The sequence below is a fragment of the Netta rufina genome (genome assembly GCF_964035555.1).
Source record: "Netta rufina genome assembly, chromosome: 3".
NCBI lineage: Eukaryota > Metazoa > Chordata > Aves > Anseriformes > Anatidae > Netta > Netta rufina.
In genome coordinates this window covers 26,246,033-26,534,390 of record NC_140125.1, presented here as the reverse complement: position 1 = coordinate 26,534,390, position 288,358 = coordinate 26,246,033, and the positions used below count along the sequence as shown (strand labels likewise).

Here is a 288,358-nt window from a genome sequence, read left to right as displayed (position 1 = left end):
GCAGCTCCTGGGCAGCCCACTTCCTCCCAGCCCCAGCACGTGTCACGCAGATGATGCTCTGCTGGGCCAATTTTGTCAACTCCCAAAGTAGTGTCAATGTATTTTTTTTTTGTAATCTTAGCAATGTAGCTGCAGACGTAAAACACAACAGACATTTAGAAACTATATGACTTTCCCTAATTGTCTGTAACAGTTTCAAGATAAGTCATTTTTAAAAGAATTACTTTGAATGGAGACGACTTTAAAACAGACTTTCGTACTTCTTGTTTTTGCTTTTATCTTGGCACAGCTGCTTACCCTCTCCCTATCTCCTTTGTAGAGTTAATTATGCAAAGGCAAAGAAGCTACACTAACGTTGTAATTTTGTTTGGCAAGGTGAGCCACAAAACATATGCTGTGTCATGCCTTTTTATTACTGTGCAAGAATTGCCAAAGAAGCCTAAAGGAGGAATCAAGGACATCATTGTTGCGAGGAAAAGAGGAAACAGTCCAGTTTTACAACACCGAGGCTTGTAACCACTTGCGGTAGATAGTTTCAGAACTGGTTTAATTTTAAATTATTTTCTTGCCAACCGACAGCAGCTTCAAAGCGACTCTTGTTTAATCCCACCACTTTCTGATCTCCGTTGAGTCATTTTACAATGCCCGGGCAGCCAAAGTCCAACCGATGCAGCCGGCACCACGCGGCAGTAACCGCGCTGTCCTCGCCCCGTGCTGTGGGGCCACGCGGGGAGGTGGCACTGGCAGGGACGTCCCTGGATGGAGGGGCAGCATCCCCAAGGAGGCACTGGTGTCCTGTGTCCTGCCTTATGAAAGCCCTGGGGCAGAGGCCGCTGCCTCTACGACCTCTTGCTGTTCCCATCCCAAGGGGCACTTCCAGGTGAGGGGGATCAAGGAAAGCATTTGGGTTAAAAATAACCTGGCCAAAAGATGTGATTTTGTTCAACTTGGTCCCTTCCCAGGCAGGTGCTCCTGGCAGCAGAATGCCAGCCTACTGAGAGACTGGATGGCATGGCAGAAACTGCTAACCAGAACTGCTAACCAGCCTCACAGGAGTGGGACAGGGCAAAAATGCCTTGAAAAAGCCCCAGTCTCAGGTTTTCTCACGCCTCCATGCAGGACAGCCCTCCTTACAGACACAGCCTGGGGCAGCAGAGGCTTGCTAAAAATAACGATACTTGTAAAGAGTAGAAATGTAGAAGGGATGGAGAGGTTTGTAAGGTGGAGGCTTTGAGAGGGAGAGCGCTGCACCATCAATGCACCAGGAATACAAGGCAGAGCTGCTCAAAGACACAAACCAAACCTCATCGTCCCATCTAGCACGGCTTTCCCTGCATATGAAAGATATGCTGAGCAATGCCATACAATAAGTATGTTCTTTCAAAGGACTTGAAGTATGGCAGTGGCAGAGATTTTGAAAAAAAAAAAAAAACAACAAACAAACTGCAGAAATCTGTAACTTATATTTCACATCCTGCTGACTGTGACGATTCATTCCTTTTGGGAAAATCAGTACTGGTGGTCAAGAATAAACCATCCGCGTGGAATGAGTGAGATGAACAGCTCCACCTACCCCTGCTCGTCTGAACAGACACGCCTCACAGCCTCAGAGGCACAGGCCAGCCCCAGAAGTTGATCTCTTGGCAGTGTTGATCACTGCTGAGTGCAAGCTCAGCCCCAGCACCATGGCAGCTGCAGGATCACCGTACCTCTTGGGACATTGCAAAGGTACCTGGACAAGTGGCAGGCCGACGTTCATCCTCATAGCTTATGATGGCAATAGCATTTAGCCCAGATCAGCTCAGCTGCTCGTGGGAAAGAGGTGTTGGAAAGCACTTCTGAGATCATCCCAGCAGAGCAGCATTATCCATCGCGCTTATCTGTGGTTATCAGTAGTTGCAGGTGACCTGACATGAGACTTTCCTACGGCTGCACTCACCCATTTTAAATCAGAGGCAGGCGTGAGACACAAGATACTATAGGTTGTTCATGCAGGAAAATGCCTTTATTAATATTCAAGCCTCAGGACTGGCCTAAGGTAGAGAGTTTTTTGGAACAGTGTGCAGCACACAAGTAATTTAAAATGCAGACATTTCTCTAACACTTCAAATGTTCTCATGAGAACTGATGCACCCCAAATCAGACCTTCACAGGAGCTCCATTTCCTCTGAGCTGTCCTTGCAACCAGCAGACTTACCTTGTATGGGTGGAAATATTCTTGATCTCCAGTGATCAAAGGCTAATCTGAAGTGTCTGTCAGAGAGAAAGAGCGAGCAAAACCTCAACAAGCTGCAGGACGTGTAGAGCTTAATTTTTGCTATCTAAACGCTTCTTTGCACCAAGCTGGTGGTATAAAAAGTGGGTATCCGTCCTCCTTTTGCCCTGGAAAGACAGTTTGGAGGATCCCTGTGTCTTTGGGCCACGATGCGTGTAACTCATATGGGGGTGAACCTGAGGTGATAGATGCCTCCTGCCACCTGAGGTGCTGGTGGAGGCCTTGTCTGAGGCTGAGGCCGGCGGTGCCCCACGCTCCCGGCAGTCCTCCTGCATACAGCGTGCCACAGGCTGGCCCCGTGGCACCGCCGGCCCCACGGCACGATGCCAAGGCAGCAGGAGCGCCATCCCCGTCACGCCAAGGTGTCTTGGCATGTGAGTCATGGCCCTGACTCACGAGCTGGTGTGGATTAAGCTGTAATTTGGAGACGTTGCCGCCTACATCTGCCCGCGCTGCTCCTCTCCTGGAGGAGGCAGACGTGAACACATGCTCAGTCATCCGAAATATTCAGCCAGACGTGCTGGTTTAAGCCCCAGAGGAGGGTAGGTGAGGGTGAGCGTAGGGGCGAGCACACACCTTGCAGCAGTAAACCCGCGGGAGGAGGCCTCCAGCGGGCTTGACGGCTGCAGGTACCCGCTGCTCCCTCTGCAGCTGAGCCACGTCTGCCCTCATGCTCCCACCCATCCCAGCCCAAATCCCTCGCCTGGCTTCATCGCCCTGCTCACCCCGCACCATGGGTGCTGTGAGCCGTGCCAGCCCTGCAAGGCCCGAGGCCAGGGCAGGTGCTCGCAAGGTGAGTGCGTCAGTGCCCCCAGGCCGGTGAGCTCCACTTCTCTGCGCATGTGTCTCGCTCTGGAGAATGAGTTACAGAGTGCTAAGGAGCTAGGAACATCTGCATTAACATATATTTAACTAAAATAGCCAATTAAACTTAAAGGAGCCTCAATTTCAGTGAAAATTAGACAGTAGCAGTACCCAGGATAAGAGCGATCAGGATTATTTGTGAACTGCCAGCCACGTTTCTGTTGGAAGAGCCAAAATGATGCACCATGTGTTTATTCTGGCTCTGGATTATTAATTTTTTTTGCTGGCATTAAACCACCTGTTGGAAAACAGACCATGCCTTATCTAGCATGAAGACAGCCAGTGCAGTGTTAACTCATTAACAGGTTTTGAACAAATGGATGCGTGCTTTTATACAGGATCAGCACTTTGCACCAGGAAGCCATGGTGTTTTCTATCCTTCCCTGGAAGCCATAAAGCCAGATTTTATTTTTTCTTTCACCAGCAGCCCACATGTGCAGGGCTTTATCTGAAATGGTTTAACACCAGCCCGTTGATTGCACCAGCACAACCCCTTCCCACAGGCCAGCCCTTCGCTTGAAGATACTCATTGCTTTTGGTTTACACACGGGAATTTTATTTGATGTGGGAGCAGATAAGCGATGCATCTGCTCGGTCGTATTTCCCCAGCGCCTCTTCCTTTGTTCTTTTCGCCTTTTATCCTGTGTGTTTTTTCCACAGAGGATCCCTGACCTTTCCCGGCTGCTCTCTCCTTCTCCCCTTTGCCCAGCTCTGCCCACCTCAGCTTCTGCAGGAGAGGCTCGCTGGTGTTTAGCAATGCCTCTATCAGTTGGTGTGATGTTCATGCTCTCGCTCTGAATGGATTTCCTCTTTGTTTGCCTGTGATGGAAAACTCAGTGAAATTTGCAACGGTTTCACTGAAATGAGGAAAGGGAAGAGCGAAACCCCACGGCCCCGTGCGCAGCAGCCCTGCGCCCTTCCTGGCTCTCCGGCACTGGCTGCAGGGCTGCGCGGGCTGAGTCACCGCCTGGGCAGACACGCTCCAGCCCTGCAGAGGGGAACCAAAGGGCTGCCGACAGCCAGCAGCACGCAGCCAGCTCTGATTAAAGGCCAGCTTCGGGGAAGTGGGGCTGGTGCCCGCCAAGCCCCGGTGCTCTTCTGGCTGACTCAGCCCCAATTGCCCCCTGCCTGCCCCAAGCAGCTGAGCCCAGTTCCTCCTCTTGCTGTGTGGGAGCTCCCCGACCCCCTCAGCAGCCCTGGCAGTGCTGGGGAGAGCTGCTGGGGGATGAGGCAGGCTAGGGAGCCATGCTCCTGCCTCCCCACTGGGAGCTGTGCTCATTCACCAACTCATTGGGGTAGCATGCTTGCAAAGGAAATGTCTATAGGCATGAGTATTTTCATTCCCATCCCATGGATATGAAGCCAAATTCCACCCCCTTGGTTGCAGGGTGAAGCAGGAGGGTCACACACACTGTTTCAGAGAACAGAGATGCAGAGGTATGGCCAAACACGCTCCAGAAGAGATGGGGTGCCTGGCTGCCGTGCAGCTGCACAGCCTTGCTAGCAATTAATTCAGCAGAAAGTGAGGGAGGGATCGCTACTCTCCAGGATAATGCATTTTTTTTTACTCCTTGCTTGGAGGGCTCACCTAGCAAAGCTGCTCCCTGAGGTCAGCAAATTTGCTGAGCAGACAGCCTGCGACCCTGTGGCAAAGCTGCTCTGTTGGGGGAACGAGGTTTGCCTCTGCAACATGCTGCTGGGAATGCGTGCTCTGAGCATACGGGAAGGAGCAAGGCCTCCGTACCTTCACATCTTCTGGCATCTGCTTGAAAAAGGTCAGAGAGGTGTGTTTGAATTCCCTTTCCTTCTTCCCTCAGTTGACTAGACTTGTCCCGGGTCTTAGCTGGATGGCATCAGCCAGACTGTATGTCTGGGCGCTGCATCCCACTCATTTTTAGGGAAAAATAAGCCGCACCCTGGAAAGCTTGCTCACAGCCCAGGCGGCTGTCCTGTGCCAGGCCGAGCTGCTTGGAGCCAGTGTCCTCCTCACCTGAAACCAGATAACCCCAGGAGTGAAGCTGCACCTTTCCAGGCGCTGATTCACAGCCTCTGGCAGCTCCTGCGGGGTGGCTGAAAGCAGTGCCAGAGGGCTGGCCGCCTGCCCACGCAGCCAGGGCGGCCCCACCACACCCGCCCTGGACCAGGAGAAGGGACCCTATACCCCAGCGTGGTCCTCCAGCATCTCCTGGCACCACCATCCCAAATGCTGCAGCTTCTTGCAGCCTCCCTAACACAACTACTCATATGGAAAAGGCATCAGCCCTCTTTGGGCTTCCTTCCAGAGGCCCCTCTGACTAATTCTGCCCAAAAGAGCCAGGCTGACCCTGCGCGGTGGCGTGATCATGGCAGACAGGACTCGGTCACGTTTGGGCGGAGGCAGGGAAAAACTGTTTCACAGGCCTGCCCAAAAATCCTCGTGCTGACTCTGCCAAAACCACACCAAACATATGGTAAATGAAATAGCTGGCATGGAGCTGCTTTGGACGGCAGGAGTGTTTCAGCACTGTGGACTGCTCTTTAGATGTCTCGAATGTTATTTACACTGTTTTAAGTATCTCCACGTTTAAGGGAGAGAAGGCAAAGACAAGGGCAAGGCCAATTTTTTGTGCTTTTGACGCTTCTTAAATGCACATTATTTTTATAGCTGTGTTAGCAGGATCCCAACACTTGTCCCATCCTGTGGTTAAGGACAGGAACGGCACTGCAGAAGGTTTCCCCTCCTCGTATAGCAACAGACCTTTATGGAAAAGCACACAGAAGTGTTTTCTCTCTCAAAACAGGAGCTCTGGCTACTTCACTGTATAAATGTCCTGCACACTTCATGGAGCTGATGAAATCATGTACAGATGGGATCCATCTTAACAAAGGCTTTATTCACACAGCAGGTTTCTCCGCCGTGGATCTCTGACCCTATTCCAGCTTCTGCAGCCACCTCCACCAAACACGTCCACGGAGCCAGACAAGTTTCTGGGCAGATACCAGACCTGGAGGTGCTCTGCCCCCAGCACTGTGTGCTCCACGGGAAGCCTGAGACTGGGGGTCAGGGCAATAAATGCACCTTTCTTTCCTCACATTGCACTGCTTGAGCACCCAGTACCATTTCCAGGACCTGCCAGGTGCTGTGGAAAAAGCACTGCAGAGCAGCAGCATCCTAAGGAAGAGCATCCAGAGGTGCCCGAGCTCTTCAGTGACTGGGGAGACAGCCATAGGAACAGAGGTGCAGTGGCTGCACTCACAGAAGGATGAAAATAAAGCAGCCAAACAGTAATGACTATGCATAATAATAATAATAATAATAATAATAATAATAATAATAATAATAATAATAATAATAATATCGAGTTCAGGGTATAGCTTTTGCTCTTGGGGCTGTACTGGTGGAGTGCCAGGGGGAGAGCTCACCTCCACGTGCAGCAGCTGGCAGGCTGCTGGGCAGATTTCCACAGCCATTTGCATGTTGCAGCTCGGATCCTGACCCTTCCCCAGCCCGAACCCACCCCTAAGCTTCTCCCTTCTGTCCATAGCCTGTGGTGTCCTGGCCCTGTACTGCATTGGAGAGGGGCTTTGTAAGAGAAGGCAGGGAGGCTGCTGCCCTGCTCTTGCCTCACCTCCCAGCTCCCTGCCCACACCTTCCCCAGGCTGAGCAGACGGGATGACCAAACCCCACATAACCCATTCATTTAACAACCTGATCTAGACAGGAAAAATGGCAAACTGATCGAAGCTGCAGAGCAGGCGTGTTGGCACAGTCCAGTACCGTGCATCAATGAACTCTTCTCCCTGCTTTTCTTTTTTGCCATACGTTCAGTGCTCAGTCAGTAATTCCTTAGAAACATCTTGCGAGCTGCCCACGCTCAGAATGAGAACAGCAACAACAACAAAAGGAAATACAGAGAGGGATGACTTCAGTGAGTTTGGAAATCTCTTCTCGAGTGAAACGCTCCTTCGCTTACATATACAAGAAAGCAGCAAAATTCCCTGCCTCTGATGTAAACAGCAGAGAGAAAAAGTCATCTGGAAGGACAGGGTGATTCATACTGAGGACCTGACTGGTAATATTCATCAGTGTTGAAACTCTCCCTGCAGGATGACTACACGTGAAAGCAGCACCGGCGAAATCCCAGCTTCTGCCACAAGAAGCGTCACTAGCAGCAGAGCAGGGTGGCCAGGATCCAAGTGCCACAGCCCTTGCTCATGCGAGTAGTCTTTAGTCATCTGAGTGGTCACAGCTAACAGCCAGGTGTGGCTGCTTTCTGTACGGGCAGCAGCAGCCCAGAGCACACAGAGCTGTCACAGCCCTCTTGCAGAAGGGGCTTCTGAACAGAAACAGAAAGTTCAATAGCAGAAGAGAAGGGGTTTTTTTCCTCCTTCTTGCCAAAAACACTTCCTAGGTTTTCCTCACAAAGATGTCGCCTGCTCTGGGTGCTTCAGGAAGGCTGGAAAATTCAGCCAAACTTTCCCTTTATGTCAACTGTGCTGACCCAAAGGGTAACAGGGCACAAAAGGCCATGCTGACTTCATGCATTGTTACGAGACACTTTCCCTTGCATATTTGAATCTGTTTACTTAATCTTCCAGGCCTTTACCCATGAATATTAAATTCCTTGATCACTATGCATTAGGAGTCATCTTTGCACCATCTGTTTGTGTTTGTCATCTAACCCTTGTAAATAATAAAACGTACTTTGTTCTCAAGTTCATGGATCCTAGCAGGAGAGCGATTACCAAGGAGGAAAAGTACTGTGTGAAGCTATTGGCAGCCACAGGACTCTGGTTTAGCTCCCTATCTCCTGCCTGCCCTCTGGGAGACGAGTACACCAACGCACTGGTTTCTTATTGTTCTTTGCATTGGCCTATTTCTGCCGCCAATCCATTTGCCACTATAATGCAGTCATAAAACTACAGCCAGAACCTGCCCTGAGGGGTGATCGTTAACCTCTTTGGCTTCTTAGGAGTCCCAGAGGAGGTGAGTTGAGTCCACATCTCTGAAAATGACGCCGAAAGCCTTGCCTATACTAGCAAAGTCAGCTAATAGCGGAGGAGAAGGTCAGCTGCATCCGTGGATGCCAGGGCACAGCCCAGAGGTACAACTGAGAGGCACACTTCTCAAAAGGCTAGGCAAACACCCAGGGAAAATTTGATAAAGTGCAGTGGCTATGATATAAAATTAATCCTTAGAAGGAGCTCTGGCTGAAAATTGTATGCAACAGGGATGTGCCTCATGTTACCGAGGTTCAATTTCGACTTTATCCATTGAGACAGAGGTTGTATGTATGTCAGGCAACTATCAGTGAGCACCCAGGTCATTGTAAGCCTACTTAAAACCTAATGGAGTTGGTTAAAGACGGGATAATTTAGGAGATGAAACAGGATCGTATTATATCTACCTGACGTGTTGGTAGTGACAAATGTAGGCAAGAAAAAATCATTGCCAAGTGTTTGCTTAACTGGAAGAGTTATCTGGGCTTGGACAAGATACCACTTGCCACTCTGCTCAGCCTTGCAAACATCCTACAGGAGGAGGTTACCTATTAAGTGATAGACAATAGATCTTGTTAATTGTTGGAGCATTATGACCTTAGACTTTGCCCAGGTATTTAATAACACCATCTGCTGTCTAGCTCTGCAATACTATTATTTTTACATGAGGATTGCTCTTCTTGCTTCACAAACAAGGCTGTAATAACAGTGCTAAATGAGAGCAGAGCAGCATGGTACTTAAACCTTACAGTCCAAGTAAAACACGCGGGAGGTGCAGCTCGCCCCAAATTTCCAGACGTATTGTCTCCAGTCCGGAGCCCTGATCTGCTGCCGGCTGAGAGCTGCAATCCAGCCTCGTGGGCTGCACTCGGGAAAAGCTCTTGTCTCGCCTCAGAAAGAGCCAGGAGAGAAATCCTGTGCAGGCTGCCTGCTGCTGTTGTTGCTGTTTTCTTCCCCAAAATGACAACAGCAATGGCCCATTGGCCACGAGTTAGGAGTCACCATGCCTCCAGACCTCTCTCTCATTAATAACCCGCTTTCCCAGCACATATGATTATCTCCAAATAATCACATTTATCTGGTTTCATATCTGTAGCTCTAAAGGGTCCGGTGCAGACAGCGATGTGATTTTTGGCTTCGGCTTCTTAGATGATTTTGAGTAGGGAAGAAACAAGCACTTCTCTCAATGCAGCCAGTGTCCCCTGTTCAGCACTCCCACAGCCTCTTGCAGCCCGCCGTTTCATTTAATGGCATCCACCTGAACCTGAACCTGCTGAATTCAGTGACAGAAGTCCCATCAGCCGAGGTGAGTCGGCCTTTCACTCTGTAGTGATGCAGTTTCTGGGAACACGGTCTTCTCTTTCTAATGAAGAGAAGCTGAAACACACTAGCTGGTGAGCTGCCAGGTTATGGAGAAAACACCGGAGGTGTGAACACGAAGCGCTCAGAAAAAAACAAGGCAAGGAGAAAGAACCCCGGCTGTACCTCAAATTAAAAACTGCACATTTGCACTGGGGATTTATTTATTTATTTATTTATTTTGTTTCATTGTACTGCTTACTGGGGCCTGGCACTCTAGCGTATGCACGAGGCATGCAGTGATCACAAACCCCACACACCCTCCTGCTCTGTTCCTGCATCAGAGCTGAGAAGAGAGCTTTCCTTGGCACTCTGTTGCAACAGAGAGGTCAAATATGAAACCAAACATACGAATGCAATTAGGAGGGTATGTAAAATATGGGGGCTGGACGTCTTAACAGTGTCCGAGGCAGGCATGTCTTGACATGCTGCTGGTTAAAGAAGATTTTAAGTACTACAGGCTGTCGGCTGGTGGATCTGGTTACATCTGGAAAGAGCTTCTCAGTCTTTCGGTCATGTTATTTTTCTGACGTTTCAGGTGTATGTTTGATTCTGAAACTCCAGCATACCAAAACATGCACATCTTTTTGAAATATGAGAAACTATCCTTTTGTTACCGCTGCTAGATTTGGAAGGAGATGAGAAAAAGTCCAGATTCTTTGCATACTTGCCCTGTACCAATTCTGAAGCAAAGACGAGTTTATGGGTAGTTATATGTGCTATCTGGAGGTGAACACATCAGGTTGCGATGTTTTTTGTTTTTGTTTGTTTTTGTTTTTGTTTTGTTTTTTTTAACCATTTGTAAACAGAGAAAGTGGTATGGTCATACTTTACATAGGTGCCTGGGGATTCTTGTTGCTTAACAAATGACAAGGGAATGTCTGAAATCAGTGTCAAACAATTGCTGTCAAAATCTCCTAAAATGTATCCCTGCCCTTTGCCTATTTGCCTACCTTTTGCATTTTCTTTCAAACCTTTCCAAATTAAGTAGCAGGCAACCCCCCCGGCAACTAAAAGCATGTGTAAGGATGCAGAAAGCTTTAGAGCACATTTCCACACCCTGCTGACCTGTGCATCAGAAACACATAACTCTGGGTGTAAAACACAATTCAGAAGGAAGAGCCTTGATTGCATCAACCCACTCCTTTCCCCCTTGGGCTAACTGCAGCCCTGGCACAAATTCAGGGCCTCGGTGGAGCAGCCCCTGGCAGCAGAACGCCCGCTGTGCTCACCGGTGTCCTGAGATCGGAGGTGGTGAGCACAGTCGGGTCTAGATGTGCCCTTCTTCTCCCAGCCCTCTCCCATTTAAAACGTTGTCCTGCTTCAGCAGCATGGTGCAAACCTAGACTGAAGCTCGCGTGATGCCAGGGAGGGTTTGTGCAGGCACAAATGTGTTGGCAGTTGCTTAAAATGAAACATAGCCCCCCAGAATGAAGTACAGGTGGGATATACATGTATACCTCCCTTGCATATCCCTGCATCCTGCATGCAAATTTCCCAGACTTTCATACGATAGATTTTGTGGGCACTGACACAAGTGTGTGCACGCGTGCGCGCGCACACACACACACACACACACACACACACAGTCTGTTTTATACCAGTTGGAAAAGAGGCTGGATAAGAAAGAACAACAAAGAAAAAATCACGCTCACAGTCAACCGTTCTCACAGCCCCTCTCTCGGGCGGTGATTTGGCCTGGCATTATGTAAGATCTCACAAAAGCTGTATAACATAACTATTTTAAGGAAGAATGTTAATTGAAGGCTGAGTCAGGCTGCAGCTAGTACAGAGATGTTTTTGAGAAGCTCGTACCCTTTTTCATTTCGTCTGTATTTTTTCCACTTAATTACAATGTGTGCGGAACTGCGTTTAACAATAATAGTAACTCGCCGGGGGAAAATGGATGATGAAGGCAGTTGCCCTCTTGCCTCTGGATCAGCAATTGAAGCCCATCCTGGGACCTCACTACCCAGTGGTTATCACCCCCCGACAGCTGCATGGGGCCAAGTGGGAGGTGAAGCAAAGGGCTTTCGTCTGGCCTGGGGACCAGTCCTTGCAGCCATTTCCCCCATCACTGCTCTCCCCAGGGGATGTGGAGGTGCCTGCCCATGTCCTCCGCCTCCGGCGGGCTCCACCAGCAGAGCAGGGAGCTGAGGGGCAGCTGCTGGGATCGTGATGCATCGAGGGGAGACAGAGAGAGGGGTGCTGAGGGACGCCTGGCTGGCATCCCCAAGGCAGTGGGCAGGCAGTGAGACCCCTGAATCAGCATCAAGCGGTGGCTGCACCAGTGCAGGCGGCTGCTCCTCGGGCATGATGCGCCCCGGCAGCTCCCATTACCAAGGTCACCGGTCCTTGGTCCCAAATCCAGCCCCATCTGGGGACAAGGTGATCAGCAAGCCCCAGCCCTTGGCAAGTTGCTTTAATGATCCAAATCCGGAGGAGGAGACGGAGTTTAATTGCCGGTTCTAGCATGGGCACACCGGTTATTAATTTTGCTGCAGTTCTTTTTATCACACAACAACTCAGCTGTGCTTCCTGGCAGGCACCTCCTTCTGGAGCCCAACATGAGCGACTGGGCTGGAAGGATGTAGGTGCCTGGAAAAGGGATGTGTTTGATTTTTGGGGCTCCTTTGGGCTGACCCAGTGGGGTTGTAGGGAGATGATGGGGGCCCACGAACAAACTTCATCTGCATTTATGGTTCCTCAGATTTGGGTCCGCTTCTGTTAACTCTATTTATGTAGCAAAATTGAGATGTTTTGGCTGCAACGACTGGCCTTGTGGAAACCCCAAGGTCTGCAGCACCAAAACCCACCTTTCCATGTGTCATGGAAATAAACTCCCCAGAAGTGGCAGAAAGCAACTGTGAGGCCAAGCTCCCCAAACCGCCTGAGAGATGCTTCAGTGCACATTTCCTCTGCGTCCTTTTTGCTGAGACAAAAAGCAAGGGGGTGAAACACAGGCAGGGAACGAGGCTTCAGCCGAGGGAGTTTCACAGACCTCCATCACTCTTCCAGCAGATGGTCTGCTCCCGCTGTGCAATGCTTCCCACCAGGTCCCTCTCCTCGCCTGGTTTTCGGAGGGTGCCCGTCAAGCTGCATCAAGCAGAGCTGCTCGCTGGTGTCGCCGAGGGGTCACAGCTCCCCGGCCTTCCTGTTTATTTAGGGCTGGGGTCGCCTGGCCAGCCGGCCACGCTGCGCACCCCGGGAAGTCCCCGGCCTGCACATTCCTGCCCCCCTCGCCCTCGCCGCAGACAATCACCCATTGTGGCTGGCGGTGTCAATGGGATCGCCCGACATGCCTATTTACCACGCCGGGGAGAGCGGGCGGAAGCTTTTCCACATCAATTGCCCTTTCTTCTGGCATCTGGAAGTGTCCCTCTGAAGTTTTTATTTCTCTTCGGAGTGTAGTAACCTCCGAATTTCTCAAGTATTTCCATCATCTTTTCCTTGCCTTTTTTTTTTTTTTTCCACTGCTACTTGAAAAGAGGGCGTGAAGTCAACTGCTCAGTTAAAAACAGAACCGTTTCCTTTTTATAAAAAAAAAAGCATACAATTTTTTGCTCTAAATCGCCTGGGGCAGAGCCCACCAAGGCAGCAGGAGCTGCAGCACCCAGGCTCTTGCTTGCAGTGCGACGCCCTGCTAACTAGCCCCAAACTTCTGGAGCAAAAATCACAGCGAAATACCCACGGGATGGCTTTGGGACCACCACCTATGTGAAAGCAGGACATCACCTGCGCTGCTGTTTGAATGGCACACCTCAAAAAGCGTACACAAAATGGGTGTGTGTGCTGTATGGGGGGGTTCTCTTTCAAAATGACAGATCATTTTAAATGAAAATCAGATTTTTCACTGCTTCTAAAATGGCCACCAACAGCTCGCTGCTACAAAAATGAGCAGCTGTCTACAAGCAAGAGATGGCAGCTGCTCGGTTCAGGGGCTCTTGAACGAGGGGACACACGTGGTCACTGCCACCAGCGGGATGGGAAACAAGACCCCATGGGGAGGCAGGAGCGGGGAGCACAGCAAGACTTGTCTGCAGCCCAGCCCAAAATGCCAAAAAACACAGGGTGAGAAGGGGCACTTGGTGGCATTGGTGGTGCTGGCAGACGGAGCTCAACTTGCCTGGCTCCAACTTCTCTCCTGTCCTTCCCCCAACCACGACACCAGGCACCACCAGGGCAGGACACAGGGCTGGGTCCCCAAATGTGCCGAGTCGGGGGTCCTCGGCTGGGCACTGCCCCGGCCCTGCATGCCCCCAGGTCCCCCCTCAGCGCTCACTGCTCCTATATATCCTATATATAGCCCTGGCGTGTCATCACAAGGGGCGTTTTGCACAGATCAGGCACAACAGCATGGTTTCTGTTTCTAAAAAAAAAAAAAAAAAAAAGAACAAAAAAAAAGAACAAAAAAAAAGAACAAGAAACAAATGCCCAATCTGTTTGATTCTTGCACAGTAACTGCTGTAACAGCAGCTCTGAGGATTTTTTTTTTTTTTTTGCGATTTGATACTTAAACCACATTTCCTACGCCACTATTTTTTATCGGCTTTTGACATTGAGCTCTGTAACGGTTGCTTTTGCCTCTTCCACCAGAATGAATTCAAAGGCAGCGAGTGCAGCAAACCATACTGCTCATCTCGGCTGTTCCAGCCAGCTCATCCTCATCAGAAATAAAGTCAAATAAATACAGATCACATTTTCTGTCCTGCAGTTAAAAGCCTGCCACCGCTGAAAGCTTCGCTTTCTTCTTCTTCCCCTGCAGCCTCAGCTAGCATCGAGCTGTGCTCACGAGCTGCGATGTGCAAACACACAGCTTCTTGGCTTTCCACCAGTATATATAAATATATGTAATTTTTTCCTTCGGAGAACCTGGAGGCTAAAGCAAGAGGGCAAAGGAGTACGTGACTAAAACATCCAAACTTCCTCTTTCATAAGCCATCACATGATGAAGTGCAATTACAATTCCTGCCTTGTCCCTGCCAATTGCAGGCGCATTGCCTCACCCGAGAAACCCGGCTTCTTCCCCGTGTGTGTGTGTGTGTGTCTGTGTGTGTGTGTGCAGAGGCAGCAATCGCTGCAGCCGCCTTGGCACGCCTCCAGCTCCGGGCTGGAGAAAGAGGGCAGTGGGTGGAAGACGAAAACAAGATCTGTTTACTTAGCGTGCACGGATAAAGCGTCTTTCCAGCCGGGGAGAAGGAGGAGGAGGAGGAGGGGAAGAGAAGCAGCTTTACAGGACTTTGATGCAATGTGAAAGGAGGGCAAAACCGAGCCGCGTTAACCCCCGCAGCCCCGGGGTCACCCTACACGGGGATGCCCCGTGCCCCGTGTCCCCCCCAGCGCCCCCGGAGCCCCGGCCGCGCCGTCGGGCGGCCGCCGCCGGGCATCTCCCGGCCGGGCCCTGCGCCCCGCCGCCCCCCGGCGGCCGAGCACGTCGGAGCTTCCCCGGCCGGCCCCCGGCCGCCGCCTCCCTCCCCCGTAACCTACATAACGCCGTGGGAAGGGCGGCCGCGGAGCGGGGAGGAGTGGGGTGGGAGCGGGGGGCAGCCCCCGCCGCCCTCACCCCGCCCGGGCCGCACACGCGTGTCGGGATGCGCCCGGCCTCGCCTCGCCTCCCGGGAGGAGCGGGCAGAGCCCCCCTGCCGCCCCGTGTGTCGTGGGGAAGCAGGAAAATGTCCGCTTTTTATATATATACACACATGTATCTATATATACACATATAGAGAGTAGGGGGTGAGGGCTCGGCGTTTGCACCCATTCCGCTCCCCTCGCGGCAGGGTTTGTGGTTGGGAGCGCCGGGAAAGCGGGAGCGCCCCGTTTTCCTTGCGCGAAACGGCGGCAGTGAGCACAAATAAATAAATAAAAACACACGAAAAAAAAAAGAGGGCGATGGCGTTATTATTCATCTATTTACACCGGCCCCCAAAAAAAGCCGGGCAGCCCCGGGGCCCGAGGGGCGGCGGTGCCCCGGTGACCGCGGCCGGGTGCCGGGGCCCGGAGCCCGCTGCCCACCAGCCCCGGGCTCGGCGGAGGAGCCCCCGGAGGAGCCCCCGGCGCCGGGGCCGGGGGCGCGGGCAGGGGCCGGCGCCGGGAGCGCGGCGGCGGCGGCGGCGGCGGCGGGGCGGGGGCGCGCAGCGCGCAGGCGCGCCCGGCACTGTCGAAGAATCGAGGCGGCGGCGCGCAGAGGCGGCGGTGGCGGCTGGAGCCCGGCACGGCGCGGCGCCGCCGCCAGCCCCAGCCCCAGCCCCAGCCCCGGCCCCGGCCCCGGCCCCGGCCCCCGCGGCAGTCCCCGCCCCGCCCCGCCGCGCCGCGCCGGCCCCCGCCGCCCCGCGCCGCCCCGTAGTAGCCAGCGAGCGGGGGAGCCGTGCGGGCGGCAGCGGCCGCAGCCCTGCGCCAGCCGCGCCGCGGAGATGCGCGTCCCCGCCGCGCTGTGAGCGCCGCCGGCGGAGACGGCGAGGGGAGCGGCGGCCCCCGCAGCGGCTCTGCCTGCCGGGGGCAGCGCTCGGAAGACGAAGGCGAGGGGGAGGGCGCCGGGCGGACCGTGCCGCTGCGCCCCAGCCGCCCCGTCGGGGCTCCGGTGGCGAGAGGAGGCGGCGGCGGCGGAGGAGGAGGAGGAGGAGGAGGCGGCGGCCGGAGCCGGAGCCGGAGCCGGAGCCGGAGCCGGAGCGGGGGGCGCTCGCCGCTGCCCCGGGGCCGGGACATGTCGTCGGCGGCGGTGGCGGCTGCTTCCCGCAGGCAGTCGTGCTACCTGTGCGACCTGCCCCGCATGCCCTGGGCCATGATCTGGGACTTCACCGAGCCCGTCTGCCGGGGCTGCGTCAACTACGAGGGCGCCGACCGCGTGGAGTTCGTCATCGACACGGCGCGGCAGCTGAAGCGGGCGCACGGCTGCTTCCCCGAGGGCCGGGCCCCGCCGCCGCCGCACGCCAAGCAGCCGCCGCTCTCCGCCAAGGAGCTGCTGGCGCAGCAGCAGCAGCAGCTCGGACACCCGGCGGCCGCGGCGGCGGCGGCGGCGGCGGCGGCGGCCGAGGCGGCGGCGCGGCCCCCGCCGCAGCCCCTGGAGCGCTACCCGCTGGCTGCCGAGCGGCCGCCGCCCCGCCTGGGCGCCGAGTACGGCGGCGGCCGGCAGGTGAACGGCATCCTGGTGCCCAACGGCTTCCCCAAGCCCGAGGAGCCGCCCGAGCTCAACCGGCAGAGCCCCAACCCGCGGCGGACACACGCCGTGCCGCCCACCCTGGTGCCGCTGGTCAACGGCGCCGGGCTCCCCGCCGCCATCGGCAGCCTGGGCAGCCGCGCCGCCGCCGCCGCCGCCTCGCTGGCCGCCATCTCGGCCGCGCCCGCCCCGCTGGCCGTGCCCGTGCCCCAGCAGCCGGCGGCGGCGGCGCAGGCGGCGGCGGCGGCCGGGGGGGGCGGGCAGCCCGGCGAGCTGGGGCACAAGCGGCCCGGCTCCGTCTCCTCCTCGTCCTCCTCGTCGGGCGGCGGCGGCGCGGCGGGGGAGCACGACGGGGGAGCCAAGGAGAAGCGCGGCTCGGCAGAGAGCCTGCCGGCGGCGGCGGCGGCGGCAGCGGCGGAGCTGGGCGGCGAGGGCAAGGGCCGAGCAGGGGGCGAGGAGTGGCTGGCCAAGCCCAAGACGGTGCGGGACACGCTGCTGGCCCTGCACCAGCACGGCGGGCACGCCGTGCCCCCCTTCGACAGCAAGTTCAAGAAGGAGCCGGGCATGGCGGGCGGCCGGCTGCTGGGCTACGAGACCAACGGGGCCGTGGCCAAGCCAGGTGAGGCGCTGCGGGCACCTGGAGGTGGGCTCGGGGTGGCATTGGGCTCGGGGTGGCGTGGGGAATGGGGCGGCTTTGGGCACGGGGTTGTGTTGGGCGCAGGGTGGCTCTGGGCATGGAGTGGCTTCAAGCACGCGGTGGCCAGGCGTGCCCGCCAACGCCGACACCTGGACGCTTTCACGGAGTTAGCGTTGCAGCTGCGATGCCTTCTAACCTTCCTCCTCCTCCTCTTCCTTTCCGCCTTGCTTTCCAGGGGCCCGGGCAGCCCGGAAGAGGAAGCCATCCCCCGAGCCGGAGGGCGAGGCGGGACCCCCGAAGATCAACGGGGAGGCGCAGCCCTGGCTGCCGACCTCGTCGGAAGGGATGAAGATGCCGCTGACGGCCACCTCCTTCATGTCGCCCCCGCCACCCACCGCCTCGCCCCACTCCAACCGGACCACGCCGCCCGAGGCGGCCCAGAACGGCCAGTCCCCCATGGCCGCGCTCATTTTGGTGGCGGACAATGCCGGGGGCAACCACGCCTCCAAAGAGGCCAACCAGGTCCACTCCACCACCAGGAGGAACAGCAGCAGCCCCCCCTCGCCCTCCGCCATGAACCAAAGAAGGCTGGGCCCTGGCAGGGAGGTGCCGGGCCAGGGGGCCAACGCGGCGGGCGGGCTGGAGCCCGTGCACCCCGCCAGCCTGCCGGACTCGTCCCTCGCCGCCAGCGTCCCGTTGTGTTGTACCCTGTGCCACGAGCGCCTGGAAGACACCCATTTTGTGCAGTGCCCCTCGGTCCCATCCCACAAGTTCTGCTTCCCCTGCTCCCGGCAAAGCATCAAGCAGCAGGGAGCCAGCGGGGAGGTGTATTGTCCCAGCGGGGAGAAGTGTCCCCTGGTCGGCTCCAACGTCCCCTGGGCCTTCATGCAGGGGGAGATCGCCACCATTCTGGCCGGAGATGTGAAAGTCAAAAAGGAGAGAGACTCGTGACTTTGCCGGCCTCGCGGCCCGACGCCACCTTTAACTCAAACTGCTTGAATTCTGTATATATCTATAAATATATATATATAAATATATATATATCTCCAAGACAAGGGAAATGTAGACTTCATAAACATGGCTGTATAATTTTGATTTTTTTGAATACATTGTGTTTCTATATTTTTTGAAGACAAAAGGTATGTACTTATTATAAAGGCATTTCTTCTAATTCTTCTCCTTTTTTTTCCCTTTTTTTTTGTTTCCCCCCCTTTTTTTTCCTTCCCTTTTGTTATAGCAACTATTTGTTGTGCTTCCCTGGTGACAGTTACTGTTCAATGTAGGCTGTGACTTGCGCTGCTTTTTTTAGAGAGCACTTGGCAAACCAGAAATGCTTCTAGCTGTATTTGTATGCACTTGTTTCTTTTTTTTTTCTTTTCTTTTTTTCCTTTTTTTTTTTTTTTAAATGCCAAATACACTTTCTGACATTGTAAAGATCGCCTTACTGTCTGTGATTCCTTATTCCTGGCCCCTGTTTCTGTAGAGCTGGTCGCATGCAGGCTCGGTCCGAGGTGGTTGGGGAGCAGCGTGGCTAGCCGTGGCGGGGACGCTCTTTGCCACCCCGCGAGCCAGGCGAGCATAGGGAGCACGAGGGGTTTCTCCCAGAAACGGCTGTCTCGTGTTGCGGCGGCAGATCCGCCGGATCGAGTCCAAAATTCCTCTGTGTTTCTCAAGGGAAGTTGCCTTCGGAGTAGGATGTGGAGAGGTGTCTGAGAGGCGCTGTTGAGTTAGGGATTTCTGGGTTGGTTTGTTTTTGTTGTTCTTTTTTTTTTTTTTTTTTTCTTTTAAGGCAAAGTTGACCGCAGTTCACGTGATCAGTTGTAAGATTACAAAACTGCATTTGTTCACCAATTGCATACTATAACGTGGAGTTTTGATAGCCAACCTAATGACACGATTGGTGAATGCACCGACGTAGCACTGCCATCTCTGAAGGTCTTCAGCGTCACTTAAGTTGTTTTTTTTGTGTCTTTGGACAATGACGGGGATGTGGGGGAGAGACTGATTTTTTTTTTTTTTTTCTAATTTTACTTTTAATTTTCAGATAGTGCAGGTGGACTTTGAGTTTGCTTATCAGTCACCTCTGGTGCTGTTGCTATTGTTACTATCGCTGACATGGTGTTTCCAAGTAGTGGCAGGTACAGTGTGGTACAATGACAGCAGTGACTGAGGTTCTGCCAGATTGCCTGCGGGCATATCAGTGACAGCCCAAATGTGGGTGGAGGAAACCTGTAATTTCCTTATTATGTGTGCTTGAAACAAACCTAATGCTATTCTTTGAAAATGAAAATATAAACTGGTTGAAATGAAAGCAATTAGGGCTTCACATCATGGCCACGGCCCTGCCTTTTAAGCTACTTTGGAGAACTCTTTTGTAAAGCCACTTCTTTTGATCACGCTTCTGCATCACCAAGCAGACTTCTAAAATCAATAAATCATTGGTTACTAGAAATAGTTGAGTCTTATAGTGATGTTTTTGTGCTGTTTATAGTTCGTTGGCAACACTGCAGCTGGACGAGCCCTTCTGTTGAGGTGTTTATAACTGGGCTATAAGTGGTTGTTTCTGAGCAAAGGGGTGGCCAGGTCGTCCCTTCCCTGGGACAGGCTAATAAACACTCTTGGTGCTAGAGGAGGAGGAGGAGAAGGAGGAGGCAAAATTTGTTCAGCCGACTTTAATTTGAAGAATTTTGGGTGCTTTTGAGTCAACTGTTCTTATTGTGATAATGTTCAGACTGCAATTTAATGCAGAGTAGATCTTTTTTGGAAGACTTTTTTTTCTCTCTCTCTAAAGAAATGGTCATTATTAGTATTTGAAGATCAGATCTGCACATGCACAGTAATTTTTTATGAAGTGTTTAATGAGCACACCCACTACATTGTGTTCCATATTACAGGTCAATGTAATATTAGATAAGACTTGCATGATAAACAAATTCATTGAGTCAATATTACGCTTTAAAACTTATACCTATAGTCAAGATTGGTGTCTTATGTAAACACATTTAGCCAATTTGAAGAAAACGCACATTATATATATATATACCTATATATATACCTATATATATAAAAACTGTAAAGGATTCTTTGGAACCACTATGATCTGTGTAAATGTGTATTTAGGCACTTTATTAAAAAAGAAAATGGATTTTGAGCTGATAGATGGTAACAAGTTCTTCAAAGTTGCTTGGCATAATACCTCCTGTGGTATGGAGCTCATGTTTTTGGTTAAGGTGGTATCCCTACTTTCAATCCAAAACCAAAACCGAAACCCCAACACCTTCCTACAGAGGCCCCCCTTTTGTGCTATGGGGCGGCCTGGTGTGCAGCCTGGTGAGGGCTGGGCCTGCTCCCAACAAAGCAGGGCCTCGCTGGGGCCCAGTGACACCCCCATGACCGTTCCCAGGCCCAAAGGCCATGCACCCTCCTCCTGACACAGGCTCTGGTGGCACCCTGGGGTGGAGGGGATGGTGGGAGGCCCCGGGCCCACGGCCCAGTGCCTGTGCTGGCTCAGCTGGCCCACAGGCCTCCTGCCTCCATTATGTCTGGTTCTGGTCACCCTGAAACTGCAGAAGTGCAAAAGGAAACAAAACATTCAGAATCTGAGGGTTTCCATGCATACCTTGTTTTTCTCAAATTCAGCATTGCTTTTTGCCTTTCTGTTGCTTTACTCAGTTCCAACACCGGTGGATTCTCCATTTCTACCAGTTCACTCTTTCCTGGGCTACAAGCTTTTTTCTTCTTTTTTTTTTTTTTTCTTTTTTTTTTTTTTCTTCTTCTTTTTCTTATTTTGAAATGCTTTAACTGCAACAGTGCTACTGTTAATATTACTTTTTAAACTTTTAAAAAGGTGATACTGTAATTTGTGTAGTATTAAAAGTGTTTTAATGAAGAATGTGTGATTTTTTTCCCCCCCCAAACCCACTTTCATCCCATTTTTTTAAAAGATCTATATTTTTTGCTGAGAGGTCACCTGCATGGTGCTTTTGTTCATAGCTGATAAAGTCCAATGGTGCAATTTTTGCATAATTTTTTTCCCCACTACTTGCACTAAATACAGGAAACTAAGAGCTTTAAACACTTCTTGTGCTTTCTATATATATTTAAAAAAAAAAAAAAAAAAAAAAAAAAAGCAAAAGCTATAGTTGCCTAAGTGCAATGTTTTGTTTTATTTTTTTTAGCTACTACTTCTGACATTTATTTGTAGATAGGCCGAAGCACGGGGCAAGAGGCGGGGCGGGGGCGCAGAACCCCTGGGCGGGAAGGCGCAGCACAAGGGAGGCTTTGACAGCCTTTGTGGTGGCCTCAGGAAACCTGGTCTGTTTTGGAGCTCCCTTTTTAGATGCGCTGTAAACCAGGCCATGGCAACCGCGTGTTTTTATGAAGTAGCACTTAGGAAAAGGGTATAAATACATTTGAGAGTGCTCTCTAGTGGTTTATTATGTCAACAGAGCCCCTGGATCCTTTCCTTCTGTGCCCGGGCCAGCCCCGCTCGCCCCGCTGGCGGGGTGGCCGTGCTCAGTGGGATGCTGCTTGGGGACACCCTGGGGGGCGGCTCACCTGCGTGGTGGCACCCGGGCCCTGCTGTGGGCACGCTGTGTGGTGGTTGGGTCTGGGGTTGTTAGGGCATGGCTGCTGCTGGCACGGGGAAGCAGCATCTGCTAAGGGAAAACACCGGACCGTAAAATTCGTGGCACCAGCAGTGGCTGAGCTTGTCGTGAATGGAGGCGTTCGTAGTCCTGACTGCTGCAGCCTCAGCTTCTCTGGAGCAGCAGCCAGCAAGTAGATTGGAAAAGGCTTAGCCCTCAGCGTGTTGTATTTCTCCTCTCAAAGTGTTCGCATTTGGGGAACTCCAGCTGGAGCAATTGAAAAATAATTTTTTAAAAAAGCCCTTCCCCAACGTGGACTTGGCTTGTTTAGGCATCACAGTCCGGTTGGCGATAAACTACAACTTCAAGCCTGCACTCCAAGAGATAATGAGGCGAGTAAAAAAAAAAAAAATCACTCAAAACATGTTTTTTTCCCTGAACACGGCAATTAAAACAGAAAGTGCATCTGGGCAACAAATACATAACTTCATTTTCTGACGTTGGTGAGTACCGTGGGGTGGCACCTCCCATGCCATGGCCGGGCTGGTCCCACGGATGACATGAGGGCCACCAGGACTTCTGAGTCACCCTCATTCCCTCCTCCTTTGTTCCCAGGAGCGGGACCGCCTTTCCTCTGCGGTCGAGGTCAGGCTGCGTAGCAGATGAATGGAGGCATGTTCGCCGCTGCATCACGCTCCCAGGGCTGCAGCTCCCAAGTAACTCTTTCACTGCCTTCGGGCAGCTGCCGCAGCACGCCCTGAGCTTGTGGCTCAGACTCAAATTTCTCACAGCCCCCTAGATGCTCATGGATGCTCAAGAAGCTTTCCTCCCGGGAAATAAGAAACACAGATGTCTCGCATAGGATATTTAGAGATTCCCTAAGCACATGTTAGGGTCCGTACTCTCATACTGTTTGATTGGCATAGGTATGCTGGAGCCTGCTAGACGGAGCAATAACCACATGGTTATTTTTATGCACACTTCAACCAAATTTGCTTTTCTTTCTGCTGCTCAAGAGGCATTTTTGTAGAGATTGGTCTAGCAGAGTAAATGCCAAACCTCCAAATGCTGCATCAGGTGGAAGCTCCGTGTACCATGAGCTCACGGAGATGCCAGGAGCAGCTGGCGCAAGCTTCCCGCTGCAGCCCACACCTCTTCCTCCCATTGCTGTTAACTCAGGAAATCCTGCAAGCAGCACCGCTGCCTGTCAGCCCCTGCTGCCCCGCAGGCAGCCGGGAGAACCCGAACCCCTCCTGCCCTGCATGGCCCCGGGACCCCCACCTCCCCATGGGACAGAGGGCAGGGGCCAGGCACAGGAGCTCAGCAGCACAGTGGGGCTGCCCTCAGGGAATACACAGGAGACTGGTTTTCCTGGAGACCTCAGCCTGTAAAGGAGGGCAGCTGTTGCTCACTCACTACGGACTGGAAAAATGCAAAGTATGCGTTTTCTTTTACCCTTTTCCACTACAAAACATTTACTCCCCCTCCCCCCCGTGCCTTTTTTTTTTTTTTTTTTTGGCAACCATTTGAAAACAAACAGAAGACGAGTAAACAGAGATGAAAGGGGTTACTGGTTCACCAGGTCGCTCCCCAGCAGCTGGAGACAAGCCTCCTGCATGGCCCCAGGAGCTGCTGGGCAGGGGGCTGCCACAGCGTGCGGGAGGGAGCTCTCCCCCTGGTAATGGGATCTGGGGATGCCACCTGCACCAGGGCCATAACAAAGAAAAACAGATTTCCCCCTTCTTCCTGTGGCTTTGTTTTTTTGTTGTTGTTATTGTTGTATTTTTTATATCTTTCTGAACCAAAGGAGGCCCAAAGATTTTTTGGTTTTGTTTTAATCAAAACAAAATAGATTCCATTCATTTTCTTCTACCAGAAAACCAGTTTTTCTCCAACCCTTTTTTATAGGACTGTCATACTCTCCAACTGTCTAGTAGTAAGAAGACTTACAGATATTAGGCAATAACTGTATAATGGAATGAAGCGTTTAATTTTGTCCAGACTATTTACAACTCTTTTTATTTCTGTTGACTTACTGAACTCAGCTGCTGCTAAGCAGTAGGAACAAATAATTTTCTCTTTTAAGATGCATCATCCCTGGCTAATAGTTAGCTCAAAACATGAGGCTACTCCATGAAAGACTTTTGTGGGAGCAGAGAAAGGTGCTGCTGAACGTCACCTTTCATTCATGTCAGAAGAATCAGGAAATAAATCAGCTCCTGCACACTGACTCATGTCTTTGCAGATCTGACTTCATGCCTTGCAGTGGAGTGAACCCACTATAAGAATGACTTTTTCCATCGCATTTCTAAGACTTAATTGGACCGTAATAATTAAAGAAACCCACTGACTTTCCTGTGATTTAGTTATGCTGTTTGAACGGGGCTCGGGTGATTTTCCCTATGAGAACACAGTTGGGGCAAAGCCGCCTTCAGAAATTACAGAGGGAAGGAGTGTTTTCTTGCAGAAAGCACTGTGCTGTCTTTGTTAACGCCGGACAACAAAATGCTTCATGCAGGAACTGTGATGGGTTTCTGGTTCCCTGTACCTCGGAAGAAGAGTGCTGAATGGGCCCTGCTGGGGCTTTAACGTGCGGTGCCAGGGACTGTAATTTGTTCAAAATTTCTGCTTAGGCATGTAGGCTGCGTCTTCTGGCTTTCCCATAGGAAACAAACCATGATAAACAGCACGAAGCAACGATGTTTAGCTGTGCCATTAAATGGCTGTTTCGATGATTACTTTCATATTGTGAGAGCCCTTATGTCTCTGTAAGCCCTTCTGAAGCCCTCTGAGACAAAGAGCCTGTGTCCATAACCGAACTGAATACGTTTTACCCCCAAACTGAATACATTTTACCCCCAAATTGAATACGTTTTGCCCCCTCAGGGAGGGCAGCGGCCCCACTGGTGTTGTGAGGTCCTTGTGAGGGAGAAGGTGCAGGCCAGCAGCCCGGCTGCGTGAGGCTGCCTCTGTGTTATCTGCCCGGCACGGACATTTTGAGCCATGTCGGCAGCATGTGTTTCTTCATCCCGTGTCAGTAAAGTTTCCTGACATTTAGTGTTTTGGGGTGGATCCCTTCCTTTCCTACAAGGAGTGCCAATTTTAGTGCCGGTTTGATGGATAACAGTCCGCTAAGCACTGGAGCAGCACCAATAGCGCTGCTTTGTGCAGGCTCTCTGGGCTCCCTGGGGAGCTGAGCCCTTGTTACACGAGCACAGCATCGCTGTGCTGCAGGCACTTGCTCTGGGAGACCACCTTCAGAGGTGCCTACAGGGGAAGGTACTGCCCTAGAAGGTTGGATTTGGGCCACCTTCAGCCTTCTCACTAGAGGAGCCTCAGAGTTCATTTGGGCTCCCTCCTGATCATCTCCATTGTGATCAGGTGCTGCCCATCTCCTGATGCTGATGGCCAAGGGGGGACAGCTGGTGGCTCACAGGCTACATATCTCCATGTAGTCCTCCAGTAGTGGTGAGCAGCACCAGGACAAGCTGGAGTGTGCTGAAGACTGATTTCAAAGAGAAGATAAAGGACTGCATGGGGACTTTGTACTTAAGAGAGCTACCCTAGGTGCCAGCTCTACTTCTGCCAGCTGATGGTGGGAGCTGGAAGGTAGCTGGTCTACATCGCTCATCACTCCTTTGAGCTCAAGTCCAAGCTGGCACCAAAGACAGACTACAGATGGCAGTCTGAATTTAATCCCTCTTGCTCAGATGGCATGGGGCATGCTGTTTCAGGAGGACCTCCTCCCATTACTTCCCAGTAACCAAACTTTGGGTTTTATCATGCTACCCACAACCATATTAGCTGGGGTCCAAACTACTGGGAGCCATTGTACACAGCCACACAGCAGTGGTTTTGGCCAGCTGTGTGCAGGACATACGGTAAGCAAGAAGTGGGAAGTAGTGTCATTTGGGTTTCATTGCCTTTTAAAGTGGGCTTAAGGATGGCAAATAAGGTGTGTTTAACCACCAGGTGTAAAGCAAAGGTCGTCTTTTAGGGGCTGAACTGCTGGCTCTCAGTTGGATTAAAAAACAAAACAACAGCAACACACACACAAAAGCATCCTTCTTTGCAATCCCTTCTCCTTATAACCCACCCAAATGGGATGCCATCCTGCCAGCAGCTCTGTCATTGACTTCACCGGTTCCACAGGGGTCCCTGTAGGTAACATTACAGCAGACGTGCAGGAAGGACCAGGCCCTACATGCAAGTGATGAGTTACAACACACAGTTTTGCTCTAATTATTTATAAGAAATCATTTCATTATAAATAGGTTTTTCAGTTAAATGTATTGCTAGCATTACCTTATTACTTATTCATAATTAACTAAATCATAGCAGATTTCTATGTTATTATCATTTCCATACACTATAAATTATTCAGAAGAAATGTTGGTCCTATCAGGGTACTCGGTACGTGCAGATGAGATGAAGGAGCTCCCTAAGTCTGAGCAGAAAGCAGTTTCTCTGTCTCAAACATTTCCACAAGTGTGTGTTTAGGAGAGCTGGGAAGGAGAGGGGCAGGGGGTGACCGATGGATGCTGTGAAATGCTGGCTCCTAATGTCACTGTCGAAGGGCTCCCTGCCCCATGCCAGCCATCTCCTGGCTGCTTTTCAGAAGAAGCAGAAGGAATGGCAGAGCTTATGGGTGAAGGACCTAAGGCTGCTATGGAGCCCCTGGCCTGCCTTTTCCACACTGCATTACTTGGGGCTGGAATTCAAGGGAAGGGTTTTGTTGTCACTGAAAGCTCTGCTGGCCCCTTGAAAAATGAACGAGAAACACTGTTGGAAAATTCACAAGCAAATTAAATTTAGAACCGTACGTATAAGGGACTGTAATGATTTGCTTCAGGTGAATTTACCTGGGAAACACAATTCTTACTCATGAATAACAAAAGAAAAATTTGTGTCCCCAAGCAGAATCTCACGAGCATTTTAAGATTTTTCTCATTGGCACTGGCATCTCACTGGCGTATAATAAATAGGAAAGTCTGGGAGAGTTCTTTGAAACCATTTATTACTGATGCTGTCTCCTAAGCCACATCCTAATTGGAAAGAGCTTGGCGAGTCCTGGGCCGTGCAGTACGGTGCTCCATCACCCTCAAGCATGCCAGGGAGCTGGTGGAGGTGGGAACCAGGGCAAGTGTAATGGGGTCAGACGAGTGGAAGGAGTGACGAATTCAGGAACGGAGGCACAGTTGAGGAAACAGAAAGAATAAGGCTAAGCACCCAGCTGAAACAGGGAGCTTCATTTGAATAACTTGATCCGCTCCCAGAGCGGCTTTCCTGCTGCCAGCATGTCTGCACTGCACGTCTGCGTTTGCCCCTCGGGATGTGTGAGTGTATTGCCTCCGTGGGGAAATCCCTCGGGAGCGTGGCTGGCCACCAAGCCACGGCCCTGTTGAGGCGAGGAGCCTTGTGCCCACTCTTCCTCCTCTCATTCCTTGCTGGGTGCCTTTTTGCATGGTCTCTACTATGCTGATTTCAATCCGTTTCCAGCTTTGCTTTGGATAAATGCAATAAATGTTTAAAAATATTTCTCTTAAGGTGGAACAAAGCCCGGTGCCCTGCTGTTTTGCCTGGAAACCCCTGCAGGCTGCTGAGGTGGCAGGCCTGGAGGAAGGGACAGAGCAGGCATGACATGGGGCGCTTCCACCCCTCTGCTCCCGGGATGAGCCTCAAGCCAGCCAGGCCAGCAGCACCAGTCACCTCCTCGCCTTGGAAATGGCCTCATCCTCTGGAAATGGCCCTGCTCAGAGAAAGGAGGGCTCAGCAAAGCCCCTGAGTCTGGGGGGTGCTCAGTGGGCCTCATGCCTGCGCTCCCGTCCCCTCTCGCTGGCCTGGTGCTAGGGGAGGGGAGGAAGGCAGTGGAGGTGATGGAAACAGAGGAAGGAGCAGATGAGCTGCACCCCCTCATGCAACTCGTCTGGTATAAGGTGGCCACGGTGGCTCTGCCGCTGGTGTGGCCATGGAGTGTGTGCAGCTACATGCCGCGTGTCTGGCATGCAGATGTTTGACTTCCATTCGGCTACAGTCACCCAACAGCGGGTAGGTTTATTATGTATCCGCGTTTAATAGAGCCATCTTCAGTTACTGCCAACAGAGGGAGGTTTGTTGGATTTAATCCTCCACAGCAGTCTGTGGGATGCTGGAGACAGATCCGCTCGTTCTATCCCCTGCCTGATGCCGAGCCAGGAGCAGGCTCGCTCCCCTTCCCTGGGCCATAATCACCATTTCTGCAGAGCACGGGCTCCCCAGGTGCCAGCAGCTCCCTGCTCGGCTCTGACAGGGTGCTCAGCAGCTCACGGTGCTCAACCCATCCTCCTTCCCCATGTGGGCCCTGGGCCATGCTGCTGGCTGTGCTGGGGGCTCACACAGGATCTGGCTCCCGTGAATTTGCTCCGAGTTTCACTCGGCAGCGCAGGAGGAAGCAGGGGGCCTCCTAACACAAGAACAGGGTTGGTTTCCTCGGTCTGGCAGACGGCACTGAAACTGTACTGTTCTTCTTCTGGAGAGTCCCCCAGTGGTGCCGGGAGAGCGGCAGGAGGGGAGAGCTGCAACACGATGCCTCTCGCGCCGAGTGCTGCCGGGAGAGCCGCGCTTGCAGCAGCTGGGGCCAGCAACGCTCCAGCCCCCCCCCCCTTCTCCTCATGTCTGAGCCTCAGCCGAGCTCTGCCTTACACCAACTGCCTGCGGCAGTTTCCAGGAGTCAAGCCTCCAGTGAGATTAGAAAAAAAAAAAAAAAAAAGGAAATTATTAGTTTGAAAATTAGCAGTTTGGATGTGTGGATTTTAGTGTGGCGGGATGTCTCTGCCTGCTGCTGTGCCCAGCATGCCATCCCCTTGCTTACACTGGGAAAAATGAGCTCTGTCTCTGGCTTTGCAGTGTAGCCCCTACCTGATGTGGGCTGGGCCACCGGATCTGGTTGAAAACCCTGTGTGTGTGTGCAGTAGTGGTGGCACAAGGAGAGCAGTGGCCAGCTGAGACCGAGGGAGGGAAGGGCTGCCAGGGAGATCAGCAGTGTGGTGTGGGGTTGGCTGCAGTGCCCTGCAAAACCTCCCTTTGCTTCTTCTCCCACCCCGTCCTGCAGTTACAGAGGGCCTGCTGCAGAGGCATGGGCTCATGGTGCCCAAAAAGAGGCTCAACAGCAGAGCCAGCTTTCCTTTCCTTTTCCTTCACCACTTTAATGCGTGAGCTAGCAACTGATATCTGTTTCCTTAAAAAAAAAAAAAAAAGGATAAGTGGGCCTAAAGGTCAATAACCTGTCTGTGTCCGTCCACACCACTGGTAAGAGCAGGAGAGGACGCAGTCCCTGCCCCGGGCCCCAGGGAGCCCTGGCTCCCCTCCGGGCACAGCGTGGCAGGCAGGAGTAAGCAAACAAGCAGAAATTGCCCTGACTTAGCAAGAGGTCATGCAGAAAGATCCATGCTGGCAGACGAGACAGTGTGCTAAAGATAACTGTTCGACAAACTATATTTACTCTCCCTTTCTGGGAGGACTTAGAAGGGATTTGGAGTATTGTACTAATACAAGCCATTCAGTGCCTGTGCTGGAGGAGGTGCCTCCTCCGGGCTCCTTCACGTTTGTGTCTTTACAAGCTGTGAGGGGGGTACTGATGAAAGTAGCCTCGTCTCCTAATTGTTTTGGGAATGCACATCAGCCTGCTTGCCTTTCCCAACCAGAACAACCGGGCAGCAATGCACTACAAGCAAACACAGTTGCTGCCTTCCCACCACCACCATTTTGCTCCTCAGGCAATGCGAGTTATCCCTGCTCCCGCTCCCCTTCTCCTCTTCGGGGGATGTGACCCATTTCAGGGCTGTTGGAGCCAGGGGAAAGCCTGGTGCCTGTGCTTTTGGGAAATCTCTGCGCTGACCTAAGTAAAGGCAAAAGGGGGGGCAGTGCTGAACATAGGGGGAGGAGTGCAGAGACAATCCTCCCCAACAGGCGCAGTTTTCCAGCTGATGCTCGTAAGCTCTCCACTGTACAGGGAAAGAGGCACTTGAGACTTTGAGTATGCAGTAACCATGACGAATACAGAAGTACAGAAACAGCTCTAGGCAGCTAGAAAGAACAATACCGAACAAACAAATTAGCCATCTGTACCATCTCTAGCTCCTAAAAGTAAACATAAACATAGGCCCTGGAAAGAACCGCACTCATAACACACCATTTATCTCTGCTGGCCCTGGGGGCAGTGGGGACCAGGGGAGCAGGCTCTTCGCTGCCTCCCTCCAGGTTGGCTCTGGGCTGCTGGAAAACCTTCCTGCAGGCTCCAGAGTAGGGATGGGCCACCGGGGCGCTCCCCCTGCGGGTGACAGTGGCAGTGACACCATGGAAAATCTTGACCCCGGGGGGGAATGTCCAGTGTTAGCATTGCAGAGACTTCCTTTCCCAAGCCCTAGGCAGTGAGGGTCTTGTGATCCTTCCTCTCGCCTCTCCTTTGGGCGCAGCAGGGTGTTGGGAAGGTTATAAATACAGGCAACTGTTTGCTGTAATCCATCTCTGTCCATGGGGATCAGCAGAGCATCAGGCTCCTCTTTCCTCAGTCCCAATTTATCTCTGATTGACTCGCCCATCCCGTGGCCACCATTCATAATCCTCGGCTCGTCGCCTCTCCTACTGAAGTCTCCTTATATGCCAAACACCCACGGATAGCTGCCTTAAAAACATCATCCTCTCGAGATGGAGAGGTGCCAGGGTGGTGGTGCTAGGGGTAGTGGGGCAGCTGCTTCGGGAGCTTCGTTCCCTTCTGCCCTGCCTGGTGGGAGATGGGTGATTTACTCCAGAGGAGGGCAGGTGGAAATGGCCAGATCTGGTAACACACTGTGCTGTGGAAGCCTGGGTATATAGAGTATGAGGACCTGGACATTTGCTCCTGTGCTATGTACCTAAGGAAGGGAACCAGGCCCCAGGTGCTGCAAACCATGACCATGTTCCCTGAGCTGCCCAGAGGTACCTTTGCACAGCACCACGTCCTACCAGCTGGGAAAGGACACTGGTGGGAAACGTCTCTGTGGACACCCCAGCTGTCCTCCAGCATCCCAGCCTGGGCTGCATCATGGGGGCTGCACACTACCTGGCCGGGTTCAACTTTTGTGTCCCCTGGGCTGTCCCTGGCCTCCCGCAATTGGTGCAAGGGCTCCACAGGGAGTGGTTGTACGGGAAATGCTCAGCTGATACCACCAGCAGAGGCCATTTGGGGCATGCTTGCAAAGCAGAGTTGCCATCTCATCGCTGTTCCAATCTGTAGGCAGGAACAAGTTTGCTGTGACTGTTGAGATCAGCACTATCTAGGCCTGATTGCATCCTTTTGGGGAAGGGCAGAAGCAGGTGACACGCGAGTTGGGGGCAAGGATTAGGAGAGCAATGCAGACTGGAGGAGAAAACAAACACACCCATGAAAGGGCGGCAGACCAAGCCTAAAATCTGTCACTGTCAGAGAAAGAGCAACAGCAGCATCTGTCTAACAGCACATACTGATAGGGTAGGAGCTCTTTGTTGGAGTGTGACCTTCAAGCCATCGCCAGGAATAGATTTTGGCTCCGATTTCAGCTCTAAGTAAAGCACCTTCTCCTGTCACGGTTTTGAAGCGGAGGTATTTCAGTTTCCAGAAGCAAGCAGAGCTCGCAGGAGGCAGCCGATGGCCCTGGCATGGAGGAGGCTCAGAAAAGAGCCAGGCTCTGCACTTTGTGAATGACACAGGGACAAAGAGACTTGATGGGCAGTGTCCCCCATGTGCACTGCCTTGCACCAGCTGGTAATGAGGCTGCGTCTTTTCTTCTAGCCTGTAAGGAGCCATTACATTTTTTCAGTTTGTCCAAAGCACAGAGTATTTCTAACAGTGTAACTCAGCTGTTGTCCCAGGCTGTTGCTGCTGCTTGCCATACCAGAGCTCTATTTCTTTTTGAAGCCCCCAGCCAAGGGGAAGCATAGTTTCTGAACCAAGGAAAGCGGGCTCCCGTTCAAGTTAACGGAGGTGCAAGATGGGAACCAGAGGCCAAACAGCCATCTGTTTTGCATGGCAGCTGTAGCTTTCAAGCCATATTAATCAAGCTTCCCTCTTTGACACCCTGCCCCATCTATTTCACAAAGGTGGCTATGAAATATAGTCTCCATGCTGTCCTTGATGGGAAGTGGCAGCTCAGAGAACAGAGGGTGGCACAAGGAGCCAGGAGGCACAAACCCTGTCTCAAATGTGGATCTGCACCCCCAGCAGCCTTCTGCACAGCCCAACCCAGATAAAAAAATGGGTAGCGTCCCATGCACATGCTGCTTGTCCTCTCACATCCCGTAACCACCTCCAGGAAGAAAATATTTTGCTAAACATCACCCAAAACGAGAGGTTTCAGTTCACTGGAAAGCCACATCTGATCTGCCTCTGGAGCCTGAGGAGCTGAAGTGAAAATCAAAACAAGCTCCTCAGAGAAGGCAGGGGGAGGGAGGCTGCTGCTTTTACCTTTTGTGCTTAAACCTCTGTGCCTTCAGGAACATTTTCTCTGCTTCTCGGGAACGTCACGTCAGCAGTCGCAGAGGGGAATGCCAGCCTCTTGCTGCTGGCTGTGTCCCCCCCTCGCTCCGCTGGGTGAGCTGCGAGGCGCGGGGATATTCCCTGTCATGCAGGTAGGAAGTCTGCCTGGCAGCCTTTCAGAAACAGAGGAGCAGAGAGGGATTTACAAGGGTTGCTGGACGTGCAGAGGTCTGGCACCGTTAGATGACTTCTCGCAGGTGGGGACCGCACTGCTGCTCTGTGGACCGAGCACTGCAGATGCTTGCCTTGGCCAGTCAGCTGCAGCACTGCCAGCAGGTTGGAAAGCCACCAAGACATGGGGGCAAGGCTTTTTATTCACCTTGTGTCACTTGAAATGAGCACGAGGAATGCGGCAGAAATCCACTGTGTCTCATAAAAGAGCACGTTTCTTCACTGTCCTTGTGAGGAATCTAGGTAAGGGAAGCTGCACCCTCCCTTCCCCAGGAAGCCAGGACCTGAAATTTTCCAGCAGTGGAAGCTGTGGTGGAGGCAGGATGTTGTCCTCTGCAGCCCTGTGTCTCCTGCTGTTGTTAGCACATTTAGCAAATTCTGGGATCCGGTTTTCTTCCTAGCAGTAGCATGCCAGCAAGATCCTACATAACCGGAGATGGAAAGAAGAGGCTCTGTGCACACAGCCCGCGACTGGGGATACGCAGTGACATTTGGCATCTGCAAGGAAGTTGACAAAGCTGTTTTCTCCATAGGATGCCAAGCTCATGTGGCAAACAGAAAGAAGGGCCCTTGTAGATACCTGGCTTAGGATGAGCATCCTACATATGCACAGTAATGGCTGTGGTATTTTTGATGCATCCGAAAACATCGCATGGTATTGCTTGATTCATAGTGGGTTGGCAGAGACCAGAGGGGGCGGGGGGGAGTTTCTTTTCATTTTGCCCTTCTTTTGTTGTTGTTGTTGTTCTTTTTATTTCTTTTATTATTATTATTAGAAACCACAGCACTTCTCTGCAGTGCTGCAAAAGTCCTGAGCACCTGAAATTGCCTGAGATGCTGCTGCAGAAATCATAATCCTGCTCCCCGTGCCACCAGGAGCCTGCTCACACCGAGCCTCTTCAGAGAATGAAACCCACAGCAACGCACGGTGCCGGCTGTAGCCGCCCTCTGTACCCACAAGCAGCCTTTCTGTACAGGGCAATTACAAAACACACAAGGTTAGTTTTATTACCACATCCAACAGGCATGAAAGATGCCTCACAGGCCTGCGGGATAATTACCGGTAGTTAACACTCTCCCCAATTCGTGCCCCGCCACGGCGCAGGTCTGCAAGCTGGGAGGACAGGATCTGCCTTGTCAGGACAGGGTGCACTGGCAGCATGCTGCTCCTGTTCCCAGGGCTGCACCCCCTGGTCCTTGCAAGGGGTGCTAGGGACCCTTCCTAGGGTCTGCCGGGTGTCGTGGGGTCGGGGTGGGAGGAGGAAGAGGCTGGGTGCCACGGGCTGCACCTCAACCACGAAGGCCTGGAGGCAGCAGCAGTAGGACCAGAGGGGTTGCTCCTCAGTCTGGGCGCTGCAAGGGAGGCAGAGCAGCATTGTGAGCGAGCGCCCTTTGTTTTACAGATCATGGCAAAGCTCCTGGAAATTAAACTATTCTTCACGCGTAATGAACTGTGCGCGTCCTGCACAGCCATAAAGACATCAAAAGTAGTGCTAACAACTAATGTGTGCCATAAATACCTACTCATATTCATAGTATTTTCGCATGGCCATTACAACTAAAATATAAATGGAGTTTTTTATTTCAAACATTTAATATTAATCAAATGGTTATGAAAATACATAACAAACTACTGTGACACGCTCATGGCCTAAATAATAAAAATGAAATGGGTGATGAATTCCTGTGAAAATTTAATTTGCAAAATAAAGAACATTGCATTAATAAGACATAATTATATCATCAAATATTTACCATTATTTTCTGGAATCCGTTTTATTTTTATTTTACATAATAAAACAGTGGGTGCACAAAGCAGCAGGCTGGGCCCTGTCCTAACTCTTTCTGCGCCCCCGGGTCTTGCAGGCTGCACATCTGTAACTCCAGTTTTGATGCTTTGCCTCATTGTTTTTCTTTAAAGGAATACCAAATCTAAGACATTAAGAATCTTAGTTCTGGCATCTCCTCTCCTTTGTTAATCAGTACACACTGGTACATTTGTTTTAATGCTCTTCTCTACCACAGATGAGGTGGCCGAGGTGGTTGGCTGGGACAGTCCAGGGGTAGACAGCAGTCTCACTTGGACCAGGGAGAGGGCACATGAGCTTCCCAAAATGTGACCGTGGAAGCAGCAAAGCTGCCACATCGATGTTCCTCTCCATCCGACTGCCAGGCCAGGGCTGTATTCAGCAGAGAGTGACACGGGTTGATGGCCATGTCCCCACACTCAGCAGAAAAGGCCATGGGGGTGGTTTCTCCCCCAGCTTTTGGAGGGTACAATTGCTGCTGCCCGGCTTGGTGTCATTCTTGTTTCAGGCTGCCCTTGCTTAACTCAGCCAACGTCAAGAGACTCAGTGGGTTCTTGTTTTTTTTTTTTGTTTTTTTTTTTTTTTTAGGTTAATTTGGAAAACTTCCCTGATTATACATCTGCCAGTGCAATTTACACCTCTGAGGATTGGGTTGATTAGAGAATCAGTGAGAATGATTAATTTTATTCATAGAAGGCAGGGCTACGAGCGTGCTGCAAGCAGAGCCTGCGATAGCGCACTGATACTTCCTTTAATTGTTCAGCTGGGTCCCTGGCAAGCCCGAGCCGAAGCTGCACGAACTCGCTCAGCAAACACTTCTGCTAGCCCGAGCTTCAGCAGCCCTGCAGAGCCAAACGAGGCCCGGCCTGCCTGCTGGCTCTGAGCTTGTGGCACAGCCTCCCCACACGCAGGAGCAGCCTTCTGCCTTTGGGCTGAGGCATGGCCACCTGAGATGCGAGGCTCTGGCCCTGCCTGGCCAGGGGAGGCCTGGGCACGCTGCTGGAGGTGACAGTGCAGTGGCCTCTGCTTTGGGATGGGGAAGGGGCTGACCATGAGGTACTGGTGGTCATGCCAGATATGGGGACAGGGACATCGCCATTCCCCCTCCTCAGGACCCAGACTGAGGACAACGTCCCACCGCAGGCCTCCTGCTGCCTGGGGGAGAGGCTGGAGAAGAGCGGGAGCGGTGGCAACCTGGAGGAGGTGGCTCTCAGGGGAAAGGTTAACAGAACTGGTCTGCCCAGTCTGCAAGAGCGGAGGATGAGGGCAGACGTGGCAGCGTGTCAAATATGTGAGGATTGCCATTAGACCAACTAGTCTCCAGGTAGACAGAGAGGGAGGTGAGTTGTTCCTCAGTGAGAGTGACCTGGGTTAGGGCTGAAGGAAAAACACGCCTAACTACCAGGAGAGGCAAGCCCTGGCAGAGGGCTGCCCCTGTCACCAAAGATATTTTAAAAAGGTTAAACAAATACAGGTTGGGGAAGACAGGAAGAGAGGGAAAGGGTGGCCAAGAGGGGCTGGATGATCTGTGCAGGCCCCTCGAGCCGTACATGTCCGTGGTTGGTTGGGATTGAGGTGGGGACAGTGCCCAAAATGTGTCTGGTGAATTCTAGTCGTGAAAGTGACTCCTCGGCCCAGGTTGTGTGTCCTCCTAAAATGGTCCTTAGCTTTGCAGAAAACCCATGCCTCTTGCAAAACAGGCTACTCAGGGCATCTACAGCACCTGTATCCCTGAAAAGATGCATTTTTTTAAATTTATTCTTTTAATATTTGAAATGATTTTCTGCAACCTTACTTCAAGCTTGGCTGAGTTTTGAACTCATTCAGATCAAAAGTTTCTTTATTGGCATGACTACAATGCCGGCACTGCCAAAGCTAACATATAATACAAATTAAATGATAAGTTGTATGAAATATTCTTTCATCCATATCCAACAGTAATATTGTAAGATGTAGAACCCTAACCTCCTTCCTTAAAAACATGAAGGAAAAAAAAAAAGTGCCAAAAAAGAGCAGCCAGGAAAAAAGGAAAAGTTATTCACTGCTGTGCTGGGTGTTAGCTTAACTGGAAAAAGGGGCTGAGGTTAAGCAGGATGAAGTTAATGTGTAGAATAGGTCAGTTTAGCCAATCCTATCATAAAAAGGCTGCTGTCTCATTCGTGGTCTATTTGAGCCAGGAAATTTAGGTACAATGTACTCAGGGATCTTACTTGGACTGCATTTATTTAGAACAGAAAATGTTTTGAGGTCATGTTATTTTAGGCTCAGCTAAACTCATTCACCTTTTCAGGTCCTGTGCCATGAACGTGCTCCACAGCCTAAGCTACACAGTGGTGCTTGGTGTTCATCTACAGCTCCGAAGATGGACCAGAAGTAGCACACACATTTCACAATTTATAAAATATTTATAGAGCCAGATATGTGTGGAAGAAGAGCTAAAACAGGGAGAAGAGAAGCACATAATGATTCCACAGTGAAAAAATAAATAACATAAGCTTAAAAAAAAAGGCTTTGCTGCCTGTTGCCCTTAGTTTAAGCAAACTTTGCCTGTAGCCAGGCAGTGACTTTCTGGCTTGTCCCTATTTCTGCCTGCCCGCCCACCCACCATCCTCTCTGTGCTATTTCTCGCTGTTTCCCCAGCTGACCCATGCCCTGTCGGGCTACACCAATGCCTTTTACGGCAGGGACAGGGAGGCAGAGGGCAAGGACACACAGCCGAGGTGGCATGAGCAGTGGGGAGCAGGCACGGAAGGCCAGGGGTTGTATTTAGCCCAACGAGGAGGAGCGCTATGAAAAAAAAAACACAGGGCAGCCCCCGCCTTGCAGTGGGGCCACGCAAACCTGCCTGTGCCCATGCTCACTCCTTTGGCATCGGTGTGGCTGCCGTTACCGCCTCCCTGCTGACACAGGGGTTCGTCCAAAAACAAATGGCTGAGGACCCACGTGCTTCGCTTTGCACAGGGCAGAAGCTAGGGCAAACCCTGTCACTCACCCGCAGATATTTTGGCAGCGTCAGTGGATATCTGCATGGCTGGGAATTTCAGTCCCTGCACATCTCCAGTGACAGCACGCTCTCTAGCTGAGCGTGGCATTTGCTGATCATTATTCCGGTGCAGTGAGCAGGCTCGAAGCTTCGCAGTCACAAGAAGCACATTCCTCCGGGTTTACCCTTCTCACGTTACCGGTGGCGGTGTGACCCGAATAGTGATTCGCACCTCTCAAGTGTGGCGGGCGCCGGGCTCCCACGTCCCGCTGCAAGGCAGGCGAGTCCCTGCCTGCTTCACCTCCGGGGCTGGAGGCTTTCCTGGCTGCTCGACAGTCGGGAGAGATGTCTGAAAGACACCGACCCGCCAGGCTTCTGTATGTGTTGGGAGTCGATCCTGCGTGTTGCCAGGGCTGACATTTGGGAACTGGCACGTGTGGATGCTGTCGAACCTACGTGTGTATCTGGGGGGGCTTAGCTGGGGAATCTGATTCATTTCAGATATGCCTGCCAACCTCTGCTCCCACTGAACGACCCCCAGATCAGGAAAACTACAGCAAATGTGTCAGAATTATTTTTTTTCCCCTGTATTAGAGCTTTATTCAAGTAGGTATCACAGGTATCTACCGGGTCCTTAACTCTCAGTGGGGTCTGGCCCTACCTAGGGAGCTGACTGCAGACAGTGAAACGTATTTGTGAAATTAATGAAGCATTCACATGTGAAATGGGTGGCTGTTTTTTTGGCAGTGCTGAGCATCTACAACTACTACCACATCCACTCAGAGCATGTTGGCACGGAGCACTCTGGAAAATTAGGCCATGTTTCTCCAGTGCAAGAGGCTTGTTGATGTGTGGGATATCAAATGTGTAAAATTATTTGCACTTTGCTTCTTAATAACAATAAAAGGATGAGTCATAATTACTTTCTGGGAACATTAAAATCCTAGACACAATGCTTCTTGTATCGTACAGTGAGTCCGTGCAGCACAGTGTATTAAATGCTCTTCTTTATTACAGAATAGTGATGTCTAATAACTCCCGAGCTTGAGTTTCACTGCAGTATTTATAATTCACATGCATAATAACATTTTTCCATTTAACAGCCCGGGGCAGACGCCGCAACATGTTACATAGCACTGGTGCAAATAACGAGATAGGATGATGTCATTTGGTAGCGTTCCTCCTAAGCGATCTAAAAATATTCCCTCTCCCACCTTTCATTACAGCCTTCTCCCTTCTGCCTGATGCTTTTGCGCCAGTTTCCATGGTAACAGCTTCTTTTGTAGCCCGGGCTGTGAGGGGAAGGATTCATGCAGATGTTGTCATTGATCCAACACCTTGCGGCAGCTTTTATGGCGCATTGTCTTCTTGCTTCCTGCCCTCGTGTCTCCCTTCCACCCAGTGAGAATGGCTCCGGACTCTTTTTCCTGCCCACTGCCTTTGATCTGGAGGAAGGGAAGGGGAAAAGTATTGATTAGATTTTATTATGAACCCTAATCCTTCTCCGGGCACTTTCTGAAAGCTTAAAATAATGCGCCATGGAGCCTGCCACAGGTTTCCTCAGCCAGTTGTTAAAATGGGTGCCTCATACAAAAATACTAGAGGGATCAAGAGTGTTAAGCATTGGGAAACCCTAATTAAAACCTCCCTCTGACAGGGCATGGAAAACTTCTGCTTCATACAGAGCTGCTGCTGTTTTACTGCTAGAAAACAGTAAAGCCTGATCAGAGCTTTTTTTTTTTTTTTTTTTTTTTTTTTTTTTTCCTTTTCTTTCTCCTGTTTTTTTTCCCCCGCTAAGTGCCTGGGGAAGTTTCCACATTTTGGCTGTGCTCATTGTTCAGCTTCTCCCCACCCATGCTTGTCGTTAAGGCTTGGCTTTAAGGAAAAGGGAGGGACATGGCAGAGCCTGTGCTGGAAAAGCTGCAGCATGGGTTGCTGCAGACATGAAACACAGCAGCTGTAAGAAAAAGCAGAGAACAAGGAAATCTGCTTAATCACCTATTGTCTGCAGTTGTTTTGCATTCTTCACCTATCACTCGGTGCTGAAGCTGGATGCTGTTCTTTCGATTGTCTGAACCTGACAGACCGATCCTAATGAACGTGTAACTGAAGACCTGGGCTTTTGCATCTGCATTATTTATTCACCTAAAGCAGGAACTCTTCTATATTTAGCATATGATGTCAGCGGGTTGTTTGCATCCTCCAAAAATTGGCAGGAAGCCACATCTCCCATGTTATATGAAATCACCGATAAATGCTTCTTTTCACTGCAAGAAAAACAGCTTAATAAATGCAGCTCTTCGCTGCTTTCATCCTCTCCCTCCCCGCCACGCTCCCTTCCACTTCTGGGATTTGCCCCCCCCATGGCAGAGCTCAGCAGCATCTGTGAAGTGGAAATGAGCGCACAGGACCGCAGCGAGGGGAGGCTGTCGGTGAGCTCAAAAAGCCGCTGCCCTCCCAAGCCCCCCCCTTTGCCTCTCCCCACCCTCCCAAAAGCTGGAGCGCGGCCAAAGCCCTGGTGAATCAGGCGGAAGGGAAAAAAGGGAGCGAGAGAGAGCCGCTGTGCGGCAGAGGCTTTGCGGGACGCTGGTATTCCTGGTATGTAATTAGTTTCAGTTGTTTTTAGCAGGCAGGGAGCAGGGGGACAGGGAGTGCTCCCACGCTGGCTTCGCAGTGCAAAAATGGCACCCTGACAGATGCTATCACTTATCTGCCCTGAAAGCAGCTTTGAAGCAAGCGTCCGGCAAAAAAAAATAATAATAAAATAAATAAAAAATCTTCCATTCTCACTTTCGCAAGGGAAAGGCAGCCTGCACGCCTTGCTGGTGCTGCTGTGAAACCAAAGGTCATGCAAAAATAGCTAGTTTTATGCATAAAAAATAGCTTCTGGTGCCAGCGCTTCAGCTGCTGCTGCCTGGCAGGGCTCCACTGAATTTCCATGGGCCGGTTCACGCCAGCTGCAGGCCTGATCCTGGACCCAGCCGTGGGGCGAGTCAGGGGAGTAAACCAGCTCCGTGCAGCCCATGCTGCCAGCGGCATGCCCCTGCTGTGGGTGCAGGGCTGGCTTTCCAAACCCAGCAGGTGCCAGGGGTCTTGGTGTGTCTGCACCCTCCACGGCAGCGCCAACAGGGCCATTTCCCTGCCATGGTTTAGCACAGCAGCTGCCCCAGCAGTCTCAGCAATAACCATGAAGGTGCGGGCAGAGCTCGGGCAGGGAGCAGGCTGCAAAGGAGGCTGGTATATCCCAAGCACTGCTGAACGGCAGCGTTGCACAAACACCATCCGCAGCTGCTTTGCTGGCTGTGTCATGCCACGAGGAGGCGGGGGGGGGAGAGGCTTTAAGGAAAAGCAGGAGGGGGGAGATGTAGCCTTGCTGCAGAACTGTGAGGCTGCAGATGAATGACTTCGCCTGTTCATTAAACAAGCCCATTCAAGCTTCCGCTCCGCTGCCATTTGCTTGATGGGTTTGAACAATAATGAACTAGGAGGAAAAACCTGCCCCTGAGAAATTCAGGCTGTTCCAGCAAATGGGATCAAATGAAGTTGGTAGTATCATGTGGCCTGCTAATGTTCAGAAATGACATCCATGTATCCCAAGCTTATTCAAAACAGCATTTTGCTTTGTTTTTGGTGAACAGGGCGACCCACAGGTTAAGCATCAGAGAGACATTTGGGAGGAATTAAACAGGGAAAGGTGGGGACAGAGCACAAAAGGAAATTCTTTCAAGAGCCTTAGCATAAAACATCCTTCTATAAAGGAGCATGCGAGACAAGGTTTCAGATGAGACAGTTGTCCTCCCTGGAGAAACATCATGAAGTCGTTACAGAAAAACTCATTAAAGAATAAAGCCAGCCAATGCCACAAGATGACGGTATCTCAGTAGTCCCAGATGTTTGCTGCTCTGGGAAAAGGGAGGAAAGACTACTCCCCAAATTCGCCCTGTGTCAGCAGGGTACTCGAGGAAACTCGGATTGAGGTTGTAAAATAAAGAACAACACTGCTCAGATAGGCAGCTGCTATAAACAGCTAGCTGCCATCTCAAAACACCAAGTGAGTCCAGGTGGCCGGCACTACACGGGCACCAGTTTTGCTTCACACCTCTCATTATTTTGAGAGGCGTTCTCATGGAGGTTCTCATTTTGGTGCAGCAGTCTGCTGTGGTGTAAATCCCAGCTGTGACTTCAGTATCATTTATCAGCTGAGGAAATGAAGTGAGGGAAGGCTGAACTCACAGCAGGCCTGGTGAGCATGGACACCATCGGGTGGCTCCAGGCAGCAGGAAGCCCACTGAGCACGGACTAGATTAGTAAAGCTGCGATTATTTCTTTTCCCCTCCAGGGAAACCTTGGAGATAACCTGTGAAGCTTTGCTCAGGAGCAGAGGTGATGGAGGTGGCATTCAGTGGACGCATCCTGTGTATTCTCCCTGCAGCTCCCTGCAGCATGAAACTGCTCTCTCCGGGCTGACAACTGCAGCAGAGGCACGTTATGTTTGCTGCTTCAGACTGGAGAATTCAAGGGCCATTCAGCAGATTACCTAACCCTAAAAGCACAACCAGTTAGTTTTGGTGCTGTTGAATTGCTATACTAAAGCCAGAGAGACAAAACGATAGGGTGTCAGCAGCAGAGCCGGGAGGTTAAGGCAGATGTGCTGAGTCTCTCTGCAGGGCCAAACCACACTGTGCACCCTCCTCTTTGGCCCCAGCAGTCACATCTCGTGGGCTGCTCATCACAATCAGTAACAGGGCTGTTCTGCTCTAGGGGGTCAAAACCACTTTTCGCATATTTTCACATATTGTCTTAACACAGCAATAACCTGGTTCTTTACCAGTCTAACAAAAGACAAGCTGCCCTCTGATTTTTTCATTATGTAGTATTTTGCTTCACATGAATCTGCAAAGAGAAAAATACCTACATATGCCCAAAGTCCCTAAACCCAAAGCATTTAATAAGAAATAAGCCATTAGTGACCCTCCATTCTCTCACATCCAGAACAATTTCCATCTGAAATCCTGACAACAATGGGGTGATTCAAAGCCCACAGATGTTTTGTGAAGATTTTCCGAGAACATCCAGTCAGATGAATTTCACAAGTGGTCCCTGTTTGCCATCAGACAAATATGATATATACTAGATTCACCTTTACCCATAAAGCACTCGACTGAGGCTTCATCAAAGAAAGTATGCTTTTCATCATGCTTTTTACTGGCAACAGAGCTGTGCCCAGAAGCACTTTGTGCTAAGCCTTTTTCTTGTAAATACTTACAGGCTTATTGCTCATCCCCCTTCATTGAGGACGTGGTGGGGACTCACTGAGGGGACACCTCCAACACAGTTGTGGTGTGGCCAGTGGGGCACTTTTTTACGCTGGGATGGGGAAGAGAAGCAGATTACTTTCCCCAGACCGTGTTTTTGGAGCTCAGCCTTAATTGCAAATGCGATGCCCTTCAGCATAATCAGTTATTCCCTTGTTCTGTGCTCTCCTAAGTGCCCGACTGACCTTCACTGTCCATCCAGCTCTTTGTCCTGCCTGGCAACAGATAAGATAAAACTTGTCAATGTGTTGGAGAGCTCTAGCAGATCTTTCTCATGTGCGTTAAGTTGTAGTTGTTCCCTGACATTGTGTTGCCCACTTGTCCAGCTTTGGCTGTGATTGATGGAAGCTAGCAGAAGTTGTTTCAGCAGAAATGGCAACCCTGTGACAAGGGAAAAGGTGGGATCAGCTTTGGCTCGCCAGTATGAGAACTGCAGTGATGAAGCAGAGTCACCCCCTGCATCTTCTCCACATATGTCAGGACCCATTTTGTGTCCCACCCCCTCTTTCTTGTCTGCTGGGGAACAGAAAAAGATTTACTGGGACCTGTCAGGATTGTCTTCCCTTTCTTCTCCCTCTTCCTCTCAGCTTCATCTCATCTGCCCTCTCTGCTCTTTCCTAACCTTGTCCTTTTCACGCCTCTTCGTTAGCTCTCTTCTAATAAAGACCTCAAAACCTATCTCAAACCCCTTTTCACGTTGATCATGGTCTGAAGGCAGTATTTGCAGAATCATTTTCTGTTCCCTCTGCTTTCTTGCTCAATCCCTTTTGTTGTCTTGTCTCTCTAGAGATAGTTCTTCAGGTCAAGGACTGTCCTGTGTTTCATATCTGTAAAATGCCTGCCCCCCCTGCACAGAAAAACAGGGAAACCTCACGTGCATCTAGATCCACCATAAAACTCAAGAGACGTATGCTCTGTATTAAATTTGCCTTTCTGACAAGGGGGCTGGGCTTGTCCCATGGGCCAGCCCTGTTGGGATCAAGGGACCCCATGGCTCTTGAGTGTCTGGCTTATGGAAACTGAAGCCAGGGGGAACATACTCGCTTTGTGGCCTGAAGTCCCCTAATGGCAATGGACTTTGTTCCCTGGTGGCGAGGTGAAGCAAGGTGTTTGTGGAGTGCCTTGTGACTGCTTGGCAGGCATCTGTCCTTCCTGCTGCCAACGAGGGTTGGAATTAGATGTTCATTTCTGGGATTGTCTGATGGGCCCCCCTTCAAAGCACAACAGACAGGCCGGACTCCTAGACGCAAGTAGGAAAACACCTTTTGGTGGGTTCATCTGCAAACTGAACCTAACATTTTGCCTAGGCAGTGAAAAATGGAAGGCGGAGATGTGACAGGGGTGCCTGGGTCCTTGCAGCCAACCAGCCTTGTCAGTGCATCCCCCAGCCTCCGGGGAGGAGGCCAAGGGGAAGGCAGCTGACCGGAGGTGGCTGGCAGGGCGAGGCGGGCAGGGGCCAGGAGCTCCAGGCAGCAGTGAGGGGTGGAAGGAGTGCCTTCATGCGGAGGATTAATTGTTCCTCTGTGCTGTTTCCTGACTCTTTGAGAAGATCCTTATAGCCTGAAGTGGAAAGAGTGATGCAGTGTTGGGGGAGCCACTACCTAATTTCCTCCTGGCTGTACAACATGCCGCCTACGGCTAGTGGGGTGAGGCTTCCCCGAACCAGCAGCTCCCCTGATAGCAGCTTGTCTGGCTCACAGCAAGTGGGCACAGTGAGGGAGCGAACCTCTGGCCGCTTTGCTGCTCTCCCAGGTTTTTAATTTGGGAAAGATGCTAGCAGCATCTTTGTCACCATGCAAGCCAGAGAGTGTGCCTGTGCCTTCCTCCTGTACCAGCCCAGCTCTCCTGGTGCTGGTGGGGACTGGGATCCAACTCAGTATGAAGAAGTGTGAGGGATGAGGTATGCTTATATCAGTCCTATGTTAATCATGGTACCATAAGGGTACATGCGATCAGGCAGAAGTAAATCCACTGACTACCCAGGGGGGACTTTGGGTGGGAAGCTGTGGTCCCGTGAGCAGTGGCAGCTTCTTGCCCTAGTCATGCAGCCTCATCCAGCCTGTTCTACAGCCTGTGCTGTGCTCAGCCAGGAAATCGTGGTGGAGGAGACAGGGAAGGTGCCAGCGGCAAGGGTGGCACAGCAGGAGGGTGTGAGGCAGCCCGTGTTTGTAGCCTCCTGCAGGCTCCCCAGCAGCGTGGGCAAGGCCGAGCCCAGTCACGCTGGCAGCCATGTGCAAGTGGCCGCCCTGGAGCCTCAGGCTGTTGCAGGTTGACACCTGCCATCACCTCCTCACACCGTGCCCTTGGCCCGGCTCCTGGGATCAGATATCCCAGCCCTGTGTGGCTGCAACTCCCACTGCCTTGGGTCAGAGGTTGGCTGGAGGGACCCAGCCGTGGCTCCGGGCTGTGGCCTGACACGGGTGACTCATGGCTCTCTGGCTCCATGCACATGATGGGCCAGGTCTGGACTTATCCTGCTCCAACGCCAGGAGCAATCCTTCCCACTGGGCTGAGCCAGCAGACGTGTGAGGGGTGGCCATGTGTAGGGGGGAAGCTGGTGAGCGTGTTTGCCATGATTCCCCTCCAGCTGGGTAGCATTGGGCATCAATGAATAAATAAATAAATAAACTAATAAAATAAAATAAAAAACTCTTTTTCTGCTTGTTTAACTGTGTTCCTGCATATCAACTGCAGAACCAGCTGTGGGAGAAATGGGCTGCACAGGGGCCATAAACATTGCAGTGCATGTGTGTCTCTCTTTGTAAGAGCCCATTGCAGCAGAGCTTGCTTGCCCTTGCCGTGACTGAACCGCTTCCCTCAAGGGTCTGGTCAGCATCAGATGTGCACATGTGCAACATCCATTTAAATCCACAGCAAACACGTGTGCACGTTTTGTGTGGTGACAGAGCCCCCAACCCACACAAAAATGCATTTTAAATGGGCTTGGAGGATTTGTGTTGTCATTAAATTTCAAGGAACAAGGCCCACTCCCTCACTCCTGTGCCCAGGAGACCTGGGGATGTGCAAGCGCGAGGGCCCAGACCGCCGGCTGCCTCCACGGGACGGAGAAACGCGACCCCGGCACTTTCTTGCTCGGCGCAGACTTCCTGCTGCAGCCCTCCCCTCCCTCCTGGCTCCTGCGCCGAGGCAAAGGAAATGTGCTTAGCCCTTACTTTCTCACACATGTTTCAGATGTGCAGGGGTGTGATTGTAAACAATGTCATCAGCCGTGCCAGAGCTGTCTGCTCCTACCGCGCTCTGTTCCCAGCACCCCAGGGGTTCCAGTAATAGGGCGTAAAGCAAACAAAGCAAAACAGTAATCTGCTGTTCCAATTGCATTTTTGTTTTTAGAAAATGTTAATGATAGGTTATGTGATTACCCTAGGTTTGGCTCCACTTACTCTTTATTAAGCACATCTGGTATTTAGTAACAGTGTAAGTAGCAGGAGTTTTTCTGGCGCACAAATAAGATTATCCAACGTTGCCATGCAGCATGGAAACTCCTCAGGGAAGCCAGCGAGCTGTGCGGAGATACAAGACTTTCTTGTCGGACGGGCAGCCGGCCAGAATAGCTGAAAAATGTGGATTGGCACGGAGCTGTTGCCACGCAAACACTTCTGGAAATTTCTGTGTTGGGGCCTGCCAAATCCTTTATATGTAACATGAGTTTCTGTCTTCCTCAGCAGCCCGTCCTGAGCCCGAGCTCTCCTGTGCACTTTAAAAAGGAAAAAGAACAATCCAGCGCAATCCTCCGGTCCTGTTTCCAGAGCGCCACTGCCAAGCTAACAATTTCACTGAATTAGGGGGAATTTCCTCAAACATTTGCTCGAGCTACATTAAGTGTAACATGTGGGAGACAACTGTGTTTCCTGGAGAAGAAAGGAAAGCTGTCTCACTCGGTGGAGACTGCCTAACGTCTAGCAGGAGAAAAACAACCAGCCATGACAAGAAAATGTTTTTTAAAACTTGGCACAGGAACAGGGTTTTATTTATTTTGAACGCCTTTTCCAGTCTGGCCAACATAGCGTGTGGAGGGAGGGAAGCCGGTGTTTCAGCTAGGGCCCGCGGCGCGGAGTCAGGAGGTCTGGGCTCTATTTCTGGCTCTGCCGGCCTTCCTGTGAGGCTCAGGTGAAGCCCTCGGAGGTGAGTCCCTCGGTGCCTGAGCTCCTCCGCAGGTTTAATGAAGGCAGCGTTTGCCAATTTCATACATGTTTGTGTGTGTGTGTAGGCTCTGTGTCCAAAATTACTAATTCTCTAGCTTTCTTAGGGAAAGGACCGGGAAGGATATGGAGCAGAAACGCAAACGTTCATCTGCTGCTCCACTGTGCTTGGCTCCTGCCAAGGTGCTGGCCTTGGGAGCTTTAAACTTGGTTGCTCGGCATCTAGGGATCTTTGTGGGTGTTCCTCACAAACCCCGGTCAGCTTTGGCTATCCCACCCTAACAATGGGACACATGTATTTATACCACAGCCTTGTTGACTTAGTGATGGCGCCCCTGGGAAGGAGTTAGCCCAGCTAGTTTGTAGATTCTTTTTTCTTTCTTTCTTTCTTTTTTTTTTTTTTTTTTTTTTTTTTTTCTGTGAAGAGAGCATTCAGCATGGAAGCTGGCCATGAGCAGAAGGGTTTTAGCACAGCAACTTAAAAGCACACTGTGCACAATTTTGGCACAGCTGGTGATCAGTACCAGCACTTGGCCTCTGTGTGGCTCTCCTGTTGGTGGGTCAGCTCTCAGCACGGTGGGGAAGTCCCTGGGTGAAGCCCATGAAAAGAGTACAAAAACAGCCCACCAGGCACTGGCTGGTGGCTCAGCTGTCCTCAGTGGTGAACTTCTGATGCAACTTCCAGCCACAGGAAAGAGCATCTCATCCAAAGGGCTGACTCGCCTCCAAGCTGCATACCAGCATAACTGGAAGAGGGGATCTGGCTCTACTGCTGCATGCTTGCGACCAGAGCAACCATTCCCTCCTCCAGGATGGGCAAGGGCAGGGGCAACCAGCAGCACATTGTCTGTGCGGCACTAACAGCGCTCTTTGGGAAAGCGGGAGAGGATTAACAACAGTGACAAAACAGCCATAGCTGTCTAAAGGAGAAACTGATAAACTGGGGATTTTCCTGTCTGCTGACCCACCCTTTGATAAGCACAACTAATAACCTCCCCGTGAGTTAGCAGAGATTCTTTTCAGTCTTGTCTCTTGTCTGTAAGCATCCCTCCCATGGCTGTGGCTCCTGTGGCTGTAGTGACATCTGCAGCTGTGAGGGATATCTTGCCAGGTCACTAATGAGTAAGGACAGAGAAGGTTTGCAGAACAGTGAGGTGAAAGGGGATGAGAATAATCCACAGTGTGCGTAAGGGAAGGATTGCAAAAATCAGGAGGAGGAAGATGCAAGACTTGGAGGGAGAGAAGTGAATTTCCTCAGGGAGGTAAAGACTAAAGAAAAAAAAACACCAGGCAGGGAGAACTGGGTTGGAGAGAAGAGCAAGGGAGAACTGAGAAGCTGGAGCAAAGAAATTGAGGAGGATGGTGGCCAGGAATGAATGGGAATGGCCAAGGAGAAAAGAGAGAAGTAGGTAAAACCACTGTGAATAGAAAAGAAGCGTGATAATGAGCAGGAGAAGAGAAGTCTTTTGAGAAGAGGGAATGTGAACCAAGAGAGGAAAGAATGATATGAAGATTAAAAAAAAAAAAAAAGAAAAAAAAAAAAAGAGAGGTGGAAAGAGGACAAATAAGAGAGAGACATGGGAGAAAGCAGGTGAAACAAAGAGACTCATGCTGCTCTTAAGTTAATGAAGTGTCTTCTTTATGGTTCAATATTGTGTTGCAATGTCCCAAGAGGCATTTTGTTTCTGTGGCTCTTTTGACCACTTCTGGCTGATTATTCCAGGTTCCATGACAAAGTAGTTATAAGAAAAGGAAGAGAAAATAGCCTAAAAATCACCAGAATGTGTCACAAGGCTTTGTCCGAAGGACTGCTCCCTTTAGAGAGAATTGTTTCTAGAAAATAGCTCAGATGCTGACACCCCCTGTGTGCATGTGGCTGGCCTCGATGTTGCCCGGGCAGGCTTTTGGGGCTCCAAGATTTCTGAGCCCTCCCACCCACTTTGCTTTAAATGACTCTGTTCTGCTTGGGAGGGATGATGAGGAAGGGAGGATCCCAGCAGAGTCCTCTTGCCAGAATGCCTCAGAATCCCAAAGCTGGCTCTGATCCTGCAAGACTTGACCAATATTTGTTGAAAGTGGAGCAACTCACAGCTCAGGGTGGCTTGGCTCCACACACCGCTCAATGGGAAGTCAGAAAAGCAGGAGTGGGCAGTGATTTCTGTTCTCATCTGACCCTTCTTTTCTTTCCATGCTTTGCTTATATTAATTTGGTGTCTTTCATTTACTTAGTGAAGTGAGACATAAACATTTTAAATTCAGGAGTTAGATGGGCCTGGCAATTGCTGCATCACTAAGAAACCTGAAGCCCTGGAGTAAATATCAAAAGAGAGCCTTTTCTCTGGAATTATATAATCCCTGCGATGCATATGGGAATTGAATAATTTCTTACAGTGAAGGGGCAGGGCAGTTTGGTTAATATAAGTGAGGCATGTAACTGCACTGCACGTCTTAAACGGCAGTTCCATGGAACAGCAAATCTGGCATAAAGTGCCCCGTGCTGGACCAGAACATCGCAGCTACGCGCTGCCAAGCACTGAGCTAGCAGAAACTTACAGCACTGGTTCAAATATGTTTGACAAATTCTGGCAGACATCATACCGAATCAGGTAACGGCTGTCCTCCAGTCAGCACAAAACTGGCATAAATACCACATTGTGTGCTCTGGCTAATTCAACAGAAACATAATTGTGTGCTTAGGCCAGATCTGGATCCAGTATGCACAAGGAGGGGCTCCTGCAGTGCCAAAATCTCCTATTAATGAAGTTGGAAGCAGAGCCATATGCATTAGCTGCATGCTCTGAATTCTTAGGAGTGGCAGCAGTTCATGGCAGGGGGCTTTTTCAGAACAATCATGAAAGGCCATATTTTTTTTTCCTGGGGTGACAAAATCATTTCCTTTGTTTCCAATAATCTTAGCATTTGCAAATAGTGGACCAGTCCTTTTGTTTGCTGCACTCGTTTATTGCAGTTTGTACTCCCAGCACAGCCAGCATTAGAATGACAAGTTCCTCTGCTCTCCATCACTGTCATGTTGTCAGACGCAGTTATGCTGCTCTGTTTAAAGATGCTGACCAAGCACTGTGTTGACTGCATTGCCGTGAAAGTAGTTTGCCATACATGAATTGTCACTTAAAATCAAAGATTTTTCTCGTTAAAGATAGAAGGAAGAAACTTGGCGGATCAAAACACTCCCCTTGTTTTGTCTTAATGTACATATCCCAGTGATGAGCCAGAATGGCCCTTGGTATTTTCTTGTTAAAGTTTCATGACCAAATTGAAGAAAAGCTTGGAATGATTTCTCTACCTCTGGGGAAAATCATAGACTCTCAACATTATGCTTAACCATCCCTGCTAGAGATGATTTATTCCTGGAGCTCATAAAGCATTCTTGAAAGAGTAAAATTTTTGCCTTGTGACTGCAGCATATTGCAGCAAGTGTCGGGCACTTTCAAAACAATTTCCTGAGAGGATGTGAAAGGTAGATTGAGATCCAAGGGGACACATTTTTCTCCTTTCCCTCATGCTCCCAACTCTCCTTCCCTGTTGTGTAGGAAATGCAGTGCAGAACAGAAATCTCAGTAGACTTAGAGGAATACTTTTCTTCATTTTAAAAAGGAAAGCAAGTCTCAAAAATTGAAGCTAAACCCAAGTAACTGTAATACCACTTGGCACTTACATGCAGGTTTTCATCTTCTAGCCACTTTACATTAAGTAATGAATCCTCAGGACTCCCCTGTGGAGTAGGTGGCTGAGTATTATTAGCCCCCTTCTGCAAATGGAAAACTGAGGTGGAGATGTTAAGTACCTTGCCTAAAGCCACCGAGGGATTCTGTTGTAGAGACAGGATCAGAGGTTAGGCGTTTTTGTGCTTTCAATTCCCATATCTATTGTGTCACTTAAGTACAGAGCCATAATTGAATATCATAATGACCCAGGGGTGGAGCGATTCCAGCTGGTCAGATCTGTGCACAGCTCCTCTGATGGCCAGAGACTCAGCCGTACATTTGCACGGAGCAGAATGGAGCAAGCAGACCTAGCATGCAGCATGAAGAAGTGTCATTTTCTTTGGCTTCCCCAAGCATGCCATTGAGTAATGAGCTAACTTTGCATCAAGCTTAATTTAATCATTTACCTTAACTCTAATCAAGCTTAATACCTTGGCTTAATTTCAAGGTACAAGGCTAAATATTTTCCTCACTGCGTGTTTTCACAGTAAGAAATACACCTTTAGATGGAGATGCCACTGGTAAGACTGAGACTAGTGTGCCTTTACTTTTGCATGGAGCAAAAGTTGTTGTAGTGGAGTATACAACTCCCCTTCTGGCTAATTTACTCTTGAGCAGGAGTGTGAGACCAAACTCAGACCCAGTGCTCTGGGCTAAAGCAGATTCTTCACTAGCTTTACAGATAGGATTTGTGTGTTTTGTGGTCCTCACGTTACACATTCAGAGGAGCCTGGGTGTCCATCCAGCAGAGCATGTGGGCAGAAAAAAAAAAGAGCACAACATGAAAATCAGAGAGGTAAGCTGTTACCAATTGACACGCAGTTGCTATTATGAATAAAAGGAAACGCGTTCCCGTAAACTCACAAAAGAGTGCTCCCATTTAAGTGTTCTTCAGAGAAAGAAAGGCTTGTTTTTCCTTTGCTAAATGCCTATTTCCATGAGCTGCATTTCCTGCATGTTGTTGAACTGTGTTGCTGTCACATCAAGATGTCATCCGACATTAAAGCATAAGAACAGGCTTGTATCTCTCACAAGCTGCCAATGTATATTTATGTGGCACAGGATGATACATCCAAAAGGGGAGGTCTGTATAATGCTTTTGGTTGCTGATGTTTTCTTTCTCACCCTTGCATTAATATGGAACCAGCACAAATGCATTCAACTACTCACTGACTGCAGCTCTGCACGTAGCACACAAATTATTCCAGTTGGGAAGAGGAGTTTATTTTGCACCTGATGGGGCCTTCATTTTGGAACGGAATCAGAGGGTTTGGAACTAGAGACCAATCCACACCCCAGGCTTATTTTGTTTATGCACAGGAAAAATGTGGAAATCCCCAGCTGCTGCATGAAGTGGTCTGGGTACGGATGATTCTTACATCGACAACACAGGACTGTTTGCTCGGAGAATGCGGAGCTGACATCTCACTCCTGTGAATTTTGTCTAAAGATTTTGCCCTGAAAACCACCTAGTTTTACAAATTGGTCACTAGAGATTATGAACATCAGCCATGCATGAACATTTAAAAAAAAAAAAGACACTATGATGATCTTTTTGGAGTTCTTTGAGTAACTCCAGAAGCAGGCCAGTGAAGTGGGATGATTTGAGTAAAAAAGATTATGTGATAACACAATCTGAGTCACATTAATTGGATTGTCAGAGGTTACTGGACCACACCAGGAGGGCAATGAACCTTGTAGGGCACTGACACTAACTGGTATTTATCTTCTACTTTAAAATTTAATAATACAACTCCACCTAGACCAGAGTATTAACCTGTCTGGAGTCTTCTTGCTTGGGCTATGTGTTGTCTGGACAGAAGACTTTACCACTCAACTGTGCTGGGCCCTGAGGAATCCAGCTAAGCTGCATGCAGCTCTGGAATAGGCCCTTTTGGCCAGGGTCTTAATGCATGATCCTCTGGTGATCACCTCGCTTGATCAGAGCACAGATCATTTAGTGCAAAGGAGGTTCCCTGCATTGTATTGACGGTGATCGTATTTTTGTTAAACATGAATGTTTCCAACTGTGCAAAGTGTTTATAAAGCACACAACACATGTCTGACTGAGTAAAATATGTTTTTAATATAATGTAGTATAAGCATGTGGAAAAAATAATGGAGACTGCTCTCCATTCAGAATTCAAGCACAACAAACTGTAATTACATCAGCATTTTTAGAATGTGTTTGTTCTTAAGCATTTCATTAAATATTAAGGAAATATAAACACATATGTTAAAAATTGTGCCACGTCCTATGAATCGCATAGGAAGGACTGGATTTTCCTTTCACGTTGATGTTGTGTCATAATTCCAGGAGGTCATCGCTGACTGCCACCGGAGAGGACTGGGCCTGCAGTTCCCTGTGCATGAACTGCAAAGGGAAGGCATGTCTGGAGCACAGCCATGTGTATTTTCTATGAAAATGTGTATTCTCTTAAGCTATGTGCCTTTCTTACTTATTCTGAAGTAAGCAAAACCAGCTAAGCCCTTTGTTTAAGAACAGCTCTTAAGAATGGCTCTTTGGTCATCAAACATTTCACCTTTTCACAAGTCAGAGGAAGGGTAACAGAATTGTATTAACGTTCTCAGCTGGCCTGATTTGTGGGGCCATTATAACAAGGCCATCCATTCAAACCAGGCGTATTCTTCTTGAAAACTAAAGGCAATTGTTTGGTCATTAAAAGAATTGCACTGCAGTGGAAACCACTATTTTTTTTTTTTTTTGTTAGCACCAAAGAACAGAAATTCCCAAAGGCAAGGGGTTGGTTCGGGCATGCTGCTCACAGGCTCCATCAGGAATGCTGTTGAAACAGCACGTAACGGAGGAACTACGGGATGGTTGAGGCTGGAGATCATCTGCCAAGGCATTGTAATGCCTCTGTTTTCCTTACCCATTGAAACCCCACCACAGCTGGCCTGCAGGCAAGGCCTACTACTGGCTGATGGGGTCTCCCCTGAAAAGGTGAGGCCTGAACTTCTGGCTGTGTTTGGTGCAGCCCTGTGAGTCATATTTCTCACTGGGGAGAAGATCCCTGATGTTGGGCTGTGCAGCAGTGTGTGTTTGTTTTGGGGCACTCAGCCCCCACATTGCTCCCTCATGCAGCCCAGCCTGTGGCCACTGCTGCTCTGGCCAGGGCGCAGCTGGCAGGGAATAAATTGCAGAGGAGGAAGAGGGGGCCAGAAGCAGCATCGTGCCATGGCAGCTCCTGGCAAAAGGGAGGCAGAAATGCAAGGAAATGCCTGGCAGATGTGTGAGGTTGTGTCTGGGTGCTGATGAGTGCCTCAGGGAGCCTCATGCCATGTGGCTGCTTGAGGGGTTGTGGGCTAATGTGGGTGGACACTGGTGTCCTCTGGTTTTGGTGCCACTGAAAAGTAGGGGCAGTCACTTAGTCAAATCAGCTCTGTCTGCTGTGGAAATGTTGCCTTGAGCAAGGCCTGGGAGTGTTGCCTTTTTCATCTCCATGTAAATGGATTTTCCTGTAAATACACAAAACACCAACCCAGCTCTCAGGTTGTTCTGTGAAGCTGACCCCCTCTGGAAAACCAGGATGATGAGGTTAATGGGTTAATGTTCTTTTCACATCTGGCAGGGGTTAACCCAAAAGCTAATAGTACGATAGCAGCTTTTACTTTGAAGCACCCTTCTCAAAACTACCTTTAAATTTTACCTGAAAAAAAAAAAAAAAAAAAGAGGAATAGAAGGAAGCAATGCATTGGCCTGCAGAGGTGCCCACAGCACTAGGTGTTTGACACAGGCTGGGATTCATCTACTTTGCTACCCACAAAGTTCATCTCAAGATTTTCTCAGGGACACAAACACACCTAGCAATGTTCACGGTTCTAATACCAGCATCCTGGGAAATGAAGTGGCGTGAGCTCAGTGCTCACAGCCTGATGATCCAGGAAGCTGCACTATCAGCTAGTAGCAAGCCAGTGCCCTAAAGTGGTTTTAGGGTGCAGTTAAGGACTGGAAGGGCTTTCTATGGCATATGGTATAAAGTTGGGACTACATTCACTGAAGGTTACTCAAGATTTCATCGTTCTTCTCCTGTGAGCAAGTCAAATTACTACTCAGGTAATTACATGGTAATTCAGGATCCCTGGATTCCTCTCCTGGATACTCCCCTACTCATTTCTTGTCTCAGGGTGCTGGTGTTGGTGTCCGCTATGACGAATTGTCACTGACTCTGGGGCTGACGTGTTTTGACTGCTGAATGAAGCAGCCGTGACTCCTTCTCCCAGCCTTGGTGCTGAGTACCTGGACACTCCTGTCTACCCTGTGAGACCTCATTAGTCTCCATGGAGCCCTTTGCTACTCATAGAAGTGCAAAATGTCATCATTAGTACATAAAGAAACATTTTATGCAGTACTACCTCTGATAGCACATTTTTTTTCCAGTCCTGTTTTGCTCGTGCGTCACTCAGTAGAGGAACTGGAAGGCTCTTCTCTCCGTGGTGAACACCCAGCACTTGCAACGCGTGGCCCTCGCTTGGACTTGCCGTGGTTTGGGGCGTGCGTGGGTCCGTGAACAAGCCTGTGCACACACATGTACGCTCGCAAAATGCTTGGGGTGAGTTCCAGGTTAGCCATTAGATTTCCCCTGCTATTACCCTACTGTACATATTCCTGGTAGATTAGAGCAGATTTTTTTTATACGCTCTTCTATAAAAAGTGAGCTGTATTGATTGCAGCAGAGTGAGCTGCTGTGGTTGATATCCGAGCGCTAACCCAGATAGGGATTAGCATTACATCAGACATCAGGCGAGGGAACCTGGCGAGCTGCCAGCCTGTAAAAATGGAAGGCATTTGCGTCACTGTTCCCTTGGTAATGCTTCTTGGAGCCATGTCAGCTGTCCCCCGAGGTTGTTTCCTTAATATGTCAACAGACATTCCTGAATCTTTAATGCTGAATAGCTCTTTTTCCTCTTCCAAAAACACTTAGGTGACAGAGTAGCTAGTGTCTCCCGCTGCCTGGTGCATTAAAAAATTATATATCTCTGTAGACCAGGCTTAATACCTTTTGGGGGAGGATTTACATTCAGATCTGGGAGAAGCAAAAAGCCCATCTGCAATATGATTGCTGTTTGTGTGTGCTGAGAAAGCGGCAGCCCTGCTTGAAACCACTCCTTTTTTGCCTCTGAAGCATCCCACTGGAGCGAATGAAAGCGTCTGTGTTAGATTACTTGTTGGAATTTGCTAACATTTGGGGTAAACCATCTGACCTTGCTTTAGGAATTCAAGTTAAATACAATAACTTCAGGTTAATGCCTGAAAGCTCTAGGACTGTGTGTGCAGTGACCTCTAGCTTCCGGAAGCCATTTGTTAGTGCCAATTGTGAGAAATACTTGGAGGTTTTATCCAATGACATTTTCACCTTTCTGCTGCTCCATGCGGGCAGCTGCTATTTTCTGCTTGAAGAATTAAAATGCAGCTAACGTACAGTTTACCAAATTAGAACATGTGTCCTTTCAGCTGAAAGTAAACAACTCCTATCTCAAAGACCTTTTGTTCTTAGGTGACAACTTTAAGTTTGCCTTGCAGTTGCTGTAGTAATTAATCACAGAAGTGTAATTTAATAGTTCGGGAAGAGCAAGCGGAGAAGTCATTCTAAGAAATCACTTTGTGAGTAACTTAATTTTGGTCGAGGAGTGTTTGTGACGATTTATCACTGCCATGCGCGTTTTGTGCAAGTCACTGATCACGCCGGTCTGTTCAGAAGCGCTGCCGCTTAAAGCCCCATTCTGCCACGGGGGCAGCGAGCTCTGTTATTTTGCAGTCTTTCCCCAGTACTGAAGGACTTCCCGATTCTTTGCTTGAGGAATTTGACCCCGGTGGTGGAATTTGCCTCCTGCGTAGCGCCCCGCAGGGAGCTGTTTCCTCAGGCTGCAGAAGGTATCAGCACGCCTGACACGGCGGGGGGGTGCGATGGGAGCCGTGGGGCAGGGGTCCAGGCAGAGGCAGGCAGGAGGTCTGTGCCTGCAGCCGTGGGGCAGGAGAGGGGGTCCTGAGCAACCTGAGCAGCAACCCAAATTAGCAGTGGGGCAAACTAACCAGATCCTTTGGGCTGGGAGCCCAGTGTTCGCGTACACCCATGTACGTACATTTGCGAGGGGGGCTGACGCTCCCGGCCGAGCCATGTGCCTGCTTGCGTGTAGGGTTGCCACCTGGCTGCTCTCCAGCTGGCAGGGCTGCCTTTACTCTGCACAGACAGGGGACTGGTGACTCAGATCAGCCTGCCTCTTCGTTATGTGGCAGAGCACGGGGCCCCCACGACTAAGCTGAGGCAAGAGGCAGGCAGCCCTGGGGGCAAACAGCTTTGCCCTTTGGTGTCCTGGGCCGCATCATGGGGAATTGGTGTCCCCACGAGCCCAGTGATCCCTGAGCTCCATGCAGCAGCAGGCATTGCTCGGCCTCTTGTCCACACCACAGCTCCCCCAGCCTCTGCTGGTCCTTGGCACTAGAGCCGGGCACCGCTGGGCATTTGTTCTACCCTTGTCCTTGTGCTACCTCTGACGGGGGCACCGCTCCTCTGGGGAGGCTGGGAGAGGACGGTGGAAAAAACGTGACTCACGGGGGTAATCCAAAACTGGGACGGGGTCATATGCTGGCGGCAGGTGGAGAGCGCTGACTTCCAAACCGAGGGGCATTTGGCTGGAGGTTAGCAGCCCTGGCAAGAAAGAGGAGCGAGGCCCCAGCCGAGCAGCTGGGCTTGATGCAGAGAACACAGATGCCGGAGACAGGACTTGCCCCAGCTGGAGCTGCTTTTTCCTCTTGGCTGCTGCAGGGGCCAGCGCGGGAGGAGAGGCTGCAGGGCTTTGCTTGCCTTGCTGGGGAGATTGCATCTGTGCTGGAGGTCTCCTGCAGGAGAGGAAGCCCCCACAGCAGGGCCAGTGACATGGGGAGGGCAAGGAGAAGTCCTTCTGTGAGGCACAGCTTGTAGCTCCCTGCTCCCAGGATTGCTGCCTTCCTTCCCTTCATCTACTGCAAACCCCGGGTTTCTCACCAGCAAGACGATCCCTGGATCTTCCTTCAAAGCCCCAGCCCTTCCCTATTGTCAGCCCTGTGGCTCCTCTCTGTCTGCTGCTATCGCACACTTCTATATTTAACACAAGCCTCCTGTCTTCTGCAGAGGGCATTTTCTGAGGTAAAGTTAAATACATGGCAAAACCTTCAGAAACAGAGCCTTGAAATCACAATTGCTCCATCCTCACTGCTCGTGTCATTATTCAAATAGATAGCTGAATGAAGGTCAGTTCTTGAATAGGTTTGAATTTTTATGGTGCTGTGAATGAACTGTCTCCTAGTCCCAGAAAGCTGCAAGTTGAGGTCTTTTGTACTGCAGAGAGCTAGGCTTTGAAAAATCCCAGTGATGTTTGAATTCCTGAAGCTTCTGTTACACAGGAGTACAACCTGCAGTCACCGAGGAGCTACAGTTGTAGAAGGTGGGTGCCAGCTTGCTCCTGAGCTGTGCACAATCTATCAGCTTTCCAAGTCTGCTTCCTCTCCATCTCTAGGTGCAGTTCGACACCTGCTGCCCATGCTCCCAGAGAAGGCCACAGGAACCTCACTGCTGACCCCAGTGAACACTGCCGTAGGCCTCACAACGCTGGCAGCAATCTGCAGAGCCCCATATCAGTTGCATTTTTATGTTGTCTTTCCATGTGTGGTCAGGATGATGAAGAAAGGCTTTAATTCTGACTGTTTGAAGCAAGCTGTCCTCAGAGGTTGTCACTTATTTGTCACATCATGTCCTTTCACCTGACCTAAGCATGCCAGCTTTTTTCAGGATGGTCTGAAACGGCTCACTGGAACTGGTAATTGGAGGGCTAGACAGTATCCCTGCTCCTATTTGTGTTGCAGCAATATTTCATTAAATTAGCACTGGATGCAACTCTGGCAAGCTAATGTACATCCATACCAATTTGCAAGGCTGTCTGCAGGTACTCCCCTTGGGACTGGATTCCACAGTGACTTAGTGTTAGTCATTGTTTCCCCATGACTCTGTGCTTTTTAAGCCAAATGCTCAATATTCTGGGCAGGTGTCACAGAGTGCAACTTTCTGCTGCTGCAAGCAGAGAAAGTCAGACGCAGCCCAAGGAAATACTGAGTGAGGAAGGTGTGGCTTTCTGATGGTTAGCACAGGTCCTCAGGCTGAAATCTGGAAGGTAGCATTGCCTCAGTTTTGCCCATCTCCTTTTCTCACGGAACAGAAAGTGACTGCACGGGGGTAACTCATGTATCCAGAGACCCAGCACTGGGCATATTGCCTGCTGCTTTCAGAGCATAGTTTGAAACATGTCATCTCCAGGTGAGTCAACTCCTACATTGCACAGAGAGGGTGACAGCTGCTATGGTCGTGTAGGAGATCTATGCCAGGCCTGAGCAGAAGGGCATTGTACGTCCTTTTGTGATGCCGGAGTATTTAGAAACCCAAACCTGTCTGCTCAGCCAAATGTTCACATTAAAAAATGTCTCGTCAGCTCGTGGTGTTTGTCCACACAAAGCCGAAGTTCTGCATCCAGCTGTTTCTCCTAACAGAGGAAAAAAGTCTGGTTCACCTCAGCTGGTCAGCTCAGTCAAGACTAAAGTGCAGGGGAAATTCCAGGAATAGCATGGAATTGGGTTAAAATGCTGTGTGCAGAGACTTGTTTGACATCCCAGATGTTTTTAATTGCTTTTGTAAAAATAAAATGAACTTTTAATACTTCATCAGTGTTATAAAAATCCTTTCTGTTTGTTTTTAACCAAGACTCGTGTTTGTCCTGGATGTTTTATTGGTCTGTAATAATAGATATCAACAGAGCTATGATTCCCTCCATCAGTCTCTGAAATCCAGCTTGTCCTCCAGTGCCCTGACTTAGGAAATCTTCTGCTGGATACTTGGGCCAGAAAAAGGAGCAAGTAAATGTTCCCTTGCGTAGCTGCAGAATGTGGGCATAGTGAATGCTTGGAAGACCAAAGGGTAGACAGCCGTGCCTGATGGAAACACAAGCTATTTCTGGCTAGAACGTGCCTCATGTGAGAAGCGTATGCTGTATTTTTGGACGCCTCTGAGGGCAAGTGAGTACTCTTGAAGGTATGGATGGGAGCATGAGGCAGGGAGATTTCTGAACCTTAAGGACAACCACAAAGGATGTCTATGAAAATGCCTTGCTGGGTCAAGGAAAGAATGTCAGGGAGGTATCTCAAGGCCTGCTGTTTGTTGTGGGTAATGAGCGTATCACAAGCAAGGTAATGTTTCTAATTGATTTCACTGAACAACAACACTATGTGTTAAGTGTCACGTTCATGAGATGAGCTGATCCTCAATGAGATCTTTCAACAGAATGCCTGCAATAAATGTAAGTGGCACATAGATGATGGTAAAAACAAAAGCAGATAAATAAGGACACCATGCAAGACAGGTAGAGCTGAATCAGGGCAAGATTTCAGGAGGACTCAGGCTGCCAGCAGCGTTGTGTGGAGTGGATGGTAGAAGGCTGCAGTGGAACACTGTGCCAACAGGAGATCTGCCACTGCCACTTCCCTGCACATCAGGTGTCTGGTGCTGGGAATGCACAGGGAGTCAGCCCAAACAATATCTGCCTTCACAGACTTGCTGTTCATGAGTTCTCCGAATGAATGCTTCCTTTTACTTTTTTTTTTTTTCATGTTTTGGGAAAAAAATTAAAAGCTGCTGATAATTGATAATTCTTTTATTGAGGTCTTCCAGCAAAGAGTGGTGTTCAGATATCCATGCTGGTTTTGAGTGAGTAGCAGATTTTGGGGTGGGAGCGTGAGTGAACAGCTGTCCTGATTTTAGGCTCTGGCATGGGTGAGTGACAGCAAGAGGCAAGGCAGTGACTGCCCGTGTGGAGGATGTTACCTGAAGCTGTTTCCCAGGAGGTGGAGGGTAAGAGTCATCTGACCAAATGTAGATGTCTGTATCTGAGTATTCATCTCGGTTCCCTTTACAGTCAATGGAGAAAAATAAGCACTTCTAGTGTGTGATTCATCTGAGTCTAAAGGAGATGTACAAAGTAAATCAGATGATTCACACCCCAGACATGCCTAGTTCTCTCCATTGAACATAAAGGGTGACTGGCTCAGATGTAGATCTCTAAAGCAGGGTGAGACAAATCCCACTCAAAGCATCGGGTTTGAAATGTCAGCCCAGGAAAACATGCAGAAATAGTGTCCTCCCAGCTAGGCACTGTGGAGAGAGTACCTCAAGCACCTTTCCTACAGATTTTCTCTACACCTGCCATTATGAGAAGCATGTGCATTGTGGAAGAGATGCCACAAGGTGTTTTTTTATTATTATTTTTTTTTTTTATTAGGAGATTTCAGCAAGTTGGTAATGTGGAGGGGAGAAGAGAAGGTCTGTGGGTCTAACCCACTCAGGAAGTTCATTGCAGAGGTGGCGAGCACGGTCTGCAGGTCAAGATTCAGCTCTGAGGGATATGTTAAAGCTTGACGTTGCCATGCTTCATGTCTCCTGCTCCTTGCTGAGCAGGTCAGGGAGTATTAAACACCAGCCAGGCTAAAACAGCCTCCAGTCTTTGTCCATATTGATGGAGAGGTTTCATCTGGGAAGGGAGTTTAAATTCCCCTTGATTTTGTAGATCTTCCCCCCGCAGCCACACTGGGCTGAGTGCTGGTGACACCGTGCTCCGTGCCGGTTTCTGTCCAGCCTCGTGGAGCTCTTAAGCCCTGACCGTGCTGAGTCAGTCGCTTCTTGGCTGCCCCGATAAATCCTCCTGTTGACAGTGGTAAGCTATTGCAGTAAGCACAACAGGAATAACTAGGCCTGAAGTCAAGTTAGAGCAGAGGCAGGCTTTAGAGACATAAACAGCCTCCTCCATTTGTTTCTGCCCAGTAACATCCTACAGATACGTGCACTTCGGAGGGTTTTCTCCAAATGGGAATTTCCATCTGGCCGTGGCACTTTCAAGCCAGGGCCCTGCTGGTGCTGGGTGGGGAAACCTGACAGCTCATGGGTTTCTCCTGCTGGATGGGTGCTGGTGTGGCTGCTCACCAGTGCTGGATGCAGGGCAGCATCCTGCCAAGGTGGTCCCGGCACCAGGAGGGGTGTGCAGAGAGGAGGCAGGGTCAGTGTGGAGGTGTGGTGACACGGGGTGAGATGGATATGGGACAGCAATGTTGTAAGGGACTCTGATCTCTGTCACACAGTTGCTCTTGTTCCAAGGAGGGGTGAGGGAGCAGGATGTTTCCTGCAGTCAAGACATCAAATAATTAAAAGAGAAAAAAAAAAAAAAAGTGGTGCATGGAAGCAAGACGCTCTGAGACGCACTTTTATGAGTCTTTGTAATATTACACTTCCAAGACTGCCAGACATCAGTGACGGGTCCCTCATTTGCTTCCAAATATGCTGACTGTCAGAGCAGGATGCCAGGCTCCGTGCTGGCTCAGACCAGAAAGGATGATTTTGGAGGTCTTGTGCAGTTTAACTCTGTAGCAAGTCTACTTAATTGTGTGCAGGCCTTTGCCGGTGTATTTTATTGATCACTATATGAGGGCAGGGAGGGTGTGATGGGACCTTTATAAACAAATAAAAACTGAATGCTTGCGTTTCACATCGAGGCCTGATGCCTAACAGCTGAGGACCGTACTAGAGACCTGCAGTGTGAAATGCTGTGGGGCTTCAGAGGTTAACATGGACTCTGAGCACAAGGCCAGCAGCATGGTTGCACAAAGGATCAGAGCAGTGGCTCTTGCCTCAGCACCAAGTCCCCAAGAGGGCAAGAGCTGGAATACTGGAAAAACTGGACTGTTCCCTTCTTTCCCAATCTCTCCTGTGTAGCAATCGCAGTGAAAGATTGGCATGTGACTCTCTTAACTGCTGGCCTAAGCTACTGCACTAGTGCCCTGGGAAGGGGCTTCCAGGGGTTTTGCAAGGCCTGTACCTCTCCCCTGGATAGCCAGCAACTCTGTGGCACATGGGACACGGAAGAAAAAGCCAAAGCTGTGGTGCACATCTTCCATCTTGTGTGTGCCACGAGTGCTACAACACTTTCTGCTCTGTTTGGACAATTTTTAGAGAAAATGGCCTCACGACACTACAGCGTTTAGGTGCTCCTGATCTCTACAAACACTTGCTGCCACTTTGTTGACTGTGTTCACCTTTAATTTCTTTCCCACCGATTAGGTGGGCCTGATAAGGTTGAGAGCAATGTTGCAGTGACAGGAGTTGCAAAACCAGTGCAGTGCATGTGATTGACATAATGTGGTATGAGGGAACCCTCAAGGGTTTCCATTAGTCCAGATCAGGAAGTTCCTCCTCACCCCCTCACTCAGAATAAAATAAGAAACAAGGAAAGGAAAAAAATAAAAATAAAAACCTCCCACATGCAAACCGAAGTATAAAGAGCAAGTCAGGTTCACAAAGTTTAGTCCTTGAAGAGAGGATAAGAGAAAACACAGAAAAAAATACAGATTTATACTGATAAGCGTATTTTAATATGGTTGTTTTGGTCTTCACAAAAAGAACAGAAAAGAACAAAAAAGGAAAGAAGAGAGTACAATTGAGGTAATCTGGGGTATAGTCTAATGCCAGGGGATTTCAACACTCTAAACACATGCTTTTTTAACCTTTCCCTCTTTATCCAGCATTTTCTTGGGCCTTTTTCTTCATAACAAATCCATGGCACTTCCTGCTGCATTCCCCATGATAAAGGAATATGGATCTGGGAGAAATGAAGGGGAAGTGAAAGTAATGCAGGTAAATGAAATCATTGCTGAAGCCTGGGAGTGTGTGTGTGGGATAGTATTTTGTTACATAAAATCCGTGCTGGAGGAATGTGGCTTTTTTCCCCAGAGATGATTACCTCATGTGATCAAGGCTTGTGCAAATGGGGGTTGACTGTATATTTACTTAACTAAATGAACACCGAGATTAAATTTTGGAACATCTTGCTAACCCCTTGAGTAATGTTGACTTGTTCCCATTCCCTACCCTTTGGCTATTATCTGCTGTTTGGTGTCTCTTGTTTAATCTAGCTGGCTAATGGGTCATCTTTTAGTGTTACCTGACTCAGAAACATGGTTAAAAGCCTGCAGAGTGTGTCAATACAAGCAGAACAGAAAGGGGTGGCCAGCAGGACCGAACAGGAGGGACTGGTTACAGAGACATTCAAGTTCATCAGATAGCAAACTGTCCAGTTGCCTTCCAGCTCTCCTGTAAGGGGTGTTTTATTTGTTTATTTTGATTAATTTTTAAGCCGCACCCATAAAACCCCATTGCTTTGGTCAGAAGGCATTTGGTTAAAACTGCTGCTGGAGCAGGTACCTGTTATTCATATGACTTTGGATGCATGACTAAGTATTTTCAGAAGTACTGCCTGACTGGAGGTGCCTCCATTTCTGAATGCTGTGTTTGAGCCACTTGGAAGACGTTTCAGAAAAATTGTCCCCAGACTGATTCTTATAGCTTTTAATAAGATGAGCAAACACGCAGTTCTTTGCAATTGCGATGTGAGCTTGCAAAACTGCGTCCTTAGTCTTGCTGTGTTCCTGATTTCTTCCATCTGTAATGATATATTTGCCCTCTACTGATGGAACTCAAGAAGTTTTAGTCAGGAATACTAAGAGTACTGGGAAACCCAACCAAAAACTATCACTAAAGTGAAATGCATTGGCTGAATTCAAATACCACTTATATATATATATATATTATTCTTTTCGCCAGTGAACAGCTTTAGAAAAGCCTGTCTGATTTTCAGCTGGAATTAAAATTCCATATGTGCTATATTAACTGGTTAATTGTGTCGTTCATTTTACAACCTTCCTCTGAATGGCCTGATTGAAATGAATGGATTTTAATCTCAGGGGGAACAAAAATAAAGGGAATTAAATGCTTAAAGGTTTGTTCTTTTTCAGCACATACATTTTAGAACATAGGCTACACATTTAAAACAAATGTAGAATGTCTTTCCTGCAATTATAAACTGTCCACTTTTGCAGTTTGAGGGTCCCTACCAGGATGTGGTGGCTGTGTATGTGATTGGCAAGTAGTTCAGTGGGCAATTTGCTGTTTCACGAGAGCAAAGGAAGGCAGTGGGGCTAGAGGAGAGAAAAGTGCAAGGGAAAGTGTTCTAACTTACAGTCTTACTAGTTTGGCCATTAAAGTGTATTAGGTCATTCATTAAAGCTTATTCATGAAATTAATTATTCATTAAAGCACTTTGGGGGGGTGGGGGAGTGTGGAAAGAGCCGAGCAGCACCAGTCATTATTTACACTAGCAGTTTCATCATGGAGTGAGATTACGGGGCCAGATTCTCCTCTGCATTTCAGCAGTTGGGTTTCACTGACATCATGGAGCAGCTACTGATTTAGACTAATCTGTGGCAGAACAGAGTGCAGCCCATACTGCTTCTCTAAGAGGGTGCCTTGGGCAGTTTCTTTGCCGTTTTATTGCTGGCTAGGTTTCAGGATGCTTTACAAATGGATAAAAAATTAAAGAACTATGACAAATGGATCTTCTCACAGCATGAGGTTCGACTGAATCATTCCGTGACTCTGTGATTCCATTGAGATAGTTAGAAGGAGATGGATGTGAAAAGCATTCACATTAATAATTAGTAGCTCATTTTAAGGCTTTTTGTTTGTTTATTTATTTATTTATATTTCCTACTATCCTGTCATTTTTTTAAATAAACCGCTTTGATTTTCAGTCCTCACATAAAAGGTTCAGGGTGACAGCAGGGGACAGAGAGGGATCACACCAAAGCTCTTATTCCGTTAATATGATATACAGTGTATGAGAGCACAGCAGTCAGTAATGGGAAAGGACTAGTAAATCACTGAGTTTGTGCCTTTGCTAAGAGAAGTGTGTTAGGTAATGATCATCCTTCTTCATAGCAGCACTTCCCAGCTGTGATTTCTAGTTGAAGCTCACGGATGGAGATGCACACATGCAGCTGGATGGGTGACTTGACACCTAGCAATTGATGCACACAACTGCCTGGGGGCTCTCTGCCTAGGGGCAGATGGCATGCTCTTGGGATTTCAGGCAGAATCGCTAGAACTCATTTCCACTGGCATATGTTGTCTGACAAATCCTACGATATGATTGGGGTCCTTAGTGTAAGGCTGAGATGCAGAATATTCTTTTCTATATTAATGAACAAGTAGATCAGGAGGCAGATTTTAAGGCTTTCTGTGTCTGTACCCTGATTCTGTAAGTGCTGCACTGTCGGTGGGGTGGGACAGGCTAGAAGCCAACTGTGGCACAGCTGCTCTGTGGGTCCTTGACCTTACCCATTCCCGATGTCAGCTGAAGGACTTGGCACTAAGATCTGGCAACAATCACATGGTGTTTGAGGATATGGGGAGGTACTGCTCCAAAACCCTACTAAACCAGGTGAATGACGCGAACCTGAGCTTTTGTTGGTTCTCTTCCTTTGCTTCCTTAAAAAGCTCCTACACTGGGACCTTGGACTCTCCTTGTTGTGCAGGGTGATGATGCAAGTCCCAGGGAAACAGCCATGTGGAAAATCTGCAGCTCATAGTCATGGGGCCAGGTCCTCTGATGACAGGGAGCGTGGAGTTAGTTGACTTATTCTAGCTGGCAAGCTGACCTATTGAATTTCCAGTTCCTTTTGTGGGAATAACTCAGAGCATGATTTGATCTGGATTTCTGGGGCAGGGCAAGCCAGGGAGATTTCAGGCTTCTAATTGGCATTAGAATGTCTTTAGAAATTCAGCTTCTGCCATTTTATCTTCTGATCATCTTTCAGGCTGCACAGCTGTCTCTTGCTTTGACTCCTGCACAAAACCCACAGTCTCAGTCTCCGCAGCCCTTCCCTGCCTGGTTCATTGTTTGGGGCCTGCCCTATACAATGATGCACCCCCAAGAAGAGCTGGCAATTTCCTTCTGGGGTGGGCTGTGTGAGCTCCAGGCGAGGAGCTAGCTCTGCGTGAAAGTAGGGGGGCTCCTGACCACTGTGCACTCCCAGGGGAGGAGGGAAAGGGAGAAGCAACCAGCATCAGCTCCCTGTTTCTCTGTCAGGTTCACATTTGGTTTGGACACTGGATGTGGTGGCAAAACAGAATAAGTATATGTCATAAGCAGCTATGAAGACTGAAAAAAAGGAAAAAAAGGGACAACCCCACACTTTCCCTGAACACGGAGGTATGGAGAAGACATCATGGGTTCACACCACGTTTCTGTCCCAATGCTGCAGAAAATGAAAGAGGAAGCATCGACAATAGCTCTGTGAGCCATTCTTTTGAGTCACATGAGAAATCTAACAAATTGCCATGGGGCTGGGTAAACAGGAAGCCAAAATAAGCCCATTCACACTGCTAGCTGAACTTGGCAGTGGCTCCCATGTGCTTCTGCAGCATCTGGATGTATACCAACTGCAGACTGGAAGAACCCCATGCAAAATCCTAGAAATGTCTCAGAAGCATTTCCAGTCCTCAGAAAAAAAAATAAAATAAAAATGACACATTCAGGAGGTATCTGCCCCACAGTTGTGTAATCAAAAATCTGGAGAAACAATAGGTTGGTATGCTGCCAAACTGCACGGAAAATGGCTGACTCATGGGAGTAGGAGATCTTAAAACCTGAAGTAATTAGTGGTAGATTCGTAAGTGAGAAAAAAAGGGCAATGAGACTGCTGAAAGAAAAGCTGTCCTCATTGCTGGTAAACTACAGGTGTGTCTAACACTGCTGCAAAGGCACTCAGCCAAAAACTGAGCAGCAGTGGGGTGGGCATAGCCATGTAGAACTGATAAGCGTAAAACCTCATCAAAGCCAAACGCATAAATATGAAGCAGAGGACACCAGAGAAGACCTTTGGTGCTGTGAGAAAAATGTGCACAGCGTAGGAAAGCTTGCACGGTGATGACATTAATATGGTGCAAAAGGGCAAAAATAAAACTCTCTGCTACATGCCAAGAGACAGCAGTAGCACGCCATCAGGGGAATGAATGCTAGGAAGACAGTAGGACATTACTAAGTGTGCTAGGCTGCAAAGGCTTCCTCAGAACTACGCCAGAGACAGAAAGGAATTATAACCATGCAAAGCTGAATTAAAGCAATGCAATATCTCTGTGCCATTAGGCAGAGTAAATTGCAAGTCAAATCAGTGTTGCTGGCAGCACCAAATCCTCTGCTTTCAGCTGTACCCAGTGAATTCATCACCACATAAGGGCTCTAAGTTTGAAGCAAACAATTCATGCAGTCAATGTAAGCAGAACAAATTAAAAATAAAAATATGCGGAGCTAGCAATATTCACTAGCATCCCTGTAATGAAGCCATTAGGACGCATATCAAGAGGTGTTTGAAGGGGAGGATGTCTTCCAGGCATACAATTGCCTTCATCTATTTCCATCTTTACAACTCATGCCTCCAGGAATAACTACAGCATTAAAGGAAATAAAAAAAATAATTGGAGCAATAGAAGGAATGGAAAAGTAAGGCATCTTTCCTAATGTCAGGGGCTACCACAAGTCACAAAGGCAGTATGGGTGCTGCTGAGGAGCCAGGCAACCCACCCCTTCCCAAGGACAGAAGAGGCTTCAACAGGCACTGAAAGAGTGTTCAGCTGAGTGGTTGCAGGTGAGGAAAGGCCCAGTTTGACAAGAGCAAATATATCCACGATGCAGAGAATATTGTCAAGAACTGTTGGATAAAGAAAGACACTACCCCCCCACGTCCAAGAAAAGAAAAGAGGCAGATGGCTGAGAGCACTGCAGGGATCAGATGTGAGGTGGGAAAGCACTGGCGCTGTCAGCAAGATGTATTAAAGGGGCTCTGAGGGATCAGCGTAAAGGCCCAGAAGCTACAGGCTCCTGGGGATGGAGGCAGAGATCATGTGGCAGAAGCTGTGATCCATCACGGTCCCATCTTCCTCTGTCAGTTAGAAAGAGTCAGGGAACAGATCTAAAGCTGAAGAAAGCCGTAATGGTGTTGGGATTGTTTGCAGTACCTTGTATGGGATGTCTGGTGATCTCCCCGGAGCTGGGACTGACCCCAGCAACCCAGAGCAATACCACCAATTCCTGCTCTCAGAGGCACAGAATCCATCTGGAGTCTGTTGGGATCTGTAATTTATCTGACAACATTTCTTCCACCGTTTTCATATATGTGTCATTGACATAGCTCCCAAACAAACATGCAATATGGACAACTGGTATCATCACAGGATGCAGCTATCACACGTGGAAGGGCAGACAAAGAATTATCCCACCTTTAATAAAGAGACAGATATGTAACACATTGCTAATGAGGCATGCTACGCCTCAGGAAAAGACAGGTTCTCCTTGCTGACCTGTATCTCGAGTTCAGTACCTCCTGCAAAACGCAGAGACACATCCAAACAGAGAAGCTAAATCTTTCAATATTATCTACAAGTGGGAGGTGTCATCAGGACAGTGATGAATAGGAAACCACTTGAGCAGAGAGTGATCATAAACTATTGGCGAGCATTTCAGATTGCTGCCGGAAGCCCCACATCAGCTTCAGCACATGCCTCTGGAGTATTCATGCTACATTTTTAGGTATCCAAAACCAGGGAAAAGGCCATTATGGATATAGCTGCCACTGTACACAGCCCAAAAACACAGCAGCTGAATGTAGGCCTGACAGAAACAATACAAAGACACAGAAAGCCTCAGTCAAGCCAAGCTCACCACTTGAAGGATTTGGAAGAAATCCAGGATTGAATCATGTGCTCACTTACATTTCTCTATCAGAAGGCCAGAAAGCAGGGGGAAATGTATCCTTTTTCAAGAGTACTGGATCTACTGAGACAGGCTGAATGTACAGGGAAACATAATACCCAGACTGTAGGGAATGGATATGTTCTTTGTGAATTGACCAGCTCTTCTCTGGATCTGGCCTGTCTACAGAGGGCCAGTAACACTCTGTCTTGGTTGAATATGGCAGAGGCTATCCAAGCCTAATGGTCTGATGTGGCCTGTGTGGGGCAAGTAGCAAAGAAGCAGTGGAAACACACTGCCTTCCCCACCGTCCGTGGGGAGAATAGGAATGCCTCTTCTCCCCCCAGATCTGGTTACTGTGGGCTGCCGCTCAGGCTGCTGGTCACTGGAAGCGTTTAAAGCCTTGAGTTATTGTGTCAGGCAGAGCATTGCATGCAGTGGGAATACAGATCTATGTGCTTGCAAGCCATCCCCGGATTTACTCACTTGAATCATCACCACAGCATCGCCACCAAACGGCAAAGTCAAATCAGCACTTAGCATTCTTGAAATTTTCCTAATGCCGACGGACATGAAGAAAATACACAGCATATCTCTTCTTGAACAGAGAAACAATTGCACAGAAAGCCCAGCTCGGTCTGCTTACATATTCTGACGCCTTGAGCACTGGCATCATTAATGTGGCTATCGGTGATGAAAGGAGTCACAGACAAACAGAAGAAGCAAGTGAAAGCCAAAGCCTCCTGTAAGTGATGAAATAAAGACCTTCCAGAACTACCACCAGGAGAAAGCGTTTGTATTCGACCATTTCCTCTGGACATACTGTGTTCTGGGAGGCAAACTGTTTTCCTGATATCTTTGCTCCCAAAATGAAAAATAAAAGGGATATGTTATTTATATAATGAGACAGGTGCTGAGCATGTCCAATGGTACACAACAGGTTGGCACTGCAGCTTTCCCTGCTGCAAAGGGCAGGAGGAGTGACCTACCTGGCCGTCATGGGAGACCTCAGAAGTGCTCTGCATAAATGCATATAAATGTGCACTTCCACATCTCTGAAGGGTGTAGAAGAAGGTGGTGTGCCAAAGGCAAGCTCTCCAGGCCTGAGCAAAGGGCATCCACCAGCTATTACCAGTAGGTCTGCAAAAGGTACTGACCAAAATAAGCCCACTTAGAGTAGCTCAGACATGTGCTCCCGTGGAAAAATGACAGGACAGCCACTAATCAGAAAAGGGCCTAAGCTCTCATCAGCTTTATTTTCAGCCTGCTGCAATAAAGTAATCTCAGTTGTTTGAGAGCTATTTGGAGAATGAGTTTTTATGTGCCTTCTGCTAAGGCCAAGGAGTGCTTGGGGTGCTTGTGGGATGGCAGATTTAGGTGCCAGAACTGCAGATAGGAAGCAGCATGTCACATCGACACTGCTGCTGTGCCTCCTCTCATACCGTGCTTCTCTGGAGCAAGGCAAGCAGGGGTCCCCCATTGCCTACATTTCTGTCCGGGTTATTTCTGAAGCCTATTCTGATTACTGAAAGGACCTCCTAAATTGCAGCAACACTCTGCGCTGCTGCTGGTTTTTGTAAGAGTTGATTGGCTTCACGGAAAATTCGGGATGCTGCTGATCTGGATCATCTCTCAGCTGTTTAATATCTATCTTGATATGCCAGAAGCAAGGCACAGAAGTTAGAGAGAGATAATATTTAGAGAATGAAGCAGATAAAAGAAGATGTCAGCCCCCCAACATACATCTCTTAGGATTACAGCAGACATATTCCTGGCTTCTCGGCTGTCACTGGCAGGAAGCTGCTTCAGATAGGGAGCTCTGCAGGGGCTTGTCACTCACCGAGGAAATATGGTCTGCAAGTGTAATGTCTTTTCCCTCTGCTACAGCTTTCGGTAATGCAGGTATGATCATCAGCTACCAGCTGAACAATAAACCAAAATGCTTGGAAAAAAAAAAAAAAAAGACAAATACACTCCATCCTTAACAACTATTAGGCACAGAATAAAAGCAGTCACCAGTATGTGTATTAGTTAAGTGATTTTGTACTGTCACTGATGTCAATTGGCTGTAAAACAAAGCCTACGATCCACACTCAGAATATATTTGTCTTTGCCATGTAAGTCAAAATCAGCCTTACATGACACCGCCTAAATTTTTAGACACGACGCGCATGGTCTAAACAATTCTGGTCCTATTTCTGTTTTAAGCACTGATGGTGCGTTATGAATAATGACAGACTTTCTTGAAGGGCTCACGTCCATAGCTGGAGAAAATGCCCAGCGCTCGTTTCACACTGTGGTCTCCTTCCACCATCTGCTGGATTTTCTCTGTTATTGCATGAATTAAAATTCAGAGATTCTTTTTTTTTTTTTTTTTTTGGACATGACTGCATATTTTAATCTTCTTTTTCCCTCATTTCTCAGGTCTGATTTGCTACTAACAAAGTCCCGAATGAATGTCTGAGTGAAAAAGGATTGCTAAGTTTTAATGAAATGTCATATCTTACCAAAATTATGGCCAGCTATGAAGGTATTTTTTTGAGAGAAAGGAAAGGTTTAGTCTGTTGTTGTGAGTGTGTATATAAATAATCATCTACAGGTATTTTTATTTCACACATATATATGTTATATATACATGTATATGTAACATTTTACAGACCAAAGTCGGTTGTGCCCTATCTCTAAATGACTCTTTCTTAAGTCTGTATTACTCCACACCAGCATAAAGAGGATTTTGGCTTGGACTTCACAGCATCAGCAGTGACTAACCAAGCATCTCTTACATTTTCATGAGAGTGATGCACACATGAACAGCTACACAAACGCTCCTTTTCTTAAGGGTCCAGGATGAACTTGCCTCAATGGTGTTTAGGTGAGGAAAATATTTATTTAATATAAACTGTGTACATGTACATAAAATTATCAAGAGATGAGGAATGCTGAATTCCCCTTCCATACACAGCCACCCATGCACACATCCCAACACTATTTTTAGAGTTGTTTTTCAGAGTAGCAGCACATTTCAGTCTGCCTTACAGTCCAGAATATGGAACTAGTGCAGTGTCAAAATTCAGTGTCAAAAGTGATGCATCAGCACTGTTGTTCAGGACAGTTAGATACATGAGGGGCTCTATCAGAAAAAGGAAAGAAGAAATAGCCTGGTAATGACACTGAGTCTCAAACTGACTTAGTACAGCTTGTCTGAGAACATACTTGCAGAGCTAACCAAAAGGCAGGCGTTTCCTCTGTGGCTTTTGTTTTCAACATGTTTTTGTGAGGAAAAAATCTACACCAGGATCTGTAAAAAAAAACAAAAAAACAAAAAAAAAAAACCACATTTTTTTAATATTTTTTTTTAAAGCACAGGTGGTGCAGAACTGTCAGAGATCTCTAGGGTGGGCTTACAAAGGTAACTCCAAAGTATTATAAAATTGGTTTCCCATGAAAAAAAAACTGTGAGATCTCTAAAGAACTGCAAAGCTTTGCTCAGCATTTATTTATGCAGTAATTTCAATGGAAACCAGAAGGAAACTAGGCTAAGGTCAAACGCTTCTGGAAAATGCCATCTCCATTTTCCTTTTTTCTTTTTCTCTTCTTACAATATAGTGCTATGCCTCTACAGTGGGAATTTTCAAGATTTATGTGACACGGAATGAAAAAAGAGAACTAATTAGCTATCATGGCAGGATGTGGAGGGGGAAGAAAAGATTTTAAGGTCAAGATTCTCAAAGATGGATAGTTATTTTGGATGCCTCCATTTTTGGGCAGCTACTGGAAGAGAGCCATGCTTTCAGAAGTACATTCAGCTCCCGAATGCTGGGTCCCATTACAGTGTTTGTACTGTCCGAATACTGATGACTAATTATTTGGGTTTTCAAGTTGTGTAATTATTGTGGTACATCTTCCTGAGTGTAAAAACGTAGTAATAAATGCCTTGGTAGTGTGCTTTGAGGCTTCGCACATTACTGCCTATAAAATGCTTTGAATGGACTCTAGTGGAGGACCTCTTAGATGTGCAGAAGACCACCAGCAACTCTTTACATGCCCGAGATTTAAGGGATGAAGTAAAGAAGAAATGTTGTGGCAATAAGCTAAATGCCTCTTTTTTTTTTTATTATTCCTGTATATAGGACAGGAAAAATTAGACCTGCAAGGCCAAGTTCAAAAATAAAACAAACCCCACTGCCTTTATAACAAGGTTGTAAAAGAGTTGTATTTCTACAGATGAGCTGATCTGGGGGTTTGTCCTTTGATCTCGCTATCTTTAAAGCACATTGCAAAAACTGAAGAGATTGTGGCCTCTTGGAAAAGCTTTTACAGCATCAAATGAGAGCCCTCCTCTGACTTTGAAGATATCCTGCAATCAATTAAGAAGGACCTAAATGATGTTGGAGTGAGTCAGGAGTTTTGCAGAATAACTGGCAAGCTTCCAATTAGAGAGAATCACTGGGAATATGAGAAAACAGAGAGGATTAGCCATCCCCATTAAAGACAACAGCATTAGGAGCTGTTTTCAAAACACCAGAGCTGCTTCTTGCCTAATGCTTTCAAAGTTGCTGTTCTCAGCTAAACCAATGAGTTGTTCTGTCTTTATTTTTAGTATGGAAAATTCAAAATAGACTTAAAAAAGTTCTCTGAAGTCATATGCGCAATTCAAAATGCGAAGACTACATCTTGAAACAAGTGCCTATTGCTTTTTCCTTGTGAGGTTAGTTAAGCCTATTCTAAAGTACTATGGAAGGTGAAGGAGGATATTTTAAAACCTTTTTCCTTTGCTTTACGGTGATGTAAAGGACTGTTGGAGATAGAAAGCAGCAGTGGTCTGGATCTTTCACACCCAAACTTCCCACTGAGGAAATAATCTTGCTTTCAATCAGTGCCTGACCAATTTTCTTAGATCTGAAAATCTAAGATAACTTCTGTGTATGTAGCGGGCTATGTCTGTGCTCCCAGAAGGGATAGCAGATTTGCTTTAGCTCACCACAGAAAAGCTATTCACCCATGCTGCATCTTCTTAAGCCAAGGCCCTAAAAAACTCCTTATAGCATGCATTTGGAAAAGATAAGACCTTGCAAACTTTCACATCTGCAAAGAGAAATGCCTAGGAGTTGGGAGCAAAGTGGAAGCTTCCTCCCTCCCTCCCTGCACCCTCTCTTTCCTCCTCCTTTCTCTCCTCCACAAAATAAACTGGCATTTTGCTCTGTTCTCACTGAACTAAGTGAGAACTGTATTGGTCCCTATGATTTGGTTATATCTGGGATTGTTTTAATCCGCCTTCCTGTAGTAAGGCTCTACTCCCTGTAATATCACCAGGCATTTAAAAAGACTAAAGGCTCCCAGGGTTGCAGCTGGCAGATATTCATACGGGAGTCACAGAGTATTTCCCCCACTACCACAGATCCTCTTATCTGGTTCATTATCAATAGAATCCCCTGTACACTAAAATCCAGAACAGCAAAATACTCAGGCGTGTACTTAGAATAAGCTCATGTTTACATGATTTGCTGGATGAAGACCTGGAGACAAAGGCTGTCACAGAGAAACTATGTGGTGCCATATGGACATTTTCTCAATTGTCACATTTCTCCCAGATCTATACATACTTTCTGGGCTGAAAGCTGGAGAAGGATGGATTATGTACACTTTAACAGCCCTTTTACTTCTCTATTGAGCCAATAGTACAATCTATTTAAGCTTTACCATCTGGCTCTGAGTCCTAGCAAAGGGGAGAGGTTGAGAATGAATGGTGTAGCCTACAGCTGAATGGGAAGTCCTAAACTTTATTTTTAATAAAAATAAAATAAAAAATAAACAGGACCAACAAATGGGAAAGCAGGTTGTGACTGGGAAGATTTTTGATTCCAGTCTGTATAGCAAATGATCTTCAGCTATGTGAAGCAGATAAAAAGCGACTGCAGATTTCAGCAGTGCCCTGTCAAGTAGGTTAGCAAAATAAGGACAGATGGCAAAGGATTACATCTAATTCTTTCTCCTAATTCATCTTTTCCAGACCATTCCACTGCACTCAGTATAACTAGAGATTTACCAGCTTAACTTGCTCCCTATAGCTCCTAGTGACAACCCACATAGTATAGATTTGTGAATTTCCATCACTGGGAACATTCAATTGGACTCAACTGCTTTTCACCCGCTGCCTTGAAATGTGCTTCTGAGGGAAGGATGTTTAGTGTTAGAATGGCAACTTTTTAAAGCAAACATCCTACAAAGCACACAGATAGCAGTGTGTTTCTGATGAATGTAGCCATCCTGCTCAAAGGGCTTCAGACAGAGCATCACTTACCCAGGTGTGGGTAATGTCACTGCACAATGCTAACGGTACTGTCCTAAAGATACTTTACTGTTTCTTTTTGTTTTGCATTATCTCTTTTATCAGGTAGCTCCTGAGCATTCTTCCTTCATGCTCCCTTTCTTGCTAGAGCAGATAATAAAGGTAGCTGTGCAGCACAGCCCAGATAAAGCTGAAAGCATGCGGTCCATCACTGAGTGCAAGAGGGCTGGTTCTGCAGCCACAGCTTCTCATTACCTGCCCGATTCTGCTCTTCCCCCTTCCCCACTCAAATATTTAAAGCTATTTTTGGAAAATTCTCAGGTTTTTTTGATGTCTCTGATTTCAAATGCTTGGCTTGAGATACACTTCCAGGTGACAATAGCTCCTTACAAAGTCGGTGGGGAACTGCCAGTATTCGGCACCTTCCTCATCAGAGTTCAGGGTCTCCTGAGAGCAATGGGGGAGGAAGGATCTAGAACACAGCCTGTGCTGCCTCTCTGCCTCTCCTAATTGCATTTACACCTTCCTCTGTACTAGCACCTCTTGAAAATTACAGATCTGGTCTCTCTTTTGTATAGCCCTTTTGATTTTCTCTGCATTTATCATTCTTCTCTTTGCGTTTCTTACTTTCTCTAGCTAAAAATCCGGGAAATGGCAGTTATCTTCTTCTCCTATTCTTTTTTCTTTTCCTTTCCTTTCTTTTTCTCCACGGTCACGTACTTTCTTTTCTCCAGAAAATTAAACTGGAAGGCACTTGTCAGTGACAACAGCACCATCTGCTGTTGTGCAGAGATGAGGAAGCCTTCACTCAGGTTTCTGAACGAAACCCACTGCACGTTATGAACTGTGCAGAATTACCTGGAAATGTGCAGGTGGTGGTACAAGACTATCTTTTTTCACGAGAAGGGAGATATTTAATGTGATCCAAAAGTACCACCAAAACTAAGCTTTTTCAAAGACATCTGTACGGCCTTGCTCTAATGATCTATCACGGTGGCTCAGCTCAGCAGTGGCTTTCCAGAATTGTACATGAGGATTTCCAAAACTCTGAAATAACTGTCTGTAGTTTAGACTGTAATTTTGTCCATGACCCTTTTCCAATATAACTGAGTGCTGGAATGGTCATCACTGGACTGTTTCTCACACAGGATTGCCTGATTGTGTGATTACAGGAGAAAACATTTACATCAGAACAAGGATCCAGTTTACTAAGAGAGCATGCACCTAACTAGGGCACTGATTTTCTAACTATAGGCACGAGGAAGGAACCTTAGCCCTCTTGTATTGCTAAAAAGGTGTAGCATTACTAGTTACTGGAAAAAAAAATGCTAAAAAAATATACTGAAATCCAATAAATATTGTTAAGTATGTGAGTTGTAAAATCAGCCCGAGCTCGGTCAGCTAGTTGCCATGTGCTGGAAACCCTAATCATTAGCAAAGGCAGTATTATAATAGTTCAGACGTGAATCAACACTAATATGCATTTCTCATCTCTGTGCTGCCTCACAGAGGCTGAGTAATAGTATTAAACAGCACGGACAAGCCGCTTATGGGAGAGGAGAGTGCAGTAAGCCCTTCATCTGTTATGGGGTGTTGAGAAGTGTTTTGTGGCCTATAGATAGTAGTGGCCTGTGACAAGGACACGTCCAGACTGGCCATTTATTTCAGGGCTGTCTGCTGCCATTGTGGACTGGTTTTGATGTTTCAGGTAATATGTCTCAGTCCCAGGTTTCCAAAGCAGATTAATCAGAATGAGGGTGGATATCTCATGTGGCAGGGGTAAAAAAAACAGCTGCAGGCTGTCCTGTTTAGTAAACAAACAGCACAACAAAATACAACTAACCAACCAACAAACAAATGAAAAGCAACCAAGGTATTTCGGCCTTTGATCTAGGCAGTATGCTGAGGCTGGAGGGGACCTGAATAGGTCAGGAACTACAGAACATCTTCCAAATAGCAGTGAAGAGGGTGGGATGCTCTGAGTGCCGGGGTTGGTACATTAAGGCTAGGGTGAAAAGGATTTGGGATCCCAGAGGTGCCTGCAACTGGCAGGCTGGGGCCCGGGAGCAGGGCTGTCTTGGAAATACGGGTGGAAAAGAATAGGATTGGGAGGTGGGGAAAACAGAATGGGACATGGTGTTTGGTGAGGTAGGGCTACGTGTTGGGAGTATAGAGCTGGAAGGCACAAATTCAGGGTTCTGAGCGTTAAGGAGTGTGATGTGGGGGTGTGAATGCTGTAGCTCTTGCCACCTGAAAATTATAAAACGCTGCTTCTTGGAAGAGGATTTTGAACAATCCCCAACATACAGAAGTATCGAGCTCAGACTGTGGAAAAGTCATCATGTTCATGGAGTGTCTACTGAAGTATAAAATTTGTGGAACCTTCTCTTGGCATTTGGCAGAACCACCACTACTGTTCCTATTGTTAACATACTGCTAATAGCAAACGTAAAGCTTGCTATGTATGTACCGACTAGATTGTTAGGTATTATCGAGTGTCTTTCTGCTGCATTCAGCACCAGCCAAGAAGGGAAAAACATTTCCTTTTGATGATACCTACTGTTCCTTTCTGCTCTCTTAACTCCATAACCCCCTTTTTTTTTTTTTTTTTTTTTTAAATCTTTCTGCATCACATTCTGCTCAGATGCTCCCCAGCCTAATCTCCCATGGGCTCAATTTCTCACCCACTTCTTTTTGTCTGAAAAAATGATCTGCAGTAAACCAGTCCAAATTCAAATGCTGATGTTTAAGTTGATGTAATAGGGCTTTAGAATTGGCACCCCATTGTCATAAAAATAATAGCAAGGATGAAATCAGGCAATAATGGAGACCAGCAAAGCACCTAGTATTTTATTGTATTGATTATTACATGTTGTACAGACCTCTAATGTTTCATTCAGTTAAGTCCTACAGGTGCCTGGAAGAGAAGACAGATTGAAATAAATATATGTCCCCTTTTCAGGACTTATTCAGACCCGCTGAAAGAAACACCCACAATTCATCTTGACTGCATGCTGTAAGTAAGAAATGAAGAATTTTTGAAGAAAGACATCAGAGCAACTGGAAGAGCAGACAAAATGTATTATGGTATGAAAGAGATTTCAGCTGCAAGCATCCCATTTAGTAATTTTGTATATTCTGTCATTCCTCCTCTGAAAAAATGTGTTTTTTGTTTTGTTTTGGTTTGTTTTGTTTTGCTTTGCTTTGCTTTGCTTTGCTTTGGTTTTGTGTGTGTGTGTGTGAAACAAAGCGCTATATTTTACTTTACATTTAAACAAATGTATGAATTTGAATTGTTCTCAAACTTTTTCTGGATTATCTATTTTATACGTAACTAAATACATGCAGACTGCGAAGGCATACGGAAACCACATTAACTAGCAGGTCTAAAATAGTTCTTTTTCCCCTTCTTTTTCTGGAATTTACCTCATGGGCAGTCAGTCACACTATAGGTCCCTTGCAGTAACAAGCTTCAGCTCTTCTGCAGTCAGTAGACTCTCAAAGATCACAAATTTCAAAAATGTATCGGGGAAGTGGGTAGCCAGGGAAAGGAGAGAGACTATACTTGTGTGATTTGGAGAAAAAGATCAAGTGGGAGCTCACAGTGAAAACTTCAAGAGGCCTTTTTCATTAGATGCCTGAGAAGTTAGCCATGGTAACTCCCATATCCATCAGAAACTGTGCTTTCCTATTGCTGCTGTGCAGGGAATCTGCTGTCCTTTGCTTTCATGGGACCAGAAAGTTCCACGTTTACCTCTCTCTGTGACATCTTCCCGGACAGCAGTCTGTGACCATTTTCGAAGTGCTGTGAAAAAAAAGATAGAAATTAGAAATTACACCCCCTGGCAATCAGCCTGCTTTCCTTTGTCCCTTTTGGCTACATCAAACTGCCCTGGTCCCCACGCCAGCTGCTGGCACACAGGTAAGGAGCTAACGGCATGGTGCCAGTGCCCTGTTTTCCTACAGTTTTCCCGGGGCAGATGCAGGGCATTCAGGTAGGCTTCACAGCCACGACTATGGGTCAGATCTTGAAACTAGAAAGTGTTTTATGGGGCAGATGAAGGGCTCTCAGGTAGGCTTCATGGCCATGATCATGGGTCATGTTATATATGGAGTGGTAATTCATGTCGAGAAGATGGTTGATATTAATGAAGAAAGGAGAGATGTGGGAGTGTGGCCATGGGGGTCAGCAAGCCCCGTGGTTGATGATAACATTAGACTCTTAACGATGAGGTCATCAGGAATGTAAAAGAGTTTAGAGGGAACAAAGAAGGGTGATTCAGGAGACTCTATGCAGCCTTGGGTTGCTTGTTCTCCAGAGGTTGAGGCATGGAAGTTTCTGGAAGTTTCTGTGTGTTTGCTGTTGCTGTTATATGCAAAGTTGTTTGACCAATGAAAAGTTGTTTTTGAAAAGGACTGCTGTGGGGAGAAGGTTATAAGAGAGGAGCCTGTTCTCAAGGAAAAAAAAAAAAAAAAAAAAAAAACAACGACTGAAAGTCGCTGGAAATGGCACACTGGAGCTGGAAAGAAGCTCAAGCTGAGAGAAGTGGACCCGCACACACAACTGCCTCTCGCTGGTAAGCAGTTGCGTATTATGGGGAATCATACGTCCTTGGAAACAAAGACTGTCCTGGTAACCTTACAGCTTATTCTCTTTATTAACAATCACACAGTTTATGATCCTGAAATATGGGACCAAACTGAGGTCAAGGTGTGGGACTCTGCAACTAAAAACGACAAGGTTGCATTGGGATTGCTTGTCACCTGGCGAGCAATCTCTGAGGCCTTAAAGAGCCATGTGGAGCCACAATCACAAACGTGTGGTTTGCCAGATAGTGAGGGAGCTGCGGGCTCCTTTACTGATCCTCTTGCTATGCCATGGGCCCCTCTGCTGCTACAGCCGTCGAAGGCCTTTGCTGTTACGCCCCCTGGTGACCTGGACGTGCCTTTTGACCCAGACCTATTGGCCTTGAAAAGGAGATGGATATGCTTTTCTTCGATCCGGGAAGAACGGGATACATAAGGCCCAAAGGCCGAGTTGCTTGACAACTTAAAGCGAGACTTATTGTTCAAAGGGAATGGAAAATGGAGACTTGTTTGTAATCAAGAAAAGGAATGGAAAATGAAGACTGTTAGGTCACAGAGCTTAAAGGATTGTTTGTTACCTTTTTTGATTGTACGTATGTATAGGCATACTTGGGTTTAGTATGTAAAGCAATGTTCCGTGTATTTAGAATGTTTGATCTTCATGTGTGCGTGTTGGTAGAGCGTAGACTCCCTGCACACCCAGCGCTGTTTACTTGCCTTTTATACCTTTTAGAAATATTGTTTTTATAAATATTACCAAATTCAGATTGAGACTTCATTTATAACAATGGCCATGATCATGGGTCAGGTCTTGAAACTAGAAAATATTTATTTATTGGAAGAGATGGCAACAGCAAGCACGCGCCATGGGCGAACACCACACTTTGTGCACTACACCTGGTTGGAAGGGGCCCCCCAGCCTGCCCCCCACCCCTCACGCTGCCCCCCCAACATGGCGGCCCCTCCCCTCCCCTCAGCGGGGCGCAGCGGCCCGGCCCCGCCTCCCCTCCCCTCCGCTCCGGGGCCGCGCCTGCGCAGCGGCCCCGCGCCGCGCCGTGCCGTGCCGTGCCGAGCCCCCCTCCAGCAGCATGGAGGTGGTGCTGGCCGACGCGCTGCTGGCCCGCGGCGGCGACCCCTGCGCGCTGCTGCGGGCCGTGTGCGCGCCGCTGTCGGCCGAGCGCGCGGAGGCGCTGCGCCTGCTGCTGCAGCGCCTGGCGGCGGCCGAGGGCGAGGGCCAGGGCCGGGCGGCGGGCGAGGCGCTGCGGCGGGCCGCCTGGGAGGTGGCGCTGGAGCGCTGCCGGCCGCTGCTGCGGCTCGGGGAGGGGGCGGCCGGGGGGGCGGCGTGCGCCGAGCGGCTGCGGCTGGGGCGGGCGCTGCGGGGCGCGCTGCGGCACTGCGTGCAGCTCTGCGGGGCGCCGCTGGCCGCCCGCCTGGCCCGCGACGCGCTGGCCGAGCTGGAGGGAGGAGGCGGCGGCGGGGGGGCAGCAGCCGAGGCGGCGGTGGAGGCGCTGGCGGCGGCGGCGCCGCGGCTGGAGGAGCCGGCGCTGGTGGCGCGGAGCGTGGCGGCGGCGCTGGCGCTGCTGCGGGACGACGGCGAGGCCGAGGCGGCGGCGGCGCTGGCGGCCGGGCGGCTGCTGCCGGCGCTGGGCGGCAGCGGCGAGGCGCTGGGCCGCGTCTGGGAGGGGCTGCTGGGGGCCGGCGGCGACCCCGGCGCGGGGGAGCCCCCCAGGGCCGGGCGGGCGCTGCTGGCGCTGAGCGCCCTGTGCGACGCGCTGCTGCCCCGCGGCGCGGCGGCCGGGCCCGACGCCAGGCTGTGCCCCCGCTTCTGGCGGCTGGTGCAGGAGGGGCTGGCGCAGGGGGACGGGCTGTGCCGCTGGAGGGCCCGCTACCTGCTGAAGAGGGCCGTGGATCTCTGCGGGGGCCAGGCAGCCTGCCTGCGCTGCCCCCCCGACGGCGGGGACGGTAAGGGGAGGATGGGGGGGGGGGGAGGCACCGTGTCGCCTCCCGGTCCCTGCTGTGTGTGTGTGTCCCTCCCCTGAGGGCTTCTGTGGCACCGCTTCAGCGCTTCTTTGCGTTGCCTGCAGAGCCCAGCCTCTTCTGGTGGTCTGCCGAGGAGAACGAGGCGCTGCTGCGGTTCTGGGAGACCTACATCTTGGTGCTGGAAACCCTGGAGGGAAACCAGGTGAGGGCGCCGGAAAGCCTGGTGGCAGCTCCCGCGCGATAGCTTCTGGCCCGTACAGTATAAACATTTCCAGTTTTGGCGATTGAAGGCATTTAAGCAACGTCAGGCATGATTTATTCTGATTTTTAATCTTTAAAATGCAGCAAGCATAGTTTGGAATACATTCCCATCTCTCTCTGAAATCTGGTTATGGCTGTGCATTGAACCAAGGAAGGGAAACCCAGGTTGCAGCTTATTGCAAGACCCGTTGGGTTACCCAGTGGGGTAACCCATTTTTCAGCAAAAATCAGGCTATTGCACTCAGTAACCTCTTCTTAGTAGATGGCACTACATCTCCAAGTAAAGCACTTTGTGCCCTTGGATGGAAGTAATTCCAAGTTTGACTCAGAGGCCAGTGAACTTGGTAGAAAGATTGCTTTTGACCTGAGACCCTCTGCAATTGCATGGTATAAACTAGTTGTGATTACCTGTTTGTAGTTTACTTATCTTGCATTATTTGTGCACGATTGTCCTGTAACTGAGAGAATAGTGATTATCAAAGTGTTTAAACAACTTCAGAGGTTTGTGCTGTTTGATTTGAAAGCTTCACACTGTAATTGAGATGAATGGAAGGATTACTGTTATGATACAGTAGCATAGAAGTAACAATTCGTCTTAATCTCTAGAATATGATTTCCTGTTGCACACCAAGTCCTTGGATCAGTTGCACAGGCATTGCAGAGTATGTTTGTTTATTTAAATGCAGTTTTATTGTCAATTGCTACGTTGATGCTATTGATAGTAAGTTCTAGCTCACCACTAAGTGCCAGTTCTTAGATTTGAAATTGTAAACTGACTACTTACATTGTATCTGATTTGCATTTCAGATCCATGTCATAAAGCCAGTATTACCAAAACTAAACAGTTTATACGAACATGCTATTTCAGGGGAAAAAGGTAAGACAAAATTTTCTGAAGCATCTCTAAAGTATTAGGTGATTAGCTCTCACATTTCTCTTCATTTTATTTGCAGCTTTTTGTTAAGTTTTCACGGTCAGTGCTGCTCTGAGATGCAGCAACAAGAAATCCTACCATATTGCTTATTATCTTATTCTGAAGTTGTTTTTTTTTTTTTTTTTTTTTTTTTTTTCCTGCTAGCAGAACTAACTACCTGGCACTTCCCCTCTATGTTTTGTTTTACTTGGGCATTTACTTTTTTGTTGTTGTTGTTACTGTTTTTTTTTTTTTTAATGGGAGATTTAGTAGGATATTTTTATAAATCTAGCAGCTATAATAATCTTTCTGAAGTGTGTTGTGTATTGACTATCGCGTTATCCAGAATGTCAATGTATTGTATGTGTGTTTGATGAATTTCCTTAAAACATAGATTTGTATAGAGAGTATACTAATCCGTCACTGTTAATTTAGAAGAGTTTGCTTTTGTAACAGGTTGTTGGTTGTTTCACCCATCATGGCACATGTGCATCTACAAAAGAATGTTTGAGAGTGAGAATAAGACATTGACAAAGGAAGGCATTCTTCATTTTTTAGAGCTTTATGAAACAAAGCATCTCCCCAGTTCTCTTGGCTTTTCGGAGGTAAGGGTTTTATGGTTACTTGCCAGAACAAGTAGATGTTCTAACTTGTAATGTATCTTAATGCTGATTGCATCAGTGGTGTTGGAATTAGGAATGTTCTGTAAAAATACCCTCTTTATTTACCTGTGTGAGCGATGGCAATATTTGTAAGTGATGTCAAATATAAAATTAATTGGAAAATAGCCAGGCTACAGGAAATGGGTCCTTAAATGCAGTCATTCATCCACATATTTGAAGCTAATGCTCTAAGTAAATGTACCACCCAATTTATTGAATTTTTTTTATCAAGGGTTACATTAGCAGGGGAATAATTGATGCTTCAGACTTCCACAGTTCCTGATCTTCTCCGAAATTATTAGATCAATTGGTTGAACAGAGTTTTGGGTAAACTTGGTCAACAGACTTTGTCTGTGCACAGTGTCTCCTATTTAAGGACTGATTTTTAAGATCCATTGACCCTGGGAGATATTTTGAATGTGTGTAGTATAATCAGTGTATTACTGTATCTCCCTTCAAAAATACATGTACATATATTCCATATATGGGAAGACATATTTTAAGTCCTTATTTTTTTTTATATGGTAACATGTATAGGTTGATACCCCAACCAGCCTACACTTCATTAAGAAGTGATCTGTGTTGTATTACCATTGCTTCTTTCTCCTCGTCATATTGCCCTCAAAGGCTAATATTTCTGATTTATACAAATTAAGTTTGCTTCTTGATCACTAACTTGAAATCCAGTTAACCTTTAAAAAAAAAAAAAAAAAAAAAAAAGGAACACATCCTTAATCTTTCTAGGGATGGTTTAGTAGTATAATAGTCTTTTCTATTATGTTCTTCTACTTCTAATCTTTCCTCTATTTCATGTTTAAATATCTTTTCCTTTCTTATGCTGAACACCATCCATTCTCCATCTGTTTCCCAAAATGCTTTTTGTGCTTGCAGCTTTCACCATGCTCTGTGAAACTTACCTATTAAAAAAATACTGTTCTGCTTGTTTAGTCTCCTGCACCCCCTTCTCTTTAGTTTCCAACTTCTTTTGCTACTAATAGTTATTATTGCCAAGTGTGTTCTCTAATTTCTGATTCTTTCTTTACTTTTAAAGTGAGGTTGAATAATTCTAGTTAGTCTCTATGTATCACTGCCTTGCAAGTGTACATTTACTCATTGTTCCTCCCTTTTATCAGTTTGTTATCGGGCCGTTAATGGATGCCCTCTCAGAAAGTTCCCTTTATGGCAGGTAAGCCACTGATTATTAAATGTATTGATTATTGTAAGTGTGTTCTACCAATAGTGGTTTGAGCATGTTTGTAAAATTTTGGATAAAGTATATTAGTAAATAAATGGTATTTGCTAAATTCACTGACAGGTGGAGAGTTTCTTGGGAAAGATGTGTGGCTGTGAGTAAGAGATGAAACAGGTTCAGTTCCATCCTAGTGATAGCAACTTAGTAATGCCTTAAGGTTCTGCTTAGCATATAGTGTTAAAATACTAATTTGGAAATGAAGTGAGATACGATAAGTGAGTAACTTTCTGAAATATTTATCTTCTTTTCTTTTTTGCACAGACAGAAGGGGTTGCGCTAATTGCTGCAAAATCATAACTGATAGATATATTTTTTTTCCACCATTGGATGACTATCCTTTGGCAAATAAAAGACTTTTCAGAGCAGACTGTTAGAGACGTGACAGTGGCCTCTTTGGGTATAAATACGTAATGAACAGATAAAAGTTGGAGGGGTTACAAGTTGGTGTTCATTCATTGTACTGGTGGTTTTCAATCCTTTGTGTTACTTGCATGGAAAGTTCTAAGAATGGGAAATTGCTGAATGCACTTTATTCCAGATGAGTGTCTTGGGTGATGAACGTTTGGCTAACAATCAAACTCCAACTCAGTTGGAGTAGCCTTGACTGGCAGACCTTTTTTGGCAGCTCAAAGAGTTGACATTGTTTTTGCGCTTCAGGAGAGAGGGAAATATGATTGTCACTTAACCAGTGGTCAGATTGGATTTGGTTGTTCTGGATACCTGTGTAAGCATAGTTAGAATATGTTGTTTCATCTAAACATGACAGGACACGTGACCTTTGCTTCAGGATCTTGCAGCAGCTCTGTGTTTGTCACCTCAGCTGGCTGCAGTATGGTTTGCATGGTCATACACTTCAAATCAGACACGGGAAGTCAAAAGTAGCAGCAAATGCTGCATGTTTTGGTGTACTTTAAGTGGAGTTATAAGTTAGAATGGTGTTGAGTTAAGGCTTTATAATCTTCTGTCATAGCTTTAATACTTCTAGTGAAACATGTTGGGATATATCTGAAAGTAGAAGAGTGATTATACAAGGAGTAGTATAACAAGAGTGAGTATACCAGAAGTAGTGATTATACACAGGTCTTGGTAACCTGCTTGTCCAAAGGCCTGTAGAATCCTGCTAGTGCAGGCACAAAGTTGAACCTGTAGTGCCATTTCTTACTGTGGGCTCAACATTTGATGCTCCCAGTCCAGTAACTTTACTTGAGGTTGTACTTGAATACCTGAGTGTGCTGATGCTGTACCATGTCCTTGTAGGGAGGCTGGTATTGTTGTGACCTTCGTCCTCTCTGTGTTTACTGTTGGACTGCTGGGCACAGTGGAGGGAGCAGGCTGACGCATTGCATCTCTGTGGCCTATTGGGACAGTCTCTGCAGTGGATTAACCATTCTGGTTTTGTTTAAGGTCAATCCTACTTGTAGCTGTTAACATGTCAGTTGTGTATTTGCTGTTTTAAAACTTAACAGGACACCAGGTCAGTCAATGGGAGCCTGTCCTCCACTGGGAATGAGGCTGCAGAATTTTTTGGCTACTTACCTGATGCTTCTTCCAGAGGAAGAAAAAGGTATGTTTCAATATCACCTTTATCTTTTTAAAATAAAGAAACCAAATAAAAACTGTGGAGTCATTTTCCATATCCCATGTAAGCATTTATCCCAATTTTTCCACATTACTTGAGGGGGAAAAAAGGAGTAGTTCTCGCTATGACAGTGAAGTTCCCAGAAAAGAGAATTCTTCAGAGGCTTAGAGGGATGCTGCTGTAACAAGTTGCAAAATTGTTTTAAGGGAAACTTGAGGGCACTTTTTTTTTTTTTTAATATATATTAAAAAAGAGACAAAAATAACCACAACCCGTTGTTCTGAAGATGAATAGTTTTTGCAGATTTTTTCTTTGTCAGTTTAGATAATGCTGTGCTGTGTAAAATCTTTAGAACTATTCTGTGTTGATATTCTTTTCTTTCCTTTTTTTTTTTTTTTTTCGTTAGGTTGATTTATAAAAACAAACAATCTGCCAGACCTCTTTGGTCACAACATGTGTAGTCAACACTCTGTCTCTTTTGAAGCCCTAAGGCAGAAGCTGAATAAGGATTTTTTATTTATTTCTTTTTATTGTCAGGTTGGATACAGGAAGATTTCTGGGATGTTTCCCAAATTTTGGTGGTAGTGTAGGCTGAAAAGGAGCAACCTTTGACAGACCAGAATTTAATGTATGGTCTAATGGGATGAAATTAGGGTAGAACCAGCTCTATTCAATATACTCTATTCACAGGTACATATTGTTGTGGAAAACACCTTACATGCTTGTAGTGCCGTAGATGCTGTTATTTCTTTGCCCTTTCCTATTGCATGTATTTTATTTATCAAAAAGTCAGTGTTCTGTGATTAGCAACTTGGAGACACCCTTGTCATTCATTTAGTTTTCAGAAATGATTTTAAATGTACAATGTGAGTGCATCGTAATGTTCTCCTGCTGGGGTCTTTGTCATTTAAATGCATTGGAAAGCAGAAAATCACACTTGATTTGTTTATTTTTGTTTACTTTTGTTTTAAGGTAGTTTCCTGTTAAAGTTTATTCAGAAGATGACAAGTCGGCATTGGTGTGCTGTTCCCATCTTGTTTCTTTCTATGGCTCTGGCGTGTATCCCTGCATGTAAAGTACTGGGCACTGATGGACTTCAGGCTTTAAGGTAAAACCTCTACTGCCTTGCGTTCTTTCTTACTTCTTGTAAGGAAACATGCGGAACGTTTAGAGAGCCGGGATTTAGTTCATGTTCTACATCTACATGTTCAATCATTTTCATCTACATATTCAATATCATGTTCAATCTGCATCTGGAGACAGCTCACAAATTGATACCTGAAAGACCTGTAAATAGAAAGCTAGGTGAAAGTTATTGGCATGCACTTCGTCTTTAATTGCACTGATTTTTTGGAAGTGCCTGCATTCACTTTCCAGATCTGTTAAGTCAGTAATTATTTCAGTTTAACTGAATTTGAAGCTTTGAACTAAAATCTTATGGGTGGACTAAGGAATAGTGAATAAAAGTAATTTACAAAGAATAAAACAGACACATCTGCTGATAAGTGAGCAGTGAGGGTTTCATCCAGCTTCTTTCAGTACTAGCGTAAGAATTTGATGACAAACATAATCTGCTTCCCTATCTGTTAGAAGTAGAAATGCAAACATTAAATTATCAGTTTGAACTGATGTGAAAAATTTCCTGTGCTTTTTCAGTACTTCTAGTATTGTCGTATATGTTTATCCAAGTTTTAACCTCAATTTTTGAAAGTATGTAGAGCAGTAGTCTGGGATTAGGGTTGTATTCTGTCTGATTAGGGCAAAGATTGTGTTATATTTAGTATGTTTGTTAAATACAGTCTACTACGTGGAAAATCGTTAATAATTAGGAAATTCTTAAATTTCTTAAACGTGTATTTTCTACAGCACATATTTTTCTCTTTGCAGAGATGTGCTACAGTGTACCATGATTACACATCAGATTTTGTTGCGTGGAGCTGCTCAATGCTATCTTCTTCAAACAGCTATGCATTTGACAGATGTGGTGAGTTTTTTTCTTCCTGATGACAGAAATGAACCAACACTTGTACAGTGTAAACAGATGATTAAAAAATTGCTAGTCATAACATAGAACAACTGGCTTTATTAGATTTGCATTTTTGTTTGTGACTAATTGATATCAAAATGATAAAACTATTATTAATAATGAAATAGAAAAAAAAAATATTCAGTAGTCGAATTATGTTCTGGTTGTCTTATAACATGCTTGCTTTTTTAGCTGAGGGGAGTATCAGCATTCCCCTTCAATTACAGGCTTCTGTGTTGAGTGTTTACGGCTAGAGGAACAGAAATTTCCTTTCAGAAATAGAGGAATAAGACTTACTGGTGACTGATTGTTTATGTCATTCATTTAAAAGGTGTTAATAATAGATATAACTATTCTTCTAGTCATTCATTAATTTTCAGATAGATTTCAGATGCATGTTTGAACTAGATGATCTTTAATATCCCTTTCAACCCATTCTATGATTTTAATACTTTGGAGAATTAAGTTATATTCCTTGATAAAGATAAGCTGGTCCCTAAGAGCCAAAAACAAGTCTGTACCATGGAAAGGCAAGGTCTATTTCTTCTTCTACAACATTTGCTAGATGAAAGTGACTTCCTGAATCCTTAGGTAGATGTTATTCATTACATATTATGTTAAAAACTATTGTATCTTAATTGATTTCTTCAGGAGAAAGTGTCTCTTCCAGAAGTTTCAAGCTTTATTCTGTGCCTTAGACCAGATGAATCATTAAGGAGAGATACTATGTTATGGATAGAGGTGAGAACTAAAGCTACTTATATTTTTTAAACACTTTTTTTTAATACCTATACAAATACATGATGTATTATTAATATTTAAATGGTTAGCAACTTCTGCATTGACACATTCACGACTTTCTGGATATGGAGTCTTAATGGATTTATGTTTCAGTTGGAAGCTCTGATTTTTCTTTAATACTACAGAGGAGTTAACATTAACCCTAAACAAATTATTTGGCAGATTCGAAACAAAAAGGAATTTGAAGGTTGTCAACATCACAGTTGTTGAAAGTAAGGGAGGGAAGAAAAACGTGACTTTTCCCTCTCTTCATGCAGAAATTCTCAGTTCTACAGAAGAAAAATCTTTTTTTGAAGCAGAGGCTTTTTTGAACATGGGAGCTTGTATACACCAAGCTCCCGTTTCTTCCCGTGGTTTCACCACATTTCTTAGAGTTTCTCTAGTATATCTAGTATTGCAGCTGTTGGGTTTAACCATGTTGAAATGCAAATCAGAATCAGTTCTTACTGAGACTTTGGCCCCTGAATACTGGTCCTGTACGAGGCTTTGATGTGTTCATCACAGTCCTAGTCTTCTGCATCCTTTGCCATTGTTGTAGGAACTAAAATAACTACTGGTAAGCATGTACTAGCATCTGTAATCTCTCCCATCAGGGATCCATGCTCACTCCTCTAAATCGTTGGTAACTTCAAGGAGAGAGTGCGAAGCAGGGCATCCTATGGAATCCACAGAGCCACGACTTGGGCTTCTCTCTCTACTTTTATTAAGGATACCAGGTGGATGTAACATCCTCAGCTGAAGCTGTTCTTGGTCATCGGATCTACAGGCAGTTATTTCTCTATATTATATATTTTTTTTCTTCTCCTTTGGCTAATTCCTTTTCCTCCTTTCCCCTAAACTATGTTGTAAAACTTAATTTGATGGAAAAGAAAACTCTTTTTTTAAAGTTTATCTTTAGAGTGATAGTCTGCTAGAATGGTGCATGTTTTCCCTTTCTCTTAGTTCTGAAGGTAGTGTCTGAGACGGTGTGCATCCTGAGAATCTCTGAACGGGCCAGTATATGGGCCAAAAAATGTATGAGCTGCCTCTGATTTGCATGTTGCTTGGATGAACCCAGCACAGGCAAGAGTAACAGGGGAATCTCTAAAGGACAAATGTGGCTAGGGTGTAAAGTGAGATTCTGAATTGCAAATTTACAGAGGGTGTATGTGTTATGTCTTTGTTAGGTGCAAAATGCTATGGAAATACTCAAAGAAATCATTTTGTGTATAGGATTTGCAGAACCAGATGATTAAGTAGCCATAGTTTGGGTTTGTTATGCAGCAGTATGATAAAAAGGTTTGTGCAGAGTAAGCTCGTTATATATGCTGTATACTTCATCCTATTCAATTTTTTTTTGGCACAGAAGTTGAAATAAAAGTGCAGCTCTCATTAGATAACATACAATGATCAGAAGCCTTTTCTGAGATAAAGGAATTTTTTACCAGTATTATATTGAAGACATTTTTTTCCTTATAATGGTAACAATAATTTCATTTTTTTGGGTGCTCTGAACTAGTCTGTGGAAGAAACTTCTTGTGTGTTTGAGGAGAGTAGTCTGTTAGGCCTCCCAGTAGTTCCAGTGAAAGCCTTCCATGGTGTGGATCTGCTGATGTGACAGTTCATATTTGACAGTGCTTCAACATACTGTTGTTACCTTGCTAAAGTAATGTCAGTACAGAGCTAGCAGATACAGTTAAATAGTAACATACTGATTTTAATTTAGCTTTGCAGTTGGCTGCAAGTGAATGACAGAAACTTCAGAAAGTCTGTGCGCTCTGATTTTGAGCATCAAGAGACATCATCACTATATCAGTATGTACGAGGTCTTGTGGTAGAGTATCTTAAGACACCAGCATCTGAAAGTAAGTTCAATATTTGTTAGTATAAAAAGTTCTTAAAGATAATTTTAAAAAAGTACTTTGGATTTTAGAAGTTACTAATTTGTTTATATTGTACTTAGTCAAATTCTGCTAAAGTTGTGGCATTGGCATTCATCATTCTTAAATATGAACTTTTATTTGACTTATTTTGAATATGCTAATATGTTTTTAAAAGCAGTAGATAAGTCTGTGGGAAATCTGCTACTAAATACAGCTCATTGCCTTAATTTGATTTTGGTGCAGAGGCAAATGGGATCAACTTCTACGATGTGTAGAGGAAAAGAGTTTGTATTTAGATAAAAGAATGCAAAAAAAATAGTAATATTATTTTTAAAAGTAGTTGCTTTTATACTATTAATTTCTTTAAATATTTTATTTTAAAATGCTATTTTCTAAATGCTATGGAAACCTTAAAATATCTTTAATTAGGAGAAAATTGCTTTATGCCTGACTGGTTTGAAGCTAAGCTTGTTGCAACAATGATACTGTTGGCTGCTGATGTGGAGCAGATGAGGAATAAATCCAGGTAAGTATGAATTATCTTAGCTTACATTTTTGCTCTTTTTCTCTTATCCACCTATGCCCTAAGGGTCTGATAGAAGCCTAATCAAGATGGGAAGTTGTCCATTTGTCTCTGTAGACATTGGGTCATCCTGGTAGACCCTTAGACCTTGTCCAACTGTTGCTGCAAACTTACTGGGTAACATTTTTATAGATACTTAAGAGGCTTGGAAACCTGTGTCCTATTTATTTCCATAAGTAAGTGACTTCAGCACTTAAGGCAGATACTCAGAAGAAGACTTTCTTTTTAATTTTTGTTTTTGTGTAGTGGAAAAAGCAACATAGAATGGATTGAACTAGAGGCTTTCTTGAACCCTCTGCTGGATGTCTTGATGAAACTTGGCAGTAATGCTTACATACCAACACTGAAAACAGATAAAAGCCTACAGCTTCTCTTGAAGTTATTGCAGACCTGTTCGTTAAAATGTTCCAATACACAAGATGGTTAGTGATATCTTCAGTATACTGTGTCTTATGTTAATTATAGTCTAACTAAAAATAAGGTACTTAATGTTTTAAGGCTATATTGTTGAATTAATACTAGTCTAGAAGTGATTTTTTTTTTTTTAAGTGGACAAGCTGACATATATTTTATGAAATCAGGCTGTGGGTCCAGTCCTACAAAGGCTCTTCTGAAGGTTTCCAAGGACTTGGAATTGAGAATGTGGAATCCTAAAAAAAACAGTTGTTATCCATTAAGTTTAGGTTTGCAGTTAGTTAAATTTTGGAGAATGTGCCCGTATTACAAGTATCTGTAGGCCTGTTCTTTGCTGATGTATGGATTTCAAAAATCATTTAGCCACTTGAAAAATAAGTTAGTACAGAAGCCCAGCCTAACCTGCTTAGTTACCCCAGGTTCAGGCAGAGCCTTACTCAAGTGCATAAAATGATCCTCCTAGATCTGCTGTTCTCTGGGTTGACTGGTAGGTATTTTTTTCTCAGTTAATGCTCTTCAGACTGCAGAAGTTAGGATGACGCTAGTTATTTCACAATCTTAGGTGTGATTTTAGCTGGCAACTTTAACTGACTTGTTTTAGTTTAGTGTTGGTCAAAAGCAGAAGGGTTAAGTGGTGCTCATTTCAGCACAAGCCTGCTGGCATGATTGATGTGGTCCCCCACAGATTGAACAACATGTAGCCCTTTCAGCTACAAAGTCCGGGCAAAAGCTGTGGAGTCCTTACTACTCCTTTGATCAAAGGTTTTGTCAATGTGTAACCAGAACAGCTCTATTGTTTTTTTTTTTTTTTTTCCTGAGAGCAAGTGAAACGTGGCAACATAATTGTTGTGATTAGAATACAGAACTAAATCGAGTGATCTTGACATTCAATTTCTGCTTCACCAGATTGTTGTGTGTTTTTTTTTTGTTTGTTTTTTTTCAGTGTTTTATAACATGAAATACAAGAGTATACTTTGGAGCAGGGGCCACAAATTTAGGCTCTTACATGGGGGATGAAACGATTTTGGGTTCTGCATCCAGATGTCATAAAGATGTCTAAATGCAGTCCTGAAGTAAATTCCTAACCTAATTTTAAAAAGTGCTTTATATAGTAACCCCCCTCTTGAATTACAGCTGTTTGACTGAAATGTTGAATGCTAATTATGCAGGCTGTTACAGTTCCTGTTGTGGGATGGTCTCTGACTGCTGAGGTGGATTCCTTCAGATGAAACTAAATTGGAAGATGTGTTTCAACTGCCAGTGTACTTTCAGGTCACAGCACTGGGCTAGAGCAAGCTGGAAGCAGAACCCTCTAAAACACATAAGACAGCGTGTTAGGTTTTTATTCCATAAATAATTTCTTTATGTGCTGCTGTGCTTGCTAATGTAGATGCAGTCCATTGCTTCTGCTTTGGGAATTTGGATGCCTAACTTAGCATTAGTTCTGCTGCCAGAGTTCTTAAGCTATTGCAAGGCTGAGCATCACAGGATCTTTGTCTTTTTGAATGCTTCCCTCCTGTACATGTAGGTGCCATACTACAGCTCACCATCAGTAGCCTTTCAAGAGGCTTTTGGAGTTGGACTTGTAGTATTACATCTGTTTATGTTAAGAAAAGTAATTCTTATATTATTTCCTACAATGTTTTCATGGTTCTTCATCTTGCACAGGAGAGTCAAATAATAAATCTTGCTTCCAGAGCTGCGAATAGACTGCATTGGTGGTTGGTGGGGTGGGAAATGTAATGCTGTAGAATGCAAAAGCTTTGTTGCCATGAAGGTGAACAGTCCTTTCTGTCAACTGGAAAATGAGAAAATATTGGGGAAGAAGAAAGGAATTTTTTTAAGCTTCTAAAACAAAAATAATAATAATTAGGAAGTGCTTTTATTTAAAAATGCTGTAATGGGGATAGACATATATCTGAAAGCAGCAGTATTTTTCCAGAGGTCTTGCTGTCTATACAGCTGTGAGACTTCACTGTTTTAAACAGTAAGTATTTGCTATTTATTGTTTTCGAAAGTGTTACAGAGCCACTGGTAGCAAATTGTGGTTTTCTATCTTAAATGTTTTATCTGAAGAATTTCTGAATTTTAATTGCAGAAGACTTTTTAGTGATTTGAAACTTCAGTCACTTTAAGAAAAAAATGATTAAACATCAGTAATATGACATAGCTAAACTGCTTGTTCTATACACATAAAGCATTAGAAATGCAGCAACAATATTAATTTGGAACTTCTGGAAGTCCTTTTATATTTCTACCTTTTGAAGGTCTTCTTCCATTTCATAAAAATTTGATGAATTAAGTCTAACTCAAGGTCAACAAGTGAAAAATAATCAGTAGATGTATCCTCTGGGTAACTCCCCTAAATACAGAAACTAACGACTGATGGTTTTAGATCAGGATGGTCATGCAGAGGATTTTAGCTCCATTTTCATGTTGATATATTATTTCTTTGGCTTTCATTACCAGCTAGCTCTCACCCTTTTGAAGCACAGATTGAAGTGTGTTTTACCAGGGGTAAAGATTGGTCTCTATCTAAATCTCAATTATCTTTAAACAGTAAAAACCAACCAAACAAAACCAAAACCCCCACAGTTTTCACTTCTATACATATTAGAGAGAACTGCATTTTTCTTGCATATAATTAATGGCTGGATGTGAAAACTCTGTCCTTTATTAAGGAATACATTTATGAATAAGGTGTTTGTGCACAGGGATGGAACTAGGGTGAGTGTGCATTAAAAAATGGAAAATCAAGCTTTTATTTTTGGGTGTCCCATCAATTTTTTTGGCTCACCAATTCATGATAAACCACAGGAAAGGTTATCATCTGGTTTGATTCTTTTCACTCTGAGGTTTGTGTTGCTACAGTACTGAACTGTTTTAAGGTATTTGAATACTTATTTAAGGCATTTGAATACGTATTACTGTATAACATTTGCACTGTAACTTAAATCCATATGATGTAATAAATTAATTTAAGAAAGTGCACTTCTGTATGTTAATGCATTTATTTTGCTTTTCACACAGATAAAGTATTGTCTTTTATTTGGAAATCTCTAATGACACCTGTGGAGAGTATTCTTGAATTTATACTCCGTCAGCTTACTACAAATGAATTAAGTACGGTAAGTAGTTATGAGACTTACTTTGGTGTGACTTTGCTTGTTAATTTGATTTTACCTATGTTCTTTGTTTTCATACCAAGTCTTTAAACACTTCAGCGTTTCTGTGCAAGTAGACTTTTTTTGTAAACTTTTTGAATGGATGCAATGAGTTATTTAATGAAGAGTGAGTTTAGAAAAGAGAGCCAGTTCAGATTTCATGGAGAAAGTTATATGGAAATGTGTGCAGAAGTGATAATGAATAGAAGTCAAAATTACATTTTTTTTGCTTGGGAAAGCAGAAAAAAAAATAAGTCTGTACAAGAATATAGTAACAACAGCTGGAAAAAAGTTCATGTTTCTGCAAGGGTGAAGTCTTCGAAAGAAGCATGGGGTACCTTCTTGGAAACAGCATGAAAAGTACGAAGTAAAAGAAACACAAAGAAAAAGCTGATAGCAGACAGTCCCCAAAATATGAGTGTGATAGAAGACAGATAAGAAACATGCTACTGCATCAAAACAAGTGTTAATGTTGAATCAGGAGAATTTCAGTCTGAATGTGGGTGAAAATGCAGAGGAGCTACTCCGAAAACTAAAGGATTTTTTTATATGGTTCCCTGAGTGAACAGCTTAATAGACGGGTAGTTTTATGGTGTGGAAAAAAAATGCAAGTATGATAGGCCAGGAGAATTAAAAGCCATAAAGCAAGATATAATCCTGAGATAAAATCTAGTTGGAGAAGTGCAGGATGTACCATTGTATGTGTATAGGGTGCAATGCAGTGCTATGTTCTGATAACCGAGTTAGATTTGAACACTGTTTCAGGCTAGCTCAGGTGGTTTTATGGGGCATTCCTTTGCTCCCAGTAAGGGAAATAACCTTGCCAATTAAAAGAACTGGAGATTTCTTACGGAATTTCAGACTGCCTCTTGTAAGGCATAATCACAAACACTAAACTAAAATAACCTGTAAGATGAAAAGACAAGATTTAAAATACTAATAAATTTGTTTTCCTTCCTGTTGCTTACCTTCTACTATCATTGTTGATAGTAGTTTTTTTTTTTTTTTCTCAGTTTGTTTCCACCTCTTAATGCTTCAGTTTATTTTTGTATCCTCTTCCTTAGGTTGGTGATCTGGATCGTTGTGACCTATACTTAGCCTTAATTCCAGAGATTGTGAATTTGTGCTCACAAGTCAGCTGGAAAAAGTTACCAACTATCAAGAATTTCATTTTGTCCCTCACTAATGCCTCTATTCGTAATTTTCGAGAGACAAATTGCAAAGAGGTAATTAATGCAGTATTACTTATTACAATATATATATATAAATTAAAACTGTAGTTATTAATACAGATATCAATGATATAGCCATATTTCTAGTATAATTTTTGTGTATGCATGTATACATATTTTCCTGCCTGTGTAATTAGTTGTGAATATAATGTCAATGTAAAATACTTGTAGCTAAGATTTTTAGTACTTTTGTTTTCTTACTTGTTTCATTTTAGTTGTATCGACTTTTATTAAAAAATGAAACTTTAGTTGTAATATAGGACAGTAGGTACTCAAAAGCTTTTTTCCTTGAACGTGAACTGATCCTACCTAGGTTGTTATAGTTAAATGAAAATGCCTTTGGTATGCCTTTGTATCAGCGATCTTCAGAATTTCAAAGTTTGAACATAGAAAAAAAATCCAGAACCTAGCATTGCTTTGGATTTTCATACAATTCATTATGTTCATTGTTCTATAGCTGTATTTCAGGCATACTAGCCTATTACATACATTTTCAAAAGGTAAAGAAACATTACTGTCATGTAAAAGGAAGGGATTAAACTAAGACTTCCTGGCAGTGTAATCTTTGGTATTGTCTGGGTTGAATTATTGATCAAGAACAGTTAATAGCACAGTAAAAAGATTGTAAGTATTGGATTTGCTAGGTTTACTTCTCTAACAAAGAACAAGAATGAATTTGTAACAAAGAACATATGAATTATGTGCTTAACACCAGTAATTTCAAAGTAAACATTTTTTTCTGGTTCAGACGTGTTCAATGATGCTTTTACAAACTTCTTTTGAATTCAGTGAAAAGTATACTGTTATGATGACTTTTCCAGTTGCTCATATATCACATTTTCAGCTGAAGTTTAAGAAGAAAAAATAAAGAGTAATTTAAATGGGAAAATATTTTCTGTACTCTAGACAGCTGAAAGTAGTTTGAAGGTATTTAAATAACACTGAGCTTTTAATATTACTAGGAAACTATATGCTTACTGATGCTTTAAGATTTTTTGTTTCATTCAGCTTTGAATATAGGCATACAAAATACAAAATAATGATAGTACGTGTTGTGACCATGGAGTGACTGTTCCAAGAGGCTAGAAGGAATTCCAGATTTGCACTGTCCTGTTGCATTGGGTTTGTGACTACATGGACATGAATCTTTGATTGGTGTCCAGCAATATACGGGCTGCTACCTGGCAATATACAAGTGTTCCAAGATAGTGTCAAGCTAGACTCTTGCACTTAATGAATAAATGACTGTAATCTGTAAGGGTTGTACTTTTTTTCAGTGCTCCCAACTTGTGATTGATTGCACCGATCTAGCTAAGGCAAAGCTGTGTTATGCCTAGGTTAAGAGAAAGGAAGTACAGGGTTGCAGAGTTGTTAGTTTATGATGTCCAAGATGATACAAACAGAAATACCATATGTATTGTTTGGTTATTAATATATTAGAAGAAATTGATGCATGTTTGATTGTTGATATTTGATTTTGATCTTATTAGGAGCCGACAGTTAAAGAACAAATTAGAAAAGTAATAAGCATGGCCTCACTCACAGTAGTTTGTGAGATAATGGATCGGAAACCTGAAGCACATCTTGAAGCTCTGCCTTCTGTGGATGCTCTAAAGAGATTTATTTTGTTTTTCCAATTTAATGAAGTTGTAAAGAAACCATCTTACACTGAAGAAAAAAGTAGGTACGTCTGTGATGTAGCTTAAGTAATACTTCAGAAAAAGTTGGATTAGAGAGTAAAGCAGCAATTGAAGTGCTCTTTTTTTTCCCCCCATCTTCTCTTTGATAATGTTATACGAAGGTAAAAAGGAAAATATCTGAACACAAAAGATTCGTTCAGGTGCTGTTCTGACTTAACATTCAGATTTTAGAATATTAAAGCAGCCATAGTAGGTCAGACCAAAAGTTCTTGAGCTCAGTCATCCAATTCTGCAAAGCTATTTACTTTCTAATACTACGTAACCAGATCTGGTTTTGAATACTGCTAGTACTTGTGCCAGCTTACATATCTATAGAGAGCACAAAGCCATAGCATGTACACAAGTTGGTTGAAAAGGAAATGATTTACTGTTGGGGAAGTGAAAGAAGCCCAGAGCAAGTCAGAGGGTTAAAAAACAAATACTTCAGGAACGTGACTGTATGGAAAGCATATAGTGATGTTCCCAGAAGTTTGAATAATGAGATTACTTGAGTTCAGAACTCATTTCTCTGTGTTTAGAAAGTTTACTTGTAGAATTCTCTTCAATGAGTTTGCCCAGTCTCCCTTTGAACCTGTGTAAATACTAGGACCTCAAATATATTAAGTACAGTTAAGCTGTTCCTGGTAGATAGGAATGTGCAAGATGAATTAATATAGTATATATTTAAGAATAATATTTTTCTTACAGCTTATGTGAAGAAACATCATCTCAGGGGTGGGGAAAAATTGTTGCACGCTATGTTCGTGACCAGTGGATCTGCCTGCGTTTTGTTTTAAATAAGTTTCCAATGCTGGCTCAAGAAGAAGCAGCTTCAGAATTGCCCTTATCTATAGTTGAAAGGTCAAGAAAAATTCTACAGTCTGCGTTAGAAGCCCTAACTATTCTTCCTTCAGACCAAGTTTTACCTGTGTTCAACTGCATGAAAGTTCTTGTTCCCAAGGTAAAAGATATAACCAACTGGAAGATACCAATAGTTTTGTTTGGTTGTTTTTGTCAAATGTACCATTTTTTTTTTCCTCTTTCTTCTAGCTCCTGAACTCATCAGAATCTCTCTGCATAGAAGCATTTGATTTGGCTTGGAAAATCATATCTTCGTTGAGCAACACACAGCTAATATTTTGGTCCAATCTGAAAGCATTTGTTCAGTTCATCTTTGATACTGAGGTTCTAGCTGTTGCTGCAAGTGCAAAGGGTCAAGCATATGCCAAAATAAAAGAGGTCAGTTTAAGAATTCTCTTTGGGAAGTGAACACAAAATTTACCTGGATCTAAAAATGGGTTTTACTTCTTATTTTCTTTTTGGTGTTTGTGGTGAATTTTTCCTTTTCGAGAAGATACTAGTTTGATCTGAGAATTAGAGTGAGGATAAACAAATGGGACTTCAAACAAAAAGAAGCGTTAGTTCTTTTTGGTTAAAAAAAAAAAAAAAAGTAAAAACATTTGTGAAGCCTTCGTGTTCATTCATTCAGTCACCTTTTTCTCCTGCTCTGCTAGTGAAGGTAATAGCAAACAACTGAAGGGTATCTGCAATGCAGTACAAACAAAAGATCAAAATGCATATTTCTAAAATGTTGGTAGTTTGTTTGCCAACTTGTGCTACTTCAGAGTAAGGCTTACAAATGAAAAATTGCATATCTGTTACATCTGTTAGTTGTTCTTCTAACACAGAAAATGAAAAGTACAGTTTCTTTGATCTTTTTAGACTGGTATGTTCTGCATTCAGTAAAATGTGTATTTTGGTCTTTGTTCTATACTTACATTATGCAATTCCTCTGAAATTTGTTGTTGTTTGGGATTTGCCACCTGCACTGGCAAAAACTTAATATTCTGGGAATTTTTTCTAGTGGTCTTTTAAGAAAATACTCTCTCAGATGAAAAATTACAACCCTTCAACACTTAATTAGATGCTATGAGGTAGATTTAACTACTTTAACAGCATCTTTAAATTTCTTTTTTTTTCTCTGAATATCCAGGTGTAGGAAACAACAGAAAAATCAGTCTCCTTAGAGCGTGGTAGAACTGGCTTCAGATTTTGGAAGACAAAAAACGATTTTTTACTGTTTTTTGTAAGATGTAGCTTTCTATATTTCTGAAATCTACATAAATGTCATGGTGTTTTCATTTTGAGTCACTGTATTCAGTACTGGGGCTTTGATTCAACTTGGCTCTATACACAGGAATGACATAAATATTTTTCTTTTAAATAATCTTTGATGTTTCCCTACTTTTTTGATTGCTTTTTCCCCTGAACATTAGATGTTTGTACAGAGCAGTCCACGATTACTGTAACACATTTACCAGAGCAGTAATACTTCATAAATGTTACCCATATGTATGTATGCTTAGAATTATTGTCTCGTGCTGCTTTGCACGTAGCACAGAAGTTACCCTAAAAGGGGTTGCAGTTTTGCCTTGAAGGTCCACATAGTTAGCTTTGTCCTGATCTCGAACTCATATTTGTAAGTAATTATTTAAAAAAAATAAGTATTAACTTTTTTGGGCTTATTTTCTTCAAAACAATGTTGCTGTCATCTATTTTAAACAGTAGATAACACTTCATATTTGTAGTCTTAATGTGGACCCAAGTCAAAATAAGATGTATCCAAAGAGATGCAAATGCTTAGTTCTAGAAACCTGCTAGCTGTTTCTTTTAATGAATGTCTGGAGTTAGTAATTGTGTGTGGTAACTGATGAGCTGTAGCTTTTATTTATTTATTTATTTTAATTTTCAAGAACTACTTTTCTTAACTTCAGTGTTAGTGTTTGAGACATTATTTAAGGTGTACTTTGCCAGTGTTGAATCTGGAGTATCAGAGACAGCAATCAAATTGTCTGCAGTGGGGCACACTGCGACAACAGGCATCAGGAGGTAATGAAAGTCTCCTATATTCAGCAAAGGGCATCTGGTCGAGCCACCCTCTGCCCCTTCATAAGAAAATGAAGATAAAGTTCCCAAGCAAGTGTCTACTTACATATATTCTTATCCTACTCCTTGGCAGTTTCTTTTGCCATTGACCCCTTGTGCAGTGGATATATAGTTTTAGCTAAGAGATAAAAAAAAAAAAATTATAGCTGAATTGCCTGATACCGATTTGCTACAGAAGCATAATTTTGCCAGCCACAGTCCACTGTCTCCTGAATAATAGTTAGGGGGGTGGAATGGAGAGATACGTTTGTACCAAAAAGGAAGTATTGCTGTAGTATAATACAGAACATCTTCTACAGAGGTGCCCAGGAGCACTGTGGTTTTAGGCTTTGTTTCTTCTGCTTTCTTCTTTTTGATTTATGCAAATAATCAATTGTGCTAGAACTTAAGTTTCCTAAACTTCAATATGAACTTCAACTTCAATGTAGATGTAATCCTCATTAAAGAGAATTAATAATATAGCTACATAGGGAATAAATTGTTCTTTTTTTCTAAATTAGTGAGGATTGATTAAAAACACCAGGTTTGTGTACTTCAGCGAAGTAAGCCCAGTTGCATTTGTTCCAGTTCCCAGGAGATTCTTGTAAAACATGTGTTGCATTTGTTCTGTTTTCTGTTCAGCATAAACATTGTGGGCCACTTGTTAGACATTCACCTGCCAATATAATCAGAATTGTGGATAAATTCAAGACAGCATTAACCTGAGCAAGTCTCAGATGCAGGAGGGAATCACACCTGCTTTAATAGGATAACATTGCAGTAGCTTTTAATAATTCTAGCAAATGTAGAAACTAGACTTTTTAATCCTTTATTTTGTCTTTTCAGATAATTTTCAAGCTCATAGATCTGTCTACTACAAAGACTGGAGTCTTCAACGTAGTCATTAGTCATTGTTGTCAATCTTGGATATTTCCCACCATCAATGACAGAAGTGCTTTGACAGATGCTTTCTTAAATGCTGGGAATTACTGTGAACTTATCACTGAGGCTTGTGTCTTTGGAACTGTATTTAGGAGGGATCAGAGGTAAAAAACAAACAAACAAACAAAAAAACCTTCAGGTCCATGTGTATGATTGTTACAACTTTGTGTTCTTTGTTTTCTTTTAATCTCTGAGATATTTGAGAAGAGTTTTTTTATGTGCTTTTCTGCTAACTTTGTTGCTTTGTCTTTTCTTGTCTGAGAAGACTTATACAGGATGTGCATGCCTTTGTAGAAAGCCTTGGCGAAAAATGTGCCGCAAATGTTGTTACAGAAAGGTATGTATCTTAAAGTATTTAGTCTGAATAGTGTCTTAGTCACTATTGATGCTGTAATAGGAAAGATGTTTTTTGAGCCAGCTTCTTAGGATTATATTCATAATCTTAAATATCAGTGAAAGGCAGTAATGTCACATCACATTCAAAATGTAGATAGGTATTTTCAAGAAAGTATATTCAAATTTGATAACTTGAATGGGACGGAAATAATTGCTTCCTCGTTATTTCACCTCATAAAAATAAGACTTTTTAGGGTGCAGTTATCATATGGAGTGCTGATTTGTATCTCATCATTGCAGACTTAATAGTTAATAAATTTAGGCTTTAATTAATGCACCCGCATTTGGAGCTTGACTTTACAAGATGGGCTCTAGGCCTTTTTATTTTGACATACTGGTAATAAGCTCTGCCTCCAATTTTCCAAACTGGGGGACGTTGGCTACTAGAATATATTTTTCCAGCTTGACTCCCTCCTTTACTCAGTGGAAAAAGAGAAACAGTTAAAATGTGGTATTTTGGGGAAGTGTTATTGACATGACCTCAACTGGAACTCACCAGTTTTCTTCATCATCAATGATGGTCTGGTTTGGGTTATTTGTGTATTCTGTCATCTCACTACAGGCAACTTGATGGCAATTTCTCAGTTTTCTGTGGCAAATGGGATGTTTACTGTGTTTGTTTTGCCTTCCACTTTCAAGATTTCCCAGCATATTTACAGCATTTACCATTCTTCTCAAAATTTGAGCTTTCTAATGTTTTTTTGGCATTAACTAAATAAATATGTTCATCTTAAACATGTCCTTTGACTTTTTTTATGGCCCAGTCTTTTCCGCAGTTGAGAGCATTGTATGTATGTTCAAGGTAAAGCTTGCTACTGCCTTTTAAATTTAGGATTTATCTTTATATCTGAACAAATAGTTTGACTTTTTCTATTAATATTTTACAGTACAAACCGAGATGATCACTATGTGAGGGTTTGTGCTATTAAATTTCTGTGCTTGTTGGATGGATCAAATATCTTGCATAAGATGTTTATGGAAGACATTGTCAGCAAACTACTTGATAAAGTAAGCTTCATTTTTCTTGGTATATAAATGTAATGTTAATATAAGTATTAAAATGCAAAGTACTTAAGAACTTAAGGTTGGAAGGTTGTTTTTGTAGTTATTTATATGGCCTATCTAGATTTGCCCTGTAAGACGCTTTTTTTGCTCATTATTATAAGACATGAGCTAATTTAGCCAAACTGTAATGGTTAAAAAAAAAAAAAGTCTCTTCCAAGTTTATTTCAGTATTTTAGGGGATGTTCTGACTTCACCGGGTAGTATCCAAATATGTAACTATTGATCCAGTAAGAATTTTCCTCTAGGCTGCATTTCGAAGCTCTGTGTTTCACCTTAACAATTACAAACTACATTTTGAATTGTGAGAGCAATTGTCTAATTAGGCCTTTATAAATGAGATTAATGGAGAAGATCGGGGTCTGATTTTCATTTATACCATGACTGCTTGTACACTGGCACTAGTGTAAAACTAATGGTAATTTACTACAGCTGCTGTTAGAACATAACCTGTGCATTCTGGTAGTATAGAATTCTGGTTTTGTCTGATGAATAAGAAATGGGTCCATTATTCATTCCCTCCCTCAATTAACTGGTAAAGAAAAATTTGTAATATTTTTGTTACACAATAAATCAAGTGGAAAAAAGTAATGTGAGCTTTAAAAAGGATTTCCTTCCTTCCTCAAATAGGAGGATTAAACATGTTAAAAAAAAAAAAAGTGTATTTGCATTTTAATATTGATACAAGTTCCATATCAGTAAATTATTTTCCTTTTAAAAAGCTAAGGAAATATGTTCACTAAGAAGGCCAAAACAAACTACATAGGGAAAGAATCTAAAGCTATATGAGTATGTGAGAACATGAATTTGTTATTTTCAAAGTTTCATTTATTTGATCTATTTTCTTTCACATAAACATCTTTTTTATTGCAGAATACTAGTTTCTGTCCCAAAGCTACATTTGCAGTTACAAGCTGAACTAATCTAGAGCATGATTAAATCCATTTTTATATGTAGACATTAAAGTAGAAATGCTTGAATTTATATACTCATTTCTTCACTCGGGATATTTAGTTCTTCTTTTAATATAAATAAATGACAGCTTGTCTTCATGCTCCATTTTACCCAGTATTATTTTAACTGTTCATATACAGTAGGTGCTGCCTTAACATAAATTCAACTTTCTGCTCTGTGAAGATTCTTAATATCTAATGTTGTTATGCTCTTAAGTAAAAATACTAAGTATAATTGTGTATGTATTTGTATGTGTGTGTGTATATATATATATATATATAAACTTTCAGAATGTCTCACTTATAAGCTTCAAAATTTATTTTTAAATAATATTAAAGTATTTGTCCTAGCTTTGTAGTGCTGATTACTAATTGTGCAGTAGATGCTGTTCTCAGTACAGTTAAATACACTTCCATGTCTTCAATTTTAAAGGAAAGATGGATAATGCAATTTCTATCTTGCTTTCAGGATGAACAGGTGTCCAGATCTAAAACACGCTATTACGCAAACTCTTTACAGCACAGAATTAAAAACCGGATATGGCAGACGCTCTTAGTTCTTCTTCCTAAGCTAGAGCAGGTATTACTCTTCACTAGAAATTTTTTAAAGATTTATTTTTTTTAAATATGCTTTCAACAATAATTTGTCATACAAACTGAATGCATTAATTGTAGCATGGTATAGAAGACATCTAATCTCTGTGACTGATTAAACATTTTGTGTAATTTAATTCTTTCAGTCTGAAATAGTGGATTTAAGTATTTCTAGAGGTCACTAAAACCTGGATCTTGGATTTGTGAAGTTGATTTCATCCAATGCTTCTTAATAATGATGTTTGGAAAAATTAGTAAATTGCCGTAAAGTCATGGGTGTTAGATCTAGATCTAAGTTGTGAAAAATTTTCACTGAAAATTTGAATATGTAGGGTACTATACTTGGTCTCCTAAGGAGACATTGTGGCAACCTTGCAGTGACCTAAGTTCTTCCCTAGGGGTGCTGTCTCCTTACTGTAACATTGTACCTATGAGTTTTAACATTCTTTAATAGTTCTTTATCCATCAGTTATGATTATGAATGTTAAGTATGTTTTGCAAAGAGTCTATATTTTAAACAAAACAAAAAAACAACAACCGAACTTCTTTTCCTCAGTTCTTCCATATGAGGAATAGAGACAAATATGGTACGTGTTTCTAATGTGTGCGTTGTTTAAACTTGCCTGTGCTATAGTATTGCTTCTGTAGCACTTTGCTGTCTGATCCCAGCCACCTTTATAGTCTTTTGCCCATAAGTATTACTTACATTAATTGTATAATAAAGAAATTAGATGGTTCTAAAATGTTTTAGTTTGAGTATCAAAAGTATTTCAAATATTATAAAGCTCATAATGTTTATTTAGATTTTTTTTCTTTATAGAAATAACTTTAATAATATCCTAAGTGATTGTCTGATTTTGTTTTCTCAGAATTTTTTGTGTGGCACCCTTGACAAAGTTTTTCAGGCTGGATTTGGTAACAATCAGGCATCTGTGAAATACTTCATAGAATGGATTGTTATCTTGAGTCTTCATAAATATCCCCAGTTTCTTAGTAAATTCTGGGATTGCTTTTGCTATGTAAGTAAGAACTTTGGCTTTCACTCGAAGTAATTTGAACAAAAAGGGTAATTTTTTTTTTTTTAACCCATATGCTATATTGTGTGTATTCAGAGTTTCATTTAGAAGAAATGGGTTGTTGAGATTGGAAGTGAGTCTGGACTATAGTCTGAGCCATTTAGAAGTTTGTGATTTAGAATTGGCTGAAGACAATTCTTGTTGAGAGTCGTGTTGAGAGATTTCCCTTTATAATGTAAACTCTATTCTGGACTCTGTAGAGCTGGTGTAAGTGCCATCAGGAATGCAGACACCTTAAATTCTGAGTCTGGGAAGGTATTGCCAAGTCACTTTTTGCTTCCACACTTAGCTTCTGCAAGACTTCTGCATAGTCTTGTTTGTCAGAGGAGGAACATGGCTTACATAACACATACATAATTTGCAGCTTTTAATGTGAGCTTCTGTCAGAATGGCATTCTAAAATGCAGCTCCAAAGTGGAGGCAGACTTTGCATATGGTACCCAAAAATCGTGAAAGGGTTGACTGAGCAGAACTGACTTACTAGCATTTCATTTTTGTGTTTTGGATTGAGTGATCACGCTTAAGATTAGAAATAGTCATAGTGTGTTCTGACGACCTTGAATTCATTAGCATCGTACATTTAGGCTGAGTAGATAATATGTACATGCATCAGATCCAGCGTATAGGAAGACATTACATGTGGGCCTCTGCTGAAGCTCACCACTCAACATAGTTAATTGGTGATGTTGTCTTGCTTATCAAATACAGATAGCCTAGTTGGTAGTGTAGTTATTTTTCAAAAAGTCAAACAGTAGGAGAAGAATTTAAAAGAAAAAAAGAATTGAAAATTGTATTTATATATTTTTGCCCCAAACCAGGCTGGTATTTAATATCACCCTGTGTGACAACTTTGTTCACTGATGATGTGTGCTGTACTTTTCTCTGCACTGGGGACAAATATCTATTTCAGTGTGTATTTAAAATCCTTTGATACTTAGAGGGTCAAATTAATCTTAAATTTCTAGTTTGCTTAAATCTTGTAACAGTACAGTCTAATTTCTACCAATTTGAAGTTATCAAAAATACATTTCCTGCCACGTTTATTTTTAGTGAGACCACCTAATATAATACCAATGGCTCTGGAATGGCAGTGCAGGAAGTAAGCTTCTGCACAGTTATGCTGTCTTTCACAAAATGTTTGTCAAAGAACTTTAGAAAATGTGGCGTTCTTTTTTCCCTTTAGGATGAGGAAAAGCTTAAGACAAGCATCTGTACATTTTTATCAGTGTTATCACACTTTGACATCATTCTTCAAAATACCTCAGAGAAGGTAAGTTCGGCTAAAATGGTTGTTTGTTCAGTTGCACTGTACTTGAATTTCTGAAATAACTGTCTTTGCTGTCTGTCTTCAAAACCTTTTTTAATACCTATATGCTGCTAAGGTACCTTTTGACACAGAAAATACCAGCTCTTCTCGCCACATCTGTACAATATTGGACTTACTGAAAACTAGGTAAATGGCAGATGTTTTGGATACATAGGGCCTGATTACCTGTAAATTTTTTAGAACAGCTATTCTAGTTTAACTAACCTGGGGTTGTTTTTTCTTGATCTGCATTTAATTTGCGGGATCCTGGGCTCAGGTAACCAGAAAGAAGGTAATCTTTTATAGAATAATAACACTCACAGAGTTCTTTGGAAATAGCTAGCCCTTGTTAAAGTTACATTTTTACTTGGAATTCTAATTTTTAAATGGAATTTTAAATACAATCAGAAGTTACATGAAAACAAGTACCACACATCTGCAGCAATCCAGGCGTTTCTGTTGGTTTTGACTCTTTGCATACATTTACAAAATAAGCTTCCTAAGTACTAGAAGATCAGCAAGTTGAACAAAGGCTTCTATGTATGCAGAATAGTATTTTTTACAACAAACTAATACATTTTCAAAACAACTATCTCTGTGCCCTAGTGAGAAGGAGGGAAAGAAGGAAATCAGAACCGTGTTCTAAAGCCGGTATCTGCATGTATAGATGCTGTTAAAGCTTTTGGACTGAAAAACTTTTCTGAGAGAGCACCAGTTCTTGGGTCAGCCTTACTTTTCTACTTCCAAATGATACATTAAGACTTAACATAAATGAAAATCTTTTCTTTTTTAGAAGCCAGTTCTGAAGAAAGCCCTCATAGTAGTTCTACAGTGGTGTTTCAACCATAATTTCAGTGTTCGACTTTATGCATTAGTTGCCCTTAAAAAAATTTGGGGAATGTGCAAAATGTTGCACGTGGAAGAATTTGAAGCTCTGACACCAGTCATTGAATCTAGCCTTCAACAAGTGGAAAACATGCATGGCACAGGGTTAGTAACATTCTTCTGACTTAATGCTTACTGTTATTCTTCAGAGATGTTTGCAGCAAGTCTTACTTTCTAAAATAGTACTTGATGATTGCTGTTGGTTTTTATTATTCTAATTTAAAAGAAAGGAAGTCTTGGAAGGTGAAGTCTGTTCATCAACAAATGATGTGATAACTTACTCTAGCACAACAGAGAAAACTGAGGCATATTTGAACGGTGCTTATAGTTTAGGGGAGGATTGAAAACAGTGACTGTCATAGGTGCTAAGCCATCTTGTCTGATGGGTTATGAAGAATAAAAAATCATTCTTTCAGACTTTCTGATACCAGTAAATTCTCAAAAATAAAACTGTGAAATGTTCTAGGTGTCATATTTTTCAAAAGTCTTCTGTGTGGGCAAAAATAAGTAATTAGGAAATTAATTTTGGGTGATGATTAAATGAGGTTTACATAAATGCTTTTTAGTTTAGTGCTTTGAAAATAAAATATTTTTGTGCCATATATGTGGTTTTTATCCGTTTTTACCCCTGTTGTTATGAGTTACTTAAAATTAGTTAGGGATACCCTTTATTGCCAGTCTTTTTTCTTCAAATAATGGAATTTGGAGACATGTTATGGGCCTTTTTTGAAACGTAAACTTATTTCCTGAATGCTGTATTTTTTAAACTGGTGCTCACTTAATTGTTATTTTCTTTGCCGTATAGTAAATGCAATTTTCCAATTTGACAATTAAAAAAATATGGTATGTTGTATTTTGTGTGCCTCTTGCATTACTTTCTGCAATTGCAGGAATGCCAGAAGAAACTGGCAGCGAATCCAAGATCACTTCTTCTTTGCAACTTTTCATCCACTTGAGGACTACAGTCTAGAGGCAAGTCCTAAAGAATACAGTTTATCACTGTATCTGCATAGTCGTACAAGTATATTTTAACTTTCTTTATATGCTCTACTGTAGGAGAAATAATGATAGACTCATTTAAAACTCAAAAAAAACCCACTTTGTGATGGATTTTACATTAAGACTACAACTTAATTATCTTATTAATGCTCTGCTATAGTATGGTTTGGGTTGTAAGAGACCTTAAAGACCACCTGGTTCCAAGCCCCCTGCCATGGATCCACTGCATGATCCACTAGATCAGGTTGCACAGGGCCCCATCCAACCTGGCCTTGAACTCTTCCAGGGAACACTTAACTAAATTGTTGTCTAATGTGAACAGAATACAAATATGTAGATTCTAGAACATCTTTTTCAGCTATATGTTTTGCCATAGCTTAAGTAACTGAAAGCTGAATAAACACTGTTATGGACAGAAGGCAAAAATATGAGTGCTGATAAAAATAAGAGATGGAAATAGGAGGTAAACTGAAAACAGATGGGAAACGTGAATACAAAATGAGATAGATGAGTTTTGGCACAATCAGTGCTTTCAGAAAATAAATTATTTGTATTTATTTTTGAAAACAGATGTTCTGTAAGGTACTTCTGTGAACACTAAGATGTGTTAGATACGACTTACCACAATCAGGCAGTGAAAATCTTGAACAATAAGAAAAAGCAAGGCTGATGCTTGTTAAGTGTTTAAATGTATTCAGGGTACATCTTAATAGGATAACCACAACATTGGGGTTTTAAACTCCTCATTTTATTCATATGTTAAGTTTGAGCAGGGTGATGGTGGTAGTTGTTTTTGTGCTTGATTAATTGTGGTTAGCTGTTTTGGTGGTGCTGAGTTGGGTTTTAGGACTAGATTTTAATGTTTTTGACCATATTCCTCTTGCCGTTAAAGCAATCTGCTTTATTTACCTGAAGTTCATGAGGGTGTCTGAAAACCCTTTAGTGTGTTATGCAAAAAACATTTTTACAAGTCCTCTGCTGAAAAGTATAGAACAGTAATCAATGCATATCCTTAAAAACATCTAACTAGAGAGAGTAGCGTTATGAAAGTTTGGGATAGCACTCCATGTAAAGAGATGACTCATGAGGGTTGTTAGCAAGTTAAGTCACATGGCAAGAAAAACTTGTATTAAAAACATGGGATGATGGATAAAAGATGTGTGCTATAAAATTGCCTAGAGGTTAATTTATTACCTACTGTGAATGCTTTGAGTGATGCTCTGCTAATAATACTGTGTTACATTGCAGACAATATTTTACACTCTTCCACGCCTTTCAGAAGTGGCTGAGGATGAATGGATCTCACTCTGTAAATTTGACAGATTCACTGACATTCCTTTGCCACCAACATTTCAGTGGTATCAATCTCGAACTGAACTTCTTGATCTAAAACCGAGTGACTGGTCTCAGCAAGACATGGGTAAAATATTGCTAACCTGTGTTAAATGTAATTATTTGTGCATGGCAATAGTGTATTTCTGTACTAAGTCTTGTCTTAGTATGCGCACAGTCCCCGTTATTCTGCTATATTAGTTTTGTGTACGTGTGAGCATAGCATGTCCCATAAAATGGTAATAGATGACTAACGCTGCCTACAGTATTACCATTTAGGTAATCGTCTTTACTGAAGCATTAGTTCCACTATGACTTTTATATCCATATGACTTAATACTTGGTTTTCATAGGTTCAAATTCAGTTGAAACAGATGGCCAAACAGACTGGACTGATGTTCAGAAAAAGATTATACCCTGGAAAAACAGTACTCCAAGTTTAGACCTGGAAATGGTATTTCAGGACCGTGCTGCTAAACTTGGTAAATCAAACAGCAGGCTGATTGTGGTGGCTTCACTTATTGATAAACCTACCAATTTAGGAGGTAAGGTTGAATGGACATTTTAAAACTTTTATTTTAGACTTCAGAGTATGCTTGGCTAATAAAAATTACTTGTAAGATTTTTTTTAATATGTTGATATAAAAAATATATTTTACACAGAGAAATAGGTCATTATCCTGCAAGAACTTGGTAACCAAATGTTACCCCCTCCACAAAATAGAGTATTCTGTAGTTATTTATTAAAAACAAACAAACAAAAAAAACCCAACTTGCACGTAGCATGCATTAGTTAAATAGAACTTCATTGTACTTTAATTTACAGCTAGGTTTCTTCCTGCATTCATATTCTTTGTCACAGTTAAGTTTTTCATAACTGTGTATGCTACTAAAGGGAAATGATTTATTTTTTTGTATACCAATTAAACCAAATCTTGTAGATATACAAGATTTGTACAGCAATTCTAGTTTCTCGTGACAGTTGGACAACAGGAAAGTACCCACTTCTGATTTTGAGTGTTCCTATTGTGCAAGTGCAAGCTGTGATATAACAAATCCTACAAATACATTATTGCATTGTGCTTGCTGTTGTCAGCAGTTTTAATAACTAGAGGTAAACTGCTAATGAAAAATACACACACAAGCTGGTGCTGTCTGCCCTGTAATGCTGTGATGTGTCATTCTCAAGTCTTTTATTTAACTGGTATTGGATTTAGAGCTTAAGCGTGTGTGCGGATGTCCATTCATCCACGCCTAGGCTGTTATGCTGGCCCATTAGTATGTGTAGTTAGTACTGTAGAAGTGTGCTATCCAGACAAAGAGCTTTTTCCATTTTTATCTGTCTTCTAAGTCACAATTTATTTATTTATTTATTTATTTTTCTGGTAAGATATATGGAACAACATATGATTTGGAAAATACCTAAAATACATGAAACTGATTAAAAACAGAGGGATAAAATAATAATGCATTTTATGGATTCTTTGTCCTTTTTCACTTGCTAAAATACTCTGGCATGGTGTTTATATTATTTTCTATACAAAAATCACTTTAAATAAACCTTCTGTTGTAGGTTTGTGTCGTACAAGTGAAATATTTGGGGCATCTGCACTAGTTGTCGGCAGTCTTCATTACGTACAAGATAAACAGTTTCAGCATCTTAGTGTTTCTGCAGAGCAGTGGCTCCCCCTTGTTGAGGTGAATGGAAACAGTTTAATAGCTAAAAACTAACACGCCTTGAGTTTATCAAATGTTCAGTCTTACTTTTTTTTCCTCTTGCAAAATTAAGCTTCTTATTTAACAAGCTCCTGCTGTCATTTCTGACACTTAACATTGAATATTTTGGAAAAATCTTTGAGTCAGCCTGGTAACGAAGAATTTGAAAACTTTAGCTTTTATTTTGCTGTGATAAATTACGTGAGTTGCTATCATAGCTTAGTGGGTGTTTTATAGCAGAGTATTCAAATGGGATGTTTGTTTATGAAAGCTGAACAACACTGCATTTATCTTGCTTAGATAATTGCTTTTGGTAACTTAATGTGTATAATCATTAAATTTGCCTGAAGCTAGCTTGTGCTAAGCTTTTAGAACCTATTGTTTAGCTTAAAAAAATGAGGTTTTCAACCTGTATCTTTACCATTCGATAGAAGATATGGTTGTGGTATTTTACAGTAATTTGTTTTTCAGTATCAGCTTTAGTTAAGTTATCTGATAAATTCAGTTTGAATTTTTCATTTTTTACGTGGTGTTTATTTTCAGTTTATTAAGATTTTCTTTTCTAGAGCAATATAGCTGTAGTGTGTTTTGCCTAAAACAGTATGCTGATGAGCACACATTTTCATACCTAATCTCTGTGCTTCTCTACTGATGACAGAACTTCTGTTGCATGGAGAAATTGGAATCTAATACAAATAGGCAGTATAGAGTTGGAAGAAAAACAGAGAAATTATTTACCTTTATCTTAAGCTATCACAAGTTGTAATACAGGCATATAAGGCAACTGGCTTACAAGACTGACCAACCATTACATTGTTTCAGGAAGGGATTCCATGGTTAGGTAACAAGTATGCCATTTACCTTATGCAATAGCGATTCTTCTACATTCAGTTGTCAGAAGTGTAGAAATGACTTTGTTCATTTTATTCATGGAGGGAATTCTTGTGATATTACCTACCCTTTGTGCTATTGCTGAAGAACCTTTAAAATAGTAAAGTACATATATGGACAGTCTTTGGGGATAAGTCTCTTCCTGCTAAAAGGCTAAAAGCTGTCCAAGTAAATATTTTTTACAGTAACTTCAGAAGTTTACAAATAGCAGTATTTTAATATTTGTGTGTTTCTCTCTACTTTTGATGGACAGGTGAAGCCATCTCAGCTTGTTGATTATTTACAGCAGAAAAAAACAGAAGGCTATACTATTATTGGTGTGGAACAGACAGCTAAAAGTTTTGATCTTACAGAATATTGCTTTCCAGAGAAGTCACTATTATTGCTGGGGTAAGAATGTGTGCTTTTTGTAAATCTACCTCTTGCCATCCATCTATCTATCATCCATCTATCTTGCCCTTCTTCTAGTTGGACCTGGGTATTGTGAAAACTGAGTGACACGTAAAGGTGGAATTAGAACAGGAAGGGATTGGGAAATTGGCAAGGAGTTTGGCTTTGTGTACTAATGGATGGGAAGTATGGATATCTACTCTTGAAAGATCCTTTTTTTCTCATATTTAGTAACCAATCTATATACTGCAACTCCTTTTTCGTGGGAGACCCTTTAAAAATTCAGGATGGGGCAGATGTGGCATGTAGAAGCAGGTACAGCGTTTGTAGTTTGAGCAGAGGCTGAGAGGACTTTAGAGAAAAACAATGATCAGTTCCTACAACCAGGAAGCTTTAGATGTGACAAAGAAGAGGCTAAAGGAATCTATAAAGCATCTAAAGTCAGAAAGATCCTGGAATTGCTGGGCTGCCAACTGAGATCAGGAGGAAGGGGCTGTCCCTCCTTTTAGGACAAAGTAGGCAAAAATACCTCTGTTTTTCAGCCCTTTTAAAATGTAAATGTAGTTTGTTTTTAGACTGTAGTTTTCATAACCAATTTTATTCTCTACTAATTAAAATAATAGCTTTAATTACTGAAAACCTTTGGTATCTTTTGATGTGCTCATTCTAAGGAAGTGAAATATTTCCAGTTGAAGATTTTGGTCAGTCTGAAATTCCCTCGTACCAAGACCTCATCACAAGTGAAGCGGGTAGTTGAGCCCCCCTGCTGTGCCAGCAGCTTCATGCCCTAATCTTATTTACAGCTATTTATTTTGCTGTGGATTGTCCAAAACGAAAATGGGGGAGTCCTGGTGCTAGCTGTTGCTGGCCCAGTGAATTGAAGATAAAATGCTCTGCCACTTCTCCTGTATCACAGCTTAGATCACCCATGTTTTCTTTGCATCAGTAATGTATACTTGCTTTAATAATAATAATCTTGTGCTCACCAGTTACATTTAAGGGCAGAAGCTCCATTTTCTGAATGGTATTTGGTTGCTATTGTGACTTCTGTATTTTCTGCTTTCTGGAACATCTGTCTTCCCCCATATGTAAGTTGCTGTTTCTTCTCTATTAGAAATGAACACGAGGGAATCCCAGCAAACCTGATTCACCACCTGGACGTCTGTGTGGAAATTCCTCAGCAGGGTATTATTCGATCACTCAATGTTCATGTCAGTGGGGCTCTGCTCATTTGGGAGTACACAAGGCAACAGGTGATCAAGCAGAAACAGAAATAACTACCAAGAATTTTGTGCCTTACAGTACATCTGGGTGACTTCCTATGGTGCTACAACATGAAATTCTGAACAGAAGAGATACAACTCAGGGTGAATGAGGATTTTACATTTTGCATGTTTTGTTCTCTGTAGTTCAGAGTGATTTTTTTTTTAATGCCTTAATGCTTTACCTCCTTAAATAAACTGGTTTCATTGGTAATAAATGCTATTTATATTGCACGTGGTGTGTGATTTATTTTGTGATCATCAACACAGTACCATGAACAACCACATTCAAAACATACCAAAATTCAAAACAGAGGATTTTTACTGTGGTTATTTTTGATGACAGCCATATTTGAAACTGACCACATGCCCTCCACTTACAACAACCAAAAATTCTCTTAGTATGAGTAGTGCTTAATGCTTCCAGTACCAGGTAGTGTAAGTAAACTTAACTTTCAAAATATATATGGAATCCGGTCTATCACAAATGTCTTGTGCTGTCCCTCATTGAAGTGTCCTTCATGGTCAAGCTTACTGGCCCTGCTATAAACCTTGGTAGGTATTTTTAAAGGAGTTGCTTCAGTAAGGTAATTAATTCTAAATTACATGAAAGTTCCATAATGTGTGATAAATAACTGCCCTGCTTACAACAGATAGTGATTGGAAACCACCTGTTACAGCTGACAACAATCCTTACTCTTTCTTAAGAAAAAAAGCGTATTCAAAATACATAGCTTATGTATCATATACACAGCATACATTAGGCTTTTTGATGGCTACTGTTGTAAAGTGAGTATATTTTAAAATACTTTGAAACAATTGGCCAATGATAAATGCAGATTACATAAACCACCCTCCCCTGGCTTTTGATATGGTAGTGAAGTTGGAAAAGCTTTCTTAAGAAAAGTGAGCTCACTTGCTGAAAACCACTTTTATTCTTTTTAGAATATGTACATGGTGCTATCATATAATCATTTATTTATTCTTGTGAAACAATGACTGTCATTACACAGTCAACAGCCCAGCACCATGCTACTTTGACCTTTGACTCAAGTTGTCCATGGTTGTCCATGACCATCCTTTTTTCAGCAGATGTGAGACCCCGTAACAAGAACAGTGGCCTGCATTTTAGGAAGACAGGTTAAGCAGTTCCTGACCTCGAGTTCTTGCAGTAAAGCAGGTTCTGTTGCTTTCTCACGCATCTTCCTTCCACAGCTTTATTCTCATCAGCTATACTTTGAAAGCAGAGTACTTAAGCCTTCCCAGCAGTTTCTGGAGGATGAAACCCTTCTGATTCAAGCTTCTTTTTGTATTTTAAAAAGTCTCTTCTTTTGTCAAAGTATTTAACCTGTTTATAAAGAGAAATAACTCATGTTCATCATAAGAAACTAGCAGAAAAAGGGCCTTTGTGCATCATAACAAGACTGAGAAATACGTGGTCTTTTGACTGATAAATTTAAGTAGTATTTTAGCTTTCTACCGCAGTTAGGAGTTTGTTGCTTGACTGAAGGAGAAGATTCAGCCTGTCATCACCTCTCCCCTTATCCCCATAGACATCTAATAAGAGTAGGCTACTGGGTTGCATTTTTTTGCTGCAGTGAACAGGCTAACAGGTACATCCAGCAGCTTTTCTATGGTATTGCAGAGTGCAGAACCTCTGCAAAGCACTGCAAACAACACCACCAGCACTGGAGATCCTATACAGCAGAGCTGCAGCCCTCAAAGTGTAAGTCAGCACAGCCACTGCGCGCGTACTGATTTGTTCAGCTGATTTTGGTCCGTGGGCTCAAATAGGAAGCATTCAGCCCCTCAGACACCACTGGTGACAAGAAGCAACACCTGTTAAATCAGATATGAATTGCAGCTTGTGCTTGGGAAATTGAAAAGCATGCAGGCCACGGAAGAGTTATGTGCAAGCAGATGGGTCACGGTGAAGCCTTGCTGTGCAAAGAAGGGGTTTTATGCGCAGCAGGATGCCAGGTGTGAGCCCTGGGCCTCACCTCCCTTCCCCATTAGCCGTTCTCCTTTACCAACGATAATTTCTGCTGCTTCCTAAACCTCCCTGGTCCCCTTCAGCCCTTTTTAAGTTCCAGCTGCCAAGCTGCACGCCCCTACGGGCTGCCTTGTTTATCGGGGAGCCCGGGCTCGCGGTGTTCCCCTCTCCCCTCTGTGCTCGGACCCCGCGGCCGCCGCTCACCCACTGCTGGGGGCAGCGTGCCTCGAAGGCCAGCCGCAGCTCCTGGCACCGCGCCGCGTCCTCCCCCTGCGCCTCCAGGCAGCTCCAGAAGTCGTCCCTCGCCCCCCAGCACGCCTTCCTCTCCTGCATGCTGGGCGCCGACATCTTCCCTCACGCCTGACGCGGGGCGCCCGCCACCGTGCCTCGCCCCTCACCGCAGCCGGGACCCCCGGCACGGCTCGGCACGGCTTAGCCCTGCCCTCCTCGGCCCGGTTCTGCTGGGTTTGGCCCGGCCCGGCTCGGCTCGGCTCGGCTCGGCTCGGCCCAGCAGGGCCCGGCCCTCAGCAGCCCTGCCGAAGGTCAGGAGCAGGCGCAGGCCCGGCGCAGCCTGCGGGCGGGGCGGAGGCGGGGCGGGCGGCGGCCATCCCGCCTCCTCCGGGGGCTGGCAGCCAGCCATGCCGTGCTGCGTGTGGGAGTCACAGAATCACAAAACAGCCGAATTGCATCCACAAGGGTCGTCCACCCACCCATCCATCCATCCCGGGGCCCCACAGGACCACCCAAAGCACAAACCATGTGTCAGAGCGCTGCCTAAATGCTGCTTGAACTCTATTAGGCTTGGTGCTGTGACTGCTTCCCTAGGGGAACTGGGGGGGTTTGTGGTGCTGCACAATTAATTACAGGTCTTTGCCCAAATACACGCCAGCCGCCTGTAAACGCCAGGTGCTGTGCAGCTCCAGAAGCGCCTGTTTCCATGGAAACTCCCTGCGCTGCTGCTGTGGGGTGGGTGAAGTTTTGGTACCTGGGTGGGTCTCCAACATGAGCCCAAACTGGTGGGCACTGAGCCGCCGGCACCTGGTGCTCCGCAGGGCCATGTGGAAGGAGCACGTTTTGTCAAAATGCTTCCTCTGAGGGATGTTCCTGGGGCGCAAAGTGCATGTGAATGCTGCAGTACACCTGGCAGTCTTTAACACAGTCTGTGCTCTCGTCTCTGTTTACTTTAACCACCTTTTTATTGCTAGACTGTGATGGGTAGGAGAGGGCAATGCAGTAATTTAATCTCTAACATAATGGGGACTTGAAGGTGAGCAGAAGTCACTACGACAGTAGGATTTCAGTTATGGGCTTTATTGAAAATAATTGATACAGAAGTAAGTAATCTTACTTATGGCTCTTAGGCATGCAAGCTTTTACAAGCATGAATATTAAAAAGAAAATGGCCATTAAGTTTCAGGACCAAAACGTGGTAATAGCAAGTGTCACTTGTATTTCAGATTTTAAAATTTATGCTGCGTATAATGTTGTTTACCTAGTGCATTCCTGAAACTGAAGGAATAATGTGATTATATATAATTAATCACAAAGCCCCAATAGCACATCTGGGATATTTGTGATAAATAGTTTATTCTTTAAGGGTTTGCAGTCCAAGAAATGCTTGCTGAAGACATTTGTAAATAATTCTGTGTAATGGATATTATGGAAATCTAATGATCTGGCTTTAGAAAGTATGTGAACAGAAAAAAGGCAGATTTCTCTAATATATTTTTAATGACAATGTTTCCATTTGGTTAAACTGCTATCATAAGGAGCTGATTTTTTTTGTTGTTGTTGTTGTTGTTAATTTGCCAATTCTAAGCGTCTATCTTTAGCCCTTCACTTTGGGGAAGTGTGCCCAGTAAGTAATAAATGGGATATTTATAATAGGCAGGCAGAGGCAAATGTTCTAGAAAGATGAAAGGCTGAAATAATTCCAGATTTGTTAGGTGAGCTGCTTGCCACAACTGGAGCCTCTGAATTATGTTTCCACTTAATAGTTAGCGAGATATTAAAGAAACAGGTGACTGTCATCCACCATCTTGCCAGGACTGCGTTGAGGTGAATTGTGTAGGGTTTGTACAGTAGTTCAGCTCTCAGATTCTTCTGTGCCTGTTGTTAACTGGGATCTGCCTTCCGATGAACCCCTTACAAATCTGTCCTCATCTGAAGACTTATTTACCCCATATTTATCTGGTCTTACCCAGCAGATTCTGGACTGTCTGCCATAACGATGTCTCCTTTCACTGCTGAAGCAAGTAGCATGTAACAGGTATCTCTAGGACTAGTAATGAAAGCACTTCTTGAAGTACCATGGCTGTGTTCAGCTTTGTACTTACACCAAGAGCACAATTAATTTGTTTTTCTTGCATAGAAAGACTCATGTATAACTTCCTCTAAATTATGATCCTTATCCATAATAAATTTTCAGTGGCTTTCATTTGAAATAGTGTTCCTACATAGCCCCATGCCCAACTATTTATTTTGCTAGAAATAATAGCAGGATCGTACCTGAGGTGGCTCAGGGCATTGTCTTCTGTTGCTGAGCACCAAGCCATATTTTAAAATAAAAATTACAAAAATATGTAGCATGAGAGAACCATGCATCAATATTTTCTCTTTCTTGCTTTTCAGATATCTGCTAAAGATGTAACTCTGACTCTTCCAGTGTTCCTTGCAATGCCTGAGGAAGGAATATGATTAAAGAAATCATAATAATTAATTGTGTCTGGTTTTATTATTAAAAATGAATAAATTAAGCAAAGAAATACCATGAACTGAAAACAGTAGTTGCCTCTTTCTGTTCGTCTTTGAAAATGTTTTAACAGAAATTACTTAAATGGTTGGACATCAGCCATCTCTCTGGGAAGCTCTCACTTAAATGAAGACAAAAGCATTTAATTTTAAACAATGAATTTTACCGTAGTTCAAAGCACTAGGCAAGCATTGGATGGAGAAAGGAGGTTTGCCTACTAGTACATCAGTCCTACTTCATGAAGCACAGAAGCTCTGGAAAAAAAATCTAGAGGCTTTGAATGCCTGTTACTGAAAGGTCTTAAGAAGGGAGAAAGTAAATAGCAGTCATGAACAGGTTAAACAGCAAGGTCCCCTTCCAGTTCTTGAGATCTTGTAGACCAAATTTTAAATTCTACTTCCATCCTTTTGCTGCCTGCAGACCCTCACAGGTTACTCTTGGCAGCAGCATCAGCTTTGAAGATGTAATCTGCAAAAGCAAGCATAGAAGCACCTCATTCTTGTGGAGGGGAAACATTCATCCATCTTTATACATGTAGGTTGAAGTCTTCCCCACATTGCTTTCTGAAATTACATTTGTGGTTTATTAGGGCTCAGTGGGACTTAAAATCTCATTGCAGTAGGTCATTCTTTAACAGAAAAGGTCATCTTTAGCTTTAAGATAACTTTTTTAAAAGTGCTTTAGAAACTAAATACCCCTCTTGAAGAATCAGTCACTAGAGAAGACCACTGTTTTTTAGAGCAAGAATTTTCTGAGCCTAGTAAGGGAATTGCTTAGGAACTGACAGACAGTTAGTAAGTTCCTCAGCTGATAATTAGAGTTCTTTTTTTAGTAGCCACCGATGTTACTAAATGATCTGTCTATGCTTATAAAGAGAACTTCTCTACTTCTCTCTTTACATAACGTTGCAGGTAATACCAAATGTTTATAACTAAATGTCTGAAAGAGGCATATTATACATGTACATACTATACTTTCTCTAGCCTTGTTCAAAGCATTCCTTTTTATTATTTCATAAAGACCTTATGTTAAATTTTATTTATTTATTAAAACCAACATGAATTTCTTTGGGTGAATTAGCATTTTTGTTGTTGTTCTTTTGAATGAGTAAAGATGGAAGTATGTATGAGGAGAAAGAAAACTAGATTTTTGGGGGTAGGTTTAGCAAATCAGTTTTCTGAATCCCTAACAAAATGTGCATTTCCATGTTCTGTTTCAATGCAATGTGTGTCGGGTTTCTTACCTTGATTTCCTCATGCTGTTTTTGCTGCATGTTGTGATCCTTGCCATAGGGATTGCCAGTGTGACATGAACATAGTAAATTAGGTAAATGCTTTGGGACAGCTACCGCAGCTTTCTGTGCTAGCTCTGCTTGTACCAGAGGGCTGCGTGTGCCCAGGAAGCACTGGAGGGGGTTTGATGAGGAAGGATGAAGCAGGCTGGTGTGGAGGAGTAACAGGGGAGAGAACAGACACAACAGTGATTTTCATCTTCTTCACAACTCTGCATAGTAATGTGAAGCCTACAGAGAAAAGACTGCCTTTGTTTGAGGCCCTTCATGGACATCAGCAAGGTGCTCTGTAGAATGGTCTGAATATCGCTAGGCTACCTAAAAGTTATGACAGAAATAAAAAATCCTAGAGTGTGAGGATTCTGGTGAGGTGTTGAAGTCATGTGTGTTAATTATAGGCAATTGTTTTTAAAGCCTTTAATTCCTTTTTTTGTTGTTCAGTTTTTAGAAAGGAAGAAAACAGAAAAAGGAGTATTTGGGGAAGAGAGGCAATGGTAAGGCAGGAATACCGACCAATTCTTATTCTTCTGTTGGCTCCTGATTAGCAATTCTCCAAGCCCACAAAGGATGACAAAATCTTGCTTTGCAGCAATGTTGATGTTCAGTTTCTTGCAAGAAACTGGGAATATGCCTATTCTGCAGACAGACTGATTTTCAAAGCCATGTAAATGGAAGAAAACTCACGAATTTCATTTGGATGCCTTCAAATTACCATGGCATGATAGATACTGAAAGCTAAGAAGTGGTCCCTGGTTCTCTCTGAGACTGAAATATACTCGAAAATTTTTTATCAAAAAGCCAGCTGAATGCTTGCATCCATGTGTTATATTTAATAATCCATCAGCTGCACCGATCACCTTAGCGTTCACTGTAAACGTTTCAGTGAAGCATAGGTGTGCGGTACCAGATGGGATTGCTTTCACAGGCAGAAAGGCAACATTGTTCTCAAACATGGTGAATATTTGCTCTGAAGATCAATGTCAATTTTCATAGCAGCCAAGCTAGCAAGTAACATGCCTTTGATCACATCCAGAATCACTCAAGGAAAGGGAAATGGTTTTGTTTACATGTCAGGAAAGCATTAAAAATATATAGCCAAAACATATAGGCAGGCATTTAAAATGTAGCCAAAAATCACAAGGACAGTATTATACAGCTGCCTCTGTTTGCTCACTAGACTAGAGTCATTAAAGACTTGGCAGCTTCAGAAGCCGGAGGGACAGCAACAGCTATTGCTGGTAGACAACAAAGCTGGGCTCACCGGCTCTTCGTGCGTGCTAGCAGCCAGCAGGGCAGAGAAACAAAGCTGAAGCTCACATCTTATAAGTCCTCACACATCCCACTGCTTGGACCCCACTGGAAGACAGCTTTGAGTCTTAAACATCTTGGTTGTGGGTACATGCAGAAGCTGGAGGTTGGTGTAAATACTCTTTGGAAGCTAGGCAGGGTCACCCTACCCTGAGGAAAGGCAAAGGAGAAGGGACCAAGACCCAGACGCTCAGTATTCCTGTCCTTTCATGCTCAGTGGAGCCTGAAGGATGGGTGACTTTCCACACTCTCATCTGGGTGCTTTTTTGAGAGGATAGCAAGCATTGTACTTAGATTTTTGAGGCATTTCTAATAGAGCTTCTCACCAAATTAAGCTATTGTGGGTCAAAGGAGAAGGTTTTCATGTGGTCTAGTAACTGGTTAGTGAGGCAAGAGCAAATGATTTTTCTCAAAAGGAGAGAGATGATCAAGGGAGCTATACTGACAGGAGTACATCTTTATAAATGATTGGTAAATGACGATAATTTTTTACTGATTCAGGACGGTGAAGGCTAAAACTGAGAGAAGACCTTTCACTGTCATGTGGGCAAGCAGCAAAAGAGCTGGTGTAATTCAGCATTAATAGCTGCAAGATAATGGGAATAGTAAAAAGTCTAAAGTGCACAAGTTAACTGTTTTCACTCATAAGAGAGTTTCTCAATTTATGGCAAATAATTCCTTTAAAGCACATCTACTTTATTCTTCTTTATGTATCAGTTGGGTGAAAGATGCTGTCCCATTGCGGAGAGATTGCACTTAGCAGGTTCTTAAATGCAGTGCTGATGTGAGCTCCACAGCCTCCACCCTTTAGGCTGGTTTCAGACTTGTAACTCTCCTTCTGTTTCATTCTTCGTTTCTGAAAAGTACACTGGTTGCATCGTAGTGTGTCTGTCGTGTGTGGAGGAATGCAGCTCGCCACCCTCCTTAGAATAAGTTTGTGCGTATAGAATGAGTGATAGTATATTTCCCTCCAACAGAGTTTCAGGTAGAAGAGAGAAGTATGAGGCATTTTATCTTCAGAAACTTTAGTTTGAGCTGCTGGTCCTGCCCTTAGGAATGTTATTTCCTCTAAAAAGAAGATATTTAGGCTGCAGGTGGGCAGCTGTTCATTTGACTTCCTCTTTGCTTTCAAAAGATCTTTCAGCTCCTTTTTTTTTTATTTCCCTTTTTGATGTTCAGGACTTTTAAGTAAGGAGCAGGCTGTCACAGAGGTGCCCTTAGAACATGCCAACTGAAAAGAAAATCTACTTGCTTCTCTTTTAATAACGATGAGCTAATTAAACTCGTCCATCAAAATCCGTTACTGCTGACTATTTCTGCAAAGACAGCTTGTGTGAGGGCTGGATTGTGAGAGAAGCTTCTCAGCCTGGGCCTTCGCTGAGGAGTAGCTCGGTTCTGGAGGCCTTGCAGGACTCCTTGCTGTCTGCTGTACAGATCAGGGGTGTGGAGCCAACCTCCATGTGATTCCTGAGTTTACAGCATGAGGTCATTTCTGTCCTCATCCCATCTTTCCCATGCTCTTGTTCCACACCAGCATCATTACTTTGGGCTCCTGTTCTTTCCCCATCCCCTGAAGAACCCCCTAGCCCCAGCCTGTGGCCTGTGCCAGCCCTGACCAACTCAGTAGTGTGCCTGCTTTGCACACAGAGCAGCACTGTGGAGAACCTGAGATGAGTGAGGCCGACCCCTAAAACAGCAAAGCTAGATGCTGGTTGCAGTGTCTTCTGTTCATCTGAGTGTTGTGGCTGGATTTCTGCCTTTTATAGCTATTTTCTGAAGGCTGCTGATATGAATACAACCATCCTTGACAGAAGAACAGAAGAAACTTTCTAATATAAGCCCGACTCTGACTCATGTGGTGATGAGACTATGGATGGCTGTAACAAAAAATGAAGGCAGCAGCAGGAGTCATCTACAGACAGGGGGGCAAGGAAAAAGACTTGCAAGGGAGGGGGAGAAACTGTTGGTCCTTCCTTGGGTTCCTCACCACTGCATTGTGCAGCTGTGAAAGGGGGCAGCCACAGTGGCCTGGTGATGCTCTTTGCTCTCTGGATATTTTTGTCAATTTGCTGCTTATACAAGCCCACTGGATATATAAGCAGGGAGGAGCCAAGTCGCTTTGTGAGGGATGAGGTGGAGCAGAAGGCTGCCTATCCAGGTCCGCACCTTAGCCCCCTCCTGCAGGCCCGCCTCAGGAAGAGGTCTGAGCTGGCTGCCCTGGGCCATGCTGGGGCTGTGTACTGAATTTGTCCTGTGTATCTTTTACCAGGCCAGTGTCAGGAGAGTTCAGTCTTGCCCTTGCCTGAAGGATGACCCAGCTGCATCTAATGCTTTCTCAGAAGGGCTGGCTCTCTGCCTCTCCTTCTGGGGGGAGCCAACGACTCCAGTTCCTTTTGCTCTTCAGCTTCAGGTCTGGGAAACCCTGGCTCTCACAGATGCCCACATGTACGCATACAGGTGTGCTGCTTTCTTGACAGTCTCCTCATCACACCTGGGCTTCACTCTGCTAAGTTTCATCAAGCACCTTCTTGCCTTTAACGAGGTGTTCTGGGCAAGGTGTTGCCTGAAGAAGTGTAGCTCAGTTCATTTGATTAGTCTGTGTGTAGTTTGGAAGTGCTTAAAATGGGTTAATCTAGTTTCCACGGCTCATGTTCAGGAGAGACGCTGTAATAAAATATGGTTTGAAATCCCAGCCCTCGCCTGTATTCAGCCTGTCCTCGGGAAGGATAAACTGGCAGAAGCAATGACAATCACATTTTGTAAATCTCAGTTCTACTGATACTGCTGTCTGCTGTGGTACTTAAATTCCCCCATGATCTGCACTCAGCACTGAAGAGTCTGCTGCCATTTTAGCAATGAACACACACCAGGTGCAGATTTTGAAACATCATTTAGAGCCTTTCAGGTATGTATTGGACTGCATCAAACACACACCAAAATGGAGTGCAGAGATGACAGAAGATGGTACTTACTGGAATTATGGAAAATAGAAGGGCTCTTTGTACAATCTTATTTGGCCTCAACTCATCAGGGAGCTTGCGGAATGATGTGGGATACTTTGAGGGTGACAAAATGATATACCTGAAGATGCAGTAAATTTTAATCTGGGAGCTTTGAGACATAAGCCTGTGTGTGTGCCCTTCATGCCAGTTACTAGCATTGTACATGTCCTCCTGTCTTGTACCTTAACCTCTCCTGATTCCCCCCAAATTTTTAAAATTGAGCTGTGTTACCCTGACTGGGATGATCAACTCAGCTTCCCACAGCCTCAGATTTTTGCTTGTATGTGTAATCTCCTCTGGCAAGTCTTTAGTGTCTATTTGGTCACAGAGAGAGATGTAGAGAACAAACACACAGCCTGGGCCGGGGCCTTACTATTCCCCGGGGAACTGGGGTTGTTTAGTCCAGAGAAGAGGCTCGGGGGAAACTTTATTGCTCTCTACAACTGCCTGAAAGGAAGCTGTGGGGAACTGGGGGTCGGCCTCTTCTCGCAGATAACTAGAGATAGGACTAGAGGGAATGGCCTCGAGTTGTGCCAGGGCACATGACAACGCCTGCAGGGCTCAGATTCTGGTTTTGTGTTGAAGGCAGTGGGATTCTGAGCAGAGGGAAAGCTCCTGCAACATAGCTGGGGCTGTGAGACTGGGCTGAAGGTTGGCTGATCCTGTCTCTGCCACTTGATCACTTTGGCCGGATGCAACCCACAGCAAAACTGGAGTAAAGGTGCAGCCAAGAGAGGCAAACAGCACTGACAGAAGCTGAGTTTAAAATCTTTTATTATTGAGCGTTGCCAAACAGCTAATGGAGTCTGAAGTTGATTTGCTAAAATGTTTTGAAGTGGATGCCACCCCTGCCTGAGACAAAGAGGGCCTCAGTGGCAGCAGGGACCCTTAGGCTATGGCAGCAGTTCAAAAGAACACTTTTAATTTTGTATGCAACAATGTAAACTTCAAAAATAGTAAACTATAACCTTTTTCCCCCCCTTTTTTTACATAGCATGTGATCTATCACAGATAGAAATTTAATGGCGAACCAAAATCGCGTAAGTAAACATCCTGGTGCTTACAAGTTTCATAAAAAGTGTTACATTTGATGTAAATATATTACATTTTTAACTCTTAAACACTCACAATTATGGAGTAAAAGCAACTGGCGATTCACCCCCTCAGTCCGTGTCCTCAGACTGTACATCAGCAACCCCGCTCTCGTCAGCTCTGCCGCGCATTTTCGGTCAGATTTTTCCCCACGCAAACACCACCGTTTCCCCTTTCTCATGCTAGCGTTAACCGAGTGCGGCTCCACACAGGGCTAAAACCTGTGCAAGCGGGAGGAGAACCAGGTCCCCTGCACACAAACCTGCAGTCCCCGGGGCCCCATGCTCCCAGCGCTTGTGAGGGGCACTTCCCGGTGCCGGAGGGGAATTTGGGGTGCCCGGGCTGCAAGGCTGAGCCCCGCAGTGCCGCCATCTCACAGCAGGGCCTGGTTCTGCGCGGATAAAGACAAGAGTTCTGTAGAAGGCACTGTATTTCTCTTGCATGGTTTTAAACGTGGACTACAGTCACGTGCAGTACCAGGAGATTTGGGCTCTAGACTGCTTTCCCTCTAGTGCTTTAATGCAGGCATTTTTAGCACTTGAATTTTTGTCCGGTTCCAGCGCAGCACGCGCTCACCTACACAGAGTGATTTCCGAACTTCCTTCCTTCTACTCTTCCCCCCATCTTCCTGTCCCCGTAAAGATTCCCTTTTGGTTCCTTGAAAACTATCAGAGTACAGCTCTGGTCAAAAAAATAAACATGTGATGTAGCATAGCATTTGTTTCTTTTAAATCACAGTGTGCAATGCATCATTCGGTACCTAATGTTCAAAATGTCTGCCCTGCTTTTCATGAAAATCATTCTTTAAAATAACCTATGCAAATATATTTTGACTATATATTACATTCATTTAAAAAGAGAAGAGAGGTTCTTGGTTTGCAGTTTTTTTCAGTGTACTACTTAAGTGAAAGGTCTGATGTGAAAAAAGTACAAGCAAACTGGACATGCCAAGACTTGATGCCTTAGATGGTGATCATATCAAAACTGTACAGGTATGTACACCGTGTTGGACAGGTGTGCTTCTTCCCAAGAAAAGACCTTTGCATCATCATATATAAGGTTAACCACAAAGTTTTGGTAAAAAGAGCATTTAATGAGCAAAGGATGACATGGAGGGGCGAGTTCTCCGGCTTTTGTTAGGCAATCCTGAAGTGATGTCTCCGTTCCCTTCAGGGATTTCTTCCTTCTTCCGGACCTTGAGACGCGTGAGCAGCTTTATCACCCAGACGTCCCATTCCTCTGGCAAGAGCAACAGGAGGAAACCCAGGCCAATAATGACGATGGCGATTACTCGGACACTGTTGAAGACAATTTCACTCGTGTAGTGATCAACCACTGTGTGGGACATTGAACTGGTGTTATTACGTGGGACAAAGCACGAGGGCAGTACCCCCTTCCCTCCCCTCAGCTCCCCGGCTCTGGGCTGCACAGGAGGACGTGGCCATGGGGAGATGGTGGCAGGGAGACTTTCTGCTGGACTAGCACACAGCAGGGTGCAAGCCCAGGTCACAGCAGGCCCTGGTTCATTTAAGGAGCAAGGAAGTGTAAATGATAATGTATTATTTGTTTCTTTTGATGCCTAGCCAAAAAGAGGGGGGACTGTGGTTTGGGCCAGGTTTGCCCATCCGCTCCCCTGCCCAGCCTCACTGCCTCGTAGTCTCTACACCTGCTCTTTTATTTACCAAGGCCAGCAGAATTACTAACACAAATTTGCTCTAAAATGTATTTAATTCTATTTGTTTCAATTTAATATTAAGCCTGCCTGGAAAAAAATCATTAAGAATTGATTTCTACTTCATCTCTGAGTGTTCATCCCAGCCTGGAGATGGATGACTTCAAATCTAGTTTGTTTTTCAGTACGCTGGCTTCTTCAGACAGTAACTTAAAAAGCAATTCTAGGAATTATGAATAGTCATGCAATATCATACAACACGTATTTAACAATTAAAGTATAAATTTTTAATGAGTGTAAGTTTTTAAGAGAAGATGTAAAATGTCTTTAACAGAGCCATTTGCTTTTATCCCTGGTAGATACTTGAAAGGCCACAAATTTCATGTACTCATTAGGATGCAAAAGTCAGAAATTCTTACCCGCATTTACTGGCACACTCAGTACAATTCCAAGAGAAATCAAGGTGGGGTACGTAATAGCAATTCCAAAATTTAGTAGAATATTGAATGCTGAAGTAGGAAAGAAAACCACTTTTTACTCCAGTGAAACTAGGCAAAGCAAAATACCCCTGCTTTATTACTCTCTCTGTACGTTGTACATATAGAAAGCATATTAAATTCTGCTGGTATTCCTGGAAGATACCTGTGCAAGTCTGTCTGCCCAAGACATTGCTGTTCCCAGGGAACTCTTTACCCCACTGGAGTCCAGTGGCAGGATCAGGGTGAGGTTTAGGTACAGCCCATCTCTTAGTGTAATGCCCAGAAATACAGTTGGAGTCCTGGGCAATTCCTGCTGTCTGTCCCAAGGCAATATTTTTCATCTGGGAGATTTCATACAAATAGCTGGTTCTGACTGCTTTTTTTTTGCCCTTTAAAAAAAAAATTATTTCATTTTTTTTTTTAGAAAAGCTGTAGGTTCCACATAGGAATGGGCCTTCTGAATGCCTTATCAAGCTAAAACTTAGGTTCAGAATAAGGGGAAACAGCTGCAGTAGTTCAGAGGGCTACAGCTTCCACTAGTGGCCAGTTTCTGGCATGCTATTCCACCCCAAGCAGCACGAGATCCCAGTGTGTACTCACTCAATAAAAGAATCGAAAATCCACAGAGGTTTCCCCAAGGAACAACGGCAAAAGAGCTCCAGTATTCCACTTTGGTAAAATAAAGGATGACAGGAATACAGGTAACGAAGAGAACATTGAAGACGGCTAACACGGACAGAAATAAGGCAGCTTCTCCGAATTTTGCACTGCCCAGAAGAAGTTTGAATAAAACCTACAAGACAAAACCACATGGGCTGGTGTAACTCTCGCACCACTTCCCTGCAGGGCTGGCATTCCAGCTCTGCCTTCCTGGGAAGGCTTTGTCCTAACTGAGGGCAGGCATCAGACAAAGCAAACAGCTGTGTTTATGGCAGAGGTCCGCAAAGAAGGGCAGGTGGTGCCCAACTGCATGGAGGTTGTGAACCTCCGGGTTGTAAAGCAAGACAGGAGCAGTGCCAGTCAGTGGTGGTGACTGGCATCTTTCGGCGGGGAGCCCTGGTGTGCTTACCTTGTAGAGAGCAGACATTGAGGCAGAGCCCACCACCAGGGCTATCCCAATCACGGAGTGGCTGTGAAACCCATCAGCGTACGTCATCATAACAATCCCTGCAATAGCAAATATAGCAGCCACGATCTGGTTGGGGACAAACAAAGAAAGCGAGTGTTACTGGCCAGCCCCCAGCATGGAGAAACACGAGGGCAGCTTTACATGAGAGGTACTTCTGCATCACCTGCCCCTGCCCTTAGGCAGGAAACCAGTAGCAGCCCCAGGCAGGTATCCACGGAGCTGATGCTGTCTCCACTCGCAGCTTCCGTGGCTAAAAGGGAAGTGTCCCTCTAAAGGGACACTTAGTGGTGTAGCTATGCCCTGCCAGCCTGGACAGGCTTTGTTTTTAAAGGCAAGGAGAGAGAAAAACAAAAAACACAATGCCTGGCACTAGAGCAGCGTGGGGCTGTCCTGGGTGGGCAGGGCTGAAGGAGCTCAGCAGCGCTCAGCAGTCCTCTCACGTCAGCAAGCTGCTGCTTGTCAAATAAAATAAAAGGACAGGCAGATGCTCAGTGTGGATACAGAAGCATGGAAGAAAAGGGCGTCAAACAAAACTAGTGTGGGGCAGGTGCAGAACAAACAAAAGGGGATTTGTCTTCACCCGATGGGTAAATCAGCCAAGGGTATCCTTGCTCTGCATGTGAGAAGTTTACAAGGATAAACTCATGGAGGAAAAAAGTCCGTCAAGGACCATTAACTATATCAACATCACTTCTATTTCAGGAAGTCCTTGAGCCTCAAATGGCAGCACCTTCACTGCAGTGAATGGCAGAATAAAAAGCATCAGGTTTGATTTGAACGTAAGGGGCTGGCAGCCTTCAGAGTGGCTCCCTGGAGGCAGGGCCTCTACTGGAAAGGAAGACCATGGTTTGGGATTTGAGGATATGTTTGTCTCCAAGTCCCACTGACAGGTGTGTGTGTCTCTACAGGATGCATGCAGGAGGCTCTCGCAAGCAGTGGTTCCCTTAAATGCTGAGCTGCTTTATTTACTGTAGCACGAAGGGAAACACTGAGGGCACAGATCAAAGCAAATGAAGCCACTCTGCAAACAGCTTTGCTCTGGCATAAGGTCTTACCTCTTCTACCAAGCATGCCACGAGTGTCAGATGAGTCTTGCCCTGACCTCTCGGCCTGTTGACATGCCAGGGGTGTCACACTAGCTTTCTCAGCAAGCCTTTCAGCCCGTCCCTCAAGCGCTGGATTAGCAGCAGCTGCACCGCAGCGACCAGCCCACGAGGATGTCTCAGCACCTCAGGGCTTACAGAAGCAGCACCCCAGGCACTCACAGCTTCACTGCACGTGTCCTGTGTGAAAGGAGCAGGGCAGCTCGTGCCCTGCTGGGATGGTCACTGTGCAAAGGGGAGAGTTGCAGCTTCACTGCAGGAGATGGAGGTGTTCCCACTGGAGCACATGGAGGTGGGTGGTAGGGCTGTTGTGATGTCCTTTCCCAAAGCAGTGTGGACAAGAAACAAAGGACAATTGGATGTGGTTGCAACTACAGAGAGTGCATAAGAAATGTCCCTGCTCCTGAGTCCACATGTCCCCATGTGACAGAGCAAGGAGCAAGCTGACAGACAGTTCAGTGGTCAACCATCTACACACTTCCTCTCCTGGGCCCAACCAGCAGTACAGGGTGCTCACTGACACTGCCACAGGATGGATGAACACCAGCAAAATACCTATTTTTCTCACTTTGATCAAAATGGCCAGCAGGGCCAGCTGGGATAAAAGTGACACTTCCCTGCCTCCGGGAGCATTTCAGGGTACCCTTCCTTATGCATTAAAAACAAAACAAAACAAAACAAAACAAAACCAACCAACCAAAAGCCCAGCAGTTAATTTGTTTTCTGCGTACTGCTACCTGGGAAGCTGGATGGGCAGGCACAGACATCAGCTGGCAAGGCCGGGCTGTTGGCAGGGGCGTTTTGCAATGCTCCCCTGAGCTGCCTCTTGGCTGCAACCACCACTGGGCTGTCCAAGTGCTCCTGCCAGAGAGCAATACTTCCCCAAAAGTTAACTCTCAGCAGTGAGAGATAACGCAGCTTTTCCTGAGCGCTGAAAACTTTGCCAACGCTGATGAGCAGGGAGCTCTTGAAGCACTGGGCAAAAAATAGACATTACTGCCATCATTTCTGTAAATACCGATGCAGCTCCTGCTGATGCAGGGAGGCTGGAGGGACTCAGCAGTGCCTTTTCGTTGCAGCTACCGCTGGGTCTCCGTGGTGGGTGCCAGCTGCCCATCTGCCTGGCTCTGCTGCCAGAGGACACCGCGTGCTGAGGGCTGCCAAAATGGCAGCAGGGTCAGCGGGGGCTGTGGGGTTTCCAATGCTCTCGGAAACCTTTTAAGTCGGAAGAGACAGGCAAAGGCTAGTGTCTGCTCGCAGCAGCACGGATATTGCAGCTAGCCTTCATGCCATGCTCCAGAGCAGGTTTCCTCTCTGCTGGTGGGAAATGCGCAGGGAGCCAGGCTGCGGGTGAGGGCTCGTCCCCCTCTCCAAGGGTTTCTGTGCTGACGCTGCATGGGACACTGCTTGGGGAAAGCGGAAAGGAAGGGCAGAGGGAGAGGGAGCAGAAAGAGACAGAGATAAGGAGTCACTTACCCTCACTCCCATGAACCTGTCCCTCAGAACGATCCATGAAAGCAAGAACACAAACGCTTTGTTGCAGCAGAACAACACGGAGACATCCGTAGTGTTTATTTTCTTTATTGCATGTAAGTAAAGGTAGTTTGTGAGTGTCCAAAGAACACCAAAGGGTGCTGCCTTGGTAAAAAACACCTTCAAAGTCAAGCCATTGTCTCCAAAAAATCGGCAGCACTCCCTAAAACAAGGAGAGAAAGGCAACATTAGTACACAAGCCAGTCACAATCTGTAGCAAACAGGGGTTTTTCTTGCTCCTCATCTTTTCCTTTCGGGGAAGAAGGGCACAGACCTCAAAGACAAGGCAAAAAACAAGTTTCAGCACCTGCTGCATCAGCCACCACCTACACAGGGCACCAACAGGGATGGGCTGCAAACAGGGGGGGCAGCAACGATAGAGCAAGGCGGAGGTGAAGCCAGAAGGCTGAATTTCACCTTCACCACCACGAGCACCTTCAAAGTGGGCCATGGAAGCAGCGTGGGGTTGCTCTCCTTTTACACCGGTGGGGACCAGGATGCTGAGGGGCCTGGCACTGCAGCCCCCTCCAATGCCCAGTGCTACAGCTGGGGATTTGGGGGATTTGGGATTTGCCCCTCAGGGGCGGATCTGGCTCTGCGCAGCAAGTCGGCCATGCTGGGCAGAGCTGTGGGGGTCTGTGGGGTGGCGATGTGCTGGGGTGCGTGGGGCCCAGACGGGGTCGGGTGGCTGCACGGGCTTCTGCTCACCTTCAAAGCCCCTGAGGCCTGGAAGTGCTTTAATGAGGTGCTCTGGCAAAATTTGAGCAAAATTAATTTTCCTCTGACAATGAATGCCAAATAGGTTTGCACACTGCGGCCTTGAATTTTAAGCCGTTTTTTCTTTTTCTTTTCCTTTTTTTTTTTTTTTTTTTTTTTTTTTCTGAAACTGGCCATGCGAGTCTCTCTATTTGGAGCCTGATGAAAGTGTGTTTTCTATCCACTTTCTCACGGAATGGGCTGCATCAGGTGGTTAGCTACAGAAACCAAGGTGTGCTCTGAGCCTTTTCAGACTTGTCTCATTACTAACTCTCTCCAATCTTACAGAACTATGCCCAGCTTTATAGTCCCATCCCTGTTTCGTATGTCGTACAGCACCTCATGATAGGGCTTCAAGGTGGACAACTCTGGGAATACCATCACAAATCCAGGAATTAAGTTTGAGGATTGATAATCGATAATTGAGGATCTCCTGGGGGTCACTGCAGCATCTGCACCCCTGCCACATCCCCTCATGGCAGGAGGCAGCCCAGCCTTTGACCCTTTCCAGCAGCATCTCTGGAATCCATCCATGCAGGAGCTGGCTCTCTTGGCCTTATTTTCAGTGAAGCCCGAGGTGCATTAAGAGAAACACGGCCTCTTTTTGTGCAAGGATGACTCTGTGCTGTACAGGAACCCCCTCATATTAATTGTCTCCTCAGGTCTCCTATCACTTATCAAAGGACAATTTTTCCTTGGTGCCATCACACAGCTCATGAAGTGACATTTGATTAAGAGAGCTATCAGGGAATAATGCTAGATGGGGCAGTAATGCTTATGGGAAGAAGACAGGGCAGGGATATAACCCACATAGTAATCCCAAAACAGCTGGGGGACAAAATCACTCCAGGAAAAAACAACCTTCAGCTCTAAATATTTTGACAGAACGTTTTGGACACCGTTCCTCCTGCTGTCTGGTTGTTTTGGTTTTGCCCACAAGGGCACACCGTACCCATTGCGGGGCCTGATGTTTTATGGATACTCCCTGGCAAAAACAGAGTCCGTGTCCTGTGGCTCTCCAGACATGCCTGAATGTGCCAGAAGAGCCTGCCTATGAATATTTTAACAATCTCATCTGCTAATGAAAATGTAATTTTTTACGGAAGACAAAAGCTACCCTAACCCAAGGGCGGTCTGTAAGCTCTCAGCATCTTGTGGAGCCAAACTCAGCAGCTGCAGATCCCGAAGCGTCCCAAAGGTGCAGGACGGATGGGGAGACTGGGTTGTCTCCTTGCAATTTCACAGGACAGCGACTTTCAGCCCTGCCTGCTGACTCGGGCAGCACAGTGGGGCTATGCCTGCAGGTGTGATGGTTTTAAGCAGCATGCAGCATCCACGTGGGCAGGCAGGTTTTGCTCGCCGTGGCATCATGACAAACACCTACTGCTGTGCTCTGAGTCACTGGAGATGCGCAAACCTGAGCTGCTCTTGATGCCCACCTCAGGAGGAGTGGAGCCCAGGGAGAAGCTGTTTCTTGCCTTCATCTCTAAAGGAGGGGTCCAAGGTCTGGTAAGAGAAATGCCACCTTCTTTGTCAAAAGAGAAATTGCCACCAAAGACTGACCAGACCTCCTCCTGCCTGCATTACCAGCAGTGCTGCAGTAGACAGTCTCACTTTCAGCATGGATAATGGCTGGAGAGGCCATAGGGAAAGGGCTGACACAGGGCTGAGGCGTGCTTTGGCCTTGTGCATGTCCAAATAGTGAGACTGGAGCTCCACTGTAATCACAGCAATTGGTTGAAAAAATAAGCAACGCAAGGCATCAGTAAGGCAATGGTGAAAGGCTGTGTAAAACTGGAATGGAAACATCAAATTAAGAATCTTACTGCCTATATATAGATGTATATATACATTACTCTAAATTGTTGGTTTCATAATCCTTCATGTGCTAATTCTTCTTCTTCATAATCTTTTTAGTGCATATCTTCATTAACCCAGCAAACAGCAAATTAGCTCTGCCCCATTGTGCATGTCTGCAGCACAGCAAGACTATCAAAATATCTCAGGCGCTGGAAATGAGCATCTCCAGCGAAGTTAATGACAAATAGTTGGTGCCAAAATTGCATGCTAAGTAAGTAAGAGTTAATCTTATCAAAAGCAGGTGTTGCAGTCAAATAAAGCTTGCAAATAAAACACGACACTAAAGCTCCTTTTTTTTTTTCCCCACTGAGCTCATAATTACATGCTTAACAATACTCATCTTCAAATGCCTTTTTTTTATCTTTAACCATTGCTAGGTAGATGGGATGTTTCTTCCTGCCTTGAACCTTGTACAAATGAATGTATAAATTCTGCCCAAACTGGAAGGAATGCTTTTTGCATCCCTTTGCAAAATAAAGCCATTTCTTGAAGAGGGAAGGTAGACAAAACCCAGAAAAAGCATACATAGCATGTTCCCCTAGCCCGGGGGTTCAGCCTCTTGATGCTGGAAAGCAAAACTATGCCAGAAAAGTTATTACACCGTTGAGGCTGCCATTATATTTTTGGGAAAGGTGCAGCAAAGTAGAAAATATCTGTGAGGAATGCACATCATAAGGGAATATTTTGCACAAGCCAGTTATTTTTCCTTTCCAGACTGTTAACTGTTGTTAAAATTTTCTCATTTTCACAATATTCATACTGGAACCTTCTCCAAAGCATGTTTTGTTCTGCTGTTGCTCCTAGTCATTGATTTTTGTTCTTTGTAGGCTGCATTTTTTTGTTTTATTTGACCTTGTAAGGTCTGTACCTGCAAACTGAATTTAGCTAAATTGCTCCTGATTTTCACCAGCGTGAGCATAGGCTCCACAGAACAGAGCTAAGCAGCCACTGTGCCAGCTAATCTGGCCTCTTGATTAGAGATTGGCAGGCAAAACGTGTTTTGCTCATCCCTGCACTGATGAGGACTGCATGGATAAATAGTCTGCAGTAGCGCTGTTGACAGTCGTGCATTTTCCATTCGATGTGTGAACAGACACGGACTAAGGTGTCATGCATGAATGTCTTCTGCGTGACTTGAAAGCCAAGCAAAAGCCAACAAGACAGACGAAGTGCCACAGCTGTTAAAAGAAAGGAAGGAAACTAAAATCAAATTTAATTTCTTACATTGAAAACAAAAAGGGACTTTTTTTCATATTTTATCCTGTTAGAGCCACATCCTTTCTCCTGCATTATGCTCATGAGATAGGCAGAAGAGTACTGTGCAGATACAAAACACAAATTAAGCAAAAACATTCCTCAGAAATCCTCTCCAGGAGTGTACATGGTGTGTTTCCCTGAAATCTTGTCTCCAGCTCCACTTTGCTTAAGCCAATGCTCATGTGAACTGCAATCACAGCAAAATCACCCTCCCAGATGGGCAGATTTCGGAGCCATGCTAGTGGAGGGTAGATCCCCATTTTACAGATGGACAAGCTGAGGCACAGAGCGGTGGAGTCTGCAGGTGCTTGAAGGAGACAGGATGAGGAATGCCTGTAGGCTGCATCTTCTGAGATCTATTTCCCGCATGTTTATTTTGTAGCCAACTTCTCTTACTGATCAAGACAGCCTCCGTGTGTGTTGTTCCGGCATCACCACAGGTCCATGTGCCAGCAGAACAGTTGCATGGAGGCTCCTGTGGTGTGTCCCAGATCATAAAACACTGCAAATAAACCCGCCAGCCTCAGCAATTTCCAGAGAGGTGCTCGAGGTGCCTGCAGTGCCTTTTAAATATCAGCCTTGGCAAATCTCAAGCTTGGAGTACCGTGTCCTTAGAAAGGGCAATCCAGCAAGGGCAAGCTGTCATAAAATCACAATTTCTGCAACAGATTACTTGGGGAAAAGTTTCTTTAATTGATTGCTCCTGGCTACAGGGTCAGGTCAACTTGAGAGCATGTCTACAAATCTTACACTGCAGGAAACTCAAGCAGTGTGTCACCCATGGCCCTGCCATGCCAGCGCTCTGCTCAGAGCCTGGCAATGAGCCCAGGTCCATGCCAAGTCCTTGTGCTCACCCTCCTCGCTGTGTCCCTGGGATGATGTCCCCTTCCTTGCTGTCTCTCCATGCTCCTGGGGCCCCAAGGGTAGGTTTCTTGAAACTGAGAAAGGATGGAGAAGCCCTTGATGTCAGGTAATGCATGCCTGCTTTCCTCTACTCTGGGGGGAATTTGTGCAGAGAAAAAGGCCTGAATCAAAGCTTAAAGCACCAGTTAGATCTGGGGCTTGTCACTAAACTCTCCTGCTTACACAAACTGAAAAATAACTATTCAAGATACTAAGCAGTTTCTCAGAAATGGACATTGCATAAAATAATCTAACAGTTTGTTAATGCCCATCAGCTCATGCTTATGTTTCTGTAAGCATTTTATTAAACGTGATAAATGACCCTAAAACTCAATCCAGCATACAGCTAACATTTTTAAGCGTATGTCTGATGTTGAGCAGTACTTGTTTCCACACGTGATTTGGGGCTGATGTTCTGCCTTTTAGTTTTGAACTGTTCCAGGAGTTTCCAGCTCGTTTGCAGAAACTCATTCTGGTAGGAAACGAAATGAGAAAATTGTCTTCTCTTGAATTAAACAAAAAATCTCCAGGCTGATCTTTCTTCTCTGGACTAGGGAGGCAGAGGCAATTGGTTTTGCTCAGCACTGTACATGTGCCAAACTATGCATTTGCACAATAAATGGTCCCAGGAAATGCTTAGTTATGGATTTACATAATACACCAGAATGGCTCCAAAAGAAGCAAATAATACAAATCTTATAAACCACCTGCATACAAATTTCCAAGACAAGTTTTAGCACACACTCTGAGCCTTAATGAGAGACTGTTTAAACTAACAACAACAACATGCATTTTAAAAGAACAAGACCAAGCCGCAGGGAGAAGTCACAAAGTGTAAACTGCCTTAGCAAAACAACAACAAAAGGGGTGCGAGCCTCCGGCTGCAAAGGCACAGGGAAGAGTCTGCCCCATGCCCTCGATGCCCCTTGTCCTCCCAGATTTTCTGTCTACAGCAGCAATTCCCATGTTCCTTCCTAAAAATATTTGGGACTGTCTTTCCCCAGTGTCTCGGTCGCCAGCTTTCCCAGCACTTCTTCCCTGTTGACGATGCCAAGGGACACAGGTGCCCTTCCTCGGGGGGGGGGTGATCTGGCACAGTCCTCCATCCCCATTACCTGCCTATGCTCCCTGCTGGCTCCAGCTCTGGCCTCCCTCCCTTCCTGGCACTGAGATTTTGTCAGAGGAGAGAGGACTCTGGAGATGAGCTTCCAGCCTGAGAAGCCTGCAGGGAGCTTGGAGAAAAGGGGCACCTCAGAGCCCATCTCAGTCCCCACAGTTTCCTGCTGTGCTGCTGCCTGTGTCTCCAGAGTCAGGCTTGTCACTGTGCCCGGTGCACTGATCCTGTTCATTTTGCTTCCATCCACTGCAGGTGAAGAGCAGTAGTCCAGCTCTAGCACACACTGCAGCCTTCAAATACATGACTGGCTCCACAGGCTGCAGGAAATGGATTATATTGGCATGAATATTTCATTTAATTTTTGCCTCTGAACACACTGCAGTACTTTGTGTCGAGGTTGTTTGCTGTCTGGGGAGCAGGGCCACCAGCCACCTCTGGAATGACATGATGGGAAGTGCTGAGGTTGATGAAGGTTGTTGGCGGTGAAGCCAAGAGCATCACCACTGCTCTAGTGCTTCACAGGAGCAGTACAGGATATCACAGTGAGAATTTTTTTTTTTTTTTTTTTTTGCAAGAGCTTTCCTGCACGATTTCATGCCCACAGGCACCAGAGCCAGCCGAGCCCATGCTGGTATGTGCTGCTGGAGCTTCTGGCACTCTGCCTGCGGCCTGCTGCGTGGGGGATGCCAACAGCTGTGGGTCTTCCACCAGGCCAGGGGGGACATGCCATTTTGGAAAACAAGGCCAGCATTACTAGCAAGAAGCTTGTGATGTGACAGCGTGCACATAGTTCCCGCATGCTGCATTACCCGGCATTTTCTGCCTTTATACCTTAGCGGCACCCAGAGCCCGAACTGCTTTATACTTTTCTGGATAATTGGTGTTATACAAATCAAATGTAATACCGTTGTTATGTGTAAGCTCCAAGCACCCAGCCAGACATCACACTTGGATGTACTTGGAGACAAGCTTTTTGGTTATGTGCAGAGGCTGCTTCATGGAGCAGCTGGTTACAGTGCCCACAGGGAGCTGCCGCCCTCGACTTCATCTGGATTAGCACACAGCACCTGCCTTAAATCCAAGCCAGAGCCCACCAGACTGAAGGCCAGGAGGCATTTAGACCAGACATTTCCCCTAGGCAGCAGCAGTAGCTGACACAGGAAGGGGCAGAGAGGGCAGAAAGCTTTGCAGGTGCCTGGGGCTCCTGATGAGCCTGCGGTGAGAGCAGAAGGCAGCTCTTGCTGTATGCTTGGGGCTGGAGGATGAGTGAGAGGAACAGGCCTGTTCAAACTGTGAGGTGCGAGAGTGGGAGGCTACCCTGGGGGCTGAGGTTGTGCCCAAGGGGAGTACACGTAAAGAACCACCAACTCTTACATGTAAAACACGTTTTAGATACGTGAAACCACAGGTAAGAAGCAGTCAGCAAGGTGAACCACAGCTAATCACGGTCTTTCCTCCACAGCACGAGGAAGATGGTGGGAGTGACTGGTGGCAGAGCACAAGCAGAGGACTTGGTCAAGAGCAGGTCATGGCAGGGTGTGCAAATGGCCTCTCTGCAGCAGTGGTCACAGCAGAAGAAACAGGGAGGTCTACATGCCACACCTCCTCTCTAAGAGGGGACCCAGTCTGCCCAAAACTGGAGTTTTAACCCACAAGAGGGGTTATGGATCAAACTGACAAAATGGGTGGTAGGCTGTTTCCAGGCAGTATTTACTCAAGAGTTCAAAAAAGCCTGAGGATGACTGTGGGGATCCATAACTTGGCCCTTAAAACTGCCCTCCTGCCCAAGGAAATGACATGCTGATTCTTTAATAAGGTGTGGGGGAGAGATGGTAAGTGACAAGTTTCTAAACTTGATGTTTGGGACTAGACAAATTGGTAGCAGCTTTAATGAGACTGGAAATAGCGGCCAAACTGATAAACGTAACCTATGTAGGAGGAGTTGGTATGGCCTAGAGAAGTACCACTATACAATCCTCTAGGAGTTATCAAAGTTTCCTTTTTACTGAGAGAAAAAATGTACATAAATCACAGATTCTACATTTATAAGGACTGTTACTCTTCTTTCCTAACATTTAATCCTAATGACAGGAATTATAAGTAATAATAATCTTTTATTCAAAATCAGCTTTCTATCCTGTCCACTGCTGGGCTACCATCCCACATTTGTATGTGGGAACATAAGGAAGAAAATTTGTCATTCTCTAGGCATCTGTGTGACTGTAACTTATCAAAGGTGCTATGATAACATGACCCTTCACAAGGAAAACTGTTGAATATCCAAGGTATGGTGGGCAGAAAAGACTGGTCCTAGTTTTTAGTATGCATCCTGCAGGATGAGGTATATTACACTGGGTCTAAATACTCCAAATTCTTTCTTCTTTACTCATCAAGCCAAGAAGACTTCATCATTCTGAGCACTATTCCTCGATGCCCTGATGGTCTGATTGGATTGAGTATCTCAGACAGGCATAGAAACCCCACATTAACCCCACAGCTAGCCACAGAAACCCATTTGGCCCCCACAGGGCTCCCTTTCTTCACTCTGTCCTTCAATCTGACTTACAATTTACCTCTTGAATCCACCCTCGTTTTCTGTTGAAAAAGCTATCCTAGGAACAGTATGTTCACTGGACACCTGTAGAGTGGATGTTAAGACTGTGACTCAAAGGCAGGCTGAGTCATTCTACAGCTATGACTACTCTTTATTACACCAGGATTGACAGGAGATCTAATCGGGGCTGTGACTGTGGCTGGCCATCCATTTTGAAGACAATGCTGCCAGTCATCTTCAGCTTGCAATGTAGCCTCCTCCTCCTCCTGGTCTCACCAAGGGGCGATAGGGACAGGGAGGGCACCACTAGAGGCATGCTGACAGGGCTGCAGTCATGCTGCTGCTTGCATGGACTTCTAGCCTGGCAGGATAGCTGAGAGGAACCTGCCCAGGCTCCAGCAGGGCCATTCTGGCACGTTCCCCATACCTAAAGACCACGCAGAGCAAATGTGCACTAATTAACCGGGACTCTCCACGCTGCGGCAGTGCTCCCCTCAGCAGGCCACAGAGCGGCGCCACACCGGCCGCCATTTCAGAAGCGCACCTCAGCTTCTGGGGCATGTGCTGATTCTGCCCATTAAAAGCTGAACTCGGTGAAGCTGGTGTTTGCTTTGGTAAAACGGAATAAAACAAACAAAACCAAACCTTGCCACATTATGTTTAATGTTGCCTTCACAGATTAGGCAATTCCCTGAGCTCAGCAGGCTGCAGAGGCACGGTGAGCAATGCTCAAAGCACTTCAGTACTGAAAAGCAGCAGCCAAGAGGCTGGATTGGAGGTCAGCTGCAAAGCTCTGCCACAGTTTTCCTGAAAGAGCTTGGCCAAGCCCCTGGCTGGCCTGCATCCCCTCCTCAGCAGTGTCCCAGGCCATGCTGAGGTGAGTCAAGCACTTGTGCGGTGCTCGGTGCGTGGTGAGGGACAGCATATACAAACCCAGGCAGAGAAAAACTAAACATTAGGCTCTCAAGGCTTTCACTGCCGGAGTCAACATCGTCACTGCTCTCCGTCATCATTCGAAATTTCCATTGACGTCAGTGGAAGTTCAGGGTGTGAACGGCCTGCGGCGTCTGAAACTGTGCAGCGATCACTTGCGGATATCTTGAGCTTGGCCTGTTCTGATTTACATCCGGCTTCTACGCTGCAGCTGTGACCTGCACCCTACTTTTTGGAAGAGTCAAAATGAGACTTCTGGGAGAAGCTGGCCAGCTGGCCCTCCTGGGAATCTTTGTTTATTTTATTTTAGTTTTTATTTTTTGGTGCAGGCAGACAAAAAAAACTGGCAAGAATAAAATGCTTTTATAACAGCTGGCACCTTGGTTTCTGGAAATGTTTGGGTCTCAGATCTGCTGGTTTGGAAGCGCAGTGCTGACAGAGGGGAAATGGTGCTGTTGTGTCTTGGGAGAGGAAAGGAGCGAGACATGGGACAATACAAGGAAGAGTGAAATGCCTTGGTGATAACTGGCTACGCAAACACTGGTGTTACCATATGTATAATCATACATGTCCGTTGGAAAATATATATGTAAAATACATACATACATACACACACACACATTTACTTCAGACCTTTATACCTGTGGATGATCAGAAAGACTCTGCATAGAGTGCAGTTCAATCTGGCAAAGCACTGCCAGCCCACAGGCTGTCTCACTGGTGATACCAGCCTTGGGCCATGGGCATAATCTATTGGCTCATTAAATCCTCACTAAATAGCAGTATCAAGCTGTAATACAGATAATGAGGGAAACAACTCAACCTCACAGTCTAAACACTAATTGTGCAGCACTATGACAGGATGCTGGGACAGCTGGGAACAGGAAAGCACGTGATTCAGGAACTACCAGAAGAGACACCATCAATTTGGCATCTAGTCAATGAAAAGAAGTAAAGTTATACAAAAAGAAAGCAGAGAGCTCACTGACACAACAGAGAAGCTGACATTGACAACACACAAATTGCTGCTAGATGCATTAAGTAAACCAGGATACAGAAAGGAAATAATCTTTTCTAAATACTTTTATTTGTGGCCATTTTTAGAGTGCCCTGTATCAACAGCAGGTGATTTTTTTCTGACTGAAGTTTGTTTGCCTTTTTAATTGCACTGCTGATGTCCATTTGACACAAAATCAGAGCAGCCTCTGTCCGGTGCTCTCTGTCTTCAAGAGCACCTTGTGCATGGCAGCAGAGCAGGGAGGGGAGCGAGTGAGTCCTCAGCTTCCCACGGAGGTGGAGTGAGGAGATCTCAAGGTGCTGTGGTGGCATCTACCCTCATCCCAGAGCACGATTTAACAGCACGCTTCAGAGAGTGGTGATCTTGGCAAATGAGAGTGTGAGGAACTGAGAAACTCCACACTCTTGCGTCACATGGAGTGAAGGAGTACAGCTAACAATTTTAGAGCCAAAGGGGTGGTGTTATAAAATACAATATACAGCACTTCTGAGATTCATATTTCTAAACAGCTTTACTTGTTTTGACATTTTTCCCAATAGGCTAGTTCTTTAAAAAACATGTTCTACAATATGTTCCTGTTGCTAGCTGCATTAATTTAGTGTAAGAAAGACCTCAGCATAAATGATAATAATGGAGTGATACGTAATGGTAACCGAACAGCTTCTCTCTGCATTACTGACTAGCACATTTAGGTCTCTCAAGTGACATGCAATAACTGAGAATGGCTTGGAAGTCAATTACCTGTTGTCCAGGAGAAATATGTCATTTCTGACTCCTCATATGAGCACTTCCTTGTCTGAACAGTAGACAGGCAAAATTGGAAATACTGACATCACTGTATTGTTAAAGAAGGACTGGAAAGCACAGAAATGGAGCCATGACAGCTGAAATTCCCAGACTGCTCATGAAAAGCTAGGTAGATACAGCTTCAGCTAAGAGCTGTGGGAACCTGTGTGGTTTGGATCTTTGAAGACATGTCCTACAGCATTTGGTCAAGAAGTTGTAAATTATTATGTTCATTTAATTCTCAGTGAAACAATTTGGTGAACCAAAATGCTAATTCACTGAAATGGAAGCTTCTGAAGAAGGGTACAGGTTCAAAACACCTTTAGAGAAAGTACTGAGAAAGGTTTTGAAATTGTTCTATTTGAACATTTTAAGTGAAGTCTCTTTTATAAACTCAAAATGGATGTTCACTAAATCTATAGTGGAAAATAATGGAAGTGATCAAAATCAACAAAATTTTTAAAAAGAGTTGGAAAGAACATATTTTAGTTGAAAGGAGGTTTTATTTTCATTTTGCGTCTGTGGATGCTCTTGTGTTTCACCTCATTAGGAACAAGATTTCTTTTGAAATTTCTGAATGTTTCCTGGAAAAAAAAAAAAGCAATTGCCTGCACAGTCTATTAATGACACATTATATTATCCCTTCACAATTCTTCAATGTGACTGCATAAAAGCCTCTGCTGACCCAAGCCTCACAGGCAAGAAAGAACTATGTTTTAAGGTAGGGGAGTTTTCCCTCCATACAATATAGTTTATAGTTATCGTTATAAATAAGATCCGTAGGAGGAAATTTTAAAAGAAATCATAAACCTTACTCTGCTAGAAAGATCACACATACCAGTTCAGCTGCATTGTCTGAAGGAGTTTCTTCCTCCCCAGTTTTCAGAGTTACAAAGGAGTCTGTAAAAGTATGGGCAGTGTTTCATGAGGATCCTACGTAAAAGCAAAACTTTATCTGAAGACTCTTCTTAAAACATAAGGTACAGAGAAATCAAGATCCAGCAGAGCCTTGTTTGCTGATGTTGATGTGGACTCGGAGTCCAGAAGCAGGAGGAATAGCAAACAAATACCCCAAATAGCCACAGAGACCACTTTATGCATATTGTTTTACTGGACGGCTTAGGGCTTTAAAAATGGTATCAGCTGCCAAAGTTATTAAATCTTGTATTCTTTTTTATTCCAGAATGGTGTAGCTTTCTTTGACCCCCTGGTTTCTAGAGGAAGAGTTAGGTGGTGCATATGTGGGTCGCTGTTGTGCCCCCACTTCTGGCACATTTGGTGGTGACTTTTATTCCTACTCTGTGATTTACAGCCAACTTTCTCATTAGAGACAAAATAAGAGCGTAAATAAACTAATGGGGTTATTAGCTCTTGATTGCTTCATTTGGAATGAAGTAAAGCAAGCATGATATTAAAAAGAACAGAGCAGAAATATAAAGGGAGAGAGAGATCAGATAGAATTGATTAGTTCCACAAGTAAACAAAGAGATTATGGCACTGAGGTGACTGCACTACTGCAAGGCTGTAAGAAACTGAGATCTATTTGAAGCTGTTGGAAAGATCAGAAATGTGAATACTGGTGAGGGATACTCAGAAATCCCAGGGAAGCAGATTGTAAGGTTTCAGATTTGCTGAATTAATAACAAGACAAAACAAAACAAAACAGACTTGGAGAGTTCAGCTGGTGGAGCAAACTGACATTTGCGACTGCAGGAACTGCTGGAAGCTACAAGCGCATCTCTGAATGAGAAACTAGCCATTATTATTTATGTGTTTGGATGGGATACACAGTGGTTCTTTGGAGGCCAGGAAATTTGCTTTAAATCTGAATCCTGCCACAGATACTCTGCTTCAGAGTGTTGATCTGTATACTTTAGAAACATTATTTATATGAAATATTTCATATTTTTAAGGTTTTACTCCTACAAGACAAGAGATTGTGGAGCCATCATCAAAACATGGCAGATGAGAAGTCCCTGGCCAGAGTGTGGTACCACAGAAGTACTACAAGACACAAAGCAGTCGGGTCTTGTCATTGCAATGCATGTGTGGGGGGAATGTCAGTGTGTTTGGGATCAGGTTGTTACAGCGCACACTGCTCTCCTTCTTAGTGACATTTTTTATGTACTTGTTCTTTTTCTTTTATATTTTTATTGCCTGCTAAACAGATTGTTTTGGCTCTGCTTTGTGTGATCCTCAGTAAAAGAAAAATTCTGGCCAGAGGAGCACTCTGAAGACATTGCCCCGTTGAGGAAAGAGCTGGTGCCTTGCTAGCATCTAATGGGCCACCCTAATCTTAGCTGCAAATCTACAAATTAAGATTTCAACACAGCCATCACTGATTTGCTTTGTGAAAGACTTGAAAGCAGCAAAGAGTCCTTATCTGCAACAGTGATAACACAGGAATTTTTCTGACCAAGATGCAGAACTCCTGAGTTAATGAATTGGGAAACCCATCTGCTGGTCCAAATGCTGTACTTGTGCTTTAAGCATGGAAATCACTGAAGTAATAACACATTGTAAGCCTTCCCCTTTGCCCAGCCTGTGTCAGTGTGGGATTCACTTGGCAGTGCCTGCGAAGGGATGGACCTGTACAACGCAGGAATTACCAACCTGGGTCTGCCAAGCCCTGTCTTGTCTCCAGCATCATCCTTCCCCTGGACACCCTGCCACTTTCTTGTCTTTCTCTTCCCTCTCTTCCACTTCATCCACCTTGGATGCATCAGACAGGCACCCTCACTCAGTTCATCAGTCTGTAAGACAAGTGTAACTCCCTGCAGATCAGGAGTGATGAGAATTAAAGAACATTTCATTAACTCAAGAGCTCTGAACTGCTTAGGTGTAAGTGCAGAGCTAAAGTACAGCCCTATTGTCTTTGAAAGGATGCTATAAACTCCCGATAAGCTGCTCAGCTCAGCTTGGACCATGCCGACCTTACCAGCATGTGCTTGGTCTGGCAGGTGGCCCTGTAAGTTTCTGTGATAAGGAACCATCCATCCTGCCACAGGGCCAGCTAGAATTGCCGGAACTACTTCTGGGAAACAGCACAGCAGAGAGAGGGAGAGTCAGGATCACCCAAAGCAGAATTACATCGTCTGGTGAGAGCACCTGGAAGACTGGGGAGTACAGCCTTGTGATGCTTAAATGGCACACACTGACTGCTGGTAGTAAACTTGAGGTGACTCAGGAAAGTAGTATCTGTATTAGTAGTATCTGTATAGTCTCAGGAACGTGAATGTGACATTTGAAACTGTCAAATGAAAATGGCAGATTTTATACTGGATTTACCTTAATCAGAACAGATCATGTATTTCATGCTAGAACTGTTCTGACCATTATCTGCTTCTGGGTTTATTACATTTTGATGTGCCTCTGGTAATGGCTTTAATAAGCTACCTGGAACAGAGCCTGTTAAAGAGTTTTCTTGCATTTAGATGCTCAGATACCAGGTGAAAGACTGCAGCACAGACAAACATCGTTTTACGATAGAGAATTTCTAAAGTAAAACATAAGAATATCAGGAAAGACCTGCAGCAACTGTAACCTGATTTAGGGTCACAGAAGTAATTTCTGTTCTTTGACAGTTTTCAGCTATAGAAATCAAACTCTTTTGATCTCCATCAGCTAAGTGTGCAGCTCATCCACTTTTACAGTGTTCACTTCTGGCTAAAACGAAATAGCTCTGTGACATACAGCTGCAGTTTATGTCATCCTGCTGGATTTAATGTGTGGAAGGAGTTACAGGGAGTGTGGGAATGTGATTTTTGGAGCGAGGCTGTAAGGGCAGAGCAATGAGACTCCCTTTGGCTTGCCGGTCCTGAAAGCCGAGCTGTGGTGAGGACAGCCAAGCATTTGCCAGACACGACATTACCGGGTTCATTTGTCTTCCACCTTCTACTCCCGTGACATGCTTATTCCTTCCTTCATTCTGGAGAGTGACCTTGTGATCCTTACTTCCAGGATAGCACTCTGCTTTCAGAGCAGCTGCACAGACATCACTCACAAATCAGCTGCCTCCTACCACAGTGCAAACATACTAGGGCACAACACCTGCCCCAGCGAGCTCCTGCTGCAGCCTTGCAGTTTGCCACCTAGCAGGCAAGTGGACATCGGCTAGCAGTATTAATGCCTGCACTATGGGCATGCCTGCTCTGTCTTTTTTTTTTTTTTTTTAAGTATATGACGGATTTATAAAGCCCCTGGACTTAGACTGTAATTATAAAATGGCTTTTCTGGCTCTGTCCCAAGGCTGTGGCTCCAGGGGACAATATCTGAACGCGCTACATAATCTGCATCGGATACTCTTTGGTCGCAGTTACGGGCAGTGTGATTGCAGCCATGTACAATGGATTGCCTGGGTTAAAATGAAAATGGTTGGTTTTGTAGCAGGAAGGATGGAAGGAGGGGGCACGGTACTGCTCCAAGAGTGGCTGAAAGCAGAGGAGACAAGTACAGTCAGGTGGCCTGTTTCGGTGTGCCTGCGAATCCTTACACATGCATAGCAGGGGGTGTTGGAAAATTTAACAGAATTACTGCTGGGGATGTATCACAGCCTACATATTCTGTAAGCACTCATCTCTGCTGAAGTTCAGACATAGATTAATTTAAACAGATGACTTGTTGATGTTATCTAGAGAAGCAGGCTTGCATCTTTCTAAGATGCTTTTAGATTTCTTTCGACCTTGGATTTCATGAACATCTTTTGGTTTAACCAGCCCAGCCATGCTGGAGGCCATGCTGCAAGCCTTCATGGGGAGCTTCCCAGTGGGACTTCTCGTTTGCCTGCTTCTTGCATAGGGCTTCCTCTTTTGCTGACTTTGGTAGGATCTGGACCTCTTACTTCAGGGTGCAACACGAAGGGGTGAGAATGCAGCACCACGCTGGCAGAAAGCTGATCTCAAGCAGAAGAGGAATCAGTCCAAAAATCATGGGTTCATCCTCATCTACAAGGACATTTGTAATTACGTTCCCTCCTGTTCATCTGCCACGTTGCGCTATCACATCACACACTGTGCTGCTTAGGCATGGACCTCAGCAACCCATCATCTGTTACGTGAAAACCACCAGGCTTCAGCAGATCTGCGTGCATGCACGTGCCTCAGCCTCGACTGCAAGCTCTACGGCACAGGCACTGTGTTCAGCTCCCTGTTGGAAAAGCATCTAGCTCAAGGTGCCAGTGCAGATCAGGATTTCCAGGGTGCTCATTTCATACAAATAATAAGTGATAATGACACCTACACAGCTGATGAGCTAGGCAAAGGAGACACAGGTTTAGATAATGAAGCTCCAACCTAGCATGCACACTAGCTGAGGAAGGGAACTAGAAATAAATAAATAGAGAACAAAAATACATGAACGAACGGTTCAGCAAGGAAAATGTGTCCAGGCTTGAGGTAAGCCAGTGCCTGGCCTGTGGGAAAGAATAAGACAAAGAAGTGTAAGGGTAAGTCTCTTCACTGCTCATCTCATCACATGGCATCTGAGGTATGTGTAAGATGATATATGCGTTAATTAGCTCATGGCATCTCGGTAGCTGAAATAGTTGGTAGGTGGGCTGAGCCATAAACCAAAATACTCCCAGCATGTGAGAGATGCTCAGCAGGCAGCTTCAGGACTGGGAGAAAGAAGCAAGCCATATTAGCTACCCAACAGAAAGCACGGAATAATATCTTGAAGACACACAGCAGGGACAAAAATCTACCTAATAATTCCTGCTCTTTGGTTTTGATGTGAAATTTATTTCATTACGGTGCTCCATCACTAAAAGAATATCTAACTTTTCCTCTTTGGGATCAATATAAAAACAAGGGTGCATATACCAAAATATGGCCACATGGTCAGTGCACATCTTAAAAAACGGTTTTCCCTAATTATAGAGAGTAATTTGTGCAATAATGAGCAGACTATTATTTTACTAATTCCCTGTATCCAAATTTTCTCATGTTTACTACTAGAACTGGGTAATTCTGTTTTATGTGAAGCTGTTATTAAAACTTAGAGCATCCTAAGAGATCTTTGGAAATTGAGGTTTACATGCGTAAGGAAACTGCTTGCAATCAAATTTAATGTATACATAAATCATCCTTCAAAGTAAACCAACAGAGACAAATGATTTGCTGTTGATGAGATCCATTAAATTTCTTATCAAGATAAAATAAAAAGAATTTGATAAATAATCTATAGACGGCACCAATGATCAAGCTGCAAGGAATTACTGAATTTCTCTTCCTTCACACTGCAATCAGATCAAATTAAAAACATAAATTAATATTCAGGTACCTAAGCACACTGACTTGTTCAGTGGGATGAAGACTGTCAGCACCCACTGATTTCAAATGGATTATGGGTGAGCAAATTTAGAGTTTAAAATAGAGGTTTTAGAAAGGTTAAGGCTGCTAAACTTAGTGTCTCCTGTCATGGCATCAGCCACGACAGGACAGGAGCCCAGAAGAGGGACATAAAATGTTGTTCAGAGGGAGTCTGTCATCTTGGAAGTGGGGACGCTGTCTGCAGAGAGCTGTGGAGGAAGATTTGTTTCCCAAAAGCTAAGAATTTAAAAAAATAATAATTGGGTTGTACAGAGAGTGAAGATGCGTTTGACACAAGGACTACTCTTCCAATCCTACTGTAATTCATTCCCAATGGAAAAACAGGGCTTTACTCCTTCCATGTTTGAAATGAGCATGACTTTGTCCCAAGGCACTGCAGGGGCCACAGCCGGCACTCGGCCATGCTGGCAAAGCTCCAGGCCATCGCCGAGTGCACTGGATTTATCCTGAAATGTGAGTGGGATGGAGGGTGGAGTAAAGGGAGGTGAGCTTCCATCCCTCAGCCTGGCCAGGCACATCAGTGGGGAGCACCAGCTGGGCACGCTGTGCTCACAGGCACCTTGCGGGTACCCCCTGTTTGTGCTCTGGCTCCGCTCTTAGGAGGGGAAAAGATTTTCGGAGCTGCACCAGCAGTGCTCGGAGACAGATGCTTGAGAAGAAGCAGCTTTCCCGGCATGGGAGGCAGGTGTCAGCTTGCTCAAAAGCAAGCCCGTGCAGCAGGCTGTGCAGAACTGTCGGGAAAGGCACTCGGGCTGTCCTGCAGAGCTCGCACCAACCAAGACCCTCTCCAAAAGTTTCTTGGGCTCTTCAGACACAAGTCGCACCCTGCATGTTGAGCCTCAGTAACAGGGTAATTCCGTGTCACAGCGCCCTGTGATTTCCCCATCCGACCCCACTGATTCACACAAGGCATAATCTGGCTCAGTAACTGTGATGGTGCCTGGGGTACACTCTGTTAAATCTGGCTCTTTCAATAAAAGCTCACCTACACAGCTAGAATAAAGATCTTCAGTGGCTGGGCTCAGCCCTTGTTCAAAACGTAATGCTCTGTGATGAAGCTGAGAGAGGTTACTTAATAAGCTCAAACCCTTAAGAGAGAGAAAAAATGCACTGAGCAGTAGTTCACATCATTACTAATTTTGGCACAGCATCTGGATCTCTTTTCAGACTGTTTCACAAGAAGAACGATGAGCACAGCAATGTGGTTTTGGGCTCTGAGGTGAGCCTGTCCGCCTGGATGCCAGCAGCGGAGGCACCCTCCACATGGCCACACCGTACTCTGCTCTGGGTGCAGCCTAGCTGTGCCCATGCCAAGGTGCTCAGCAGGATGCCAGCACCCAAGAGGCACTGTGGGCTCAAACCTCATCATGGTGAGCAAGGGTTTACGAGCTGCAGAGCTACGGGCGTGCTGACCACAGGGGACACAAGTGGCTCTTTGCTGAAGCAGCAGCTCCTTCGCTCGTGCACAAAGACAAGGGGCACACAGTGGAAGAAAGCAGGTGATTCTGTCATCTAGTCTGAAACGTTTTTCACCCCTGTGCAAGCTATACATGTTTGCTCGTTTAGGGCTGGCAGTACTATGGGGCTAGAACAAGCAGTGTCAGCTGCTGAACAAGATCATGGGAGAGGTAAAGACAGATATTAAATGGCAGATATCAGGTATCAGTCAGGTATACTGAGGCTGATTGGGACTTCAGCATGACTTGTATCAAGTCTAATGGAAAAAGCAATTAAACCACTCTTGGAGAGGCATAAGATGACAAAGTCACATCAAAAAAACCTCTCCCGGTCAGTGCCATCTGTGTATAATTGCCAGGAGATGGGAGCGCACCAGAACGGGGGAGCAGTTACAAACAGCATCCCATGCAGAGGGCTGGGCAGGAGAGCATGCAGTAACACCACCACATGGCTTTCAGCTGTCCACACTTTGTCACACCTGGAGGGACCACATTCAAAGCCTTGGGTGAGCTGATCCCATGCTAAGGAGCTCATCTGCAAGAGCAGGGTAGCTCAGCAACAATAAAACGAATTAACAAGGCATCTAACCTGCTGCTGCTGGTCTCAGTGTGCCTGTATTTTGTGAGGATGGATCCATCAGGCTTTTACCTCTGGGACAGAAAAGAGGTTCCTAAGCAGGGAGAAGCATCTGCTGGAAACCACAGGTAGATATTTATGCCTGTTTTCAGGATGGGGCATGCATCTCAGCCCTTTTGTGGATGTCACTCTGGACAGGCCTGGCCCCTCAGGAAGCACCACTGAGAATCAGTAGCAGTACCCCTAAACACCAGTCATTTACATAAATTAATTATTAAAGACAGAAACTATCATTAGCAAGGAATCGGCGGGGTTTGCTGACGACTCTCTTCTGATTTGGCTGATGCGTGTTGCTGGGGAGCTGGGAGAGAATTCCAGGTGACAAACTCGTCCAGAGCCTGATCCTCACCAACTGCAGAGCTGCACCGACGGGAGCTATTTTTGGTTTGAAAAGAGTGTAAATGAATTGAGAGTTTGGCTTACGGGGTGAGAACTGGATAACATGATGACAGAAGGGCTTTATAAACATTTATTATTCAAAATCTCTTCTGCAAATGCGGATACGCCTAGGCAATTATCTCACTTTAGCTGCAGATGGGCAATTTTGATGCAATTATTATGCACCTTCAGTACTACAAAGCTTCCAGTGCCATTCCTTTTGAAAACGCCTGAATTATGCAGAATGGCAAAACTAATGAACTATTGCATCTTTTTCCTGCCAGCTGCACAACATCTTGTAGGTGCCATCAGCGCGCGTCATGCGCAGGAGCCGCGTGGCCGTGGCTGCTGGCCCAAAGCCGTGGCAGAGGCAGGCTGCCCGATGGAGGCAGATCGACTGAGCGGCTGAGCTGCTCGAGGAAGGACAATTTGCCATTACACATTCAGATCATGGCATTACACTGATTCCAAGACACTCTTTGTCATCTCCTTCTGAAATTTCCCTGGTGAGATGTTTCTACGTGTGCCTAAAATCTGTTGTTAATTACTCTGCTGTGCTAGACAAAGGGTTTTTTTTGTTTTTTTTTTTTTTTGGTAATGAGACTCCAGATATCAGCAGCGTAACAGTGGAAAATATCTAAAGCTACACAGAGAACAGTTTGTTTTTAGCACAATTGCTGTGGAGGAAACACACTTGTCTCCAGTTCCTTGAAACGACTTGTCCCTGGTTTCTTACAGCAAACATACCCGGGAAGCCAGCTGTTAATTTTTGTGAATCATTAAAACAAAACAAAGTTCTAGAAATATAAAGCAGCAGAAATTTTTTTACAGCCTGCCAGCCAAAAGTTAAGTATACATTTAACATATGTTATATACATAAAGTATACATATAACTCGTAGGACTTTCAAGAGGAACGTCCTCATTATGATTCTTGTTTACCTAAAAATAAAGCCAATTTGATGCTCCATTTTGAAGAGATCCCAAGAAAGTATCTTTAGCAGTTTGGTAAATTCTAATTGTACATTCATTCTTATTCAGAAACAAATCTGTTAACACATGAAGCAGCTGTTGCTGGTATGATGAAATCCTTCATAGACACTCTCAAGAGACTTGTCTGGACCCCTGTTAACTTGGATGGCTCCATGGCTGCTGATCCCACTGGGCCCTGGAATATCTCATGCTAAGAATCTGCATCCAGGCATACCAACAATTCCATGCTAAGCACACTGTTCACTGAAATCATACATCATTTACTGATCTAGCTTTGCTCGTAGGAGAGGATGTCATCTAGGGTCAAATGCTGACTGGACCCATCACATTTAATATAGAAAACTTCACGAAATACTGAAAATACTAGGTGAAGATTTGATTATTTAAAATAAGTTAAGCAAAAACACTGTATAGTGGGTTGATACCCTTTAAAAAAAATTAAAGTTTAATCAAAAATAAATCAAATCATCAGCGTTTGAAACAACATGTTCTTGTCAGAGGACGGGCAAATATTTAAGGTTGCTCTAGCAGAAAGAGGCAAACAGCAGCAGAACAGGTACCATTCACGCCAATGCATTCTGGTATGTGTAATTTTGGGATTTCTAGAGACAGGACTTTAAATGATGTAATAAATTAGACCAAAAAAAAAAAACAACTATATTTGTCCAGTGTATGCAGTTCACTAAACTTTAGCAAAATGCAGTAGATACGTTGAAGCTCTGTGCTCACCGTATGAGACCAACTGTGGTTGGTGGGGTCCTGGGGAGGCGTCTCATTCCATGATACAGTCTCTCACCATTCCCACAATGAGAGACGTCCCCAGGTCCCCACCAACCAGACTTATTCCATGATTCTACAAGCTAACATTTGGGATCCCCTGGTGAGACGATCTAACAGCAGCACCATTTGTTAGATGGTGGAAATATCAGTGTTACAGAGCTGTAACTTCATTTTTATTCAAGGTACCATTAGGTAGTACAGAAAGTTTCTGGCTGTTTCTGAGTGCACTATTTAATAGGAGAGCTTTTCATAGCTGAAGATTTTTCTTTCTGTTCTTGGAAATCTATGTGCACTCCAGCTGAAAGCACAAAAAGCCAGACTTGTGAAGAAGGCTTCACTTTCAGTTTCAGTGCAGGAAAAGCAGAATGCATTTTTCATTTGGTTGGCTTCTACAACAGATAGTGAAGAGAATTAAATGGGAAAAAAAGAGTACTAGGAAAAAAAAAAAAAAAAAAAGGAAAAATGTAAGTTTTTTTAGATGCAATGTAAGGACAAATGCCAGATGACATTTAGGAATGGTTCTACTGTAGCGAGTTGGCCTGGACTCACAATGTGCGAGTCTGACCATTGTACTGATGCAGTGGAAGGTTTTCACAGATATGAAGGAAACACTACAGGAGTCTCGACATACTGGTGAAATAAGCAGCTTAAGCAAACAAACAAATAACCACTCAGCTCCAAAGAGAAGGAATGTGGCTTAGAAATTAATAAGCCAACTGAAACCAACTCCATATGGGAAGAGTTCAGAGATATGGGGAAGAGGGGTGGATAAGAAGGCTGCTGGGGACCTGACTGATATAGGCCTGCTGAGTCCAAGAGACCCCCATGACATGAAACAAAACCAGATTTTGTTCATTTTTCCATTTTGGGTAAGATTTTCTGGCAGGAAGCTAACTTTTGGAAAGGCGTTTTAGCACTGGAATACACAGAATTGGTTGAACATGGGTGTGTGCAAGCACATAGATGAACCTGTCTACCCATTGGCTCTTATCTTAACATGTTTTACCTCAGGAAAAAAAAATCTATGGATGTTCACAGATATTATCTTATATAACTGCTTGATAGGGTTTTTCAGTTTCTGACACCCTGTTCATATATACCTGTGCTACTGCTAACCTTCATCTTTGTCTGTTCCTCCCTCTTGGTAAAGCTAAAGCTGAAGCTATGACTAACAAACGAGGGTGGCCAGATCCCTTAGTCCCTGACTTCACAGCATCTCCAGCCAGGTATTTGTGCATTTATATGAGGCTGCCTTTTAAAACAAACACAAATCATCCTGGGAAATCTGGACATGGGCCATAACCACTAGGCAGCTGGACAAAAAGGTTTTTTCCACTTCTGTGGTGCTGCCAGCCTCGAACACTTCTCCCTGTATCATCCGTCTTTATTGAGAGCTGTTAATTATAGCTACAAAGTCTGTTACCATACAGGCACTTTCCCTTTTTAAAGGAGCTTTAAAGGTAGCAGCCTTCAAGACATTTTGACACGGATCTGGGCTGAAAAAAATATCCTAAGCTTCCTTACCACTCCCTCCTGAGTTGTGTTGTTTTTGCTTCTGTTATAAACAACACGGAAGAGCCTGTGCAGGACAGGCTTTGTTTATAGTGCATTTGTGCACTGGGTGTCAGGATGCTTGATAGGATGGCTAGGGTTAAACACTTCCTGCAAAAAGACCAAAAAGATCAGCTATGAACACCATCTCCTTTTATGTTACAGTGATTGGTAAAACAGAGGATCCATGCTCATCCCAGCTTTCTGCTTCTTTCTGCACGTAGTAAATGTGATCACACACTCTCTTCCCAGTCCCTTTTTTCCTCTGCCAGCCACAAAAAGCAGATCCTTTTCAGTTGGTGCATGCTGGTCATGCACCAGAGGCAGGGCAGGGAGGAGGTGACCTCTGAGGTCCCTTCATCTCTGCTTTCTTCGGCTCCACAGTCTCAGTCCGTGCAGAGGGGTCAGCATAGCCATGATCAGTATAGGTAGATTTGCTCTAGAGGTCTCCTGAGAAAAGCTTTAGCAGCCCCAAGGTTTGGCAGCTTCCTTTATGAACTAGGGAAAAAGCCAGTTAACGAAGTGCTCTTCATCTGCAGCTTAATGCTGACCGGGGGTCACTCAGTGCTGCAGGACATGACATTTTTTTCAAGCAAAAGCCATTCCATAAACATGTTGTTTCATAGCACATGCCCCATCATCAGGTAACAAAAACAATTACTTCTGTCTGCAGCCCTTGCCTCAAGCACCATTACCTCATAGGAGGCACATAATACAATTATTTCAGAGTATCTGCTCAAGACACAGGAGAGAAGACAAAAGTAATGGAACAACGAGACAAAATTACAGGATGGCACTTAATTAAATCATCCTTGGAATGGTTTTGCAAACCAGGCTCAAGAGTAAAGACCATATATTTCTCCTGATCAGGCAGTACCCAATTTTCAGTCTCCCTTAGCATTCCACATAGCTCCAAAAGCCCAGAGCAGGTGATCCCCAACAGACGAAGGATTTTCAGATTAAGGGAAAGATTTTCACCAGGCATGAATGTTAATGAATGTTTCAGAACATCATGGTCAGAAATACAAAGGATTGGTTTCCTAAGAAAGGAACCATGGCAATTTTCTTACTGGGGCTAAGACACAAGCTCTCAAAGTAGCTGCAAAAGTTGGGGGTAGGTTTAGAAAGTGAGGTAAGCACGTAAATGCCTCTCTATGTACTTAAGGCTCACATGCAGGCTTCGCGTTGTGAGAACTGGCTCCAGGGAGCTTAGGACTTGGGCACTGACTTTGGGGCATTCTGTCAGACCCTCACACCATCAGCTCCACGTAGGAACCAAGCTCTCACACCACACATCTGAGGAACAGAAAAACTACCACCTTAAGCCCAGGTCCAGAAGAAGCTTTTTAAACAACAGGCTGCTCATAGAGCACATTTTTGACATTTGGCTGAGAAAATTTTGTTTCAGAAGCCACAAAGAGACAGAAACCACGACATTACCTATTAATCACCTAAGAAAGCAAATCTCCCCCAAGAAACAGCTAAAATGATAACTTGCATGATAATCTGGCAATAAAGCAGCACAGCTGTATTGTGACAAGGCAGCAGCTAGGAGCCACCTACAGAGCTCTGATGGCGTGATGCACCCCTACCCTGTTGCCCACTAGGGTACGCAGTGTTTTCAAAAGCACTGCCACAATTTTTGTCAGAAAGAGGTAGTTCCTCAACTTTGAGAAATGGAAGATAACAACAGCATCACCCTGAGCTCTGTGGCTTGGACTGCAGCTGAGCTAAGCCCAAATCGATTCTCCGTGCCTGAGTTTGACTCTGCATGCACAGCAGGTGCCCACCAGCACTGCCCCTACCACAGCCAGCACATTGTTCCAGCAGGAGGAGTCACTGCTACTGCTACTTGTTGACAGTACAATCTGGCCTCGTTTTAGCCAGAAGCCCTGGAAAAAAGTGCAAATTTTTCAATGCAGAGAGGCAGTGAAAACAGCCTATGAATAAGTACAGATGCCCACCAATAACATCACCAACAACAATATAAACACCTGCAGCAGAGACACAGATGACCATGAGTGTGATAAACCTCTTGCAAAATATTCACAACTTCTTTTAATTAATTGCTATGATCCCAAGAACAAAGGTAAGCCCTGACAGCCTGCTGTAGAGATCAAATTGATTTAATTTGGAGTTTATCCTGATTTGTGTCTAACTTGGGTAAAAACTGGATCTTTTAACAGTTCTTGTTCTTTGGTTATTTTTTTCCCCTAACAAGCTAAAGGGACCTTGCATTGTAAAGTGATTTTATTTTGAGGAACACAAAGTAAATAGGTATTATTTTAAGGCTAATGTACTGAATTAGAGAAATAGAGTTTATAAACTGCAGTTTTTTGAAAGAAAACATGCTTCATTGGGTGACATTTGCTAAAAACACTTGCCTTCACCATGTCTTGATGCTTTTGTAGCTTATTTATGACTCTGTTAATGCAGTCTGCTCTGGTGGTGATGCTCCCACCTAAGCAGTAATATAAATCAGTATGATGCCAAAAGTCAACCACACTGCAACATTTTAATGCAGATGGATAACAGAGACTCATGAATACAAAAAGCTAGAAATCAATAGTAAAAAAATATATCCAGTCATGCCAAAGCAGGCTCTAACCTTCTTCCCTTGCAGAGCTGCATCGTGCCCAGGTGGCACCAGCACCTACATGGCCAGGTTCTCTGCCTGCAGCAGGAGAGCTGGGTGGTGCTGATGGTTCGCTGAATGACACTTTGGCATGAGTCAGAAGTGAACTAGCAGACTGGGAATTACTGGGGTTGTTGGCTAGGACCTTGTCTCCTCCGTGCTAACAGAAATACACATGAAACACACTGAGAAACTGGCCCACACTGTCTGACCACCACAGAGCTAAGTCTCAGTTCTGAGTGCATATATACATAAAGCAAAAGTAGCTCAGTTAGTAAATTGGTAAATCAGCATACATGAGACCTATTACATCGGTCCTTTTGGTCCTTTTCCATTGTTACTTCCAGTATTTTGGTTCAGCTCCAAAGTAATAACTATACCTCAGTTTTACCCTCAACTTTTTTTTTTTCCTTCTTTGCCAAGAAAAATGTTCAAATTCCTGCAGATCAGTGGCAGCTAGTTTTGGGGCAGTATAGGGACAAAACTTGAATTCAGTGAAAAGGAACACATCAAAACATGTTCAGATGTGGTTGTGGATCACTGCAGGTATGTACAATGAATCTTTCAGTCACCCAACACCTCCCCTGTATTCAACACTGTTGAACAGATTTAGTGTTAGCTTCTTTTGCTTTCTTTAGCCCTAATGCTTTATGAAATAATAATTGAGACCTAAATAATAAATAAACATACAAATAATCACATACACCATTGTGGAAAGTCCTGCCCTTTCCTTCTCCAAAATCTTCAGATAAAGTCGTATCATCAAAATAAACACACATTCTGAGGTATTCTCTTGCCAAAATGGGAACAGAGCTCTATTATTCCCCAGCTGGCACACACAGAGTAAATCTTTACAAAAGGTACGTTTCCTCCTGCCTGGAGATACGCAAAGCCAAACAAGGTCTTACAGGGATTTTAATTTCATCTTCCATGTAGCCAGGGAGCTTTAAGCTCTAGTGCTTTTAATTTATGTTACCTCATAAATTAATAATGTAGATATGATGGAGGGCAGCTCATCAGATTAAATGTGTCATTTTATAAAGCAGTTTGGAAGCAAAAAGTACGAAGCCAAAATGAAGTACTCTTAAATGATCCATTAGGCACATAAATCATTACATGTGTTATTTCTGGACTGGACAATGGTTGAAATGAATGATAATTCAGTTACTGTAATTTTATTTTAAGCTAGCAAGTCTTTGCACAAGAAACAAGAGTGCAGCGAAGAGCCTGGAGTGCTCTTCTGTGGCCTGCTGGAGTTTTCTGGGTCACTTCCCTATAGACACAGACCTGTGCGGAGGGTGCACGGTCCCCTGGGAGCAAGCGTGGGACAAGTTCTCCCTGATCGATTTAGATTTGGGCACAACTCTTTCATGTGATGGAGCTGTATGGGGAGCACACATCAGTCTGTATGTGAATGCAGGTATTTTGGTTTGCCTTCATTCATTCTCAGAAGTAGGGAAGGGATTTTATTCATCATCAGGCTCTGTGAGGCTGGATACAATTTGGATGGTTTCAGCACTGCCTCAGTGAAATCGCTAGTGATTCCCTCCCTGTGCTGCAGACACAACTGGCAAGTCTAGCAGGGCTTACACAGGAGGTTACTTACTATGCAATGTGGGTCAGTCAGAATCCTTAATGCTTTACATTGCAGCCTAATACTCAAAATCTTACAAAGAGACGGAACAAACCTGTTCTTAATGTGCTACTATAAAGGTTTGGTGCCAGATTTACTACTGTGGTATATGCTAGAAAATGGGAAGAAACTGGTACAGCTTTAACCTGGTTTGTGTCCACAATAAATATGTTCTCCTGTGAGATTACAGAACATACACATTCATATCTATATGGCATAGTACATACACCTACAGGTATAATACAGTAGCAATTCAAAACCATAATAAACCATACAATCAGTATAAGAGGGAAGGCTCATCTATTCACTGCTCCTACATTTTATAATCCCTCTTTTTTGTATTTTTCCTAATGATCACCGTTCATTACATGTTCTTTAGCTGTACGGCGAGCTATACTGAGGCACGCCTGCCAGCTCAGACCTCTCAGAGCCACCCACACAGGCAGGGGCGGTGTGAAGGCACTGTCTGTGCTGCACTGAAGGCAGGCTCAGCTGCCCAGCCCTGACGAAGAGGTGGTGGCAGCACAGGTGTCCTCGGGAAGCTTTGCTGCCAAGACACTCAGGTGTCTATAGATTTTAGCAACCTGCCTAGGCAAGATCTGAGAATCCTCTTGTTTACTACCTTACTACTAAGGTGACTTAGATGTCATATTCGTACCTTCTTCCAGTACCTACTTTTCATTTATCTCACTGCAGATTCCTGCCAGAGAGCTTAGATAATAAATTAAATATATGAAGGTGAAGGATAAATGCAGCAGCAAGTGATTAAGCAAGGTGGTTTTTTTTTTTTTTTTTTGTTAGTTCCATATCAGAACTGTCCATTTTAATTATCTAGAAGCCCATCCATCCACTGCCTCCATAACATGTCTGATTGTGCCTAGAGTACAAGCTTTTCTGAGGATGGTAATGCCTCATACAGACCTGCCAAGTTTCTGTATAGCTGTGTGTCGTGGTTTAACCCGGCCGGCAGCTAAACACCACGCAGCCGTTCGCTCCCCCTCCCCATCCCTCTCTGGGACGGGGGAGAGAAATGGGAAAGTGAAGCCCGTGAGTTGAGATAAAGACAGTTTAATAAGACAGGAAAATAATAATAACAATAATAATAATAATAATACAATGGTGATAATAGTACTACTACTAATAATATGTACAAACAAGGGACGCACAATGCAATTGCTCACCACCCGCTGACCGATGCCCAGCCTAACCCCAAGCAGTCCGGCCCCTTCCCCCAGCTAGCCACCCCTATATATTGTTTAGCATGACGTCAGATGGTATGGAATACCCCTTTGGCTAGTTTGGGTCACCTGTCCTGGGTCTGTCCCCTCCCAGCTCTTACTGCACCCCCAGCCTGCCTGTTGGCAGGACAGAGCAAAAGGCTGAGATGTCCCTGGCTTGGTATAAGCACTGCTCTGCAACAATTAAAACATCGGGGTGTTATCAGCACTCTTCTCATCCTAAGCCAAAACACAGCATTCCACCAGCTACTAGGAAGAAAATTCTGTTCTAACTGAAACCAGGACACTGTGTACATATATATATGTATATATATACAGACATGCACACACACATACAAATTTGCACAATAGGGGGAATAATTAGGAGAGGATTCTGGAGCCCAGAACCTGACTTACATACATGTGAAATCTCAGCTGTACTGCAATACTCAGATGATCAGGAATTCTTTTTTTTTTTTTTTTTTCTCTCATTGACAGCTAGTGCAGCAGCACCAAAAGGTCTCAGTTTGGATAATGGACATGCTGGGGCAGACGCCACATAAGCACATGATTCTATGATTTTAAGGCACAGTCCTCCCTCTGAAGCACTGTCTCATGCAGAGAGTACAAAGGAATCTGAGGTCTGCAGTGACTTGCTCAAAGCCACAAAAAAAAAAAAAAAAAAAAAACCTGCAGCAAAGAGAGGAAACAAAGCCAAATCTCCAAATATCTGTTGACCCTGACACCAATAAAAACTCTGCAAATTAACCCCAGTCAATATGCTAGTCAGACTCACAAATGCACATTCTTCACTAAGCCTGCTGTAGGCTTATTTGTAATGATGTCCCCCTGCATCCCAAATAGGCTACAGGGCTTGCACCTGCTCTTCAACTCAGTCATCATTTAATTAAATGGAAGACAGAAAACCATCACCCATATCAATTAACTGTGGCAATGAGGAGCATAAGACTCTGGTTTTAACCCCAGGGATCTGGTGAACCACAGCCATTCACCCCAGAATTCATCAGTATTTAAAACATTGTCTGATGGCAACTGGAAAGAAAAATACTGACAGAACAAAGAAACTAGAATATAGCTGTTTGGGGCTAGCATTTGTTCCTGTTTTTAGATTAAGCTCTTTCTTTCTCTAACCTCCATACTTTTCTCAACCCTGAAGCCCCCATATCTGTTATGGACTAAACAACAAACTGAAGGCTGAAGTGCAGGAAACACAGCATCTTATGCAAATGTCTTTAATTCTGGACTGCTTTAGGACCTGCAGTGAACAGTGAAATTCCTTTATCTGTAGCTGCCTCAGTGATTTAGGAGAGAAAGAAAATACAATAATGGCTAATAAGCACAATTTAAACATTAATAACCTTAACCCTGGTAATAAGAGGTATAGCATAATCAGTATAACTGAGTAACCTGATTTCTTATGTTTCCCATTGTGAGTTTCCTCCTCACTGCTGCACAGCTGGAAGCTGAGAAATGTGCATTTCTTACTGTTTATTTTCTGAGCTACTTCATTAAAAGGCTGTGAGTCCCACTGTGTAACAGAAGGGGAAAAGGTTGTTCACATCCTTCCATGTATCAGGGAGGCTCTGACACAGGACGTCCTGATGGCTGATTCATCCCATCTGTCCCAGGCGCCTCCCTGAAGCCAAAAGGAGATGAGATGAAGGAGTGCTCACCAAGAGGCAGTCCTTCGAGCAGCTAGAGCATCCTCACCTCTCAGGGAGGATGGGCACTCAGGGCTTTCCATGAGTGCTTTAGGCTCAGTGGGTTTGGCTTGCTGTGAAGAAAAGGTGTGCTGAAGACAAAACACTGTCCTCGGTTATGACTGCACTTCCTCCCGGAAATAAACAAAACAGCTCGAGTTTAACTGGGATCAGAGTCTGGCCTTAGGTGTCAGGGGCATAATGCCAGGAAAATACTGTAATACCTTTTACTTGGCTATTCGAGGCACTGCACAAGTCCTGATTGTGGAAAGAAGAGCTTTCTCTGCTTACTCAGACATTGCCATAAAAGTCAGCTGTAAGGTAGAGGAAGAAGATACTAATAAAGAAAATGATGGCCACAGGAGTCTGTACAGAAAACTCTTGAGAAGTAATTACAGAAACGGTGGACTTTCATTAACTGACTTGTATGTATTTCTAATAAACCCAGACTTAGTCCTTTCGGAATCAAACTGTATTAAGAGTAATAGCAACAGCTAGCATACAACAGAATGAATTCAGAGCACCTTTTAACAAACCTGAAGAGGAAAGCAACTGCGGGTTTGATGTAATGCACAAAATGTTGGCTTAGAGGCAGAGCAACATGCAAGAGCCACAGGAGAAAAAAATAAAAGCTCCCATACCTGTATCTCTGCTTTGGAGACTGCTTTTCAGCTGACTTAAAAACATGTCCAAGATAATACAAAGGAAAGAATAAAAAGTTCCAGTTTGTTGCAAACCATGTTAGAGTGAAGGGTGCATCGAATTTCTTAAAGGTTAGTTTGGCTAGCTGGGTTGAACCCGACCAGGAGGAGCAGACACCCAAGACCACGGCCACACCCCAGAAAATTTTCTTGAGTTGTGTCACGGAGCATTTCCAGCAACAGCGGCTCACCCTTCCACCGCCTTCTGCCCCGGCTTGCATCTGTGCTTCTGCTGGGGCTGGAGACTCCCGGGAGCGCTCATCCCCTGGGGAGAAGAAAACACAAGGCTTACTGAGGAAATCCGGGCAGAATTTTAGTTTTCCCATCCTGGGGCCTTCTGAAGTCAGGTGGGGCTTTACCAGCCAAAATAAACAAATAAACACAGATCTTGCCACAAAATGTCATTCATTTTTAGATCATTGCAAGGCCTCTGGTTCAACTAAGGCATGGTTAGAATGTAAATAATAATTATCACCTCTAGATTTAAAAGCCACTGAGTAAATGGAAATTAAAATTACATGTTCTGATGTATGTAGAAAGATTTAACACGCTGCTTAAAACTGATGCTTTAAGAACATGTAGATAAATGAAAAACACAGCACTGAATTTGATAGAGCAGCAAAGGGGATTGCAGCAATAGCTGGAATCGTTATTGTCTTGGAAAACGTGGAATTGGGCAGCTTATGCAATATGACGTTTCTTTAAGAGGAGGGAGGGGACAACGTAGTAACCCTGCAGTGAGCATCCTCACTGCAACATTCGTAGCATGACTAATGCTGAACTTGGATCACCCAGCACTTCTGTGGCCCCTAGTTCTCCTGAGGCAGCTGCCAACAACTAGACCAACCCACAGGCTGCCCTGAACAGCATCTCAGACTAAACAGCCCTCACTTTTTTCAGCTTGAGTCCTGCACCAGATGTGACACAGCACGTTGCCTTCTCCCTGGTTTAACCAAGCCCAGGATGCTGCTGGAAAGCCGGGTTTCACACATGCCTTATAGCTGGACCCAGCATCCAGCACCCCAGAGAAGAGGCAGCTCCTCAGCCGCACACCTCAGCACCCAATGGCCCACTTACGGACAGTGTACAAACCAGGAGATGATTTTGAAAGACAGCAACTATTTCTATTTCTGATTTTTACTTATATCCTTAAACATGAATTGTTAGAGTCCTGACATCTTACCACTATCAGCAGATGCTGTGTCCAGGCTGTAAACAAATGAGCAATGCAGCGCTAGGTGGTTCGATTCCTACTGAGATCAAAAGGTGCTGGCAGACCTCAGCAGCAGGCCACTGTCTTTAGGGCTTTCACCTGCTGTAAACTAACTCCATTCAACATCTCCTGAAGCCATCAAGTCACCTGCATGCAACAGTCAGCAGGGATTTCTCTTAAAGGCTGATTTGTTTAGTTGGCTCATTCACTGTAAGCGTGAAGTAATAGTGATTTATGCTGGAAGCCAGAAGCCTACAACTTCAAAAGCATCTGAAGGCCACTGCATGCATTGAAAGGTGGAAAGAGAAATGTAAATACAGCCAGGATAATGAGGGACTATACTGCCAAATACTTATCCATGCTCAAAGCAGACTAAGGGATCCACATATGGAAGTCCTTCCTTATATTGGTGGGAATCAGTGGCTGGAATGGACAATCTCTTAAGACATCTTATTTCAGATTAACCTAAATTTATATTTACATAAGCTAATACATTATTAAATGAAAGGTTTATTCCAAAGGAGAGAAGTATTTAATTATTCTTCTACATAAAATAAATGTTTGATTTGAGCTAAAAGTACCATTAGTTTGCCTAGCAAAGCTGTATTTTGTAACCGTCTGATATCTTGAGATCTATGAAGAGCATTCAGCAGCAAAGGAATAAACATCTCGATTTCTGTTGGTGTTGCTGAGTGGCTTTAAAGAGATGGCGACGTTGCTGAACTCTTCACTTATTTCAGTTTTCAATAGAAGACTGTGTGGGCAGCTTCCTACATAATGGGAGATGCATCAGCAGGCCAATGAATTATCCAAAGTTAATGTAGCATTGTGTTAAACATACAATGGGAAACTCAAAAGCTACCTTCTAAACACCGGAAGAAGCTAGAATTGAAATAAGGCTGAGGCTCTAGCTCATGCTAATCATTTTAATACATTTTCTTTACACCACTGCTTGTAAGTAATGTTCCTTCTTCCCCTGTTGCCTGGCATAGACTGGTTGGAGTTCAGTTTGCTGTACAATGATACATTGGTTTCCTTTAACTTCACCAAATAATGTGCAGCTACCAGCACCTTCTTTACTGTCTACCAAACACGTCCTGCAATTATGGCTGTAATTTTAATTCCCCCCCAAGCCTTTCTAATGGGCGCTGCCACTGGAAGACCAAACACTTCCCACACCTTCAGGAACTCCCCTTGGCATGCTTCCCATGGGCCAAGGAGCATGAAACCAGCTTTAACCCCTTTCTGCTGAAGATATTTAACAGCAGGGAACATGCCTGAAGCCACTGGGATATATGATATCCTAAGACAGGTAGGTGCTCTGAATGACAACACTGAACTTGTGTTATTTTTCCTAAAATAAGAACTGGTCACTGAGACAGCAGGATAATGTGTCTGGTCTCTGGGGTCCAGTGGTTCTGGCACCCACTGAAAAGGGGGAAAATCACAACCACATGCCCTGACCCACCAGGCACTCAGTATGAAGTAATGCAGTGTTTGATGGACACTCCGCTACAGACAGCGTGGTGAGGATCTTCCAGGCTGAAGATGCCTGTCCTGCTCCCTGTTACACCATGCACGTACTCATAAGCTAGCAGTTCATCTGGACAGCTTGTATGCAACACCGCTATTTTTTAGGTCTATTCTATGGCAATTGGTCCCTATAAAATAAAGCTAAACTTTACTCATGTTCTTTCTACTCCATAGGCAAAATGACTCATCCATGTACATTTAACTTTGTGTTCAATGCACCAAGACAATCACTTTCAGCACAAGACAATACCAAGTCTACCACTTCTACAGTGATATTGCTGCTCAAGGCTTAAATTTCTAGGGATGCTCATTTTTTGGATGCATTTACATGCTGCATGGAGTAAAAACTTATCCCAGGCATGACACATTTCATGGTGATGGACCACAAATTTTGGGGTAAAAATCACTGTTGGCTTATTAAGAGTTACAAGCAGGGACTTCTTTTAACTATCTGGCTGTGAAACTGCATCACGTGCTCATTATTTCCTGTGCTCCCAGATTTTCTGTGCTTCTGTCACAAAAAGCCAGACTGTCTTTGGAAAAGGTGGAGGCTATAGATAATATATACACACATCATCCCCTCTGTTCATTTTCTGTGTTGGGGACCTGCCTTCCGGCTCCATACACAACCCCCAGAGCTGTAGTTCTCCTTGTCCACTCCCTGTGTCCCCATGGGGACAGTTTTCCTTGCACAAGTCACAGGTGCAAGGTGGGGTGATGGCAAACCCACACGTGGGTGAGAAGCTTCTCATCCTCTTTCTAAAGCTGCACAAGGGCCAGCTGGCATCAGACTCCATAGCAATTTAAAGATGGCAAAATGGCTTTTCAGAACAGATGAGGCAGGACTTTAAAGAATTTTATTTCTGGGTATTTTCCTCCAGACTTCCTGGTTTGTTTTTTTTTTTTTTTTTCCTTTGCCCCTTGAAGCAGACTGCTCTGTATGCTACTATATGCCCCAAAAGAGTAAATCAAGATGCTGAGATAGTTGAAAAATGCCTATCTTGCTTTTACTAAATTTGGCTTTCCTTTCTCCTCTTTGATCATTCCTTTTCCTGTTTCATAAATCCCAGCTGAAACCATTCCTCCCTCCCTTTCAGCCCAACCTGTCTCCCGTGGCAGTCAGAAACACCTGAAGGAAAACACCTCCAATGCCAGTGCCCTCTGGGATCCTCAATCCCAGAACACACATTCTCTGTTCCCCCATTAGGACCCCTCTTGGCTAAAAAGGGGTTCAGAAACCTGCAGTAGGAACACCCACACCGGAGCTAGTCATCCCCAGTTCCTAATTGAGTCCAGGGAGAGAAATGGGCACCAGAAGGCACAACTTATCCCACATCAGGTATATGCTTTCAAAGAAGTGCCCTATCTCACTGACTAGAGATGCAGTGGGTTACAGAAAACCCACCCCACACTGGCATCCCCTTAAGCAGCCTGTCCAGACCATTTCAAGGGTTTTAAGCCTCACTTATGGCTTAAGACTCCTGTGCACAGCTCACCAGTTTACGACTCACCATGAGGCAGAACCTCACGGTGTATCTTCAGAATGTGATACTGATAGAAACCAAGGGTGGCATTCAGCTTATCAGTTTGAGACATCTGCTGTGCAGACTTGTATATCTGAGACAGTCATTTACACTTTCTGCATAGTTAGTAGACAGAAAAAAGACATTTCCATAGCACGATTTATCTCATCCTAAAGTAGACGATTAAAACAAGCCAGATGAATCACCCTCTCCAAGTGCTTGTTTCTCTCCACCAGCCCTAAACAGTCTGGGGAGAGAAGCCCGCAGGTGGGTGTCTCTGGTGTAGGTGCCCGAAGCAGGGTGAGATGTGTCCCTCCTCTCCGCCACCGCTGTCAGGAACCAAGGGTAAAGCCATGGCAGGCAGCGCTGGCAGGCTCTGAGCTGGGCCCACGACACAAGCATGTATAGCTGTCAGCAGCAAGCTGCTCTCGCTGTTCCCAGCTCGACAGCAAATGACAGAAAGAAGTACTACAAAAGCACAGGGTGCCCTTGCCAGCCTTTCAGAGAGAGAAAGTGACCCTCGCAGACTAAGGTCCTGTCTGTTAGGGACTGAAACATGTGCCTAATGATAATGTACAACTCCCTCAGCTTCCCCAGACTATGAACATGCTTGCATGTGAGTATAATGTAAGCATATTCTTCAACAGCTCTTTAAGGCACGCTTCTGAAAAATCATTGACAGAAAGAAGAATCCTCACCGGTCTCTCTAATAATTACAAATGAGCCATCCTCAAGGCATCTGTATTTTTCTAGCCTCTTAAATGTTTTGTAGATGTTTGGGTGTTGCACAGAAAGTTTGTAAAGCTTGCAAAAATATTATTTGCTTCTAACAGATGTGGGAGATGTCTCCTGTAAGCCAGCACCTGATCCTCAGAGTGGTTAGGAGCTCTAGAAACCCGTGCCATGCAGGGGGCTCAGAGCTGGGCACTACACGAGGTATATTCACACAACTATTTGCCTCAGTAGCAGAGTCCCAAACTCCTCCAAGTGTTTTTATCCCATTTCCATCTACCACACTAGCTATGCATTATTTAGCTGTCCAGGATTTTTGAGCTAAGCTGTTAAAAACTGCTGAGGCATAATCCTGTGAAGAGAAGAGTAAGTGCCAAGTCCACAAAATGATTTACGTCTCTAATTGCCTCTGTAGCTGTCTAAATCTGAAATACTGGCATTTATTCAGATCTGTTGCCCAGGCATTTTCTTCACAGTTGGTCAGGTTAAAGAGGTCTGAGGGGGTCACCTGTCACAGCATCCAGTCACTGGTGCAGATTTCCCATGTCATTGTTAATGATGACCTCTCCTCTCACAGACTGTCCTGATGGCTGGTTTTAAGGAGCTGCTAATATTTCATTTTGGAAGCCTGTAATCTCCATACAACAACCTTCCCAAAGGCCTATGTTTCTGCTGCATGGAAATGCAATGAGAGACTAATTTCTGCACAATGGGACATTGCTTCCTTCTCCAAATGAGCTTTAGTTTTGCCAAGCTGCTTGTACCAGCTGTATCCTCCTCCCGTACCCCTTAGAGCTCCTCAAATGCCAAAGAACCTGCTCCTGGGCTTGCCTAAGTGGACTCCTAAGCAGGTTGGTGCCTCTCTTACACCTAGACCCTGCCAGGATTCAAAGCACAGTTGTTTACATCTCTCTTAAAAAGTCACCTCCAGGGAATATTTCTAGTCTATATTTGAAGTAATCATTGGAACATGCCAAAAGCATCACTTTTTTTTTCTCCTCTGGGCAAATGACCTCCTCAGTTTATGCCTTCCCAGCAAATGGGAGCTTATTCCACTCTGAGCAGTCTGGCTTTGCTGCTGTGTGGCTGCCCTGGCCCTGGGCAGATGGGCACCCTGCTCCCTCTACCTGGGGAGCTGCCACCCCAAGGAGGTGCCCTATGTGCTCAGCCATGGAAGACAAGCTCACACTCCCCCTCTGCTTTTCAAAAGGCAGAGCTCAGCCACTTAGCTGACAACTTAGCTGTGAAACAGGGCAGTAAGTGCTAGAGTGAGCAAGCAATAGTGAGGGACGGGCATCCTAGTGCGGCATAAAGCCGTGCTCAGGCCTGCTCTCAGCACTGCCCACAGGACAGGCGAGGCCGCTCATCCTGCAGCCTCACCAGTGTCCTTTGACAGGGGTGGATGGCCACAATGATGAAGGAGATGCACTTCCTCTTTCCAGGTGTTTAAGAGGCTTCTGACAAAATCCCACTCCAAAAGGTTGTACAGAAAATAAGCAGCCAGGGAAGGTGAAGGAATGACTAAAAGGCCCAGTGCAAGATAAGAAACCAGGAAGGAGTAAAGGACGCAATGGAGAGGAGTGACTGGAGCCCTGCAGAGGCCTGCTGTGGGACCTGCACTCTTCAATGTAATTATAAATATCACGGGGGCAAGTGGTGATCTGCCAGTTTCCTAATGAAATGAAGTGATCATCCAGGGCTGCAGGATGACAGGCAAAGCGGTATGGTCATAAAACAGCAGACTGGAGATGCATACAGATGTAGAGGTGCAGGTGGGAGTATGCAAACCACATGCTGCATACACAGTGATGGGCTCTGACCATCTAACATGAGGGATCCTGAGCTCTTCCCAGGCCATCCCACAGAAAGACAGCCTACTGTTCAGGAGCAGCCAAAAAAAAGGAAAATTATTAACTGCCAGCAATTATTAGGAACAACACAGAAAACAGCAAAAAGTTGTTTTCTGCATCGAGGGAAATTTCAACTGACAGCACGCCCACAATGGAAGAGATGCATCTCAGGCCAGAAAAACACCTTCCCAATCAATTCCACCAAGCTGGAGATAGGACCAGAAGGACCTTTGGTCAGGTCCCACAGGTGACTGTTCATGTGCTTCTTGAGGAAATTGCTCCTAGCTTCCTAAGAGGAAGCTGGCAGTGTCCATGGGTGGCTGGTTGATGGGACTGTAATGCTTAGTGTTTGTATGCTCAATACCCAAACTTCCCTGTTGTGGTAGGTCCTGAAGGTCTAACAGACTGGTTTTACATTTTTCAATGAATACCAATTAATGCATCATGATGGAAACATGACAAAGCCCCATAAATCTTCATAAAATCAGTTCTTAAATGAGAATACTTGGTCAAAATGGCATCGCATGTGTGGATTTTTAGACAATATTTAGGAAACTGTAAAAGTACTCTCTAAATACTTTGCCTTACAGTAACAGATAAAAATTATGTTACTTAATTTGATCACGGAATAGCATGACTACATTAAGAATAAATAAATACAGGAGATAATTTTAGAAATTCACAGTAGAGATTATTTTAAAAAACAAACCCAGGGTATTAACCTATTAGGTCAGAAGGTCTGAATTTGTTTGAGGCTACAGCATAAATTCTACAAGGGATGTAGGTACCTGTAAATGGGAACTCTGTATAAGTACAGATTCAAAGCAAGACAAATGCAGATTGAGTTCAGACCTTTTTTTTTTTTTTTTTTTTTTCTACTGGAATTTATTATATAAATTAATTAATCATAAAAAATAAATGTTAAGATAGTCTATGAAGGACATTCAAATATATCTGATTATCTCACCTTAATTTCAGCAGGGTAGGAAATAGGTCTGTTGGCTTGTAGGCAGTCAAGATGAGTCTCCTGTGCTTTTATCTACGGAAATCTGTGTCCCATATCACTGATGCTATTGAATCATCTGTATAGCTTATGTTGCCAGGCAGGCATAAGTTTACTCTAACAGGTACTCCTAAATCCTTATCCTTAAGTACTACTCAAAACCATAGTGCTCCTCCCTAGCATATATATATTCCTTTATTCCTGTCAAATCCAGCAAGATCTTCTGCAAAATCTATATTCTAATTCCTGTTAGTGACACAGAGAGAGCTGATAAATTCTCAACTCTGTACTGCAGCAATTTGGACTGTAATCCATTTAATTTATCTTCAGAGGCAACTGCTTAGAAATTCTATTAAAATTGCTGCATTGAAATGAGCCTCATTAAAACATGATATTCCACTTTGAATGTTGTGGGGTGAGGAGTTCCCCTAAATACTGTCCTTTTTATTATTAAGCAGAATGCATGATTGAAGTCCAGAGTGAAAACTGGTAATACTGCGTGCTTATTACAGTACACTGTGGTACTGGAAAGTAACATCTGTAAATGGATGTAAAGAATAATCCTGATTATGAGATACGTATTCTTGATAGTACGAAAAATTAGATTTTTTTTTCATTATTCTGAATTTCCTTCCTGAATAAAAATTGCAGCTGGGAGTTTTGCCATTTATTTTGAGGAGACCAGCATCTCTATGGAAATACAACTTGCATTAGAATAAAAATAAGCCATGGCCAAAACTGGATTCTGGGCAAATGTGAGTTGGAGGCTTTGCAAATTTCATCTGGAACAAAGGTTTAAGCAATGGTTGTCTGTTCTGGTGAAAAAAAAACAAGCCTATTCTCTACAGAAAACTACTGTATTAGCCAGCAGTTTCAGTGCCACATCTTTCCTGAGCAATGGTTTAATTGCCAAAGGCTTGTACTCAGCTACTTATACTAATATGAATACCACATCCGTATCAGGACATATAAACAGGTATTATGTTGAGTGGTAAACCAGCTACACTGGCTGCATTTTTTCAGAAATGAGACAATGTTGTTTTTCCCTTATAGAGCTTTCTGAAATGCTGAGCTGCTTGGTATTCAGGTATACACAGTTTTAGATAACAGATTTTGTTAGAGCCCATTGGTCTCTTGCACACTGAATTCTAAGTCCAGCTGATTGTTCTCTTAGTAGATAAAGGGATAACCTGCTATTGAACCTAAAACACGATGCTTTTTTAGGTCTTAAATTCAGAACATGATACTCAGAGCATTTGTTCTCTGTCAGCTAATGACCAGACAACAGAGTGGACTTGAAATGGATTTGAGTCTGCTCACAATGGTTGGAGCAGCAGACATATAACCAGAAAGTCCTCACATGAGTTGCTGCTCAAGGATGTACCAGAATAGACAAGAGGATGCCTCCTCACTTCTCACTGGCAAGTTCCCCCAAAGCTGGGTCTCCTTTGGTAACAAATCTAGGCTTGGCTAGACCCTTGTTGGCACCAAGAAAATGGGTACAACTCTGAGCAAGAAAATATTACACGTAAGGATTCCAGTTTCCATTTTCTCTCTGATAATTACCTTTTCCTCTTTTCAATAAGAAAGGTTTTTGGAACCTCTTATTGTTTCAATCACCTATAGAAGACATACTTGTACTTTTTTCAGCCATAAATACAATCTTTGCTGAAAACTGCACTAGGGAATGTGAGGTGATTGTGGAAAAGCTATATCCAGAGCATATTTCCTCACTTCTATATTCTCCATGACCGAATTACAAGGCTTATGGGACTCACGGGTCTTTCCTTCGAGGAGTTTGTTCTATGGCCAGAAATAGCGATGCTGAGCAAAACCCATTCCTCTTACATCAAGAAAAGTCAGTGTATAATTTTTGTATAACCAAAGGGTACTAGATCCCATGGAGAAATTTATGCCTTGTGTGAGACTCTCAAAATTTCAAGGCAAGGTTCCTCTGCATTATGACAAATTAGAGTGGATTTAAGTTCCTGGAATCAGGCAGACAATGTTGGAGGTGGTGCCTGGCTTCTCCAGTACACGGTGCCAACACATTTGGTGGGCATCTCTGCCTGAAAGCAGGTCATCTCTGCAATGCAAAGAACACCTTGTTTCCTGTTGCCTTTGATCTGATGCTGCAGTGACTGCCAGCAAAAATCAGTGATGATTACAAAGTTCATCTACTCTCTTACCAACCAAATTCCTGCTTCTGCAGGATGTTGTCCAGGTCTGCAGTGACATCTCACAGTTTATAATTAACAAAGAGTAACTGAGCATAAGGGGCTAAAACAGGTACAATGTAAAAAATACTACTCATGTGCCCTGTAACTAGGCAATGGCTAGGGAATACACATTACGCGACAGTAGACTTTCATGTGGAACTTCTGGTCATTTCCCTAGCTCTTATACTGAGCTGCTTCTATGCTACATACTCTTCCATCTGCAATTGTAGGCTATTTGAAGAGAGACATGAAATTTTCTTCTACAAATATTATCAAATGAAATTAGGAGATAACGCACGATGCATTCTGGTGACTTAATATTTCTTTTTACTAGCCTTTGTTCCACCTTCTCACGAGAGAAATCTATGATTAAATAGATGGATTAGTAATCTGCTTATTTTTTTGAAAGCAAATGCCTAAATTGATTCAAGATGACAAGAAAATGCACCTTGCTTCATTTAGGGATATGTGGGTGAAATGTAATGGACTGTGATCTACAGAAAGTCTCAGAAGATTATCCAATGGTTGATGTTATTCTTAAGTTCTGTCACTGTAAATGAAAATATTGTTTGTCTGTATTGTCTACATATTGGCTCGTTTCAGCCACTAAAGTAAGGAAGCTTGGATAAATCTTTAATAACTTATCTTTCTGCTCCGTGATGCATTAAAGCTCCTGCTCTAGCATTAGTTCAGTAACATCAAAATGGTCTCATACATTCGTTTTATTTTTGTATCATTTGGGGAGGGGATATACAGTGCAGAAGCAATGAGTCACCTCTAAACCTATAGATTATGAGTATGCACAGGCGAGATGGTATAGAAAACAATGAGTGGGACACGATCAAAGATGAGCTGGCAGGAATCCCCAGTGAGTAAGCCTAGCACAGCTAAGAGCGGCTCATTTTAAGACTGTTTAAAGACTAGGAAAGCACTGCACCATTTGGGAAGGGTGCCAGGTGTTATGAAACAAGAAACTCCTCACTCCTTTGGAGCACGATCTGCTCAAATAGGCTGTTGTATTAGGTAAAAATGCTGCAAGAAATAGGAAAATTGGGCAGAAGTTGCCATGGGTTAAAGCCAGAGTGTAATTATTGCCTGTGTGCATTTACCACTCAGTAAATGTGAAATAGGGTGCCCCCTTTCCAGCAGAGGAGTAAGCTACATTGACTTTACCCTGGGATAACAGTGCATGGCGGCAGGTATGATGGAGAAACAGACAAATGGCAAATTACACACCTCATTCATTCTCACACCTGTATGCAAAGCCCCTGCCTTTTGTTACCATTAACTTCACCCCTACAGCATTCATTTTGTCCCAGCTCCAGCCAGGAGTGAGTGAAAGCTGCTACCACAGCCCTGGAACAAACGAAGCATGGGTTTTATGGTTTCTGCCGTGATTGTGAATGTCCACATCAAATAATCAGCTATTTTTTGTCTTCTGTGCAAGAAGACAGGCTGAATGAAAGCAAACATTTTGCAAATTAATTACTCCACACAGAAGCCAGCATGCGTTCCTCACAAAGGCCACTTCAGTGGGGAAGCACGGGCGAACCAGCAGCCTTGGCTGAACAACTGACTCACCAGCCTTTCCTGCTCTCCCATTTCTTCTGTTTTCTAGAACTGCATGAGCACTGTATAGTTTTGCAATGTACATATCTCACATAAAAAAGACCAGTGGGCACAATTCTTGCTCTACAAATGCCTACTCCTGGGTGCAACTTTCATGGGGTCTGTCCTAGTACTCAGCCAAAGTATGAACAAGCACGGTCTGATTAGCAAAACCTTCAGATGACAGCAGCAGAACATTGCTAACAGCGGCACAGTATTCATGCAGAGATGTATTTATGCAGCATTTGAGCTTATTTCCCCAAAAAAGGAAGTTTAATTAGGAACATGCAGGAAATCAGCGACCAGTTAAAAGAAGTCCTCTCGCACCCTGACCACATCCAGCCTTGGGGGTGCCCTCCAGTGGCCAGAACACAAATTCGGGGCTTAGGGGGTCTGTTTCTATCTGTTGTAGGTCTTTTCTCCCCTGTTCTGTGAAAAGATGTGCTGCTTGCTTTTAGATAAGCTGCTTCATTCTGCAGTTTCTCGTCTGCCCCATCTGCAAAATGAGGATAATAAGAATCACATAGCTGAGGGAGGCATGCTGCCGCTCATGGAAGTTTTTGCTGTGGTTGGGATCTTCAGCCTATGCTTGCTAAAGAAGCCAAAAAGATTTATTACTGAAGTAATTACAGTGTTGATACACTTGTGATGAATTCCCTGCAGGCACAAAATACATTAAAGGCCAAATTCACTTCCCATTTGTAATTGTAAAAATTCCCTGCAACTCCCATGATGCAAAGTTACTCCAAAAGAGCAGGTGGAGGAATCCAGTTCCACAGCTACTACACTGAGACATATATGTGCAATAATTGAAAACAAAGGGATATTATTCATGTCACAAGCAACTTTGAATACCACCAGCCACTTTTCATGACAGTGCAGAGGAAAAGGTGCCATATGGGGAGGCTGTGATACTACTTTGTTGGTGCCAGAAGCCTGAGAATAACAAGCTCTAAGTATGGACTAATTAAGCCAAGGATGGGTTTCCTCTGGCAAGGTGATTGTCCTGGAGCTTCTTGTGAAAGCTGATGTCACCTGCCTCTGGAAGATCCCAAGATGCAGAGCAGGGATGGATATTTACCTTCCCACGGAAGGGAAGACAGTCCTCCAAGTGCTCTGAACTTTCACGTACAAAGAGGGTGAAATCAGGCAATTGGCTGGTCCAAGAGAAATGCAGTATGGATAGAAATTGGTGATAAAAACAATGACAGAAAGATAGACAGGCACAAAACAGGCACCGAGCCTACATTTCTCAAAATATGAAGCGTGCACAATGGCACCAGGCACACAAAACACATGGTATGGTTACTGCCTGCCTGAGTGATGCGTGTAGATAGAGTTGTCTTTAAAAGTGCTGGTACAGCAGGCTCAGTGCATACTGATGATTCAATCTCTGAAATAATTTGAAATGGCAGTCACGCTTCTGAAGGCGCACAAAGTCCTTATCTTCCTTTTAAAGTAAAGAAGCCACTGCACCGACAAGAAAATATAAAGGGAATGCTGGAAGGCTGCTCGGCAATGCATATCAATGAAAGGCTCCTCTTGGCTAACTGTCCTATACAGAAACATATTCCCAGGTGTTCCACCAAAGATCCTTGAAAGGCTTTGGTGATGGTTGGTAGGGAAGAAAATAAGCTTACCTACGAAGCAGAGCAAAGTTTTTGCTGTCTTGAGCTTGCAGTGCTGGTTGTGTCTTTGCAAGGGATGTTGGCTACAAGAAAACTTTGGGAAGACAAATCTTTGCCAGAGGTACAGCAGCCAGACCGAGGGAAGAAAGCAGTCCACTGTACGCCCACTGTCTCACTTCAGGCTATAACTACATCCTGGCTTTCCATACGACTCTAAACACCAGCTGGCAAAATTAGTCAATATTAGTCTGAAAGGAAATGTTGTCAATTGATTTGGAAAGAGAAGCTCTCAAACAAAGCCGGTCTGTTTCATTAAAAGGAAACAAGCAGCAAAGGAAACTCTTACCTGCTTTTAGACAACATCTGGTCTCTATCATACACCAGCAGGGCAATTTAGATGTTGCCGTTGATGATAACAGAAAGAAGAATCTGAACTAAGGAAGGAAAAGTCCAACTAGGTCAACAAAGTCCCTGGTGGGCGGTGGTACGGTATCAGGGAGCTGGTACACATAGTGGACATGGATGTGCTTGAAAGGATTCAATTTTGCAGCACAGGGGAAGATTGCTCTGCCTCTGTTTCTATATAAGGTAGGCAATAAACTGTATTTGAACTGGTAGAGACAGAATATGACCCACATTTCAAAGCTGGAACCTAGTGGGTTATTATTATTTATGATTCACAAAGCTTGTGCAGTGCACCAAAAGAAAGGAAGCCATGCTCACTGCCCAGAGGAGCCTCCAATACAGACCTTGAGAGAAACAGTCTGGTGGGCACAGGGCTAACTCCAAGGGCTTTTATTTATTATAATTACGGCATAATTAAAATCTGGCTGCTTCTTTCACTCAGCAAACTGAGATCCATTCTCCTACCTCTACAGCAGTTTTTATGCTGGGAGAATGCAACAGCTGTATTCCCCATGAACAGGAATCACAGCCTTCGGGTACTCCTCATTTTTCACTTTACTTGGTGATTTTAGTTCCTGTCCCCCTCCTTGGGCATTTCTGCATTTTCCCTTTCTTCTGCACAGATATATTGCTACCATTTTTCTTTTCCTATCTTTTTCCCCCCTCAGTTTTTCAGTGTTATTATTTTTCTTCTTCTTCATGAACTTTCCATGGAGTCTCACATTCACATTTTACCTCTTCCTGCCCTCTCATTCCCCTTTTGGCTTCGTTCTTCCCCTCCTTTGCCTCTTGCTTGTCGCCACCTGCCTCCCTCCGCTCCCGAGCCAACCCTTCTCTCTCACCAACCCCATTCTCTCCACCAACTACCACATCCCCCAGTGGGTCCCCCAAGCCAGTGCCTTCCTCTTTGCCCTTCCTTTAGGAGCTCAGCTCCCTATGCACCCTTCAGATGAACTCCTCTTCTTCACCTGCACCCTCTGAGTTCCTCCGATCTCCGCTCTCCCCCGTCCATCTCACCAGCTCTGCCTAGCTCTAGGACACAGCCTACAGCCTTCTTTCTCCCCACGACTGCAGCTCCTCCAGCCAGGCCTCCCACTTGCTCCCCCGGAGCCTCAGGGCTCTCTGGGGGAACCCCTGATCGCACCCAGCCCCTTTCCAAGTCTGAACGTCTCCAGAGCTCCCCGCCGTCCTGGAGGGGCTCCCGATGCCCATTGTGGCAGCAGAGCCCCCACACAGCCCCACAGCAGAGCCTGGCACGGGAGGCGAGGGCAGGTTCTTGGAGGGGTCCCCCCGTCCCTCCCGCGGGGCTGGCCTCCCCCCGACGTCCCCCCCCCGTCCCACCGGGGTGCCACCGGGCAGCAGCTCGCCCACCGGCTGCGGGGCCGCTGCCGGCTCCCCGCTCCCCGACGGGACGGGAGGGGAGCCAAGCGCGGGGAGCACCCGGGGCACCCCCCTTCCAGCCGCCGCGTTACCTTCCACTTTGGTGAGGGTGAGCACGGGGCTGTTGCAGGCGCTGAGCGGGGCCACCCTGGCCGAGTGCTTCTTCATGGCGAGCCCGTCGCCGGCGGCAGCTCCCCGCCGCCCCGCGCCTACATCCTGGCGCCGCCGGAGCCCTCCTGGGCGGCGCTCCCGGCACGGCCCCGCGGCCGCCCGCCGGCTCCCGGCCCGCCGCCCTCTGCCGCAGCACCGGGCGGCGGGGCTGGGGCTGGGGCTGGGGCTCGCCCGTTGCCGCTCGGGGCTGCCGCAAGCCCAACGTCACCGGCGCGGCCCCCCCCGAGCCCCCCGGGGCCGCCCCCGGGTCGGGGCGGGAGCGCGGCGGAGCCCCCGGGCGCAGTGCGGAGCCTCCCCGGGCGGCTGCGGAACGGGCTCCCGGCCCCTGCGGACCCCGCTCGGCCTCCCCCCGGCGCGGGGCGAGCCCTCCGAGCCCCTGCTCGCTACCTGCCCCCGGTGCGCCCCCCCTGCTCCCCGTCACGGCCGAGCCCCGCCGGCGCTCCGTGCCGGTTCGCAGCCGGGCGGCCGCTCATCGCTCCTGCGGCCTCGGGGAGCCCCGAGCCGGGCTCGGCGCCCGACAGCATGCATCGCCGGCTTATCAATAACGCTCCGATACTCGCAGAAACGTACCCTCTGCCTTCCTCTGGAGGCATTACACGAAATACCTCCGCGCTTACACGTTCAATAAAATGGGAGATTTCACAACGGGATGTTGCTCGGATGTAGCAACTTGCTGTGCTAGTGTCTTCTTTTTCAGAAACAATTTTAAGACCCCAATCGTGCCGTACCAAGTTATGGCAGCTTTTCCCTTCTTGATAAGCTTTTTCTGTTATTAACTAACAGATCAATTAATACAGTGGATCCAGCAAAGGACACATTCTACTGAACGAGTATGAAACACAAAATAAATAATAAAAATAAAAAATATACAGCTATAAGCCAGGAATGAAACATTAAAAAATAAGTAAAATTATATAGCTATAAGCCTGAAATGAGATTTTGCAAGATGCCGAGCACCTTTTGGCTCCTACTGAATTCTACTGTGGCTACAAAACCACTCAGCACATTCACCAGTTTCAACCATGAGATTTATTAGCAGACCAAGATGCAAATACTCCACAGTTCTTAAGGTTTAGTCAAATTAACAGGAGTGCACTTTGCAAACAAGCCTAGGCGGCCAGAAGTACTCCCCAAACACTCCAAAGTATTTGTTAATAATATAAATAGCCACTATTGAAAAGCAGCTCCAACAGACCAGTCAGCAAATGGTGGGAAAATGCCATCTTCCTTCTGCAGCCTGGACAGCTATTTGTATTTAAGAGGCTGGCTTTCCTGGGGGTCAAATCCAGCCTGTTAGCTTGCAAAGGTCCCATCTGGTGACCCGCAGGCTGATGAAGCCAAGGGGCTGCTTTGTGTTTCCTACCAGCCCTTGGGATGAGCTGTGTCAAAAAATCAGTAGGTTTCTTTCACAGGATTTTTTAGGAAATTTTATTGGCATGCTCAGCATGAAGACCACAAAAGCCCAGCTCAGACAAATGGAAAAAAAAAAAAAAGGCTTTAATGATTATTCCCAGGCTATCCTAGTAGGATTATCTGACCCATTGATTTTCCTGTGATGTTACAGATCACAGGCATGTTGGGAACCATGGGTTCATCTTGTTTCACTGGACTGTTTCATCTAGGAGTCCAAACAGTTTCTGATCTTTGAAAGAAGCTACATGAAGAGAAGCAGATCTCACCGTGGCTGGTTCTGTCCATGAAATATTTCTCAATGTTAGTGCCTTGTATATGAGGATTTGAAAGTGCAGTATAAAATATTCATTTTACATTGCTTTTGAGAGGAAACTTCAGATTCACAGGTGAGTAAAACGCAGCCACTGAGTTTAAGGAACTTCCCCAGCCTGAGCTAACCAAGTGATACCAACGAGGAACAGAACCCAGATGAGCTGTGCCTCCTTCCACCCTGAGCTTAGCTCCCACAATGATTTGAACCCATGCTATAGGTAGGAACCACTGAATCAGCATTTCACATCCAAATTTCAGGCAAATGGTTGTGCCAGGCAGAGGAAAATCAGACTTCTCTACCGTCTGTAACTTGTCATCACCAGGACATTTATAGGAATTAAAGGCTATTTATTTTAAAGCCTTCTTTGTTGCTGGGCACTTACACTCTTCCCTTTCTGCAAGGTTTATGCTCTCATTTTTTATAGGCAAGACACGGTAAGCACATTATTTTACTTGGAGGACAGCACTGTTCACATAAAGAATCATGATGAAAAGGAGGTGAGTTATTATTATTTTTTTTTCGATACCATATTATTCTAATTCAACCACGCATGTATTTACTATTCCAGGATTTGCAGGGCTGTTAACAGGTTTCAAGCTTGCAATGTTTTATTTATGGCTAGAACTCCAGATGTCAAAGACTTTCCTGGCAACAACCATCTTCTGTGGCTGGCTGGAGCTCTGCTAGCTTAGGTGATGGTGGCAGCCAAGCATGCTGCTTTGAGAGGCTGGTGCACCTCTGCCAGCTGGTGCTGCGAGAGCCAGGAGGCACCTCAGCCTTCCACACTCCTGTCCTCCTCCTCCCTCTGATGACACCTTGCACAACCACAGTGCTCAGGGCTCTTCTCCCTGATGCTCAGTTTAATCTCCCCAGGGAAGCTTTCAAAGGAACCAAGGACGAGTATCCAACACTGGTTCCTAATCAGGAATAGGACATTCGCCTGCTTGCTGACTTTTGGACATCATTTAGACAACATGTGCCAAGTGCAGCTAATTAGGGCTAATGCAGTTTGATATAGCTCTACTTGACCTTCGATCCCACTGAATTTTAACTCCACCAGTCTCTGATTTCTCTTGCTGCCCTTGCAGGCACAAATACTTAGAGATCCATGCTAAGCCCCTGTCTTGCTCTGTGCATAAAAATCAGCCACATACCACAATAACAAAAAGTTGTGTTTATTTAATGAAGAATAGTACGTCTGAGGACTGTATTCCAAGGGCTCTAAAACTAAGAGCTGGGTTTGGCAGCGTGCTTGTTACTTTCTGTAACTTGTATCGCAGTGCAACCTCCCCACATCCCTAAGCCTTAACACATTTGCTGCTGGATTACATTTAATTGAATTCATAGTAAACACCTTACAGTATAAGCAAAGCAAAACCAATGCACTCAGGGTAACATTTCAAGTCAAATTTATGGCATCTTTCCTTAAAACTCCCCTCCAGCATTCAAGAGGCAACAGGGGAGAAGGTGGTAGATGTTTGGCCTCCAGACAGCTAACACATTTGGAGAGGAAACTCAAAGCTTGAAAACTGGAGAGAACAGACTTTCAATTCCAATCAAGAGCAGGGATGAATAAGGCATGTGAAAAAAGCAGAGTCAGACTAGAAATCCAGGATGGGATACTTAGAATTTGCTCAGCCTGCTTTCTGCGTGGTAAAGTCAGATGGAGCTGCTTTTGATACATACCACCAGTTATCTGAAAGTTTAGATTAAGAAATTATGTTTGGTTGTTTTCTTTAACAGATAAACATGCCGATCACACTGCTTTTAAGCTCACATAACATCACAACTTCTGTGAAAGACTTCTTATTGATGTAGAAAGGTATATTTGAGACAAAACTAAATTCTCACAGTTATGTCTATTATAACCCTTGACTTTTATCCTATTAGCTAATTTGATTAACCAACATGAAAAACCTGTACAGTTGGTATTTTTCCAGTTCAGATATTTTCCTATTTAGTGTACTCATTAACAGGACATTTATTAATTTACATGCTTGCCTTGCCACTGAGGGCAAACACTGTTGAGCCTAGCAACCCTAAAGGAAATGGAGTATGGACTTGTACATGTGTAGCCAATTTTGTAACAGGCTACATCTCATGCCAAAAGGAATTAATCTGCCAGGAGCCAAATACAGGCACGAATATAAGCTAGACACCTACTCTGCCCACAAGCTGTCCAGGAACAGATCCTCCTTTCCTCTTGTTTATTTGAAGTTATTTGTTGAATATTCTCCACAAACAATTATTAGTCTGTTTCTGAGGAGCTTGTGCTATTTGAATGCAGTGTTAGTTTTGTCTGGCTACCGTCTAACAACTTTCTAAACCATTTTCATTTCCTGACTAAAAAAAACATGTTAAACACGCCTTTCCAACTCAAATAATAGCTATTTTGGAAGTGACATTTGCTGTCCTGCTATCATTTTGAAATAAGCATCTACAACATGCTGTCTGGTGACTAGCCACCAGTATGCCGTTTGCACATCGTCTATATTCACAACCATCATCCACTCAAAGCAAATTCCAATTTCTGTCAAAATCACATACACGTCTTTCTCTGTAATATGTGTCTGGCTGCAAGGATGATGTCTTTCCAACCTTCCCTATTCCAAAACAGGTCAGTTACTTTAGGTATGATATCATCAATTCACAGAATGAGACAGTAGAGGAAGGAAGGCCTGACTGGCTAGAGGTGTGCACCAGACCACATTGAACAAAGACTGATATACCCAAATACTTTTTCTTCAAAGCCAAATCTGAGGTCTTCTTACAGGCTGCAGATTATACGTATGACCATACATACAACAGTTCCTAGACATGGATTTGGAGTCCTAGTGAGACTATCTTCCTCATTTTTTATTTTTTTCTTCACCCTTCTGTTTATAACTGCTGTAAGCACTACAGGAGGAGACAGTGCTGATTAATTTCATTTCTAAATCTCATAAAATATTAACTGTTTCCAATACTTTCTGAGAGACTGTCCTGGTTTTGTGCATAAAAAACAGCTGCATTTCAAATAATCCTGGTGGGTTCCACAAAATGTAATAAAAAAGCTAGTTTAAGTCTCAGAGTTTCAACACTGGGCTGTATAACTTAGTTATAGTTTTTAGACTTTTGCATTAGGATTTTGTCAAGAAACATTTATGTCTTAACTTTGTTGTGAAAGGGAAATACTTTGAGAATTTTTATTTTACTTTGAATTTTAAAGAAAAATTAATGCAGTGCCATCGGGCAGGTAGGGGACTGCAGTTTCATGAATGTAGTCTTACATTTACAAGGGGATCAGAAAAAAGGATGTTTGCCAAGCTGCTTCAAACTGCTGGTAGCCAAGGGGATCCCAGAGCCACTCAGTTTCAGCCTTATTTTCTTCAGCAACATGGGTGAAATGAGCATTGCTATTAGCCCAAGGCAACTCTTCCTGAAAAATATACATCCAGGAGAAAAGACAGGGGCTGTTCATTTTCTGAGGGACATTGGGCCTCCTGTGACAAACAGCAGGTGTTTAAAGGTGAAAGGCCCAGGAATACAACACAAATTCCCATATCCGTTTCCATGATTCCCATCCAGCTCCTTCAGCTGATGTGCTCTGTGTTTTTGCCTCTGTACAGCTGCAGTTTAGCCAAAATGCACACTTTTGGACCAGGTGGCTCAGGAATAACCCCTCATGTGGCAACTGTGATTTTTCAGCAATCCCCACAGTACCAGCAAGGTTTGCCTTTAGGAGCTGTGACCTGTAATTAATCCAGTGATCAGACTACTCACCTATATAGCATTTCTTGATATCAGTGGTGAGCACACAGCAGAAACTAGAATGGAATAAAACAGTAAAATACTTCAAATGCCTCTTTGTGTTCTTAAAGCATGTCATTCCCTGGAAACTCCAGCAGGCTCAAACAGTTTTGCCTGGTAGAAGCTGCTCTTCACTACCTGCTCCTGACAACCACCAACCCTCCTTCTGTCTCTTGTCACTTTTTAGCCATTTCAAATGTTGATTCCCCAAAGCTAGCAGTTCTCTGTGTAGTTTTGGTTGAAGACAAGAAAGCAGAGTCCTCATACCTTCACAGCCTGGTATTTTTTTTCTAATGAGTCTCCAGTGGTTATCAGGTAATTTTTTTTGCCTAGCCGTATTTGATGCTGTCTAACTAAAAGACCTCTCTAACCTCAAATAATAAAAAATAGATCATTATACCATCAATATCAACAATTCAATAACAATTATTTCTGAACCTTCTCATTATCTAGGATACATACACAATTACAAATAACTGGGCATCACCTCTACATTCTTCACTACCACTTCACTTCTTGCTAGCTGTCTTTGTAAGACACTGGATGTGAAGTGCATTTAAATGTAGTTGTGCATGTTTTCCACCATCAGAAACAGCTGTGCTGAACCTACTGCTGTTACATCCCAGCAGAGACGCAAAGGCCAGGAGACAATGTTTGGCCATCGCTCACACTTCAAGCGCTGTAAAACAAATAGGTTCAAAAATCTGAAGTTAGAATATACGAAAACAGAATTAAAAAATCTGAGGTTCAGACTCTAGCACAAAAAAGAAAAGAAAGAAGTTCAATCTGTGAGGCAAACTTATGTTGAAGAAAATGTTCTTTAAGAATAGACTGAGTAAGCAAATAAGCTCCTTGTCTCAAACACAGAGGCCATGGGAGCTGAAGGCAGAATCACATCTGTTTCTCCTTCTCACCTGAATACTTACAAGAAATTTGCCCTGCCTTCCCAAATAGTATTAAGCAGGAAAAGAACAAAAACTTAGATGAAAAAGGTCATCCAAAGATCATTCAGAAAATAAAAGTAAAGGCACTTCTGAGCAAATCTATTCTGTATTTTGAGTCACCTTTTTATGGACAGTGCTCTGGAGTAAAATTCATAGCCTCTCTGTCAAATTTGTTTTCCTGACAGCTCCTTGAAACATGATTAGGTAGGATGTAAGCACTCCCAGTGGTCTATGGACTGGAGAGAGTTTCAGCTTACAGAAGTAACTTGCCAGTTATTTGCCAGGAAGAGAATTGCTGCCAAGATCCAAAGATGCATGAGACAACAGGTTCAGACAGATTCCTTTGTTGCCCTTTTATCAGGAAAACTGATTTTTAAAACTTTAAATAATAACTTTCTTGCCATTCTTCTCTGAATACTCTGCACTTCATCTTCTTACTTTTTATGTCAGCAATTCTTTTGTTCTTTTTTTTTTTTTTTCTTTGTCTTTCACTTTCTCCTCATGCCTTTTCTTTGTCAAATTTTCTCAGTGCTTACACTAAAAAGCTTGCAATGTGAACTGAATGCCACATCCACTTATAAAGCTACACTGACAATTGGCAATCGGGAAAAAACATTCAACTGCTTTTTTTTTTTTTTTTTTTTTTTTTAGTATTATCTTTCATTTCAGTCAAAACCCTTAATAGCTAGTAATGGGATTTTTGGAGGTATCTTAGGCCTCACTATCCTTTGCTCTCTGATTTTAAAATTCTGCCTGTGCACACTATCAGTGCTATGTCCAGAAGTATTCAAGATGAGGCTGAAAAATAAAGCCATAGGCACAGCCTCTTGTCAAATCTTCCAAGCCTGTCCTTGCAGGGCTCCAAGCAAGGTCCTGCAGGGCAGCAAGTTGGCTCCACAGAAGCAGCAAGTTAATTTTCCTGGGACCTTTAACTGAAATGTTTTGAGTGAGTAGCTGGGCTGATTGACCTCAGAGAGACCATTCAGTTTGGCACACTGAGTTCCTGCTTCAAGTGTAGATTTTATTTAAAAGACGTTATACAGGATGAACCTTTTAGCACCAAGTGCTTTGTAATGATATCCTCCCTACCCTGCAATCCTAATCACTCTAGTCTCCCACTCCCGGAGAGGCTAATTGCTTCCTCTTGAGCCCACTGGTTACTTCCCTCTTTCTAAGGGGGCTTCTCTTGCTTCTTTCAATTGCTATTAAGGGAGATGTTAATACAGTTGGGCACCGGCTATTATACTACAGGATGATAAAGTGATATGAGCTTGTTTCCTTGAAGAATATCTGCCCTGAGATTCTGGGAAATCGTAGAGAATTCTGGGGTACAAATGGTTCTCTCTGGATATTACAAAGTATAAAAGCACCTGCTGTGCTATGTGTTGAGAGCAGTGGCATCAAGATCCGCCTACTCCCTTTCAGGCTCTGCATTTACCATAACAAAGGGCATGAGTTAAGTTTCTGCCACAAGTTACTCATGAGTACCCAGGGACATAACTTAGTTACTTCCTTAATGTGCTTTTGAGATACTATGATGAAAAGCCCTGAGAAGAGCCAAGCATCACCATTAATAAACTCTTGGAGCACACCTAGCAACCTTGCTAGGTGTGCTCATAATTTATCACCCCTTCTTAATGAAGAGGACAAATTTATTAGCAGCATATAGGGTAAATCTGTTGTTATTGCTGTTTATCACTAGTGCAAGAGTAATTAAATCTTTAAGCTGTACACTAAAACTGAGTTTTCAAAATTAGAGTGAAAACAGCACTTTGTAGACCAAGAAGTACCTCTTTTAACTATCCCAGGTATTCATAAATACCTAGAGATTTCTACAGTCTTCCTTGGGACATGAATATCCACTGGTGGATCTTGTCTGTTTTTCCCTTGGCATAGGAGAAGAAAGCAAGTAAAATGGTTTCTTGCTGTTTCTCACTAGCCAGTAATTACTAAATCTGTACAGATTTTGTTAAAACAAGCATGACTTTTTAAAAATGCTGGAGTAGAAATTTCAAGTTTAGTGCTTATGAGACAATAGCTGCAAGCATTGAAGATGTGTCATTCTATGCTGTAAGCCCTGTATTTTACACAATAACAGGATAGCTCTCTATAAAGACCTGCTGCTGCTGCTTATCACTAATCCCTCAACTTCAAGACTGGATTTAGTTAATACTTTGGGGAATGAATCTGGATCATTAATTAACAGTACCAAGGATATCTGTAATAAGATTACGCACATGGTTTTACATTCCCATGACTCAGTTGATTTTCTTTTGAACTAATGGGAACTTGGCTTCAGTGTGCTCAACACTGGAACTGTCATTGCTGATAGGACAGTAATAATGAAGCAGCTAAAAAGGAAACTAAATTTTAAAGGAGACAAATTAAAAATATTAGCTGATAGATGAGAAGGAGGGAGGGTCACTATAAGCTATGAGTCCGTAGGAAAGCTAAAAGAGGGCAAAGCCTTAGGTAGAAATGTCCAAGATAGATAAGGGAAGAGAGGACTACCAAAGACATGATAAGACTAATGCAGACAGGAAACAGTTCAGACAAACATCAGAAGAAAAATACAAAACACACTTGGAATCACAAATTAGAAGAATATTGGGCTAATTCAGAAGAAAATGAAGTACCTGCCTATTGTCAAGAAAGACCATGTGTGCCTGGGACAGAGGATGGGAATTCAGTGGATCCTGTTCTTTTCAGCTGAAGGAAATTATAACCTACCAATAGCACAGCTTTCTGTTACAAGGAGGCTTCTTGTCCTATAATGCATTGCTTGGCATTAACAGGTATCCTTATGCAAAGAGCCTTCCCACATGTTCTTTGGCTGCAGCTTGATCCTTTCACCATGGCCACCAGGAGAAATTCTTCAGAGAATCCAGATGATTTGCACCCCCCCATCAAACAAAGTAAACCTGTCCAATATGGCCATAGGTGTGTTTGCTGGGTGGCACATGGATAGCAGGAGTAGTGGGGAGGACGCTGGTGAGGAGATCTGAGGCTCTCCTAGCTAGTGTAACATTAGGGGAACATCAGCTTCTGGTCTCATTTACAGTAGCACGAGACATGCTCTGATCTTCACTAGGAACTGGATAGATGCCTGAGTGATGGAAGGACAAGGGACCCAAGAGCAAAAGATCTGCCTATCCATCTCCCTCCCTTCCAGCCTCTGCAGTGATGTCAGAATCATTCCCTTGAGATCTGAAGCAATGAAACCTTCTCCCAGAAGTGGCTGTTTGAGCTTCTCTTTCCTTTCCCACTCCCAGCATTCAGGTTCAAACCTTAGGTTAAATTTCCTCTGAACCGTGAAGCAGCAGGAAAGCAGATTTATGCCCTGCATATTATTTCCACTGATGTTCCTCAAACTGTATATAAAACATTACTATAATTCTGTCCTAGGGTTCTGTTGATATTAACAAACCACTTGAATTTTACTTTAAGTAATTAAAATCACAAGTACCTTTTCTAGTAGTTACAGGCAGGAGGCAAATGTGGCTGGGGCCTTGTAATTCAGATATGTCTAATAATTCAGGCAGCAGCACATATTTATCAACTGCATTTCTTCCATAGATGCCTAAAGCCTTCAGCAATGCAACTTTCAGTTCCTCAAAGCTTTGAAACATAAATCTAGATCCCGTGCCACCTAATGGAAATAAATAGCACAGATGCCAAGCAATTTTTTACAGATTAACTACGTACAAAACACCTTGCAAATAACTTATAGATGTTTCATGTAGTAACTCATTGAAAATGAATAGCTCTTCAATGTACAGCATCAATTTAAACCTGCCATGGATATTAGCATACCTGATGCAAGATGTTAAACAAACTAAGGACTGATATGGAGACCTAAAAAACAAAGCTCTAGACAGAGTCAGGCTCTCTGGCTCTTTCAGGCATTTTTAGGAATAAACCATTGCTCCATCGGAAGTAAATATAAGACCCACTGTTTGCTCAGTCTTTTCCCCAATAATGGCATTTCTCCAGGATCGACTTTCAAGAGAAGATTAAAACAAAAACAAGACGTACATAAAGAAAAGAAGGGAAAATCAGTAAGCAAATGAATTTCTAGGAGACTAGAAGGTTACAAGGCCTCTGAGGCCCTATTCACTGAAGCCTTTAATCACTGTATAGGGCATAGCTACTGTATTTAAAGGAACTTGGGAAAAGCTAATTGAAAAAACATATATACTCCCCAAGACACGAGATTATACATGTATATGAGAATTGACAAGCTTTTTCTTGGTGTCTTCTGCCTATTGGAAAGCTTATCTTATGCTCTTGTCCAGATTGTCTGCATGAAGAAGGAAGGTTGTGAGGAGAGAAGCAAAATCATGCCTGGAAGGCTTGTGTGAGACAAAAGAAAGACTCAAAACACAGCTTTAAATCTACAAGGAGCTACGACCACTGCCTGACTCGGTTTCAGAAAAGTTTGTGCCAGTCAAACAGGAGGAAGGACATTTTGTTTTGCTGACCAGGAGCTCAGAATAGTTGTTGTCATCCCAGAATTTAAGAACTACTCACACAATCAGTTTGTACAATAAGGTCATTGAAGACATATTTTTGGCAGACATTTTTTGAATGATACTGCTGCGTGTGCCAAACCAAACAGGGCATCAGCAGAAGATAGCAACCCAAAGGCAGGAGACACACAGAAGCATACAGAACTCATTAGTGCAATTAAGACTTCTGAAAGGGATAACATGAAATAGTAACTCAATGAACTCTGGGAGGGGAGTGCAAGTTGGCTTAGCCTAGATATATACATCAGAGCTTCATCCAAAATAACACCCAAAAAGATATTCACAGATAGCTTGTATCCATTTTGTAACTTGAGGAGTGTAAAGAACTATTTGAAAATTAATTTAGAAGATAATAATGCTTTTGCTGTCTGGACAGGATGTGTGGATGCCATAGGCCAGTCTCTTTCCAATAAGTGTGAAGATACTGCAGAGAAATCCCCAAAACCACAGCTCTAACATTTACGTGAATATGACACCCTTAATTTCTGTGTTTCAGTGTACATAAAACAATAATAATAATACTCACTGCTTCATCTAAATTAATGCTATGTATTTTTAGGAGTTTTGACCCTCTCTCTCCCCTCTGCCAGTGTATAATATATAAAAAGATAAGAAAATAAGCTGTTTGCACTTAATTCAATCTATACCACCTACATTAAACTTCACCCATTCTAACTGCCAGTTAATGTCTTATTGCTGTCTAAATCCTATGAAGTGGGAGGATTATTGGTTTAAGTCCCTTTACTTAAAAAGAAGCTTTCTTTATCTTGCAGAGGATCATACACCTGCTCCAACAGATAGTATTTGTCAGTGAAGACAACACCTAGACAATGACATGCTATTTGATCATTGTAAATATGTTAATATTGAGCCAAGCTACACATTTTTTATCTCACTACATCCTTATCCCCTCCACATCTTATCAAACACAACTTTGTCGTACCTTATTGCCAACCAGGAAGAATCTATTTCAAGATTCACCCTTAAACAACAGTGTCATCTCCTTATCACGTGTTCTAATCATTGAATGCTACCAGAAACAGCTTCCATTTATTGAAAAGGACTTCACCTGTGATGTGGATAATTATATTTCCACTTATTACTCCCTTCCCGGGTCACTGCATGCAAAGTGAAAAAAACATGTATGTTACATTTCAGAGTGATTTTTACCCCTCTTATTATTAATTGCATTTTCTTTTGGGGCAGAATGTCCTGAAGAGTTATTAAGTGAAGAGATACAATGCCCTACTACATTACAAGCAAAGTGATTGCATTTCGTTGTGCAGAGCTGCACAAGCTCTGACTGTTTGGTCTCATTTCCAGATAGTTTGCAGTCTCTTCCAATCTAGATGATTCTGTGATTCAAAATTGTTTTCACTGCTTCAGGGAAAGTCACCCAAAGTCACTAAACATCTTGTGAAGGTTAGTATGGAAGTCATTATATACCATCAACAGCCAGGATAACTGTGTTTTGCCTTTCATATCAATCTTTCATTCTTCTTACTCTACTTGACATAACGTACAAATCTCCTGTGTTTTCTCTGTGTTTTAGCTGAAGAAATTATATATAAACTATACATATATACATATATCATTTCCCACCCAAAATAAGTACAATGTGTTTGGTGTGCTGAAATTACTACCCAAAATGACTGCCAGTGAATGCCTGATCAGTTTTGGTTTTTGTTTTTTAATATTTGGAAAACTTTGGGGTTAAAGGTAAGAGCAAATAGAAATCATTACTGCTTCTCTTGTCACTGAGATACTAACATTCCAATATTCTCCTGCCTGCTTTCATAGTGCACACAAACATAAAGAAACCACATTTAAGAAGGAAACCAACAGAAATGTTGTTCTCATGAATGTACCAAATGGGGAAAGAGGGGTTCTTTGCAACTCCACCGGCTGCAGAATGCCAAATACTTACCAATTTGCCAGTAATAGAGGGGAATGTGAGACTATCTGCTGCTGGAATTGGACCATGACAAAGAAGAAACAAGCTCATTTATAAAATGTTAATGACTACAGAAATTCCATAATTGGAATCACTGCTATGTCTGCTGCAGATAGTACAGATGGATGAAAGGGAACAGTGACGATCCTCCAGGCTTGTGGCAAAAAATCTTGCTGCTCAGCACTAAGGAAGATTATGAGAATCGAGAGCCTAAATAAGAGAAAAGCTGAAAAAGCAGGAGGAGTCAAAATACATCTGGATGTGAATGGCAAAACAACTGTGGATAACACCTAAGACTGTGCCAGAATGGTTTATTATTTATCTCAGCCAAGGGACTACATGTATTTTGTTGTGGTTTTCAGTTCCTTTTCATACTTTCTCTCCTCAGTATACATTTCAAAGGAGACTCTCGAATTTGCCTCGGATCCCAAGAATGAATTGAACTAAGCCTCAAACTCACAAGAAAGAAACAAAGTGAGCATAGCACAAAATCATTTATATTATAATCACATCAATTAGCACACTGTAAGTCTCCTATGTCAGTAACATGCCCAATTCCCAACTTCAATCACGTATATTAGTAAGCTGGATGTTTTATCAGCTGACATCAGGGCAATGTAAATGCAACTATTGCTTTCAAATGTTATCTTTTGATGTATATATTTTACACGTTTTTCTGCTACACTGTAGGCTGTAGTATGGTTTTCATGGATTAGATGGTTGCTGCTGACATATTTACCCTTCGACATATTTGAATTTCAGGCCTCATGCTACGTGAAACTGCACAGGTACATAAGCAAAACGCCAAATAATGGAGCTTCAGATTGAACTGACTTAAGCACATCTTCAGAGCTCTGTATCTGCTTACAAAGTGTTTTGTTGAATGGGTTTATGTAGATATTTAAGGCTGAGAACATCCATCAGCACTTTACTGATGCAGGCTAGCCTCCCTCCCTCCACAACATCTATTTGATTTAACCCTGCAGAATGGGTTTCTCCTTCTTTCAGCTGACGCTGTTGGGAATGCAGTGTAACTCCACCGAAAAAACTCCCATCCTCTTCTGAGTCCCACTGAACTCATGGTCTCAGTATAGTTTTATGCCACCGTATTAAAAATACCTCTTTTAGTTTCACAGCTGCTGCCTCTCTGTTTTAGTAGGTAAGTAAACAATTACAATTTCCTATGTTCATATTTAATGAGAATTCACAACCGGGGGAAGTCTGAAATGCAGTCCCTAAAACATGTTTTTTTTTGCCAGCACTCACCTTACTCTCCCCTAACACCTCTCTAAATGAAATAACTCTCTATTTCCATCCTTCTCTTCATTCTGCAACTTCTCTGTGGTCTTTTATTTTCCCCGTCTTACATTTCTCCTATTCCTGCTGAAGCTGTTCTGTGAAAGAATGGCCCAAGCTGGCTACAACAGCTAAACCTACTGTAATAAACTATGGATTTACTGTTAGAGGGAATTATACTATTTTAGCATAGGACCTGGAAAGATACTGTGAAAAGAGATGCTTCTTTAAATTTGTTATGATTAGTCCTACCAATAATTCTGACAAAAGTCAGAGAAAGAAAAGAAGGGGCTATAAACACTAAGACACTTTAAAATGTTTTTAATCCCATATTCTTGATAGCCACCAATGGGTCCTTCTTCTAAGCATATTTGTGAGACCAAAACACTGTACAGGTAGTGCTTTTTGTAATATGTAAATTGCACTTTCCTACAAAAACAAGGAAATGTTCACATTACAGATCATTATGTCTGAGACAGAAAGAGACTGCAATGTGATCAGCAATTGCAACGCGGCTGTTGTAAAAATTCACGTATCCTGTGAAGAGAGGCTTTGCACTGCCTGACCTAGACAGGCTTGAACGATGTAACAAGCGCATTCGTTACAGCCATTACCATATCCCAAGCACATTTGCAGCCAAGTCAGGCTGCAAATACAAGACGTTTCCCTAAATGGATTATTAAGAAAGTGGAGGTCCTAGAATTGCTTTGACATATCATTTGTACACATTGTCTTCCTGACAACTCTTTAAGTATTAGAGAGAGAAACTCAAACACAAAGAATGTGTGTGGAGAGCCCACAATGTATTATAGACTGTAGTGCAGCATCCTTGATCTGTTGATTAGCCCTGGGCTATAGCAAGAGATGTCTCAGTAAAGGTTTAGATGACAGCTTACATAAGAGAATATTTCACACATATATTTGGTTTAATCTCATGTCTTCTTTTTTAACATTCTTCTTTGCAACGATATTTCAGGTTTATGATCAAGAATGTAGCCGACTGCTTTGCTAGACAATATTTGTTTTCATTTGTTTTATGCCTTTAAATCCCATGAGACAAATATGTTACTTTCTCAGAAGCACAAGGTTCAAATTAAGCAGTGCTGCAGCTGAGCTGTGGATGCCTGCAAACTAAGATATGGCTCAGACTTCCAAATGACAGCAGATGAGAAAAGTGCATACCGATGCGGATGAACTGGTGTGTGTAGAAAACAGTGTGGAAGTAAATTACAAAATATCTGTATGGCCAGCTTATGCTGTCTAAAGAGAACCTGTTTGTGACAGAACATTTGTATCCCCAGGCTAGGCACAGGTACCTGGCACCAACGCCAGCCTGCTGAGGGCACTCAGGGAGCCAGAGGAGATTTGTGCACCAGGGAGCTCCATGAGCACAAGGCCTTGCCCAGCCACCCCGGGTGAGGACCTCAGGGCTCCTGCAGCATTTGATGGTGAGTTTAGGCAGAATTTGTGAGCAAGTACTTCTCTCTCTGCTGTTTCTTTTGACGGGCTCAAAGAATTTCAGTGGAGCAGAAAGGCTCCTTCCCACCCTTTGAAAGCTCTACTTACCAAATTGTTATTGCTTAAGGTGAGCTGATCAGCGCTCAGAACAGTTAGGTTGGACATCCAAATGCTGACAATGTTTGTACAATTTATCACATTTGACAGACATCAAAATCTGATTATACACAAATGAGAGATCACTTACATGTCCGATTAATAGCAGAAAGCAAGAGGAAAGGAATCAAAAAGCATGGTGCCTGGCTGGCTTGTCTGCACGCTGTATAAGTCAGTAAGAAAGCAAAGATAAAGTATTATCAGCTCTATTAGTATTAAATAGGCTTGTTAACAATCTCTTTATGACGGTATCTCAATATTGCACTGTATGTACATTGAGCTTCTGTGTAATACTACTGCATCAGTGACTGTCTATGGCACAAGCCTACAATTGGATTGCAGGAGTTATATGCCAAGTATAAATTTGTTATTTGCATGAGGAGATTTCCTGACTTTCTTGAGTATCTGCAAAAACCTACAGCATGAACTAAGTGTATTGACCCATAGAAAAGTGAGGTATTTAAAGTCTGGTCTTAAGGGAGTGGTGCAAAATCCACAGCAGCCAATGGAAAGGTTGTTGCCTGGATCTGTGGAAAATTCACTCTTGCTTAGGCAACTCTGGGTAAGTCACCAAATGCTCAGTTGGCGTATTGCCACTGAAGTTCGTGGAATTGTAGCAGAAGAGAAAATGTCCTAAAGAAGGAAGCATTTGAGAAAGCCACTGTTTTTTCAGCGGTGAACTGAAATGTCAGGAGGGCTAGGAAATGCAGGAGTTTTTCAGGAGCAGATGAAAGAACCAGAGCAAGGGAATAAAGAGCATAGGCTTGTCTCATCTGTGAACAGCTGTCTGACACCTGATCTTCAGATAAAATATTGATATGAGAACAATAGGAAAAATGTGTAGGTGTTCAGAACATCATATGTTTAACTTGTACATATGAAATCATAAAATGTATCGCTAAAGATCTTCACTAAGGCACATTATTTATAGAAAATTCACAACTGAAAGACAAGAGAAAAAAGTAATTATTCAAAGTAATTAATTCTAGTGGCAGAACATGTACTTTTACCTGTTTTTTCATTATGTCCTTTCATTTATACATAACTAGTGGATGATGCTAAATGAACACGAGAAGCTCCTATTGGAACTGATCGATTTTGCACATATTACATGGTCTATATCTCAATACTCCTCTTTGGCTTGATCCCTAGCAGAACAGCAAGGAATAGCGATAGAAACTGCTGCTCTGACTTTTTTGTCAAAGCACTTGAATTGGACTTTAAGTGCAATTGTGTTAGACTTTCACACAAAGCATGATAGGGCTCCTCTCCTTTTCTCTCACTCTGCCATTTTGTCTGGCTGTTGCAATCACTTTGTGATTGCTCTGATTTGGCCTTCAGTTATGCTTTTCAGAGCTCAGACAAGAAATTCAGCTTGCAGTACTACTAGATGTATTTGGTGTTTGCTGCTGTGAAATGTGGCTGTTGTTTAGTGTGGAGCCACATAAGCACAGAAAGGCTACAATGCCGTGATGGGTGTGAGCCCATCACCAAAAGTAGGGGCATGGTGCATGGAAAGGCTACTGCTAAAAGTAGTGTATCACCTTTAATGCTGTACTCTGCGTGGGCTGTTTGCAAATAAGCCCCAAAGAAATAAAAAACTGTGAGTTTATTAGGACATGCATAGTGAATACTTCAAATATATGTCGTACAAATGTTATAGTCCTAAAAATGTAGTTACCATTAGTAACCAGCGAAGTTATTTTCACAAAAATCTAATAACCATTCGAACTTGAAGGAATGTACTAATTAAGAAGCACAGTAGGATTATAAAACAGAGAAGTCTGGGGAGGAAGAAAGATCCCACTAGCTATATTTGCATTTTTTAATTTCAGAACTTGGTGTCAGAGAAGAATGAAAAATGCTGCCCCACCACAGGCATTTTCTCATAGGCACAAAATTTACCTGCTGGTGGTGGCAGGACTGAGGTAACAGGCACAAAAGATGAAGAGAAGCAGAACATTCATCCATCCTAAGCAGAGCAACAGGGTAGATTCAACTGGAGGAGAGCTCCCAAGGCAAATTAGAGTGGCAAACTAAGATGGCTATTGCTCTAGGTAGTCTTATAGAGCCACTCCATGGGCAAGGGATTGCTGCTAAAACAACACTATGCCTATCACTGCCAAGTCCACACTCAGAGCCCTGGCTGCCATGGAAAGACACTGCTATTTTCTGCCTTTTTATTTGTTTGTTTTCATCATCCAGAGCATTACCCTCACAAGAGTAAACTTCTTGTTTGTATTTTAGGCTAGTATTTGAAACAGATTTGGGACAACCCAAAGCCCTTTGGTTCTCTTACTTCCAGACTGGCCAGGAATCCAAACCAGGAGACATTGCAGAAGCAGCCCTGTGCCTGCAGTGCGCAATCTGCATGGGCATCCGCAGGCACTGATGCTCCTCATCAGGCATTAGGTGTTGAGAAGAAATCAGCCCTGCCATTATGTTGTCCAATGCCTCACAGAGAAAGGTATACAAATAAGATATCATCTATCACCTTGGGAGACCCTCAGTTTAACAGATAATCTTTTAGCAGAAACTTATGTGTATTCCAGAAAACTACAAAAGGGGACAGACTTGTACAACTGGAAGATGAATGAGTAATCTTTCCTTGCAAGGACAGATAGAAGCAGGGTTTTCCAAGCTGTTACAGGGTTCATCAATTAGTTTGCAAGTGGCAGCAAAAGGCAAAAACACTTCCATTGCTGACAGTATTAAAAACAGATCAAAAGATTAGAGAAATTACCTCTCTGTTGTCTCCTAAGAAAATCTTTTGCAGTATAATGCAAAGCTAATTCACTTCAGGGGAAAAAGCCTGTGAGATCTGTGTCTGCAGCAAAGATGAAATGCATTTGGCATGAAGGCAAAGGATTTCATGCAATCAACATCCAATGAAAGAGTTACATCCAGCGAGCACTCCAGACAGGAAATAATACATATCTCTTCTACTCCCGCCTCCTCTTAGTTGTCTCTATGACACCATCAGGAGATTTTCCTGAAGATCTTGGGAATAAGGAATTTTCATGAGAGCTATAGTACGTGGACACCTGCAGTATGGTCCTGGGAAGCTTTGTTTTAATATACCACACCAAAACAGATGTCAACAATCCAGGCTTGAGTGAGCTATAGAACCGATAACATTTTCACTAAGAAAACTAGGTGAGGGAGTGGTCTGAAAAGTGTAATACCAAACATGCAGCCTCTTATTCCACTCCTCAAACCAAGAACTAGTCATCCAGCTTCATACTTTTTAAAATATGGTATTTTTAGAAGCAATATGAATTGAAAGTAATTTTAGCAGCATCATTCATAAGTTTGACAGCTTTTATAAAGTAGGAAAAATAAGTAATGTGAAACAAATATATGGGATAGGAATAAACCCCCTAAACTGTCTATTGACCAGCTAAAAATATATTTTGACTCACACTTTTCAAGGTTTAAGAAAATCAGAAAGTTTTCAAGAAGATACTTCAATTGGGCTACAAAGTCTGTAGGATAAAAGCTGTCAAGCAGTGCACTGTGTTATATTTGGGATATTTTGAATACACTGTGATATGCTTTTCTGCCATCATTTGCTTAGTTCTATAGTCAGTCCATAAGATGTAAACGGTCATAAAATAAGTTCTGCTGTTAGGAATGAGTGCACCTGACTTTTAACTTCAGTAGCACTTGGGTACAAATGATCTTCAGCCCTCCATGCTTGGTAAGAGTCCTTGGTTTTGTTTCCCATCTCCAGGCCACGATACAGAGTCCAGAATTCAAGTCCTTTAATTTTCCCCTTCCAATACTACAGAGTCATTGCAAAGTGATTGTTAAAATACATGCTCCTGCTCTATTCCTTATTCATTTAAGGTGAAAATGCCAACTAGAAATTTTATTTCTCTTACCTCTGTGGAGCTGGCACAGCTTTAAGGGTAGCTGTTTGAGATTTTCCTCTGACTTGCACATAAACAAAAATACCTTCCAGGTAAGTTCCACTTAAAAAAATCTTTATTATGTGTATTTGTATTATAGGTAATTGTGTCAAACTCTTTCCTGCATAAGTGAGTTTACTGTTCAGAATAAAACCAACAACATATTTTTCATGTAAACTTACTGAGTATGAAATTAGTAGGGAGTTTCTCTCTCACATGTTCTTTGGGCTGAAACCACTGCAAACCCTGAAAGGAAGATGCATAGACAGATTAACAGAAGCTGGTTCCCTTTTAGGCTTTCTGTATTTTGTAGAGGAGGGGGAAGGGAAAACTTTCACTGAGAAAGTGAATCATTTGTCCTGATATGTTCAAGTTCATGGAAACCCCCGCCAAAAATACATTACCATAACTTAAAGCTTAGTCCAACTGTGTCAATTCTGTTTTTATTTTAAAATGACCTCAAACAATTAACCTACACTGACCTTGATTTTTAAAGATTACCAACAACCCCTCAGTCAGAATCGATGGTATGTTTCCTGGACATGCTGCTTAACAATAGTGCAGGATGTGAGCCAGCAGGTCTCTCTGTCTGGTCCTGCAAGGATGATGCAAAAGTTGCCCTACTACCAAAGGAATGAGTTTATTTTCCAAATGAAGAAGCTCACACCTAAGAAATACCACTACACATATCAGTCTTTCTGCTGCATAAGGATCCAACTTTCTGAAATGTCACAAGACTCCCCGTCAAAAATACAAAGCTTATTTGCCAGTGATACCCTCCTACTCTGCTGCAGCCCACAAAATGCTTAAAATAACCAGCCAAAGGTAAGCTTTAAAGCCCTCTGCTTTGAGCTTCAGTTTCAAACAAAGCAATTGCAATTTAAACAGAGGAAGTAAATGTTGTTCTGTTCAAGATTTCACCCTTCAACCAGAAATAAATATAAATTCCCTTATTCCTTAACTATTTCATGAAACTGTGAAATGTGAGTGTTCATAACCGTGTGAAGCACTGTTAAAATTTACCATGTGTAATCATCATTATGAAAACCCAGACTGCTAGGGTGACCCTGCCAGCTTTGGTCACCATCTGAATAAGGGGAAGGTGTCACTACATTCTCCAATACATCTCTGTGTTTTCCTTGCAATACTGCTAGGCAAGTACTTCATACTGGAGGCTGTAGATTCTGGAACAACCTCCTGTCCTAAGATGCTGCCTTCACTAATGTAGCAGGCTTTAACTCCTGGTCTTTAACTGAGACAACAGTGAGACAAGGAAGCACCTACGCAGCTGGCTGTAACACCTAACTGTGTCACACTGGTAGATATATGCACTGTGGTTCCCAGTGCCCTTTTTTGCTTGCCCTTTCTGGCTTTGATTCTCTCTCTCTCTTTTTTCTTTTTTTTTTTTTTTTTTTTCCCTGATCATCTCTGTATGCTGTGGAGATAGAGCTCCTGCTTAACTTACTTCTTAACTGTTGCATGGCAGTTCATGGTTTTGCTGGTTGACACAACTTTTTAACTGACAGTTTTTTAAGATAGCACCTATGTGTCTGCTGCATGACCCCTTTGTACCTGAGCCTATGAGAAATATGATTCCTTCACTCCTGTCCCATTCTTCTATCACATCACTGTGCCTTAATTTCAAGACTGATTTTGCAGCTTGGCCCTCTCATCCTCCAGTCCTTCACAGGCTACAGGGGCTGAAAAGCTGCACTGCTTACACCTGAGCCCTGAAGAGGTACTGCTGAATGCTCTGGAAAGCACTCTGGGGACAGCAGATGTTAAACATGAGAACATTAAATATTTGGGACACTGAGGAGTACAAACGAAGCTGCTAGCTGTCCTGTAAGGGACATGAGAAGAGTTAACTGCAGTTTGGGTAGCATGGAGAAACAATTTAAAAGAAGGAAACCCTGAAATGTCAAAGAACAGAGTTATCAAAACAGATCATTGTTAACAAATGGCTGTTTATTGCTAACAAAGCAAGTGTATGATTTGAAGCTGAATTCTTTCTGTAAGCATTTACTAAAGGAAGAGACAAAAAAAGACATTTGTATCCTATCAGTTATTCATAAAACTCAACTGTTTCCATATGGCCTACTGCTATACTGTTTTACTTCAGGATATACAAGTTCCAGTTGTGGGTCTTTAACAACGATCCCTTGAATGAAACATCCTCTCAGTATTACTGTAGCTACATCCTATTCCCAGTCTAGTTTTTTAGAGGAAAATTAATTTGAGATAATGACTGGAACAAGCCTCACACACTTGAAGCTCTTAGAACATCAGGCACACCTGGATGAAATTTACCATATCATAGTTAAACTGTGAACATATTGGTGATTGCACTGATACCGTACATTTGTCAGGAAAACACAGTTTCCCTGTCTGAGTTCATGTGAGTATCTGGATATCTTTGGAAATGCTTTGGCACCTCTTTTGTGGTAGGAATTAAATCAGTAATATCTCACGCATGGTAGCAAAACCACACTGAAGAATATGAACTCTCAAAGTGCTGCAGAGGAGGGACTGAAGTTATGCAGTCAGTTCAAGGACCATACCTCAGGACTGTTTTCAAGAAATGCTCTCCAAGACAAGTTTCATCAATAACTAATTTCTGCTGCTCTGGTTTCTCTCTGCAAGTGTTCAAGCAACTGAAAAATGGGCTGAAAGCACACACACCAGCCGAAGGCCCCACTCCTTAGCTTCTGTGCATCAAAAAGAATGATGGTTTAGTATTTCTGAGATAGGCTGTCTGCTCTTCCCTGCCCTGCTAAGCCCAGCACATCTGAAGATTGTGAGCAGCAGAATGGTAAATCCAATGGCTCGGCTAAATTTTGCCCATAGACAGTTAGTGATCATTTGTTTTTAATGATTTCTACAACTTCACAAAAACTCTCCATGCAGTAGAGAAGCCACAGATTCCTTAGTGTAAATCCCCAGGCAAAAGTTTGCACCTTTTAGAAACAGTGGGAGAGCCAAAGGTAGGAAGAAACCTTTGCTGCTTACCTCTGATTTCACTGGCCAGCATTATGATTCTGCATATGCCAGCATCCATTAGGCATCTTTATAGTAAATAACATTTTTCTTTGGCAAGTGATCTCGCCCCACCAGAAGCGCCACTAATGCATTAGTGCATAATTGAAATAGCATTTACAATGCCACCTGAGAAAAGGCTTCAGCTTCAAATCTTATTAACCACCTAATGATGAAACAACACACTGGAACTATAATTGGAAGGGTAGGTAAATATATAACAGACTTTGCTGGCAAAGCATGTACAAAGGAGCTTATCACCATTTGGCCCACTGGGATAGAAAACAATGTAGACGAGAGTAACCCTGCCTGGTTACAGTGAAATGCAAGGCAGTGTATGGAAAAAATGGAGATAGGGTGACAAGAAGAAGGTAAAATCACACCTTCATTTTATGCATGGACATACCCTGTGTTTCTTTCAATAGAGGTTGTGGTATCAGAAAAAATGGCTCTTGTTCCTTCCCTAGCCTTGTGATGCTTAGCTCGGGTCTCAGGGGAATGGAGTCTACACTTGGTGCTCCCCTGACATCAGCAGGACCTGATCCACACTTCCAAATTTTCACTAGAATAACTGCACCAGTTAGGTCTATGAAAGGATAACTTATCTGTAACGCGTACAACTTGACCAGAAAAAAGCAAAAAAGCCCAAGACACCTGTTATACTGGCAGGAAATACTTTTGCTGACCTATTTTACTTTTTTTTTTTTTTTTTTTTTTTTTTTTTTTTCTGGTATAAGCTGTACAGGCAAAAAAAACCTCCTGGGTTTTAAAGACTAAATTTAGCAGGGTTGCACTCCACCAGTGCAACCACATCTGCAAAAGCTTCTTTACTAGAGACAAAGACTGAGTTTCTCCACACTTACAGAAGAAAGAGAGATTGAGATCTGTTTTTAAATCCAAATTTAAAGAAGCTCATTCAACCCATTGTTCACAGAACTATGAACAGTAAAAGATGTAAATCTCCAAAAACACTAAGCAGAGGCAGCAGCAGGCATGACTGGTGGGGCAGTCTTTAGTCTTTGGGTTACAGCAATACTTGGGGACTCCAGCTAAGATCAATCTGACTCAATAGTGAGGCTGGGAGTACATGTACTGAGGCTGATGTCAAGACAATCAGACAAAACCTTTCTAAGGTGAAATGTTTTCTGCATCTCTATTTTTCAAGTGTTTTATGCCACCACGAACTAAATGAACTCAAAACTTGCAGCTTGTACAGCAATTTCAAAGTTTCCTTTGGCTGGAAAACCAGAATTTGCAGTAATCTGAGGCACAGGGACCTTTTCTCAGCTGTTCTTTGAAAATTACGAGCATCAGGCAGAGCTAGACCCATTACACAGCATGTGACATCAAACATTTGAGATCTTACGCAGTTTTCTACATTATTAATTTTCTACCTGATGGCAGTGTGCTCCTATTATTTTTGCCTCCCACTACTGTTCTGTGGTGAAAACCCTGCAGTAAAAATTCAGGTTAATTCCTTTTATTTTTCTACCTCCTGCTGCTGTTCTATCTGTCAGAGTTGCTGCAGGAAACAAAAAATTGTAGCAGAACAACCTAAAAAAAATGCTTTGCTCTATCTCATGTGATATTGACAGAATTTCACAGCTCCCTATCTCAGACAGTAAAGAAAACAGCCCTTAATTTTCATGTTCCAAGTATTATTTTCCCACTGTCTCAGGGTAGCAGAAAATCAAAACCACCCATCACCTCCTGCACAAAAGCCACCGCAGAGCACAAAGAACACCATCACTTTCAGGTGGTTTCAAAGATCTAGTTTTCCTGACTTGTTTTTTGGCTTTCTACATAGTTATTATTATAAAATGCATGGCTAGAAACGAACTGAAATACTAACTTCCATCTGCTTTGTGGCCACAAAAAACCACGCTGTCACCTCTGTGCGAATTCTCCTCCACGGCTCAGGGAAGGGGTCAGAATGAGCAGCAATACAAAGAGAACAAACACTTCTATGAGCCTGTCTTTTTGCCTTATCCAGACACAATACTGTTATTTATTCATGCGTTTTGTAACATAGAGCCAAGAGTTGTAGCAAACGCCAGAATTCTGTATGATTAGCAATGGAAAGACCCCTAAAAATTCATGTAAGCACCTAAAAATGTCAGTCCATATGACAACCTTCCAGTTGCAAGTGCTACTATTGAGATTTAGAGGACTGTATTGCCCTCTAGTGTCCACGCATGAGAGAGAATAATCTTGTTAATGCCTCATCTCATTACTTCTCTTTCAGAAGGGGCATTTATTTACACACGGGTTTGCTGATGAAGAGCGTGTGTGAGGTTCATGGCACCATGCACTGTGCATGCAGTGCTCAGCCATCACCTGTGCATAGCCTTATGCTGCCACATCAAGACTGTACTTTCATTAAATCAAGTAAAAACTAACAGAAACTCTTGTTTTAGAGCAGGCTGACAGACCTGGCTGTATTCCCCTTGCTACTTTGCAGGGAGAGGAGAGCATAGCCCCCACTGAAGCTGGCCAGGGCCATGGGGGTCGCTGAGAGCTGGGGCTCTTTAACAAGGTCCCTTAGGAGTCTAAACATGCCTGGTCTTCAGCATGGGGACCTACGTGTGCATGTGGGTACATGCAACATCTGCCTTGGAGCAGCCAGTCCATGAGGAATGTCCAGTATAAAAACACACAGCCCCACACGCAGGGTTACTTGTGAAACCTGTGGCTCCTGAGATCAGGAACAGGTTGCAAGCCATCCTTTCACATCCCCCTCCTGCACAGAGATGCCCAGGGGACACATCAAGTTCAAGCAGGAGCCCTTAGGTGATGTGTCCTGACTGACTGGAGTCCAGATGGAGAACCAAAAGGATGCCCCATAAAGGGGGAGAAGTTCTATTTCCTCACAGAGCCTAGGGGTTTTGATCCATCTACATGCAGGGTAACACTCACTCCTTGGAGGAATGATGTCTATAACACTAAAGTTGAGCACATTTGAACTTGGAGAGGTTACTAATATGGACTGCACATAGAAAGAAATACAAATTTTCTCCTGCTTGTCCTCCTAACATTCCCATCACTTTGAAAGCGAGGGAGGATGTCCTCAGGACAGAAATGTAATGGTCATAATAACAACATTTTGCACTGCTTTTATCTAAGTATAGATCTAACACCAGGTATACAGAAGACCAGAGAGGTTAACCTGGCTTGTTCAAGGTTACAGCACATGGCCACAAATAGAACCAGACCTCCTGGCTCCCAAGCCCTTGCTTAAGGCACAACAGAGAGCCTTCCTTTCAGCAAATGTGCGGAGAAGTTGCACAACTTGAACCTAATGGTTGAGTTTCTTTCTGAAGTTCCTGACAGCAATCCGTGACCAGATACTTCCAACTCAGCATTACAACTGTGATCTGCTAGTGGTGACACACACACACACTGTCTTTGTCTTTTGCAAGCAAGTCAGATGCTGTATCAGGTCTCTTAGCCAAAATCTGATCAATGATTAAGAGCTGAGGTGCATTGTATTCTCAGAGGTCTTTAAGGATATATCCAATGACTTTCAGTATTATCCACAAGACACAGATGTCACTTCAAGATGATTTTATTGTCAACTGAATATCATTTTATTCAGTTGGCAGAATCCTATTCACTTTACTTCATTTTCATTTCAAAAGGTGACACCTGAAGTTCTTTTTTTTTTTTTTATGACATCCTCCCTTTAATGCATTCAGCTGAAGGAATGATTATCCTTCCCTTTACTCTATTTTTACAGATATACTCAAGAACTGAACTGCAATATTTCTTAGCTGTAGTGAGGAGATTATTTTGAAGCCGTACTCCATTACTTAAAATTACCTCTTACTGTCCTTTTTTCTGATTCCATGGAACTGTGTGAAAAGAATATTTTTTTTTCCTTGGGTTCTGATCTACTGAATTAGACCAAATTAAGCCAAAAGGGACTCTTGCCATTGAATAAGTAACAGTAAATGACCAACCCCCAGCAGAGGAATGAAAGAAAGTAAGATATAGATGAAAGGTCTACCAAGCCACCATTAGACAACTTCCAAATTGGTATTCATAGTTTCGAGGATAGTACAACACAAATGAGTCACTGAATAGAATTCAGTTTCACATTAGAAAACAAAAATATGTTTCACTTCCCAGAATGTGAATGTGTCACAGTGTAAGCAGGGATGCTCTGGAGCTGCAGTGAAAACGAGAGAGATGGCTATTTAAAATGTCTCTGCACAGTAGGCACTGGGTTAGGGCATACTAGTATGTGCTCTGTATAGAATATAAATAGTTTTTAAAAGGAAAATATATTTCATCCTTTTTTCCTATTTTCTCCACCACTAGGCTGTTGTCTTTACCCCTCACTCAGGGCTTCTAGACCATGAGCCCTGATCACCCTTGCAGACAGGCGCAGATTACCTCCCAAGGACCACTCACTTTGCATTACCTACATGTGCTCCTGCAGCCTCCTCACACCCGAAAGCCTGCTGTTCGGGGCACAGCCTCCTTGCTGAACAGCAGTCTGCACTGCATCGTAACGGACTGGGAAGGATATGCAAAGTATCTTAGTACTGGTGTCTTAGTATTTCACCTTCCCTTTGGGAAATGCTGTATGATCAAATCAATTGCAACCCTAATGCCAATTCTGTTAAAAAATATATATAAATAAAATATAAATTAGAATGGCTAAATTCAAATGAGAAATTGCCAAAGTTAGTTAATTAAATGCAAAGTACCTCAAAGACCAGATATTTAAAAGTCAGAAGCCTGAAAGCACTACTATGTATTTAGTAGGTACTTCAGAGGCTAACATGTCCATTTGCCACTGAAATTAATGGAAATTAATGAGACTTAGGCCCACAAAATTCTTTCAATAACAGATGTCTCTCGCTAACTTTAAATGCCTGATTTAAAATCCAGCTTTCAAAAGTCAGCTCAATGTGTTAGATGGATCAAGCACACAAAAGCTTTTCATAATATTTTTAGAAAAATCAACCAAAATTATGAAGAACTACATTTCCAAATGTTTCTTGACTAATCCAGGAACCAAAGATTCTTTTAAAACACTAATTATTAAAGGGCAAGATATTCAACAGTACATAGAGATAGAAAGAAGCTTATTAGATTAAAAGAATTGTTTCTAAGCCTATTAAGTGGGAAAATATCACAATTTGATTAATCTTACATAAATACACACACACTTTCCTCAGGCAGCAAGGACTCTTACCACACTGGCTATTCTAATCGTATTTGTCATCAACATTCCTTTTTTAAGCATTTTGTAGACAAATAGCCCTCTGCTTCAGTACAGTTGATATAGCCGCCAAATGTTATTCCAGAAACAACCCTATTAGATAATGGTAATAGTTTAAATATGAATTCATAATCCTCTTCAACTGTTGCTGCTTTTTGCACTTGAATTGACATTCATCTCAAAGAACAGTATACCCATAAATTTTCTGTTTAGAAAAGATCTGGGTTATTTAAATCCTACAGTGTGTTATGAAAGATATAAAAGAGGAAACGTTAAGCTTATTGTCAATATTTAGCTATGTGAAACATCCATAATTTACAAATATCCCCATATCTTCTTAGCCTTTTTTCCCAATAAACGTTTCAAATCAATAGCTTTACTTCTAGGCTTCATATGCATCACTGACGCTGACTTGCTATCGATCTGTTGTACATTTCCATGGAGTTAAAATTCTTTTTGCATAATCATACTTAACTCATTAAAAAACAAAGAAAAAAAAAAAAACAACACTGAAAATTTCAAACAAAAGAAATGAACAATTACAGAATTAAACAAAGAACATTCTGGATTTTACCTTGCAAGTGGATTAAAAGTTAATTGCTTTTTATCTGAAAACAATATGAAATGGGAAAATGGACAAACTTCTCTGCTCATCTCCAAAGCAATAACTGTAAAAGCAGTACGAAGTCACAGCATCATACGATCACAGAATGGTTTGGGTTCGCATGGACCTTAAAGACCACCTGGTTCCAACCCTCTGCCATGGGCAGGGACACCTCCCACCAGACCAGTTTGCCCAAAGTCCCATCCAGCCTGGCCTTGAGCACCTCCAGGAATGGGGCATCCACAGCTTCTCTGGGCAGCCTGTGCCAGGGACTCACCACCCTCATGCAAAGAATTTTTTCCTAATGTCTAATCTAAACCTACCCTCTTTTAATTTACAACTAATACCCCTTACCCTATTGCAACACTCTCCATCCTTACTGTAGGCCCCCTTTACGTACTGAAAGGCTGAACTGACATAAAAGTCGTAATTAATTTGCTATAAATGATAATAATAAAAAGGTAGCTGCCCTTTACAGTGAGGTAAATGTGTTTTCTAAGAAGAAACTGTATTGGTTTTTTGTTTTCAGCTAAAACAAGTTTTCACAAATAACCATTTTTGAACTGTCTACACCAATAATGGCACAGGATAAATGCCCATGTAAATGCTTGAGGATGGAATTCACACCGATCACATCCTACCTTCCCTTCTACACATGCTGGTAGTGTCACTGTTGCATAAGCAGATTTTTATTTGTTCATTTCATTTTCTCATCTGGTGAGAAAATACCTAGTGATTTATGAAAGAAAAAATCACCTTTTCTATTCAACTAAAGACCTATTTAGATGCTTGAACTCAGACAGACAGCATCCCTCTCTGTAGCACTTTAGAGGTTTCCATTCATTTGGCAGAGGATACAGGTGCTTGTTACAGAAGACTTTCTTCACTGGACATTTAAAATTCAGATGTGAGCTTGACAGTCAGATGCAGAATTTTGATACTTAGATGCAAGCTAGGTAGGTAGACTGGATCTTATCTGATGTAATTAGCATTTTATGAAAGTGGGATGGCCTTAAAGAGAAATCTCTGTCTTTCGGCCTATAAATACGTCCATTAAGATCCCAAAATATTCTTAGCCTTTATATATGATTTATTTTGTATTAAAGATTTAAGTAAGGAAAAAAAATGCTGTGCATTGCTGTCAACCTGAAAAAAGGCTTGATATGAAAAGTTTCTGAGTCTGGAATTCAGACCTACATTTAAATTGTCACAGTCAAAGTAATGAGGTGACTTCATTTTGGAACTGTAGGCACCAAAAAGAGGTCAAGAAATATGAGTCTGAATGAACGAAGGAGCAGACACTACTCAAACAACAAAAAAACTGCGAAACAAGAATTTTCAGCTGACATTGGAAAGTAATTACATGATACCAACTTTGGATGTAACAGTCCCATCATGAAAGAATAAAACATCATGACTGCAGTAAAAAATATAATAAACTTAGAAGTTAAAATCAAACGAAACACTTTCCTATTAGGAAAACAATCCTTTCACTCAAGATATTTTGCACGTTTCACAAAATGTTTTGATTTCACAACAAGAATGATTGTATCAGATATTTTCAACTGATTGGCTGCTATTAAAATGGTAACGGATTACTAGATTGCTGTCCAGATACCTGCTATACCCCAGCTAGTCCATGTTCTGCAAAGGTTTCTCATAGCATTGTTGCAATATGCCACATAAGTCATAAGAGCTTACACTTCCCATATATTCCCGTTTCTCTTAGATCTTATGCTGATCAGCTATGCTGAACTACAGTACAATGCTAAAAATGTCAACATTCCACCTAATTAACAAAATAGGTTCTAAGAAAGATTGTGAAACAAGAGAAAACAAATCCAAGAAACTCGAGAAGAGAATTCTAGAAGAGAAAAATTCCTGTATATCTTGTAAAACTCTTTAAGAGGCTTTGTAAGAGTTTCTAATTCACATTCCTTTATTCTGGCACACCTCCTCTCAACTCGATATTCTGAAGATTAAAACAAATGTACTGGAACAAGTGCCAACAGGCTCCTGCACTTTAAAATGATCAACCAATAGCATATGTGCCACTCTAGCTACTAAAGCTGAGAAGTTTTTGGCCTCTCTCTTTTCTCTACTATTTTATCCTCTCAGTAACCTGACAGAGGTCAATTCCTCAAAACAAATCTTCAGTTGCTAAATGTAATATCTTTATGTCAGCAACAGTAAAGACATCATAGCATTGCAAACTGTGTACTAAGGAAAACCTGAATAGATTTATATGACAAGTACATTTCATTCAGTACATTTCAGTCTTTAGCGGCAATACCGGATGTTCTCTGGATACTCAGTACCCTGAGCTGGTGGAAGGCGATGGGGAGCAGGATGTGGCCCTCATTATCCATGAAGAGCTGGTTGGTGACCTGCTACGGCACTTAGATGTGCACAAGTCGATGGGGCCGGATGGGATCCACCCAAGGGTACTGAGGGAACTGGCAGAGGAGCTGGCCAAGCCACTTTCCATCATTTATCAACAGTCCTGGCTATCAGGGGAGGTTCCAATCGACTGGCGGCTAGCAAACGTGACGCCCATCTACAAGAAGGGCCGGAGGACAGACCCGGGAAACTACAGGCCTGTCAGTTTGACCTCAGTGCCAGGAAAGCTCATGGAGCAGATCCTCCTGAGAGTCATCATGCAGCAATTGCAGGGGAAGCAGGCGATCAGGCCCAGTCAGCATGGCTTTATGAAAGGCAGGTCATGCCTGACGAACCTGATCTCCTTCTATGACAGAGTGACGCGCTGGGTGGATGAGGGAAAGGCTGTGGATGTGGTCTACATTGACTTCAGCAAGGCTTTTGACACCGTCTCCCACAGCATTCTCCTCAAGAAACTGGCTGCTCTTGGCTTGGACTGGCGCACGCTTCGCTGGGTTAGAAACTGGCTGGATAGCCGGGCCCAAAGAGTCGTGGTGAATGGAGCCAAGTCCAGTTGGAGGCCAGTCACTAGTGGCGTCCCCCAGGGCTCGGTGCTGGGGCCGGTCCTCTTTAATATCTTCATCGATGATCTGGACGAGGGCATCGAGTGCACCCTCAGTAAGTTCGCAGATGACACCAAGTTAGGTGCGTGTGTCGATCTGCTCGAGGGTAGGAAAGCTCTGCAGGAGGATCTGGATAGGCTGCACCGATGGGCTGAGGTCAACTGCATGAAGTTCAACAAGGCCAAGTGCCGGGTCCTGCACCTGGGGCGCAATAACCCCAAGCAGAGCTACAGGCTGGGAGAGGAATGGTTGGAGAGCTGCCAGGCGGAGAAGGACCTGGGAGTGATGGTGGATAGTCAGCTGAATATGAGCCAGCAGTGTGCTCAGGTGGCCAAGAAGGCCAACGGCATCCTGGCTTGTATCAGGAACAGCGTGACCAGCAGGGCTAGGGAGGTGATCGTCCCCCTGTACTCAGCTCTGGTGAGGCCGCACCTCGAGTACTGTGTTCAGTTTTGGGCCCCTCGCTACAAGAAGGACATCGAGGTGCTTGAGCGGGTGCAGAGAAGGGCGACGAAGCTGGTGAGGGGCCTGGAGAACAAGTCCTACGAGGAGCGGCTGAGGGAGCTGGGCTTGTTCAGCCTGGAGAAGAGGAGGCTCAGGGGTGACCTTATCGCTCTTTTTAGGTACCTCAAGGGAGGCTGTAGCGAGGTGGGGGTTGGCCTGTTCTCCCACGTGCCTGGTGACAGGACGAGGGGGAATGGGCTTAAGTTGAGCCAGGGGAGTTTTAGGTTAGATGTTAGGAAGAACTTCTTCACTGAAAGGGTTGTAAGGCACTGGAACAGGCTGCCCAGGGAAGTGGTGGAGTCACCATCCCTGGAAGTCTTCAAAAGACGTTTAGATGTAGAGCTTAGGGATATGGTTTAGTGGAGGGCTGTTAGCGTTAGGTTGGACTCGATGACCTTGAGGTCTCTTCCAACCTAGAAATTCTGTGATTCTGTGAAGAACTACTCCTTCTTGCCAACCGAGATGCAATTCTCAGATCCACATACATGCTCCTATTCCATTATATGATCCCAGATGACTTGTATACAAATACAGCAATGTGTGGGTTATGTCTGTGTGAAAGGTGAAAAAACATATATATTTGAAAATGAGAGTAGGATGTCAGTGTCTTAGAGGCAAAAATGAAGAGTTGGATGGTTACAACAGAATCCTATAATACACAGATGCCCAAATACTCCATGTTCACAAAATCTAACTCAATAATTAAAGTTTCTTGCATGTAAGCCACTATATTAGGGGGATCAATATCAAGAAAATGAAAAAGTTCCTAATTGTATCCACCCACAAGGACTTACTTTGGGGGCAACTAGAAAAATAAGGCATTCCCAGCATGAGCCAACGGATATTAGAGCTTCATGAAGAGCTATTCATTACAGGTATTAAACTAAAATAGATACTTAGAATAGCATTTTGCCTAATAAATTTTTCATGGTTCATCCTTGCTCATCCAGCGTACCCATTTGTGGCTGTTCTTTCTGTGATGGGATGTTGTTGCAGTTTGTTGGTTTTATTAGCTAGGCATGATAGACACCTATCTGGTATACATATTTTAGTTGTCCCTTTACTATTAAGTATTTACTATTTACTATTAAGGCGAATAGAAGTATTTTTCCTTCATAAACTGAGTTCGTTTAAAACCATGTTTCTGTTTTTGCTCATAAGATATATGCAATGTGACACTTGCTACTGAAGTTGGCTTCATAACTCTATCACCACCTGTACCTTATATGTTCTTCCAACTGTTGAGAATAAAGTTGAGGAGGCCATGGTGACTGCTGACATTGTCAAAGCAGCAAAGTAAAGTCAAAGGCTACTTTCTACCAGAAAAGGATTAGTAAGGCACAAAACTATGTTTATAAGGCCTTAGAAGAAGGAAGAGATCTGCAATGTCCTAAGGCATGCAATGCACTGAGTGAGAGCACAATTCTTTTCTTTTACAAAAAATTGACCCTCACTTTCCTGAGAGGTGAGTGAATACATGAAAGAAATAAGAGATGATTCTCCTAACTTTTCTGAGCTTGAAGACTGCTGAAGACTGTCTGACTGCTTCAAAACCAGATCAACTGTAACATTATTATAGCCCTTCAGATGCGAGCAATTTTTATATTTTTCATCTTTACAGGTGACATAAATTTGCTGTAAATGCCTAGAGTACCCAAACACAGCAGCTTCAATTACTTTCTGTGACTCAAAGCCTTCTCAAATTGATTGTGGATTCAAGATGTACAGATTTAGTAGACATCTCAGCAAAAATGGGCTAATGGTTATTGCTATAGAAGTGAGGTCTGAATACTCCCATCTTGCTAGATAGTTTCAGCTTATGTAATGAGATTCCTCCAGATAATATATCTTGCTCTGCTCTCGCAGAGATAAAAACACAGCTCTGGCTCATTCACTCCACTCTGTTCTCCTCTTAAAGACCAATAGGAATTTGCTAAGTTCATTCAAGAACTGACCTCGTTTTACATTGTGACGATGTACTTCAAGTGTGCTAAAGCACTATGGAGCTGCACTGACAGGCAACACAAGACCCAAACCTCATATATAATGAATATATACCTCATATATAATAAATATATACTGAACCTCATGTATGATAAGGTAAGTTAGAGTCATTCCATGCTACCACTCCTAAATAAATGACTTTGTTTTCAGCAGTGTTGGCTATAACAAGTTCCTGGCTGGAATTATGCTGCTCTTTTCCTGATTTTTTGAGAAGAAGACTGTATTGAATTGAGATGACTGAAGTGGTTTTAAGATTCCAGCTGTAGCCTACAAGATTTGAAATGTTTGATTTCAATACAGCAGAAGAATGGTATGATGGCTGCAAACTGTAGTGCTTTAGAGCTGGTCTCACTTTTTGAGATTGGTGCTGTTAAAAAAATACACATAGCTCATATTGTTGCAAAACTTTCAAAGACTCTGGTAGTGACTTGCTTAAAAAAGTGTGAGCTCAGGACCCCTGAATCACCTCCTTCATTTGCCAAAGCTGAGATTAACTTGCAGGTAGATGGAGAGCCAGGTAAGGAATGCCAAGAGAGTCAACTTTGCACGGTCTCTCTTCTCAGGTTGTCTGATCACATCTGTGAGCTGCACCAGCTGGGTTAGCCATTGTCAGACATCTGGCAACTAGACATAGATGGACAATATGCTCTGAAACTTCAGGGTAGGACACTTGAAAAAAATGGTCTGTGTGGCCACAAGGATACCTCCATCTCCTGGGTCCCAGCGCGTGCACAGCATGCAAGTGATGTAAACGGAGTGGGACTTTAGAGGACTCTCCTCTTCTCCCCTCTGTAAATTCACATCTGTGTTTTTTTTTTCTTTTTTCCCCTTTGCAAAGGGCAAAAGTTACACCAACATTCTCAGAAGTTAACAGTGTCGTTGATAATAATCAGAAGAGCTCTGAGTGATAGCAATCAGTTTTTAAGGATTGTCAGTGGCTACTCGTATCAAGTTGCTCACAAAATAGCCCTGTATTACCTTCCTGGAAGATAATCTCCTATCAGAATTTTCAGAAATATCTTGATTGCTCAGTCCCTTTTCTTTACTGTAAGGTTATAAAAGCCCACAGACTTCATTAATAAGTTCAATAACTGATGGGAATACATTAGCAGATTGTGATCCTTTGTGTCATTTCAGTGAAAACAATTCTTTCAATATGAAAAACAACCCACAGCCTTTTCTTTATTGAGAAGCACCAAGCATTAGGACTTTCTGTGTCATATTGGAAGAGTAAAACAGCATCACAGCATACCACTCACCATAGGCACTGTGCTAATTAGAAACCACAACCAGAATGTTATTACTGCAAAATGGTTATTTTTCCTTACAGTAACTTATAAGTCTCTTGAGCAAATTTTGAGATAATTTAGCTATCTAAAGTAGGAATCACATTTGTTTAATTTTGAATTCTCAGAGGTAGGGGCTACTGTGAACTGCATATGAACATCACATGTGCTCACATCAGAGGGCCTGGTCCCAGCTACAGAAAGTGTTATGAAGGAGAAGCCATAAGAAAAGGTTGCAGGGAGAATGGACATTGGCATATTCAGGGAGAGGGAGAGCAAAGAGAGAAACATATCAACACATGAATAACAGAATCGAGACAATGAAAGAAATGCTTTAACGTATATTGTGAGTATGTGTGTGTCCATGTGCATGCATTTTTTGGGCACATACTCCAGGAAGGAATAAAGGAGAGGGTGAGTATACAACAATATCTCTTGTATATCCTCCTGCCTTCCAGCAATTTGCAGCCTAATAGCTTTGTGAGCCAGGGATTATCTTCCTCTCATTTTTTAGTAGTCATCATCATAGAATCATAGGTTCGGGTTGGAAGGGACTTTAAAGATCGTCTAGTTCCAACTCCCCTGCCATGGGCACGGATGCCACTCACCAGTCCAGGTTGCTCAGGGCCTCATCCAACCTGACCTTGAACACCTCCAGAGATGGGGCATCCACAGCTTCTCTGGGCAGCCTGTGCCAGTGCCTCACCACCCTCTCAGGGAAGAATTTCTTCCTAATATCTAATCTAAATCTCCCCTCTTGTTATTTCCCCTTGTCCTGTCATTATCTGATTGAGCAAAAAGTTGTTCTCCATCTTTTTTATAAGCCTGCTTTAAGTATTGAAAAGTTGCAATAGTCTCTTTGCATCTAACAAATTGTAAAATTTCCTGTTCATTATATGAGAAATAGGGGTTCTTAGATTGGTTACTTAATAATTTGAAGACAGGTCTCTTTACATCTATTCTCATGGAAAGAAGTACTTTCTAAGAAAAAAATCTGAAGCGAACAGTGACCCGGTTACTTGGATGTGAACTATTTAGTCTTTTTGGACAAAGATTCACATGTTTTAAGAAAGGCCTAATTTTAGTAATTTATTTCGAATTTTTACACTTTTTTCCCCCTGATTTCCCTTCATTCTTTCTCAGCTGCAGTGTGCCCCAAGTAATATGAAGCATTACAAGAAGCACACCGTGCCCCACAACACGAATACCCTGAGGAAGGGGGCAGGAGGCTCACCTGTGCTGTGTATCTCTGCCAGAATACAGAGAAGTCCAAGTTTAAAGAAGTTAAGTTTCTTTAAACAGAGAGGGAAGCAGCAGCCTTAAACATAGGGTTTTAAGGAGATGCTGTAGTTCAACATAGTTATTGACATCTAGATCCTGAAAGGAGTCAAATGTTCTGGTTAAACACACCAGAGAGGTGTCTGTTCAGCTTTAGTGGAAGACTTGGGAAAAGACAGACAATGGGTCCAATTCCTAGTCCTTCGGTCAGGAGGAGTCTCTAGTGGCTGATATTTGGGTTGGCACCTTGCCCCAAAGCCCAGGCACTGTATGGCAGCACTGCATCACCCTTCAGAAGGCAGCCTCACCAGTTTCACGACAGATAACTGTAGAGGTTCCCAATTATGAGAGAGGCTTTGTCTCCTTTCATCAAAAATTGACTGGCTTATTTCTTGAAACACTGAGCATTTTCTAACTTAAACTGCAGTTTTCATCTTCTGAAATAGCGTGCCATGAACAGATAACCAGCACAGCTGAACTGAAATTATTGTTTCCAGGCTGGGCATCTACTTCTTCCAAATGAGTTCAAACCTTCCTGTTCTAAAATGTCTTTTTAATTTGGCATGAACAAAGCAGAGGAAGTCTGTCATTCAGAAATGAGATTTGGGCTGATATTTGATCATTTTCCATTCACACGAGTAGACTAACACAAAGAAACATTTATATCATTGAGCATTTCAGATAAGACCTGACAGCATCTACTGTAAATAAACAGAGGCATCAGTGGACTTTACTCAACCTATAAAAATTAAACCTGATCCAAAGTATGATCTATATAATGAACAAACAAAATCCTTCTCCCTCAGCTATTTAATAAGAGCATTCACAAAGCTTTCAATTGACAACTGTAAATGTTTATTTCAAAAAGTCCTCCTGTGACATGCATTCATACTATTGATGCTATCTGTGCTATTGTTCTGTACCTGTATTCAAGAAGGTTAAATTTCTTTTCAATCATCATAAGCAATCTTCATATACTCCTGTTTTTCCTTACTGTGGTTTTCTGTTACTAATAACAATGAATGCTCCAGATAAGAATCACTCCAGTATAATCACAAGTACAACAAGGCTTGGGTATCACTCAACGGCAAGGGTTACCTGAGACTGCCAGTCGTGCTGTTGTGCCAAGGGGAGGTGTCGTGCCTCCCCGCCAGCCCAGTCACCTTTCCTGGCCTTGTGTGCAGTCACTGCCCACACCAACTGGGAGACAAAACGCATTAGCTTAGACTCCAGTGAATCTGCTTTACTATGCAGTTGTGCACATGGACACTTATTGCGGCTAAGTAGATTAACAGTGATTCATCAAACCACAGCAATATCTTCTCCTGTTGCCCATCCCCTAGGATACTTGATAGCCCAAACCAGGAAAAAATTGAATTCACACTTTTGTACTAACAATATGTGCTATTTTTTTCCAGGCACTCTCATTTTTGCGATGTTCTGACTGCCAGCATTTTACCTATAATTTTTAAAAGCACTATAAATTAAACTAACCAATATAATCTTTCAAGTTTTATTACTTAATAGCCAGGTGTCTCCTTGTAAAGCAAAAATGCTGCACATTGAAATGGATGCCACGAAATGCTTAGCTGCTTTAGAAGGTATGAAAGCGTGAAGTGAACCCATTATCTCTAAAACTCATTATTGCTGCAATTAGCATATAGAACACGTTAATTTAACTTGATGGTTGTTATGACCAATAGGAAAATTGAGCACTTGCCGACAGTGTAAAGAGCAAACAATTGGAATGCAACCCTGATCTACTTGGTAAGAAAAACAATTTCATAAGCACATATCTTTATTCAATTCTCAATCCAATACTGTTCAAAATGGTCTCAACTCTTTATAAGATGATTCATGTCACTGGGGCTTTCCTAGGTAAACATTTTAATAAATATGCATAAATTTCTCCAGGCTTCATTTTTACATATTTGGAAATAGTAAAATTTAACAAACTAAGGAATACAGTCTGTGTTTAGCTCTACTGCTGTCACATTTCAAAGTAGTTTAGGAAAAAAGCCTGCGACTATTCAGATGAATCACTCCCAAACCTGTATCCTCCTTAGAGTGTTCTTCCAAGCCTTCCCAGCATGTGTCACTGAGCTGACATCTGCTGGACGAATGATTTCCCAGGCACTGAGGCCCAGATCATGAAAATAAAGACAGCAGCAAATGTGCTTACATGTCAGTATGGCACCACCACCACTTTCAAAACAGATTCTTCACTGTCACTGAATCTTGAGTTGCCATCAGTTTGCTTCAAGTGTCCTGAGGCAGAGTGTAATCAGTACTGGTGTCAGCTGAGAACAAATTAGCTGCTCAGAGATCCAAAGCAGGATTTTTCTTCAAGCCTTGCCAATGAGCCTGAATTTTGTGGGTTCCCATAGAAGATGCAGGACCCACCAAAAGATGTAGGAAAGGATACGGATGTGAATTTCTTAAAGGATCAGAAAATTTGTCTGAGATGCATGTATGGACTATCACATTCAAGGCCCAGCTCCAAAGCAGCTACCATATTCGGATCTCCCAAGCACATCTGAGTCCAAGGACAAACATCTCTCAGTTTCTCTACTTGACACAAATAATGAAGTGCTTACTGGAAGTGGGCTTTGACCCTGCTGCTGAACAAAATGTCCAAAACTCTGGAAAATTGGGGTCCTTTTCTCTGGCTGGCTTAATAGTTTACAACAAGAAATAGCTTCAAAAGGAAAGACAGCTTTCTTCCACATACCAGAAGAAATACAAGCATGTCTAGTTAACTCCTCTCTTCCAGAATAACGTGAACACATCAATAAAGTTGGTTTTCTCTGTCAACCAGAGTCAGGAAAATTTCTAGTGTGAGGATACGCCTTCCCAGGGCTCAAGAACACTGCTGCTTTCCAGCTGCAGGATGTTCTCAGCACGCTGGTGGCTTTGCACATGGCCCTAAGAGAGCCATGTAGACACTTAATGATCTTTAGCTGCAGGATTAGCTATAGCTGAGAAATGGCTTCGAGGGTCTCAGAGGTTGCCTCTACAGAGGGCTCTGATGGAGGCTTGGTTAAGCAGTGCACTTGGATGGTGCTGGGAGGACTCAGCAGCTCATTTTATGATGTGTCTCTTTTCAGATTGTGAAACACTGTTCAAATGAGATGTTTTAAAAGCCAGCAGTGAAGACCAGATTAAAACAAGGCTTTTGGATCAATGGACTTTTGTCAGCACTCATATTTTCTTGCGGAGTACCATACATCATTACTTGCAAGCTTGTATTTGAACACCATATAAACCTTGACACATACTCATTGACTTGTTTTGGAACCACTGACTAAAAGTACAGGAAAAGCCTCGACTTAGGTTCATAGCCGTAGCTAAACTCTGATCTTACTCAATACTAACAGGAATGTGTTATTCCCTGGCAGGTATTGGCAACACACGACAAGGGATGTTGCTCTTAGCCACCGGGCTCATATCAGCGCAATGATACCACGATTGGCAGGCAGTGTAGCAAGTGGTCATTATTTTATCATGCATTTTCCTCTGCTCAAATTTTGGCTCTTAGATCAACTGATCATGTAAGCATTTAAGATTTTGCTACAAAAATGTTTCTAGACTATTATACTGAAAAAAAATGCTCAAAACTACCATCTAAGCAAAACCTGTGTATCCTTATAAACCAGGCTCAAAACCCACAGTGACAACGTCTAGGCTCTGGACTGTTAGAACAAATAACAACCTTGCATCAGTAAGGTAACACCCTGAATGTGAAGGGCAATTCATGACTTCTGGGTGCTTGTGGCTGACAGGATTTCAAGTGCTAACAATCAGAGCAGTATTCATGAAAACCGTGAGAAAAAAATAATCAGAAAATAAAATAAATCCCACGTGCACATGGTACATTTTATGCCATCCAACAAGGAAAAAGGTGACCAGATGCAAGTGTTTTCCTAAGTATCACATGACACAGCAATGAAAGAATGAAGCTCTTCAGAAAATCATCTGCAGAACATCTTGTTCCACATTTGCAACCAAAAGAGATTTGAAATCACCAGACCTGAGCTGGCAACAAAATAAGTTTGTCTTTTAATAAATGCTAGAAGTCCTATCACATACTGGATAGCCTGGTGAGGCAGTACAAGAAATAAAATGAAAATAATGCCCCTGACCCTATGGTCTTACATTTTACGTGTAGGGCAAACCAAAACAGAAGATAGATGGAAAAGAACAGCAAAACTAGCCCATCTTAGCAAGTCTGCAAGGTAGTCGAACCCTGGATGCTCCACAGTCTCTACATTTTCAAATTTTTCTAAACATCAAGGAAAGAGAGCTCTCATGGTGGAGAAGGAGTTAATATTTGCATTGTGTTTGTTCAGATTTTTCAGACTAAAATAGAGCCTGTTATCAGCTAAACCACATAATTTATGGTTGCTTCTGTTCATTTTACAGTAAATGTGCCCATTATACAAATTCTTTAAAACATAGATGTGAATGCAAAAACACTCTGTGACCTATTAAGAGCACTGCAAAGAGCATTAACTCAAAAAATGAATTAAACAGTAGAAAATTCATTCATGCAGTGCCATCTTGTGTTGGGATAAATTTCTAATCCTAACAACCTCTCAACTGAAAACTCTCTCTGGAAACTGATCCACTGCAGGAGTTGTTTAACAACTGAGCCTTCTCCTGGGATATCACGCAAGCTGTTCCTCACATGCTTTAGCATTAACTTTCTTACATGGGGCTTCTTGGACTCCCAGGGAACACAATTCAGAGGCTAGGCTCTTCTAGAGCTGGGAAACATCTCAGACTGCAGCAGTACCTGGTGATCAGAGTGATTCAGGATAAAACGGGAAACAGGGTATAGATGAACCTGCTGGATTTTGAAAATTTCAAGAAAATTACGTTGCAAAACATAGCCAAGTGAATTATGCTAAAATGGTCACAAGAGGCCACAAGGATCTATATATACAAGATATACAAGTATAGAGCCAGATTTAATCTCTCTCAACACAGAGGAGCATGGGAATTTATAAATAACACATTTCTAACTGCAGAAACTTTAATGAGAAAAGGAGTCTCTTAGGCAGTGCAATACTGAAATCAGTCACTTTTATTCTACAACAGAAAATGTGTAGAATACCAGGGCATCCCGGAGGAGAAACCATAAGAAATAATTATCTAAAACCCCTGAAAATTATCCTGAAACTTGCAGCACAAGTGAAAGAATTCCAATGGAAGGCGAACATATTGTGGTCATTTTGTCAGAATCACAAGGAACTAGATACCCCTCCTGAACCCAGAAAGCAGCACACCTACTTATTAATGAATTTACATTATTTACATTTAGATGCATTTTAAAATAATTTTAATAACCACAGCTCAAGGAACTCCTGAATACTTTTGGTTTCCACAGACAGCCCAGGGGCCACTGGTGCACCTGAACTGCAGCCAATGGGTAGGAGATGCATCTATGAGGCACTATGCAGCCCTGGGAAGTTGGTGCTATTCTCAGGAGCTTAGCAGGACATGGGGCTCTGTTTCACTCCTTGTAGTAGGATACAACAACAGTTGATACTAACCTATGATTACAGAGTATTAAAGGGTTCAGGTAACCAAGCAGTTTCTAGGCTGCCAAGTCATATGAACGTTGTCCTGGGAAACCGCAGACAACACGAGACAGTGGTTTCTAAAACTCTTATTTTACTCAACTCTTAAGCACCTTCCCTGACGTACCACAACAGTACACACACTGGAGCACCTGCAGTGGCCCATTAGCATCCTCACTGACGTGGCTAATCTTGCTAACTGTGATATGCTGCGATTTAGTGAGGATGACAAAAAACAGAGAGCAGGAGGCTGCAAGCAGCTTGAGGCAGGAGGAGTCATGGAGTTACTGTCCCAGAAGATGGCAGCATTATGCAGGATCACGAGCACTACCAACACCAGCCATACCTTGGCTGTCTCCAGGTGCATGAACAACCTTGCTGGACGCTGCTAAGAACCGACCTGCTGTGCCTCAGCAGTTCGAGGTCTACGTAATCTCCTCACTCCAGTGGTATTTTGTGGATGCCACCTCCAGTCAGGAGGACTTGAGTTAAGTCACTAATTCCAGGTTGCAAAAAGCCACTTTCATTAAAGACTGGTGGTCTGAGGTGGGATGGGACTTCTGGATGTCTAATCCAATTCCTGCTTAAGTCAGCTAGAGATGGCTGCCCAGGACCACATCCAGTTGGGTTTTGAATATGTCCATTGATGAAGGCTCCACAATTCCTCTGGGAAACCTGTGCCAGTATTTAACCACCTGGACCGTAATGCCCCTGAGGGCTCCAAGGCCCTCACCACCTCTGCAAGGGGGGCAGGAGCATTCCCAGCCCATGCAGCTGAGATAGCACGCAGCACTTGGCAGTTCTTGGCTCCTCTCCACTCTAGTGAGTGAACTTAAGTTTCTTAAGAGTTAAGAGGACTTCAAGTAGTTGAAGTGTGAATGTGAGCCCTTCCTTCATCAAATACCATAGCTATTTTAAAGAACCAAGAGATTCAAAAAACACAGTTCAAAAAGCAATTTTGGAAGGAAATCTTTAAGGGTAATGCTTTTCAAGTTTTTTCTATTAAGAAATAGAACTAAACGTTATTCCTTAAAGTGAAACTCTAAATTCTCATAACCTCTGATTTCAAGATTTGAGGCTTTAAGAAAACTTCAGATAGAAGAACATTTGTGATAAAAGCAAAACAGTTGGAAATTTAGTTTCCAGTTTTCCATCATTGGCAAAAATAAATAAATAAGAAGTTTAGAAGATTGAAAGTTTATGTCCTTTGGAAAAATTATCATTTCTATGTTTGAAATGAAAGGACTCTTAAGGCAACAAAGCCAGTTTCCTGATTTTAATAGATAATAATAGATAATATAACCTTGGCCAGAGGATGACAAAACTAGATAGATAGATAGAAAGATAAATAAATAAATAAATAAATAAATTTCCTCGTGAAGCATGAGAAGTCTCTTGACCCTCTCAACATTGTCATGCCAAAGATTTCGCTACCCTGGGCTTGCGGATGTTTTGACCGGTCACTGCCCAGCCACGGCCAGAAGAGGGAGCACAAACCCTCTGCCTTTACTCTTAGAGCTACATCACCAGCGGAGATGCTCTGTTTATTTGCTTTTATTTTTTCTAACTTGACATGTTCAGTTCTAAATAATTTATGGAAGCTGTTTGGGAACTCAGAACATTCCTCTTCATATAGTGCATGAAAGCAGAAGATGAATGGATGATGATGATTTGTGTCCTGAGAAATATGAGATCAAAATCAGACAGGATTTATAGTTGCTTCAGAAATGCAAACACACACACACACACAAACACCCCTATAGTTATGACTTTCAATCTTAATACAAAATAAATGCTGAAGTACTAAATACTTAGTGTGTAAATATGTATGTATATATATATATAGAATATATGTATAGATGTGCATATATTTATGCATATGTATGTTTCCCTCCCTCTAAACGGAGACTACACATTTCTACCCCTTTGCAAAGAAGGATGAATTATGACCCTGTATCCCTTTTGCAGGTGGGGTCACAGACACCAGAGATGCAGCAGCAGTCTCAGGGCAGACAGCAGCAGTGAGAGTGCTGGCAAGACAACCTCAGGGCATGTGCTCAAGGCTGGTTGCAGATCAACGTGCATCTGCTGAAGGGCTCAGCTCAGCTCTAACATGGTTACACAGTTGACAGACTGAACAATCCTCTGGCACTTAGCTTGGGTAGAACAGCTGTATATATATACACCTCTTTGAATTAGCCTGGGTTGCTATAATGTGAAAGGCTTGACCTATCACTCTGTTGTCATAGCCTCAAAACTGTATTTATTGTCTTAGTGATGAAAAGGCGCTAAACTGTCTTGTCTGGTTAGAAAGTAGAATTAACAGTAGAATTACATCTTCTGGGGAATACGTATTGTTTACAACTGGGGGGGGAGTGCGAGGTGTACCTGTGGAAACATCAGATTTCATAAAACAAAATGAAAAGAAAACAACAACCAACTAGCTGGTTACAAAGAAGAGGGAATTACCAATGGATCTCTGGGTATTGCAATATAGTACCAATACATGTGCTTTCGGCTGAAAACAATCCCAGCACAGCAATACACACAATGAAATTTTTGTGCTAAGAATCAAACCAGTTTCATCAAGCTCAGACTTTGGGGGAAATCCGTAGCACTGTCAATTCTCCTCATTCCATGGGGATTCTCAAGACACCTGCTATTCCGTTTCCACCACATCTGCAGATGTGTCCCATTGAGAACCTAAAAAACCTTAAAAAACATTCCTAAGCCCAGTTAGTTTGGGGGAAAGTTTGAAAATTTGATACAATTGTATTTTGGAATCTCAGCTATAAGAAGACAAAATGAATAGGTAAAATAAAGAGTTATTATTTTATCTACTGATAATTTTTGACCTCCCCATCCGACTGGATTTCCAACTAGCAGTTTTGGAAAACTTATCAATTAAAATACTGAATATCCAAGGAAGTAGCAAATGCATGTACTGCATATACTAGTGTGGAATAAAGTAAAATGGAGGGCTGGGTATATATTCCAAAAAATTCTCCTGGGCCAGGAGAAAGAGCTGATTATAAAGACTTCTACTCTCCAACAGAGAGAGGGAGTAAAGGAATCAAAAATCTACACCTCCTCTTTTACCATGAGCCCAGCTTTAAGTTCCTCAGACCAGTCAGCCAAGAACTAAAAAGAAAGACATCCTCCAAGCAGCACACATATCTTCTCCTTACTGGCATTTCCAGCATCCCAGTTAATAAGTAACAAGGAATGGTAATGGGGGATAGCAAGGTTTCTCACTAAGTTTTCAGCTTCAAGACACTGCTTACAAATCCCACTCCTTCTGATGCCCCCAACATTTTTTCCTCTCTCACCCTAGTCAGCTGATTCAGTCTAACAGCCAGAATTTACATGGAAAATAATTGCAAATCCTGCATCACCACATGCACAAGTCTCACAATATACATACAAGTTCACATCTTTGCTTAAATTGACCAGAAAGGTGATTATTAACCAAAACCATTCAATGATCCCACAGGAAGGAGCATCCAGAATTTAGCAAGCATGCTATCATAAAGCAGCACCAACAGACAGTTTTGTCAGAATGAAAGAGAGGATTTGGGGTTTAGAAGGGCACAGTATTTTTCTCCTTTATTGTACAGTAACATTTGCCAGTTATTCAGTGCTGCTATCCTCAGAAGAAAGGAATCTCTTTTTGTGTCTGGGAACAGAAACATTAACCTATAAAGCATCAGATTACATGTGACCTATTTGGCTGCCAGTTTGGGATATGAAGAAGTGTACTTGATCTTGAGTCACAATGAGTTCATTTCCAAGTGCTCTGGTAGGGTGACAAAGTATAGCAATGAACAACATTTCCATCAATTTTAAGGAGGTTTTGAAACTGCCAGGGTGCTGTAAAGTCATCTCAGCGTAAATCTCAATGGGCTGTATCAAACTACTTTTCCTGGGACTGCTGAGTCTTGAACCTCTTGCTGTCAGCTTCCCACAAGCATCCCCTCCCTGCTGCAGCTACTTCTCTCTTCTTTCTGCTACTGCCTCTCACAGCTTTGCCCGAGCAGTTTGGCATGTTGGTCTGCAGCAGTGGTCTCCTTCGCACCCCTGTAGCTGCCTCACCAACTTCCAAATTCCTTACAGGGATTGCATGAGTAGACGGCTTGAAAATAGAAGCTTTTTTTTTTTTTTTTTTTTTTCCTCTCTGCTGCTGCTGCTGCCACCTCCTTGGAGCAAACAGCTTGAGCTCAACTTATCTCTAGGATGAGAGAATCTAATCAGCTGGTACTGGTGCTCTGCATCTATCTGTGAAACCTTCTGCTTGGAAGAGTTTGAACCACTTCTCCACTGGAAGTCTTAATTACATTTAAACTAGTTCCCTTCATCACTTTTTATCTCTTCGGACAATATATATATATAATTTCTTCACATTGCTAGAATTACATAAGGGGGATTTAATGAAAAAGAGAACATCACCAAGAGAACACCTACTTTATGTTACATGTGCCTTCAGATAGGACATAATATACTTTGATCTGAATTCTTGTGTTCCCTAACACCATCACATAGCAGCAACACCACTCTTTTTGAGAACAGTACTGTGAGACTATATAGTCAAACGGAAATTAAAGATTAAAGAGATATGACATGAATCATATGAATTTAGTCTTCAAAATATGTTTTAACTCTGTATTCTTCTCACCTGCCATCCGTTCATCTTCCAAGTAATTTACTAGTAGACTGTATGCTGTACTTTTCTGTGAACACTGCGTGGAAAGGCAAAGGACAGTTTCTGGTGAACTTAATATGGGACACCATGCATGGTAACAGACCGCTCATTATACTCTGCTTTGCTGTGTGGGTTGCAAAGGACTGCCTTGAAAGCTTTCAGTGGGGATGTCTGAGCAAAGTGGTGAGCACTGCTCTGGGTATACCCAAATGCAATGGCACGTCTACAAAAGCAACAGGGACCTCTGCACAGACAACATGGAGACCAAGGAATACTGTGTTAGTAGGCTGATTATTATTTTCACCCCTTGATGGGATTGCGTAGGCTGAGACTGGCACTGAAGTGACTGCAGAGCTCCTGACTGGAGCAGGCTCATTCAGAGCTACTGTGCAGCTCTCCATGTGATCGCCCTGTACTGACTTCCCGTCTGTGCTTCACGGTATGGCGTTCACATTCAAAATTTGTATTCCTTTGATGTCTTGCTGATCAAGTACATGTTACCAAGACCACAATATATTAAAACTCTTTCATTTTCAGACTGCATCTAATGTGGCTTAATTTAAGACCAGGCCTAGTTACCTCAGTGAGTGTCAAATGGAAAAGAAAAAGGAATAAAATTGAAAACAGACTTCTAGGAAAGTTCCCAATGTCACAGATTTCCGTGAAGGTAGCAGAAAAAAGCAATTCAGAGTTGGGTCACGGTAGGAAAAAAAACTGTTATTAGCTGGTATCAAAAGACAGGTTTGAGAGATTTAATATAGTATGAAAATCCCAGAGCAAGCATCATTAGTAGAACCACTAGGAGAGAAAGTAATGCTTTTTACCTGTGAAACAGCTACACTTCATAGGAAAGTCTCTTCTATTAATTTGGATAGTGACATGTTCCTCAGGAGTCCTTGGGAAGTACAGAATAGTCATATCCAGACAACGATAAAAGCAGCACCCTTGTGAGAGAACATTATTTTATTTCAGGTCCATCAAATATATTACCCCCCGTGCATTGTGGTTAGGACAATGTGCTTAAAAGGAGAATGCAGGACCCTGCAGTGGGCAAATAGCTCATAATATCAACCCCACTGGTCTGTACCTGCAATTAAAATTTCTGGCCAGGCATAGGCAGTAATAATTAAAGACACCACGTAATCTGCTGGCCTGAGAAAGCAGCAGCTGTTAACAAATCTGAATAACTTCCCTCTTGTGCAAGTGCTGTTACTGAATCCATTTGCCATCAGGAAGGAAAACAGGAGTCAAAAGCATCTAATACTCTCAAGGGAAAGGAAAAATACAAACAAAACACATTACTTAGCAACTCATGATATTTCACCACGACAGAAAATTTTCGACTCAGAAGTACTCACTTGAAGATGTATGCCCACATTCAAGCAATAAGAATAAAAGAAAAATCCTGTAATCTTAATGAGAAATACTATATATACATTCCAGCCCACAAAGCCTATGTAAGCGTAGAGAGATTTCTACTCAGCATAATGCAGTTTAGAGGAGACATAAGAACTAATGCTTAATTAGCTAAACTGGGACCTGGGCTTGGTAATAGCACTTCAATATGGTATCTAAGCCAAACAGCCTGCCTGAGAGACAGGGTAAATTATCCTGTAAGCATAGCTGTAGGGCTTCCAGAGCCTACAAGAACTTGGGCACCTACACACGATTTATTTAACACTGAACAAATGTAATCTGGCTCATGGATACCAGGAAACCCAGTGTGTGTGCCAGTGAGCCAACAGTAGTGATCTGGGAACATAGAAACAAATATATCACCTGATGATGGGCTAAGACTTATTTCAAGTAATCTCTCTGATTGAAATTAAGAGGCGAAGAAAGCAAAGCTAGAAGTTGTAATTGCTGTAGTTCACTGAGTGTTCCCTGGGGGACTGTATTCTGAAGCCCAGAATAAAAGCCATCAGCATCCTGAATGGAGCTGTCAAGCCACACTTGTTAGCAAAATTGGTTGAGAAGATGAAAAATCCCTTTTCACTTGCAATTGATAGAGCCAGTAATTCAGACTTGACAGAAGAAGCCTCCAACAGTGATGACATCTAAGGCAATTTAAAGCCATCTAGAACCGCGTGATAGATTTCTGTGGATTTGGCACCCAAGGGAGGCCCAGAGATAAGCAGAGTCTTGTATAAAAATCTTTCCATGGATGAATGTTTATATAGCACAGTACACAGTATTTCCTCAATGACAGTTACTCTTTAGAAGTGCAAAGAACTTTGATGCAAAGACCTTTGATGTGAAAGACCTTAATGGTCAAAAACCATTAATTTGCTCAAAGTCCCCAGTTTATATGGTGTTTTTTTCAATGTGTGTTGTTGGGACGACTCTCAAGAAATGCTTGAAAGTGTCCCCTGCCATCTTGGACAAACCCAGGGAATTCAGGATATACACTACTACAGAAAGCTTCTTGCCACCCAATGCAAAGCAGCAAAGATTAAAACCCCTATAAGCTTACCTCTGTTAAGGAGAGGTTTTCCTGACACTGTTTCTGACTAGTTGTTGAATGGTTCCAGCAGAGGCCTTTACATCTGCTGGATGTACAGCAGTGTTAAATGTATTTCTGTAGAGAAAAAAATGCATTTTTTTTTTTTTTTTTTACCTGTTCATACCAGGAATGTAAATGTTGCTAAAAAAATCCCATATGGCAGCTTAGGGAACCTATAATGGTTATTCAGTAAACCACGGATTTGATACCACCTGACCTCTAAAACGTGGAGAATTGCTCTTCTTGATGACAGGCTACTTGCAATATATATCACCAGCAGAGGATGCAGGTGTCACTTGCAACGATTTACACATTTTCTGATGTTATTACTATTTTTCTTGTGGGAGCTGACAATTCTGCTTGTGTGATGTCACTGCTACACAACCCAGTTCTACACCAGTCTACAGAGAAAAACTTGAAGACCAGGAAATATTCAAAACCTATAAATATTTTCCTAAATGGAATAATTTATAGCTTTTCTCAAAGGATGGAGAATTAAGATATTCTTAAGAGAAGCCAAACGAACTGAAATGCTCAAGGGCAGAATAATTTCTGGACATTTCGTGTTCCAAATTTATTTTTGTCAAACATTGTTGATCCACACATTGGACAGAAGCTATTTGTCTCATAGCTGATAGTGGCTGCAAGGCTTATTCAAACATATTGCTACTGCAACACAAGCACGGAGAATTTGTCTTTGAAGTTTTTAACGAAACACAGAAAAATCGTGACTCATACTAAGAAAGTGAATGCACCCTCTACTCATCACGAGAGCAACCACCAAAAAAAATGTTGTTGGAAATCTCTCCCGAAGTCAGCACAAAGAGGAATTTGCAGAAACTGAAAGCCTACCTGAATCTCCACTTATCAGTAATTCATCTAATCAACTGTCAACTCAAGTTGCTGGGAATAAGAAAAGCTTTACTGGGTTCAGCCCAGATCAAAATCTAAGTCAAGAGGCATCAGAAGGCTATGGACAAAGCTGGGACTTACTAGTGGTCAGTAGCTACAGTATGCCACAAACTAGCCACTGATGACTGTTTTGCAGCCATGACAAAAAAAAAAAAAAAAAAAAGAACAACAACAAAAAAAGAACATCAAGGATGATGAGAATGAAAATAATGAGGCAGTTTGCACCTCAAGCATGCGAAAAAGAACAATGTGCTTGTCTGAAAAATGTAAGTGGTGGGTGGATGGCTGGCATCAGCAGCTGACTGGAGGCAGAAACAGTCACTCAATACTGAGAAACACTTGGGAGTCTTTCCCTACTACCACTGTCCTTTAATATATAATCGAACATAAATGTCCCATTGTCAAGAGAATCCTGCCAGTGTTTTGGCTATGGATATTACATTAAATGTATTTATATTTTTACTTGCATTTATTAACAGTGTGTCTTTTATCATTTCACAATAAAAAACTATGCTGACCTAATAAATAGCTCATATCTCTGTTCAAGTGCTAAGCAGATCTCCCACAAGCCTGGGGCTGAAACTGGGCAGTTTGGTTGTAAACAGTGTTACAGGAGTTCTGCGGAGAGGCATTAGCTAAACACGGCCAATCTAGATAGCAGCTTTTTTTTTTTTTTTTCACTCCCCCCTAAGGAAAACTGGCATCTTGTAAAGTCATATTTTAAGACGACCTAAGGCAATTCATTTTCTTACAAGAAGCCAACACACAAAGCAGATGGGTTTCAGTGCAAAATGAGATCCCAAACATCTCAACAGAGCCCTTCAGGAGTAAGAAGAGATGTACTCAAGGTGGAAAACTCCTTTGTATTGAGAAGCTCTTGACATGACTGAGACCTCCAAAGTCTGCTGAGCTGAGAGGTGATAAAACCTTTTAAGCCTTCTCCTCTTAAGCAAACCTCAACATCATAAGAGTTATCATGAATGAGCTTTCTGAGCCCTGATGCAGGTTTTTTTTTACTGAATGACATAATCTGAGCCGTGGTTTCTAGAAAAACATCCACGACTTCAGGGAAGCTGTTCCCAACTCTGGGTGATAGATCTGCAGCTATTATGACCAAACTGAATATGAATTAAAGACAAATTTATTTTCCCAGTTAACCTTTTTTTCATTAGATTCAGCATACTTTCTCCTTCCTGATGATGAGAAACTAATCTGTATCTTTCAGCAAGATCAACAGTTTAGTTGGACATAAAGAATTTACACAAACCTGTCCATTTTCTCCAGCATCTGCTCCACATGGGAGTTGAGTGCAATATGGGAAAAGTGCAAACTAATAAGTAAAATCTGAAGGCAAAACCAGTCCATTCAGTGGCTTGAAGCACTGAACATAACTCTTAATGGTTTTTGCCTTAGTGAGACTCCTCGAGTCCCAGACTCATCTCTACATAATTTGAAAAGACAGATTCTAGCAAGTCAAACCAGTCTAATTTTCAGTCTACAGCATCACATTTTCTCAGTGGAATCCTGCTAAAATCAAGACCACGAACAATTAGTTTCCTCTTTCCAATTTAAGTTACCATATTAAAAAGTAGGAATGCATATATAGTGTAGCCTTGAAGTTTATACCTCCTGCACTGAAAACCTGCAGCTATTTAACTTCTATTCTGTTGGCCTACTGAAATGGCATTTTGCCAGCCTTCATTACCCCATAAATCCATTGCCTGATGTGAAATCTAACGTATGATTTCTGTTCTGTACTCCAGAAGTGAACACAAGTTAACAAGACACCTCAGTTTAGAAGGTATTTGGTCCACCTAATAAATGTTGGCAACATACCTGAACAAGCGTTCTTACTTCCCTCAAAAGGAAATTCTCAGCATTTCTTCTTGAATATTTCCTCTTCAGCAGATTCATAACCTGATTCTAATAAGTTATTCAGCTACCTCACATCCATCAATACTCGGTGGTTTCACAAAAATGAAGAATGTGAAGAAGATTTTCAAATATAGTTGGCCAAGTCCTTTGCCTACTTTTTAGTCCCTCTACTCTGGAGATTTTGCTATGCACAATGGATTATGCATAAGGTATGAGTGCAATTGAGCAAAAGAACCGCTAAATTTCTTTAGCTAAGTATGCATTAACTACATGCATCAGGATATTCATCAAATGCAGATCATACTAGTACACTGTCTCAAACTTTAAGTAATCATTTTTTCACTGCTTGAGCACTCACAGGTCCAAACAACAAAACGTCTTCTGTTTTCTTAGTAACCTACATTGGAGTTTCTAGATGAGTACTGGTAGTTCTGCACACTGTCTGTATAACAATATAATTTTCCAAGTAGGGACTGGAAATGATGAGCTGTTTGCAATACTGCCACAGTAGACTCAAGTTCTCAGAGGGGGCAGGAGACCTTGTAAAGGACTATGACTTATAGATGCAGGGTCTTTTGAACACAGCAGATGATGAGATATACAGAAGGAGCTGATAGGTGAGAAAAGCAAAGATAAATGCAGGGCAATTTACAGAAGGACTTGGCTTCAAAGAGTTGGTGCTTTCTTTGCTTAAATATTTTCAAATCCCAGTTGTGCCTCCCTGGCCCTAAATTGGTTTGAGTACTTTTCACAAACAGAGCCCAGCTTACAGAAATGGAAGGTGTATAGCCCTCATGGTTAGCTGAAAAATGCTTTTGGCGTTATCTCCCAGAATTGCCCAGAATCTTTTTATCTAACAAACAGTATTAGCAAACTGCATGATGCTAAAGCCCAGTGTGTATCATACAAATCACCATCACAGACCATGTCTTTGGGTTTATGGCCGTGGTTCTGTTGTCTGGCTCCCTGCTTGTATGCAACCTGCAATTTAGCTGTGGAGCTGCCCAGAGCAGGGTATTTCATGCTGCCAAAGAGTTTGTTTCTTGCCAACATCCAGGATTATATACGTGTGATGACACAGTATTGTGCATTATGAAATATTTATCCTCATTATTTTGGACCACTGTACACAGATGAAAATAAATACATAAATATGATATAGATATAAAAAAATAGATAAACCCACAAATCAGAGTAATGACAGAAAGGACACAAGCTGTCACTATGTCTTTTTTACGCAAACAAACTAACTAACAACAGTTATTTTTAAGCAAACTAACTAAACAACTGCACACATGAACTGCCCAAACTAGAATTTTTTAATATATGACTTTGGACCCTGTTCTTTAAAATTCACTTACCATTTCCATTTCAAATCTTATTCTTCCCCAATTCAAGCTTGTATCAAAAATCCTGTAGCTCTCAGAATAATTACTGCTTGTGCTAGCTCTCCCATCAATTGATTTTTGTGTTTCCTCATGTGAGCAATGACTGCTTTCCTGTTCCGTTCCCTCCTATTTCTCCTTTCCATTCTTCCTCCTGAATGCCCTTTATCATGAAACTGAAGCCATTTTTTTTTTCTTTTAAAACTGCTGCCAAAAGAACCCTGTAGAAAACACTATCTTAAAGGTTTTCCGTCAATGTATTAGGCTGCTATGCCTCAGATACTGCAGAGAAAAACACCAAAAGTATTAGGGGAAAAAAGTCAATAAATAATGTAATTTATAGGTATGGCATCATGAGTATGATGTGGTTGAACAATAAGTTATGGCATTTAAGACCTTTTAACCAAATGCAAGTGGGAAGAATGGTCTCTGAAATGGTGACAACCAATGTTTTGCCAGACCCTGATAAACAAGAAATGAATGCACAGTATCATGGTTAGGATCAAAGAATCCCTTAAGATAAAAACATGTCACACACAGTTAAGTGAATGTATCATGGTCACATCTCAAAATACTTTCTATTTTTAAAGATATTGTTGGCTCTCATGTTACTCCTGATAGGAAGTCTCTTTCAACGTGTAGTCACCTTTATCTAAGTGGATACTTTACAAACAATTGTTTCCACTCTTCAGATTTCTAAGACCTGATTCTTGATGGCTTTGTGCTTATACCACTGAAAGCAGCTTACACCCACCTTGAAAAGTGAATGTAACATTCACTCCATATTCTCTGTTCCCTCAGACACTTTTTGCCTGGATGCGTAAGCACATAAGGTGCAGTTTCTTTCTCTGTCCACATTCCATACTAGTCTCAAAATATGTTTTCCCACCAATTCAGGGAAGATGAAAAAGATCTGAGACATTCAGTGGAAAAGGGAAAAACAAGATCAGTATCTCTCAAGTACCTCACAGTATCCATAATATATTGTTGTCATGGTTTACACTGCTAAGACTGAAGCAAATCCTCTCCCTCTCACATCCTTCTTGCTAGGCAAGGAGAAAGCTAGCTACAGTACCTCTATCCAGGTGGGTCTTCTTCACAGTGAAGATGCAGTAGTTAATGTGAATTAGATAATGAGCATCAGCCATTTCCAACCAGCCAGCTGGCTCTTGCCCTACCATGACTCAGCTTTCACAGGGTCTCTATCATTAAATTTGCAGCAAATTATGGAGGTGAGTGTCCCACGGTGCTCTGTCCCACTGCAGTCTTATATTGTGACCTAAAGAGGGCAAGCCATCTGGAGGCACTTGAAGTTCAAGTGTCCAAAATCTAATAAAGTATTCAAGGTTCAGGATTCAAATCCTGAAAATAAGGGTATAGCAGTTATGCCTTTTTTTTTTTTTTTTTTTTTTTAACCTGAAAATCTTGGGAATGTACACTATTGGCTTGAATCTTCAGTGTCAACAAACACTGCAGTGTCTGGGCACACGGACTGTGCCTCTCTGTGACTGACTGGGTTCAGCAACCAGCTGTGTCCTAATACACACGTGAGCCTTCTTGTAGGACAGATGCCCAGCCAGGGCTTTGTGACACTGAAGGCAGATGAACACCAGGATATATACATTATGTCTCAGCAAGTCCCTGAGACCCCAACCACGGGGGCTACAGCTGCATGCCAGCCCCTAAAAACCTGCCGCCGGCACTGTTCGAGATGAGCCCCGGGGCTGGACAGGCCTCTGGTCTGAAATGGCATGGCCGTTCTCCTGTCCTGATGGCTTCACATGTTCTATGCTCACTAATGCATTTTGACAAGGACTCCTTCTAACACTTCTAACCAGACAGTTTTTAAAAGATATTTTAAGGCAGGCAAACATTCCTCTTCCCAATTCCGGCTGTTTTTAGCACTGCAACTGTTGCAAAAGAGACTGTGCTTTTAAATTTTATTTCCGCTCTCTGACAAGTGACCCAGTTTGATGCAGTGGACAGGAAGTTAAAAACCAGAAGAGTTAGCCCCAGGCAGAAACAGGATTTTGGAAGTTGAGTCCTCAACAAGGAACATTTCTGGACGCTCCACACAAGACTCTGTAACAGCACTGCCCAGGTAAGCCAAACCATAGGTGTCAGTAGCATTGCACCCACAGCAGGGCAGATCAACATGAACTCAGCTCTCCTAATACCTGTCCTAGCTTCAAAACCACACACACAGACACCCACCCAAAGTACACAAGCTGGAGCTGGAACAACAGTCACAGCTTCATACGCTGCAAACAACTAACGGGCCACTGTGAAGGCCAGATGCCACTGTCCCCACACAGCAACTACAGAAACAGTAGTTTTGAGGTCAAAGAGATTAAGAAATCTACTAAATAATTAGCCTGAAGAAAAAAAAAAAAAAAAAGAAAAAAAAAGACTTCAGGCTTTCATCTAGAAGGTACAATTTCTACTACTTTTGCTTATTAGCCACAATCCAGAGGTACCATCCCAGTACTTTCAGGTTAGGATGCAGCCAGCCCAACTTCACATAAAGTCTGAAAAACTAACCAAACAGCAAGGTTAAGCAAGATGTAGTAGCTCCATGCACTAGAAAGATGTCTTCCTTATTTTCGTAACTAACAAGTGAATAAAGATCAGGACACGCACAGGAACATATCTAGGTTGGTCATACTCCCAGTCCCAGTTCATTACAAAACACATACTCTGGTAAAGTTATGAATTAAAAACTGGTACAATATACAAGAAGGAATACTGTTGTGGAAAAACAGAGAAAAATGTTTAAGTATATATTAAAAGAAGGGGAAAATTTATATTTTACTGGTGTTTTTAGGAAGAAAAAACAACAAACAACACAAAAACAAACACAACAACATAATTTCAGCTACAAAATGAGATCTAAATGTAATTCCTCCAGCCCGTATCTGTAGTTATATTTTCTCCCTCTTCTCCATTTGTTTTGGAAAAGTCTCCCATAAATCAGAAGGGTACAATATTGAATGAACGGGGTAACCTAGTTATGAGCCATATATGCAAAATGAACATGTACTGAATAAGAGAGAAGTTTATTTTTCTCTTCACTTCCTTTGATGACAAGTGACCTTCACTATTAGTCAAACTCATAACACCAGCAGATAATAAACCATAACAAACTGGGACTGCTAAATTGAATACATGCTCTTAGGTCTCATTTTGTTTTAAATAAGTTTAAGGAATCACTATATATAGGAATAAATTTGAGACAGAAACAGTTTTTAAGCTGAGAGCATTTATTCAAAATAGGGCCTGATTAAATAAAGATTAAGCACGTGATTTTTTTATTTTTTTTAATTTAATCTAGAACAGTTTGATTTTAATTGAAAAACTTTCTAAGTAGCATCACAGAATAGAAACATAGAATCATTTAGGTTGAAAAAGGCCCATTAAAAGGATCATCAAACCCAACCATCAACCTCACACCACCAAATCCACTAATAAAGTAAAACAATTTTCTAAAATAAAAAAATTAACTTGACTTACTTTTTTAATTCACTGTCACTTGACATAAATTAATTCATGTTCTGTACTTCAGTAGAAAGCCTTGCTTTGTGCTCTCCAAGCACCTGAGTAAGTTATTTCCTAAACATCAGGAAGTAAAGACTAAGATAAACCATAATCAAGAGGTGTGATTCTCTCACCAATACCAAGTTGTCTTGTGCTATAAATTGGAGTAAGGAGATTTACCCACAAATAAAATTTTAAATTAACTTACTATGAGTTATCATTAACAATTCAATAATTTCCAGCAAAACATTTCAGTATTTTCAAACTAGTTTCCAAACATTTTGTGCTAATAGGAAATGCGTGTGCATATAAAGCATTATTGAAAAACAATTTTATAGTACAGTGAAGTAACTCAGCATTCTCTCACAGCTTTGAGCAACTGAATGTTCTGATTCTACATTTTCTTGCAGAAAAATTTTCCTGATGGCCCAAGAACAATTCAAATGATTAAAATGAGGACCATTTCCTGCAACTGTTTCATTTTCTAATAAAATTTAAAAGCTCAGTTGCACTACTGCCTATTCTGAGACACGATTCAGGCACAGTTCCAACAGGCTCGAAGTTGCTAACTGTATGTGTTTATGTTTGGATGCTGACAGCTAACTATTATTCATATGGCTCAGAAAAATTATTCACTTTGATATTAAGCCAACTCACTTGCAGGTTGTATCTCCTGAACTCACATTTCAAAAGACTTATTTCCCTAATAAATTAATTTTAATGTAACCTTGAAATGAATGTGTGTTGAATAACTTTATAAATCAAGAGATGGCTATATACTATTTCAAATATACTATGAAATAAGGGTTTTGGAAGCTTTTTGACACAGAAGTTAAAGAAACAGACCCTCAGCTACTACAAATTGAAATAGATACATCAAGAAAAAGACTGCAGGAGAGAGAGGGTCATAATTCCTCCACAGCTCCACTTTGAACCTGATTTTTGCACCATGATCTTCAGCTATTAACCCTTTTGAGGTACTCAGGCACAGCTCACATGGAATCCCCTAATGCTGATGACCTGGTGGAATAAGAGATGCTACTTACAGGTAAACAGATATATTAAGTATGCTTATGCATACATACAGTCAAAGACTTGAACCATCATTAATTTAAGTTTCAGAAGACTAGTGATAAAATATACAGCAGATAAACTTAAGGGATTTGAAGTCTGATGTACATTAAGCAAACAACATAGTTACAAATCCACTTATGTTAAGGAGAGAGATTCCTTTTCTTTAAGAAGACTGCAAAAAGCTACATCGTCATGCAGAGCGGGTAGAGAGTAGGAGTGTTACTTCGTGGATGTCATTTCACACACGGATGGAATAATTTTGGGTGTTTGGCTGAATATAAAATTCTCAGACCAAGCTGACTTTGGTAACAACCTTTCCCCTGACATTATTCAAGTGTAAAATGGAGACAGGATAAATCTCACAGTCCCACCAGATCCATTAATTAAGATCTCATTTTGTAATCTCAAAGCTGAAATTTAGTGAGAAATAACTGAAGCAAACCTCTCCTGACTCAAAAATCTACTCCTGAATGGGAGATTTACTCTTGTGCTGAGGGCACTTGGCCACTTGTGCTGCACACACAAAATCTACGGATTCCTTCCAAGGGAAGAAAATGAGTATGCAGATTTTGTTGTTGAAAGTCATGCTGTGAAGCGTCATTTCACCAAATGCCAACTATACCCCCTTCAGTTTGCTTAGATCAATATTTAAACTGTCAAAATATAGAACAAAGGCCAAAAATCTTCCCCTAATGTGTTGCCAATAAGAAAAGGATAGAAAATAAAACCAAGATCACAGCAAACAATTACAAACTTCCAACTTCTTGTTATTTTAAAAAACAGGTTAGCATTAGTATCAGTGTATCTTCAGAGAGATATACTGTTGACAGGGAGAAAGCTGGTAGAATGGGCAAGCAAATTACCCGTAACCATACAAATGAAATGAGGAGAAAAATGAAAATGAGGATTTATTTATTTATTTATTTATTTTAACAATTTCCAGTCGTGTTTCACTCTGAACTGCTAGACTGAGATTAAAGAAGGTTGATGGATGAACCATTTCACTGGCAGCTGAAACAGCTGATGAAACACGAAGACACTTTCCTGATCCTTAACAGGAAACTATGACAACATGGGGAAAACAAGGATGTCACTGAGAAGTGAACTCCAGCAAGTTCCAGCCTAGGGTTTGCAGGTTTTTTTAATCTCCGTTCTGTTCTTCAGATTTACTAAAAGTTCCAGGAATAGCACAAAGGTCGATACTGAGAGGATACAGGGCCTAAATCAACCTTTGCACAGCTGTTGTCTTAACTGCTGCAATTTAAAGGAAGATCACACTCAAGAGGAAGCCCATCTGACATTTCCTATGCTTCTCTGCAGCACTGCAGGGAAAACACATGGATGTTAATCCAGTGAGAAAGTTTCTCTGCTAAAACAGTCCTGAAACTATCAACTCTTAGAAGCATGCTGATGAACAGCTTCATAAACAGAACAGAGGTAGGGGCTTCTGAATTACAATTCCCTAAGAAGGGGAATGAGGCCAGTGAAGTGGGATGTGCACTGAGATTTAATTTACGTGGTTAAGGAGAGATTGCTTTGCTATGAATTGTAACTATCAAGGCAACTCTAACGAAATGCATATATATTTTAAATTATATCTAGTGATTAGCATCCAGCTGAAGACTCATAAAAGTCTTTTGAAACTTGCAGTAATATATGATAATATCATTTTGAGTGTAGCTAAAATTATAGGATTTGGGATGAAATCTTGTGTTCTGTTTTTACAGTGCTTATGGCATTCAAAATTAAAAGGATTATGCAGGTATCTGACTGCAGGCAACACCAGCTCAGCTGCTCTTTCATAAAATATCTAAAACAAATTGATCTATGTAGCATTTGGAAGAAAATTTTAGAGATTCCTGTGTTGTGAATATAATAAAAACACAGTCAATCAAATAGCCTCTGTGTGTGTAGAACAATTGTTTCAGCTTTATGGCACTGTCAGAAGTGAATCATGTTTCACTGTCTTCACTGAGGATGACTGTCCAGGGAGGTATAAGACAGCCTGTTCTGTAGACGTAAACCAAGGAAGCAATGAACCCAGTCTTACTACGAACTTTATCAGCTAGAAAGGGAAACTGGTAAGGAGTACAGTTATATGTAAGATACAGTTATATGTGGAAGAGGTTTTCCACTTTTTAGTCTGATACAACTGTATATTTTGTGAAATGACAGTAAGAAAATTTTGTTTGGGAATTGAAGTAGCATCTACCAGGGCCTTTATTTCCTTGGGAGGGAATTCTATGGCTGGGGTAGGCACTAATAGGGTCAGTAGTTGCACATGATATGATTTCTCCTGTTTGGGCTAAACTTTCTAACCACATGTCTAAATACACGTTGTTAAGAAATTTTTAAAAATGATGCTTCCTAAGATATGTCAAGCTATTTAGTTATAATTATATTATTAAATTTTCATCATTTTCACCTGTACTAAAACATGCCTAATAGCTGTGCTGAGCACATCTCATACAAAATAGCCATCTAAGGGTAACCTTTGGTTCCATGCTTCCAAAGACACAGGAAAGCATACAACCCATAAAGAGGGGACTAAGTGGCTGAAGGACCTTTTAGGGACTTCCTGAGATGACAAAGGACCACTGAAAAAAAAAATTATATGGATGGAAACCTAAAATCTGAGCCAGGGATGTGATCAGCAGTATCTCTGCTATATAGCCCAGAAATCTTAATAGTGTTCCATGTTGTCCTCTGCTCCAGGGAAGATATCCTCCAAAGCCTCTGTTTCATTCGGCCTGCTAGACACACAAATGCCAGAGTCAGATGAGAACCACATCAGCACACAATACTGTAGTTCAGCTGTTATTTTGGTATCTTCAAAAATCATGCTGTATTCTCACCTCAGCTGGAATCACCGTGGGGTACGCAAAGTATTTCTCCACTTTGTTGCCTGTGCAGCTGGCACAGAGCTTATAATTTGGAGGTCCACGTTACATACTGTTTTAAACGCTAAACACATCCACTCCCTTCCTAGAGTAAGAGCACTCACTTGTGAAAAGCAGAATGACAGAAAAGACAGACAAGTGGGCGAGAAATGGATGCTTCCTAAGTTTCCTTCGTGTATAATAAAAGCTTCACCTTCTTTTTGATTCCTGGAAACCTGAATTTATGCATCGTCTGAAGCTTTTTTAGCTCTTTTATTGTCTAGAAGGATAAGAGACATTCTGTACCAGCAGAGTTCACATCTCACTCTTAAGAATTGCAAAAAAAAATTAATCTGCAATCAGTCAAAGAATACAGATTGTCTTAATTAGCTATTTAGATGATCCATGAAATACCATAAGCTGGCACAAATACTCTTGCTCAACCACAACACCTAAGTCCATGTTTGACTTTACAAGGAGGCCTTAAAATGTCTTTACTTTGCATTTCTCTGCTTTCAGAGTATAAACTGGAGTTAGGGTTTGATTCACAACAGGATGCTACATATCAGAATGCTGGGCTTTCAGAGTGGAACCCAGTACAAGTCCATACATATGTGGAAGAATGACAGAATGGGGCATGTAGATTAGCACTGCCTCCTGAAATTAGGTAGTTAAGCAACTGAAAGGGAGGAGAGGCCACAGCAGAAGCTGGGGTTGGCTCCCAGAGGTTATTGTTACTGCACTTGGCACAGCCAGAGGGAAATGGCTTTCCAGATCACAACCCAGAAGAGCATCTGGTCTTTGGCTTACTGTTAGTTCTGGGATTGGGTAAGGATTTCCCATTCCTATTGCAAGGATTTTTTCCTCAAACATTTTGAGGAAAACAGAGCCATGTACCCTTGAAACAGAAAAAGAAGCACAGGCTAGAAAAGCCAACATACTCATGTGACAAGACAGATACTTGGATTCCAGAGACTATTCACATTCACTTGTTCATTCATCTTTTCAAATACATAAAAAATGCCAACCAAAGCCGGACTATTTCCTATTTAAAAAAAAAAAAAAAGCAGTCCTGAAAGCAGAAGCGAGTAACTTTACTTTGATGATTAGTCCTAAGGAAGCAAGTATGTTGCAAGAGCTTGCTGACTTGCCTACGTGCTTGGGCAAGGGGAGTAATGCTCTATAGTCTCATCTAATTTCTTTTCAGCAGCGAGGAAGCACTAATACTTTCTCTTCACCCTCTTTTTATTTTAAGGCGAGCTTTATTCTAAAAGACAACCCAGCTGTATATCAAATAACTCTATCATCTAGTTTTTGTTTGAATGAGTATCATGCAAAATATAACAAAAATAAAATCAGTGTGGCAAATCTGAATGCAACTAACAAAAGATCTGAGATAGTTCAAGTGCTTGAAAATTACTTGCAGATGTGGGCAGGTACTTCACAATAATGGACACTTGTATGTGTAGATGCAATCAAAATAAAGAGTGGGAAAGTGAAACAGTCTGTGAAAAAACATATTCAAAGGGAAAGAAGATTTTAATGCCTATTTCATGTAATTTCTAATGAGACATCTAACAAAAGACTATACACTAGACAAATGAATAGCAGTACTTCTTTTCTTTCATGGTAAGGCAAACTTCATTTAGAAGTGGCCTCAGATTATGCTTAAGAATACAATTACACTTTGTGCTTTTTGTTTTACAGACATGGGTAAAATAATTATTTTTATGTTCAGAATGAGGACTCTGATTATCAGTTATACCAAAAGCATTTTAAACAGTAATGGTACCAAATGTCTTTAAATTACATTTATGCTTATTTTAAGCCTTCATTACACTGGCTGAGTGGTGCAACACAGATTCTGAACAAATGAGAACTAAGGTCAGAGTGTGTTTAGCAAAAAAAAAAAAAAAAAAAAAAAAAAAAGAAAAAAACAACACAAGAGGTAGTTCTTCTTCTGAACTGAATCTGCAAGCATAGCTATGAAATACTTGATCCATGGTACTCTACAGCAAACAATGGAGACTTACAAAAAATACTCAGATGATAAATCTGTTGAGATACAGGTGTGTGGCTGAGAACTGGTCAGTGTTAGCTAAGGTTTTCTATACTAGTGATGACTTGATGACTTAAAGCTTGATCATCTTCATCTTCACGCCAATACAGGGTAGTACCTTTCTCCTTGACATCTGGGACAAATATTTTGGAAAATCTCCAGTCGATCCTGACAACTTAGTTAAAAACGGTTATTTGTCAATATCCTAATATGATGAGTAGTAAATAAATAAATAAATAAAATGTACTAACCAACTTCAAACTCATCTCAATTTATTTCACTAGTCTAGACACATCTACAAATATTTACAGAGGACTCCAATTCCAACAGCTCATGTAAGTGATGCGAGAAACAATCCCAGCTTCACACAGAATGAAAGTCTCTGTGTTGGTAAGCCAGAAGTGGGATCCTGATGTCAAGATAGTTCATGAAAACAGCTCAATGCTCAGCTGCAGGCAGAAAAGGCCATCAGATGTTCGGAATTATTAGCAAGAGAATAGATGAAGACATCACTATGCCACTAAGCAAATCTGTGGTTGCTACACCTTGAATACCCCGTGTGGTTTTGGTCCCTTCATCAGAGAAAGTAAAGGGAAAGAAAAGCTAGAAAAGGTTCAGAGAAAGGCAAAAGGGATACTGAGGGTATGGAATAGTTTCCATACAAGGAATGAGCATCTAAGCTAGACCTCTTCAGCCAGGAACAGCAATTTGTTTGAGGAACATGAAAAGGATCTACCAAAATCATAAATGTCAAGAAAAGACTGGACAGGGATTGGTGTCCCCTTTCTCTTCCTGTGCAAGAATTAGCATGAATCAAAGCCAATAAGAACCAAGTTCACAACAAAAAATGGAAGTAGTTTGTCACATAGTACATAGTAAATTAGTGGGAATCCTTGCCAAAGGATACTGTGGGATATATAAAGTTTATGCAAATTCAAAGGGAAACTGGGCAAACTCATAGAAAAGTTTCCATTAAAATTTATTATGTATAATAAGCATAATCTCACCAGGAAGTTGCTGAGATGCAGATATTGGATGCTGGCAGAGTATTAGAAGGAGGTGTCAATATAGGCTTGTCCTGAACTTACTCCTCGCAGGAACCTGTTTACAGTCATTGATGGAGTGAGGACACTGAAGTACATGGACCTCTGAAATGACCTAGTATGCATATTCAAGGGGGTTTATGTTACACATTGCAAGCACACCCTTTTATTCTCTCAGAGAAAGTAGAAGGCAACAGAACTGAGCATTTTCTCAAGTATTGTACACTCAGACATATCCTATACAATGAAATACAGAATGTTTTTACACTTTTGCCTGCAGCTAAGTTTTGTTTTACTTTGGTTTATCCCTCTGTATACATTTAATATCCAGCAGCATTTGAGAGGCTATTTCTCGATGAGATATAACTAATCCTGTGCAGCTAGACTATAGAGAGCAGCCATTATTTATTTTCAAGCGATCAGTAAGGCATTTGCCTTTGGCTACAGATGTAGAAGCTTTAGCACATAAGAAGTACTCCAAATGAGAAGTTATGAAAGAAAGAAAGAAAGAAAAAACTTAAGAATACAATGTGTATTTTTTTTTTTTTAAATGCACAAGCATTTTTTTCCCCTAAATTTGACCTATCTGATGATCACTGCCTGGTTGGAAATGTATTCCCAAGACTAGGTGCCTACTAAAGAGATATAAAGACAAGAAATATTGACCACTCTGTTGCTAGGAAACAGAAGAATAAAATCTGAAGCAAACAGAAGCCCTTTAAGTTATAGCTACAATATGCAGACTACCATTTCTGAAGATCTTTGCAGTCAGAGAAAGAAGTGTAAGTTAAATCATATTCTCAGAACTATGTGGACATTGCTGACTGCATCAGTTATTACGTTCAGGTTTTTGGAATGGAAGAGCTACAAAACCAGCTGAAGTTTTGGCTCCACTGGAAATATGGAAACTAATCAATGGTAAGCAAGAGAAATGTGGCAGTGTAGGGAATGCCACTTGGAAGGTTCTCAGCAGTCATTTCAAGCAATGGAAATAAAATTAATAAATAAATTAAAAACAGTTACAGATCAAGAAAACGCTGTCTGTTATCATGTAGGTAGGGCACTGTCTGTTGTTACAGAAGAGTATTTGTGCTTTACGTATGGACAGGTCTATAAAGGACTGTGACTCTAAAACATGTTAGTACACAGGGTAGGGTCCTCATCAGTATGTACTGAAGTTGTCTTTGTCCTGTCATTACCTGTGCTAGCATAGCTGTTCAGCCTCACCTGCGAACCACCTCAAGTACACAGGGTCTCCAAGCAAGGAAGAGCCACAGAACCCAACAGTCTGTGGACCTGACTTATACTCACTCACAGGGGTTCTGCTATCACAATGTTTTACCCAGCAAGTGCTGTCCACAGATTTTTCTCTCCCTTCCCACACAATGAGGCTGCTTTGCCTCCTCCCATTTATGTGACATGAGGAACTGCTGTGCTCTTCCTTCATTGCAAAACCTTGGGACCATAAGCAAAAAACTTTCAAGAGCAGGAAAGTCATTCCTGCCAGGAAATTCCTGTTTTATTGATATCCGGTTCTTATCTCCCTCTTGGAATATCTGATAACAGCCACTTCAAGAAACAACACACTTGGTTAGATAGATCTAGCATTTCCTACGATGTTCATACACTGGAACAGAGAAAGAAAAAATAAAAAAAAAAAGAAAAAGAAAAAAGACAGATTTGCACAAACTACAGTCTTCCCTCTGTCTGTCCCTACAGACAATTTCAAAATTACAGCAAACAGTCGAATATCGCCAAAGCATCCTGGCAGGTCAGTTTTCAAAATAAAGCACTCAAAAGACATAATATACAAGATACTTACAAAGCTTGAAGAGGATCAAAAGTTTTATATAGGTATCTGAAAAACACTGTAAGAAGCAAGCCAGATCTCCACTGAAAAATGCTTGTTCTTGAAAAATTTATTATTTGTCTGTGCTCACATTTAAACATACCTACCACAGTCAGGTCTTGCAGGAAAATCATTTACTTAGGCTTATCAGAAAACTGAACAAAATTAAAAACTTAAAATCTTTTTTTTTTTTTTTTTTAAAGGACTGAATCTTGGTCATTAGTGGCTTTTGCTTTATGTCTGGAGAGATTAATGGGATATATTTCACTTTTGTTCCTGAACATTACTCCAAGTGTAAACTAGAGGTGGTCTAACCAAATGTCATATGTCACGTTGCCTTGTTCAAAAGAGGTGAGTAGACTGATTCTTCCCTCCTGTCCCTGACCCAGTTATGCTCACCTGTGTACTTCCAACGTTAGGAGTCTCTCCAGTCTATAGTAAGAGGAAGTCAAAATTGTCTCCATCTCATAGCCAGAGAGCTACCCTATTGCTTCCATTGCAGACTTCCAGATAGAGGAACTCCTTTCCGACTATCAACAGATTCATACAAAACTTACTTCTGGCTGTCTCTCTCCCACTACCATAAAGGCACTGGATCAGACTGTCAAAGAGTGGCTCCTGCAGCAAACAGCAGGATGAATAGTTGAGCAAATTAATGATACAAATGAATAGCGTTTTTCATCCCAACACCTTCAGATTTCTGGGAAACCTTAAAATTAACTACCATACTAAAAATGAAAATACAAATAAAAGAGCTATAGAGACTTTTTTTTTTTTTCTGTTAAGCAAAACAAAGTTGAATTTATCTGCATAGAGAAGGATGTTTTCCCTTGCAGAAGAATTCACTATAAACACATTAAAACAAATTCAAAGATTTCTGGCCATTTTAAACTTGCTTTAAGTCACTCTTCAGTACATTAGACCTCTCTGAGACACCAGTGAACTAATGCTCATCACATTATAGCAGCAGCCACGAGTCAGTCTAATTGTAATCACAAATTTAATATAAAAAAACCTTCCCCCCGCCTCTCCTCTGATTTTATTGGGATATCTCAAAATGTTTTTTAGAATGTATTCAACCACCAGCCATACATGCACCCAAAAATGCCTGAAGTGAGAGATGTCTTCTTTCATTTAATTTTGACATAGAGTTTGTTTTTATTAATCCCTATGCTATACAGAGATTTACTTTTAAGATCTGAGGCAAATAGGGAGAACAGACATCTCATTGAGCTTAGTGGCAAATACCAGTTAAGAATCTTAGTAACGTATTATTCCTGACAGAAACATGTTATTTGGACCTCAGCTTTACAGACACATTACTCACTGAAAAATGCCTACGGCACTTAATGGAAATGGAGGAGAAATGAGTGCATAAAGAAGTATCGAGATTAAAGATCATACAAACAACAACTCAAGCTGGTAAACCTATTCTATGCTGGTATTCATTAGTAAAGTACTCAGTAAGAACCAACCCAATTTGCTATCTGCCAAAGACCGATCATTTAGCTATGAACTTCCCTGAGATCTTAGATTCAGACCCCAATCTCTAAATTTACCATCTGTAGGTTAACAATTCACAAAGCACTTCTGGTGCTAAGACAAACTCATACTTCAAAGACCAGACCATTTTCCTGTCTCTTCTCTTGGGGATTTCAAACTGTCATCCAAAGCTGAAGTGTGGCTAGATTAAGGTCATGACTAACATTAAAATAATTTCTCCTTTATTTCCTCTTACTTTCTCCACTGATTCTACAGCTTCCACTGAAGTGAACAATTTTATTTTCCTTATTCTCAAAGCTTTCCAGAATGCTGCTTTTTCAATATGCTTTCTGGGGTCAGTTTTTGCCGTATTTTTGCCAAGGATACAGGTTCTCTGGGAATCACAGAGACTGAGAGCAAAGAACAGTAACAGTGGGGTAGCAAGAATACTTGAGGAAAAAAAACCTCTATTCCCAGCCTCCTCTGCTACCCAACTGAAATGTAAGTAAACCAGACCTCTGCTGTGTTTTTAGCTGGGAACAGCTCTTCCGCTGCACTGCCATGCACCCGTGTTCCTCTCCTCTCATTTTCCCTAAGTGTTCACTTCTAACCAGAAGTTTCCATTCAAGTATACCTTCACCTATTGTACCTTTCACTAAAATATCTTGATTATGCTTTCATTCAATTCCTTTTATCACTCACAAGTTCATCCTGTAACAAGGACAGTAAGCACAAATGGAAAATTCACAATACAGGAGCATGTGTATTTGTCAGTATTTTGATATCCAGATTTCATGCGGCCAGTAGTGTAGTGTGCTGATTTGAAGAGACAGAAATATTTAGATCTAAAGCAGTGAAAGAACAAAGCATTTCAAGTAACGGCACTGTTTCGAAAAATATTGTCAGGGTGTCTTTAAGGGTGTCACTTCCTCTCAAGCTCATCTAAAAACCACCCTTTTTTCAAAGTGAGTTTAGATAGAAAAGAGGAATTATTTCTTCTATCTACAACATTTCAATAACGAAAACAATCTTTTGCTGCCATAGTCTCTCTCCCCTTACAGATGTTTCCTATCTCAAGTCTTTCTAGCAGAAGTCACAATGATATTCACAACAGTTTAAATGATGCTTCCCTTATACACTCTGGTTTGTAAAAGTCAGGCCAGACACACCTCATACAAATCAGAGACAAGTGTTCAACACCCAAATTGGATAGAGCTTTTTATACATGTTTTTGTTGTTGCTGTTTGTTTTTTTAAGTAGGACTTAAAGTAGTACTTCCAAGTTATGGATAATAATTTGAGAAAAACACTGAAAAACGAAACCATCATCCACCTACCTGTCTTTCAGACTGCAAGTCAAGAGCTACAACACTGAAGCCAAGCAAGGTTTAATGGGAATCTCTTCATTCAGTTTAAAGCTGCTGTCCTTGGCAGATAGAACAAAGGCTACGTGTTTTGCTAATGAAAAGCAACTTCCAGCTGCTAGATTCCAAAGCTCAACCTGGACTGAATGGATCAGGACTGATTTCATGAGACATGTTTAGTACCCTAGTTTTTGAACTCCTACCATAACACAGAAATCTCTGCTTCTCCTTTGAAATCTAGCTTAGATGCATGGAATGGTTTGTTCAGAGCCACAGATAACTCTGCAGAGCTCTACAGTGTGAGAAAGAAATGCTTCAAGGTGTGCGTGCAACCTCTTCTCATCGTAGCTCAGAGAGACTCACTCTTACAGCCTAGAAAGGAAGAGCAAGGTCGCATAGAGCATCCCATGTTTATGCCTCCATTTCAAGTTCTGCTAGCAAAATCTGAGCCCCACTGCAATTGTACAGTCTCTGTCATCATCTCATGTGGTTTAAAGGAGTTTGTGAACAGTCAACTGGAGTTTAGGGGGAAGTTTTATAAAAGAAGAAGAAAAAGGACACATTGATGTCAAAGAAGGGCAGAAACACATACTTGTTCTGTTGTGTGTTGACTCTGTGAGTCACGAAATATAACACGAAAATAAAGAACATGCTCTAACCTCTAAAATAAACACCTAATGTACCTATCTGTTGAACTACAAAGCACTCACATACTCATTTTTCAATGTACAACCACACCAAAAGCCTTTTTTTTTCCAAGCATGAATGTGGCAGTAATTCAAATTCCTGGGCTGAAAAAAACAGACGGATTGAAGGAGCTGACAAAGTTAGCCGATGAACAAAAGCAAAGTATAAACACTTGGATTTCCAGACTTCATTCTGTCCTTAGCTTGTTAGAGATGAGAAAGTTTTAGCACCAAGGGCCAAATCCTAGTTCCGCTCAAGTCAGCTGGAGTTTCGCCATTAATTGTAGCCAAGCTGAGTTTCCCCCGAAGTCAGAATTCATCACCCTCTTCTCAGGAAGAAGGCTGTCGTACTTGCCTGATGTTTACACTAAATGGAAGTTTCACTGGAGAGTGAGATGAGATGCACAATACATGCTAAAAATATTTTGTTGGAGAACCATGTAAGTAGGGATGTTTATGAAAGCAAGTACGAGAGAAGAGTTTGACCCAGTGTGGGCGGGTGCTGCATAAACAGAGCTTTCACGTGGGAACCATAACCACTGGCTCCTTTCTGTGCTGCCTGTGCCAGTCAAACAGTGCATCTCTAGTCTGGTTTTGTTTTTGGAGTTTTCCAGTGGAAGGCTGCAAACAGAATGAATGTATTGCAGCCTGCTTTGCCTTTGCAACACACAGAGAGGTTTAGGGAATGCTAATACGAGAGCATCAAGTTCTTTTCAGTTGTGATTTACTCCTGACCAAATCCCAGGCAAGAAAGAGAGAGTCTGGAGCAGAAGCTCTGCTATTGAAAGTAAACCACTGTGTCTGCACTCATATTATCACTCACACATATTAAAACAAAACAAAAAAAAAAAGGAGAGGGGGTTAAAAAATTTTGTCCTTAAACTAGCAACTAGTTGTAATCTAGAAAAAATATTCTAAATACTTGCCTCATCTAAACAGGTCATAAAAAGCTCCAGGCTTGTTCTAATTAATACAATGTATTTGCAGATGCGTGCGTGAGAACCTACTGTTTATCTCTGATAAATTAGAGCTTCCACCAGATTCATTTTCAAGTTCCTTGTATTAGTCTGCATTTTTCAAAGAGGATTTTGTTTTTAAACTCCTATCCACTTGTCTTCTCTACTAATAATTCATAGTTATATCACCTATAAGCTCCACAGACGCAGTATTTACTCTCTTCTTATTCAGCAAGATATTGAAATTTTGCATCTTAAAATGTCCTCAATTTCTACATTGTCTTTGTTTTCATATATAGGTATACATGAATTAAAAAAAAAAAAAAGCAAATAAAAGAAAAAAGCCATTATGAATTCAATTCCTTTTTCAGAGACAGTCTGAGACATTGGGAATGAAAAACTGCTCAGAATATTACTCAGTTTTACATTCTAGAATAATTACTACCTTGACAATCATAAGACAGAAAAAAACCTGTTTGAAAAGTTTTCAAAAGAACTACACCTTCACGTCTGCAAATATGACGGTTCTCCACTTTTCTTGAATTCTACACAATACCTTATTACTTTTTTAAACCTGGCAGGGTCATATGAAGCATCAGAAGGGTTTTTGAATTTGAACTGTGGTCTTAAACAAACAAGCTGCATTTAAAGTCACCTCTAAACACAAAATCATTTCCTATGACTTGTATCAAACCTAATCGGATTTAGAGAGCTTCCAACATGTACAAAAGGTAACAAAGCAACACTGAAAGCTCTAAAATTGCCTGCCTACAGAGAATTAAAATCAGGATGACTAGCATTTGATTCATATGCAAGAAACCAATACTATTATGAACATGTAAAATTACTTCAATCTGCAAACTGTCTTTAAACACAGAGCTATGTAAATAATACAGCATATCTTTCTGTATAAGCACAAGTATTTATAAAGAAAGCATATAGCCACAGATTATAAAAAACAAAACAAAACAAAAACCAGCATCCTATAGATGTATGTAAGTGAGCTGCTATGTAAGGAATGCTCAGATTTGTCTTTTTCCTGTTTCACTGTTTTTATGTTGCTGCAGTCAAGCCCACACTTCTCTAGCAGCACCAGCTTAGCCTTCCATAGATTCAGGTGGTCAGGACTCAATTAATATCTAGCTTCTTCTTGAACACTTAAACAAAGTCTCCGTTTAGTACACCTGCATAGATATATATGCTCAGAATGCCATTTTGCCACCATGATTCTGCATCTGTACTACATAAACAAGAAAAATACATAAAGCTGAAAAGCACTGCTGCAAGCCTGCAGTATCAGCTCCTCCAAGACCTTGCCATCCTGACAGCACCTTGGGACAGAGGTATGCATGTGCATCCGTTGCTATATAAATGCCCTGAAACATCATCTTCTGAATATTGACATGCAGGTGCTAAAGAGCTTCTTTGTTCTCTGTCCTGCAGATAGCTGACTGACATCTAAATCCTACATGTGCCTCACCAATGTGTTTTCTTCCATGTCACACCCCTGGTCCTGAATATCAGACTGATGTCTCTCTCCTCTGTGATTCAGTCTAGGGGAAATTTAATTGACATTTTCAGCAACTGCAAGACCTGAAACATCAGCAGTGTCCTCCACCCCTTGTGTTGTGTTCTCCTAGCATGTTATATTTGTGTTTCTTAGTTTCAGTAGGTCAAAAGTTTATTGGTGGGTAACTCCAAGATCAATATGGCCAGTGATGAGTAAAAGCACGTGGGAAAGATGTAAGGTGCACTTTTTTCACCTGTCTACTGAATGGTAACCAAGACTACAGAGGCGTGGATTCAGGGGACCCTGATTGATCCATCTATACACAATGGGTCATGTTCAGGTTGTACAGGTAACTTGAATTCTGCTTTTTGCAAATTAGTCTACTTTTCTATCTTAGTGATCTCCATTTAAATGAGCACTTCTTTCTAACTTGCTAATTCTAAAGTGAAAGCACGGTGAGAGAAAATGAATCACACAGTATCCTACTGAAACCTCACTCATTAAGCCAGGTAGAATCTTTCTCAATACACTAGTGAGATGACTGTTACTTGAACTAGTGGAAGAACTGACACCAGCTATGTGACTAGCACGGACAGGACATGAGGCACCCAAAGGTTTTCATTGGTATTTGCTAACTTTGAGGAATGCTGAGATTCATAAGCCCTGAACCATTACAGATCCAAAAGGAAGAATATTTTACCAGAACCAAACTCTTCTGCTTTTTTTTTTTTCTTTTTTTTTTTTTTTTTTTTTCCAAGGATTGTCCTTGTGTCTGACTTTCCTTAGTCTAGGCCATGTACAACTGTCTTCAGATCATTCTTGACTATGCTGTCTCACTCACAAATCTGCTAGTTTTCTGATTACTAGTCCTCCCTCTTACTCCTAAAAGCAATAAATGAAATGATTAGAGTAAGTTCCTAAGTATATATCCCAACCAAATCAAGCTATTTTTCCTTGTCAGATTGCTTTAAAAGAGAAGTTCAGCTGGTAGACAGAAGCAAACATTTAACAACACATTCAGTTACTAAGAATATGAAAACTTTTAACAATTAAAAGATAAAGGTGAATGGCATAATCAGAGAAAATGGAATAATACAGTGCTGATGTAGTCATTCTGTGCTGATAATCTGAGTTTCTGTCATAACAGCTGATAAGAAGTGTCAAGAATGTATGCATTACATTTCAGGTAAGCATTCCCCAAACTGACACCAGTTACTCAGAGGCTGAACACAGGTTGTATCACTGATCCACCCTAATGAACCTAGCAGCAGTCACAAGACAGACCGGGAGATAATTTGACTGTTCAATACAGATCTATTATTTGTCTGAATGCCTATGAGAAGCTGTCCTTGGGCTGTTCCAAATATATAACTAAATCTTTTCTTTAGAAAAGTTTAAAATGCATCACAGAGATGCTTTTGTCAATAGATTGAGTTATAAAATGCTTATATGAGCCAGATGTTTACTGTTACGAATATTATCATGTTTCTACTATGTCTAATGAGGAATAAAACATTCTATTAGATTGGCTGTACAAACTGAATAGAAGTAGAAACTTCTGACCAAAATGAATAGACAATAGGTATTGCCTCCAATACGTCTTAAAAACACCTTCAGTTGTTTGCAATTAGATTAGAATTACGATCATCCAGTGACAAGCTGATCCTACTGAAGCATCTGTCTGTATCTCTCCTCCAATTCTGTATGTTCAGAAGCAGCTCAATGATGCATCCTACATAGGTACAGCCTACATATCAGTGCATTGCTCCTATAAAAGCTATGAAATGTTTTGTGGTTCCCAATGTTTTCTCATAGATAAAGAGGAATAAAAAAGATCTCCAAAGTGCAGAGGTTATGAATTCTCAGTTCACAAATCCATCCCTCACCCTGAAATGGCATCATAAACTATTTCTAAAGCAGCACATTTCATCAAGACCTAGATTGATACCCCTATTTGAGCAGGGCAGGCAAATTAAAATTAATGCAAGACTTTTTTTTTTTTTTTTTTTTTTAAAGCAAAATTATTCAGTATCATCCTTGAACTTGACTTTATGCCATCAACTGAAAATAAGGATTATTTATTTTTGTTGTCTGGTCACTTATAGTTTCCTGTGTATATCCCTATTATCTACCCCACCCCAGCCTTTCCTTTCTAACAAGTGTACTTTCAGTAGCTGATTCAGATTACAAACAGTGACAATTTAAGATGCCAGAGTTCACAGTGGATAAAAGAATTAGATATTGCAAACTGTTGCTAATTTTCTGCCCTAGCGTATGTTCTGCAAGCTTTCATGGAGGCTTTAAGCTTAAATCTCTTCTATAAGCTCTGTAAAGCTTTAATTGGCTTTTTGACCATAAAATCCCTACCATTTTTTTTTTCTTCTGGCTTGCTGGATTTGCTGGCATTTAAATCTAATTTAACCTGCATTCTGCATGTTATATGATTACTGCTTTTAAGCACGAGGGACTAGTCCACAATTACCTTTGTATTCAAATATCAAAAATGTGCTAATACTGCAGTGGTTACCTCGACAAAGCACCCCTGACACACTCTGGACAAATAGCAGGTTTTTGCTCAGTATTTCTCATGGCAAAGGTCAGGTCTTCAGGAAGCAGAAGCCACATGGGTTAGAGACAAACCAGATAGCAGTCCTGCTGCAGTTACCTTGCCAATAGCATTGCCTGACCAACTGCATTGAATGGTAACGTTTTAGCCACCAAGACTATGCACATCCCCCAGTATAGACAGCTTCAATATTAATCATGTCATTAATACTAAATCTGAAAGCAAAGGCACTGCAAGAGGGAGCTAACCTGAAAAAATATTTGTGTTCAGCAAGCCAGGAAAAATGTTCTCACTTCATCTCCCGGTCCCGGCTGGTGGCTCACCTCCCAGCCACCACGCCAAGATGCAGGAGATGAGCACCTCGCACTGCTCCTCTTGCCCTTGCAGCTTCCCTCCCCAGCTGTGTTGCTTTGCCAGGACCTTCCTCCTCCTCACAAGTGTCCAGAGCCATCCTGGCCTGGCGGGAAGCCAGGCAGCTCCTAGGCTACATCTGGTCTCTGACAGGTGATGCATTACCCTCACACATGTCATCTGCCTTCTCTCTGAGCCAAGCAAGCAGGCTGCACTGAGAGACCGTGTGGCTCCTGCTCCTTGCAGGTCTGCTTATTCACCTTGAATTCCCTGTGAGCTTTCCAGCAATGTTATTAAAATTACCAGGGAAACTGCTCTGACCGAAAATTAGCAGCAGCACCCCAGGAATGTCTGCACTAGTGTGAATGTGAACTGATTATCTTTGCTGCTGGAATACTTCCACTGTGGGGAAAAGCACAATTAATTACATCTGCTATTCAACACACAAGATGACCTATTAAAAGACGCCTATGAATAATCTCATTAAACAACACAGTTTTTGCTTATCCCTGAATCACCTTCCTGAGAGCAGATGTCAGACACTTTATAAAAAAGTTTATGAGCCTGCAGATTGAAGTCTAAAGGGAAAATCCTGCTGACCAGTCATAAGAGATAACACGTTGCAGCTGCTGAGCAGCATTTCCTTAAATTATTTGTCAGCCCTCAATGCTGAAGGACAACGGGGTCTCGGACAGGATCCATGCCTTCAAATCAAAGCCGCAGTAGACAGGTGCTGCTTTTGCAGTGCGGTTAATCTAGGCAGATCAAAGGAGCTGCAGTACCACATCAGCCAGGAGCACAACAACAAAGCAAAATAAGGATACGGGTAGCCAAGGAAAAAGATGGCCAGCAGGGAACCAACTAACAAACCAAGCCAAGGTGGTGGAGGAGGGAAATTGCCAAAAAAAAGTAATAATCAAAGAGCAGGGATTGTTGTCCCCAGTCACCTCCAGGAATTGTTCTGAAGACACTTCACTTTTAAGAAATAATGTATCTAAATTTTTTTCAAAGTTTTAAATTATCTGAACAATTTTACTGCTACAATTCTAGATAAACTTTTATAATGAAGCCAATTGAAAAGGCTGTGTTTTTTTCATGTTGATGTTGCTGGATAATATTACTTCAATTTACAAAAAAAAAGCCTGTGGACAAAACAGACACTACCAAAATGTCACTCACATAATCCTAAAGTCTCCTACAAAGTACACATAGTCCTAAAGTCACCTACGAAGTAGTTCTGTACTTGAAATTAAGCATGTCTATAATTATTGCAGCATCAGGAGCTAAGATTGTGGCTTATTTTCACAGAACTTAGTTCCAGCACAACACAACAGTACAGGAAAGTAATCTCGATTTTAAACTTTTTAGCAAAGTTATGGCAAACTTCTTAAATACCGAGCAGAGCTGTTTAAGAGCTTACAAGAGGTTTCTGAAATCACACTCAGACATGTCAATGTAAGATTTCCAAAAGCACTTAAGTGACAGGGAAGCACAAGCCCCAAAGCTCCCACCTGCAGATCGTGCTGGAGAGCTGTGAATCATCAGCTTCCCTGGCATGCAGAAGCGCAGGACACTGCCCAGACTATTTATTTCTCAGCTTTGTCAGTACTGTTTCTGTGATACGGATACTAATGAAGCCCTGGAACTTTATTTTGAAGCTTAGAAAAGCATTTTAAACAAAAAGTTAGTATGAAAAAAATTTCTATACAGTCTGAACATTTAGAAAGCTCTATATAATCTGAGGCATTCGCAACTAGGAAAGTTAATATACAGATGCAGCCATCACACATTTCAGTTTATAAAACACAGAAAGCAATCAGCCTGCAGATACTCTTTTTGAATCAGTTTCATCCAGGCTATGAAAGCATGTGAGAGGAACTCACCAGAAAAAAAAAAAAAATAATAAAAAAAAATATATATAGGCCAATAATGAAGCACAGACTTGTAAGCATGACTGTGTCATGGGGCCATGGACAAGTATACTTGAGGAACTGGCTCTATGTGTAGGCCAGAAAATCATGGAATCCATATTGCCTGCCTCTGTATGTTTCTTATACTTACCATGAAAAGAATTCACTCAGGGAAGAAAACAATGCTATGCTTTCTGCCTTACTCTACCATGAAAATGATAAAAATAATAGATATTTAAAAGTGAAGAAACAAGGGTTGATGGCAGCATCAAATACCAATTACATTAGTTGACCAAAGCCTTTCTACAAACATTATAGACCTACAGCCTGCCAACGCAACTGCAGCAGGATGTACTGAGCATCAAGTAGGCAAATAACATTTTCAATGCCATATTTCCTTACATACTGCAAATATCATTTTACTTTTCCTTTCCTTAATATTAGAATTTTTATATCCCTATTATTTTTTACCATTGCAGCAATCAAATTGCCCCCTGGAATTAAAGCCAGAGCAGACGAATCCAGCATTTCTCCTCTGAATCACTAGGCACCTGTTACAGCTCACTTTCTCCCATGCAGCGGAATAATTTCCCTGAGCGATTACATACTTCCCCTCCCTGGTTCACTTGATAACCAAGATAAAATTTCTATGCTAGGGAGGGCAGAGACACCTGCCCAAACACCAGCTTAATTTGTGCTATCTCACCAAGCCCTTGTTGAGAAGGTTGGGTGCCGTTCAACAAGCCTAAGTGCAAGGTCTGGAGTGGTGGTGGGAAAAATCACTATCACTGATATGGAAGAGGTAGTATTTCTGCAGAAAAGTATTTCTGCTGTGCTTAATAAGGCGAACAGAAGTTATCAAGGCCATGCTGTTGTCTGGGAAGTATAAAGAGAAGGACAATACAGACAGTGTGACCCACCTGCAACTAGTGCTCCATGCAGGTACACAGTCCTGCAACCCAAGCAGACTGCAGCAGGTCCTTCCTTCTATGGACTGCATCAGTTGGGAACATAGATGCACACATTCAGCACAGGGAAGGTCATAGCTGGAGTAGCTGTCAAGGACAAGACAGAATACTAGGACAGAACCCAGAAGAAAACACTGGGAATGATCAGAAGCCTAGCAACTGTCAGCTACAAAGAGAAGCTACAGGGATGAAGAAAAAAAAAAAAAAAAAAAAAAAGAGAATGCAGAGGTGAACGCAGACTTGATAATTTTGAAGGTCATTTCCAACCTAAATAATTCTATATTATCACTCCGACAAAGCATGAAAAACTGCTGGAAGGGGGAAGAGAATAATGCCCTTTGATCCAGAGGGAAAGGGATATAAGGAAGTGAGCTTCAGTCACAGCCAGATTGATTCCAGTCAGGTCTGGCATTTGTGAAGAACTGTTCATCACCCTGACAGTGGCTATGTGACAACAGCGAGCATAGGTGGAGCCCAGTTAAAAGCTCAGAGGCACCAACAGCACTTAAGGTCCAATGGACTTTTAACAAAGATTCCTCCTCTTCCATGCATTCTCCTTAGAAAGGATGAGTACACAGCTAGCAATTTGCGCAAGGGCTTCTATGGCCAATTGATCTTTTAGCAAATGATGCCTGCCTTCTGCAAAGGTCAACAAGTCCAGCAGGAGGTGGATGTGTTCATCTGGGCAGAAACCTAGATTAGTAGACCCAGTCTTCCCTTCTCAAGAACCGCTGTGACAATGGAGCTGTGGCACTCCCCCCCATTACTGAAAAGCAGCATTCTGTTTGCATTTGCCTCTGTGGTTGCTGAGCAACCAACAAATCTTTTACATCTGTAAATGCAGCAAATATTATATTTTGAGCCATTTTAATATTCAGCCTGGTGAAGAGCTGATTCATCGGCACTTTTCTTCAGATGGGTATAATTAAGCCTCATGCTGTAGTATAAGCTTCTGGCACTGGTAGTAGGTTGAAATTACAGTAGACGAGGCAACCATAAGGAAAAAAACAAAGGTTGAGCATAATTTGAAAGGGGAGTGGCATTGCTCATTTTTCATCTTCATGGGACCCAAGTCTGTATCACAATGGCACTTCACAAAATGGGATTGCTGAGATATACTCACAATTTTTTGCACATTTAAGTTATTCTATTTCTATCTGGAAAATACATACAAGAGATGAAAGAACATAAAAGGCACATGACTGACATAACAGTCAGGACTAAATTTTATTTGCAATGCACAGTATGCAGGATTTTGATCTTGTTTAGGATCTCTCAACATCTCTTGGAAAAAAAATAACAACAGCCAAACCCAACTAACGGCCACGTAGCCATACACTTCTACCAGCACATAGCAACTACTATATGATCAATTGCAGTGTTATGCACTGGTAATGATCTCACCTGCAGTACAGCAAATAATCTAGCTCCTCCTAACTTGTTCTTAAAGTACTATCAGATGTTCTGTGGCAACTGTGCTGCAGTGTTTTAAGATTTCACTGTTTCCAACTTTTTTTTTTTTCCATTGTGCTGCCTTGCCTCACTGCACAGCAGCCGAAAACACATACATATGGCTCACTCACTGCCATGCAGAGCTTTGGTTTTAAGCATCTGAGCTGAAACTGCCAGTGACACCAGGTTTGAGAAAAGAAACTGCATTGCATATGTAACTATGCTGAGGGGGTGCATACCAACTGTTCTGCCTAATCTGCCATAGGGTAGGCAGCTACAGGTGACATCACCTAAAACTTCTGCACAAAGAATGGCCAAGATCTGCCCTAAACCTCACACAATGGCTCAAAAAAGTTTCAGTAGTCTGGCTTGAATTGGCTTGAAATGATGAATGAAGGATATGGAAGTACTGTTTTTATTTATTTATTTATTTTGTTGTTGTTGTTGTTGTTGTTATTGTTTTGTTTAAAAACCTTTAAGCCATCACCGCTTCCCTCAAGGGTACTGGTTATTTACCTGACCCGGTTTTGTTTTTTCAGTGCTTTTGAAAACCCTTTTCTGCACATTCAAAGTTCTCGGTGTTGGCTACTCTGCAAACCATGAGAATTCTACCAGTAACATATATTGGAACGAAGTATGTTCAAGGCAAGAAGCTTTAAGAAACATTGTGTTCCCTTTTATTTTTAAGTATGCAAAGATGATGGTGGAAACCAAAGCTTCTTGACAATTTTCCTTTGATGTCATTTATTATATGTCAGGTTTTCTTCATACAAGTGCTTTCATTGAACAAAGCCTGCTTTTGTGCATCATTAAGTCATATTCAGACAATTCACAGTAAAAGCAAGAAAAAACAATTGGTTCAAACACCCTATATGAGGGGAAAAAAGTTATTTAAGATCTTAGGTTGTGACCTTATTAACCTACATGACACATTAGCACACCAAAACCTGACCACTGGAAGATTCATGCTGCTGATCTTAAAATAAAGAGGAATGAATGGAGTAAGATTAAAATAAAATACTCCTTAAAATGTTTTCCAAATATAATAAAATCTAACTTCATCCACGAATATTAAACTAAAAAACAGCACATAATGACAGTACTAAAAGGGTGAGCTTTTTATACGTGATCTCAGTTGATCTAAGAACTTTCCACCACTGTATTTCATTCTAATGACAACCATCCAGAACAGATTCTCATTTAAAATAAAGGTGACATTTTAAAACAGAACCACAAGTTCGGCTTTGAAACTGCATGAAAAACTAAAGCCTGTGACTAGAAACACATTTCAGCTAAAAACTGAATGCTGAATTGATCCTAGAAAGAAGGATCACTGGAAACAAAACACATGAGCCAGCTATGCCATCTCTAGGTCTACCACACTTTCCTTTACGTGTCTTCCATAGCACTGAAACAGGGTCTTCGCTGAGCAGAGGATCTGGCATATCATACTGCAATACTGACAGGCCTCATTTACTGCAAAAATAACTTTGACTGTTAGGAAGTGAACTAAAGTAATGGATAACCTCTGCAAGGTTGCAGTAAGAATAACACCTTCTAGTCTCAACCTCAGGACAAAGAGGTATACCATCAATCTTGATTAAGGGTAAAAAGTCATTATTCATTAAATTAAATGGCCTGGAAAACAAAGCAAGCTTGGCTATTTGTAGCAAATGGCGAGGGACTCATTCTTTCCCTGAGTTGCTCAGGCTTTCAATGCCTTTGGATCCATTTGCTTTGTGTCAGCCAGTGCCACCTGGACATAAATCTCTTATCTTCTACTCCTTACACAGTCTTTTAATAACTTTTAAGACCCTGCAGAAAGGCACAACTCTGTTTTTTAAATATGCAATTAGTAGTACACATGAAGTCCTGTCCTCCTCATGTACTGAAAAGTACATCCAATATGCTCTTGAATGCATTTCTCTCAGACAACACAGATTCTGATAATCTATGTGGAAAACAGCAGAAATTCTTTCCCTTTACTACTTCCAGAGACTTGAATGCTAAACTAAGAGAGCATCAGTGTTGTATCTCTGTCCTTTCTTCTTTTATTTTTTTTTTTTTTTAGTCAAACTAAACAATGTTTAAACAAACACTGAGTTCCGCTATCCTTCACTGATACACTGGTCCTCTCCAGCCACCTAAAGCAAATACATTCTTTTCTCTTGGGCTCACTCAGGTTTAATAATAGACGAAAGAAACAGTGTCCAGAACAAAAACAAGTATATATTCAGTTCAATTCCATCATGGCATCAATTGCCTTTGCTCCAGGATGGGCTGATGATGTGTAAACAGCAACTATTTTTCTCCGTTAGTAAATTGCTTGTAAAATCATAACAGTGTTTTTTCCTGCCCTCAGACCACCTTTATTACCTCTGTGTGTCTCAGCCACTTCTTCTTTCCACCAAATACTTGTGTTGAAAAACACTTTTCTGAAGCTGTATTAAGTAAAACTCTCACAGATTTGGGTGTAACCTAGCATAACCAGGGATGCCCCATCCCTGGGAATGTTCAAGGCCAGGTTGGATGGGATTTAAGCAAACTGATCCAGTGGAAGATGTCCCTGCCCATGGCAAGTGGGTTGGGGCTAGATGATCTCATGTTCAGATGGAACTTCCTGTGTTTCTGTTTGTGCCCATTGCTTCTCATCCTCTCATTGGGCACCACAGAGAAGAGTCTGGCCCCATCCTCTTGACATCCTCCCTTCAGATACTTATACACCTTGATCAGATCTCCCAGGACTTCTCTTCTCCAGGCTGAACAGGCCCAGCTCCCTCAGCCTTCCCTCATAAGAGAGATGCTCCAGTACATTAATCATTCTAGAAACCCTGTGCTGGACTTGCTCCAGGAGCTCCATGTCTGTCATGTACTGGGGAACCCAGAACTGGACACAGAACTCCAGGTGAGGCCTCACCAGGGCTGAGTACAGGGAGAGGATCACCTCTCTCCACCTGCTGGCAATGGTCTTCCTAATGCAGCCCAGGATACTAGGGCACAATTCTGGCTCATGGTGAGCTTGTTTTCCATTAGGACCTTCAGCAGCCTTGCTGAAGCCTAGGTAAACAACAACCATTGCTCTCCCCTCATCTATCCAGCCAGTTGTCCCATCATAGAAGACACTCAGGTTGGTTAAGCATCATTTCCCTTTGGTGAATCCATGCTGACTACTCCTGATCACCTACTTGTCTTCCACAGGCTTAGAGATGGCCTCCAGGATGAGCTGTTCCGTTGTCCTTCCAGGGACTGAGGTGAAATTACTCCAACAATTATTCTCTCCATTTATTCAGAAATGCTGTGCTAAATTCAGTTTGATGAAAATATACCATTAAGTTAGAATTTCATATCTTTTGATTACAAGTCACCCAGAGAATAACTATAGCACTTTTCTAGACAGTGCTTCTTTAAAATTTTGGCCATTACAGCATTAATTGTTTTCCGTTACACAAGTAGGTGGTCACTTTCACAGGTACGGATGATTGTGTAATAAGATTTAAAAGATATAAATAAATAAAATAAAAACAAATTCCAGCAAAGCCCAGTTTGGTAACAATATAATCTGACTGCACCACAGAAATGCATCCTCCACATCCCCTTGACATGTTTATAACAAAAATATGTTAAGTTATGCAAAATAAATAATTCCTTTATGCATTTGCAAGTAGATGATTTCATCAATTCCAAAACTTAATTACAGAAGCTCTACACAATATTTTGGGTTGGCATCTGATAAATATTCAATTAAGCGGTGATATTAAAGCCTGAAAGTACTTGTAAAGAATAGCACTGCTGGGAAAGCATAATGGTACCAACACTCCTAAGCGGCAAAGAAGTAATTTAGACTCCAGCATCTGACATGCAGGTCAGACCTTCTGGTTGCATTAATAGCACAGATGTATTAAGACCAAAGACTAACAACATCCTCATGTCAGGTGCGCTTTCTGAAGAAAAACTTGTAAGACAGAAGCTGGAAGGGTGCAACAGAACAGTGGCCATAATATATGTTTAACATCCATTAGGATCAAGAGGACAAATACGTAAGAGCTTTTCTGAAAATGGACAGACTTAGGCACATACGTAACTGCTGACACACACACACACACACACACACACACGCACACACACACGCACACACAAAGCCTCTCACTATATATCACAGCTTTGGCTGCAGAACAAAAGACAGAAAAATGATCTAGCATGCCCTAAGTTTTAAGAAATTAAAGGAAACAGTGAAGGAAGTACCAGGGTGAGTCTAAGAGAAAAAGAAGGAAAGCAATAGATAGGAATTTCCAAGTAAAGTCTAAATGAAAATTAATTTTATTCTTGCTTCAGTAGTTCAATAGATCATCTAAAAGGTCCATTAGAATTAGAGATGCTCCTGTCCTTTTCTCTTAATTTAGAAGAGACCATGTCCCACATGTACCTAATGAAAAATGAAATTATCCGTGCTTTTTGTAAGAAAGAAATGTGCAGAGGCACACAAACAGAAGGTGGTAGGAAAGATCTAAAATATAGTATCAGATCAGAAATATTAAAATAAGGAACAAAACCAATGTCAGATAAATGTGTACTAACAGTCAATTTATTGTAGTAAGCAAGGGAACAAAAACAAAGAATTTAATGAGCAAGTATAGCATTTAATTAGATACAATGTTCTATCACATTTCTTTTTCTTTTTTTACTGAATCAAACAATCACAGTTTATATTAGAGCGGTATAGAAAAACTGAATATGTTTAACATGGTTAACATGAACATGATTAAATGTATTTAAACAACCGCCAGGAATTTTGATAATTTTATCCAAACTGTAACACTTCCTTTTAGCAGAAACCAAACTTTTCTCACTGTTCACAAAGCATTGCCATGAAGTGTACAAATAATGGTTACACCTGAGTTTGTTGCTTTAGCCAACAAACAAAATGGGTAGGGTCTCAAAATCCAGACAAAATGAGAATGAAATAAGGTATTTGACCTGTAAATCAGCATTGAAATCTATCTGTACTTACCCATCGAAGTCCTCTTACTAAGAAAAAAATAATCACCTGCACAATTTAGCCTGGAAGGGAAGCATTTTCAGGTACTGACAAAAAGAGACTGCTAGAGAGGTGACTAACACAGCAGAAAGCAAACAAAAAAAGGAAATGCTGGTGTCTTTTAAACCTTCTTTACAAAGAAGGAAGGATGCTTAGGAGGAGGTGTTAAATAACAGACCATGAAGGGTGTTTCTCTTCACTTCTTACATTAAATATAGCTCTAAATTCCTCATGTTTTGCTGGATAACTGAAAAATAATAAGAGCATGAAATCATGACAGAATAAAGTGCAGCTGCTTCTGACTTCTGCAGCTTCTCATTAAAGAGAAAGAGGATGTTAAGGCAGGTTATTTAAAATTCTTTGCTTACTTTTCATTTCTGCTTAAACCTGTTTAATATAAACTCGCAACAACAGATGGGATAATCTCTTGCTGTGAATTTTGCAGTACTTCTGAGGGTCCTTCAACCAAAACAATCAGCCTGGTCTTCATGACCATTCTCAGAGAGAAAGCAAGACAAAACCAATCAAACAAACAAAACAGAAAATAAAAAGAAACCCTGAACCAATTTATTTTTGAGATAGAGAGGTTATGAAGCTTGGAAGGTAAACAAGGACAATCTGTTTCTTGGACTTTACTGTTAACTTTCCAATCCGGTCATCCATGGAAAACAAAAGGCATGACCACATGTAAGGATAAGTAACAAGAGAAAAGATTTAGGTGATTGAAGAACCCCAGATTAAAAACAGGCAGCAGCCAACTATGGTTTAAATGATGAGGGCTTATGAACTGCCACCAGCAGGTGAGGCCAGAAGTTGACAAGCAGCCCACATGCAGTACTGCCCAGAGCTGGCTCCAGGAGATGAGGGCTGCCCTGAATCTGGCAACACTCTTCTACCTCAAGACCCCCTCAGTTGAGCAAAGCCTCCTGAGCCATTGTCACATCCAGCTCTAGTGTAGTCCCAACTTGTACCTCTGGCCTGCAAATCTTTCTAGACATCATTTACGCTCCTCTTCAGTGGCCTGCATGAACTCCAGGAGGTTCCATCCGAGCTACTCTTTGGAAACACCTCCACCTGGTTGTGCTCTCCTCAAGCCGTTTCCTTCTTCTTCTCTCCCACCCAGACACAAACTGGTGTCTCAGCGCCAGGAAGCAGCCCACGTGCCACTGAGTGGGCCAGCACACCCCCTGAGCGAGCTGCACTGGCAGGGGGGACAGAGGTGTGATCAGTATGATCAGGGCCCAACAGCAGATGGATAATGAAAGGTATGGGAAATAGGGTGAGCAAGCACTTACATTTCAGCAAACACGTCTATGGACCCAAAATAGAGGAGGCATCCAGACTAACACCAGCAACATCTGGTTCCTTTTTCAGTATGCCCTCTTCCTGTCTGGCTTCCAAATATCCAGGGTCAGTGAGGTCCATATGGCAAGGGTGCAGAAAAAAAAAAAACAAACTAAAGGATCCAATCTTTTTGTGGTTCTTTGAAAATGGCTACCTTGACTCTTTCATTGAGCATGTAATGAATAATTCTTTCCTTATAAGAAAGATCAGATAAGTTATCTTTCTTGTATGCTTCTAAAACTGCTCCATTTTTCTCACCTTATATTATCATACTCTGATTAGTGTCTCCTCAGATGAAAGCTGCAGTATATTGCTGATCATGTGTGATTTTTTTTTAAAAAAACACTTCTTTAAAAAAGAATTATGATGGTCTTTACAAGACATTTGCAATATCTTTAACAATTTATAAAATATAAATATATATGTGGTCATTTAAATAATGACGTAAATTATTCAGATTTTTAATTAGTAATAGTCTTGCTGTTTGACACTTACAATGATTAACCTTAAATATTATGGTTTTATCATGGTGTTTTTGGGTGAAGACAACAAATTAATACATAATTTGCAAAAATGGCAAAAAAAATATTGTTGTAAACTTTAATTAAAATACCCTTAGTGAAGTGGATTCTTTGGGGCAAAAAGATGATTTATCATAACATACCTTGAATTTTAAAAACAGTTCACACTACACAAAAATTAATTCCTTGTAATAAACCAAACTGGTAATAGCCTGTGTCAAGTCACTGTATCATTCAAGAATCTAAAGCTAGTATAACTTCAGAATACAAACAATCAAAACAGAAAACAAACTGCATCTTTGTCCACTGACTGGAAAGAAACAAACAAACAAAAAAAAAAACCAACCTTCATCTCCCCCCAATATTCTGCTTCTAAACTTATTCATTTATTTATTTAATCACAATAAATTCTTTCTACTCCATCAGAAAAGACTATAAATAGCAAAAGTAGGCTCAAGTATTGAAAAAGACGCACTCCCAGGTAGGCAGTTAAGGACTTCCATTTCTTTCCTGATTGACACTTCTTAAAACTTCAGCAGCAAACAAAGCTATTAAACTAATCTGCTTTAGAAAATCACTCGCAATTATCTGAATAGATTATAATGTATTTACTCATGAATATGTTTACTTTTTTCATAATACTTTAAATAATGAAAGTCATGTATTTATTTAAATAAATAAAGAAAAGCAAATTTATTGCAATTCACCATGCCCATCACTGACAATCCCTAAGATTTAGAACCCACTGTACTGAAGCCAGTGTCAAGGAACGGTTCAATTTAGTCTAAGAAAATGATGTGATTCAATAAACTTTCAAGGGCACAAGAAAGATGTGTCACACTAAAAAAAATTTGTCCACTAGAAAAAAAATATCAAAACAAACAAACAAACAGAACAATGGGAAAAGCCAGGACCACTTTAGGCTTTTGAAAATCTCATCCCTATAAAAGGAAGAAAATGCAATGCAGTGCTGCTAACCAAACAAGCCTGTTATTTCACCTAGACTAGTGGAATCTCCCACCCTCAGATATTGTATCAGAACACTTCTAAGCTGAAGCACCATGTTGTCACTGTAAAGCTCTTATTAAATGGCCTTAGCAGGCATATCCCTAAAAAAGACCAAAGTCCTGAGCCATGCAATGAGAAATATCTGTTTTAACCACATCACGCAGTAGATAGTTAAGCCTGATGCACAACAAGAGACACCTATCTTCCTTGCAAATGCTATCATCTTGCAGAGGCATGAACATCAAAGAAAGAATTCCTCCTATAAGTCAATTCCTGGTCCAGTGAGCTCCCTTCCCTTGAAATGCATGGAGGAATTAAATCATGGGAAAAAATGGCACAGGATAGCCAGAGATAGAAGAGGCCATAACTCAAGCTGTTTACTTCCCTTGTTGAGCTGCCTCTGTTCCCTACACACACCTGTTCACCAGCCAGCTGACCAGGTGTTAAGGAAAAAACACCGCCAAGAACAGCAAGAAGCCAAGGAAAAGTCATTGTACTGAATTGAGTCCCCTTCCTCTTGAACTTACATTCATGGTGAATACAGAAATGGCTTTAGTTTGCTCTTAAAAAAATGAAATTCTCGCCTACCCCATTGCAAGCCACTTCACATCTCAGAGCCTGATTGCACAATGCTTGAAGCTATTGATTTATTTTCTTGCACTTTGCACTTCTACTCTGGGAAAGAACACATTGTCAAATACTTCTTGTTAGTTAACACACAAACGCATTAGCCACCCTGGAATTATAGAAACAAAATCAAAAACTCTGTAAAAGACAGAGGTTGCAGAGTAGGGTGCAGGTGACAGACTCAGACTTTGCACCAGTTTGAGATCACTCCCAAGACAATGTGATTATCAGATCTCCCCCAAGCCACCCCACAGGACACAGACAAAAAGAGAATGGTATTGTACTGTTAGTCACTACATAACAACCTTCGACAACAAATCCAAACACTCATCTCTTATTTATAAATGTTATAAACAGGAAAGTTCTCTCGAGTACCTTTCTCTGTAAAGAAACAAGAAACATTTATGCAACTACTACAGATGTCTTCTTTCCAGCAAAACCAGGAGAATCCACAATATGCCCATTAAATATGACACATCAGATAGTCCCCCCTGCCAAATCACATTGTAAGAGGTGTCACTCGACTGGTCTGCAGGCACGCAGCCTCCCTGTGTCAGACCAGAACCACTCTGCTCCTTGGGTGCAGAATCTGTGGGCACAGGTTATCAGTATTTATGGTGTGGTAACGTTCAGAATATAGCTGAACTGGGATTGTCAGTATTACGTATGCAAAAGCAATGTTATTTAGGGCACTTTCCCCTGACAGCATACAAGCTAAAGGTATAACAGGAGGGCATAACAAGACAGCAGATAGAACAGGGGTGGAGATGAAACAGTGTCAAAAATAAGATAATACAACCTATTTTTGACCAGGGTGGTAAGAGGATGGACTCGGTCTCTTTTCAGTTGTGCCCAGTGACAGGATGAGAGGCAACAGGCACAAACTGAAGCACAAGAAGTCCCAGCTCAATATGAGGGGGCATTTCTTTACTGTGAGGGTAACAGAGCACTGGAACAGGTTGTTCAGAGAGGCTGTGGAGTCTCCTTCTCTGGAGATATTCAAAACCTGCCTGGATGCCAACCTGCATAACATGTGCTAGGTGATCCTGCTTGGCGGGTGGGTTGGACTAGATGATCTTCAGAGGACCCTTAAAACCATGGACATTCTGTGATTCTGTGAAACTGGCAGCAATTTTCAGAACCCATTCCTGTTAACAGGTGATGGTATTTTGCTAAACAGCACTGAATAGGAATTTTGAAGAGGTCCTGGTAAGGGGGAGGGGGAAAGAAGACTTTAGCTATAATATTATGCTGCAAACATGTTTGGCAATAGTAAACTTTTTAAAACTGGAAATTTTCAAAAAAAATCAGCGATGCATAAATACATTTAAAAGCAATGCGGTTCAAGGTTGCCTTAATAAAGCCCTTAACATGAGAAATGGTAGATAACTCAGGGGATGCTAAACACTTAGGCCCTCTTTTTCCTTTCAGAGAGGCAACTCTTCACTTCTTCCTTTATGAATTTATGAGGTAAAGGCTTTTACTTAGACTCCCTCACTTAACCTGCTTTAACAAGTCTTTACCTGACAATGTATTCCTGACATATTCCTTGTAGTTTGTGGTTAACTTACTTCTGTCTTCAATGGACACCAAATCCATATATTAGAATCGGTAATATTAAAACTTTTTTCCATTTTATTTTCATTTTCCTATGACACATTCAATGGTTATTACTTACTTTTGATTGATTATTTTATGTCAATAAGGACATGAAAAACAAACAACAAGCACTTGCATGTTCACAATAGAACAATTACAGTCTCAAGTACTCATGCACACCAGAGTATTACATACACATATTTTCTAGTTTTTCTTCCTCATGCAGCAAAAAGAGTCTGGGCGTCTAAATATCATACTTGAAATTTCCTTATACTATCCTATCCCAAAGCAATTTTTCTCAAGACAAAGAAAATCCCTGGCCAACACACAGTGTTAAACCTTGGAGTAGTAAGGCACAGCTGGGAACGTGCAAGTCAGGAGAAGCTACCAGCAATCACTTGGCTCCCTGTAGGGTGGTTAATGTTGTGCTAGAGATCCCTCACAGAAGCAGGTGATCAGCACAGCCTGGGACATTTGAAGCAGTCCATCATCAAATGGGCCTTGTGGGTACTCTAATTTGGGGAAAATAAGTGTTTCCTATATAGAATAATATTGCTTTTCTTTTTTTTTTTTTTTTTTTCCATAGTTCCTTCTTCATTGCTGTTGATCTTGACTTTTAAATAAAACATTTCAGTTTTATGGGAATGAAATATTCCAGTGAAGAATTTTGAACTACCAACGTACTACAGGCATTACAAATACAAGTGTCCTTGCTTGAGGAATCATGCTTGCTGTTCACATTTTATTTTGGTACTTTAACTTCACTGAGTAGCAACACTTACACAAGGCTTCATTTCAGTATCACTTAAAATAGTCTGTCAGAAATTAGTTCTTATTTATTTCCTTCTTCAGTCACAACCTTGAAGCATGTTGTAAGTCTGTTAAATTTGTTAAATCTTTCTAAACTATTTATACAGTTCCTACATTGAAAACATCAGTAAGACTAAAGTGAGACAAATTCCTTTTGACCTCATCACCAGACATGGAAGCTTCACTTTTAAGCAGCTACCACACTTCACTTTTTCAAAACCTGTTTCAAAACACTTTTTCAAAACACTGTTGCTGGTTAGGAGCAATCCTGTAAGACAATGGAGTTCAGGAACACTTAAAGATAACTGAGAATCTGAAGTCCATTAAAGATAAAGTTAAGATTGTACGATGATATTGTGAAATGGAGTCAGTGAATTTTCATTTTTATTTTACATCCAAAGATCTAGTCATACTTTCCAACAGATTAAGTATGTGGCCAGTTCAGTTTTAACTTAATGAAGATAAATATCCTGATACGTCTTCATGCAGTCAGCCTACATACTTGTGCACAGACCTCCTAGTTAAAAAACAAGCAAAAAACCACAAACCGTACAGTTTTATATGAGACACAGATCAAGACTAATATAAGTCTATTTTCTGTTGATACTTCTGTAAATAAATATTACCTTCTTCATTTTCCTGTCCTTCAATAAAACTACACAAGAGGTATCAGTATAGTCACATTTTCATTTTCAAGATATAGCTTACTTAGCAATCAGGAAAAACAAAGAAACAAACAACAACAAAAACAAACAAGAAACCACCACTACAAGAAACAAAACTTTCTGGAGAGGTTATCTTGCAACACCCTGGAGTACCCTTTCCTTGTTTTCCCTCGTAACATTGCTTCTATAATAGTAATTAGATGGACCACAATTCATATGAATCAAGGTAATTCCAAAATCATGGAAAATCATGTTTCTATCCACATGTAATACAGTAAGCGGCATACTTACACAATACGTACTGCAAATACATTGCAATTAAGTGGCAATGTTACACATCTTAGATATAAAAAGCCTAGAGTTGCAGGAGTACCAGCCCAGAATAAGCTTGTCTGATCTGGAGTTTGGCAAATGTGCCAGTTGAAATGGTACATTTAGTTTACTTTTAGTTTAGTTTAGCTGTCTGTGGATCCTGGAGCTCACCAAATAAGTAGTCATTTATAATCCTCAAGCTCCCTCATTATGAGTGTATGCAAAACCTACAAAGTTGCTTTGGAGAGGCACATATGTAACCAGGGCAAGACATTTTTCCCCTTCAGAAGGAAACTGGAATTACATTCCAGTGTTCCAAACTTAATGGCACATTGCAGCTCAGTGTTATCACCACATTATTGCAAATTTTACTGCATTTATCCATCTCCTGCCAAACATTATGCATTATGTCCATCACAAAAACTTCTGCAATATTTTGAAATAATTTTTCAATGTACATTACAATTCTTGTATTAAAAATTCGGCCTCAGTACCCAAGCAAGCCATCTTTCTGCCATTTAAAATATTTTGTGGGTGCCTACACACTTCTTAGGACAGCAGCTAGAAGGCTTAGTCATAGGAAATTGGCACAAATTTTCTGATGCCCTCCCTCTTTTTTTCCCTAGACAGGTTTACCTGGACAGAGTATGTAAGGCAAAAGCCAGAGTACACAGACTTTTCTGTCAAGCTTCCTTCTTTCCTTTCCTTCCTTCTCAAGGAGTGCTGTATGCAGTTTGAAATAACTGGCTGTCAACTTGCAATACTCATTGATGTGACTGCAGAAAAGGCTAAATTAAGACTTCTGTAAAATGCCTTTGAAGAACACATCTATAGCTATGATACTGACAATAAATCCAGTGCAAAACTAATAGACTTTATACAAGCAAATGAATTACATGATTAGAAAGAGAGGGGGGCAAATGAGCTGTACGAATAATCAGTCAGTGCAAAGAAACCATCCAAACATGTCAGTGTGGATCATTACATAATGTTCTTTCAGGGTACTTGTTATGAGAAAACATAACTGTTTCTATTCAGGGACAGTTTTCATCAAGGTAACTCTGTAAATCCCAACAGCACAGGCTAACATTGCATGCACATGAAGGTTTTTTCATGTTTGAATCAACGCATTTATACTTAAAACAACAAAGAAGTCCAGAGCTCTGTATTATGAGGACTACAACTTTCACTTGGATATGCATGTTTTTGCACATGCAGTCAAAGTCACTAAGCAAAGGAAGGGAGAGAACACCGTGGATTCCTGTTGCTTTGATAAGAACAGTTTAAATAAGGGTGGGTGGGGGGGTACCTGAACCGAGTTAAATTTGATCACAAAAATTTGGTAACTACAGCTTCTTGTCACATGGTGCATTTGAGATACAGAATACCTGAATATTATTTTTTTCTGCTAGATATTTAAAAACTTAATGTTGTCCCTAACATTACAACTGATAATTATCCATCTTTTTCAGGCTGTTTATTTTAAGCTGGGTTCTACAAGCTTGTGGTAGCTGAAGTACTACTTTATTCCACTGAAATCAACAGAGAATCAATTTAAATAAAATGAGTGATGTATTTGGTTTGAAGAGCATTTTATGCATAAGGAAATAGAACTTCTTGCAAACAGGCTATCAAAGGCCTAATTTCACAACATGGTCCTATAATATCTAATTGCTCACTCAGAAATATTATAAGAAGAAACACATTTTTCTTAAATAAATCAATCATCCATCAAAAGACTAATTTATAGTTAATTTGCATTAAATAAATTGCAAAGAAACCGTCAAAAGTATTTTACCTTACAAACAGATTGTTGTATCAAACAATTTCTCAGCACATGTGAATTACTTTGCATTATATTACATTCTAGAAAACAGACAAGCCTGATGAAAAAAAAAACAAAAACAAACACAAAACAGAACAACTCCCCTTCCCCCCAAAACAAACAAACAAACAAACAAAAAACAACAACCAAAACCAACCCCTGAACACCAGACCAATACTTATGTTGGGATTCAGAAAATTAATTTAGAGTTGAAGTACTTTGAACCAGAATGGAATCATTCCTGTTTGCACAGAAAAAATAATGTGGTTCATTCACACACAAATTGACTTTCAACGTATACATAATAGCGATGATGAAATCTTCTCGATCACTGTAATTACCATAGACAAACAAAAAAGGATATTTTGTGTTATCAAGAATAATAAATTAATATTTTCAACAATGTGATTCATTAACAGTCAGTAGAAACCAGTTATTTGGGGTACAAATAATTAACACACCAGAAGTTAACATACAAAAATTAGTAATTTCAGTCTCAGCTGCTCTGCCACTTAAATTACTCACATATATATGTAGTTTGCATTTTTATTTATTTTTTTTTTTTGTAGGCTTGAAACTTGTGCATCAAATGGTTACAGAAACATTCCTTTGGAACCCAGTAGCTCAAAGAAAATATAGCTCACTAGTTATTTAACTGATGAAAAAAACACATTGAAGACCTACCCTTTGAATATAAACCAGATGCATGACCCTGTACTTACATACTTCTATGGGTATTTTTGGTTATTATTTTGTTTACTGGATGAGGTCCTTAATATTTTAATGGTGTAACATTAATATAATAAAGACAATGAGAGATAGTAAGAGCAACTACTGTAAGGTTTAAACTTTACTCAGTAGTTAGTCCCAAGAGCTTATAAATGCAAAGCTAAGAAATATTATTTGAAGTAGGTAATGATTAAGAATTGCTCTAATTTTATCTCTAAAAAGGTATATAATGAAAATAGTCTTATGAGATAACAGAGCAATTCAACCTATCAGAAATAAATCATCAGTGAGAAAAGAGTGGGAAATATCAGGATTTGCAAGTTTGGTTACTGTCAGAGGGAGACTCCAGCTTCAACACCAAGCTCAGCCATATGTAACCCATTTGCTTTTAGTAAAATTAGCTGATATTGCAGAAAACAGATTACAGTGCAACTGGTTTAACCTTGTACTAGCTGAGAGAAACACATCTGAAGCAAAAGAAGCCTTTCTGGAACTTGGTGATGTTTTTGCACCTTTCAATTATTCTTCAACTCATAGTGATTCAACTAGAGCAGTTAATATCCAAGGTATGAGCTAGTAATAACTCTTTTGACCTAGATCTCTTATTCTTCTTGTGCAGTTCCTACTGCTGGGCATAGAACTTTGGCTAAGTTTCTACAAAAGAAGTAAACGTTACAAGACCAAATTTGTCTCGATATCTTAGATAAGACCGGTTCAAAACAAGAAGAGGCAAGACAGATAGAAAGGCAGTTTTGTTGCTCTCACACTGTTTTCACCTACCATAAATAACGATCGTCAATTTATTTATTTATTTTTAACAGAAGTAACTGGGGAGATTACAAACACCTACTGTCTAATTACCTCCTGCACAGAAACCAAGTGAAGAAAGCAAAGGAATTTATTAGATTGACAGGTTAGCTACAATGAGAATGCTGTTAGCTGGAAGTGAATTTACTATACATGTTTACAACAACAGATAGCTATAATAGGAATGCTCTCAGCTGGAAGCTGGGACCAGATCCAGCCACTTTGCACTCCCATTTGAAAAGTGCAAAAGGCATTAGAACAGAAGAGATGCTGGCCTTGGGTCAGCATGTTGTGTTTGTAAACATACTTCAGCTAGTTTACCCCTGGGACTCTGGAGGTTTATGAATGTCCAAGCCTGCCAAACTGCACAGCTTTCACAGACCTATCAGAACCACACCGAGACCAGAACCCTCTGTTACACTCAGGGCTGCAGTATCCAGCAGGCCACTACTTGCTCGTTTTAGTCAGGTAGAATTTGTCTTGGCTTCTGTCAGACTTTTATCAACATGAAGACTTAATTTGTCTCTGAAAAAAAAACAAAGACAGAAAAGGTTGATCCAATCAACCAGCCTCATTAGATAAATTTTACAGAGTACTTTCCTCAAGCTGCATCCTGTTACTTTACTTGTATATTTTGGCAGTGGGATAGTTTAATGATATCCAAAAAATTAAAGTTGCACATACAACATAGTTACTTCAGTGCCATTTCAAATTTCACTGAGAACACTAATTTTGTCCCACTACTCATTGTTCTCTGTCTACGTTTGCAAAAGTTCTGTTTCTATATGCTCTCTCACCTTGACAGTTTGATACAGGGCTATCAAAGCCTAATTAAAACATTCCTCACAGCTTCCACATCACAGATGACCAACTAGAAGGCTTTCCTGTTATTGTTTCAATGGGGTCCTTCCCCAAACCCTTCCACTGTCCCCCACACTAGCATAGGTCCTCATCTGAAGTGGAAAGATACTGAGAATGATGTAGTGTTTAGCATAAACAAAGGAGTGGCGCTTAGAGAACTGGCTATTTGCTTTAGGTAACCACCCTGTTTGAGGACAAGCTCTGTTAGAGGTCTCGATCCTCAATTCCTAACCTAACACTACAAATGATTGTATATGTGTTCTTCCTCCTTTCAACACCTGGGCTCCGAGTAGTCAGCTTTCTAGACAATGAGAAGAAAGAGTGGTCCCTTCTTAATTGCTGTAGATACTTTCTACCTATGTTGGGACAGGCTATTAAGTACTAATTAAATACCAAGTTCAAGATGAAAGAAAATTAAAATTGCACGTCTATTAAAAGAAATCATTATTCTATAATTTAAACAGAGCTCCTCAATAGTGCTCAGGAACATATAATAAAGACCATGTATGGGTAGGTGTAATTGGATGCAGTTGCCTTAGGAACAGAAGCTCAGCATGTAAAGCAGGAAGCCTGCTTAAAAGGCAAACTCAAAGACTTAAGCCTGGTGGGTGAAACCTGGCTTGACTGAAGGTAATGACAGAAATGCCATGGATTTGGTTGGAGTCAGAGATTCATACCATATAGTTTTTCTAATTCTCTCATATCTGCAATATTAGTATGAGTGTAGAGCTGAATAATATATTACTTTGAGCCAAAACTGCTCAGTTTCCTTTGTGCAGTAATTTCATTAGGAAGAGAAAAGTACCTACAGAGTCATAAGAAAGTCTAGGTTTACACTTTGGAGATTCTGATATCATTCCTACTTCAAATGTATTTTTATTATGTAGACAAGAGATATTGTGCTTTTGAAGTTTAGGATGGGAAAGAATTTGACATGCAGAAAGAAAACATCGTCTGGTATATAAGTGTTATTTTAAAGCAATATTAATAGCAAAGATTCCTACAAAGATGCCTTGCAAAAATCTTTTCATCTTCTGAATTTTCCAGGAGTAAACACAGAATGCCTAATATTGCTTGCCAGAAGTACTTCCAGTGAGATACAATCTGTACTACACACATACCAGAAACAGAAGGTACAAAGTATTGATCCCAGTACAAGATTCAAGACCTGTTTCATTTCCCTACTGAGAACATACTTGTTCACACTTCTATGATTTACATACCATTTTTGTTTCTATTTGGAGAAATATTATTAAACACAAGACTACTTCTCATTGTATGATGTCCAAACACATTTAGAGCCCTCTACCTGTTGACTTCACTATTTGCAAAAAGTAGAGAATTTCCTACACATACTGAACTACATATAACTAAGGTGTAAAGTTTGAAATAGAAAAGGATACTATATTTTCTTTCTGTCTGATGCAAGGAAAGCAAATAAAGAATTTTTTTTTTTTTTTTAATAAAAAATGCAAATAGCAAAGTACTTTTAAGCAATTGTTTTAGTAAAAAGCGTGAGACTTAAATTTCATATTTCCTTCTTTGATTGCAGTTTATGGATTTTCACTCCAATTTTATCCTGCTGGGACAACTTCTATTAAGGCCTTCCAAAGACCAGGAAATTATGAGCAGGAACCAGAGGTCAAATTCTATACTGCAACTCTAAGAGGATTATCATATCTGTGCAAACTGTGGAAACAGTGATTTGAGATACATTGGTGCCCTCCTCATACATTCTCCCAGGATAATCTGGCAAGCTGGATAAACTGCCTGGAAGTCAGATAGCCTCCTAAAATCCCTGATGCTGTGTGCAGTGGCAGCTCTACTCCTCCATGTTAATCTATGTACACCAAATCATGCTTGTGTTGCTGGATGCAGGACTCCCATGGTATCTACAATACTAATTAAATGTGGGCTTACATTTATTTTCAAGTCAAGATCCACCTGTCATGACTATCAAGTTTTGAACTTCTGAACACATCATAATTCAGCTCATCAGGGCATGATCTCTGGCTAGCATGAAACCTGAGCTCCCAAGTTCAGGTCTACAGAACTTGTCACGTAGGCAAGAAATAGCTGAAATTCAAGGTATTTACTGTTCCATGGAACCTGCTACCTGAAACCATAAGCAGTCTAAAGTTTATTAACTGTCTAGATACTCTGAAATATTAAACACTATTACCATAAAGGCTGTAACCATGTTAGCTTCCTCTAACAAATACTAGTATGAATGGCTGTGCATTTCAACAAATCTCAAAGCTTTCAAAAGACTTGCATGAAGTGAGCAATGGAGTTAAAGCCGTGAAGACATATTTCCTGTTTCACAGCACAAAGACAGGATGATTGATCTGAATTCTGGTACTATTCCAGCTAGGGCAAAAATCTGCAAGCAGCTTATTCTACTGAACACCATATAAGCCAGCTTGTCTGCATACAAGTTACTGTTTGAAAAAGGAGAGCCAACCCCAGAGTTCTAGGGTATGACGATGAAGACAGGATCATCTTCATACCAGCACAAGATCACTGAAGGGATTCACTTTCCAGCTGAGCACAAACACGTGGTCCATTCACACAGCTGCATGGATCTGGCAAAGCCACATCAAAATATCCTGGGGCTCACAAACAGCAGCAATGCCAGCCAGCATAAGAGTAAAATGGCTGGGCCTGTTCCAGTATAGATGGAAAGCAGAGACCAAGTTCAACTTCCATGTCCCTTTGGTACTGTTAGTTGGTGTGAAGAAGACAGTGAAGAAAAGCATAAAATTTGTGCTATTTCCAATGTCAAAGTAAAGGAAGAAAAGATAAAACCCTTTGGATTATTACTGTTGGATTGGCTCTACTAGCTATTTTGCAGTAGGACTGGCAGGATTTTGAACCACTGTTCAAAATGGGAAACATGGTTGCTCTCTTCAGATGTTAATACCTGTTTCCACTAACTGTTATACAGGTACCAGTTACAGTAAAACAACAAGAATAGTTAATTGCAAGTTAAAGGACTTACTAGGAAGTATGCAACTATTTAACTTGTAACCAGTTACACGTTCTGGTCCTGGAGGAGCTCAAAGATTCAAATGACCTTGCCTTGTATGACTGACTTGCTGAGTTAGTATTTCATGTTGGCTATGCAATGTCATCCTTATTTTCCTAAATGTTAGGCCACCTGAATTCCTACAGTACTGGAATAGATTTTCCTCAGAAAAAGACTGATTCTTGCATTGGCCAGAAATAATAATAGGAAAAAAATGACAAGAAGTAAAATAAGGCAAATTTGCTACAAAAATGAATCTTATGAGACCCTCAAGAGTAAGAGAAAACAGAGGTACCTGAAACCATCTAATATATATATATTAATGGGAGCTGACCAAATGCCAAAGTTTAAAGAAAATGAAATCAGGGAATGCCATTCCTGCATCCCTCCAATCTACAGCATGTTTCATTGAGCCGTTCATGAAACAAATAGTTCTCCATGGTCTCAGGTGCAATCATAGCATCTTTTTTTTGAGGAACAAAATAGCACTTGCCCTCTGAAGATAATCAGAGAATCAAAAAAAGCTCAGGAAACCATGTTCTATAACAAGATATATCACATGAAGGCTAATTATTCCCTACATAGAAGGGAAATCGTTATCGTCAGGTCATGGTTCCTTTCTCCAAAGGAAAGGGTTCATCATATTTCTATTCTTAGAGTAGTCATCATTCACTGGCAATAGTGGAAAATCTATGGCTTCTGCTTCCAAAGCAAAGAAAAAGTCAGAACTACACCCTCAGATGCTCCAGGAGAGAGCCAGTTAAGTAAAGTTGCCTTTATATAAGTTTTCGATCGCTCTTTTCACCTTAGGCCTACTTGACACCAACTGAATGGCAGCAGTTATCAGTAGCTTCTGATTTATACCAGGAATGTGAAGCACAAACACCTCGCTACATTAAAGACAGATTAGGGGGCAACAAGTCCCCTTGAAGACAGCCCTGACATGAGCCAGCTGAAACAACCAGTGAGGTTAATGAGCTTCACTGGCAATGCACTAAGCAATTTCATGAGGGACAAACATCTCAGACCAGGAGTCTTTGTCCTTTTGTGGCTTGGTGTTTCAGTAATCCTCCAATTACACAACAATATCTGATATTACAGTCGATCAGCACAGACTTTGCAGCAAGACTGCAATGAAGTTATCTTATGGGATTAATTGCTTTCCTTAAACAAATTATCAATTAAAGTTGCAAATACATAACACATTACTCTCCAAAATCTACTACAGAAATTTCCTGTGATGAAGGAAGGACCCCTCAATAAAGACAGATACAACTTCATAAACTTGATGCAAAATTGTTTCAAAAATAAACATTTCCCCCTAATCCTTAATAGTCGCCAAACACAGTTCAAGCAAATTAATTTTCTCCCTTATTATTCTATATCACTATAATAGTTCGTGTTTTTAGTAACAATTCATTATTATGGATTCAATACATTGATTACTGAATACAAACACATTTCTATTAAAAATATATATATATATACATACATATATATACACACACAGTTCACTAGTAAAAGGAGTTTGAAATGTTGGTTAACACTTCTTCAAACCCACTAACATGGGTCACAACTTTACAAACACATACAACTAGTGCTTCCAGTAGGTTTGCATGGTAGAAACTTCAGTGGTACGTTCTGCTGGAGAAACAACATTCAGTGATAACATTTAGTTAAGGGGTATACAATGAAAGCTGGAAGCCAACAGCCCCCTAATTGCTGTTCTACGAACTGTTTTGCATAAGTGGCATACTGCTCATGACATGTAATTAGAGCTGCATAGGAAAACAAAGTTGAAAGCAACCAATTAATTTGTTCAAATAATGAACAAACGAAAAAGTATCCATTTTGTAGGTTACAATTCTTCGTTTCTTCACTGTGAAAACTCAATACAAAGATACAAAACAAAAAATGTTTACACAGCTGTCTACCTAAAGTGGTAGTAACTTAACACTACACAATTAAAATTGTTTAGTAAACATGTTCACTAAACATTTACAATTCACCAAATATTTACTACGCAATTCAAAATGTTTAGTAAATCAGTTTAAATTTCAATTTGCTTGGCTTGCCAACAAGCAACCTAAAACTTGGAATCTGTGATTAACGAAGCCCAAATTATAACAGGAAACAGTTTTCTGCTCTGTATTGGCCCCAAAATATTTTACTTAGTACCTGGAAAAAAAAAAAAAAAAAGGCCAGGGAACTCTCATGTCTCTCATGTGTTACCTCCTTTGGAATTATCTTGAAAAAGAACCTTCTGAAAGGCTGTCTGATCTCCCCTTAACTATTCATGTGGTATCTTGCAGATGCTCAGCATTCATCCCCTGTACTTCTTTGCTGTCTCACATGACCAGATTGTGCTATTCCTCTTTCATTCTCAACTGCAAGGCCACCCAAAGAGTTAAAGCCCACCGGGGTCAAAAGGATCTCTTCCCAAAAAAGAATAATGTCTCCTGTAATATTCTGGGGCATCCACTGCAGACTTATGACTAGGTCTCTGAAGTATTTTGAGAGGCTGTGTCTGGGGACAGTTATTCTCAGTTACAAAGAGTACCACACATATGAGGAAATGGCTTCAGGAGTTTTGGGGTGAGATGTCATTTGGATATGAACCACTTGGTTTTTGTATAACCACATGTAGGTTTAGCTTCCAGCAGACAACTACAGTGACATTTGAATTAACAACACCACAACACTTTTAAAGCTACAATGCAATTGATTGCCACTGCTTTTTTTCACCTGCAGGAGTGACTGGGCTTTGCTCAGCTCTTCCTGCTAGCGTAACAATTAGTTATGTTAGTACTGTCAAAGAGCATTAAGAAAAAAAAAAAAAAAAAGAATTAAGCCACCAAACACCATAAATCTGGCTCAAAACAATGAGGTAAAGCACATATTTTTACTTTTCTTCTGAGCTTCTGGGGGTTTTCGACCTATACAGTGACCCTGGGGCAGCTATCCAAGCTTTTTTCCCAGAGCTACATACATATCTAGAGGTTAGTCTGTGTTTTCACCTGAAAGCGAGATTCTCACATAATCACTTGAGCTCATGAACAGCAACATGAAGGATATCACTAAAGTACTGCATTAGTATAAGAGCATGACCTTCAATATTTATGTATTGGAAAGCAAGTAACAGTTTTAAATGAATCACTTACAGCTGGCCTGAAAATTGGTTTTCCCAGAGAAAACAATGCTCCTCTACTTCTGTCTTTGAACTTCTGGAGATTCTTGTAAGTCACCTCAAAAACAAGTTAAGTTCTCACTCAAATTTCAAGACTAAAAACAGTATTTGAACAATTCTCACATACTAATATTTTTGTCCTGATTCACAACCCCACTGGATTTGCTTTCAATGACTGTGAAGATAACAGCATTCAATGTGAATTGCATGTGAAAAGCAGATCACAAGGTGAATCAGCTGGAAACACTGGTCTTCAACTGTATAACGTCTATTCCACTATTTATATGGGTAAAATACTTATACTTTTAATTAGCTAAAACCAACATTAAACTACTACATTAAAAGGATCATAGAATTATAGCATGGCTTGGGTTGGAAGGGACCTCAAAAATCATCCAGTTCCAGCCTCCCTGCCATGAACAGGGATGCTACCCACTAGATCAGGTTGCCCAGGGCCTCAGCCAACCCAGTCTTGAACACCTCCAGGGATGGGGCATGAACAACCTCTCTGGGCAACCTGTTCCAGTGCCTCACCACCCTCAAAGTTCAAAGTAATATTAAAGTTCAGTAACTGTGACACTTTTGGTCTCAGACACTCGTGCTTTCTGAGAAACATTTAGAAGATTTGTAAGCCAGTGTTTTCTATTATGTTATTTACATTGTTAATAGCACTTAAATTCCATGCCCAGGTCAAGACCTGCTGAGTTATATGCTGTATGAATAGTGTACATTGATATTCTGGGCATAAAAAACATATGGCTTATTGTGTTGTTTAAATAACATTGGAGAAATGTTAAAAATAGGGAACTACTATTGAAGCTAGCAAGCAGAAGAGACGGAGGTCTTCAGAGATGCTGGATACAAATCTTTCCCTTCCACCTGAATGACAATATACCACTTATAAGAAGTCACTGGAATAACCTGGAATTATGTAAAAGGTCAAAGTCTCACAGAAATGTTCACGAGCCTTGAACTATAAACTGTGGTCCATTCCTACTAAATAGCACTGAGTTAAATACACATAATATTCTCCTAATATTATTTCAAGTATAGTAACACCTGTAGCCATACAAAAAAGGTAACTGAATTAAGAGTGTGATGCTAGGTGGTCTTACAGGCATCTAGAAGGAGAGATGGTAACATATAATCCTGATTTGTCCATACTGAACCTGTATTTAGGAACACATTCTAAGGATACTTGAAAGTCCCTCTTTTAGAAGACAGACCCTAATCTTATACAAGGAACAGAGGCGTGCAGATGATCAGTAGGAAAAGAAAGACTGCAAAATAGGGATAACTTGCTGAAGCCCAGATGCATGTATTTAGAATATTAATCACATGGTGACAGACCATGATATTGAATCACTACAGAACAGACCAAGCCCATGTAGAAAGCAATGAACATCTGACAAAGGTACTTGCTGTGCACTCCTCAGGTGGAAGTAAGCACTCTGTCAATTGCTACAGTAATTAAAATGAACAGTCTTCCATATGGATCAGCAAGACAGTTCAGCAGTTTGGTCACAGCTGTCTTTCACAAGTACAGAAAAGTTCTTGGGTCTATACTTCTAAAAAACAGGTAGAAGCCTAAAGCCCAGTTACAGTGGTGTTAAGTAGAAATAGAACTGCTCACCTCCAAACTTGTCTTTCCTCTTGAACTTAAGTCACAGGCTTCTAGAGGCAGAAACCATGGTAATTTACTTAACCTTCATGAAAGAGAACAGCACTGATAATACAGCTCTGACAACAGTTTGATCTCCAAACAACAAAAAGGCTGTCACTGGGATGTACAATTTTTGTGTGTGTGATTTTTTTTTAAACCAAATTCTTTGATCCACACGTGTTAATTAAAAATTTTTAAGGCATTTAACATACTGCCTGTTGATATCAAAGATTTCACAAATACTGAGCTCTACCACTGACACAGCTGTATTAGAGTATGATTCTACTGCTTCTTGCATGTGTTTCTTCCCCCTGCCTTTGCATTTGAGAAATCAAATTAGATGCTGCAAAACTGTCCCCCCATGGGACAAATATGAAAGTTTGATTTAGACTCAAGAGCAGTTATTCCCACAAATAGCCTGAAATTCAGTAGCAAGAATTTCAGAAAAACAAGTACTGCCAGATTGAATCAGGGCACACTCCTATCCTCTTTCTGGATATTGCCTTTGGTGGGCAGAGTAAATGGAGGAAAGTGCAGGAAAGCCTCAGGAAGAGATGGTCTGCCTCCCACACTAACTTGTATTCTGAATAATGAAGTTTAATATTCTCTCCAATATTTTTCCTAAGTTACTGTAATTGTAATTTAGAGCAGTGACAAGATCTACAATCTTTTGAACTCTTGATCTCAAAAACAAATGTTTCTTCCAAAATTATTTTTCCTATCAGTTTTTAATTGACAGCTTTCCATCTTCCTTGACTGTCCATCTGTTTTTTTGTTTTTTTTTAACAACACAGTAAAAAGAAAAACTCTCTTTCTGCCAAAGCAGCATAAACCAATACCTTACAAACTTTTGTTCTTACCTCTTTAAGATAACCAGACAAAACTCTTAAGACTCTTAATAGACTGTCTGTATTCTTTTCCTTACTCATCTTAAAGACTTTGATCGTTTTTGAGAGGAAATAACCAGTATTGCACAATATTTCACTAGGCCATACCACTAAATCCTCTGAAGGCATCATAATAACACAATAACACAAGAACACATTGCTTTATTCTAATTCTTAAAATCTGGTTTGAAGGTGCAGTCAAACAGCAGAGGTCTTCACTGAGCTGCGTACAGTCCCATCCTATTCCCTCTCACAAGCTGATGCAGTGATGTGAAACTTTGCAGGCTGGACTGGTAATTTTAGCATTTTCAGGGAACACAAGGCTTCTATTTGTGACAGGGAATGTCATTTGTTAACATCTGGGCTATTCACCTGACTTGAGCAGGTCTCCCTAGAGCAATGCAGAGTCCTTTCTTTTTCTGTCCAGTCCATAACATTTTGTGATTTTGGCAATCTTCCCTTCTTCCTCCCCTCTTTCCATCTTATTTATAAGTATATTAAGTATAGGATTTGGTCAGTAATTCACAGGATTTTGTTAAAAAACAGAAAAACCAGCAAAGGCTTCTTGAACGTCTCAATTTTAAATACCTACAAACAGTCTAAATAATGCATATGAGAAACACTGTCGTGTGGAAAAAAAAAAAAAAAAAAAAAAAAAAAGAGAGATCTGGCCCTTCAGGTGATTTAATTACAACAAAATAATGTCACAAAGATACATAAAAAAAAATATTGATCAGATCAAACCACATTACTGACTTGTTTTCCAGAAGGCAGATCCATTATTAATGCACCCCATTAATTATACCCATTATTTACATAGTGCCAACAGCACAAATATCTACAAGCACACACAATAAGATGACAAAAACCACAAGGGAGCAATTTGAACTTAATAAAAATAGTTTGTTCACAGTTCCTGGGCCAATTAAACCCTGTAAATGAAAAGTCACAAGGAAAATCCATATCCCAAAACTAATTGCACAAGCTCAAGTTGAAGGACTATTTAAAGAGGTTTCAAAGTAGCTGTTACAAAGGTAGCTTCCTACTTCAGATGGTTTACCCCATTTACATCCATTTGGTCAGCTATTCAGCTGATGTTCATCAATACAGCTCATCTTCAGCCATGCCATACAGTACCAGCTAGAGAGATGGGTCTTTTCTTTCATAGTGTTGTTTTTTTTTTCCACATTTCTAGCAACCCAGATTTTCAATTGGCAATGATTTCATATGACCTATTATTTTTAGGCACAAAAGTAAGAAACCCAGACAACTTTTGTATTTATATCCCACCATTACAACTCAAGTATGTAATTTTGTTATTCAGAGTGAGCTACCAGAGAAGATATAACTAGGCTAGCAAGCTGAGGCTTGCAATTAACTTTTTCAGACACGGTTATGAATTTCAACAAACAAGTAATAATTGAGGAGTTAGCATGACCGTTATTACTTCAGAAGGATCTGCCACAGCAGCTCAGCACGACTTCAGCTGGACTATTAGTCGCTGTGTCAGATGCAAGCACTAATACCCAACTCAGCCTGGCATCAGCACACGATCTGATCCTGAAAACTGACCTGAATAAGCTTTACTCTCAGGAATGATCCCAATCCAGGCAATGGATTTGCTCTTAGAAAAATCCCATACTCCCTCGTCAGTAAAGTAGCAAATATCAGACATTTCTGTCAAAATAAAAATAAATAAATAATAATAAAAACACTCTCTCAGAAGAAGTCTTTGAATATTTATCAGTAAAGCCCTATCATCAGGCAATCAGAAGTGGCTCACAAAAACTGAACAAGTACCACACACCACACTTCCCTGCATCTCCCTCTTTCATTATTAAGCACGTGAGCAAAGGGCTAATCCGTGAGTAAACATTTCAGAATGTTTACACGCAATACTTAGGAAAGCGCAACACGAAAACAGTCACTTTGTCAGAGCCAGTGTTCCCAGCAAAACTGACTTTTGTTACAGCACGATCATTTCAACAACAAAAAAACCCTGTGATGATATGAACAGCATTTGAACAACCAAAATGTTTTTATGACTTCAGTTAATGGGTAACTTATTTTTAGAACTTGTTAAGTCATGCAATTACCACCGTGGAGATGAAAGATGGGCAAGAAACAGGGAGTGTTATTGCAAGAATACTAGCTGATATATTACAACCCCTCAAGGTCTCAGCTCCTTTGTAAATCACGTCTACAGAGGGACACAGCTAGGCTTCTCTTCGTGGCAGTATCGCAGGAAGTTTCTTTCTCAAGTGCAGGAATATGGAAGAGACAGCTCCATTTGACCCAGGAAAGGCATAAAAACGAGATTAAGCACTGCGAAGATCTGACAGACCTCTAAAGCAACAGAGAGACGTACCGAGAAGGCGTCACTTTTGAGAGCAGGGCGTGTGTGAATGCAGCGGAGCTTTCTCAGAGCTGTCACAAATCCGGCGATCAACACATCACCGAGCACATAGGCAGTACTAAGGCACCTAAACGGGCTCTCCTGGTTGCAGGATCCCACATTTACCCCGTGGCTACCTCTGAGCCAGACCCCCCAGCACCACCACCCCCACCACCTCCCGGGGGACTCACGTTTGTAGCTGGCGGCCCAGGGCTGGTAGCCGTAGTAGCCGGTGATGCGCAGGATCCTCTCCTCGATGGAGGTGAGCCCCACGGAGGCGCTGGTGAGGTCCTCCACGGAGCGGGACCACTTGAGGTCCTCCTTGATGGCCTCGTCCACCACCAGGTACTTGAGCTGCCGCAGCTGCGGGCTGATGTCGGACAGCCGCCGGGGGCTCACGTCGGGGGAGCGCCGCATGCCGCTGGGGGCCGGGAGAGGGGCGTCAGGGGCCGGCATCCCCCCGGCACCTCCCGCCCGACAACTTTCCCCGCCCGGGTGTCCCCCATCCCCGTCCCCATCCCCGTCCCTTCCCGGTACTCACAGCGTGGCGGCTTTGCCCCGCGCCGAGCCGTTGGGGAACTCGCGGATCCCCATGGGGAGCAGCAGCAGCGAGGGCTGGGGGGCGCCCAGACTTCTCGGCGGGGCGAGCCGGCGGCGCCCACCGGCCGGGTGCGAGGCGGGAGGGAAGGAAGGAACAAGAAGGAAAGAAGGGAGACGACAAGGAGCGGGCGGCGGCCGAGGAGGGTCCCCGGGCTGCCGAGAGATGGGAGAGTCGAGGGGCGGGCCGCCGCCGCCGCTGCTGCCGCCGCCTGCCGAGCGGGGGCCGGGCAGGGCGAGCTCCGCGCTCCGCGCCCCCCGCCCCAGCGCGCTGCCAGCGGCCGCCGCCAGGGGGAGCCCCGCGGCCCCCGACCGCCCGGCCCGCCGCGCCGCGCGACCCCTGCCGGCAGCCCGCACCCACGGCCCGGCCGCAGGACTGGGGGCGGGGGTCCTGAAGGATCCCCTCAGGGTCCTTCTGGGGGCGAGCAAGGGAAGGAGGTGGTAAAGACGCAGGTGAAAGGTGGGCTGTGCACCTAGTAGAGACACGTCAAAAAAAATTAAAACAATAATAGGTGCTTGGTCGCCTACAAATATAGTTGGAGTTGGTTGAATAACTTTGTGGGTGTGTGTGCCCTATAGGAAAGGAAATGGAGAAGTCCCAGAAAGTTACCAGGGATAGCAAACCACAAACGTTACGGAGGTGTTCCTGATGACTATAGGTAATGTTATCTAAAGGTAGCTGTGCCACTTTTAAAGCTGTGCCACTTTCAAAAACAGAAAGCAAAGTAGCCCCAGCTGCCAGGAGACAAACTAACATCAAACACCCGTATCAAATCACGCACTGAGTTTGTGTTATCACCTGCACAACAATTATTTTGTCTGTCCAAATGAAAGCATTTGTAGCTGGGCAGGTCAGCTCTGGAACCCAATGCAAAGGATCAGCAGCGGTCCAGCAGCACAAGCACTGAGCAACCACACAGGCGTTTGGCGACATGATGGAGTGCCCTGCCAGGCACACACGCCAATGCAGGAAGGTGACTTGGACTAAGGTGAGAGGATGGAAACGACATTCACCAAACCCACAGATAGTGATGACTAGCTTGATTTAAATCTCCTCAGATGTTCAGAGCAGCAGTAATGATAACAAGCAATAATGGGATTAGACATTTCAGTCAGGCCAAAGTCCAGTGTCACTCTATATGCAGAGTCCATACTCTTCCCAGCTTTAAGTGAAAGACAAGGATAGGATGTCAGCTGAGAATTACCTGTGCTACTGCATGTATCTGGTGTCAAATCTCTCCATTATTATTCATAGAAGATTCTCAAAGTGTACTAAAAATAGCATCCAGAAATGCAAGTCTGGGCTAGCAGTGCTCAGTATAGGGTTAATTCACATTGGCATGGAAAAATGGCATAAAGTTCTTTCAGAGCTGGAGCAAACAAAGGCTCAATCAACCAAGCCCAGCCAAGCAGCAATACCTGCTGAGCACTTACCCACCTCTCATCATGGGCTGGACAGGTGGGATGGTGCAGAGTAGCAAACGCTTGGTCAGCACTGCTGGACTTCCAGTAAAGTACGTCCCTGTCCATTTTCTGTATTCCCAGAAAGGTGCCATGGAATTCAGAATCTCTATTGCACATCTCTCCACTTTATATTCCAGAATCATCTCATTCATTACACATGCCCCCCCAAAATATTGTTTTTCTGCTGTTTTATTCTTTCCCAGCTACTGTCATTTCAAGGTGTAACTGGAATGATGGATGACCGTTAATACTTTCTCCTGTCATGCAAGTAAGTGACTTTGGACAGCTTGGGTGGCAGTGCTGACAAACTTGAAGAGAGTATGCATCTTGTGAGAGAGAAGAAAAGCGTGGAAAATTGTGAAGTTTTGAAAACGGAATTGTTTAGTGAAACAACATTTCAAAATTACAGTAAGAGGCAACATCAACATAGTTAGCTCTTAGGATCTTGTCAAATCTTGCTGTAAATGTTTCTTAAAAATAGAGCTGCTGTGGACATGCAAAAAAAAAAAATTCTTGCATTTGCTATTTTAATTATGTTTAAACATTGTACTTGAAATTGAAACAGACAATATGGCATTGAA

General features: G+C 42.8%; 4 protein-coding genes across 5 annotated transcripts; 2 read left to right on the top strand and 2 right to left on the bottom strand.

Annotated features, from left to right (window-relative positions):
* Positions 1–16,042: 16,042 nt before the first annotated feature.
* Positions 16,043–18,360, top strand: IRF2BP2 (interferon regulatory factor 2 binding protein 2). The gene is made up of 2 exons (XM_084284222.1): positions 16,043–17,250; positions 17,504–18,360. Exons 1-2 carry the CDS (start codon positions 16,179–16,181, stop codon positions 18,217–18,219), a joined length of 1,788 nt encoding a protein of 595 aa, XP_084140348.1. The 5' UTR covers positions 16,043–16,178; the 3' UTR covers positions 18,220–18,360.
* A 62,826-nt stretch (positions 18,361–81,186) lies between these two features.
* Positions 81,187–116,004, top strand: TARBP1 (tRNA guanosine 2 -O-methyltransferase TARBP1; the record flags this gene model as incomplete). The annotated part of the gene is made up of 30 exons (XM_084284243.1): positions 81,187–82,060; positions 82,183–82,280; positions 83,147–83,216; positions 83,709–83,857; positions 85,048–85,100; positions 86,633–86,730; positions 87,718–87,853; positions 88,633–88,729; positions 89,423–89,512; positions 91,278–91,416; positions 91,864–91,960; positions 92,264–92,439; positions 95,462–95,559; positions 96,660–96,821; positions 98,318–98,511; positions 99,215–99,467; positions 99,557–99,745; positions 102,278–102,477; positions 102,639–102,710; positions 103,657–103,777; positions 105,254–105,364; positions 106,248–106,397; positions 107,638–107,724; positions 108,554–108,750; positions 109,536–109,617; positions 110,893–111,064; positions 111,330–111,521; positions 112,550–112,674; positions 113,837–113,973; positions 115,088–116,004. The coding sequence occupies 30 exons, from the start codon at positions 81,187–81,189 to the stop codon at positions 115,248–115,250; spliced, it is 4,782 nt and encodes a 1,593-aa protein (XP_084140369.1). The 3' UTR covers positions 115,251–116,004.
* Positions 116,005–116,195: 191 nt separating this feature from the next.
* On the bottom strand, positions 116,196–117,779 carry COA6 (cytochrome c oxidase assembly factor 6). The gene is made up of 2 exons (XM_084284246.1): positions 117,433–117,779; positions 116,196–116,583 (listed from the first exon to the last, which is right to left on the bottom strand). The coding sequence occupies exons 1-2, from the start codon at positions 117,574–117,576 to the stop codon at positions 116,488–116,490; spliced, it is 240 nt and encodes a 79-aa protein (XP_084140372.1). The 5' UTR covers positions 117,577–117,779; the 3' UTR covers positions 116,196–116,487.
* Positions 117,780–127,763: 9,984 nt separating this feature from the next.
* On the bottom strand, positions 127,764–286,310 carry SLC35F3 (solute carrier family 35 member F3; the record flags this gene model as incomplete). 2 transcript variants are annotated; one of them, XM_084283367.1, is made up of 8 exons in its annotated part: positions 127,764–128,008; positions 128,765–128,854; positions 129,425–129,617; positions 129,894–130,019; positions 132,533–132,752; positions 163,744–164,068; positions 285,908–286,137; positions 286,258–286,310. In XM_084283367.1, the coding sequence occupies 8 exons, from the start codon at positions 286,308–286,310 to the stop codon at positions 127,764–127,766; spliced, it is 1,482 nt and encodes a 493-aa protein (XP_084139493.1). The 2 variants fall into 2 exon arrangements, with proteins under 2 accessions (XP_084139493.1, XP_084139494.1); XM_084283368.1 differs by lacking the exons at positions 285,908–286,137; positions 286,258–286,310 and adding an exon at positions 178,990–179,065.
* Between the last annotated feature and the right edge of the window lie 2,048 nt (positions 286,311–288,358).

What these genes read in the sequence shown, in the direction of transcription:
- IRF2BP2 (XM_084284222.1), top strand. Translation starts at nt 16,179, where the DNA reads ATGTCGTCGGCGGCGGTGGCGGCTGCTTCCCGCAGGCAGTCGTGCTAC. An exon ending in CGGGGCCGTGGCCAAGCCAG is followed by an intron (nt 17,251 to 17,503) that starts GTGAGGCGCTGC and finishes CTTGCTTTCCAG; the next exon opens with GGGCCCGGGCAGCCCGGAAG.
- COA6 (XM_084284246.1), bottom strand. Translation starts at nt 117,576, where the DNA reads ATGTCGGCGCCCAGCATGCAGGAGAGGAAGGCGTGCTGGGGGGCGAGG. An exon ending in CACGCTGCCCCCAGCAGTGG is followed by an intron (nt 116,584 to 117,432) that starts GTGAGCGGCGGC and finishes CTTTATAAACAG; the next exon opens with GTTAAATACTTTGACAAAAG.